This window comes from Ctenopharyngodon idella, chromosome 2 (genome assembly GCF_019924925.1).
Source record: "Ctenopharyngodon idella isolate HZGC_01 chromosome 2, HZGC01, whole genome shotgun sequence".
Taxonomy (NCBI): domain Eukaryota; kingdom Metazoa; phylum Chordata; class Actinopteri; order Cypriniformes; family Xenocyprididae; genus Ctenopharyngodon; species Ctenopharyngodon idella.
This window is the reverse complement of record NC_067221.1, coordinates 16,786,396-17,074,753: the sequence shown is the minus strand read 5'-3', so window position 1 is coordinate 17,074,753 and position 288,358 is coordinate 16,786,396. Positions and strand designations below refer to the sequence as shown.

The 288,358-nt window shown below is 37.7% G+C and overlaps 8 protein-coding genes and 1 long non-coding RNA gene across 12 annotated transcripts; 5 read left to right on the top strand and 4 right to left on the bottom strand.

Annotated features, from left to right (window-relative positions):
* Window positions 1-11,403: 11,403 nt before the first annotated feature.
* amy2a (amylase alpha 2A) lies at window positions 11,404-14,866 on the bottom strand. The gene is made up of 10 exons (XM_051875366.1): window positions 14,642-14,866; window positions 14,358-14,504; window positions 14,071-14,268; window positions 13,732-13,962; window positions 13,507-13,640; window positions 12,965-13,087; window positions 12,768-12,867; window positions 12,545-12,666; window positions 11,786-11,911; window positions 11,404-11,626 (listed from the first exon to the last, which is right to left on the bottom strand). Exons 1-10 carry the CDS (start codon window positions 14,807-14,809, stop codon window positions 11,437-11,439), a joined length of 1,539 nt encoding a protein of 512 aa, XP_051731326.1. The 5' UTR covers window positions 14,810-14,866; the 3' UTR covers window positions 11,404-11,436.
* Window positions 14,867-42,495: 27,629 nt separating this feature from the next.
* Window positions 42,496-133,189, top strand: col11a1b (collagen, type XI, alpha 1b). The gene is made up of 67 exons (XM_051874830.1): window positions 42,496-43,197; window positions 48,803-48,967; window positions 51,318-51,531; window positions 52,332-52,494; window positions 65,884-66,009; window positions 69,943-70,038; window positions 70,722-70,805; window positions 72,217-72,528; window positions 73,177-73,236; window positions 73,850-73,891; window positions 74,041-74,103; window positions 75,649-75,723; window positions 76,136-76,219; window positions 76,532-76,588; window positions 78,322-78,375; window positions 79,646-79,699; window positions 80,258-80,311; window positions 81,869-81,922; window positions 82,668-82,721; window positions 82,848-82,892; window positions 85,166-85,219; window positions 85,305-85,349; window positions 87,932-87,985; window positions 89,238-89,282; window positions 89,811-89,864; window positions 92,749-92,793; window positions 93,052-93,105; window positions 93,208-93,252; window positions 93,880-93,933; window positions 94,081-94,188; window positions 94,521-94,574; window positions 97,739-97,792; window positions 97,982-98,026; window positions 98,138-98,191; window positions 98,286-98,330; window positions 98,417-98,470; window positions 99,309-99,362; window positions 99,836-99,889; window positions 100,016-100,123; window positions 100,303-100,392; window positions 101,537-101,590; window positions 108,811-108,918; window positions 109,522-109,629; window positions 110,186-110,239; window positions 111,251-111,304; window positions 113,274-113,381; window positions 115,337-115,390; window positions 116,027-116,080; window positions 117,390-117,443; window positions 117,589-117,642; window positions 118,270-118,377; window positions 118,509-118,562; window positions 118,922-118,975; window positions 119,067-119,120; window positions 122,666-122,719; window positions 123,366-123,473; window positions 123,690-123,743; window positions 123,865-123,918; window positions 125,660-125,767; window positions 125,926-125,979; window positions 127,399-127,434; window positions 127,523-127,576; window positions 127,723-127,972; window positions 128,207-128,319; window positions 128,431-128,499; window positions 129,676-129,909; window positions 131,359-133,189. Exons 1-67 carry the CDS (start codon window positions 43,083-43,085, stop codon window positions 131,503-131,505), a joined length of 5,448 nt encoding a protein of 1,815 aa, XP_051730790.1. The 5' UTR covers window positions 42,496-43,082; the 3' UTR covers window positions 131,506-133,189.
* Window positions 133,190-147,071: 13,882 nt separating this feature from the next.
* Window positions 147,072-156,581, top strand: olfm3b (olfactomedin 3b). Its single transcript, XM_051881526.1, has 6 exons — window positions 147,072-147,970; window positions 152,167-152,310; window positions 152,908-153,063; window positions 153,414-153,633; window positions 153,780-153,886; window positions 155,106-156,581. The coding sequence occupies exons 1-6, from the start codon at window positions 147,902-147,904 to the stop codon at window positions 155,781-155,783; spliced, it is 1,374 nt and encodes a 457-aa protein (XP_051737486.1). The 5' UTR covers window positions 147,072-147,901; the 3' UTR covers window positions 155,784-156,581.
* Window positions 156,582-163,980: 7,399 nt separating this feature from the next.
* tecrl2b (trans-2,3-enoyl-CoA reductase-like 2b) lies at window positions 163,981-173,462 on the top strand. Of its 2 annotated transcripts, XM_051875648.1 has the most exons (13): window positions 163,981-164,507; window positions 166,505-166,555; window positions 167,320-167,371; window positions 167,496-167,540; window positions 167,950-168,053; window positions 168,150-168,265; window positions 168,546-168,651; window positions 169,165-169,237; window positions 169,308-169,351; window positions 171,071-171,128; window positions 171,407-171,495; window positions 171,705-171,750; window positions 172,488-172,626. In XM_051875648.1, exons 1-13 carry the CDS (start codon window positions 164,370-164,372, stop codon window positions 172,613-172,615), a joined length of 1,050 nt encoding a protein of 349 aa, XP_051731608.1. In that variant the 5' UTR covers window positions 163,981-164,369; the 3' UTR covers window positions 172,616-172,626. The 2 variants fall into 2 exon arrangements, with proteins under 2 accessions (XP_051731608.1, XP_051731600.1); XM_051875640.1 differs by lacking the exon at window positions 163,981-164,507 and having other exon boundaries at window positions 166,270-166,555; window positions 172,488-173,462.
* An 811-nt stretch (window positions 173,463-174,273) lies between these two features.
* abca4b (ATP-binding cassette, sub-family A (ABC1), member 4b) lies at window positions 174,274-229,327 on the bottom strand. The gene is given in 51 exon segments (XM_051875663.1): window positions 174,274-174,410; window positions 174,675-174,924; window positions 175,979-176,071; window positions 176,819-176,922; window positions 177,006-177,140; window positions 177,333-177,474; window positions 177,557-177,663; window positions 177,765-177,827; window positions 177,946-178,066; window positions 178,255-178,384; window positions 185,772-185,895; window positions 186,073-186,220; window positions 186,310-186,425; window positions 186,549-186,726; window positions 188,968-189,137; window positions 189,275-189,349; window positions 189,469-189,574; window positions 190,144-190,176; window positions 190,278-190,372; window positions 190,473-190,665; window positions 192,840-192,938; window positions 193,707-193,831; window positions 194,069-194,226; window positions 194,670-194,744; window positions 194,886-194,940; window positions 195,167-195,372; window positions 195,453-195,552; window positions 197,683-197,864; window positions 198,033-198,170; window positions 198,958-199,097; window positions 199,179-199,310; window positions 199,407-199,584; window positions 199,956-200,171; window positions 200,291-200,383; window positions 200,465-200,669; window positions 202,026-202,247; window positions 202,584-202,806; window positions 203,272-203,448; window positions 206,503-206,708; window positions 209,646-209,843; window positions 211,582-211,698; window positions 213,430-213,569; window positions 213,704-213,820; window positions 213,823-213,943; window positions 216,386-216,475; window positions 221,647-221,841; window positions 224,016-224,143; window positions 225,491-225,630; window positions 227,662-227,803; window positions 227,958-228,051; window positions 229,262-229,327. Coding segments are annotated over 51 exon segments (6,990 nt in total). The 3' UTR covers window positions 174,274-174,281.
* LOC127502625 (uncharacterized) lies at window positions 213,833-219,604 on the top strand. The gene is made up of 3 exons (XR_007926888.1): window positions 213,833-214,012; window positions 215,260-215,401; window positions 216,202-219,604. It is a non-coding gene; the product is annotated as an uncharacterized LOC127502625 (long non-coding RNA).
* Window positions 229,328-233,515: 4,188 nt separating the features above from the next.
* arhgap29b (Rho GTPase activating protein 29b) lies at window positions 233,516-270,676 on the bottom strand. Of its 3 annotated transcripts, none has more exons than XM_051915056.1 (23): window positions 270,520-270,676; window positions 268,530-268,880; window positions 253,649-253,792; window positions 250,253-250,349; window positions 249,358-249,430; window positions 247,286-247,340; window positions 246,242-246,397; window positions 246,088-246,152; window positions 245,420-245,530; window positions 245,249-245,329; window positions 245,005-245,172; window positions 244,464-244,601; window positions 243,741-243,931; window positions 243,114-243,286; window positions 241,895-242,026; window positions 240,892-240,990; window positions 240,243-240,406; window positions 239,967-240,155; window positions 239,739-239,876; window positions 238,795-239,021; window positions 237,557-237,848; window positions 235,939-236,041; window positions 233,516-235,335 (listed from the first exon to the last, which is right to left on the bottom strand). In XM_051915056.1, the coding sequence occupies exons 2-23, from the start codon at window positions 268,798-268,800 to the stop codon at window positions 234,422-234,424; spliced, it is 3,981 nt and encodes a 1,326-aa protein (XP_051771016.1). In that variant the 5' UTR covers window positions 268,801-268,880; window positions 270,520-270,676; the 3' UTR covers window positions 233,516-234,421. The 3 variants fall into 3 exon arrangements, with proteins under 3 accessions (XP_051771016.1, XP_051771024.1, XP_051771031.1); XM_051915064.1 differs by having other exon boundaries at window positions 233,516-235,332; XM_051915071.1 differs by lacking the exons at window positions 253,649-253,792; window positions 268,530-268,880; window positions 270,520-270,676 and adding an exon at window positions 250,978-251,324.
* Window positions 270,677-271,465: 789 nt separating this feature from the next.
* abcd3b (ATP-binding cassette, sub-family D (ALD), member 3b) lies at window positions 271,466-283,893 on the top strand. The gene is made up of 23 exons (XM_051915083.1): window positions 271,466-271,784; window positions 271,992-272,028; window positions 272,181-272,279; window positions 272,395-272,483; window positions 272,871-272,940; window positions 273,466-273,563; window positions 275,068-275,191; window positions 275,303-275,359; window positions 276,136-276,278; window positions 277,296-277,365; window positions 277,454-277,523; window positions 277,925-278,022; window positions 278,328-278,419; window positions 279,371-279,462; window positions 279,746-279,815; window positions 280,004-280,067; window positions 280,178-280,255; window positions 280,358-280,423; window positions 280,523-280,612; window positions 281,552-281,671; window positions 282,130-282,234; window positions 282,459-282,515; window positions 282,616-283,893. The coding sequence occupies exons 1-23, from the start codon at window positions 271,678-271,680 to the stop codon at window positions 282,691-282,693; spliced, it is 1,974 nt and encodes a 657-aa protein (XP_051771043.1). The 5' UTR covers window positions 271,466-271,677; the 3' UTR covers window positions 282,694-283,893.
* f3b (coagulation factor IIIb) lies at window positions 283,879-286,695 on the bottom strand. The gene is made up of 6 exons (XM_051915096.1): window positions 286,433-286,695; window positions 286,043-286,166; window positions 285,714-285,904; window positions 285,437-285,612; window positions 285,154-285,322; window positions 283,879-284,390 (listed from the first exon to the last, which is right to left on the bottom strand). The coding sequence occupies exons 1-6, from the start codon at window positions 286,497-286,499 to the stop codon at window positions 284,257-284,259; spliced, it is 861 nt and encodes a 286-aa protein (XP_051771056.1). The 5' UTR covers window positions 286,500-286,695; the 3' UTR covers window positions 283,879-284,256.
* Window positions 286,696-288,358: the final 1,663 nt, after the last annotated feature.

Here is a 288,358-nt window from a genome sequence, read left to right as displayed (position 1 = left end):
CCCCAATAACACATTTGTCCTTAAACTTTCAGTTAAAATCTCCCTTATTTATGAAGTTGTCTCTATGCCATTGTGGTATTGCCGACTGTATAGTAAATTTATGATATTGAAATTTTAGTTTGAGGATAGATTTCACAACGGGTTTCATACGGTGGCTGATAGACCCGAAGGCGTCGCGACTGAAGAAAACACATGCAAATAGAAAAAACACCAGCAAACTAAGAAAACATCTTCATCAGTTTGACAACACGTGCTACAAATACTCACAACGCAACCAAATACAGAAACACGCTGCAAATACACACAACTCAACCAAATACAAAAACATGATGCAAATAGCACAGACCACAACAGAAATGTTTCAAGGGGACCCTAACAAGTGACGAACCTGGCTAGGACATGCTTATTGCTCAATGTCTACTCGTCAGTGGAGTTGTCGATGACCTTAAAGGTGATTTTTTTTTGTTTTGTTTTTTTTGTTAACCTCCATATCATATGTGCGTTGTGAGTATTTGCTGCGTGTTTCTGTATTTGGTTGCATTGTGATTTGCAGCATGTGTTTTTTAAACTGATGATGTTTTCTTTATTTGCTTGTGTTTCTATTTGCATGGTTTGCATTTCTTTTTTTTTTTCAGTTGCAGCATGTTAAGCTCTCTCGGTCACCATATTTTTCACATAAAAAATGCTTGAGAAAAGTCTAAGTTGACTTTGAACTCAAACCCATATGCATATAGTTAAACAAATATAACTGTAGCGACTGTACTGTGTGACAACTAGCACTGGTTCTCTCTCTCTCTCTCTCTCTCTCTCTACTGGTTTTCCTTTTGTTGCACTTTGTTGAAATGTATGTTTTTGGGTGAACATGCACTAAAAATGATCAAACGACTTACTTTTAAAGTTGGATGTGTTGGGAATGAGCATGGAGGTTTATATTGATGGGGAAAATAATGTGGCAGGTATGTGCCACAGTTTATGTGTGTGGATTCTAAACTGCAGTATGCAGTGCAGTGTTCTGGATAGATGGGTCACAAACAGGTTTTGACATATTCTAAAGCTAGTGGACCCAGCCATGCAATTTTAATGCATTGCGTTGCCGTAGGGAGTCATATATTATTGAAATATTTCTGTGGGCTTCCCTCTTGTTGAAAATGGCAAATTTGACAAAAACTGGTTGGAGATACAATTTTAAAACCGATGAAGCCGTCGGTAGTTACCTCATTATTCTTTGATTCATTTGTATGGTTTGATATTCTTAACTGAAAGATTAATGCAAGCAGATACTTTTTGATCTTTTAGTTTTATCTTTGTGTAGTTTTTCCTCTACATGTCATATCACTTCCAAAAGGTTTACATTACAATATAACATGTAATGTAGTGGTGTGTGATTTGTTTGTGATTTATTCATTCGTGATTCTGCAGTGGCATGTGTCATTGCTCTTCTGATGGCGATGTCATGATTCTGTGCAGAATTTCATTCAGAGTTTGTAATCACATTCCTAGTGACAACAAATAAATAAAGTTCTGCCTTCGGGCCATTCCTGAACTATGAGACCCTGTTTTAATCTACCCACCTGCCGATATGCTTTCTGTGATTATACAGGTTCATAAATATTTAACCGTTTTTTTTTTTTTTTCCTTGGCTCCATTGGTGTCAAAATAATTGATTTGACAAGTCGCAAAATAGTTGAGCTAGCTTTATTCATAATGTCACAGGTGGTGACAGCATAGACTTGATCTGTTTTTGCACAGGCTCCAGTTGTCAACTAATGATCATTAAAATCGACGCTTTAAAATCAACTTCTATTTAAGTGGGAGATCGCGTTTTAAACATATTTTTAGTCATGGCAGGTTCATTTTGAAACTTTTCTATTATCCACACTGTCATTAAAGTGGATAGTTCAGCCAGCCAAAAAAGTACATTTAAAGGGGTAATTCACCCCTGGCAAAATGGGCTTTCAATAAAACTTGGCTGCCTATGTGGTAAAAAGGAGAGGAAAAAAAAAAAAAAGAAAGAAATTGGTGCTTTCTGACTAGAGAACAGAAAATAGGCTATTGACTTCCCATTCTCTTTTGCCAAATAAGTAAGAGAACTTCAACACCCACTGGGTATGTTGCCTTCCAAGACCACTCCCAGCCTGCTCCTACTGGATAGGTTTGACCGCAATCAAATTCTGCAATGCTTAATTAGGAAATACTTCTTAGCAAACTTTTAGTCGCAATGGTATCGACTTGTATTGTTCCCGGTTGCAAGAATTCAAAGAGTAAACAGAGAAGTAAACATTTAGTTGGAGTGAGTTATTTTTGGATTCTAGTGAAGGATCCAGTGCATTGTAGGCAGTGGCTAAAGGCTGCAAAGAATCGTAAATATGGAGAAAACACCACTACGAACAATCTGAAAGACCTCCATGTTTGTAGTTTCAAACTTGATGACTACGAACACAGAGTTTTAGGCCAAACTGAGGAGAAAACAAAATTAAAGAAACTACTGTTAATTAGGAAGAAAAGCAACAGGGAGCACCTTCTGCCCAACCCCCCTAAAGCAAAAAGCCATTGCGTACAGATAGGAAGGCTAGTATTTTTACCATAATACTGTTTAAAAATTAAACGAAGTACGATAAAATCAGTACTTTCAGTGATAAGCCTACTTATACTATAACTGTTCTGTTAATAACCCTCTGTCAAGCCGACTGTCTGTGGTCGGGGTTAAAAAAAATGTGGAAATACTGTAGTTTTCACGAAAGCCCTAGAGCTGTCAGAACTCTGCCGGATGACATGTTTTGCGGACTTTTTCGAACAAATAACTAGGAAGTTCTCTGTCTAGGTAACATGGAGAAAGTGTAAACATTGTTCATTTACATATTGTGACCCTGGACCACAAAACCAGTCATAAGGGTCAGTCTTTTTGAAATTGAGATTTATACATCATCCGAAAGAATAAATAAGCTTTCCATTGATGTAGGCTATGGTTTGTTAGTATAGGACAATATTTAGCTGATATCTACTATTTGAAAATCTGGAATCTGAGGGTGCAAAAAAAAAAAAAAAATCAAAATATTGAGAAAATCGCCTTTAAAGTTGTCCAAATGAAATCCTTAGCAATGCATATCCACTCACAAAAATATGTTTTTTAATATATTTACGGTAGGAAATGTACAAAACATCTTCATGGAACATGATCTTTACTTAATATCCTAATGATTTTTTGCCATAAAAGAAAAGTCAATAATTTTGACCCATACAATGTATTGTTGGCTATTGCTACAAATATACCCGTGCGACTTATGACTGGTTTTGTGGTCCAGGGTCACGAGTACCGACATTGTAACAAAACAAAGCGAGTTGAAAACACTTTAAATCAACTCACCTATCATCTGAAATCATGTCACATTTCACAGTGATCTTCTTGTATCGAGCCACCTGCAATGTGTTTATGTGAAGTCAAAAAAGTAATAAAGCAGTCGCAATATGTGCATGTGATTATAACCTGATGGAAAATCATCTCACAGAAGTGTGTGATGGGGTTTTAAGCACATGGGTAATGAGAGCAGAGGCCGTGATATGGGAGAGGTAGTCGAGGGTGGGCAAGCGCTGCAGTACTCATGCTTCCATCTGCTCCTTCTCATCGCAGCTTGCTCTGCAGAGGGCTCAACGGGCCCCAGGAGCATTTGGAACGGGGCCTAGGGTCCGCCTCCAACATCGCTGGCAATTACTGGATAAACACATTTGAATTAGTGCCTGTATTTGGACACCGTGGTGTTGTCATATCAGCTGCTGTCGGCTGTCAACAAACAGTCCATGGAAACGGCTGTTCAAACAATGGAGAGGCGAGAGGCATGGCTAGACCGTGAAATCTGTTGAAAGTTCCTTGAAATATTTTAGCCATGTGTTGTGTAAATGTTTAAATAAGATTGGCAGGGCATATGGAGATGGATTTTTTTTCTTTTTTTTTGGATAGGGGGGATGTTATGAAGGCAAAGACCTTCAATGACATAATACTGGACATGATAAAAGGACTTGCATGCTAGAATAATCGTAATTCCATTTGGGGGGGAGAATAAATTCACAATGTTTCCTGGGATCTGAGTGTTGTTCATGAGGCGTACACGTTTTTGTGCACTGTTCATGTTTTACAACTGAAGACAATCACACAACTTTATTTAAATTAAGTACAATAAAAATATGATGCACAATTATTCATAAGGCATTTAAAAAAAAAAAAAATGAAACAAAATTGGTTTACTTGTTTCTTCTTTCCCCTTGACTTTGTCCATGGATCAGCATCGTACCACCTCCATCTTTGACCCCTGTGGTGACTGTGAAGAATGGGTAAATTGAGCAGATGAAATGATTAAACCAGAGCCAGTGGGATGTACAGAAGACATCTCAACACCCACGCACGCACACACACACATATACAGTGCTTAACAAATTTATTAGACCACCACCCAATGTAAGGTTTGCGCCACAACTGCCCTAAACTAACAGTATTGGTGATTACCAAAATCATGTTTCTGTAATGGTTAATCCACACCAGTATGTGTAAGCTCTTTAGTCACACTAGTGTTTCTAATGCTAAAATATAATTATTGTTGTGTGTCTATATATATATATATATATATATAATGTGTGTGTGTATATATAATCTCACAAACATTTAGCCTATTTATTTATTTAGTCTTCCATATAAACCGTGTGTTCTAGATTAATTACAGCAGTTATATGGAACACTGTGGTGAACAGCAATGTTCTTTCTGTGATAATGCCATCTATGCGTCACCATTCACAGCAAGCGATCAGTAAAGACAAGAAACCTATATTTAGATATCCCGTCACAAAAATAAAGAGTAGTGAGGTAAAAATGCAGTTCAGATCTAAATTCATCCATCTAGATGATTTTTTTTGTTTTTTTTAAACATAATATTTGGACCTTCTGTTTTGCAACCATTATCCCCCCTCCCCTTTAGATGATTAGGAAAAAAGTTTGTGGTTAGGCAGTCCACCATATGTGCACTGACAGTCAAGTTCACTGCGAGCATAATAAATTATAGAGCAAGGGACAGGGTTGTGGGTACAAGGGACAGTGTTGACGGCAATGTCAAAAAACATCAGTGAAAATGACAAGTCCAAGCTTCTGAACTGCAACAGTGACACTTGAGCTTCTAATCGGAAGGTACAGCTCTCCCCTCTGTCCAACTCAGACAGACACGGGACAATTCAATTATTTATTGAATGCAATATGGTGCTGTATAGTCTTCTGAAAAAAAAAAAAATAAATAAACTCAAAAAGTAATAAATGTAATTAATAGCAATATCACATGAGTAGCTGTGCGATATGGTTGTATATCAGCACAGCTGTGATTCGGTCGTAGGTAATGACAGTGTGCTGATATACAACCATATCACACGGCTACTCATGTGATACTGCGTTTATACAAGAGTTTGACGGCACAAGTGAGTAAATAAGAAGCAACAGTGTAGTGTCTTTACAAACCCTCTTTTGTGCAGAACTAATTCCTCCCACAAAAAATTCAAATCTCAAGTTGACAGTTTAACAGTTGTGACCAAGCCTTCATTACTAATTCTAAAAAGTCACTTTAGAACTAGTAACAAAGGAACATTGAGTCACTTCATTGAAGCTAATTTTATTATGCAGAGTAGAGTATTATGGTATTATGAGAGAGAGAGATCAACTAAACGAGTATACAGAACAGTTTGTTCTGGTTCTCGAATCTGGCTGAGAGGTCTTTCCAGCCATGTGATATTCTAGCGGTATCACCATGGGAACTGTTTCACCATTTGAATTACTCCGCTTTCAGCATTCTCACAGTGTCATGGCGGATAAGCAAGTCCACCATATTTTTAGATACTACAGTTATTGGGTCATGGAATGTAGTTTTAAGTTTTTTGTTTTTTTTTTTAGGTAAGAATGTGGTTATTTAGAACTCAAATATGCAACTTATATGTAAGTCACATATTCGCTAAACATAGCGTCTATTTGAAAATTTATTTAGACGTTTTCGGAGATGGGAGTTCCAGGCCTTCAGTGGCGGTTCAATGCTCATATACCCGCAGAGAACAGCTTCATTTTGGCCAGTCCTTCAGGAATTTGCCACTGGATCTTATGTAGATAGTGTTTATACATGAGGTATAAATTATTTCGGGTATATCAACCGGGCAATCGTTGGTTTTATTAATCTATTACTTGTTCCAGAGCAAGGCTTAAGGGGTATATCAAGTTTCATATCTTTATATTTACATTGAACTTAAATCCTGTACTAACTAGAGCACTGCTTTTGTACTTTTGACCTAACTGATTGCTTGTTTATTTTCTATTGTACAAACTTTTTATACTGTTATAATGACTATTGTTGTTCATTTTAATATTATTGTTCAATAAATATTTTATATAAATAACATGCCATATTTGGTATTGAAAGTTACATTAATATGCCATTAGATGGAGGCAAAGAATTTATGAGTGAGTCAGTCGCAAATACATTTATATTGAAAGGGACTGAAACAAGGTTGTAAACAAGGATGTTGTTTTTATTTTAAGCAACATCTTACAAGACGCAACTGACATGCATTGACTAGCGCTGTCATGGGAAATTCCCTTATGGGGTTAGTTCACCCAAAAATGAAAATTCTGTCATTAATTACTTACCCTCATGTTGTTCCAAACCTGTAAGAACTTTGTTCACCTTCAGAACACAAATTAAGATATTTTTGGTGAAATCTGAGAGCTCTCTGACTCGTCTATAGACAGCAATTTACTGTAACTACCACTGTCAAGGCCCAGAAAGGTACATGGTACAAGACATTGTTAAAATAGTCCACATGACTACAGTGGTTCAACCTTAATTTTATGAAGCGACGAGAATACTTTTTGTGTGCAAAAACGGAAAAAAAAAACCGACTTTATTCAACAATTTCTTCTCTCCCATATCAGTCTCCTACACAGTTGACGTAGTGAACACAATGCAGCGCTTCCGTGTTTACGTCAGAACGCCAGCTCATTATTGGCCGGCTCCTGCGTCAGCATCACACGCATACGTCGTGCTGCTCTTGTGTACAGCGTCGGGCAATACTGAGCTGGCGTTCGGAAGTAAACACGCAAGCACTGCATTGTGTTTACTACGTCAGCTGTGTAGGAGACTGAAATGGGATATAGCCTAAATATAAATTTATGAAACTTAATTTTCCCCTTAACCCAAATCGATTTGCATCTGGAACAAGTAATAGATTAATAAGACCAAAGGTTGCCCGTTTGATATACCCCAAATGAATTATATCTCATGTTTAACCACTAAAAGAGCCAGCAGAAAATCCTGAAGGAGTGGCCAAGATGAAGCTGTTCTCTGCGGGTACATCAGTGCTGAATGGCCGCTGATGGCCTGAAGCTCACATATGCGAAAGCGTCTAAAAAAAATGTAAAACAGGCGCTATATTTATTTATGAATCACATATTTGAGGTCTAAATGACTACATTCTTGCCTAAAAAACTCTTAAAACTACAAAACAACAGTAGTATTTGTAAAAAAAAATACATGGTGGACTTCAGCGCCATGACAGTCATTGCAAGAGGAGTGATACAAACAGGGAAACAGGTTCCAGTGCTGACTCTGGGGGAATATCGCACGTCTCTCAGCCAATCAGATTTGAGAACCAGAAAGAAATTTAAATTTAACATGTTTATTTTGTCATCATTTGTTATAACCATCAAAGTAAGCCGTCAGATTGAAGGGTGGTTCTCACAAAACGTCAAAACATCCCACAGCTGTATGGCCAGATGATACACAAAATACATTTCACGGCTGGATAAAGCAAACCAGTAAGAATGCGCAAGTCCATTATATAATGATGCGCAAACATGTGGTCCTGTTCGGTATCGCAATTTGACTTGTCTAAAATGAAAAATAATCTCTTTGCTGTTTCACTGTACACCTGTAAAATACAGGTTGCCTGCCCCGAAAATCTTTTGAGAACCATTGAAAAACACATCGTATTACAGTCAACACATCTAGTTTTAACCCTAACAAGAGCTCTGAATATTTTTACTACAGCGCCCCATCTAGATACAACATAAGCTATTTGGTTAGCATGAAACAGAGTTCAGTCTTTGATCTTGGAGGGACATTTTCTTTCTGTTTTTTGGAGCTTTCATGCGGCTGCCACCACGTCGGTTTCACCTGAGTGCAGCTGTGGCAGGGCCGTCAGGGCAGCAGGGGCCCAGGGGGCCACCCTCCGCGCCCCGTCACACACACTCAAGAGCTCGACATATACACACACACAGACCTGAGCTCCAGACATGAGAGCTTAGACAGCAAAGGTGACATTCACCACACCATCCCACTTTGTCGTCATGGCAACTCTGGTCTGATGACAATCTGGAAAACAATAACTTCATTATACAGATATATGAAGAGTGAGTAACCTTAGTTTTCCTGACTCACTCTTCATTTTATGTATGTATATGTATATGTAAGCAATTAAACTCCAGGAAAGTTTTTAGTCCAATGATCCAAAAAAAGTGAATCCATTCAAACATTCAGTCCAAAAACGGCACTAGTGTAAAGAAAACTTGACATAGTCCAGCACAGCATGAATCACTTTCTTTGATAACACTTTATTTTAAAATGTAAACTTCTTAAAATAAATTTCGTGAGAAATAAGCTGTGTTTTGCTTCACTTTTATCATATGGATTTACATGAATTAGACTTGTCTGCAGTATGCAAAAAATAATTCCCAGATTAAAAATAAAATACTGAAAAATTAACCAAAAAAAAAAATCATGATAATTGTCATTTTTGGGGTTTACTTGCTATTTAGAACAACTTACAACTTTTGGAAACACAAGTAATGCATCTCATTGCAGCTTTTATATTACAATATATGTACCGACTTTATTAAAGTTGAACCAACAAAAGAAGGTTAGTTAGATTGGTAACACTTTACAATAAGGTTAAATTTGTTAACAGTTTAATGCATTATAGGTATAATGTGAACTAACCATTTTTGAAGATTAAATTTTTTAACAAAATATTTGTAATTAGCAAAAATATTATCAATAAAAAAAGTCACTACATTTAACTAGGCCCAGGTGCTGCCATCGCTTGAAAGTAGAGTCTAGCTTGGCAAGGAAAAGTCTGTGAGTTGAAATATTTGTCTAAACTGGTTATATACTTTGAGAGTAGAAATTACAATTAGACTTGAGGGGAATTATGATGGTGAGAATGGTGACTTCATTGTAATCGGCACCGCAAGTGATGTTGACTTACATGATTTAGCCTCCGCTGCACATCAGTCTGTATCAGTTCAGGACTACTTAAGCCTAAATTCAATTGGTTCGTCATATAAAGAGATAGAGTCTCTTCAAAAAATTTGGACTAAACCGCTCAAATCATATGGATTCGTTTTTTACGATCTCGTTATGAACTTTTTGAAGCGTCAAAGTGGTAGTTGCATAGCTGTTAATGGAGGGACAGAAGTCACTCAGATTTCATTAAAAATATTTTCAAAGGCTGCGATTATTTTATGTGCAGCTTGTCAGAGCTGTACAGCTCTGTGATCAGTAGTAAATGCTACTCCATCTGAAAGCCAGAGGGCGCTCTTACACAGAAACTCCAAATATGCCCTGCCGCAGAAGTAGTTACACTGCAAAAAATAATTTTCTTACTTAGAGTTTTTGTCTTGTTTCTAGTTCAAATATCTAAAAAATTCTTAAAGGATTAGTTCACTTTCAAATAAAAATTTCCTGATAATTTACTCACCCCCATGTCATCCAAGATGTCCATGTCCTTCTTTCTTCAGTCGAAAGAAATGAAGGTTATTGATGAAAACATTCCAGGATTATTCTCCTTATAGTGGACTTCAATTGGCCCCAAACGGTTGAAGGTCAAAATTACAGTTTCAGTGCAGCTTCAAAGGGCTTTAAACGATACAAGACGAGGAATAAGGATCTTATCTAGAGAAACGATCGGTCATTTTCTAAAAAAAAAAAAAAAATTAAAATGTATATGCTTTATAAACACAAATGATCACCTCGCAAGTGCTTCTGCCAGACCGCCTTCCGTATTCTTCAAAAAGCTTACTCTGTATGTCCTACACCTTCCCTATTCAACTTACAGAAAAAAACGGAACTGGCGCCGCGTTCGTTCCGTAAGTTGAATAGGGAAGGTGTAGGACCTTCAACCGTTTGGGGCCAATTGAAGTCCACTATAAGGAGAATAATCCTGGAATGTTTTCATCAAAAACCTTAATTTCTTTTCGACTGAAGAAAGAAGGACATGGACATCTTGGATGACATGGGGGTGAGTAAATTATCAGGAAATTTTTATTTGAAAGTGAACTAATCCTTTAAATCAAGAAGCATTTACTAGACAAGTAAACATTGTCTTGATAAGTCAAAATTAAGTGAGTTTTTCCTTAAAACAAGCAAAATAATCTGCCAATGGGGTAAGCGAAATAATCTTATTTCAAACCGAAAACAAGTTAATGCAGCTTCCAATTGTTCTTTTTTTCTAAAGAAATCTTCTAACAGTTGCTTTATATAAATGGGTCATTTTTGGCCAGTTTTAGGTGTTTAAGTCAAATTCACTCAAAACATTTACTTAAAACAATGAAGTAAGAAAAAATGCAAACCTTTAATTATTGACATTATATGGTTAAGACTCATCAAAAGCTGCTCTCTGCGCTATTAAAGGCTATTGTTTGAGGGAATACATTTGTGTCACTTTTGATGTGAGGCGGGAAATAGATTATGCATTATCTCAGGCCCTTTGGGTGAACTAGTCCATCTCAACATTCGTTAAGGCAGGACCCTGCAGACCTGCTGGGTTATGCTCTGCAATGTGTGGCCAGTATCTCTGACAGGTCATTATTGGCCATCATGCTGAGTGACGGACTGCAAGAACCGAGCTTGCATTCATTTCTTTTGCCCTTATTGAGGAAGAGAAGCAGCTTTTTTTTTTTCTATCTGGCTCCATCAGAATGATCAGAGGGAAGCAAAATGAAGTAAACTGTATTCAAAGTATCACTAAGATTTGTGCTGATGCATGAGATACAACTGCAGTCCATTACTGGACACACAGCTTACAGTATCAGTGGTGTAATTTTAAAGTGTTATTATTGTACCTTCACTTTTATATTATTTTTTCATTTTATACTTTACATTTTTATTTATTTTACTGATCTTTATGTACCATTTTACTTCTTATAAAGTATGTAGAGTAAGTGAATGGAATTTGGAATTTTACACAGTGAAACTAAAATATTTTCTAGTTCTTAATGATGAATAATACACCTTTTCTAAAGATGTTGCAAATATCGATGAACTATAAATATCATTTTTGCAACTTAAGCCAACAGGATGAAACCATGTAAAAAATGACAATAGTTATAACTTGCGTGCAGCTTATTTATTTAAATAGCATCATTTAAAGTTTTGAGTCTGCGTGAATGGCAATAAATGGGTCTTCTTCCTGGTTACTGATTCTGAAGTAAGCTCTTCCATCTCCTCCAACCGTCACCTCTTTCCCAGTGCATCTGCCATTTTCCTTCTGACCAGAGATCACATCACAGTAGGTGCCTCCCGGCAGGCCAGTGGTCAGGGTCTCATTCAGCTCCCTAGAGCACAAGTGAATATTATAGGCTTCTGATAACAGTGACTGTAGCTACATTCACAGTACGCACTATGGTAGCTAGTTTAACAGTATATCTCTCAATAGAAATACAAACTAAAATTTTCTCTCATATTGTAACTTTCTTTAAAGAAAAGATTCTTACCAGTCATCATTGTTGATGACAAGGAACCCTCGATTACCACGGCTGAAAGAGATCTGGTTGCTTCCATTGTCCCACCAGTTAGAGAATGCCTGTCCATTTACAACATTACGGAAGATCACCATGTTTCTGTGGAGAAATGTAAGTTTTCATTGTACATTCCTAACTTTTACTTTATAATCTTACTTTTTTAGTTATAATGATTGCAAATTCTGAAGTACACTACAGTTCAAAAAATTTGGGGTCAGATTGTGTTAATGTTTTTGAAAGAAGACTCTTATGCTCATCAAGGTTGCATTTATGTGATTTAAAAAATACAGTAAAAACAGTAATACTGTGAAATATTATTACAAATTAAAATTAATTAAATTATTTTTTATGTAATTTATTCATGTGATGGCAAATCTGAATTTTCATACAGTCTTCAGTGTCACATGATCCTTCACAAATCATTCTGCTCAAGAAACATTTCTTACTAATATCAATGCTGAAAACAGTTGTGCTACTTAACATTTTAGTGGAAACCGTGATACATCTTTTTTCAGGATTCTTTGATGAATAGGAAGATCAAAAGAACAGTGTTTATTTGAAATCTTTTGAAACACAAATGTCTTAACTGTCACTTTTAGTCAATTTAATGCATCCTTGCTGAATAAAAGTAGCCTATTCATTTCATTAAAATCATACTGACCCCAAGCTTTTGAACCTTAGTGCATATTAGCAAGCATAAGACATCTTTGCAATGGAACTGTCGGAACTCACTTGATCTGACGCCATCTGTGCTCACAAACCCAGCCATCTCCGCAGGTAGAGTCAGCGTTGATGGGAACAGGTTTGGTGGTCCCATCACTATAGCTGGGAGGTCCAATCCAGTCATTTTGGTCCTGAGCAAAGACAAAGTGAAGAATTATGAAGGGGAAAAACCTTAGGTCTTACAAGACATATTAGCATTTGTTTTCTCACTTGACTAAGCTCAAACATCTACCTGTCCGTTCACAATGTTGCGGTCCCAGCGGTAGCTGGACATTACTCTGGTGAATCCGTACGGGTGGGCCAACATAAAGGCTACAGACATTTTGTAAAGTCTAGAACATGAAGGATGATTACAAGTGAAAGGAAATGTTATGTTTTCATTTGCCACACATATGTTGCGTTGTAAATTAAAATAAGATAAAGTTGTACCTGGAATCCCAGAATGTCACAATAGATGCACCTCCAGCACCATGTCCTCTCTGGTTATCATGATTGTCAATAAACACAAGAGCTTTATCAGAAGGCATGAAGCCCCAGCCCTCACCCCAGTTCCTATAACAAAAAACAGTTCATCTGTTTTAGGCTTTAGATTGCAAGAAACAATAAATAGAACAGAGCTTATACCCTTGGAAAATGTTTGAGTTAACAATAAAGTTCATATATTTATGCAATATCAATTTCTTGTTCTGTTTTATTGTTCAGAGCAAGAAGTTAACATTGAGTAACTTACATTTTAGACAAAATATTATACATTACTTTTGTTACACCATAGTAAATATTTCCAAAGCCACTGAAAAATTTCCGCCACTAATACACAGACTGTTTGTCTGGAATATGCAAATCCAGACAATTGGAGTGATCCAAACAAGTCCCAGTGCTGTTGTACTGTACATTTGGTACATTTGTTTGACCAGTCAAATTTGAGGACTGTTGTATAATTAATAGCAATGCAAATCCACAACTTTACTTACTTGACGTAGGATAGTTTTTCTCCATTCCATTTGCGGATGACATTGCCCAGCTTGGCACCATACTTGAACTCAGTCACCCTTCCAATTCCATAGTATTCACTTGATGTAATAGGCTCCCCACCGAGATCAATAACCTAATAACATACCGAATGACAAGTAAATAGCTATTAAATATTATTTTGCCACCTTTACACTGATGTTCCTTTTGTAAATTAATGGAAATACCTCTTGGAAGATAAAAGGTCTTGCGCCAGAGGAAAACCACTTAGTGTTCAGATTATTAAGACGGCCATAGACAGCAGAAAGATCACCAGGCCACATGTGCTTGCAGGCGTCCACTCTGAATCCAGCCACTCCCATGTCAATCAGCTTGTTCATGTAGTCGGCCACCTTACCACGCACATAGTCCTTCTCCAAAGCCAAGTCCAGAAGACCAACCAGACGACAGTTTCTCACCTGCCATCATCACAATGCTCAGATGTGTAACACCAAGACAACAAGAGACCACACTGCACAATAAATCAGAGGTTGAAATAAACACTCAGACATCATATCTTCTCATACTTGGTTGATATCCTGGTAGTTCTCAATGTTTCCACTGCCAGTGTAGCATTTGCCATCATTGAAGTCCAAGTATGAGTATGGAACTGAGGAGAAGTCCTTGCTGTTGGCATCGAAATATGATCCACAGCTTGAGTGGGTACCAGATCCACCACCCGCACCACACATGTGGTTGATGACTGCATCAACGTAGATGTTCACCTACAAAATCAAACCGAAGTGAATTTTCCATGAGAATAATACAACAATAGGCTAGCTGTGCTCTATTTGTCAATTATGGCTGCATTTACCCCAACATTGTTGCACCTAGTGATCATGTCTCTCAGCTCATTTTCATTTCCTGATCTGGAACACAGATTGTAACCGATGGGCTGATATCTCTGCCACCAAGGGTGCCAGGGGTTTGTGACAATAATGTTCTCACTTGGAGGGGAGATCTGAAATGGGAAAATCAATATTTCGTTATCACTATTATACATTTTTACTCCTATAAATCACAAAACAAAACAAAAAAATTATAAACTGCAAATGAACTTTTTGCAGTATTAACTACAATGATGTGTTTAAAAAATACCTGAACTCCACCAAAGCCATTTGGTCCGAGGTAGCGCTCGCACTCCGCTGCAATATCAGTCCAGCGCCACTCAAACAGGTGGACGATGGCAGTTCTTCCATCTTTGGTGTTTGGGTCGAACTGAGCGAGGCTCAGTCCAAGCAATGTTGCCAAGATTAGAAGCTTCATCCTTCCCTAGTTCAGAGAAAAACCTACAACAAAACCTAGGCTCATGTGCAGTTTATATACAAAATGACATTTTTCCTCTGGCCAATCAGGGAACTCAAAGGTTGAAGAAAGCCACTTTGAACAGGTGAAAAACACTGTCTATTTCCCATGCTACAAACTAAAAATACATACTTCTCTGAATAACCTTATCAGCATAAACATATTTAGTTATAAAACACTGTTATGTAAGGAATGAAAAGTAACTTTGGCAATGAAAAAAAAAAAAAAATGTTTTCCCTACAAACTTGACACCACAAGGTTGTGACTGTAAGGAACAAAACAGGTCCTGCTGACTGAAGAAGAAAATACTCATTGAATCACATTATGTAATGAGGTAGTTTGGGCAACAATTACAAATATGTGAGAAAATAAATTAAAACAAAAAAAAAATGAAAACAAAATATAAATAAATAAGTTTATCTATAATCATTATGACTTAAATGATCAGTACCTGACATTAATAATAATTTCTCAGTTTAAATAACTAGATAAAAATAAAAAAGAAATAAAGTATTCTAGCATTTGCTGAAAAGTGCTGAAAACTTTTATCTTATACTTCTCTTAAGTTCTTTAATTATATAATTCACTACTACAATACTTGTTTAAATACTTATTACTTTCAGTGTAACTTACTAAAAAAATTAAACCAAACAAAACAAACACATTTAAATAATACCCTAATTTACTTAAATTAGAAATTTAGAAAGAAATACTTCTAATGCTAACTTGTACTTGACAAATTTGCTACTTGTAAATTGAAATAAACTGGCCTAAATGCACTAACTGCACCCGTAACACTTGGATGCCTCTGTCCAGAAGATATTGAAATGAGCATGCTGTGTGACAAGTGACTGATGCAATTTGTCAAACTGCAGATGTGTTTGAAAAAACATTTTCAAACACATCTGCAGAGGCTTCATCGGAGAATAGGGGTTTGCAGGCCAGCTCTCCTTAGAGAAAGGCATTTTTCACTAAAAAAGGTGTGTTTAAGGTCCATGAAAGGTCATTGATGATGTTTAAAATCAAGAACATTAAAATGTGCTTTGCTTTTTTACTGGATGTGGGAGATTGTTGTTATTGCACTGGGTATTGCACCAATGCTCCCTCTTAGTTGCACGTGTTCGCGGCCACGCAGAAATAATAAAGTGCCGCGCAGAGGATAGACTTGAAGTGTCGGGGAAATCCATTTGATTGGGGCGGCCTAAGAAAAATTATTCAGATTCAGATTATTGTTCAGGATGGATAAAATATAGTTGAGTGTTCTGGGTTGTTACTCAAGTGTTGCTAGGTGGTTGCTATGTGATTGCTAGGGTGTTCTGGGTGACCTTCCATAAGGCCCACATACTGAAATTCCCATCTCTGTTAAGAAGTCTCAGAAGTCTTAAAGGGATAGTTTACCCAAAAATGAACTTGCCCTCAAGTTGTTCCAAACCTGTATGAATTTTTTCTCCTGAACACAAAAGAATATATTTTGAATGGTTTGATGTCGGTAACCAAACAGTTGATAGTCCTCATTGACTTCCAGAGTATTTTTTTTTTTCTATACTATGGAAGTCAATGGGGTCCATCAACTATTTGATTACACAAATTTTTCAAAATATCTTCTTTTGTGTTCAGCAGAAGATTGCTGACAACAACAAGAACAACAACAAGAACTTTTTTTTTTTTTTTTAGAACTCCATTAGTGTGTAATTACTGTCATCAGCAGATAAGCAGCAGATCATTTATAATATTCACTTTTTGCTCTAGGGAGCTGAATGAGACCCTAAACATTGTCCTGACAGGTGGAGGTTCGAGAAGATGCACATGCTTACTTCAGAATCAACAACTAGGAAAAAGACCTGAAAAGGTATGTTTAATAAATATGCAAAAATGCCTAAAGGCATTCTTCAGTATCATTTTCTGAGATGGCATCAGTGTGGAATAATAATATTAAAAAATAATAATCTTATTGTTATTATTATTAATAAAAGTCATTACAGTTTGAAAAATTGCATCAGTCACATTAAAGTCACTACTGCATAAAAAATTATTATATTACCAAATAATTATTATATTATTAAGTAATATCATTTTCTGAGATGGCATAGAATAATAATATAAAAGTCACTATTAAATAATATTATATTATTAAATAATTTATTATATTATAATATATTATTACAAAATAATATAATGATCTGAGAAGACATCAGTGTGTAATAATAATAATAATAATAATAAAAGTCATTATTAATAAATAATTGTAAATGTAATAAACTATATTATTGTTCCACTCTGATATCATTATTATAATAATTACAATAAGTATTATTGTTAATACTACTACTACTACTACTATTAACACTTTGTTGTTTATATTGCAAACATTAAGTATTATTTTTTTTATACCGTTTCATATATTTGAATGAAAAGACATGCAGTCTATGTACTGGGAAAACAGTATGCAAGTACATTATCTTAACTTATGAATAAAGGTGAAGCCATTTTTCAAGAGTATATTTACATTATCATTATGATAAATGACATATTGTAACATTATGACATTATCGTAAAAGTCATCTTGACATTATTCCATCTTGTTTAAAGTGATTGCAATAGGTTTGCTGTGTGTTGATTTGCAATGTGTCATTCAAAATTAAAAAAAATAATAATAATAATAAAAAAATGACTGTCAACAAACGAGAAAGTGCACCAGTGCCACCATGAGACAGGAGATGGGGTTACAGACTGCATAGCACATCTTGAAGTTATCTTAAAGACATATCAGAATATGCTCACTGAACTACATTTCTTTTGATTACACAACGGTGAACTTTATATCCAGTCCAAACTGATGAATGAGAGTCTGCAATGAGCACGTTAATGACTAGATGACATTTGGATAAGGACAATGTCTACAAACTCTGTAAACACCCATTAGTTTGACATCACACACAAACAACAGCATTCATCAGTCAAGCCTTTGTTGTGAGATGATTGTATGAACATTGAAATGAATCCAGGACTGTAAGCAAGTTCTTTTATGTTGTTCCAAAATTTTTGATAATTTACAGCACACAATTAGTTAAGTGTCAGTGTGTTCTCTTTACCAACAGAATACAGTTTGATGCTGTGTTTCAGTTTATTGAGTGATTATTTATAAACGATTAGGGCACACTGATATTGTAATATTTTGTTTTTGGTAAAAATGCTAAAGGGTTGATGTTATACTTTATATGATCTGTTTGACAAAGTTATATTGTATTACGGCTTGACAAAATGACTGAATCATATTATTTGGCATAATAGGGATGGTAAATCTTTGTAAATGAGGGGAATATACAGAAAAAAGGGGCTGAAGCATGTGCTGGTGGATGGAAAGTTAATCCACAAACGTACAGATGGAATCAATTTAATGATCTGGTTTCATAAGTAGTCAACGGGAAACGCAGCAGAAAGACGTAACTGAGGGGAACATTCCTCTCTTTCTCTCTCTGTCTTGTCTAAATATTTGAGCACACTATTGATGAGGAAATATCGTTTTCTTACATTTAACTTTCTCATAACTTTGACATCTTTGTGTTGTAACCTGTGAAAGTTTGTACCAGACAAAATTTAAAGCTCATAATTGTGGCTCTTTTCATTTTTGTAGCATTTCTTTTTCTCTCATGCAATTTACCACTCAAACTGTGTGGATTTTGTCACCTTAAATGACTATATTAATGATATTAATATATAAATGATAAATGACTATATTAACGATAATTTATCAGACATTAAAAGGCACTAATAAAACATAAGTCTTACAATATATCACCCATTAAAGAACTGAAAGTACAACATTTCTGTGTTTAATGAATAAGTCCACACTAGTCCACATGGAAACAATTTAACCCATCTTCCTTTAACTGACTAGTGTCCTTTCAGGCCTTATGTGAATTTTGCTCAGACTACTTTTGCCAATCATTGTCAGAAATGCTTAAAACTGTAACAAAATGGGTATCTTACAAATCCAGTGCATTCATATTTTGACAATAGGAGTGTCCTGCTGGTTTCGAGTAAGGGCGTCTGGAGCGAACAGAAGCTGACCAGATGATTCAGTGGCTGTGGAATTTATTTGTTTTTGATCATGGATACAGTTCACAGTATGTTCACAGTTTTGCCCCTTTTTGGTCCAACTTTCTGTCTTCGGCTGGCCCCATTCCCCTCAAACACACTGCCATAACAGTAGCCAAGAGAGGTTTCTGTCAGAAGCACTGGCACTGGCGCTCAGTCTGCTCCAGTACTGGGACAAAAAAAGAAAGTCGCTTAGTACAGACAACTCAGCTTTACGTAGTCTTCAATCTCTCTGCTCTGTACTTTTAAACTTCGTGGTTAGCAGTTCCTATAAATGCCTTTTCCAGTGGTTGTATTTGAGCGTACAATTCTTTTTCATTTCTCTTTCACATCTCGTCCCTCTCCCTCTTTCTGAGTTCTTCCTTTTGAACTAAAATAAGACATTCATCTCATGTATTCAACATTGTGGCTGAAAGAACCATGTGAAATCCTGTGTTAGGTAAATTAACCTTATTTCTTGAAGTAGTTTCTACAAAGTAGGGTGACCAAATTTCTCTCTAAATGGAAATTTTGATCACACTGTGCGTTGTTTGCCAGGCATCCCCTAACAGCATGATGAACGAATGGCCATCAAAGAAGGAATATTGGCCTTGCGTGATCTGGCACTGGCATTCTCTCTAAACAAAACTTTTGATCACTCTGTGTCTTGTTTGCCAGGCATCCCCTGACAGCATGATGAACGAATGGCCATCAAAGGAGAAATATTGGCATTGTGTGATCTGGCACTGGCATTAAGGTCATGGTCAGCCAGAGGCATGATAGGGCTGCATGGCACCAAATGTTTATTTAAGGTAACCTGAACATATGTGGTATTTCACAGCCACAACTTGTCTGTAAACTCTTAGAATTATGCCTTCACTTTATGTGATACTTGAAACTGAATGAATTCTTTAGTAACACCAGTATATTTAAGTTTGTTTTCCTTTTTCAGGCAAGCCAAGCCAATTATTATCACTTACCTGCCATAAGAAATACATTTTATTAATAAGTTTTAAGCATAAACCTTTTTAAGTGGTTCAGACTCGGATGCAAACATAAATCTCCCTAAAGTTTGTTTGATTTTTTTGATTGAAACAAGAAAAAAATATTTGCCAGTGATATAAGACAAATAAACTAAAAGATATATTTCTTTTACAATTTTGCTTTCAAGTTAATGTATCTTGTTTAAAGGATGTTCAGATATAATTTTTGCATTGAAATGTGAATATATTTTTTAAAAATCAATTTTAATATAATTTAGTTATGTTATATAATGCGACATTTACTTTCGGCCACCGGCCCTCAATCAAGTTTGATTTTTGGCTCATACAAATATATACTATGTTAGAATATACAGTTTGTACAGTATAAAAATCATTATGTCTGTGAAAAGTCCCCATAAAACATGGAAACCCAACATGTGTGTGTGATAAATCTGAAAAAACCTCCTTTTGGAGATATCCTTATTTTTTATTTTATTTTTTATTTTTTAGAAAAGGTTTAAAAATAAAGTAAATAGGTAACACTTTAGAATACTGATCCTTCATTAATGAATAACTACACAGGAACAAATGAGTAATGCATTATTAACACTCTAGTAACTACTATTAACTAACGAGAAACTCTGATTAATGAATTAATACGTAATAGTGCTCAGTTGAATGTGGTAGTTCACTATTAGCTAATCAGTAACTACTGTTTTTTCATACCTCTCAGAGAACTACTATATACAGGTTCATAATTAACATGAATGATGCATAATGTATAATTAATTCTAAAGTAAAGGTCATGGTAACCCATTAGTAATGACTGAAGTATTACCAAATCCTTCAGAAGGAATTACTAATTATTTGGATCAGTATTCTAAAAAGTGAAAAACATAATAACTCTCTAGTAACTACTGAAGTCATTGTAAACTTTTGAGGTTTTTGTACAGTTTTGTACAGTAATTCCTTCTGATGTATTTGGTAACACTTAAGAAATTACTAGTGGGTTACCATGATCTTCACTTTAGAATGCTAAATAATTAGTAGTTCCTTTAGAAGGATGTAGTAACTCTTGAGTTGTTACTATCCAATACTGTACAAAAACCTCAAAAGTTTACATGGCTTCAGTAGTTACTAGAGAGTTATCATGTTTCTCACTTTAGAATACTGATCCAAATTTTTAGTAATTCCTTCTGAAGGATTTGGTAATACTTCAGTCATTACTAGTGGGTTACCATGATCTTTACTTTAGAATTAATTATATATTATGCATTATTCACATTAATTATGAACCTGTATATTGTAGTTCTTAGTAGTTCTCTTGGAGGTATTAAAGAAAAGGTAGTTACTGATTAGCTAATAGTGAACGACCACCTTCAACTGAGCACTATTACTTATTCATTAATCAGAGTTTCTTGTTAGTTAATAGTAGTTACTAGAGTGTTAATAATGCATTACTCATATGTTCCTGTGTAGTTATTCATTAATGAAGGATCAGTATTCTAAAGTTACCAGTAAATTAAGTGCAGAAATGGGTTAGGTTTAGGTTATAGTAACTAGCTATAGTATTTAAAAAGAATAGAAGACTATGGATTGTCCCCCTTTAGATAGCAAAGTAAACGTGTGTGTGTGTGTGTGTGTGTGTGTGTGTGTGTGTGTTTGTGCGCATGTGTGTGTGTGAGAAAGAGAGAGAGAGAGAGAGAGAGAGAGAGAGAGAGAGAGAGAGAGAGAGAGAGAGTTTAAGTGAGCAAGTCTGTAACTGAATAATCCAGGAAGTTAACTCTGGCATGAGGCCACACAGAATTTTGATGGAGGCTCTTGCAGATTTGAATTAGGAGACACAGAGATGTGAGAAGGAGGTACAGTTGGAAACAGAGCCTACGTTGGCTCTGCAGTCAGACAGGAACTTCAAGCTGCACAAAAATGTACAACCCAAATTTCTCTCTCTCTCTCTCTCTCCATATGATCTTACAGAAGAAAAAGGACCTGAGAAACACTGATGATGCAAGGGGTCTGTAGATGATGACATGGTACAAATACGGCTTATTAATGCTGTCCTTGAAAACACCTTATGTGGAACAGAATCATCACTGTCCCAACTCTTTCCACTAGAGGACACTCCACACAATCAAATGCCATATAAGATAATAAAAGTGAACAGAATTGCTTTACAAATACTGATCTTTAGTTATTTTACATTTTCATCAGATGATGAAAGGAAAGGTTATCATTCTACCAAAGAAAAAAACAGATGCTTCGTCCGAAATCACATACTATACTCAGGGGCGCAACTGCACATTTGCTGAGGGGTATGCAAGATCATGGTTGGCGCCCCCCCTAGCCTACATTGTGTTTTGTCTACTTGTGACTTTAATGAATATGACATTGAGCAATTGATATGATCAATTAATCCAGAAAATCCAAAGGATTCACATTTTCTCACATTTTTCAATATTCTTGCCACTCTATATCCCCTAACCCTCACACACAGAAAACTTCCTGCATTTTACTGTCGATTTAACACGTTAATTAGATTAATTAAATACGATTAAAAAAAAAAAACTTTACATTTTTTAATGCACTTGCCCCGCCCCAAACCTATGTAGGTCATCTGATGAGGAATATAATGCAGGGCAACAACTCACTATGCGATGCATAGAGCTTACAGAATGCAGTTAGAATGGCCATAAAACTCAAGATACTGGAGCAAAAATGCCCCTTATTGAGTTTTTGTCTCATATTTATCATATGAGTTAAGCAGTATCACAAAAGTAACGGATTTCAATATTACACGAGTGCTGTTTTTGTCCCAAATAAAATGAGTGCAACATGCAATACTTATTTTATACGTAAGTTTAAAATAAATTTATATTGTGTTATTTTAGACAAAATATTGTCTGGTTTGTTCAATTTTGCCAATGAAACTATAAAGACAAAGCAGAACTGTTCGTCTCCACGCAACACACGGCAGTGTTTCATTTCTGAATCTGCTTTTTGAATGTAACAAAAGTGATTCAGCGGACCATTCATAAAAGACTTGAAGCGGCGCTACACGCAGACCGACCGGTGTATGACATCAAAGACTTACAGTGATATAGGTTACGCTTACCAATTTCTTGTTATCCACGTGGACATCGATGTCCTAATTTTAAGACACTGTTTTCCATTTTCATTTTCTTTTTCTTTTCTGTTTTCTGTTCTGCGCCCCAGAAACGCTTCCCTCCTCTGTCCATTTTGGACATGTGACTGTCCGTAACAGAGCAACGGCTCTTGTCGAAATGGTGAGCAGTTGATATCACTTTAATTTAAAATGCTAAACAAACATTATTTTTTAACAAACATCATCTTTAAATTTATTTTAAACGTTTTATTCAAAAAGATTTTCAAAGACGTTTTGGCACAATGGCGCCCCCCTCCGTGCGGCGCCCCTATGCATTGCATATACTGCATACCCCATTTTTGCGCCACTGACTATACTATACTACATTTGGTTGGAAACTTTGTGACCGTTAAAGTGTATGTTTGATATAGTGTGAATGTGTGTAATGTGAATGTAATTCGGACACACCACATCCACCATGTTGTCATTGTCATGTGATTTATGGCATCAGTTGCGTTGCTTCACTTCCATTTACAAATCCTCTCCCATGGCCTCATCTAGGCTGTGTCCCAGTTCAGAGGCTGCATCCTTCGAAGACCGCATTTGAAGGTCGATTGTATCACCACGGTGCGACGAAGGCTGCCCCAATTCGAAGGCTCCTTCAAATGCGGCCTCCAAATGCGTCCTTCGTTTCCTGTGAAATGAAGGATACAACAGATGGATCCTTCGCGGCATTGCCTATAGAATTACATTTTTAAATGTAACTATTGAGTTTCATCTTACTCAAATATCTAATGATACAAATATAAAATAAAAAGGTGGGGGGAGGGCATTCACATGTGACGTCTTTTGCGCGCTCAAGTTCGTTATTTCAAATGCAGACGCGCAGCAAGTGTGCTGATAAAGTGAAGTGACTCGGTCGCGACGCTCCTGCCGTGCGCCACAGCAAGATGAAAAAATATAAACTTTTCAGAATACCGCAACCGCACCGCAGGTCATGTGACAAGATCCAACCAATCAGTTTCACCCTTTCCGTAACAACATTGAAAGCTCAGCCAACATGTAGGAACAGCTGATCATAGGGTTTCGGGGATATCCAGAGCTTTTTAACTTATCAAACGCTTATTATTTTGATTACAGCAAGGGTTTTTCAGTGCTTCCTTGTTGTTGTGGAGAGCGAAGTTTATGGTTGCATAGCAATGACAGACACCAAGGGAGCACAAGCTCCTGAGCGCTTTGGAAATAAGGAGAAAAAAGCGGTGCGTTTTAGACGCGACATGAACGGCCTCCAAATCGGTTCAAATGTTGACTTATATCTTACTAAGATGCGATAATATATAGTTTATACTCTTTATTATATGCAGAAATTGACCATGGTGAACATATTTAAAGTTTGTACAAGTTTGTGAACCCTGTTTTGTTTTCAGACAGATCAATATAGTATAGTACAGTACAACGCCATTCATCAACAGCAGATGTCACAGTTGCTAGGCGACAAGAACAATCCTCCGTAGGCTAGACCATCCCATTTAACAATGCTCATTACGACCTTCAAAGGATGCAGTCTCTGAATTGGGACGCAGCTTAAAGGGGGGGTATAATGCTATTTCATGTATTCTGACTTATTTACACTGTTAAAGAGTTGGATTCTCATGCTAAACATGGCCAAAGTTTCAAAACACGAGTTGGACGAATGACGGAGTATTTCTGTGCCAAAAATTCTCTTCCAAATCCTTACAGGATTCGGGTTTTTTTTTCCGAGTATGTGTCTGGGTGACGTAAACGGGGGAATTCCTTGTACGGGCACTTATCCCGGAAGAGCGCACGCGCACACGTCGACCAGAGCGAGAGAGCAAGTGCACGCCCATCAACGCGCGTTCAGGTTTACAGAAGTCGTCGGCAGCGCTGCACAGGTCACAGGACTTCACGAAATCAACAATGTCACCAAAGAAGTGTGTTTTTGGTTGTGAGGGAAAGATAACCTTGCTTCCCAAAGAACCCAGCGTTAAGTAGAGCTGAGATTTTTGTGCTCAAAATTGATGCGCTCTCTACATTTTTTTTAAAATAACCATAGAAACTGATAGTTGCAATCACTTTTTTTTTATTGGTTAAAATGAATGGAGAATATCTTGTGTTTTTCCGTGGCTGCTCGAGCCCTCAAGATCGGCGCTTATGGTTTCATAAACAAGGCCCAGTTCTACGCTGGATTTACAGATTGTTTGAAACTGAAAGATGGAGCGGTCACAGCAATAATGATCCCGGTCATGAGTCGGAACCACAGGTGGTGAGTAAACTGCTTCAAATGTCTGTTTTGTTGGCAATAGGTGCCTAAGTGCATATAATGTAAACAACACGAGCGTAGTGAATTCATAAATTCGTTATTCATCATTCACTATAGTATATTCATTATAGTGATTCAAAAGTTAACCAGGGATAATGCGATGGTGTATTGTGTGTGTTTAAATACATCTGTTTAGCTGACCATTGATAGCTTGCAGCCGATCTTTACACAAAAGCTGCGCGTGCTCGTGATAGCTCGCACTCCATCTCCGCTCACACGTCACGCCTCCAGGAGCTCGGCTGTTTTCGGAAATACTCGGTACAGCGTATGTATCTTTTATAAATATGATAAAACTAAAGACTTTTTGGAGTTATGAAGGATGCACTACTACTCTATACGTACTCAAGATTAACATGAGATTGGCAGAAACTGTGTGTGATACCCCCCCTTTAAGTGTTCTTTGAATGTGCACTTCAGAATCTTGCCGGAACTAGTAGGTCATTCAGGTACTTTTGATAAAGCCTACTGCTTTATGAAGTCGACAATACTACTCAGCTCACATACTGTTTTTTGCCTACTATATAGTATGAAAGTAGGCATATTCAGATGCAGAGAGAGTGACTCAGTTTGTACTCAACCCACTTTCCCACTGACTCATTCAGATATGGTCATTAAATTGACACTCGACAGACTTCAGCTCTTGCCAGGCTCTTGGGAGGTGTTTCCCAGTGTGTGCCAAGCAGTCTTTAGCTTGGCACCAGAGGGCATGTCTCTAACCCTCATTTAGATTGGCCAGACCATTTTGCGTGTCTTCACTGACACACTGAACCGCTGCTCCCCCTGACATTATGCATTTTTCATGACTACAGGGTTCCCAGCATATTTAAAGCTTAAAGACTAAACCAACCACATGTGTGCAATCTTTGTAGAGGCATTCATTGACCCACTGGCATCATGATTGTCCATCGCAGGGATTTTGAAACTGTATAAGCACTGCCTTACATCCAAGACCATCATTAAGCAAGTGTTGCACATATTTGAAGCAAGCTTGACAAAGCCACAGTAGACTGGAATATGGTTCTGTGGTTTCATACTACTAACTGAAGCTTCTACTCTGACATCATGCCACCAATTACAGTGGTTTGATTGCAGGCTGTTCGAAAAAGCATGCGCTGCAGGAAAAGCAGAACATTTATCACTTGAAAGCTTTTTCTGAAAAGCTCTCTGTGATGAAAGTGCACTTGAAAGGGTTTGTTTGCAGTGTATATAGACTAAATTATGAATTTTGGCATTAAGAAAAATTGATGTACGCTGAATATTATGTTGTTGTTTTTTTAGCTACCATTTAACAATGATATATACCCTAAAATATACCCTAATTTCCAAAAGTTTGGGGTCTGTAAGATTTTTTATGTTTTTGACAGAAGTCTCCTATGCTCTACTAGGCTGTATTTACTTCATTAGTAAATGATTAATAATGGTAATATTATGAAACTTAAAATAGCTGTTTTCTATTTTAATATAATTTAAAATGTAGTTTATTCCTGTGATGGCAAAGCTGAATTTTTAGTATCATTACTTTAGTCTTAAGTGTCACATGATCCTTTAGAAATCATTCTAATATGCTGATTTGGAGCTTAAGAAACATTCTTATTGTTATTATAATGTTGAAAACGGTTGTGCTACCTATTTTTTATTTTTACTATTATTATTATAATATTTTTTTGGAAACCGTGATTTTTGTGAACCGTGAAAAGAAAGAAAAATGCCTCTGTTATGTATGTAACCCTCATTCCCTTGTGGAGGGAACGGAGACGTTACGTCGGAACTGAACCAACGAATTGGTATCTCGCTTGAGAGACCAATCCACTTCGAGTGTAACCTAAACAAGCCAATGTACATTGGTATGCGAGATTTGCATCTCACGCTCCATCCCGCAGCGCGTATTCAGGTTTTCGCCTGAGGAGCCGAGCCGGTGACCCGGCCGCTCAGTGGTGGTACAGCAACTGTGGCGATGGGCCGTAACATCTCCATTCCCACCTTCAGGGAATGAGGGTTACATACGTAACAGAGACATTCCCTTTAAGTCGGTCACGTTCGATGTGACGTTGGAACTGAACGACGAATTGGGATCCCTAATAAAATGCCATTGTTGTTGGCCCTTCCAGCGCCCTGCGTAAGCCTCCTAATTCCCCCGCACCTATTGGGGCGGAAAATGGGACAGGGCTTATGCAGAGAAGGTCGATCATTGCTGTTCCGCATGACCCACACAGTGAGACTATTGGATAACATGCTGCGGAAGACACATACTGCCCATAGGGAGGTATCATGTGGAAGTTACACAATGGACTGGCTGATTAGGGCAATGCAACCTATGGAATGTCTCTAGGGTGGCTCCGGCCTTGTTAGGGAGGGGGCTACACCGGCAGAGACAGCAGAGCGGACTCTGCCAAGGGAAAGACACTGGCAAGCCGACACTAAGTGGGTCCTGGCCACTTGGGGCGAGTACACTGGAGGATACCGGTTCTACACAAAGGCTATACGTAGAATCTAGCGAAAGTGTTGGGTGTCGCCCAGCCCGCAGCTCTACATATATCTGTCAGTGAGGTACCGTGCGCCAGCACACAGGAAGAAGCAACACTTCTAGTTGAGTGAGCTCTCAACCTGAGCAGGCTTTGATACGCCAAGGCGATGGCATCCACTATCCAGTGGGCCATCCTTCGCTTGGAGATCTTTCCCTTCTGCTGGCCTCTGTAGTCGTGAGCACCAGAGACAAATCTGTGTATAGAGTGAGGGCGAGGAGGATTTAACCTTCTCACCCCCATCTCTGAAAGAGCAGATCCTTCCTCAGAGGAATGCACCAGGGAGGGGCTGTCATGAGAAGCATGAGTTCTGGGAACCATGTCCTGTTGGGCCAATAGGGTGCAACTAGCAAGACCTGTTCCTCGTCCTCCCTGACTTTGCACAGTGTCTGTGCAAGGAGGCTCACCGGTGGAAACGCATACTTGCGTAGGTCCCAGGGCCAGCTGCATGCCAGTCCATGCCAAGGAACCCCTTGGTCAGGGAGTACAACAACTGGCAATGCGACGTGTTCAGAGAGGCAAACAGATCTATCTGTGCAGATCCAAAGCATCTCCAAATCAGCTGGACCACCTGGGGACGGAGTCTCCATTTTCCCGGAAGTGCAGGCTGTCGTGAGAGCTCGTCGGCTGCTCAATTGAACAGGCCCAGAATGTTATTGGCACGAAGCGACCACAGATGCTTCTGACTCCAAAGGAGGAGATGGCAGGCGAGTTGCAACATGCGGCGGGAGCATAGAACACCCTGATGGTTGATGTACGCAACGAACACCGTGTTGTCTTTATGGACCAGAATTTGCTTGCCTTGTAGCAGCACTTTGAAGTGGCCCAAATCAAAACTGCATGCTCATTGTACGTGGCCCCCCAGCCAGTGGCAGAGGCATCTGTGTAGACCACAGCATGCCCGGACACTTGTTCTAGGGGAACTCCTGCCTGTAGAAACAAAGTGTCCGACCATGGGCTGAAGGTTTGGCGGCAGAATGGAGTGATTGTAACCCGGTGCATGCCGTTCTGCCACGCCCACCTCGGAACTCGCCGTGAAGCCAGTGCTGAAGTGGCCTCATATAAAGCAATCTGAGCGGCGTTACTGCAGCGGCTGATGTCATATGCTCCAGGAGTCTCTGTATAAGTTTCAGTGGGGCCGCTGTCCTGCTGATCGAACACTCTCCCACGACGGGGGAGAGTTTGCTCTTTTCCCAGTTGACCCGAAGTCCCTACTGGCTGAGGTGACTGAGCACCATGTCCCTGTGTTCGCACAACTGCTTCCGTGACTGGGCGAGTATGAGCCAGTAGTTGAGGATGCAAACGCTGCATTCTCTCAGGGGAACAATGGCTGCCTCCGCGACCTTCGCAAAGACCCAGAGATAGAGGAAGATGCTCTTCTACTGAGAAATTGTATACCGCTGACTGTGACGCCAGTAGCAGAACAGAAATTTGACTTAAAAGATTCACCGCCTGGCCCTCCACCGGGGGAAGAGCGGTTCTGTCCATCTCTGGGACGGCCGTCTCAGGGGTGATGTTTCACCTACCACTTAAAGGATTTAAAGGATTTAATGCTCAGTTCATTGGCCTCGTAGACTTGCAGGGTGGCCATGGCATGCATGGCAGAGGCGGCCTGCCAGTGGCACTGCCACCCCACCATTGTGGGTAGTGAGAGAGGAAAAAACTTTTTGTTTTTGATTTTGGCACTTTTGACATTCCATATTGGCATCAATATGCTTCCATACTGCCAAAGTTTTCCATGCACATTCAGAAAAAAAGCACGGGGGTGGGGCAAGGCAATTTACCAAAAGAGGAACTAGATCGGGGAATAGGCAACGGGACTCCACCTCGTTTGAGGTACCCAAGTCTCGACCGCGCATCTAGAGCACCGAGTGACTGTCAGCCAACAGCTCGACGGCACATGACACACTGAGAAGCGCAAGCCCTTACGAGAAAGGTGAGAGACGACCAGCATACCGACCTGGTCATGCTCTCATGCGAGAACATGAGCCACCCATGAACGCATCTCAACATGCTTATGCCCAGGCATGTGAGACAGTGGTCATGGCCATCAATAAGAATCGGAAATGACCGCATCCAGAAAAACACGGGCGGAATGATGTCTTTAAAAAGACCTAGTGTCTTAACCGTGTAAGCTCTTTTAGGGAAATTTAGCTCTCTCTGGTGCTGAAGCGCACAGGGGAAATAGCCATGGCACAACAAGCAGGGATTAGTGCAGCCTACTGTGTGCACTCACACTCCTTAAAGACGCAAACTCTTTCAGGCTGAATGAACAGCAAACTCATTGAAGGCGCAAGTCTCTGAAATGATCTTGAATGTTGAATGTTTGAATGATCTTTAGAGATTGCGACCACCACTGCAAACTCCGTCACACCAACACCAATCGAAGAGGCTTCTTTCCTGAAGAACAGTAGCTCATTGAGCACACTCTTTATTCAGGATTGCAGAACAGTTGAACTGCTCGGCTCTGAAGTGAAAAGCTGAATATGTGATGCATCCGCTTCCTATTTATACCCGTGCTGCGGGGCGGAGCGTGAGATGCAAATCTTGCATGCCATTGTACATTGGCTCGTTTAGGTTACACTTGAAGTGGATTAGTTCTCAAGTGAGATCCTAATTCGTCAGTTCAGTTCCGACGTAACATCAAACGTGACCGACTGAAAGGGAACAGCATTTATTTGTATTTATTTGAAATTGGAGTGGTGCAGATGACTTTACCCAGCATTTTCAGCTTTTACAATTACTTTCTTTTCAATATTTTAAAGGGAAGATATGGTAAATGACAAAAATGTGAGGAAGAACATCAATGTACATTACATAATTGTATATCCTCCCAAAAGCGGACCAAACTTTTAAAGGTTCAGTACTGTAAAAATCCTAGTGCCTATGGAAACAATGGCACTCTTTATGGGAAAAGCTAATTCCACATGTGGGAATGTGTCCTCTTGCTTTTGAACTGCTTCCAGATATGCTACAAAAGCCTCTGAATGCTGCCACAGTTTAAAATCCAAAACATCCAGAGTACATTTGTTCGATCAGAGCTGTGTCCCATCTGACACTTGTCAGCAAATTGTTGGCATGGCAGCAGGCCAGTTTTGCATATGGAAATGGTGCTGCTGTGTGCATATGGCTCAATATCCTCTCACTGATTTCTCTATATAGATTGAAGACAATATATTGTAGATCAGAATTTCTGCTATGTTTAAAATCAACATGACCCTTCCAACGTCGCAACTCATGTATGTATCATATAAAACTCAGAGTTTCCCATTTGAAAATACGACTTCGCCTGGTCATTCATGTGCTTGCAACTCGTAATTCAGAAATGTTCAACTCCATTTGAAGGGCACACTGAAAACCATTGGCAACCTTGGGAAATGCAGCACAGATAGTTTGTTGGTAGCTTATTAGGTTAGTATTAGGTAACTAAAACTGTAAAAGGTAATCTTTTAGTTGACAGTTTTATGTAATCAAATCTGACTACTTTAAGATTATTTTTATTAATTATTTGGTGTCACACACAAGAATAAACCTGAAGACCCATTATATGTTTTTATATTATTGCATGTTTTAATGATAATCTAACCGCTATCTTTAAGTGCATTAAAGGTACACTATGTAACTTTTGGCCCTCTAGCGGTTAAAAAACAAAACTTCTTGTATTTTGAGGAAGAACATTGTTTTGGTTGTGCTTTGTCTCTGCATGACTGTGGATGAATATGGTTATCCTACTGCTCATAAAACATTCACTACTAGGCTTAAGAGATATAACCAGTTTTGATGGAAAGGATCTCAAGCTGACTAGCTGAAGACATTACTGTAGCTATACCCATCAATAGACACGGCACTTCCTCGAAAGTAAATTCCAGCACAGTGCCACAGCAACCCTTAATGAATTGTCCCTTCACAATAGATAATGCTTTACAATGATAATGCTTTACAATAGATAATGCTTTACAATGTTAAAGAGCTATATGGCAATTTATCTGTTCAATAAAATACCTTACTCGCCTGTTAAATAATAATAAAAACGGTATCCACATCACTTTTAAAACATTTCAAGTTCCTCAGTTATCGCCGTCTTCAAAAAGCCAAGCCAATTCACGTGCTTCATAAAAAGAATAAAAATCTGATTGTAAAATCTGATTCTTACAAATGTTATTTGTATATGACCTGACATGACGTGACTTGTAGCCAAGTATGGTTTCCCATATTTGGAATTTGTGCTCTTCATTCATCAAAGCACGCACACACACACAGCAGTGAGTAGTGAACACACACACCGTAAACACACACCTGGAGCAGTGGGCAGACATTTTTGCTGTGGCGCCTGGGGAGCAATTGGGGTTAGGTGTCATGCTCAAGGGAACCTCAGTTGTGGGTAATGAGAGTGGAAGAGAGCGCTCATTCACTCCCCCGACCTACATTTCCTAACGGTACTGAGACTCGAACCCACGACCTCTAACCCACATCTGGCCAAATTACAAATTATAAAATATAATAATTATAAACAAATACTTTATATTTGTCATTTGTTTATGTAATACACATTATATGTAATCTGTTACTATTCAAAACTATACTACTTATACTACTGCTATTTTTTTAAAGAAATTTTCATTACTAGTCAATGTGATCTGACTGTTAAATAAAAGAAAGATGCAGACCAATTGTTTATTCATTGTGGTGGAACAGACATAGGTCTGGACTGGTGTCAGAAAATGTAATAAGGAACGTTGTATTATCAGTGGCCAGATAAGAAAAATGTATCAAATAAATGAGAAAATTACTCATACTATTGATGCAGTTGGAGCTCTGTGGATCACCAGGAATGCAAATGGAAACAAAGCTTTGACCATGTTGGTAAAGACCATAATGGAAAACCTGTGCGATTTCTTTCCAGTCAGACGGTTCCATCACGCTATTGAAAGCAGATGCTTCAGGACAAGTAAAGTGTCAGCTGATGAATTGGGGAGGACACCAGTGGATCTCCCGTCCTGAGTGTAGCATGAGGTAGGAGCACCTCTATTGTCCTTATTTCATTGGTTGCTGTGGTGGCATGCAATGCTATAGGCTCAATAACAGTGCTTAACAATGATATTTTTTTTTCTTGTTGCCCTTGTTTATCTTAGTCACAGCATCATCTGTAATCTTTTTAGTTGCTTAAAATCTATCCCATCAAGTCCCATGATACTTTTCTAAAATGTTATGAGTTTTTTTTTCCAGTTCTATGTCAAATATCCAGCATTCCACAGTTGTTTGATTTTTGCTGATGGACATTCTGTCTTTTCTCTCTGGGATGACCAGTCACCATTCTTTTCATTTTCCTTCCACTGAAAGTGATATGATTACGGTGCGACTAATCCAGTGCATGTGTTTTTCCAAACCCTTGGCCAGTGCTGCCTCTTTGGTCTTTAGCTTGAGTTTACAGCAATAATTGGAAAGAAAATCAAACCAATATGTTCTTAATTTACGATCTCTGGTGCAGCAAGAAAGTGACATCTTTAAGTTTTTCTTACTTTCTCTAACATAGATACACCCCTCCGCATTCTCTTAAATACACGACTTTTTTTTTTGTGTGTGTGTTAACAGATGTCGAAAGTTTCTTGATATGACAATACACAGTTCTCAAATCAAGCAAAGCATGAGATAGAAATGCAATAATATAATAATAAATATTAACCAGATTTATTGCTTTATATTTATAACTGTTATTTTTTGTAATTAAAATCATAAGAACATTTCTTTTACTCTTTTTTCCCCAGAATGTAAATAAATCATGACAATATTTAATTTCATTTCTTTGTGATAATGATAGACATTTTAATCCAGTTATACATTCCATTTAACTTTTTTTAATTTTTTTTTTATATAAAAAGTCAGGTCATTAGTAAAAGTGGAACAGTATTTATAGCAAATTTGTGTAGTTTTCTTTTATTAAAAGTGATGCTAAATTTTGTGACCCTGGTTAAAAAATATTAAGTTGGTTGTTTTTTTTTTTTTTTTGGAACATGGTAGCTGGTTTGTTACTGGTCCAAGGAGCACCAGCCCTAGACTGTTCTCCTGCTTTTTAGTTTTATCTTCTAAGAAAATAGCCTGGTAATTTTGCATGTCTCTAGAGTTCCAGAAGAGTTCCCTTTCAAGCAAACTTGTGCTGCGTCAATGATGACGCTTTGGGGATCGCCTTCGGTGTGTAGTCCAATTCTGATTGGTGTTGCCTCGTCCGGTGACACATGCCGGAGGAACGCGGAAGCTATAAAGGGAAGCACACCGGATATAACCAAGCTATAAAGGGAATCACAACAGAGATAGCTTTCTGATCTTCAGCAAGCGCCCTGTGTGTGTACATCTTATTTACAGTTGTCTGTCCCACACATAAGCATTCAAAAAGTGTATAAAATGCCTGTGTGCATTGTGAAAATCTCCCTCTGAGGACGCTCAGCTCCCCGTGGATCAGGTCCCGTGGTTGCCGAGGCAACCCGGCGGCTTCATTCATGGGGGTCGCAGATGGAGCTAGCGGATGAGCTTGAGACGGCCGAGGCCCTTTCTCAGCTCTCAGCCGCTAGCTCAGCTTCGGGATCTGGAAGCCCACTCTGCGGCTTCTTCCACCCCGAGTGAGCACATTGCACTGGGATTGTCCAGCTCTGAGGAGTTGGACATCCTCAGTTTTGAAGCGGGTGATTTGGGTGACTCGCCAGCCCTGAGGAATGTTCTTCTCTCAAAGAGGCTTCGGGAAAGAGGCCCTGACAACCAGCTTGGGCCTCTGAGGGCACCCCCTCCCATGAGAGAGCGCAGTACACCCGCTCCTCCGCGGAGCCCTCAGGAAATGTCAATGGATTATTGACACAGTTCGAAAAGGGTACAGACAACCAGCAACCAGTTTAGGTCCCGCCCACCAAAGTTCAGCAGGGTTTTACCCACTGTTGTGGGCCTTGAGCAGGCTCAGGTTATGGAACAAGAGGTTCAAGCTCTTGCGTCCTGTCATCACAAGATTGTGTCAACAGACACGTAAAATACTGGGTGGGGAGTGGTCATGGAAGGCCGCTCAGTTCTTTGGAGGGAACCCCTCTTTTGGCACATAAATTGCCTAGAGATGTTGGCAGTTTTGCTAGCTCTGAAGCATTTCCTTCCAGACCTCAGAGGCCAACATGTTCTTATTCAAACAGACAATATTTTGGTGGTTTCTTACATCAACCAACAGGGAGTTCTGAGGTCATGTTGTCTTTACAAACTGGCACATCAGATCCTTCTATGGTCCCTATGGAAATTGCTCTAGCTGATGGAGACTATAAAGGGAAGCCGGCATCACAACAGAGATAGCTTTCTGATCTTCAGCAAGAGCCCTGTGTGTGTACATCTTATTTACAGTTGTCTGTCCCACACATAAGCATTCAGAAAGTGTATAAAATGCCTGTGTGCATTGTGAAAATCTCCCTTTGAGGAATTGGTGGAGCTCATTTGGAGAAAGTTCAGTCGAGCAGAGGTCTCAGGACTTCACACATTTAGGAGACGATGCATTGCCGATTGTGGTTCTCCCTCTCACACCAAGCTCCGCTGGGGTTAGATGCCATGGTACAGATGTGGCCGAGGCTTCATCTGTACACATTTCCCCCGATTGCTCTGCTCCTCGGAGTCCTACAAACAGTCCACCAGAATGGAGTGTGTTTGCTCCTGGTAGCCCCATTCTGTCGGCCCGAGTCTGGTTAGCCCTTAGCCCTTTTAGACAGTCTCCTATGGGAGATTCCGATCAGGAGGCACCTTCTAACACAGGCCGGGAGCACAATATATCACCCTCAGCCAGAGAGATGGAAACTTTGGGTCTGGCCCCTGAGGGGGATCAGTTCATGAAGGTCTCTCGGCTGAGGTCATTGAGTCCATTCTCAATTCTAGAGCTCCCTCCACGAGGAAACACTATGCTCTAAAGTGGAGAGTGTTCACTTTATGGAGTGGAGAATGTCAACTAGACCCAGTTAACTGCCCGGTGGCTTCAGTGCTGGACTTTGTCCAAGACCGTTTTTCTGCCAGTCTTAACCCCATCCACACTTAAGGTCTATGTGGTGGCCATAGGTGCCTTCCACACACCGTTAAGTGGTGGATCTTTGGGGAAGCACCAATTGATAGATCTTTCCTTTGTGGTACTCTGAGGTTGAGGCCTACGACTCAGGCCATGGTTCCAGTTTGGGACCTGGCGGAGGTATTTGAAGGGTTGTCCCTGGCACCCTTTGAACCCGTGGTCCCTTAAGATAGCATTTCTGCTCACTATTACCTCTCTCAAAAGAGTCGGAGATCTGCAGGCTCTTTCGGTCGTCTCCTCTTGCCTGGAGTTTGCTCCAGAGTTAAAGCTATTTTGCACCTGAGGCCCGGCCATGTGCCCAAAGTACCATCGAATGTGGCCCGTTCTACAGTTCTCCAGGCCTTTCATCCTCCACCGCATGACTCAGCAGACCAAAGGAAGCTGTTTTTACTATGCCCTGTAAGGGCCCTTGGCATTTATGTTTAGAAGACCTCTACTTGGAGAAAGAGTGACCAACTGTTGGTGTGCTTTGGGCCCCACAGGAAGGGCTGCCCAGCCACCAAACAATTCATTAGCAGATGAATTGTAGAGGCAGTTTCCCTGGCCTACAAGGTGCGGAAGCTGCCTTCACCTCTTCAAGTCAGAGAACATATTACGCAGGGTATGGCTTCGTCCAAGGCTTTATTATCGAGGGTTCGGCTGCAGGATATATGTGATGCGGAAGGGTGGTCTTCCCATTACACATTTATGAGATTTTATAGCCTGGACCTTCAGGTTACTCCGGGATCTCATACTATCCTGGGTTGTGCCAAGTAGCCTCACTCTGGGACAGGCATTTTGTCAGTATGGCGTAGTGGGTATCTTTTTCCCCAAAGCATCATCATCGACACAGCGTGAGTTCCCTCGAAAGGGAACCTCTCAGGTTACGACTGTAAACCCAGTTCCCTGAGAAGGGAACGAGATGCTGCATCCCTTTGCCGTACTTCCCGCATGCCTGGGAGCGGCTTGTTTCAGATCAGAAGTTATTTCTGTTGTGATGCAAGCTTACCTTTATAGCTTCTGCGTTCTGCTGGCGTGAGTCATGGGACGACACAACACCAATCAGAATTGGACTAGTTACACACGTGCTTCAGACGCACTCACGCCAAAGGCGCTCCCCAAAGCGTCATCATCGACACAGCTTCTCAGGGAAAAGGGTTTACAGTTGTAACACGAGACGATCACAACAATATCTTAAACTGTGCCCAGAATCTACAATTAGAAGTCATACAGAACGCAAATATTTATCATTAAAGTCACATAAAATTTTACATATTTTTTGGTCTCTAATTGTATTTCTTCTGAGAAATTTTAGGAGACCCTCACAAATAATTAAATGCAATTTTGCATCAAACATACTTTTTGTAGTTGAGCATCCAGTTATAATCAAAATAATTTTTTTGTGTGTGTGTTGTATACTTTTAAGTATATTATTAAATCGCTTAAGTTTATTATTGAATTGCTTGATGTATTCCTCATCTGTTAGTCACTTTGGATGAAAGTGTCTGTTAAATGTAAATGTAAAGTTTCTTTCTTTTTGCCACTTGATTTTTCCATATGTTCAGTGAGAACAGCTGAAGCTCTAAGATGATGTCAGGCAAAACTTTTTTCCAAATCACAAAGATCCTTGTGGCAATTATTTAGGACTGCTACATTTTATTGCCCTTCTAATATTTGCAATTGATCGGAAACTTATTTGTTCAGCTTTACCTGATGTCCCGTTCGCAGAACTCACATTTTAACAATCCCTTCCACTCTATGTAAGGGCAACACTGAAAGATCTTTAAACTGGAAATATAGTATTAATTCTAGAATACTTTCTCTAGAAGTCTTTGAATTTCCAGCACTTACTGGTCATTCTTGAGCTTCCTGTTTAGTCTGTCCCCGAGTGAATGGAGAGTTGTGAAGGAATGGGATAATGTGTTTTCCAGTGCGCCTAGTCTGTATTAGAGCCTGCAGTGTAAACCCAAGTGCTTTGTTTACTTTTTTCCAGAAATCTTGCTGTTTCCAATTCCCATTTTTTTTAAGCAGCATACTGATTCAAATTAATCAGCGTATCCAAATTAAGATATTGCTGTATATATAAAAGGAAATATAAGTAGGATTTACTCATAAAGGCAGATTTAGTTTGTCTCTTGTGGTGTTCTTAGTCATTTGTAAAGCATGTCCCAAGTGTGAACCTTGATTCACCTCCTCCAATAGATTTCCCTGTGTATCCGCACCTAAGAAAACAGATAAGACTGGCCAATGCTAATAGATGTAGAGAGCTACATCTATCTCTTACAGTCACTGATGTCAGTGAATTGACTCTATTGTAGTCAAAGTTGTTAAAACAAGTCATGTGATCATTTTAAAATGAAGAGCACTGGGAATATGCTCTGCTGTAATTAATATACAGACGTGCTGTGAACACATGCAGAGAATCTGGCACTTATTATACAGTTCACACTGATTTATCGTAAGCCATTTTCTCATTGAATATTTTGTCATGCTTTTAATTTCTCATCAGCCTAGAAAATAAGATTTATAGGATGATTGTTTGTACACTATGCTGTATTTCTGAGCTATAAATCATAACAAGGACAGCAGCAGCATTGTATGTATTTCAAAGGGAATATATTCAAAAGAAAATGCTTCAGAGCACTGATGACATTTCTAGATTAAACCTCAGTGAAAACAGTGCTAATAAAGAACATGTAGAGACACTAAAACCACAACTACATGCTTGTAGGTTTACTGTAAAAAGAGAAAACCATTAGATTCCCATAGCATTTTGTTCTCAAAGAAAAACTTTATATAGTTTTTTTCTGACACAACACAATACAGTAAATCAATATACAGTATGTTCAATTAGTTAGATTCACTGATTAAAACTATTGGTTTCTACAATTATATAGCATGTGACATTATTCAGTAACTGAACCACATAAGTGGTAAAAGGTGAAACCAAAAAGCCATAAGAGAAATAATAGCTTTCAGCAAAAGACTTATCATGAAAACAATGGCCTTGGCTCCTATAAAATCTGTGTAATATCTTGAATTGTTACTGTCTGTCCTACATTTTACTACTGTCTTTCCTACATTTTACTACTGTCTGTTTTAAGTGTGCTCATTCTACATATTTTAAAGAATTTAATATTAAATTAATACCTTACCATGAAGACAGATTGTAATCAGTTCATGCTAAGACTGTTGCGAGTAGTTACGTATGTAACACCGGTTACGTATGTAACACTGGCGTATAAAAAGGGTGCCTGAGAAATGTCATCAGATTCGTATTGTCTGAAGGAAGACGCTCAAGCATGCCCGAAGCATGGCAATGTGACACAGCGTCTCGTTCCTTTTCTCAGGGAACCGGGGTTACATAGGTAACCCTAAATGCTCCCTTTCAAGGGAACTTCTATGCTGCTTCAACTGCTGACCCTATGGGGATGCCATACCAACTACACCATGCACCAGCAGGTGAGCGGGCCTTGCAACCAAAACAGTCTGCTTCTCGCGCTACAGTAAGCATTATAACTCACTCTGGCCCAACCTCAGTTTAGACCGCCCCAGTCCTATTAATAGCCACAAGAGAGGCTCCCAACCTCCGCATGTGTATTATGTGTTCAGTCGGGTGCGTAGTTTTTCTTTACAAAGTGACCTTGCTAACTACTGGCCAAAGACAAAGAAGCTGATGACGTGTCTTATACACTGGGGCGCACCTTGCTACATCATCGCACTGCGTCGATGTATATACATTGTATATACTGTATACGTATATACAGAAAACATTTTCTGTAATTTATGTCACTGAGTCAATAGAATACAACATAAGAGTTCTTTTTGCATGTTATGATTTTCTTGATTCATTCACTTAACTGATTTGTTAGAAACTTTGAGTTCAGATTACATCATTACATCATTTTAAAGGGTTAGTTCACCAAAAAAAGTTTTTTTTTTTGTTTTTTTTTTTCCATTATTTATTTACCCTCATGATGTTCCAAACTGTAAGACTTTTGTTCATCTTCGGAACACAAATGAAGATCTTTTTAATGAAATCTGAGTGATTTCTGTCCCTCCTTTGACAGCCTACGCAACTACCACTTTCAAGCCCTTGAAAGGTAGTAAAGACATCATAAAAGTAATCCATGTGACTTCAGTGTTTTAACCTCAATTTAAACTAAAAACATAATTTACACTTTATTGACAAAATATTAATCTCCAATGCGCGTTTACGAGAGCACCACGGCGAATGCGTGTTTTGTTGAAGCGAGAGCAGATGTTGTTGCGTGAACACGCGTTGGAGATTAATGTTTTGTAAATGAAGTGGTAAATTGTTTTTTTTTTGTTTTTGTTTTTTTTTTGCACAAACAAAGCACTCGTTTCGAAAGCAGGAAAGTGATTTTGCACTTTAAAAAGGAGAGGCAAAAAATATGATTCAGTGCATTGAGGAGCGACTTGTTCATTTGACAGATTTATTCAAAAACACATGAAAAACTACTATTTTGAACAAATATTTGAAGGTATCTATTGGAGGCTTAGTATACAGTATATAAAGTCACATTTCAATAGTCAAAACTTTGCAATAATTGCAGTACTATACCACATAATGTATTACTGTAAAATGGAAAAGTATGAGTTCATACAGTATGAATACACTATTATCCTTTGACATTGCTGCAAAAGCACAACCACTTTTAAATCAATAAATAAAGATATTATATTAAGCAGCTGGTTATTCTTCAGCAATGCAATTCATGCTTAGACTGGAACACATTCCAGAGTCTTGTGGTTTGGTCAGTCTTCCATAACCTACCACACACTTTTACTGTAAGTTCTGCCTACTTCACTAATTTCAGCTAATGTCAGATAATGGTAAATCTGATTACATTAACGTTGATCTCTCTCAACCAGCTGGATGCCGCAGCACTACCATCCAGAGGAGGATGAAATGCCGGTCTCATCTCAGGCCAAGACAGAAGTCAGGACAAAACCTCAAAATCCAAGATGTAAGCAATGACCTAGAACAAGAAACTTTGAGGTCAAGATCTGACCGAAATCACAAGGTTTGGAGCAGTGAACAGACCGAGATCAGAGTAGATGACTCATGCCTCAAAACTTCTGGTTGATCAACATAGTATAAATTCATTTCAACTGCTTTTGAAGAACAAACATCTGAAATGTCTGGCACGAGAGCGTACTTCTTTTGGGTTAAATTTGAACTGTAAGTTATAGTCAAACAAATTGAAAGGTTCGGGATGTCTAAAAACAACAAACGTGAAGGTCATTCACTTACAATTATAGAATAATTATATAATGCATGGTATAACTTGGATGTACAGTATGTGCACTGTTTTCCTAATCACATGGTTTATAGATGAATGAGTGATACAAATATGGATCCTGCAGACAATTGTATGTTCTGAACTGAATAAAAACAACTATAAAAACATTTAGAGTCTTTTTTCTTGAACTCTTCTGCCTGTCCCAGTAAAGGGGTCAGCATATGTTTGTTTTATTTTTTCTTTAATAATTCAGGAAAATGTGAATAAAAAAAAGGAAGTGGAAAATGATATCCTAAGAATTTGCATAATTAGTATTTAAACGTTGAACGGACAAAGTCTGGGTGGATGTTTTATCCATCTGAATACCAGACAGAATGGTCTGGCAGCGGTTACTCAAACCCCTATTGTGGGAAAGAAATGAATGTTGACTGCATAAGGTAGTGTTATCTATCTGACACATGGAAATCTTTCTTTGTTCCCAATCTCATTACTTTATACAAATCAGGAATGTTTTAAGCTTGATAAATGTATTCAATTGTACTTGGTTTTTAAGTATTAAACTTAATAATTATTCAGCTCAGTCAGAATTTGGCATTTTGCCCCCTAAGCATCTTTTCTTAAAGTAACAAGAGTTTGAACCCTGAAGCCATCTAGTGAATAGCCTCTCTCATTTTATACAGCATTTGGAAAGAAGATATACTACATGAAGCAGTTTCTTTGTTTCAGTTACTTTTATTGTTTCCCTCTGCATTCTCAAAAAGAATTTTCATGGCCCCAGTTTATTGCGGGATAACACATAATGATGGTTAATGTGTTCTGAATTTCAGTGACAATTACGGCTGTTTTGCTGTCAACTATGCATCTAAACATTATATTGTGGAGAAAGAAACTGACTGCTGGATTACATAGCCACCACCTCTCTGATGATTTTTAAAGATTATTTAATGATTATTTTCAGACGTGCCACAGCAATCCCATTAGCAGACTCTTTCAAGATTGTTTCTGGTAGGAATTCCGACTTGGCCATGAAGTCTCATCTGTAGATCTCATTCATGTGGATGGTAGGCTATCTTTTCTGGCTATCACTGCTACTTGAGGAATTTTAAATGGGCTACTTCAGGCCAACATTTGGTTTGCCTCTTTAAAAGAACTTTTAAAATTTTGCCTGGATTGGCTACAATACCTGCAAGTGCCATCACCTAGTATTATTCCAGCCTTTTATTAGTGGAGCAAAAAAACATTTCATCAGGTCTGCAGTGGAAATCACAGACAGGACAAAGAATACACTGATATATAAATACATATAAAACATATATTTCCAAATGGTAATCTACAAATGTGAGAAGTAACAAAAGAAATTAAATTGTGTAATGCTATGGAGATAGTCCTTATCCAGTCCTCTGTCACTGATTCAGGATGCAGGATGATAATCCAGGTTTGGGGATAGATGTGACTCTCCTCTGGTAAACCGCTGTTCTATCACCAGCATCCCGGTGTTGTATGATCCCTCAGTGCAGATACACCTTTGCTCTGAGTTTTCGGGGGAACGGTGTCAAACTTTTGAAGCTCTCATCAAAATAATGGGCGGATCTTTCCAAGACTAGTGATTTTCCCGTGTTCATTTCTTTTCCCTTACGGGTCAGGTTTAGTCCACACGTCCAACCCTCCTAAAGAGCTCTTCAGGGAACAAACGGGTTTCCTTTTTTTCATGAGAGCCCGTTTACCTTCAGTCTGAGAGACTGCGGGGCGGAGGGACTAAGAAGTTTGTTTTCGACGAAAATCAATTGATTTTTTTCCCCGCTCATGGCAGTGCAGAAATAAATAACTATAATCTGGATTGTGGAAAAGGAACGCATTTGAAAATAACTCACAGTTGAGGGTGCCGGTCATGGATAAGGAAAGGTGGTCCACGAGATGGAAAACGAAAAAGTGGCTCAGGAACTCCGCTTTAAGTGCAATCTTCAGTCTGACTTTTGTCCTACAGGCAACACATGTGAGAGCAGGTAAGGAAAGGTTGAGGAGCATCGTTGCGATCCCTCCAGCGATGCCAGCCTCAGTATTGTAAGGGACTTAAAGTGTCTGAGTGAATTTCATCGTTAAATATTATTATAACACCGTGCATACCGGCTATGTATTGTAATATTTATTGGCTGTGTCTCAAAACCTACTAAGCTGCCTACCTAGACAGCATTTTTAGGTATTATACGCGTTCCGAGGTAGCTAAGTGATATCAGTGGCATTAGTTGTGATGGTAATTGCATTGTTTAATATCTTCGACATACCCAGTAGGCTATTTGATGTTTATTTTGAAAAATATTTATATATTCTTATATTATTTATAGATTTATTTACTTGTAGTAGCCTACATGATGCAGCATTTGAAAGTAGGCATGGAAGAGTCTATCAAGACAAATATTTTATTTCAAGGTGTGCAGCCTACAGGTAGCTTCATCAGAGTTATATGCCAAAAAATAGCCTCCTTTTTAGTTTATTTATATATATATTAAAATACCCAGTTATCAATATCACTGGTGACCTTGATTTTCAAAGTTGTACATATACAAAATTTTAATGTAGCCTAGGCTATTTCATAGAATAGAGTGATTTAATAAAGTCGGTAGTCAGTAGTCTTCCCTAAATTGGTAACTATTATATTTGACCTGTTCTTTAGGCAGCATTTATGATAACTGCACTACCCTACACGCACCAGTGAGGCACTCGAGTGCCCAGAATTAGATTAGGAAAATTTATTGCTCAGACAGAGAGAGATACCGTTTCTCCACACTATCCCAGTCCACACTAAAGACCGGTCTACTGTCAGAAAGCTACTGTAGAAGTGCTCTCTGAATTTGGCACATTATCTCTTTTTAAAGTGGACACTTTAGTGTTATTAAGCGGCCCTATCCATCATTTATACATTTAGTCTTCTTGTATACTAAAAATCTAAATCAAAATTCAGGCATTATTATACCCTTCTTCCTCACCTGTGAGGATCACAAATAGCAAGTTTTTATACATTGTCTTCTAATAGACTTTTAAAGGGCCTGGTCTCTCCTATTATAAGCAAATCCAAAATATAGTGATTACTCTGTAAAGTGATAAAGAGTATTCCTTTGTTGTTGTTCTGATGGCCATTTCAGATATGTAACATACCTCTTTCAAAATGGCTGCCTGATAATGTCTTCACCACATTGCACTTCTCCAGGCCAATTTGGGAGGTGGGGGTATTTTGAAAATGAGCTTTCACATTTTTGGTTTAATAATAATCTTGACCACAACTACATTCCGTGCATAAAAGGTACCTTTTGGCTCTTGTTTTCTGGATTGTTTATTGAACTGAAATCCATATAAAATATCTTTTACAGCAGTTCACAAAGGTCACAAGAGATATTGGCCACGCCCACTGAGATATCCAGTGATTCAGCCAATGAGGATGCAGGGCCTTTTTTGCGTTTGATGTTTGTCATAGTACGGATAGGGCTGATGTCAAGTACTGGGACATTTCATTGCTTGTTGGGTCAGATTGAATGTTATGATTTTTCTTGACTGGCCAGTTAATATTGTGCCTCTTGTGTATTTAACAGCATTTTGACATTTCTGCCAGATTTCTTCAAGGTTTATAATCATTTCAGAGGCTGGATTACGCAGATGATAAATTATTTTCTGCTAAATTCTTTTGACATATTTTATTGTGAAAAGTCTGCTGTGTCATTATCCATGACACTGGCTCTCCCCAGGTACACAAGAACAAGAACAAAAGTTATCTAGCACTTTTAATTGTGGATGTGCATTAGGAGCAATGTGCTTATTTGCTGCTTTAATGGATTTTGGATACTGACATTTTTTTAAGAGCTTCTGTGAGAGGGGGGGTCCTGTTCCTGCCAATTCTCCACATCTGGAATATATGAGGCCTTTAGGTATGCAGTAATGCTGAGAGACATTCTGAAGAGCACAAAGAGACCTTTAGTTTAGAGTTTAGAAAAGAAAAAAACAGTAGCACTGCATTTTGGAAGAGGCTCGTAAGACTTACAGATTATTACCCTCTCCTTTAACAGTTTGGGCGCCTTTTATTCAGTCAATTTTTTTCTTTTTTCTTTTACATCTCGTTTCAAATGATAATGCAGAGGGCTGCTCTTTGTTTTGTCAGTGGGGGTTACACTGAATGGAAACTCAGACTGATTTGACAAAAGCTACATTAAGACCTCACCACATCATTAAGCTCACAAACATGCACACGGATGTAAACACGCTGAGCTTTATTGTGTGCAGCTGGTTTAAAGTTATCAAGAAAATTAAGCTGTTCCAGGCAAATATTTCAGATTTTTTTGTAACAAACAAAAAAAAATCTTTACAATGATTCATATAGGCTACTATACAAAAATATGAACATACCTTTTAAAAGTTTGGGGTCATAATATTTTTTTATGTTTTTGAAAGAAGTCTTCTCACCAAAGCTGCATGTTGTTGTAATTTATTTCCTTATTTTTAGCAGCCATTACTCTTTTAGCATCAGATGATCCTTCAGAAATCATTAAAATATGCTAATTTGGTGCTCAAGAAACATTCTCATTATCAATGTTGAAAACAGTTGTGCCGCTTAATATTTTTGTGGAAAGCATTTATTTTCAAAAAGTAACATTTTACTTTCACTGTAGATCAATGTAATGCATCCTTGCTAGATAAAGTATTAATTTTTAAATTTAAAAAATAAAATCTTACTGACCTCAAACTTTTGAACAGTAGTGTATTATTTGCTGTTAAATATATTGTTCCTTTATCTCAGAATAGAATAACAATAGGTTTGTGTTTTCAGTGCATTAGGACTTAGTTGGTGGTACATTGAGGCAAAGTTATCTGCAGGCTGTGCCATGCCGACACCATAATGTGTTCAGCATGTTCAGTAACCCTAAAAAAGCACCACCCTTCAGCTCCTGGCCACATATGTGGAACGGGAACTACAGGATCAGCACTTCCTGCATGCTCTTACCATATGGTTACAGAAAATAATGAAAAAATGAAGAAGAAAAAAAAAAAATCTGTCAAATTGTACTACTCATACTTGTTTTAACTTTTTATATATAAAGTAGCAAAAGAAGAAATTTCAGAATATTTTTGTTCTGCTCTTGACCTTAAAATGAAATAAAATACAATTAAATGTAACTGTAATGACCAAGCGTCTGAGTGACTTTTCCACAGTGTCTATTTTTAACAAATGTCATCGTCTTACATATTTTATAAAGGTTTTACTGGTTTTATTGTGCCTTATGCACACTGTTATAGGGCTGATCTATCAAAAGACTTCAGTATAATTCTTCTCAAGTGCTTTCCCAGGCTTAGTTGACTGGGACAGGGTAGAAAATGAGCCCTTTTGTGATGTCAAACCATATGAAAATAAAACCCTGATTTGAATCCAACACTAAAGAGTCGAGAGAGAGAGAGAGTAATGAGTCCTAGCAAGTAGTCATTCTTGTTTGTATGGTTTATTGTTTTTAGGCTTTTGAAAGGGATACTTCCTGTCTGCTGCCTGACCAGCAGACAAATATGTCCATTTGACCTGACTCAGAAGTTTTTGTAGTCTCTGGTAGCGGGGGAGTCAGAATAGGAGTGTTTATGTGCTAGTCATCCATTCAGCCTCTGTTCCTCTTTCCTTAAACCTCCTGAGATTCAGAGACTTCACACAACTCAGCATCCTCAACCACAACGTTCGCAGTGGTGATGACAAACAGATGCGTCTTAAGCCGGGTACACACTGTACGATTTTGGCCACGATTTGGCTGTCTGAGACAAATTGTGCAAATCCAAAAAGATTAATCTGATCCTAGACTGAAATCTGAAGTGTTTAAACGTTAGTTTGACATGTTCACCGACAGCCGATTAATGACCGTCACGATCAGATTTTACATCCGACAAAATTCTGGCTGTTGTCAGAAGATTTGACTCAGTCCTGCAGTCCTTCCCTTACGACGACCAATAAATTGTCATAAGTGATGACCACAATTAACGTTAGAGATTTCTTTGTAGCCACCATTTCAATCCCGTATGTAAATGCAGCTCACTGTCACTGAACACGTCGTTGATTGATGATGTAAAACTCCAGACGAGTTTTCTTGGTTGTGTCCGTTTTTAACGCATCTTGACTGTTGCACAGTCTGACATTAATGACAACTCCTACAGTGTGACACGGTTTACAGCGAGGATCATGTTCGTACAGTCTGACAAGCAACAATCGTAAAGGACTGTTTTAAATTGTACAGTGTGCACCTGGCTTTAGGGACACAAAGTTTTGTTCGGATTGTGATGGATGTAAGTAACCCAGCTGATACTTTCATCTCCCTGACCTTGCTTACATCCTCATTCATCAGTCTCGAGTGAGGCCGGAACTTTTCCTTTTCAAGGCATCAAAGACGAAAGCTTAAAAGACTCAAGCAGAGCAATAAATCAGTGTGACATTACAGTGCTGCTCGGAGTCCACTTTACAGTACCAGCCTCTAAATTGCCATATTAATCATATCATAAATCTCTCAGCCTGTTTAAGCATTAGCATAGATTTGTTAAGGATCATTAGAAATGGGCCATTTGTGGGGTGCAGGCTGAACGAAACCAGAACCTTTCATATATGACATTAGCAGTAGCAACATGATGAAGTGTAGTACCTGACATATTGGTGGAGTTGAGCTGCTTGTAAAGTTTGGGTCGTGCTGAGCTGCCATAACCGTAGTGAAGCAGTGACCAGCACCAGTGACTTTAACTCTTGGAATGTTTGGCTTTGTAAATGGATCTGCATGTAGGGGGGTCAATTATCCCTACTGGATATTTCTTCACATCTTTACTGCTGTGCTTCTCTGGTTCCTTGTAAATGTACAATTGCTTCATTGACGGTCACAGCACATATGCGATTGTGGGGAATTATGTACAGTAAAACTGTCAGTCAGAGTTAGCGTTGTTGTGAAATGACATGTGTGGCACCGAGGGGGAATTTTATGGGAATTTGTTTGTTCATATCAACAAACGGCAAGATGTGGCCCATAAATGTCCTCACTTGTTGAACGATAATTGACTGTAGATATACTGACTCCACACTGGTCATCGTTCAAGGCTGGATAAGGACAAGTAAGCCCTCTTAAAGCAGTCTTAAAATTGAGGTTAACAGTATGTATTGGAACTGGCTTCTTGTTTTTAAACTTGGAAAGTGTAATAAAATTACATAATAACCCAACTGTACTTGGAAGCAATTGTAAAAAAAAGTAAATGAATGTTTTTATCTGGGAACAGTAGTTTCACACCAGAATCGCTCATATGTAACAAATTAAATGTATCTTTTGGATAGTGCTGCTTAATTTGTCCCTTGTTGTTTTTGTAATATTTTTGTATTCACTGACAGACACTAAAGCGATATTGTTGCTGTAGACTTTTCGTCATTTTTCATCCAGCCATTTGCTAACAGAATTATTGCCTTCAGTTAAATTAGATAAACAAATGGAAATAATTGTACAAATATTGTTTTTGTTTGATGTTGCAAAGCTACTGATGCTAATAATGTTTGTTCAGCAATGAAATTACGAAAATGACAAACGCTTTGATCATAGCACTCAACGTTCTGCCTCACAGCTGAACCCGTGGATGTGCTCAAGGTCTTAGACTTTAAAAGTTCACCTGAAGGAGTGAAGAAAACACAAGGCTTCTGCACCATCCGGAGAGGATCTAAACCAGATGTGGCCTACCGAGTGGACAAACGAGCTCAACTCAGCTCCCCAACCAAGCAGCTCTTCCCAGGTACATGATTTGTGCTAATCTATGTACTCTCATCCCTACTTACTTTTAAATAGAGTAACTGTTCTGGTTGGGCAAGGCTGTAAATCAAATGTGTGTAATTGGTTTTCTCTTGCAAAGTGACATTTTAAGTTGGTTATTTTTTCTCTTTGAAATGCATCCAACAGGAAGTACATAATGTAGCTTGACCGTCTCAGTTAAATGCATTTGGACCGTTTACAATGCTAGTCTGATGCCCAGACCTTGATGAAGGAATTATAGCCATATTTATTGTTCTAAGAAAGAGTCCATTAAGAAAGAGCAAAAGCTCTTTGGCTACTGTTTTGACCAAAATAAGCTCATTGGAAAAAAAACATGACTCTACTTACTTATACAATTCACTGCAGTTTTGAGTTGAAATGAATACAAATGTGTCTTATCTTACATTTGCCTTTGTTAAAACAATCAGTTAGGTTTAGGGTTGGGTTTAGTGTAGGTGGGACATTATTTTCAAATGCCATTGAGCACTAGCCTTTAGCGCCAGTCACCAGATATTTAATTTCTCAACCAACATAAAACAAAGCCAAAAAGTGTTTGAAAGTGTTGTGAAATTTGCAAAAAAAAAAAAAAAAAAAAATTCATTTGCAAAAACAGATAACTCAGTTTTTATTAATTCTCACAAAACATGTTTTTTTTTTATTATTATTATTTTTTTTTTATTTTTTTTTTATTGTGATTAATAATAACTCCAAAAAATACAAGTACCTTACAAAATTATAGTTCATTGAAAGTATGTTTTTTATATATATTAAAAGTTTGTTTCTTAGCAAAAGCAGATAACTCAAACAGTCGTTTTTTGGCAAAAGCAGATAACTCCACATTTCAGTTAAACAAAACCAAGTAATTGCTTTGTAATTACATTTAAAACACACGTGTGCACACAAACGCAAAAGGACAACCAAGGCACGTAAGACCAAAGCATGTAAGATGTGTATGGTGTACAAGGACTTGCAGGAATCGAAATTATAAATCCTCGATCACTTTTAGTCCGCTTTGACGAAACTTCCCTCAGCTAGCTAAGCCTTGTCACCTGACCTGAATACTGCGCGCTGATTCCGCGGTTGACCCCAAATAACATGATATTTAGCCACTGCAATGCGAATTTTAGCAGGGGAACCACGCCAAAAACGCGGTGGAACGTGATTTTTACCGGGAGACCCCCCTGAAACACGATTGGGCTAGTTTTTGGCTGGTTTTGAGTAGCAATTGTTGTGAAAACCTGGCAACCCTGTGTAAAACGTGAACTCGCGACGTCTTGACAGTGGACAATACCGGCTTTTCTGACTAAACGGATTTATGGTTCAGAACGTGCTATATGTGGAGAATAACGCACAGCAGTTAGTTCATTTTTTAAGTGGCGTTTATCGGTTTTGCAAATTAACTCTTCTAATGTAATATCACATCGAAGAAATGTCGCCACTGGCACGTTTTCCCAATGAGCTTGGGTTGGTTTGACCACAGTGCAAACAAAGAATAAACAAAGAATAAGTGAAAAGATCGAAACTGTTTCTAACTGTAGCCTTAGCCCAATAACAGAGGCTAGTAATGTATGTTGTTTGTAGCATAACACAGATGATAAACTATTACTTATTAAAATTATGGCTGTTTGACATACTAACACTAATTATTCAAAAAACAATGTGTCATATGTCCTCTGCAAGTCCATGGTAAGCACAGTTTAAGTTTACTAATGGGATGTTGAAATCTTTAATTATTAGCTCAGTCTGTAACAACAACATCATATACATTTATAAGTTTAGTCTTATTTTTTTGGACCCTCTGTTCTGTGTGTGTTGGGTATCTTCCAAATTGGCCAGACCGCAAAGGGTAACTGAGGCACAAAATAGCTGGAGATTAAATGAACAATTCGTTTTCTGTGATTTTTGGCTGAAATAAAATGCCCTCCAAACCTTATGGTTTTAGGACTGGAAATTTCAGCTAAATAGTATGTTGGCAAGAAAAAAAAATTCTCCCTCAAGGTTGGCAATGAGAACAGTTTGAGAATAGAATAGTTTGAGCTTTATTTCCACCCTAGTGCTCATACAATCCGTTTAACTGTAAATCTGTTATGTCACCTGACACCTTGTGAAGTTAATGTGCCAACAGAAAAGACAAACTGTTTCATACTTCATTAAACCATCTCCTACAAACTATGTGCGGAAGGGGTTGTTGTAAAAGGGCCATTGAGGCCTGTTTAGATCACACTACACTGTCTGATAGTCTTAGCTCATCTCCGCCACAGAAAGGAAGACAAGCATATGAATCATCAATAACAGCTGATGTTTAACCCACAATGCCTTTCCTGTATCTTCAGGAGGAGTATTCCCTCAGGATTTCTCCATCCTTATGACTATCAAGCCAAAGGCAGGAATACAGTCCTTCCTTTTGTCGGTATACAACGAGCAGGGCATCCAGCAGCTGGGTGTGGAGGTGGGCCGCTCACCGATCTTCCTGTATGAGGATCAGCATGGGAAACCCGCTCCTGAGGATTACCCCCTTTTCCGTGCAATCAACCTCGCAGATGGAAAGCAAGTTGACTCTTTATTTGTATTTGAAGCTTTTCTTCGAGTAGTATAATGTCAGTTTCAGAAGAAATCTTGTTTTAATGGGCCTTAACATCTTTGTGTGTGTGTGTGTGTGTGTGTATTTTGAACAAGCTGTAGTACAGTTTTCATCAACTGGCCGTTGAATGAGTTTGGATTAGTTATGTAATTTGCTTATGAATTTTTCCTTGTGGCTAGTTTAGTCCACTGTTTATTATTGGTACTTTTTTCCATCCGCCGGTTCATTTATTTATCTATATAGATATAATTAAAGTAGGAAAATTGTGATGTTAATATTCGGCCATATGTAACCAATTAAGCAAAGCAAACATTTACTTGAAAAGGAAACAAGAACGGCAGTAAGCTTCTGTGCTTTTGCTTAGCCACATTGAGGTTTACATGTGATAAAACAGTATTCTCACAATTTATGTAATGGAGACCTTTTTTTTAATTTGAGAAAACAAATGGTGTTAAACAAAAACCAGCTTGTGAAATATTTATAATTGAGTCAATATGAGAAACAGTGTTGAGAAAACGCCTTTTTAAATGCACATGGACAGAGAGAGTGCTCTTTGTCTTTTTTTTTTCAAAAGATTTTATTTAAGAACATCCTGTACTATTACAAACCTCCCTTAATGGCAGGCAGTTGTTTTTCTCACTATATAAATGTAAATGTATAAAGAACCGAACATGCATTTTAGTTATGCAGGTGAAAGCGGACAGTAACATGTATATCATGTTACAAAACTTCATGATTCTTCTTTGTTGTCTTTCCCACCCAACAGGTGGCACCGCGTGGCTATTAGCATCGAAAAGAAGACCGTCACAATGATTGTGGACTGTAAGAAGAAGATCTCTAAACCACTCAGCAGAAGTGACCACGCAATCATTAACACAGATGGCATCTCTGTCTTCGGCACCAGAATCCTGGACGAGGAAGTTTTTGAGGCAAGCAAAGCTGTTTTATAAAAACACTGGTAGATACAATCCATTCTAGTTATGATTTGTGGTTCAGTGTAGGCCAAGGATAAATTCTCAGAAAAAAAATGGTACAACAGCTGGCTGGGGTGATACTCTTTCAGAAGGTAGACTTTTTTTTTTTTTTTTTACTCCTAAAAAGTGCATAATAGTGCCTAAATGGTACATATTGTTATCTTTTGAACGTACCGCCCCAGTGACAGCTGTTGTTCCAGGATACTCACACTGTTAAATGTGTCTTGAGTTCATATGACATGCTGAAAATTGCCAAACGATTTGATTTACTGCACAGTCAGTATGATGATGTTTGTGAAGAGATGACGCCTTTCATTTTTTCTTACGAATGACAGTGCATGTCAGTGGGTTTTATTTGCTCATAGATCACTAAAAGATGCTGAATACTTGTAAGAGTTTTTGAACCAAAGATCACTCAGTATATTTACAATTAAACTACTTGACATATTTGGCAAATTTCAGCATAGTTGGAGTGGCTTATGAACACTGCTGTGACATTTGAGAGAATTAGGCTAACTGTGGCTGTTTTCTATTAAAGGAACAGTTTTTATTTACCATAGAAAAGACGTTAATATCTCAATTGTTTACCCTCAATAGCAATGAGATTAAATGAAGGGTTTTCGTTACATCTTATATTTATGCATTTGGCAGAAGCTTTTATCCAAGGTACACATTTTATGATTTCTTGTTTTCCCTGGGGACTGAATCTATGACTTTGTCATTGATTTGAACACCATGCTCTATAGGGTGACATCTATTACTTCTTAGATTTTTCTCCTGAGAATGTTTCAGACCATGCTCAGATTTACCAAGATATCAAAGCCAGAGATTTCAATATGAACTCGTCATTTTATCTGTGCTTTGCTATCCACAAGCATGTGTTACGGCAATGTTATGGCTCTGTTCTCTCAGTGTATGTCAACTATTGTCTCATTTTAATTTAGCCAAAGAAATTTTTTTGAGAAACATCTGAGGCAAAATTGATACTTGCTAAATAAATGCAACATAACTATACTGAGGTATAAAAGAGCAATAGTATAAACATTTACGTGAAGATACAACTCAGTGGAAGTACAGTATTGTAACCCCACATGCTCAACAAAATTCACAAAAGCTTCAAGTATTCCATTCACATTTCTCTTTGCTATACTAAGCATTGCAGAAATCCTGTGTAATTCTGTACGCCCGATTGCGAGACAATATCTGCAGAGTCTGTCTTTGATGTGAGCTGAAGGAATGCTGTCTAATAAGAACAGCATGCTAAATGTTCGCCTCAGGTTAGAGATGTCATACAGCACAGGAATCTTTTGAAATTCTGATTCCAATTCTTCCTCTTCCCTGCTCGTCCCAGTGTTAGTCAGAGGGTTGTGATGAGCCTGCAAAATATATAGCCTGAGAGGTAAATCTGCCATAGTTAATAGGCTCATTTTCAGCAATCACTTAGCATCTCATCTCTCAATTCTTCCACCCACTGTACGATTGCTTGTAATGTTGGAAACTGTCAAATATTGCTGCCCAATAGTAAACACAGATGTTTCAATCAAGAGAGTTGCTTTTCATACATTATGTGATTATGATGAAAGCGATGAACTGTAGAAAGCATTGCGAATAGGTCTTAGCACTGTGAAATTAACCTGTTTGCTTTGTTTTTATGTCAAACATAAAATGCAATTTTCGATATATTGGTGTGTGTAAAACAAAATATGTGAGCATCTACCTATATGCAGATAGATCCATTTAAATGGCTGCATATAAATCATAGAAAAGTTATAAGGAATAAGGAAGGAAGTATTAGTACACCCAGGACCCCCCCACACACACACACACCACCACCACCACCACACAAACACTTATACAGTACGTGTACTGCGGGAATCACATTTGTGACTTTTCAGTTTGTTGATGTTCTAACCTTTCCTCTAGATGGAGAGAGTATTTGCACATGCTTATGCTGAAGAACATTTAAGTTGAGTTTGTTTCCATATGTGTGTATTTTGGAAGAGAGCTTAAGGTCACAACCTTCATACCAGACAGCCGTATAAGAAATACATTCCTATTAAACAGCCCGGAGAAGGAAATCTGATAACTTCTGTGATAATTCCAAGGGAATATTGCTGCTTTGGACTGGCAAATATTGTGATTTTGACCCACTTAGAGAAAAAAATTACCCCAAATAATATACTATCTCAGGGTGTCAGGATTATGTTCTGTTTAGTTGTTCCTGTGTCCATTCTCATCTGTGAAGTGGTTGTTCTGCTCCTTCGCGTGGATAATCTCCTGAGTGTTTATTTTGCTTTATTGTTTATTAAAGTTTTACTGCTGCATTCAGATCCTGCCTCAAATTCTTTCTTGCTGCAACCCATTGTGATAGAAGAATGGACCAACAGTAATGTATCCAGCAGCAGTTTCTCTTTAGCCAGAGGACATACTGTGCTCCCTCTGCCAAAATGTACTGGCTATTGAGAGTTATGTGGAGTTACAGGACTATTGCCACCTTTCGTCATGAGATGATCGCACCTTGATGGACTGCTTTTGAAGCGGTCCTTTGCCAGTCCCTTCTGTCTGACTGGTCCCGTCTGGAGTCTTTCTGCTCCGCTCCTTTGTCTCCCAACTCCAATTCTTCTTTGTCGCTGCTGGTTCCGCCCAGCTTCGAGTCTTCTTCATTGTTGCTGGTTCTGCCCAGCACCAAGTCTGTTACACTGCCCAGCACCAAGTCTGTTTTGTCATCCAGCACCAAGTCTTCTTCTGTTTCATCGCCCAGCACCAAGTCTGCTTCTGTTTGTCGCCCAGCACCAAGTCTTTGTTATTGCTGATGGTCCCACCCAGCCTCCCACTCCTTCCACCTTTGCTGATCTCATCCATTTCCTCGGCCCCACCTCTGCTGGTTACATTCAGCCCTTTAGTTCCTTCAGTGGCTCAGCTCAACTGCTTGGATCAGCCTTGGGCTTCTCAGTCTCCAGCTCTGCCTTGGTGAGTTGATCCCCTGGCTGCAACTTGGGCCTCTGAGCCCTGGCCTCCACCTCGGCCAGTCGACCCATCGTCTCCACCTTGGCTCCACGCTCCCTCAGCTCCACCATGGTCCGTCATCCCTCAGGCTTTGCCGGGATGCCTCGTCCCTCCGGCTCCACCTTGGTCAGTCATCACCCTGGTTGCGCCGCGGACTTCCAGGCCTCTGGCTATGCCTTGTCCCTCCACCCCTTTGGCTCCACCGGGCTTTTACTTCCCTCTGGCTCTACCTTTGTCCTCACTCCCACCGACTCCGCCTCGGCCCTTCTGTCCATCAGTGTCTTCACTCCCACCTGGGTCTCTTCCTCTCCTGGCTCCACCTCAGTCAGTCACTACCCTGGCTCCTCCCTCCTTCAGTTCCTCTGTATGCCTTCGTCCTGATGGCTCTGCTCGGGGTCAATCCCTGGCTCCTCCCTCTGTTGTCTCCTTCTGCCAGCTCCTCATCCTCCAGAACCCTCTCCCTCCCTTCTCTGTTGGACTTTGTTTCTGTTTACGGTGCGAGGACTCACGTTCCGGGAGGGGGAGGTTCTGCTCCTGCATGTGGATAATCTCCTGAGCAATTGTTATTTTGCTTTATTGTTTATTAAAGTTTTACTGCTGCATTTAGATCCTGCCTCAAACCCTTTCTTGCTGCAACCCAATGTGACAGAGGGTGGTTTTATTTTTGAAATTCAGTTTCATGTTTAAAAACTTACAACAAAGCTCCACTAAACATTTCCACTGTTAATGTCCAGGAAAAATAGCTCCAATAACAAGTCATGTTTTCACACTATGTGGGGTAACAATAGGAAATATCATGGAAACTGGAAAAGCAAAAATATAAAAAGTAAAGAACAAAAATATTAAACCGCTGTTAATAGTATAGTAATAAACTGAATAAATTTATCACATTTAAAACAATTTACAGCTAGCATTAAGAAATGCGTGACAACCTACCCCTATCTTTCTTGAAAAACTTATTCATGAAAAATACCCTTGTCCTAAGAACACAGGTCAACTTTTCAGTTGAAATCTGTCTTCAACATAATTGACTCTGGTCAGTGTGGTTTTATTGTGTTCTAATTTCACTTGCTTACCCAACAGCAATAGCAAAATATTATGATATTGTAAGTTTAGTTTAGCGTAATGAATTTACAAAATAACTCTAATTTAGGTTTTTAAGTACACTCTCAAAAAGGATGTGTTAATTAATAAAAATTTTTGCAAATTGTGTAAATATAACACATTAGTGTGTAGAAAATGAGCAGGAATAACACATGGTTGAGTTAAAAGTAACACAAAATGTGTTGTCCTTAACTAGACACGCGGGTGTGTTAAGATATAACTCAGGTTGTGTTGTTTTTAACACATCTGTTTTAAGAGTGTAGGTTTTTGAAACAAACAAAACCACTGCTAGAGATAATACACTTGCGTAATTTTACTTTTGACTTCACCTTTCAGTTATACATGCCTTGTGACAACTAGTCTCCATATAGGGCTATAGTATAAAGTCATTAAATCTTCTCATTAGAACTTCTTCTATGGACTGTTCAGACAGCATTTTGAGGAGATTCACTATGCAGATTCATGTTCTTTTACCAAAGTTATTTGCAAGGACTGTTTGTGTAGTGGGAAGCATATCTTGTCTGTCTTGGCCAAGAAAGTAGCCAAGCATAGCCAGCCCTGTGAGATATGGCACAGATTTAGCGATCTCTGGCCAGGAGTCCAGCATGTCATAAGGATTCCAAATTAGTGTTCCTTCGAGGACATATGTTAGACATTCAGTGGATGGAAAAATCAAGCTGAATAACTCTGATCAAGAACAGAACACTTAGTTTTCAGATTATGACTGGGTGTTTCACACATTTTTAGGATGTATGATCATCTTTTTGTTGAATTGAATGTCTTCTTGTCACAGAATAACAAATAGGTGTTCCCCCAGTTGATTTGTTAGTAGCATCCTTGAGAGCCACCTACAAGATTCACCCTTTCACACTGGGTATTTTTAGTGTCTTTTCTGTTATTGTTATGCCAGTAGGTGGTGACAAATGACTATCTGTCAAGTGAGTCAATGAGTCATTCATTTAACCAATTCGTTCAAAAACCCTGATTCATTCATGAATTAAACACCAGCTACCAGTGTGTTGCTCAAAGAAGCAGCAGCACCTTGGATTTGTTTGGAACTATTTTCATTGAAGGTAATTGGCAATACTGTGTCTAAATTCTAAGTTACTTAATAATAACTTGTTGTTTATTGTACACTTTTAAAAAATTAGGCCACTGTCTGACATGCTTGTATATAGTTGCTACTGATCTTTGATTTCAAGTTACACATAGATCATTGTTTTCATGATGGATCATTGATGGAGTACTCATGCACAAGACAGAGACAAGATAACTACTATAAATATAATGATTTGTAGACTGCGAGGGATTGTTCAGGAAGTCTTGACAACAGTCATTATTTTTGCAATTCTGTTTTATGACGCTAGTGGTGCTAAAACAAATTTTAGCTGCAAGTAAATGTAAATCACATTTTTGTGGGATGGCTTTTTTGTTGTTGGAGATGAGCTACTAGGTCTGAACTAACGGCATACTTCATGTTGTAGGCGCATCTGTGTTTCTAGCCTTTGCAGATAGCTTAAGCAGGTGTGAACCTGGAACTGTGACTGAAGGGAAAATATGATCATAGTGCGGTATGACTTGGTCAAGGTTTCACAGCTGTTTAATAGATATTGTGTCCAGCTTTGTGTTTTGTAACCAAAATCACAAGAGAGGCAACTTAAAATTACCTTTTTTGCGCTTCTCTGACTATTAGAAGATTCTTTAATCACTTGTGTTGCACAAACAATAAAAACAACATATGAGTGTGAAAACAGATCCCAACCAGTTAGCGCTTATACTAAGCTAGTAGCTTGCCAAGTATGAAATGAAGGTAATTTCATTTCATAATTATTAGCTTCTGTAAAATAATGTGAAAGACATTAACATATTTTTAATTTTTAAGAATTTGCCTCACTTTTGATCGGACCATCTATCTCAGGTTTTCCTGTGTTTGTTTAATTGGTATTACTGGTAGGCCTATAACTGGACTTCCTCCTACTATCACCAGACCTCCTGTAGAAATAGGGGTCCAACTGTTCATTACAAAGGCTATCATTTCCTCAAAAATGTCACTGTACGTGGTTACACATTTCACCACCTTGGAATTATAAAGTTCTATCTGCATTCTAAGCAGTTTTGAGATATTGAGCTTCAAGGTTTTTGCATTCCGTTCGACTTTGTAAATAGAACCTTTTTGTTTTCTAAATAAAAAAGTCCCAAAGTGTACACAACATAAAAGAAAAAAATCACATAATGTAAATAAGTTGTCACAGAATAAGAATATGTGAATAACACAATTTTGAAAATGTCAGATAGAACCTTATAATTCCAAGGTGACGATTTGATCTTTACTCTCTCTATCTCTTTAAAAAAAACAAAAACAAAAAACGACTGGCCTCTGCTTGTGTCCTGCTCACTGCTGGGAAACATATTTTACTATTTAACGGTTCCCAGTTGAGTGATAAGGTAACTTTTGAGGCCTGCTTCAAGGCTCTGCAGCGGCTGCTGTTTGGAGGATTGCTTCGGAATGGGGCAAGTGAGTCAGGGGTGGGGTGTATTAAAGCTTAAACAATCAGCAGATTTTTTTTTTTTTTTTTGCCTTAGTACACTTGTGCTATTCAAAGTGTGCATGGAATCTGTCTGACTGTATAAAATGAAGCTGTTTTCCAGATCTTGCCACAGAGACTGTCTGCATTTGATGAAAATGTAGAAAAAGATCTGGGGGGCATTAAATACTCCACGTTTTCTGCATTTGACAGTCATTTGCTGTTTGTGCACTTTTCAAACAAACTGCATTTTCCATGATATCATTCCAGTCTGTATTTTGCTCTGAGTCTTTCCAACCCTCTTTGCAGAATATCTAGGTTAAAGTGTCAGGAGGGATAACTACTGACTCCAGGCCTTGAAAATATGTCTGACTGTTCTTTTTGGCTTTCACTAGAACAGTGGATCTCAACAGTGGATCTCAAAGAACAGAGTTCTTTAAAGGACTTTTCACAAAGAACACATTTTTTCATTCCGCTGTGCGGCTTTTATACTTTCTTCTTATGTAAAGATACACTACATTTTTGACCATTGTGCTTGTGCCTTGTGACTTTTGAAGGTAACGCTCAAGAGATAAAAGCATATCTCTATACCTTACTTATTTTTTCATTCCACTACTCTACGTTTCGCATTTTTAAACGCAAAAACACGTTCTGTGTGGCCTGTTTGAGTGTATATTTTAGGTATTATATATTTTAATCAACATGTCTTAAGTTTTTGCAGTTCTTTCTAATCAATTACATTCTTAAGAATAACCATTTTACTTCACATTATTTACTATTTAACTGTTTAGTCAGTTTTATTATTATTGACTCTGCTGCTATTTTCTCAGCCTCTCAAGTGACCAAGGGTGACGCATTTTCAAGATGCAGCATCCAATTAAAAGTAGATGCATATTGATCAGATTAAGCTGGTTAGGGCTGGTAAACCACTTTGAACCAGTAACAAATGAGGTACAGTATTATGTTCCAGTTTGACCTCCTCAATCTGATATGACATGGATTTTCTAGCAGGGGCATAAACATAACTTGTCAAAACACTCCTACTATTGCATAGTTCTCCTAACCTCTCCTGGTGGTTGAATTTTAAAATAGGTTAGTATAGTGCTGAAGGTAAGCACTATATAAGTCGATAAGTCGATTATTTTTTTTTTTTCAATAAATTATCTTAAAAGGATCTACTTTGCATTGTCAATGTGCATTTGACTTCAGTGTTCACTCCACTAGTCTGTTGCCTACGGAGTGTTGTGACAGAGAGGTCACAGTACAGGTCATAGTGACTGGCAGGAATACCTGGAGTTCCTCAGTTTATAATTACAAAGTGCTGACAATGGTAATCATACACACTGAGGTAACCTTTGAACTGGTACAGTCTCAATGCACACATAATGAACCAAACTTTCTTCTCTGGGATTGACCTCTGACATTTAAAGCACACAGTCCTCACCTCAAACAGCAGAATAGGGCATTAACACTTCATCTTGTAAGTGCAATAATGCGACTGGGTCTCATGTGTTAAACTCATTTTATAGAGTTACTCCATTAAGTTGTACCATGCTATTAGTGAAAATCACTTTTTCTTTAAACACACTTTTTGGAGATTGGAAACCCAGTAACCCATCCTATATTTTCTATATGCATGATATTATTTTTATTCTAAATGATTCATCCACGCATGTGTTTCATTTTTTACCTTTTTTATAGTAGCCTCTCTGGTGATATATGCCAGATTTCTCCAGTCATTTCATCTGGATAAACACCGCCCCTTTCTTACAATTGACTACAAACTTGCATTCAGATCTGCATCCATCCAATCAAAAACCTGTCGATAGAACCAAGTCTTTATTTTTGATACTCCTGTTATATTGCAACACTAACTCTGATGCTAATTTCTAAATAAGACCAATGGCAGAATAATAATGAATTTGACGGAATAAAGTTGCTGCTATGTTGATCTGAAATCAGCAGATCAGTGTTTCATTTTTTCCTCAATTTCCAATACTGTTGCACCTATGAGGCAGAGATAACTTTAATTTTAATATGCTGCAAACATTAGTAGCTACTGTAAGAGATGAGTACATTACATCTGCTGAAAGAACATGGCAAGGCTTCAGTTTAGTTCTGCAAGATGAGCTTTATGTATAAGCTAGTTCAGTTTTTAGTTTGGTGGCTTCACACTAGCGTCTTGCATAGAGTGTAATAGTGCTGGCCATTAGGTTGAAGTGATCTGAACTGTCTTGAATAAAAGTGCTTTATGGCCTGTGGCACACTTGAGAATATTATTATTAACGCAGCAGGATAGAAGAATGCCATGGGTTGCTGTTGTAATTACAGGAAGAGTACAAGAAGCAGGCGAAGCTTTTGAGAATGCATTGGTTGAGGCCATAGTTTTAGATTCTTTATTTTGTCTGCCTGTTTACATTTATAGACAGATTGTGTTTACATCAACTTTCTTAGATGGCCGTTTTGATTAAGAAGTGTGTTTGACCATTCATGTGACCATTTGAAAGTATAGCCGCCTGTCTGTCAGTCAGCACTTGGTACTGCTGCAAAAAGACTGAAATCATCTTTTTTTTTCTTTTTTTTTTTAATTTGAGACGTGGTACAAAAGTATCTCTAGTCTGGATTGTATTCAATTCCTGCTGGTTTTAATGTTTTTAATACTTTAAAGCTCAAACAGACTCAAAAGAGCGTGTAACTAATACATTTAGAGATTTTGAGCAGACTAGTAACACACATGAGGACAATCAAACCAGAACAAGTAGCTGGTGAGGATTTTAATACTGATCTGTTATTGAAAGGTTTTGGCTTCTTGTTCAATATTCAATATCCAGAATCTGAAATTAGCTCACTGTACTGTACAAGGAGTTTTTCTCTTTGCAAAGACTGTGTCTGTTATGAATTAATGCAGTACTCTGCAGTGATTGTAAGACAGGGCAATCCCAATGGATACTGAAGTATTCAAAGTAGATTTATATCTCCCTGTTTCCGCCATTGTTTAGTCCAGAGCCATGCTAGTATATTATCTGGGTTTTCAGTAGTGAGGAAGATGATGTGCCAGACGCTTAAAAAAACAACTCCCGTCCAATGATGGAGAGTCACTGGATGGAATAAGCTAAAAAGGGAGATGTGTTTGACTAGAGATGGATGTCAGTAGTGGGCCAGCACATTTTTGAATTCATGTTGAACTAGATCAGGTGCGTGTGAATGGTTTGTCTGACTATGTTTGAATGGGGTCACTGAATATCAATGTGTTGGCCAAACCTCACTTGCTGTTCAGCGTGTCAAGAATGTCATGCACTTTTTCTTTTTTTTTTTTTAAGGAGACACCATTGTTGTTTTAGGATTATTTTTACTATTATAGTATTTATTAATATTTTGAATTAGCTTTAGATTTTTATATTTTCAGTTTTCATTTAATCATTTATTTTAGTTTAAATTTCAGTCATTTTGTTTTGTGCTTTTGTCATTTGGATTAGTTTATATATATATATATATATATATATATTATTTTTATTTTTATTTTTTTGAAAAATTTGGTATAGTATAATGGTAACACTTTACAATAAGGTTCATTAGTTAAACATTAGTTCACTAGTATTAGTATTAACTAACATGAACTAACCATGAGCAACACATTTGTTCCTGTATTTACTAATCTTCGTTAACGTTAGTTAATGAAAATACAGTTGTTCATTGTTTGTTCATGTTAGTTCACAGTGCATTAACTAATGTTAACAAGATTTTAATAATGTATTAGTAAATGTTGAAATTAACATTAACAAAGATTAATAAATGCTGTATAAGAGCAGTTCATTATTAGTTCATGTTAACTAATGTAATTAACTAATGAACCTTACTGTAAAGTGTTACCAGTATAATAATGCAAAAAATCATTTAGTTTATATATAAAGCAACATGTTTGTAACATTTCTTTTATTAATTTTCTTGCACAGTATAAATGGATATTTAGACATGAAAATATGTTGCTGTCTTTATATTTTAGGAAGGTGGTCCCTTACAATCATGATATATGGTAGTTCTTGGTATAGAAATTTTGAAAACCCCTGCCTTAAAGGGATAATTTACCCAAAAATGAAAATTTTGTCATCGCTTACTCACCCTCATGTTATTCCACACCTGTATGAGTTTCTTTCTTCTGTTGAACACAAAAGATGTTTTAAAGAATGTTGGTAATCAAAAAGTTGACTGAAGCCATTGACTTCCATAGTAGAAAAAAAAAAAGTTCTACCGGCTACCGTCAACTGTCTAGTTACCAACATTCTTTAAAATATTTTCTTTTGTGTTCAACAGAAGAAAGAAACTCATACAAGATTGGAAAAACATAAGGATGAGTAAGTGATGACAGAATTTTCATTTTTGGGTAAACTATCCCTTTAAATGAGAGAAGACATGACCAGACCTAGACAAAATTTGCAGACTGTCCTGATCTGTGGAATTCTGCTGAATGGTTTTAAACATGCTAAAATGTGTCAAACAGAGATGAGAATACTATAATTATTGGTAGCTGAAAGCATAATCAAATTAGCCAAAATATTTAATAAATGAACATCAATTTCAATGGACTGTGTGCGGGCCTAGACATGACTAAAGAGGAAAAAAAAAACATGTATGACATGATAGACTGTGGATCTGAGTTTAAACGATTAGTTCACTTTGAAATGAAAATTACCCCAAAATTTACTCATCCTCAAGCCATTCTAGGTGTATTTGACCTTCTTCTTTCTGATGAACACAATTGGAGTTACATTAATAAATACCCTGATGTGTCCAAGCTTTATAATGGCAGTGAATGGGACCAACGAGTATGGAGCTCAAGAAAGTGCATCCATCCACAATAAACGTACTCCACGTGTACTAAAGGCCTTCTGAAGCTAAACGATGGATTTGCGTAAGAAAAATATCCATATTTAACAAGTTATAAGGTAAAATATCTAGCTTCCACCAGACTGCTTTCTGTATTCAACTTAGGAAGAAAGTGTAACGCCTTTTTCAGTTCAAAACGCTTACGCCACGTCCTACGCCTTCCTTATTCAACTTATTCAATGACATCAGTTACGCTTTCTTCGTAATTTGAACACGGGAGGCGTTCTGGCGGAAGCTAGATAATTTACTTTATAACTTGTTAAATATGGATATTTTTCTGACTCAAATGCATCGTTTTGCTTCAGAAGGCCTTTATTAACCCCCCGGAGCTGTGTGGAGTTTATGATGGATGGATACATCTTTTTGAGCTTCATACTCGTTGTTTCCCATTCACTGCCATTATAAAGCTCGGATGCGTCAGGATATTTATTAATATAACTCAGATTTTGTTCATCAGAAAGAAGAAAGTCAAAGGATGGATGGCTTGAGGGTGAGTAAAAGAGAACTAATTCTTTAAATTGTGACCTTTTTCTTGTTTTTTCAGCTTTGACAAATTTGTTGGCCAAATTTGACACATTTTTAAGAAAAACACATTTTCTTACCCACAATAATCATGCAACTTCATTTTCAAATATAAAGTTGATTTTTTTTTAAAAAATGCATTTGACTCCTAAACGTGTGTTAGCTGCTCCTAACTGTCAAATGTTTGTTGTACAGAGGGATGTCAGAGCTCTCCAGCGTGTACAAGGATTTATTGGTCATGCTTTCAGGAAGCATCCTTTTGGTACCATAAAATGTCTTCCAGCGCCTTAAGCTCCTACAGATGTAGACCCTGTAATTTAATGTCGTCTGCATGTTAGCGTTCTCCTCCCCAGGCCACCCTGCTTGACTCGACTTTAAATGCCAATCAAATCAAAGAAATCTTTGTGTTTATTTATCCCTGCCCTTCTCTGACTTACTTACCTATTTACAATGCATTATGTCTGGCTTTGGTATGGATGGTCCGAGTCTGTGCGGGTCAGCTGAGGTATTCTGCAGTCTCTACAGCAGTAGTTTACATTCTCAGCAGAGTCAGACAGTTCCCGTTTGAAGAATTCCTCGGGTTCAGCTTGTGCATGGAGCTGTTTGGCCTTTGTGCCGAGGTGGGAGAGGGGATCTTATTTCCTTTCCCGAAATTTTCATGAAAAACAGAAGGCTTCAGATATTTTGCATCAGCACGGGTGCTGGTTATTTTTCTTGCCATTCCTCGGTAATTAGCGCAGGACTGCTCTATGAAATGTGACTCATGTTGAAGCACTATAGCATTTTTTTGAATGGGATGCAGATTAGTGGCCCTTCAGACTTTCAGTGCTCACACAGTGCTGAACCGGGCGCTTTTGTTCTTCATTGTTTTTTCAGCTGAGCAGCGCGTCTGCCTTCTTCCTGTCTGAGAGCGACTTTTGAGAGGCTAGCTAGGAAAGAAGATCACGACAGAATGAAGGGCTAATGCTCAATGCCCTCCAGCTACTTTCAATGTTATCACACATATTGTATAAGACACATGCTTAGTTAATTTAGTACAATATCAAGAGTGGGATTCTCTGTGGCAAGAAGCCGTTCTTTGTTTTTTGGAGGATTAGTACTATCTATCTATCTATCTATCTATCTATCTATCTATCTGTCTGTCTGTCTGTCTGTCTGTCTGTCTAGTCTGTCTGTCTGTCTGTCACACTCTAACAAACACATAGCATTTTCATAAGGTGTATTAAAAATGACATATACTGTATCTTATTTATGTATAGATATCCAGAATATTTCTGACAACTGTCTTTGTGCTGGCATTCAGGGGGACATCCAGCAGCTTCTTTTGGTGGCAGACCCTCGTGCAGCCTACGACTACTGTGAACACTACAGCCCTGACTGTGAAACCCCCCACCAGGACACACCACAGGCCCAGGAACCTGAGGAGGAGGTCAGTATGTGTCTGGATCTGTGTGGTTTTGTGGTGATGTATTGATGGATTATATACGGTCTACACCCAGAACTTCTGTCTGGAGCTTTCTTAGACCTGGATTCAAAAACATTGCCAAAAATCTGAATTATTAATCAGTATTTAGTAGGGATGTGCACAAGTAATTGCCTAGTTGGGTTTTTGTTCTATTTAACTAGTTAAAACACTGTTCAAACTTTTCAAATTTTTTCGTTGGTGATTTTTTTTTTTCTCATATCCATATTTACAAACATATAAAATACTTTCCCAATGAATCGCTCATCTAAATATCACTGTCATAATTGCATTAGCTGGTGCTGTGGACATTTAACATCATGGTAATGAGAGGTGATGACCTATAAGCACATCCAGGTGTGGCAATACGTTTTTATTGGCATATTTGGGGGAATGGTTATACTTGGCAGTATCATGCATCTCATTGATGAGAATCTGATTTTATAGTGGAAAGAAAATGTGAAACACTACAAGTAAAAGTTTTTACAATGTTTTTTTTAAATATTGATGTTTATTATATATGTATACATATATATATTTTTTAAATTGGCTTATTTTAAAACTGTTACGTGTGATGTAACAGATATTGAACAACATAATTGTCATACTAATATTAATATTCCTATTTTTTGTGTTTATTTGAAATGTCAATCCCTATTATTTAGTGTGTTATTGTGGTACAAGATGTTTTATTAGAGCTGCAGGTCTGTACAAACTGTCCTTATGAAATCTATTGTGAATAACAAGTGTGATCTAGAGGGATTAATCCATCCTGCTAATACCAAATTGAAACAGTGCAGTTTGTCTGGTTTTCGATATTTAGTTTTTTCAGTGCATCACTGTTTTCCAATAATATTTCACTGAATAGCCAATGAGCTCACGGTGGAAACTATTTTCCCCCCTGCCACAGAGTCTGAGCCCACTTTTGAGTGGCGTGGAAATATATTTTTCTCTAATGACTCCTGCATGCTCGCTGGGAAAGTCTAGTTTCTCTCCCCACAGCTAGCTCTGGAATACCTGGAAAAGTTATGTCTCTCAGCTGTTAAAGAACTCCTGATTGTAACATGATGATAAATCACAGTAACTGCTGCTTGGGGTATTGAGAACTAGGCCACAACAGGGGATGGAAAATGTAGCTTCACGTATTGCGGAGAACGCCAGAGCAAAACCAATGGACAAATTGGTAAATTAATACAGAGTGGTAAAAACAAATGACATAACTATTCAGTCAGCTTTTTAAAAAACAGATGATATATAGCTTTATAATCCGTGTTAATTTACTAAATGCTATAAATCATCCCAACATCAGCAGTCTAACATCTATATCTATTAGGAAGAGCAGAGAACTTTGGACAGAGGTTCGTTCTTTTTCCCTGTAAGGAGCTCCCCTGCACCGTACCAAATTCTTTAAGACACATGTGGGAAAAGGGGACGTGTTTTTAATGGCCCAGGACAATATTTATGCCTTTCATCCAGCTCGCTGGCTACAGCCATGGCAGGCTCCAAGCCTGGCAAGACCCTTCAATGCCGTAAACTGACTCGCAGCTGGATATTTCTTCCTTTTCGCTTCTTTTCTGCAGCCAGTGGAATGCAGCCAGTCCACCAGGCCTCAGTTCTTTTTTTCCTGTTATTTTTATTAGCTCAGCTGATGCACTGGGACATAAATTCATCCATCTTTGATGGACAAAGGCACATCACAGAATGCCTGTTGTCTTAATCTGCTGTACCTCACCTTATGCTCATGCACATTATTACAATCATAGAGGAAAACAATCTCAGAATTGGAAGCGTGTGTTGATAATTGCTTGTTTATAAGTGCCTTTTAATTATTGGGAAGGACTTAACAATAGCTCTTTGTTGAATTGCTAAATTGACTGCCATTTAAGTGCATTAGCAATTTTCAAAAAGTTTTGTGTGCAAGTGGCTTGAGAGTGTTACATTTAATGAGTACATTTTATGAGAAGCATAATTATCCAATAAATTAATTATAAATTGCATCATAGCATGTGTGACATACGCACTGTGAATATACCATGTGCACTGTTTAACTTTACACAACAAAATGAAATGTTAAAAAACAGAACAAGTCTTTTACATGAACACTGCGTTCATGTCATGTCTAAGAGGTGGTACCTTAGAGATTATAAAATGATAGTTCAGACTCTGATTGAAATAATTAATTTCAAGCCAGTGCTTATTAACTATAAACACAATCATGCCTGTGACTGCACATTCAGTTTTGATGTGCCAAATTGCTCCTCAGCAATTTTAAACTGCCTAATGCCTCATTATCTACTTTTAATACCTAAAGGTATTAAAGGTGGAGTAAGTAAATTTTGAAAAACACTGTTTGGAAGTTAGTTGGGCCGACACCAACAACAAATGTGTAACCAATCAGCATTGGGGGGCGTATGACGGTTGAGGAGACAGAAGGAGCAAGCGGAAGATTTGAAGAAAAACTGCAGGAAGAGAGATGACACAATACAAAACAGCTCAAAAGAATATCACTGGAATGAAGGTTTATGACTAGGCAAGTGCTTTAGAACCCACGTTAATATTAGAAAAGCTTTCCAGCACTGGAGAGAGCTAAGTGGGAAGGCCTGAAAATGGAGGCTGGTTTGATTCTGCTTCACATCTGAGTAACACTGGGTTTTGATTGTCTGGAGCTGCTGTGCTGTTGGCGACTAACAACGAACACTTTGTATTTACTCTTGTGTACTGTGCGTTCATTTTTTGTGCTTCCTTGTCGTTCGTTCATCATCTGCAGGTTTTGTTGCGCGTCAGCTGTGATAAATAGACATCCACTTTCGCATTGCGTGTGTAACAGTGGCCAGGACAGTGAGAGTTGTGCAGGTAAACCACTGCGCACTGACGACCGCTAGAGAATGCGGTGTTTAGCGTCATTGTTAGTGAACTCTTCTCACCTGCCAGCAGCGACCGGGCCAGGGTTCGAGACAGGGCAGGGTAGTTAGGATTGGAGGGTAAGTTTGGAAGGCGGAGCAATGAAGAGAGGGGTGGGTTTGTTTGGGTTGATTTCAAATATCAACAATGTCCAACAGCGTTTTTGAAAATCTACTTATCCCACCTTGAAACATGATTTGTATGTAAACTGTTGAATTGAATTTGTATATACAAATGGATTTATGGAGAAATTCATTCTGCTCATGTTTCATGTACTCATTTAATCTGTGTTTTTTTGTACAATAAAATGCTTTGGATAAAAAAAAAATAAAATAAAAAATCAACTTCTAAATGATAAGGATAAAAATAACTTACTCATGACTCAAGTGTCATATAAGACATCAAATCAATCTAAGAAATTTGACATTATTGATTTGATGTTTTAAACAGATGGGGAAGATATATTTTTGAACTATAAAAGATTTATGTAGTTCACTTATCACCCATCATGTCAATGGCATACACAAGCACATTTGTCATGATTTAAAGTCTTATCAATTTGTATTTTGTGTGATATGCCATTAATATATCATACAATGCATCTTCCCGTTAGTATACAGTGACCCCAAAAAAGTATTTGAACACTTAAACCACACTTGAATGATGTATGAACATTGCATTATGTAGCAAAATATCGAAAAATAAAAATGTTTATTTTAAAGAAATATTGTGCAAACATTTTTCAAGCAAAACATATTAACAAAAACTTTTTTAAAGGTTGAAAATGACAAAACAATAGATATATTGTGAAAAATTATGGCTACTGCAAAAATAATTGCCCTTTTGATTTGATATTTTTTCTGTGAAGTTTACACATTTATTGTACATCAGGTATTCAAAAAGTGATCAAATACATTTTGAGGCCTCTATACTATATATAGAGACTTTAATCTTGAGACCCGGATCTTTCTTTCTAACATGCATCCATCTCTCTCTCAGTATACTGAATACACAGATTATAATGAGTTCTATGACTACACAGAGGAAGTGACTGCCACTGAAAATCCCACTGACAACGTCTATACTGAGACCAAGGTAAACACTTACATCTGTATGGCCCAGGTGAATGTCAATCACTGTGGTAATTTCTTCAGCCCACTTTCACACTGTGTGGTCTCTGATTTATAACCCTCCTCCACTACACTGTTGCCCTCATTCGCTTTGCCTTTCTCTCTTCTCACATACCATCACTTTTATTCATACATTCACTCAAATGCAAAGTCCAAATGTAACCTGCATGTATTATTGGGAAAATATATTGACCATTCAACTGTTTTATATTGTGATTTATCAAAAATAATCCCACTGTCAAAGAGACAAAATAAATGTTGGTGTTTTTTCTTGACATATTAGAAAAGCAACACAAATCATTGTATCCTATATCAATTTCTGATGACAAATGTTACACTGATGTAAAAGTTAAAAGTGCAAGATTTTTTTCATTTGTGGACAGTTTGATTTCTTTCAGAGTGATTTAAACCGTCTATTATGTTGCAGTTTGTAATAAAGTTACCGGCCAACTGTTGACTTTTATTTACTTGCCAAATCCAACTTTTACTTGCAGTTGAACACTGTTCATATGTTAAATTCAGAAATAAACAACAAAAAATAAGCAGATGTTTGTAAAAAATTAAGAATAAATAAACATTCACATCTCAAGATTATATTTTTTCTTCATTCAGATTGATATGAATCTCTTGTGTGATGTTTTCTCATAGCCCAGCACTGCTGAAACGGGCGACTATTATGTTGAGCAGGACTATGCCACTGAAGCCCCTTCCATTTCCATTCCAGCCAAAGAGGTAAAGATCTGCATGCTCCTACATTTTATTTTCCATTGTTTATTTCAAGTGTGATTCTATTCAAATATGCTTCTTTTGGTGAAGGTGATAAATGAAATCAGATTTTCTGACTTTAGAAAACATTTTTGCACCTTATTATCTGATAAATGAAAGTAATTGTTATATTATACATCATATTGTTACCAAACTATGAGTGACAAATAGAAAATCATCCACATCTGAGATGCCAACTCTACTTGAGGTCATTCATTTTGGTTTGTCTTAACTGACTGGTTGTACCTCAGTCTGATTTTTATGGGTACACAATCAAATAAAAATCTCTGTTCCGTTTAATGGTTATGTTCAACGGAAAGTAGTGAAATCAGTACATTTTCCTTATTTATGTTATTTCCAAAGTTTGATGATTCTGTCACAGCTTCACATAAATGAAGTCTAAATGAGGAACATCCAGCTTTAACTAGAACAGTATGTCTTGCATTTAGCGATGGCCAAATGTCTGCTTCAAATGATACACCTACATGGGCTGACGCAGCCCCATAAAGCACTCCTGGTATACAATACAAAGGCGAGGGATTAACTGGAGAAATGTTAACTCCTTTTGTTCAATGCATTAAGGTCCCTGGGTGAGGAAGACTGTCAGACTTAAAGCCAAAATAGCTTTCCAGTAAAAAAGACAAATGGTCTCATTCTTAGTAGAAGGCACAGAATGTACAGATGAGACATCAGTACAGCATTATCACATGATAGGCTAGTGTGGTTTGTAAATTTTATTAATCAAACTGATTCAGATTTTTTTTTGATGATCTTTTTTATGATTTTATAATTATGCTAACAATCATGCATAAACATTTATCAAGGATTTTTATTTGGAATAGTTTTAGTTTCTATTCACTGCAGTGGCAAAAATATTGAATGTTATAAGTTGTTTGTCATGTATGGATTCACAAAGAGTTTGGACACTTTCTGACACTTTTAAAGAAGGTCCACAAGAATGAGTGTCATTGCATCAGATAAATAAATATGAACTGATCTGCATACAAATAATGCTTTTCTGAGAGCGCACTCAGAATATCAGGTGTTTTAGTGATTTTTGGTGGATGTATGCAGTCTGTCATATGGTCATGTTGCCATATACTTTGGTCTTCATCTATTATATTATATTATATTATATTATATTATATTATCATGTTATATTATATGGAGCTAAACTCTGTAAGATAGTGACCCTCTATGAGCAGGATTGGACACCTCTGGTCAGGACCAAAATCATCCCATTTAAAATTATGTTTGCCAGTGGATTTTCACCTGTAGAGCCTCACTAAAGGAGTTCATTAGTTTGATTTGGTATCTGCATTGACTATCTTCCTTGTTTCCTTCATTTGCTGACCTCCTGCCTCCCCTGGCTGGGCAGAATCCTTTGCCAAAAGAGGAAATAGTAGACGACTACGTTACAGGGATAGAAGAAGTTGGAGTGGATCCCACCATTGCCACCAACGAGAATGTGGAAATTGTGGAGTCCAAAAACACTAATGCCGCCGAAACCCAGGACTTTAAAGAATACGACATTAACGAATATGATGGAAAAGAGTTAGATCCCAGCAATTATGACGATACATTCTATGAATACAATACTAATACTAATGGAGGCAATCCCACTGGATCAACCTATGAGGAGGAGTTCGGACCAGGCCGGCCTGCTGAAACGGAGGTCACAGAGAGTAATGTGAGTTGACTTCTCCCTTTTCTTAATGCTGGAATTGGGTCAATTGTGTAGCAAGCAATTGTGCTTCTAATGCTCCTAATTACTAGAAATAATAGCTATTTACCTTACTTCATTTCAGTATGTCTGCTGACACAGCAGCACAGGAAAGTCTCTCAGTTGTAGCTGTTTTGCTTGTGGTGTGTGGATTGAAATGTTAGTTGTGTGATTGCAGTGTTGATCTGATATAACTTGAGACTTATTTTCACAGTTTGACACAGACATTTGCACACAAGCACACACTGACCACAGTGGCTTTGTGCCCTTTTGCTTCATTCCTGGAGAGATATATCATCCTGGTCCACAAACACAAAACACACTCACTGACGGGCGGAATTTATTGGATGATGCTTGCGTTGAATGACTGTAAAAGATATTGCCAACTGACTTAACCTGTGGGTCTTATAAGTGGACATTATAGGAAAATATGGAGTTCACACTTAATTTCTAATCATCCTCACAGTAGTGTGTTCACCACTTAGCTTTATAGAGTGATGCAGACCATTTTAAGCATTAGCTGTAATGCTTAATGTACGGTTTTACAGTTGTTTGGTCTACAGGAGTAGTACTTCCTCTGTCATTAAATTTCAGTTTGTTTTGCCTTTGTTGTAGGTTGGTGGTGGCTATGGTGGTGAGAAGGGGCAAAAAGGTGAACCTGCAGTCATTGAGCCGGTAGGTAAACTCTCTGCATGAGGCTTTTACAAGTACCAAATAAAATGCAACTACTAATAACACATCATATTTTTTCCCCCTCAATATTGTCAGTTCAGAATGTGGTAGGCTGCTAATCGTTATATATAAAATATTATATGAACCAAAAAAGAATTAAATATTCAAATATTAATATAAATACAAAAATATATATTCAAAAGTATAGCATTTATATTATTATATATATATATATAATTGTTTTAAATATTTTTTATTATTTTTTTTTATTATTTTTATGTATTGGAGCTGTAGCCATGCCTCCCACCCAATTATTCTTTGTACAGCAACGGAATGATGGTAGTAGTCCAGGAAAGAAGATTTTTACATTAATACTTTCAAATGTCAATGTATTATTCATCAGATTCTGACAGCTATTGCATCATTCACTTTTCTTGAATAGTGGAAAACAGGAGATTGGTTCAGTTGAACTAATGAGCCACATCTTTGGGTTCCTCTTCGTTCTTCACTTATTTTCTTTTTATATCTGCACTGCTCATACTGTGAGATTTACGGCTTGCCCAGTGTGCTACCGTACTCATGTTTTTCTTCTTCTCTCTTCTTCGATTCTTTTCAGGGGATGCTTGTAGAGGGACCTCCAGGACCACCAGGGCCCGCCGTGAGTATCACCTTTTTCCACGCTCTTTTCGCTCATGGAGAAACTCCATAGGAAAAAACACCATTATGGAAAATGTCAGAATAGAGTTGCCGTGAGTGTTTCTGTGTGTGTTAACTTGGCTTTTGACATTTTACATGTCTTTTTGTTAGGGCCTCCCTGGCACTCCAGGCATACAAGGCTCTCCGGGCCTCCACGGAGATCCTGGTGAAAGAGTAAGTTGACGTTTCTCGAAAAAACATCCCTCATCTGTATTACTTACTATCTCATAATGCTTTTTGTGTTGTTAAGACACCTCATTCATGTAGATACACCAGTTATATGTAACAGTAGCCCTGGCAGAACTTTTCACAGCCCTTTTTCACTTTATTAGAGAAGTTAGTAGATTTTGAGTTCCACATAAAGACAATGGTAAAGTTTACATTGGTCAAAGCTTCGAGAGAATAAGCTAATGACAAGCAGCATGTCGTAACTATGTGAACGAGCAGATGTGTGTATAAGAAAGACCTGGGAGACCACGTTGAAACCAGATCTGCCTATAAATCCTCACACTAATAACACTTCCAGAGGAGCAACAGACCTTATAACCTCTCATACACATTAACACATACTCATTCTCCCATTGATCCTTATGTCTGGTGCTGTTCGCACCGATTTTCAGGATTGTAAATTCGCTATTTTGATTATTGCACAGAGAATAGCTGTCCTCCATACAAACAAACAGCTGGAATTTTTTCCTCTTTACGGTGTGGAGCTTGGCCTCCTCTTCTCCACCTCCCGCAGAGTTAACCCTTCCAATGCATTCTGGGAAAGACACTCCCACATTCACTGTCCTGCATCTCCCAGCACAAAGACATTTTTGTCCATGAGGGAAAGCGATTTTCCAGTCTCACTTTGATGTCCATCAGTTCCTCCTCGTATGAAGCCAAACTTTCTAGCCGAAAATACATAATTAACAACGATGGCCACTTCCCTTGATGGCCTGACCCTTTCACACCACACATTCTCCTTGATATATATACAGAAGCACATGTGTGCTAGGTGTCAGTGTATATGATACATAGAAGAGATGTTTGCCCAGCCTTCACAATACAAAAATGCACTCACACAATTACACCGTCATATGGGAACAATTTAAAGTGAGCCGTCTACAAGAGGAGCGTGACATGCCTGCTAAAGAGATCTCTACCCTAGCAGCATTCCATCATATGTGTGCATGCGTTATAGTCCTCCCCACTTTCCTTGTGGGGTGTCAGTTTCATTACGAGCACACACACAAATAAACAGCACAATGAAAGGAACTATAAACAACACAAAACATACATAAACCTCGATATAAATATAAAGCGACATAAACCTAAGTGTATTTTTATGGGATAATGACCGGGCTTTAGCACATTAGCTATTTTTGATTTCGGGTGTAAGGAACGCTGCGGAAATCTCCTGCAGTTTAGGTGCAATTTGTGAAAGCGCCACAGCATTTTTCTCTAAAGAGTTCAGTTAAGCTTTTGTGATTTTGTTTATGTGAACTGTTTAGGGATTTTGAGTAGATTTAGGTTACCTAACCGACAATTTAAATGATCCTACAGTGTTTTTTCATTCGCTTGTGTGTATTTTAAACTTCAAAGAACAGACTGATACTCTTTCCATGCCTATAGTTTTCTTTTTTTGTCCAGCCATTTACACGTTCATTTCCCACATGCTTTATGCCTCATTTCCTTCTGCTCTCCCTCCTTCTTTTCTCTCTCTTCTTCTCGCAGGGTCCTCCTGGTCGTCCGGGTTTGCCAGGCGCAGATGGAGCTCCGGGGCCCTCTGGCACTATCCTTATGTTGCCTGTAAGCTCATCCAACCCATACATTTCCAATGATTCTGATTAAGGAGAATATTTTCCAGCCTTTAATCTTAGAGAAACCACCAAACTTATCTCAGATCAGCTGTAAATGGCTACTTCCTCTAACATTGGACAAATTGCTGTCATTGTAAATGTCCAAGCGGGTTATGAATTGTTACAGCTGTGAAGAGCCCTAACCCCACCCAGTAACCCCACTGCACTCAAGCTACACCCAACCGTCTACAGTAACTTTACACAAACTGGCACTTTGCAGCCCAGATGCAAACCCATAATGACAAGACTGAGGAGGCCACTTTATGTTGTAGCAACTCCAGTGGCTCCTCTAAATTCCAACATGCAGTAAAAGTACTGAAATAAACTTGTGATTTCTGTGTTTTCGGATGTTTCTCTGACAGTTCCGCGCTGGTGGAGAATCTTCAAAAGGTCCAGTGGTGACGGCACAAGAAGCTCAGGCCCAAGCCATCCTTGCCCAGGCCCGGGTGTGTACCCTTGTTCAGTTCTCATATATATATATATATATTTTTTTTTTTTTTTTTCTTTTTTTTTTGTGGCTGAAGTGAGCATTAGGTGCAGAGAATGGTCTGTATATGAGAAAGTTTAATGTGACTGTTAAAACTAAGACAGATTTATAGTTCTCATAATACTCTATGGTACATGGAAATGTACCAGTTGCCAGTAACACAACTTATGTACTCAACTGCAGTTAATGTCAGCTTTGCAATATATATATATATATATATATATATATATATTTTTTTTTTTTTTTTTGATCATTTGTTTTGTTCCTGCAGTTGACTATGAGGGGACCACCTGGTCCAATGGGATTGACTGGACGCTCCGGCCCTGTGGTAAGTGTCCCATCTCTAACTGACATACAGTCAAACCAAAATTTATTCAGACACCTTGAACATTTCATTCATTAATACAGTTTATTCACTATAGTTTAAAAAAAATGGTAATAAAATATGAAAAGATGTCAGAGTTAAACTGTGTCAGAAAAAATTAATCTTAATTATGTCAGATAACACTTAAGCAAAATATGGTCAGGTCAAAGTATCTGAATCATTTACTGGTAAAATTTTACTGTACATAAAATGCTTAGTATTTTCCTAAATACTAAGCATTTTATGTACAGTAAAATTTTACCAGGATTTTTATTTTGCCTTTTCAGCAAAATAAAACAATATTACTAAATTATATTTCTAAATAGAACCACATAATTAATTTTTATACATTTTAACAAAATTTTGTTTTTTACCATATAGTCATTCATTCATTCATTCATTTATGCAACAAGAAATAAATATATTTCTATAAAGCAAAATATATTTATATAAAAAACATAAATGAAATAAATTGCATGAATGAATGATGTTTGATTAAAACAATGTTTTTAATCAGTTGCCAGTGTCAGTGACAGTCTGAATCTGGATTTTTGTAAATCCGACTATAGCTTAAATTATTCATGTAGTCCCAATATAAATGAATTAATTTAACAATTTTGTAAACTTTGTAAAAATTATATTGCGCACAATGAACTTTCAAATGAAAATTACTCACCGTAAAGCCATCCTAGGTGTATATAACTTTCTTCCTTCTGATAAACATAATCAGAGAAATATTAATAAATATCCTGACACATCCGAGCTTTATAATGGCAGAGAGCTAGATATTTTACTTCATAACTTGTTTAAATATGGATATTTTTTTTTACACAAATGCATCACTTCACTTCAAAAGGCCTTTATTAACCCCCCGGAGCCGTGTGGAGTATGTTTATGATGGATGGATCAGGAGGAAGCATTTTATTGAGCTTCATACTCATTGGTCCCATTCACTGCCATTATAAAGCTCGGATGTGTCAGGATATTTATTAATATTTCTCCGATTATGTTCATCAGAAAGAAGAAAGTCATATACACCTAGGATGGCTTGAGGGTGAGGAAAGCTTAGGCTAATTTTCATTTGCAAGTGATCTAATCCTTTAAGTTGTGAACAAAAAGTTCAGGAAGTGATGCTTGTTCAGTTTTAATACTTTTTATTTATTTATTATTTTTTTGAATGTAGATGAGGAACACATATGAGCCGCCTGCTGCTTAAATAAACATAATCTAAAAGCCAAATGCATGGCAAGATTTACTTTCATGAATGTATCTTTTCTTTTCCCGTATCTTCCTTTTGAACCCAACTTCCTCCAGTTGACATCATCACACAAACACTGATAGTAACATATGTTACATTCATCTCGCTATGATTTATGACCAGAAAATGAGCAGTTCTTGGGTGCTGATGTGCTTTCAGGCTGTGTGCTGTTTATTTTCACAATCCTTTCTCAAATTTCTTGTCATTTTTGTGTTGCTGTATTTCATCCACTTGAGATGAATCATACTAAGAATGCCCACAGAATTTCTCTCATTCTTTTCCACGTCTGCCTCCAAATCAAATGCCCATTTAAAAGCAACGGCAGAGGAATGTGTTTAGGTTGCCAGCGTGTGACCCAAACACAGCTTTGCGCATATGATAATGGTGTTTAGAAAGGTGTGTGAGACATAAAACTCATCTGTGTATGTGTGTGTTTCAGGGTGGTCCTGGTGCACCTGGTGCTAAAGGGGAAAGTGGAGATTCTGGCCCACAGGTGACTATGTCTCTTTAGACTTTAGTGGCCTGTTTTAACTACTTTCATTCTTGTAATTCGAATTAACAGTATAGAATCATGATCTGAGTATTCCTGAGACATTTTACCTGATAACTTTTCTAGTGTTTTATATGTACACTACTGTTCAAAAGTTTTTGAAAGAAGTCTCTTATGCTCACCAATGCTTTTTAATTGATCAAAAAGTAATAAGTATTATTATAATTTAAAATGACTGTTTTCTGTTTTAACATATTTTAAAGTGTATTTTATTTCTGCGATGGCAAAACTGAATTTTCAGCATCATTACTCCAGTCTTCAGTGTCACATGATCCTTCAGAAAACTTTCTAATATGCTGATCAAGATACATTTATTATTATTATTATTATCAATGTTGAAAACAGTGCTGCTTGATATTTCAGTGCATAGTGACAGACAAAAGAACAGCATTTATTTGAAATAGAAATTTTTGTAACATTTTAAATGTATTTATTGTCACTTTTGGTCAATTTAATGCATTCTTGATGAATAAAAGTATTTCTTTAAAAAAAAAAAAAAAAATCGTATTGAACCCAAACTGTTGAACGGTAGTGTTCTTGCCACCTTGGGTTGAGGGCAATGTGTTATACAATAATCACATTACATAATCATATAATTACTTAGCTTTATTATTAATTTAATGTGTTTTCTAAAAAAAATATGATTGTAATTCCATTTTTGGATAATTAAAGGTATATTTAAAGTGCGCTACATTGTAGGAGATACTGTAGTTGTGGAAAGCGTGTGTCATGCTTATCGGAGCGCTTTCAGCCCATTCAAATTATGTTCAAATTAAGTTAAAAACTTCTAAATGCTGTAAAACAAGTGCTAGTTATTATTTGTTGGGGATAAATTAACAGAATTAGGGTGTTGCGTCAGAGATTTGCTCTGCCTCGGAGCCCACAGGTGCAGCCGCCATAAACTTTAAAGCTGTCAAAACAATTAGCTTGCTCTTTTTCGATGTATAGCTTATATGTAATTGAATGCAAAATATGTTGGGGGGATAAACACTTTTGCACAGTAAAATAGCACTTTCTAGTGTAAAAAACATATGCGCTTTAGAGTCTCTGTCAGCTGATGGTGAGGAAAAAGTATTGAACTTTAAGTGTTAATTTACATAAAAATTACGCTGTTGGCAAACGTTTCGAAGTAATTATGTTACTTTTTTTTAATTATTTAATTTGTCATTTAGTAGACTCTTTCATTACAGAATTTTGTGTGTTTTTTTTTAAGGGACCAAGAGGACTTCAAGGCCCTACTGGATCACCTGGAAAACCAGGCAAGAGGGTAAGAAAAGGAAAAATTTGCTCATGCTGTCATTTAGTCTCTGGTCTGTTACACAACATGACATTAGAGTTGAAAAGGCAAAAAGGTGACATATACATAATACATCTGCAATACTGCTGCTGAAGCACTCTGGCAAAGTGAAGCTGAAAGGCTCTACGCAAGTAGCCCACTGTTCGCTCTCCAACCGTGCACCAGATTTTCCGTGAAACTGTCTGTGTCTATTAGCCTTGACCTTAATTTACCTGTTTCAGCCTAACAGAATGACAGATGTCCGCTGGATTCGCATCCACATCTGCCAGTTTTAGTGCCAAATGTTTCTCAGATTCTCCTTTGACACAGTTTATTCACAGTTTTGTTATAAATGAGTCAAATTGCCACAATAACTCAATACTCAAACATGCTGTAGACTCAACACACCTTATTAGGTTGTCTTTGGGTGTATTCGCTCATTTCATGTCTCGCGTCGGTTCTGCAGTTGTTTAAAACATATGTTAAGCACATTAACCTGCTCGTTGCACATACGTAGCATCAGGCTGATGATGCAACCTGGTTTTACAGGGCCGAAATGGAGCCGACGGAGCCAGAGGAATTCCTGGAGAATCAGGAGCCAAGGTAAAATCATCTCTGACTCAAAACCTCCACTTTAACACAGTTAGCACTGATTGTGGTTTCATAACTGCTTCTTCTGTATTGAAAAACAGTAGGGTTTGTTATGTGATTAATTTTGAATTAATGAGTTAATTTGTACCTATTTAAAATGATCTAAAAATAATAATAAACAGCAATAATAATGCTGTTATATGAAATATATGAAATTATATGATGATTGATCATTTATTTTAATTAAAGCTTGTTGTAAGATGTTCTATAATTGTTGTTATTAAATGATAAACAAAAACATCAGTCTGATCATTTGCAGTTTAGGCCTATAAGATCTTTCAAATATAATGTATAATGGCTATAATTATTCATTTTATCATCAGAGATTTTTTTTAGGTATCTGATTCTAGGTAAAACTACTTGGTAAAAATGAAATAAATTTATAATTACACATACCTCATTTTTGTTGATAAAGTTTTAAGTATAATTAATTATGTTTATAATGAATAATATTCATGATTACAAATTTTAATTTTACATGCAATTAATCGTAATTAAGTCGATTCAAGGTTTTTAGAAAACCCCCAGAACATAAATAATTAACATTTATAATATTTAATAAGTGCACTAAAACAGTAGAAAATTATGCATTAGGCCTATGTTAAATTTGTTAAAGGGTTAGTTCACCCGAAAATGAAATTTCTGTCATTTATTACTCACCCTCATGTCATTCCACACCCATATGACCTTCATTCATCTTCGGAACACAAATTTAGATATTTTTGATGAAAACCTGACAGCTATCTGGCCTCTGATAGACTGCAACACAATTACTACTTTCAAGGCCCAGAATGATAGTAAACATTGTTAAAATAGTCGATGTGACTACAGTGGTTCAACCTTAATGTTACGAAGTGATGAGAATACTTTTTGCGCGCAAAAACAAAACAAAACAGAAATATTGACATTATTTAACAATTTCATCTCTACCCTGTCATTCTCCTATGCTGTTTATGTTGTATAGACAGTGCAGGCTTACGGGTTCTATGTCAGAAAGCTGGCTCATTATTGGCCTACGCTGTTAACGACATATGCATGTGATGCTGACGCAGGAGCTAGCCAATACTGAGTTGGCCTTCTGACGTAAAACCCGAAGCCTGCACTGTCTGCACAACGTAAACAGCGTAGGAAACTGACAGGGTAGAAGAAATTGTTGAATAAAGTCATTATTTTTGTTTTGTTTTTGCGCACAAAAAGTATTCTTGTCGCTTTATAACATTAAGGTTGAACCACTGTAGTCACGCCGACTAATTTAACGATGTTTTTACTACTTTTCTGGACCTTGAGTGTGGTAATTACATTGCTTTCTATGGGGGATTAAAAAAAACAACCTTGGATATCATCAAAAAAAAAACGTAATTTGTGTTCCGAAAATGAACAAAGGTTTGGAACGGCATGAGGGTGAGTAATTAATGACAGAAATTTCATTTTTGGGTGAACTAATCCTTTAACCTTGACAGCTTTATTGACAACTATATTTTTATTCTCATTGCGATTGCTGTCTAACAGGGGGACCGAGGATTTGATGGGCTTCCTGGCTTACCTGGTGAGAAGGGACACAGAGTAAGTGCTGAGCTATTCTTAAGAAAACCCATACTTAGTTTCCTATCATTGATGTAACAGTTGAAATGAAACCGAATCGTTCTAGACAGCAGAATGCAAGCCTGACCACCACCCGTGAGAAAAATGTCTTTTAATGCTCAATTATCAAACTTCCAGCTTGTCTCAAACAGTGCTTTATGATTATAGGAACAATTCTTGCCTGGTTTCATTTTATCCCTCAGCGGCAGTTTTCCTACAGAAATCAACTGTATTTAGTTAGCTCCACTTAAAAATCTTCTTGTCGGCTCCTGCCAAGACCAAGACTTTTACATTATAAAAATGTTCCACGTCTGCCGCTGTACATTTTGTTTAGCGTGCTGACAGTCAAAGTGGCAGGAGAAGTTGACCTCATTATAGTGGCGGGGGGGTTGTTTGGCGTGCTAGCGCTCCTCTGGCAAATGAAGGCTGCCTCACTAGGCACAGCAGAGTGTGGCTTGCTTGGCCTGGGCTGGTGTAGTGAAAGAGGCCCGTAGATCACAGGGAGCTGTGTATATTTCCATCCAGAGTGCTGTCCTCCTAATCCTGCCCTGGGTAATTACAGGCCCTGCTATGTTATAGCCTCTTCTTATATGGATGCAGTCTTATAAATAGTGGTCATGGGCCCTAACAATGCACTGAGCCAAAAGCAGGCAGGCAGGGATGGTAATAATACATTTACTCTTTTTCTCTCTCACTGTCATTTCATGTCTTTCGTTTTCTTTTTTAGGGTGAGACAGGTCCCATCGGCCTACCAGGCCCTCCAGGAGAGGATGGACCAAGGGTGCGTTTGTCCAAATGACACACCAATATGTCATTTTTATTTTGATTTGTATGTACTTGCATGAGTGTGTGCAGACACACTGGACTGCAGCGCCTTTGGCAAGCGTGTTTGTGCTCTTGTCTGCAGGGTGAGGATGGTGAGATCGGACAGAGGGGAATGCCAGGAGAAAGTGTAAGCATCTCCATTTTGACTTTGAACATTTGTATTCCCTTCTCATATTTTCCCTTCAAATTATTTTAATATTTTCATGTGAACTAATCAAAGCTTAGTAGGCATAATGTTTGAAGCTTTAGCCTACTGATGAAATCCTACTGTATGTCTCCGATACTCCAAAGACAAGTAATATGACCTTTTTCATGAAGTGTTATCAAGTTTTTTGTGAAATTGTGTGTATAATCCCATTAGGAAAAGTCATGAAGTATCAACTTGATACTATCAATGTTAAGTATGTTTTCGAGATTTTTTTGGATCTCTCAGAACAGAAAATTAGGCATAAAGTGAGGTGATTAACCCTAACTATAATCTCTTCCTGAGGTGTGCTCCACCCTGTTCTTTCCACCTCAAACCTCAGTATTTGTTGCTCGTTGCTCATTGAGGTAATGGCTCTATACAGGAAGGGAGCACTGAAGTTTTCTGTTTTCTCCCTCTCTCTTTCTTTCTGTTTCTCATGACACACTAATGGTCTCACATATTTCACTTGCTCTTTGACTAAATACTCCATCAGCAGAGATCTAACAAATAACAGAATCAGCCCTGAAGAAGTGGAATCTAATTGGAGCGAGTCCCACAGCTGATTTAGTGACCCTTTGGGTTTACAGCAAAAACCCAATTTGCCTTTGTTTCTGTTTTACATAGTTGTTTCTAAACCATTTGGAATGAAGTAATAAAAAGCATATTTAGGGTGTTCTTCCTTAAAACTCATGTTCTGTTCTGACTGTAAAAAAAATAATAATTAACCTTTATCTTGCCTTAAATAGTTTTAATGTTTTTTTTTTTTTTTTTTTTTTTTTACTTTATCAAAACACAGTATGCCAGTATTATTGAAGTCTAGATCACAAAGTAGACACTTTAAAAAAAAATAAAAATAAAAAAAATTGAAAAACTGAAAAAAAAAAAAAAACTATGACTGAATAAAATATGCATTAAACCAAAATGGGTTACACTTTATTTCGAATGTCCACTTAAGACATTTTACTAGCTATAAGCAACTTTGCAACTACAAGTAACTAACTTGGAGTATTAGTAGACTGTAGTTTAAGATTGGGTGTTAAGGTTTGGGTTAGTAAAACAAGCTGACGTAGTTGCAAATTACTTATAGTGAGCAGAATGACTGTCTGGGGACAATCAAAATAAAGTGTTAGGAGATATTAAGCTGACAGTCTACTAATACTCTAATGAGAGTTAGTTGACATGTAGTTGCAAAGTTAGTAGTGGACCATCGAAATAAAGTGTTACCCAAAAATGTAATATTGAGTTAACTTCAACCACAGCTAAAGTTCAGCTAAATGTTTCATTGTCCCTCACACTTTAAAAAATAAATGAAAATGTATTGTACAAGTATATGACTCGTCAATGATCATTGTTTTAATGACTGTAATATAATTATAATCATAAAGTATATACTGTATATCAGAAATGCCTAAACCAAAAAGTCAAAGTTGGTCCATGATTCCCTTTTGATTTTGGTTGACCATGCCATATCACAAGAGGGGGTAAGAGGGGGTCTTTTTTTAATGTAAATTTGCATATAATTCTGTTGGATATAATGCAATACTTACTCTCAGCCCACAGTCCTCAATCAAGTCTGAATTTGGCTCTTCATAGTAGAAATCTTGGGCATCTCACAGTAATATGGTACTTGTCAGTGTTGGGGAAAGTTACTTTTAAAAATGTAGCTAATTACATTACTTGGTTACTTTTTATGGAAATTAATGTGTTACATTACTTTGCATTACTTTTTCTCACCTGGGCTGAGCTTGCTTGTTTTTTTTTTTTAATAACAACAACAAAAAAGTTTCACACCAAAAATTTCACACCAAATTTCACACCACAAGTGAAATGAAGAAGCCTCAGGCTGAAGGAAATGCAAATTCACGCCTGTACAGTAGAGGGCACAGCTCAAACAAACCTTTTAGCTGTGCTGCCATTCTGGATTAAAGAAGAATAGAATAGAATTTTAATTTAATTTTAATTAAATTAATGTGTTACTTTACTAGTTACTTGAAAAAAGTAATCTGATTAAGAGTAATCTAACTCACATTACACATTACTACAGATTAACAGTGCTGGTTGTAACTCAAAATACAACACACATGTAGAAGGTGGTCCATGCTCCATATTCTCTTCACCAAGGGGTCTTTGGCCTTAAAAAGGTTGAAGACCTCTTGTATTCAGTACAGTGGTGTAATGAATTCTCATGACATGTTCTTTTTGTTGATCATCAGGGTCCAAGAGGACTGCTGGGCCCCAGAGGATCTCCTGGTACCGCTGGACAGCGTGTATGTACCACCACACTTTCTTAATTACAACTATCTGAATAGTATGAAAGTCACAACTAGACACTACTTTTTTATACAAATGCAGGGTCTTCCTGGATTGGATGGACCACCTGGCCCTAAAGGAAATATGGTAAGGATTTCCTCTCCCCTTCTTTATTAGTGTTGTTATCACAGAATAGAGAGCCTCTACTGAGCTTTAGGCCCCATGAAGGAGTTTCCTGGTTAATTGTCCTTTACTGTCAACCTCTGACCTCTCTAAAACATATGTGTTGTCCCGAGCAAGGGTCACATCTAAATAAGGCTATTAGATAAGAGAAACACAGTAGGCCTGGCAGGAGAGAGCTAATATCACCATTATTGTAGCAGCAGGGGGGGTGATCTTTGACCTGGAAGTGCTGAAATTAACAAGGAATGAAGTCTGCCACTAAAATATGCAAGACAGGAAGTGTAGGATTCATCTAGGGATACAAGGGCTTTTCGAAATCGCCCCCTATACCCTCATTCACTATTCCCTACATTACTCCACTAATATAGTTCACTTAAGGGAATGAATAAAAACAAGCTAGCGAATTCAGAAACTGACTGTGCCGGAAGGGCTGCAGATTTGCATAATTTGTACTTGCTGTTTAAAAATCATTTGAAACTTATCAAACTGGCAGCTTTAGTAGTAATGAAAAAAAAAATCGAACTCTGTCATGGAAACTGTGTATAACACTTAATCAAACAATTTAATAATTAAAAAACCCTGTGCTGGGTTGCGTCGATGATGTTTTGGTGATAGCCAGAGATATTGTCAAAAGCATCATGTAATGGCGATATTAAATTTGGCATTTCCAATTAATGTAGGCCTGCTATATTCTTCTTATTCTGGATCGCGAGGGGGGGGCCTCGGACTTGCGTTTCACGGGGGGGGGGCCCACGGATTTGCTTTACGCCACTGATTGTGGTGCATTATGGGATTGAATGCGTGCACTCGATAACGTCCACTATGGTTTTGGACACCACTACAAATAGCTGTTTCCTCAAATAGTGCCCTATTTAAGGGTATAGGAGTCAATTTCGACCACACCGCCAATGTTTTCAGCATGATTCTGTTCGTTTCTTTTTCAGTTGTTCACAAATTATGGTCTGTGAAGTCAATGAGATCGACTAATATTTAAAAATAAAACTAACTTCATAAATAAAGTTATTTTATTTTTATTTTATTTTTAATAAATGTATTTATTAAATATAAATTTAAATCTATTTTAGAAATCATTTGAATTGATAAAAAGCACCAACACTGAATTAACTAATAAATCATCACATCAGTGCCTAAACTGTGTTAATATTAATGGAGTGTCTATTTACACTAAGTGCAAATAGTGTCCCTTGCTGGCAAACACTATTTACACTAGCTCTGCCCACCAATATCTGGTTGGGCCACTCAAGTTTTAAAAAAGACACGCAGAATTCAACGTCTTCAGTGGCGCAACAGTAGCGAGTTAGGTTCACAGACCAGGCTTTTAACGCGATCAACGCAGTTTTGAATCTGCCTTTTGCCAAGCTCGCATTTAATTTCAATAAAAATGAAAATAATGTTCTAAAAGTGGAAAAAACTGTGAACAAGTGTTTAATAACATTAAAAGTGTTTATTGGGTGGGGTTAGGGGAAGATGTTGGGAGTGTTTTTATTCTCCCAATAATTTAATATTTTTAATTAATATAATAATTTACACTCTATGATATTATTGCACCCTGTTAATGTACAAAAATACTTAGGTGCAAATAGTATCTGCCAATATAAAGTATATATAGCATCTAATTACTATTTACTCTTATTGCAAAGAACTGATACTTTTACATGGTGTAAATAGAATCTATCGCTATTTTCACCTAGTGTAAATAACATATATTGCTGTTTTCTACAACTATTTGCACTTAGTGTAAATAGCATATATCGTGTGCAAATAGCCGCTGTCTAATATTAATCTCATGATTAGGTCTTGCTGTTGTCTCGCTTTATTAACGTAGCTCACAGTTATGCATCAGTATTCAGTATACATAAGTGTTGGTCCAATTTCTTAGCTTATCTACTTAGTTAGGTTCCACTGAAGTTATTTCAATAAAAAAATAAAAAAATAAAAACACAAAATTTTGGTTACACTTTATTTATGTCCACTTTAGACACTCTACTAATTGTAAGTAACTTGTCGACTACATGTCAACTATAATGCTCATTTAGAGTGTTAGCAAACTGTTAGTAGACTGTTAGGGTTAGGGTTAGTAGAAAAAATTGACATGTAGTTGCAAAGTTACTTAAAGTTGGTAAAAGTGGACCATCAAAATAAAGTGTTACCAAATTTTTTTTATTGTCTTATTTTAGCAGCTTTTCTTTCACTCATGGTTTCACTACAACGGTCTTTCTTACTGTATGCAGTATGTTATAAAACTTTTACCCATCTCCATGTCTCTTCTTTGCCAGTGGTTTAAAGCTTATATAATAGATTTTATTACAGTAGGCTGTGCAATTCAAGAAGGAAGGCCAATGGAAAAAAGATGGATTTGCAATTTACGTATGTCTGTTGTTCAACATGTAGAGTATTTATGGAGTTTGAGGTATTGGGGCTGTTTTTCATATCTATATAAAATGTCATAGGCTCCCTGGAGCAGTGAAGTGCAGGAACGATAATAGTGTTGTCTGCTAAAATGTTCCTATTATATGTTGTAACAGGGTCCTCAAGGAGAGCCTGGACCCCCTGGGCAACAGGGTAACACTGGTCCACATGTAGGTATCAATCGAACACCTTTTGTCAGTCTACTTTTTTTCTTTTTCTGTCTTTCTCTCACACAACTCTAATTCACTTCCCACATTCTATGAAATCAACATTTTTGTGGCTTTAATCTTTGTCTATTAACTTTGAGGTCGTCTATACACCAGTGTGCTCCTAAAAGTTGACTTTTTGTAGATATACGTACACTACCTTTCAAAAAACTTGGGGTCAGTAAGTCTTTTATTCAGCAAGGACACATTAAATTGAAATTTATTATAAAAATGTAATTAATTTATAATTTTATAAAGTTTTCTATTTCAAATAAGTACTGTTCTTTCTAACATGCCATTGATTATAGAATTATGAAAAAATGTATCATGGTTATTACAAGAATATTGAGCAGCACAACTGTTTTCAACATTGATAATAACAAGAAGTGTTTCTTGAGCAGCAAATCAGTATATTAGAATGATTTCTGAAAGATCATGTGACACTGAAGACTGGAGTAATAATGCTGAAAAATCAGCTTTGCCATCACAGGAATAAATTACGTTTTAAAATATATTCAAATAGAAAACATTTATTTTAAATTGTAATAATATTTATGTTTCATGTAACAATACAATTGTTTTAGTAATTCCTTGGTGACTCCAAACTTTTGAACGGTAGTGTAAGTGGACCAAAAACATAGATCCTTCACGTTGTGCTACACAGATTTTTTTTTCCCAATCAGATGCTCTCTTCTAGAATAGGAAAGTCCCTCCCCTAATACCACACACAACTGACTAGCAAGTAGCAAATCTTGTTTATAGGTGTGATGTACAGTAGGTATAGCCTTTTGGCTAGTTTAAAAGAAAAAAAGACCACCCCTTTTATATCTCCCACCCAATCTCCCTATTTCAATTGGAAATACATCAACACGGGAAAGGAAAACACGTTTAATGATTTAATGGGGTCATTAATTCTCCTGAATTCCCTTTTTCTGCTCTTTTTTCACTTGTATTCAGTTAAATGTGTAGCCTGATGAACTGTCATTGAAAGACTTAGACAGAAAAAGCAATGAAAACTGGTAGATAAGTTTGTAATGGGACTTATAAATTCACACACTCACGCACAGACGCACAAAATAATGTATCCTGTTTGACATTCTTTCTTAGATTTGACTGAGAGGTGCTCAAACAGCTTTTTCCAATCTAAACTTTACTATCAGATTTCCCCTGAAGACTCCATGTTGTACTGTCTGACTTTTGAATTCTTGTCTTGCAGGGTCTGCCTGGTCCTCAAGGCCCGATTGGTCCACCTGGAGAGAAAGTGAGTGAATAAGAGCTGTTCGCCCCAGAAGCCATCGTCTTTGTTATTACAGGCAGCGTTTTTCTGCCCTAACCCTATAAACGATTCAACAGACTCCTCGGTTTCCGAGCTGTAGGTTGCTTTCAGATCACTGCTGACTTGAGAAAAACCACACGCGCACACGCACACACACACCTCAAGACTCGCTAATGCTTCAACAAGCAAGAGATATGCTTACACACAAAACTGTCATTGGTTAGTCTTTCAGACAAGCATTTTGTCAGGGCTCCTGGAAGGAGGCCAGAGAGAGTCTGAAATGTGACTCCAGAAGTGGAGTGTTTCCAGACGTACCATATGATTAGATCTCTTCCTTACCAAGAGGAAAAAGATGATAATGAAGTGCTTTAGGATTGAACTGCTTATAAAAGTTGCCCAGCGAATCACTTGGGCACACAAGTAATCGCAGCCTTAATTGTGTGTGTTTTTCCTCCCTCTTCTCTTTCTTCCGTCTTTTCTCACTTATCCTCTTTCTTTCTTTCCCTCTCATAGGGTCCTGGTGGAAAACAGGGGCTCCATGGGCTGGCTGGGGCTGATGGGCCTCCTGTAAGTGGATTTTTCTTAAATTCATATTCTCCCCTCCCCTAATTCTCTGCGTTCATATCAAAAATACTTTGCATCATCACACATCATTAGCCATTAACCAGCTTGATGATGATCCTGGCTTGAGGGGAATATGTATTTTATTAACACAATTTAGAATTAAAGAATTGGCTCCATTTCAGTTTATGCGTTGAAAATTTGATTTGGAATGACAGGAAGTGGAATTCACTGAATTGCAGTTCAGAGAAATTCAACACAGACACAACAGAGGACTTTCATCAAAATAAGCAAAAACAGAGACTTTGTTTTCACTCTTATAGCCTGTTTCATATGGATTCCATTTTGAAGACTTTAAATAAAACATTCTGGGAAATTAAATATTTTTCTTCTGTGGTCCATTTAACTAAATATATATTTTGTATTTTTAATATTTATTTAGGTGTCATTGCTTATTAATAACTAATATCTGATATGTATAGAATAAAAATAATTATAGAATAAAAAGTTTCTAAATTATACAAAATTATTTTTTATGTAGTTAATATGTATTGTTTATTTTGGAAGATAGATAAATATGGTAGTCTAAGTATATATATATATATAGTCAAACCAAAAATTATTCAGACGTTTTTTATATTTTTGGTATATTTTTACTAGTGGGTGCAGGACACTATAGTTCATTTATGTAAGTGAGGACAGCAAAATAAAGTAAACTGTGACATATTATACCCAAAAATTCTTCATACAGTGGACTACCAGTAAAATTGATAAAAATTTGGAACCAAAAATTATTCAGACACTTTGAACCTGACCATGTTTTGCTTAAGTGTTATCTGACATAATTAAGTTTATTTTTTTCTGATACAGTTTAACTCTGAGATCTTATTATTACCATTTTTTTTTTTTTTTTTTTTTTTACTTTAGTGAATAAACTGTATTAATGAATGAAATGTTCAAGGTGTCTGAATAAATTTATATATATATATATATATATGATCCGTCAGCTCCAGTCCACTAATTTGCAGCGGTTAAGGCACGGGTGTACTTCATTTCGCACGTTCCGCTCCGTCTCGCGCACAGTTGAGCGAGCAAGTCTGTCTAAGATACTCCTTTGCCCATGAGCGCGCGAGTTTTCAATGATACTCCTTTGCCCCCTGAGCGCGCGAGTCTTTCAAAGATACTCCCTTGCCCATAAGCGCGAGTTTTCAATGATACTCCTTTGCCCCCTGAGCGCGCGAGTCTTTCAAAGATACTCCCTTGCCCATGAGCGCGCGAGTTTTCAATGATACTCCTTTGCCCCCTGAGCGCGCGAGCCTTTCAAAGATACTCCTTTGCCCCCTGAGCGCGCGAGCCATTCAAAGATACTCCTTTGTCCATGAGCGCACGAACCATTCAAAGATACTCCTTTGTCCATGAGCGCGGAAAGACGCGTTCGGCGCATGCACACGCTTCCATGGTCATAAAAATTCGGCTGCGCGGCCACTGTTCAGAGAGTCAAAGCTAGTCCACAGTCTAGTAAACGTTTCTTGCTTGCGCCGACTGAAAACACATGTGAAACATCATGAGACAGGAGAGACTCTGACATTGCAGTACTGAGCACTGAATGATCCATGCATGTGGATTTGGATAAAACAGTTAATCGATTTGATGCCGTGCCCGAACGCCGTTTGTCCCTTCACAGTGGCATATAGCGGATGGGCATGCAGGGCTATTAAATTATTTTTTTCTCACTATGGGCCACAAGAGAAATAATAAGAAAATAAATTAGTTTCATCTCTCATTGCCTCTAAGAGAATATGCGCCGTTATTGCAGCGTCGGATGCCAAAAGCTCAGTCAGTTTTTACTTTCAGTTTCTGTAGTGAATAGGCCTAATTGACTGGAGTTTGAGACTTCTTCACCCGTATTACTCTCACGCAAAGTTTGCACATTGTTTGTGTGATATCAACTGGCTCGGCTTAATGATTTAAAATGGAAATATTTTCAATATTGCGACGTGGCATTTTTCTTTATCACCAGTTGCTCGCAAAATGATGGACACTGATTCACACACATCGTCCACGTCATTTCCCGTGATAACAAAATTAAGTGAATTATTAAATAAATGAGTAAATAAACAAGCAAACTTAAACTTGTTTGCTTAAAATTTCTTCGAATAATATGCTGATGTAGGTACAAAAAAAACGTTTTGTACCTGCAAAAAAAAAAAAAACTTGCCCCCCCTACCTCGAGTCAAATGTCGCCCATGTATATATATATATATATATATATATATACTGAAAATATACAGTACTAAAAATAATATTGCCAAATATTTTTACAATTTAAAATTGCAGAATTTTCAGCATCATTCTAATATGCTGATTTTATGCTCAAGAAACATTTCCTATTATTATCAATGTTGAAAACCAGTATTTTTTGATGAATAGAAAATTCAAAAGTACAGCATTTTTTAACAATATAATGTTTTACTGTCACTTTTGATTAGTTCTGATGATCATTTTGATTAATTTAATTTGCTGAATGAAGGTTTAAAAAAATCTTACCGACCTCAAACTAGTTGTGTATGATGACATATTTATCATGAGAATTTCAGTTTGTAAATGGCTTTTAATTCCATTTTAATTCTACTTTCAAATTTCAAATTCCATTTTTTATTTATTTGTTTTTTTGCTACCTCAGTTAAAATTCAGTTCTAAGTGGTGCACAAACCTAAAAGTTAGGTTCTACATTGGATTACACTGGAATAGTCATAACACTGGCATTTTTAATGCTATTCATACTGCATATTACTGTACACTGAACCCACAAGACCATACCCAGCTGCATTTGCCTCACGTTACTTTCAGACTTTGAGTCAAGATGTTTTTGTTTGTAATCCTTGCACAGGGTCATCCTGGGAAAGAGGGTCCTCCCGGGGAGAAAGGAGCAGCTGTGAGTGTATTTTTAGTTTGTCTCTATATGAATTGTCACTCTGAGTTCCAGTTATTGACCACATTTCAAGTGCAAAACCACTAAATGCCTTTAAGGTGCTATTTTGCAGCTGTCTGAAAGCTCAGTAACAAAATTAAAGCCATTTCTCTGTCTCTGTAATTAACATCTAATTTGTGGCCCCTTTAGAAATTTAAAACCTAATTCCCCTCTATTAATCCTGAATGATTTAGTGTTATTATATTTACTCTCTTCCTATAGGGCCACCCAGGTCCCCAGGGTTCCATTGGTTATCCCGGCCCCCGAGGTGTGAAGGTAAACAGCCTTGATTTTCTTCATCTCACTTATTCTTTATTATCAACATTATGTGCTCTTAGTCTATCCATTAGAGCCTCTATTCATTGTTCTGTCCATTAGGGTGCCGAGGGTGTTCGTGGCTTGAAGGGCGGCAAAGGCGAGAAGGTAAGCAAACTACCCTGTCCTCTGTCTCCAGCCTCTAAAATGAGACACACAGATGACAGGACAATAGCTAAATGGCAATTTCAGTGACTATCAGCACCAAAATGGCCTTAATCAGTTGAAATGAGTGTGTGGTGTAATGCAAAATCACCTACGACAGAAAAAAAATAGATTGCAGAATTGTCTTTATAATATGTGCTAATTATTGTTTTGTACAGTATATGTACAATGTTGTGACTTGATCTGCTTCAGGCTGTATCCTCTCCAGTGGCCACCAAGTGTCAGTGTTTCATTTGAGAAGAGTCAAGAATTCTATGTCTAAAATGTATCGTTATTGATTTGTAATATTATGCTCAACATTTAAAATGAAAAAACTCTTCTGAGAAAACATTGTTAAATTAACATTCTGACGATCTTAGATATGATTTAATTACTGTCTAAACTAGCATGAACCAGCAAGTTATACTTTGACCACTAGGTGCCAGCATTTAGCCATAATGTTCTTATAGAGTATTTGAAATATGATTTTTAATAGTTTTCTTAGTTTTAGTTTTATCTATCTATCTATCTATCTGAACTTAAATATGTTTAGTTTACCCACAAAAATGATCTGAGTTCAACTGATTTCAGGGAGAAGATGGTTTTCCTGGGTTCAAGGGCGACATGGGCCTCAAGGGTGACAAGGTGAGTAACAACTTTGCTTAATTAATTTCAGTTACATTTAATTTCAATCAGCACTCATAACCACTTATCTTTTGTTTAAGATGAGTTTTACCCATTTTGTTTGTTATGAAACTAGTATAATTTTTGTCTATTGTTGCTGGTGTTCAGGGAGAGGGTGGTGTTTTGGGCCCCAGAGGAGAAGACGGACCAGAGGGGCCCAAAGGTAAATCAGGTCCCACCGGAGAGGCTGGTCCTATGGGCACGGCAGGAGAGAAGGTCAGTTTAAAACTCATTATGTTGACTATAATTGCAAAGTGCTTAAAATGACCAGCCCTGGAAAAATCAACACTAGGGTTTTTGATGCACTTATGAGTCTGTCAGGGATTATTAATATATGTGTGAATTAAAACCTAAAATGACACTGAACTCATAACTCATAAATTGATTCTGAGCCCCGGTTCTAAAGGGCAGCCAAATACTCCATTACAGCTCCCATATGTTTTTGCAATTTGTGCAAATTTATTGTTACTGTACAGGGCCTGATGATTGTTTAAAAACTCCAAATGAAAATGTGCAGACCTAAAGTGTGTTCTTATTTCTGTTTTTAGGGAAAACTTGGTGTTCCAGGTTTGCCTGGATACCCGGGAAGACAAGGTCCTAAGGTTAGTGCTGACAAGTTTCCTGTTGTGACTTTATCATCTTTTCATAAGTTATTTTTGTGTATTTTTTCAAAGTATCTATCTCTAGGTCATTATTACCAACAAAAGCAATCAAACAATTAGACATTAAACTTTAATGAAACTATAAATTTATCATTTATCATTTATCATAAACAGTGCCACTGTTTTGTATTTATATTTCACCAAGCGCTGCGTTTGACATGCAAGGCCTGCTTTTCTCTGATAGCCTGTGTTAACAGAGTTAATAGGATAAACTCATTCTCCATGACACTGACTACTTTATCTCTCAGCCACCCAGCATGCAGGCCTGTGAACAGCCCAAGACTATGTAGACACAGTTTGTGTTGTGATGTTTGTCATCTTATTCAGTCAGTTCAGCCTGCTAACATTGACAAAACCATCATTTGGTTCAAGTCTACAGTCTGGTCCACTCATATAGCTTGAATTCCCTGGTATTTATTCATTGAGTTTTATTTTTGAATTTTTTTTTATGAAATTGCTCCTGTTTTGTTTGAATAACAAGTTATGGAAAGTGAAGTAGTCTACAACCTGCTTTGTCAGCTATTTTGACTCTGGGTTTCTATTTTCCGCTACTGCATATTTTTTTAAGTAATGTTTGGCCTGTTCAGGGTTCTGTTCACAGTATGTGAGAAGCTTTTTTCCCTGGAGTGATAAATTGGTTTTTTGAACCCAGTGTTTGTTTGTTTTGGGTTTTTTCCCCCTCTCACTCATATCATAGATGCAAAATATATCAGTATCATATTGCTGATCAACTGGTATTGAAGATCATTTTTTTCGTTAATCAATATTGGTTGATATTAGATATTTAATAGTTCTTTTCATATTGTCTATTTTTACATAGATTACCTTTTCTGTCATCTAACATTCACTTAAAGGATTAGTTCACTTTAAAATGAAAATTAGCCCAAGCTTTACTCACCCTCAAGCCATCCTAAGTCTATATGACTTTCTTCTTTCTGATGAACACAATCAGAGATATATTAATAAATATCCTGATGCATCAGAGCTTTATAATGGCAGTGAGTGATACCAACGAGCTGAAAAAAGTGCTTCCATCCATCCTAAATGTACTTCACACGGCTCCGGGGGATTAATAAAGTCCATCTGAAGCGAAGCGATGTGTTTGTGTAAAAAAAATATCCATATTAAATTAATATCCATAATAAAAATTAATTAAAATTAATAAATAATTAATAAAATAAAATAATAAATACATAATAATTATTATTATAAAATAATAATAAAAAATAATAATAAATATCCATATTAAATTAATATCCATATTAAAAAAACATCCAAATATCCACTCACTGCCATTATAAAGCTACGATGCATCAGGATATTTATTAATATATCTCCAACTGTGTTCATCTGAAAGAAGAAAGTCATATACACCTAGGATGGCTTGAGGGTGAGTAAAGCTTGAGGTAATTTTCATTTGAAAATGAACTAATTCTTTAAAGTTAATTTTTAAAACACTGACAATTTAATAATATTTATAATAATATTTGTATCCTTAGTAAAATCCTTAGTAAATCTCAAAATCAATATCCATTTTCATGCTGTAAATTATGTCTTGATGATAAATTCATTTGTAGCATTTGAAACAAATGATTTAAGTTTTTAGCATTTTATTTTTTTAATTTATTTAGACAAAATTTGTATAAGGGCCATAATGATCAGTATGTTCTGTCATAATCATAACATGTTAATGGGCAAATGCAAATTGCAACTGTTTATTTGTTTTTTGTTTTCATTTGATGTGCCCCTATTATTCTATTTTAGAGGTTTCTTATTTTGTTTTGGAGGTCTCCTACAATAGGTTTACATGCATCCATGGTCAAAAACACTTTAATTTTCTCACTATATACATTGCAGCATCATCTCTTTTCTCACAGTGTTTGAAAACTGTTTGTTCAAAGATCCAGTCTCTCTAAATCCCTCCTTTCCAAATCTACTCTGCTGCTTTGATTGGTCAGATGGCTCAGTCTGTTGTGATTGGTCTACACTCATTACCATATCTGAATTTCAGCTGCAAAAGCTTCCTCAGCACTTGTTTACACAGTGATATGAACAGAAACAATGACGGCGGTTTTACCATATCAATTTGAGCCAGAGTCCTCATCCTTTGGAAGTGGATCAAAGTGGATTTGCTTTCGCAGCACAGAAAACAGTGCCTTCTTGACATATCGACAACACAAATCAAATATTTTGCGGCCTCAGCTACAACTACAGTGTTTGAGGGCGGGTCAAAGTAGACGTTGTTCGCGGGCAGCCAATGAAGACCGTTAGGCTGGCATTATGCAAATTTGTTACAAACCTACGTAGGTTCATGCTGGAAGTAAGACTGGAATACGGCTAGTTTTCAAGCACTTCAGAATCGGTTCTTTCTTTTGGGAGACAATAACTCTATTTACTGATCACTTAGATCTTTGAAACTTTGCAGACCTTTTACATTCACAAACAGCTATATTACACACTATATGAAAGGTAATATTCGAAAACGCATAAAAGGAGCACTTTAAAATTATATATCAGATATTGTAATACATCAATTGTAAAATGTAAACGCATGGTGGAGCTGGAGCATAGTAATTAGCATTGACTTTCAGTTGGGATGGGAAATTGCTGTTGGTCCGCTCCACTCACATCCCCCTCAGTCAAACCTCAGCATTCCATTTTTTGTGTTGTGTATTTGCAGTTGTCTGTTTGATTTGCTCCATTATCTTGTGCAGGCAACCATCATGTGGAGTAAATTACTGTTGCGTATCCATTGTGCATGGGCCGCTTCCCCTTCTTTGCCTGCCAAAATAATTCGACCTTCAATTTCGTCTCCTGTCCTTGTGCTAACAAGCGCACGCCGCTCATGTTTATCAACTCCAAAAGCTTGCCCTCTGAGTATCACTCACATAACGTTAGCATTAGTAGTAATGTTGTTGAATTATTCCACAAGGACATCCTCTGTGTCAACACTACTTAACTCTTGCTCAAAGACCAAAGTTTTTCTGGCATGTTTAAATGGTTGGAACGAATTTTGGATACTTCTGAAGTGAAGTGAGTTTGTCATTTACACTGTGTAGCTGAAAACTACACCCCTCAATGTGCCTAATAATCTGTCTCAACAGGGCTCTACTGGTTTCCCTGGCTTCCCTGGATCCAATGGTGAGAAGGGAGGAAGGGTACGTATGAGCTCTATTTTTGATTTTAATATAAAATTAGATTTTTTTAGCGTGCTACAGCCTGACGAGAGCCATTTCTATCGTACTTCTCTGGTTCTGATTACAAACAACCTAAAGTTGACTAGTCTTAGAACTCACAGTTATTGTAATGTTAGGGTTATAATGTTATAGGTTGGTTTTGTTTTTTAGGGTATCGCTGGTAAAGCGGGTCCAAGAGGACAAAGAGGTCCAACGGTATGCAAATTAACAAGTTTGAATCTTTTCAGTAGAAAAGAACACTTTTATCCAAATACACCAATAATGCACAAGGCTTATTGCCAATAACTCTTGCTCTCTTGCTCTCAGGGACCCCGTGGTGGAAGAGGTGCCAGAGGTCCAACAGGAAAACCTGGACCAAAGGTCAGCCTTCATCAGTCCTGATTCAGCTAACTCAAAAAGTTAATGCTATTTGTAAACGCTTTCTTGTAACGGGCACCTTTGTTTCTGTTTTTAGGGAACATCAGGAAATGATGGACCATCTGGTGGCCCAGGAGAGAGAGTAAGTAATGGTTGAATTATTTCTCCAGTTCAGTTGTATTAATCAACTACTTACATCTCCCTTAATTTTTTCCCCCCATGTTTTAGGGACCCCAAGGACCTCAGGGCCCTGTTGGATTACCAGGCCCTAAAGGCCCACCTGTATGTGGTTTCATCAATTTCATATGCTTTTGAGTTATTCTAAATGATTCTACTCTTTGACTCACATTAGTATGGAAGTCCATTTCCACCACTTATGAAAATAAATCATGCTTTGGTAAATCATAATTCACATAAATTACATTTTATGTCATAGTTATGGCATTAAGAGTCCTAATTATGACAAGCTGAAATCATAACTATGGCTTTTAATGTCATAATTATTTCATAATTTTGTCTTTTTATCTCATAATTATGACTTATCTCATAATTTCAACTTTTATGTCATAATTATGAATTTATATCAGAATTATGATTTACTAAAACGTTGCTGTTGTTTTTTCTTATGTGGCCGAAATGGACTTCTATACATTAGACTGTCTATTCATTCATTCATTAACCATTTCAGTCTTATCCGACTCTTAGTGATTTTATGGGCCATCTCTTGCCATATGTGAGAGACTGTCCATGAATTTTCTTGGCAATGATTTTTCTGGGGTCTTTCCCCAACCCTCCCATTACATTGCTTGGGACTCACACACGCATTCACACCTATAGGCAATTTAGCACCTCCAGTTCACCTATACTACATGTTTTTGGATTGTGGGTGAAACGGGAGCATCCGGAGGAAACCCACGCAGACACAGGGAGATCATGTAAACTCCACACAGAAAGGACTCCTGGCTCAGCTCGGCTAGACTGTCTACACTCTAGCTGAAATAACATGTCTAACTGTAACAATTAAACCACAAAACCTGAAAGAATGTTAACCACAAGTCTATAAGTCTATTATATAATAATCCATGTTTTAATCTCAGTTTCAATTTTGTAATACCCTCAGGGGCCTGCTGGAAAGGACGGATTGCCTGGTCACCCTGGACAGCGAGGAGAGACTGTGAGTATAATTTTGTCTTCACAAGTGTTTTCTGTCTCTGGAGTAAAGAGGAAGAAATGTTGTGGAGAGTGTTTTTATGGTGTATTACCTTTTAGCTGCCGACAGTGTCAAAGCTCTGTTCTTGGCAGGTCTATCTATCTATCTGTTTCTAATTAAAAATGTCCGAGAGATGGACTGCTAAAAAGAGAAACTCATTTTATATTGTCTCTCCTTTGTGATTTTCAAGATAAAAACACTGAACTTGACTTTCACTGATTTAGGGAAAGAAGTGGATGTAATGGAAAAATAGAAAGAAAGAAAAAAGACAGGTGTTGTTGACATTTCAGAGACTGGATTTGTACAGTTTAGTGATATTTATATAAAGTTTGCAATCAATCAGATTTTTCTTTGCTCCAAGATTGCTTCCACACATGTGATAACTAGAATAAATTGCATTTAATCTCTCACAGTGACTATGTTTATTCTCATCACAGGGTTTTCAAGGAAAGACTGGACCTCCAGGACCTGGAGGTGTTGTTGGCCCACAGGTGAGCTTTAGCAGTTATTGTTTTATATAAGCAGGAAAAAAAACCCCAACACATTGCTCTGATACAACATCTCCTGAAGTTAGCCAGGAGTTTAATTAAATAACTGTTTAAATTGGAATCTGAAAGGGCTCTACTGGAGAAACTGGTCCTGTTGGAGAGAGAGGACATCCTGGATCTCCAGGGCCCCCTGGAGAGCAAGGTCTTCCCGGAGCTGCTGGCAAAGAAGGTGGAAAGGTAAGGTTTGCTAAACACGTTCACTTCAGATCATTCAAGGGTAATAATTGGGAAAAATTCACATAATTTTCAGTCCAATTTCATAATGTGTAGCTGGCAGATAATGCTTACAAATAGCTGCTGTGGAGGTTGGTGTTTTTAAGTTAGAGGACTAAATCTTACCATCTCTGTCCTTGAAGGGTGATCCAGGTCCTCAGGGGATTTCTGGGAAACCTGGCCCTGCCGGATTGAAAGGGTTCCCAGGACAAAGGGGGCTTCCTGGCGCAGCGGTAAGAACAAACAAGTTAATGTCATGTGCCCCACCAAATGGCCATTAGCTGCTTAACCGCCTGCTGTTCATGCAAATGTTCACACTAAATGAATGCCTCAGGAAAGGGTACAGTCCTAACTATAAGACTGAGGCTCATGGAGATTAACTGACATATTTAACATGCATTAAGGCAGCTTTTGAAATGTATCTTGCATAGAAATTCCACAGTATTGCAGTCCACAATAAAATATGTAAAAGGATGATTTTGATTTCATATAGACTTTCATGCACAAGGCCAAAAATATATTGGAAAGAAATACTTGTGTACCAACATAATCTCTTGTTGCAGATGCATTGTAGACAAAGAGTTCATTTTTAAAGTGTTTCAAATATCTAGTGAGATTCTGGCCGCTTCAGGACACCAAAAGTGTGTGAGGTGCTCAAATGATATATTGCACTGTCCTAAAGAAAAATGCTAACATGTATCTTACATTCAGTCAGTTTCAGAGATTCAATTTGACGTATTTATTGTCTTTCTGATGTGGTACTCTGTGGGCCTGTAAATGACTTTTGCATAACAAACTGCCTCAGTCGGGCAACTCAAAAGAAATGTATGTCATAGGGACTTTGGATACTAGTTTTTCTTCATTAAGAGTATTTAAACTGTGGGACTGAATATAATCAAAAAGTTTTGTTTTTAGTTTGTGAAATAGCATCTGCCTTCTTGATAAATTTCAGTCTCCACTAGTAATATATTTCATGACTCAATTGTTGCTGAAAGTCACATTTGAAACACAAAGCCAGTATGATTTCAATAAACAACAGTTGAATTTGCCATCACTTGTTGTTTTGATGTTCACTTTTAGCTGGTTCATATGTTTTTCATGACTCAGATTATGACTTGATGGGAGGAGAGTGACGTGCCATTGGCGTCACATAACAATGCACTGCCAAAGCTTGGTTTCTGATGTAGGAAATAGGGAGATTGCCAGTTTAATAAACACTCTGGGCTGTATTTCTAAGAGACATGTAGTACAAACATCTGCCATATATTGGCACAAACACATTCAAGCACACAGAGAAACTCAGATGCCACTTTGACAGATTCTGAAGTACAGCTCTCATTAGAGAATTAAACCTCTCTCTCTCTCCCTCTTTCACAGGGTCCATCTGGTCTGAAGGGAGGCGAGGGTCCACAGGGCCCACCTGGCCCCATTGTAAGTACCTGTGTTACCATGGAAACTCTGTCACTGCAAACGATCAATCTGCAAGCTTTGCCTCTATTAGTGAAGTGACATCAGGCAAATTCTGGACCAGGCACAGTCAGCAGGTGGTGAATTTAATGACCAGTAATGTTGTCACTGAGAGCCCAGTTTGGTGTGTGATCTGATCCCACGCAGTCTGATCACACTGAATGAGTCAGGCCTAATCAGTAAGTCCGTCACTTTGTCAGTAATTGCATTTGAATCATACATGAAATATGATCAGAGATTCAGACCTGTTGTCATTACCGCCGATACAGTATGTGCATGTGCTCTCTGTGAAGTGCACCCATATTAATGCGTGAAAGCAATCAAATGCACTTTGGTCAAAATGGCCACCTTGCAGGATATTGATGAAACACTTATATGTTTCGTGTCAGAATATTAGACCTATGTATTAGGCCTTGCAATGTAAATGAAGCCTAAGCCTAATGTAGACCTGTCGCTGTATACAATGTTGTTAATATATAATACAATACAATAAAAATAATAATATAATACAAAAAATATATATAATATTGAAAAGGAAAGAGAGAAAAAAATATTTCTTTGTAAAAAAAAAAAAAATCAAGGAACTTTATTGAGAAATATTTTATATTATTATTTATTGTTATTATTATTAAAATGAATATTATTATTATTATTAATATTTAAAATATGATATTAAGTGTAATATATACTGCATATAAAATTAATTTACTTAATATATATTAACTGATTTTATTAGCTGCAGTCTGTATGTTTTGCCTCTTTGTCGCCATCTCTGTTTAAAACCTGCAATTGCAGTTATTTGTGGAATTATCATCTTTACATGGATTAGTGCCTCGGCACGGCTCCTCAGTGCAGATAAATCTAATGTTTGCTGTCAGTCACCACACCGGTGTGGATACTGTACTTCGGAATCACAGATCTACGTCTTGGAAGTATGACCAAAATCAGAATTTTCACTGGAAAATGTCATCTGAACAATAATTAACATGTCTGCCACTTTTGTTGTGACCAACTGAGAAAAAAGCATTACAATAAATTGCCAATGTTGATTAAATCTAACAATTGCTTAGCTCGAATCACGTCAAACCATGCAAGTTGTTAATATTGTTATACTTTGTTCTCAAATTTTTAATGAGAACAAAGTTAATTTCAACATCAGCATTGCGGGACTGTATATTTAGTGTGTATTAGCGTTACCTGTACATTTCAATTTCTGTAGCCACTCTGCAGTCCGAAGTCTTTTGCTTTTGACTCTGGGTGAGTCTCCAGTTGTCACTGATGATTGTCATTTGGACCTTTCTGGATTACAATCCGCCATCAAAATGATAAGTTTAATTATTGCAGCTGTTGTGAGAAAAGGCTATAAATGATCCGCCGCCCAAAGCATCCTCCACATGCCATATAGCCTACAAGCTGGGACTCATTCTTTATGTAAACAGATATGACATAATGGCGCAAAGACGAATGGCTGCATGCTCGAATTTCCCGTGGAAACCCATTGGTACCACCCGAATTATAAAACATTATTACAAGCTTACCGTTGTGAATTGGGCTAAAGTAAGGAGATAGTTTTGAACACTGGCTGGTTATGTACTTGCTCAAAAATGGATTTTGGATCATTTTTAACCAAAAAAAGTTATGCACTGCAGCTTTAAAGTATATTTTAACAATTATATAATACTTTAGGTTTAATAAATTAAACAACTGTGTTCGATAGTAACTATTGAATATTTCTATGGTTTTGAAAGAAGGATTGAGAATCATGCTGTTTCACTGTTATTGCTATTGATTATTGAATTTTGGTATGGTGACAACCCTATAATCATATAGAATGTAGAATAAAATAGAACTGCATTCTGCATAGCAGTAACATCCTCCCATTAAAGTAACTGCTGTCTGTCTTCTCTCATAGTGCAGCGAAGGCGCAGCAGTACAGCTTAAAACCGTCAAAGCTTCAGCTGTGCGCTATGTGAAGCCCCTTTCAGCTTGAGGAAGATTGGTGTAGGGATTCATTGTCTATCGCATCTGTAGAGCCCAGCAAGAAAAATCTCTGAAATCAGAAGGATTTTGAGTCAGTGGCCCACCCACGCCAATCAGCGATCTTATCTTTGCCTAAATAGACCTCCCGCAGGTGCCTGAATTGAGTCACCGGCAGCAGAGTACAACTTCTGAGAAGTTTCTAACAAAGGGTTGAGTCAGTTTGCACAGTGTGTTTCCCAAGATGTTTGTCTGGAGTGTGTTTGTGAGGTGGTGTATGAGATGAGAAGTGAGTCAGGCTGTATGTTGTGTCAGTTTGATAGTAGGTTGTATGACTAGGCATAGTCTGTAGTGTTAGTGAACCATACAGTGTGGAAATGAGCAGGACTTCTATGTTCATGCTTTATTATATAAGTTTTATATACAGTTGCAAGAAAAAGTATGTGAACCACTTGCAGAATCTGTGAAAATGTGCAAAATTTTAACAAAATAAGAGAGATCATACAAAATGCATGTTATTTTTTATTTAGTACTGTCCTGAGTAAGATATTTTACATAAAAGATGTTTACATATAATCCATAAGACAAAAAAATAGCTGAGTTTATTAAAATGACCCAGTTCAAAAGTTTGTGAACCATTGATTCTTAATACTGTGTGTGGTTACCTGGATGATCTACGACTGTTTTTTTTGTTGTGTGATGGTTGTTCATGAGTCCCTTGTTTGTTCTGAGCAGTTAAACTGAGCTCTGTTCTTCAGAAAAAATCTCCAGGTCCCAAAAATTCTTCAGTTTTCCACCATCTTTTGCATATTTGAACCCTTTACAACAGTGACTGAATGATTTTGAGATCCATCTTTTCACATGGAGGACAACTGAGGGACTCAAACACAACTATTAAAAAAGGTTCAATCATTCACTGATGCTCCAGAAGGAAACACGATGCATTAAGAGTCGGGGGGTGAAAACTTTTGAACAGGATGAAGAGGTCCAAATGTTTCTTATTTCGCTTGAATATCATTTTTTTTGTTCATTTAGTACTGCCCTTTGGAAGCAACAGAAGATACTTTCATGTTTCCCGGAAGACAAATCAAATACAATTTACCTTGATCTTCAAATTCCAAATGTTTTCACCCCCCATCTATTAATGCATCATGTTTTTTTCTGGAGCATCAGTGAATATTTGAACCTTTTTTAAAAGTCGTGTTTGAGTCCCTCAGTTGTCCTCAGTGTGAAAAGACGGATCTCAAAATCATTCAGTCACTGCTGTAAAGGGTTCAAATATGCAAAAAATGCTGGAAAACTGACGAATCTGCAGGACCTGAAGATTTTTTTCTGAAGAACAGAGCTTAGTTTAACTGCTCAGGACCAACAAGGGACTCATGAACAACCATCACAAAACAAAAAAACAGTCGTAGATCATCCAGGTAACCACACACAGTATTAAGAACCAATGGTTCACATACTTATGAATGGGGTTATTTTAATAAATTCAGCTATTTTTTTTTGTCTTGTGGATTATATGTAAACATTTTATGTAAAATATCTTACTCAGGACAGTACTAAATAAAAAAGAACATGCATTTTGTATTATCTCCCTATTTTGTTAAAATTATTAACATTTTCACAGATTCTGCAAGTGGTTCACATACTTTTCTTGCAACTGTATTAAGGAAAAGTTTTTTTGAAGATGGAACCCGCCATGTAGACCCTCATGGCTCAAGTCCAATTCCATGTTTATCTAAAGAGACTTGATCATTTAGTCAGTTATTTTCAACTGATGGCTGACGGGTCAGTGACATTTTTTTTTTTTTTTTTTTCCCTGTTATGACAAAGTAAGATTAGTTCAAGTTGTAGAATGTCATGTGGTGCAACTCCCAAAAAATGCATAATATTTATAAATTCTTATTATAAATGAAACGGTAACACTTTACTTAAACCGTAATTCATTATAAAAATATTTTAATGTATTAATCAATGCACCTTATAATGCATTGTTTGGTCTCAAGGATAAATGTAAACACAGTTATAATACATACTAATATTTGTCTATTTATTGATACACCTTTAGAAAGTATAATGCATTAAAACACATGACAAAACCAATTTTTATATATAAAAAGGAATCTGCAAATATTATAATGCATTTTAACTTTGGTTACAATTATTTATGAAAAGATATAATGCCTGGATACCTTTATATTTCATTATACTTAAAGGCTTTAAGTAAAGTGTTAGCAAAAAAAATAATGATCAAGATGTGTACTCCCACAGTTATTCAAGGTATAAGGAAAATATGTTGAGAACAACTAATTGAGACCATGTGCTGTGACCTTGACCCCTCACTATGTTTGGAAGCATTAACACTGATGGTTAATGTTGTGTTTGAGTTTTGTTTCTGTGAGTATGTCCATGCATGTGAAAGCAACCGGAGGTCCTCAAGTAAAACGTGAATAAAGCCCTCGCTTTGAGAGCTGTCTTTAGTTTTGATCCTTCAGTGCTAATAGATGCACTAATGGACTATTTCTGAAAAAGGCATGCTACACGTTGGTTTTGTACCAGAGAGCTCACTCTCAGATAAACTATGAAAGACCTATTAATACACTTCAAGGAAGAGATGTATTAAATGTGATACGCAAATGCAAATGTGCCTTGTGTTGTTCAGTGCAGCAAAAGGATCTGTATGGGAACATGTTCCTCAGAGCCAAAACTAACTGCTGAATAACAGGGTTCCCACAGACATGGAACGCCTGGAAATATCAGTGACATTTAAAAAGGCCTGGAAAAGTCAAGGAACTTTGAATAGAATTTTTATAGTTTTATATATCCGCTCTATAATATACTGCACACCCTTTTTCCAGCAAATTTCTTAAAGAGTAGGTAACACACACAGTTTCTACCAATCTCATGTTAATCTTGAGTACCTGTAGAGTAGTATTGCATCCTTCATATCTCCGAAAGTCTTTAGTTTTATCATATTTATAAAAGATAGATACGCTGTACCTAGTCTTTCCGAAAACAGCCGAGCTCCTGGAGGCGTGCCTGCCGTCAGTGCCGTGGGCAGAGCTAAAGAGTCACGAGCACGCACAGCTTTTGCGTAGAGATCGTCTGCAAGCTGCGATATCATTATAAATAAAAAGGGATCAAAAACGTTTGTGTTGTTTACATTTTATGCACTTGCGCGCCAATTGCCAACAAAACACAGACATTTGATGCAGTTTTACTCACCACCCACGATCTGCAAATACAGCGCCGAACTGGGACTTGTTTACAAAGCATTCATCACCGAAATTCCGGGAACAAACAAACACACATGCACTCCGTTGCTGCCCCGGAAAAATAAACTTCATCCACTGTTCCCTTAACGCTGGGTTATTTGGGAAGCTGAAAAAGGTAATTTTTCCCTCACAACCAAAGACACACTACTTTGGTAACAGGAGCTCATTTCAAAGGCTGCGTCCTCCGGAGATCACATTTGAAAGCTGCATACGTCATCAAGGATGTTTTATTTAAGTAAAGTAACAGTAATAAATGATGGGCGTGTTCTAGCTCTTGCTCTGGGTGATGTGTGTGCGCACGCTTATCAGGGAGAAGTGCCCATATAAGGAATTCCGCCCTTTATTACGTGATGAAGGGCCATACTCGAAAAAAATGCTGCGAGACATGTCCACAACCGAAAGTAGTATATTTGGCACAGAAATACTCCCTCATACGTCCAACTCGTGTTTTGAAACTTTGGCCATGTTTAGCATGAGAATCCAACTCTTTAACAGTGTTAATAAGTCAGAATGCATGAAACAGCATTAGACCCCTCCTTTAACGTGTAGCACTGTGAGGACGATCAGCTGTCCTTCCTGTCTCCGTGAAGCACTGTCTTAGGCGTCTTACATTACGGACATTGCAGTTTATTGCTCTGGCCACATCTGCAGTCGTCATGCCTCCCTGCAGCAGGTCAATAGCATGTTTACACAGTTGATCAGGGACTCTGGACATCTTTCTTCTGTTTTTTTTTTTTTTTTCCCAGAGTCAGTAGAAAGGTATCTTTAGTGTCCTAAGTTATCGGAACTGTGACATTAATGGTCTTCTGCCTCTAAACTGTTAGTGTCTTAAAGGATTAGTTCACTTCAGAATTAAAATTTCCTGATAATTTACTCACCCCCATGTCATCCAAGATGTTTATGTCTTTCTTTTTTCAGTCAAAAAGAATTTAAGGTTTTTGAGGAAAACATTCCAGAATTTTTCTCCATATAGTGGACCTCAACGGCTACCAATGGGTTGAAGGTCCAAATTGCAGTTTAATTGCAGCTTCAAAGGGCTCTACACGATCCCAGATGAGGAATAAGGTTCTTATCTAGGGAAACGATCTGTAATTTTCTAAAAAAAATAAATAAATTTTGCACTAGCTCTGCGATGCGCAACGCATTACGTAATCACCTTGGAAAGGTCATACGTGACGTAGGCAGAAGTACCGAGCAAGTGTTTACAAAGCAAACATGCAAAGACTAAGTCAAACGTCCTTTACAAAAAAAAAAGGTAAAACAACAATGTCGGACGATTTTGAAGTTGAAGGAGAAAATGAGTTTTTCGCCCTACCATGGTACTTCCGCCTAGTCACGCATGACCTTTCCAATGTGATTACGTAATGCGTGGCGCATCACAGAGTTAGTGCAAGACGAGCATTTGTGGTTAAAAAGTATATACATTTTTATTTTTTTAGAAAATGACTGATCATTTCGCTAGATATGACCCTTATTCCTCGTCTGGGATTGTGTTAGAGCCCTTTGAAGCTGCATTTAAACTGCAGTTTGGACCTTTAACCCATTGGTAACTGTTGAAGTCTACTATATGGAGAAAAATCCTGGAATGTTTTCCTCAAAAACCTTAATTTCGTTTCAACTGAAGAAAGAAAGACATAAACATCTTGGATGACATAAGTAAGTGAGTAAATTATAAGGAAATTGTAATTCTGAAGTGAACTAATCCTTTAAGGACTGTTCCACATTTGTTTACAGTTCATTGAACAAGCATGAAGAGCATTGTTTAAACACTTTCCAATAAAGTTCTGTACAGCTTATTTGGATTTTACAAAATTATCTTTAAAATACGGTATCCTGAACAAAGGGAAAACCAGGACTTACTTCTTTTAAATAACAATTATCTTAACTAACCAATTGGGATGCAGTCATTTTAATAGGATATGTGTGTCACAGGGATCACCAGGAGAGAGAGGAGCAGCTGGACCAGGAGGACCCATTGGTCTAACAGGACGCAATGGCCCTCAGGGACCCCCGGGACCCGCTGGAGAGAAGGGTGGTCCGGTAAGTGAACATTGTTAGGAGATTAAAAAAATGCCATTGTTAGCTTGTACATTGTCCTAATGAGTATGAAGAATAATTAATGTGAATTCAAGTAAATTGGGCTATTATCTCATTTGTTGATGAGATAGATAGCAAAATGTGTCCTAATTTACCTGAATTCACCCTGAAGAAAATAAAATAGCAACTGTGCTTTTATCAGATGTGTGGAAGCGATGTACTAATGTCTAGAGATTCCTGTGGGAAATAACATGGGCTAGAGGGAGAGAGTTTTAGTTCATCAAAATTCATCTTTTCAATAAACACATCTACCAGAGATAGCTTAGCAAGTTTAATGCAGCATCCAAACAATAACTTAATTCGCTTAAAGCTGAAATCAATTAGTTGACTGAAAGGTTCTATAGCAATTACCGAACATACTCTTCTGCATAGTTTATAAATGCTGTTAATTAATTGCAGTGGATCTGCCATTAGCTTTGTTTGCTCAGACTCCCTGTATTAAATGGATTAAAGTATTCCTCATAGGACATAATGCAGAGAGGTGTTAGCAGTTTCTTTATCTGCATAATCAGTCAGTGTAAAACGTTATTTCTTAACTTCACTCAGGGTGAGAAAGGGCCTGCTGGTCCTGCCGGTCGGGATGGCATCCAAGGTCCAGTCGGTCTCCCGGGCCCAGCCGGACCTCAGGGTCCACCTGGAGAGGATGGTGACAAGGTGCAGCTCTTTATTCCAACATTTCATATCACAACATTTTAATTCATAGACATCATGCCCATCTCACATCTGCACACCGTTAGTGATGCTGCCGACAGAGTTTTTTTACTTATCCATCACTATAACCAAACAAGACACAAAATCATTACTATAGTGAAATGTTGAAACCAGTGAAATCAAGGAGCGCACACACACACTTCTACACACATGCACATAAACCAAGTAAACAAATGTGCTTTGAGGCTAATGTATTCCAGAATCTATTATCACCGTGTTATATGTAGAACGGGGCTTTTTTAGATCCTTATCACGTCCCAAGCCACATTATTCTTTTCGGCTGTTGCGGCAATGGTGTTGGAGGGGCCAAGTAATCAATTAATTCCAAACACACCCCAAGGTCTTGGTTTACTGTTAAATTAAAATCTCTGGAGCAAACTTTACTCTGCCATTGAGGCTGAATTGACCTTGAGAAATTTTTTGATGACCAGACAACAAGGGAAAAGTTTTAAACAAAGCTTCAGGTTACTAGAATTTTAATAACATTCATTTTTTTCAGGGAGAAGTTGGAGAGCCGGGTCAAAAGGGAAGCAAAGGTGACAAGGGCGAACATGTAAGTTGAACAATATTCAAACTATTTATAAAAAATGATCTTTATATTTTATTTATATTTGAGGCAAATAAATGAAACATTAAAAATATACATAAAAAATATTTGATTGCACTGATCAATACATTTGTTACAGTATTTATCAATATTTGTTAATGCATTTTTAAAAAAATGCAACTGATAGTTAATGTTAGCTCAAGTCCATTAAATTATAATAACAGATACAACTTTTTAGATTAATAATGTATTAGTAAGTGTTGAAATTAACATTAACTAATGTTAACAAATGAAACCTTATTGTAAAGTGTTACCATTTATTTTATTTATAATATTTTGGTCACACTTTATATTAGGTGTCATTAACTACTATGTATGTATGTAAAAAACAGTTTAGTCCAATTTGTTTAAGGGACAATCACTTTATATGATGAACAGACTGAATTTCGGCTTTTATTCACATATAAATATTGATCAGAGAACATAAACAGAAGCTCAAACGTACTTGCTTGATGCGTGAGAACAAACCTCATTGATTATTGCGGAAACTTAAATGTGCTCCGTAACACACAAGAATGAACCTCATTGGTTCTCGCATGCCAAGCAAGCATGCTTGAGCTTCTGTTTACTCATCTGATGTGTGAGTTGATGAATGTTTATATGTGATTAAAAGCCTAAATTCAATCTGTTCGTCATATAAAGTGCTCATGTCTCTTCAGAAATTTTGGACTAAACTGCTTGATTTATATGGATTAGTTTTATGATCTCTTTATGAACTATCTGAGGCATCAAATTGGTAGTTTCATGGATTTTCATAGGAGTTAAAGACACTTAATATATAGTGCGACCATATTTTTACTTATTTATTTGTTGCATTAATTATGCACTTACTATTAATTATGCACTTGGATGCAAAAGCAGCCATATTTTTAACAAATATTATCTTAGAATGATCATATGAGATACAGCTTCTTTATAACCTGTCCTTATCGTTGCCCTGATTGTCTATTGCTGTAGGGTCCGCCAGGTCCAGGGGGTCCTCAGGGTGTAGTTGGAGCTCCAGGTCCTGCTGTGAGTACATAAAACCGTTCATTTCAGCCATATGGGATAAAACCCGAATGTTTACCTGTCTTCTCCATTCATCTGTAAACTCAGAGAAATTGTTGTCACACCAATGTATCATCTTTGTTACTGCAGTGATTTCACACATATAAAGTTTCTTTTTACTCAGGGGTGGTGTGGCTTAGTGGTTAAGCTAGTGTTCGATAAAAATATCAAGGTTTGAATCTTGCAAAGGATGATGCGTTAACCTTGAAACAGTGTTTAAACCAATGTTTTATGTTTGCAAGTCATAAAAACACTTGTATATGATCAAATCATTGCAACGTTGTAACTGCTGGCCTTATAGGGAGAGTGACAATTATGTCAGCTTGGCAAAATATTCTCACATTGGGCCATCCTGATTTTTTTAACCCTGGTACACTTTGCTCCAGGTGGATTTTCCCTGTATTAAGTGCACTATAAGTTGCTTTGGATAAAAGTGTCTGTTAAATGACTAACTACTCACATTTGCTCAGCTTTGCCACTGTCAGGCAGCATGCTGAGTTGATAAAGCAGCAGTGTGAGTAAGTAGTCAGGGCCAGGTGGCACACAGTTGAATGTTTAAAGTTTATGACTCAAGCTGAACACTCCCAGCTGGGCCTCTCCATTTCCTTGATACATTAGCTCTATAAAAGCTGATAATTACACCTATTCTGTGCAGTTATGTGAAGAACATTCTTGGAATCTATTCAGCTTTTCTACTGAATAGGATCTTACAAATTCGGAAACGTGTGAGACGGTAAATATTTTAGATGACCTAATGATGTTAATGCTGCTAAAAATCTTAGGCACTAAAATATGAGCAACATTTGACTCAACAAAGGTTCTTTCTATGCTAAAGTTTTTGTTAGGCCTGTCACTTGGTTTAAAAAAAAATGAATCAACTTAATTATATGCAGGTATGTGATTTCCACACAAATTCTGTACTTTCGAAATGCGAAATGGCCTTAAAGGATTATGTTCACTTCAGAATTAAAATTTCCTGATCATTTACTCACCCCCATATCATCCAAGATGTTTGTCTTTCTTTCTTCAGTTGAAAAGAAATTAAGTATATATATACAGTCAAACTTTTCATTGAACTTTTCATTCATGAATACAGTTTATTCACTATAGTTAAAAAAAAAAAAAAAAAATGAAATGTAATAAAATATGACAAGATCTCAGAGTTAAACTGTGTCAGAAAAAAATAATCTTAATTATGTCGGATAACACTTAAGCAAAACATGGTCAGGTCAAAGTGTCTGAATAATTTTTGGTTCCAAATTTTTATCAATTTTACTGGTAGTCCACTGTATGAAGAATTTTTGGGTATCCTCACTTACATAAATTAACTATAATGTCCTGCATCCACTAGTAAAAATATATCAAAAATGTCTGAATAATCTTTGGTTTGACTGTATTTATATATATATAATATATATATATGTGTGTATATATATATATATATATATAATTTTGTTTTACTATCTTGCTGAAGTCTGTCCTGTAGGTTAATCAATGCATGCCATCATAGTTTCCAAAACAAACGCAGCATCATATCATGCAGTGACTTGCCATTCAGACATCTAACCTCACATCACTTTAATAACTCCATCTTCATTCTGCATTTGTTTGAACTGTATCCTTTCCCCTTCCACTGACCCTGTACAGCAAGCAGCGTCAGAAATGAGGGCAGCACATTCTCACCCTTCATAATTCCTCTGGGCGTTCCTCTGAATGGCACATCTTTTCAAGCTTGACTTTTGATGTCTCAGGGGGTCGATCTCATTTTCATGCTTGTCTGCTCCGTACAGTAGAGTATGAAAGACATTCTTGGGTCAGAAAGTTGATTTTACTTATACAGAGAGTGTTGTACTGTACTTCTCCACCATCAAGTTCAGAGTTTATATCATTTTCAGATGTATTATCGTTTGTCTTGACTGTTTTTCTTATGTAGGGAAGTGACGGAGAGCCCGGGCCCAGAGGTCAGCAGGGTATGTTTGGGCAGAAGGGAGATGAGGGGCCCCGTGGTTTCCCAGGTCTTCCCGGTCCCGTCGGACTGCAGGTACAGTTATCATCTTTACATTAATCTAAACACACCTATTATGGATCTGCTGCATCCATATGATTTAATATACACAAAGCTCAGTTATTAAATATCATCTAAGACTGTAAGGCAGGATAATTGTGCAAGGAGAGCAATAGCCATTTTTTATATCACAGAATTCAATTATTATGTTGTTCTAAACATTGCTGATTGATTAGGTCACTTTCAATTTACACTTGATGTTTTGAAGTGTAGTTTTTGTACCACTAGCACCGCTAATTGGAATAGCCGACTAAAAAAAATCACTTCTTGTCTTCAATAGGTCAGACAAACAGATAGTCATACCATTGGTTGAGTCATTGTTGCAAACCTTGAAACAGTGAAAGGGTTAACACTTTTCAGAGAAATCAGCTTATCGGTTGTTTGCTAATACACTACTGTTGAAAAGTTTGGGGTCAAACAAATTAATACTTTTATTCAGCTAGGATCCATTAAATTATGTCTTTACTGTCACTTTTGATCAATGTTACAAAAGATTTCTATTCTCAAATTAATGGTGATCTTTTAAACTTTAAAGAATCCTGAAAAAAAAATCACACTTTCCATAAAAATATTAAGCAGCACAATTGATTTCAACATATAATAATAAATGTCTTTCAACTAGCAAATCAGCATATTAGAATGATTTCTGAGGAATCATGTGACACTGAAAACTGGAGCAATGGCTGCTGAAAATTCAACTTTGCCATCACAGGAATAAATTATTTTTTTAAAAACAGAAAATCATTATTTGAAATTCTAGTACTATTTCACAATATTGTTTTTTTTTTTTTTTATCATTATTATTATTATTATTTCTCATATTTATTTGAGTGAAATAAATGCAGCCTTGGTGAAAACCATAAAAAATCCTACAGACCCCAAACATTTGAACAGTAGTGTAGCTGTCTCTGTGTATTGAGATAGGACAAAGTATTATAACAAAATAATTACACACTTTAACTTTTTTGGGAATAACGAGGAAGTGAATTTCAAATGACAACAGAGGCTGTTATTCAACACAGCAATATTACAGTCACTTAGAGCAATTGACTAGTAATCAAAGGTAATAGGATTCATCCCAACTGTGCTAATTGTTTGTGCTCTGCGTCTCCTTGTTAGTGCCTCTCACTGATAATCCACGATAATGATTTCTGATCCCAAGAAATTAACCATCATAATTTGTTTTCTCTCAAGTTTTGAATAACTTGCTAATAGAAAGAGATTGTGCTTTATTAGAATGGAGACATTTCATTATCTTTTCAAAACTGACTGCATATATAACATTTTAGCTGTTTTGGCTTTTGGGAAAATTGTCTCCCTCAAAATAACTGTGAAATAACACTTCATTTATCACAACAATAAGCAGTAAAATGCGTTAGCTGGTACCAAAGAGCATGTCTGTCAAATACAATGACCCAGAATATCCTTCTAATTACAGATGTTGACTATTAACAATGAAGAGACGTCTGTTGGTATTGTTAGGTGATAATGATCTGAATAACATTCAAACCTCTTTAGTCAAGCACAATTATATTGCAAAATGAACTGCTTGCCAAGATTTGCCTCTTTTTGTGTTACATATTTTCAAAGTGACACCGGGTGTGACACATTCACAGGCACCCACATGCAAATGCAATAATTGCCATGAGGTTCCTTCTACTGCTAATTACCAAAAATTGTTATTTGATTAATAGTGTTTACCCAATGGCTCAAAGCTGTAAATGTACCTATATTATTAATATTCAGCACTGTGAAACTGATTGTTATTCTAAATTATTATGTTGTTCATGGGGGATGAAGAAACATATCAGCATATCCTGTCTTGTTACTGAAACTTTTAGCATTTTTGAAATTGTAATAAGTGAACTCAGACTGGGATTATGTAACCTGGAATCATGCCAGATTAATATGTAAAACTTGTTTTCTTCTAGGGTTTACCAGGACCACCAGGGGAGAAAGGAGAGAATGGAGACGTTGGCCCAATGGTGAGTTCGTGGTTGTCAAAAAGCATAATTTTGTCATAATTAGTCTCAACTATGTACTAATTATACATACTTTTTCATTAAAATACAATTACAACAAAAAGTTTGTGAACGTATACTGTATATGTTTAACTTAATGCTGTCATAAAAACAGCAAATGATAAATAAATGTTAGTATTTTGTGTTTAGGTGCAGTCACTTTTACTGTTGCCTGTCAAAATGTTGTGGGTAAAATCCAGTCATTAGGAATCTACACGATTGGGACTTTCACGTGAGGGCGGCAAATGTTCCCTGCACAGAATTCATTCGTGTTCAAGTTGGTCATGCAAATTCACCATGCTGACCAACAGAAAGTTGCTTGGTTTGAATATGACTTCTGTGTAAGCGGTGCTTAATGCATTGCTACACTATTGACAGTGGAGAATCAACCAATTTTGCCAAAATTATGCTAATGTGACTACACATTTATAGTATTAGTGCTAGTGCCTAGTGCTACTGATTCACAAACAAAAGTCATTTGGATATGCAGATTCTTGTAATATATCTTGTAATAGGTCAGAATGATTCACAAACTTTTTGTTTGAATCCACCAGAGTTTAATGTCTTAATCTGTTTGACAAACTGCTGTTTCTCTTACAGGGTCCACCTGGTCCTCCTGGTCCCAGAGGTCCTCAAGGTCCTAGTGGAGCAGATGTGAGTAATATAATAACTGTAATATATTTATATAGAAACTCTGAAATGAATCAGAGGCTAAGTTCACAGTGTCATTTTTTTGGATTGACAACCACATACAGCAACGTTCAAACAGCAACTTACAGTAGCGCCTCGAATACTGTCTGTATGAACATGCAATGGGAGTTAAGACTGAATTTTCTTACAAGAAACCATAGAGACAGTGACCAAAGCAATATCAAAGATGGCGAAGTCCATAAAACTGAAAAGTCTTATCACTTTTGACACGACAAGAGTCAGTCTGTCAAGACACGAGTTCATCCGTCAAATCTTCATTAACCCTTAAATGCATAAATATTTCGCCAATCATTATTACACATTCGGGTCTTTAGTGACCCGGATCTATATCTAACACGGATGGATCTCTATCTATCGCGATAATATAAAACTCTACTGATATGAGAGTAGCAATTACCGAACAATAAAATAAAGCATATTTTGTTACCTTTTGGAGCTTGGAAGGGTTTAGTTTGAGCAGATTTTTATAACATCATCACTGTCCTCGTCAGAGCTCATTTCCCAGTACATTCAGCATCGGTCTCATATTCGCAATCTCAAACATATTCTCAAAACTATCATTTTCAACACCTTCTAAATCACTATTTTGATTGCGTTCAGTACTTTATCTGCATTAAATCACAGAGCCATTGCAAGTTTTCCTATTATTTTGTTTTCTGCCTACGGTAACTATGAGTGATCATTTAAGAGTTAACCAACAGCAGTTTTTATATCTGGGAGACCAGAGCATTTGAGTCATGTGCAGAACACAAAACTGACAGGATCAGCTCCGGTGGAGAACAGTGAATGTAACTAAAACCTTCAGATGACACACAGCTCATATTTCTGTCGCTGTAAGTTGCCGAAAACCCACAACACACGGTAAACACAGCAGCTCTCTCACACTGTATGACGTGACAGACAACTAGTTGTCCAGTCCGGTTCCATTCACATAGTGAGGGTTTTCTGAGAATGCGGCTGTGAGTCCTGAAAATTTACAGGTGTGAGTAGGGCTGTCGCTGGTTAAGGAATTTCCCTTGCCCAGGGTTGCTGCGGTTTTTAAAGTCCTCTGCGGTTGGCTCGTCAAAAGCGGGGTATTACGATATTGCCGTTATCGCAACAGCCATAGGTGTGAGTTTAGTTATAGAATGCTGTTGTCAATCCTGTAAATAACTGAACTGTGTGTGAATGTAACTGGACTTAACCGTATTCTGCTGCTGTGTGAATGTGGCCAGAAAGATTTGAATCAGCTATGTTGTTATTTGTCTGACAGGGTGCTCCTGGCCCTCCTGGAGGTATCGGCGCAATGGGTGGAAATGGTGAAAAGGTGGGTTTTTCTGGAATAAATCTCTTCAAAACATGAAAATACATGAATATTTTTGTAGTTATTATGATGAATGTACACAGATGTCACATAGTGTAATGATGACCAGGTAGAAATGATCTTGTTTCCATTTATCTATTCCCCTCAGGGTGAGACTGGTGAGGCAGGTAATCCAGGAACACCAGGAGAGCCTGGCCCAGGCGTAAGTATATGTTTGTGTTTTAGAGTCGTTGAGCATGATTTTCTGGCTGTTTCCTAGATAAATCTGACCTGCATGTAATTGAGGCTAATCTATTGACATTCAGGGAACATAACTACACAAATCCTTCTGTTTTCTAAAACTGAACACATAAAGCTAATGATCTTTATGGTATCATTTGCACAGGCAGGTTAAGGCTGCTACAGTCCTTTGCAATGAAATCATTTTACTCTACTTTAGAATGGACGTGTGAATATTCTCCTCCAGCTTGTAAATGCTGAGGTGAACATCACTTGCATTCCAGATGGTTGCTGTTATCATCATCCTTTTTCACCCAAGGACATTATTTTTTCTGCCGCGTGCTGCACAGACCTTTTTATGTGATATCAGCATCTTAAATGCTGATGTTTGTCTGTTGGTCGAAGTGTTTTTTGAGACTAAAGAGGACAGTCTATCTTACTATTACTTTCTGTTTGGATCAGAAGTTTAAGGCAATATATGAATAGTGCAACCACTAAGCAATAAGTTACCTTAACTTCATAGCCAACAAACACTTTACATTATTTTTTGAGCATAATCATCAAAGATGGGTGAAAGCAAGATATTGATAGTTGTTGTGTCCTTTCTTAGGGACCCAAAGGTGAGCTTGGAGAGAAAGGAGAAGCTGGCCCACCTGGAGCTGCAGGACCCGCTGGTGCAAGAGGACCCCCTGGAGATGATGGTCCCAAAGGAAACCCAGTAAGTCTCTGTCTGTGACATCCCAGAAGACACCCTTCATCTGTTAAACTAAAATAATACTGTATGATGACTGAGTTTATCCTTTTTTTCCTCCTTCTTCTTCTTCTTCTTCTTCTTTTTTTGTAATTTAGGGTCCTATTGGCTTCCCTGGAGATCCAGGTCCCCCTGGTGAGCCTGGAGTTGGTGTAAGTTCAATATGAAGACTTTCAAATACAAGAGTTTATTCAGAAGGGCTTCAGCAACTAATAAATAATCAAAATGGTTGACAAAAGATTTCATTATCAATTAATTGTCTCTATGTTAATATTTTAAACAGTTTTGTTTCAGTGTTTAGCATATAGGCTTCATTGCACATTGTTGCATTCCACATCTTGTCATGCGCAAGATGTGGAATATCAATAAAAGGCTCAATATTCAGGCTATATGCATGTCCAGTACACTTAAAAAGCAAATGTTGGGAGAAAACTATGGTCAAATAAAATGATACTTAATGGAAATGAAATATTAGGGCAATGTTGTGATGTAATGTCCTGTTTTTACATAGGGACTGGATGGCCTTGCTGGAGATAAGGGAGATGATGGAGAGGCCGGTCAGCCTGTAAGTGATGCTCGATTCTCACTGAAAATCACATTTTATGTTCAAACATAATAAAACTTGCTAGTTAATGTATTGAATTTTTACACCACAGGGTCCACCAGGTCCATCTGGTGAAGCTGGTCCTCCAGGACCCCCTGGAAAGCGAGTGAGTACCTTACCAGGCATTTTGTTCATTTGGTTCAGTGTTGGGGAAGCTACTTTAAAACTGTAGTTTTCAAGCTACTCATAATTTAAGTGACATGTGAAGGCAAAGTATGATAATCCATACTCAGAATTTGCCCTTTAACCCATCCAGTTAGTGCACACACCCAGAGCGGTGGGCAGCCATTTTGCTGTGGCGCCCAGGGAGCGATTGGGGGTTAGATGCCTTGCTCAAGGGCACCTCAGTAAATCCTGCCGGTATTGAGAATCGAACCCACAATCTTCGGGTTACTAGTCTGACCAATACCCAAAATTGCTCAACTACAGACAAGCTACCATTCTGAAAAAGTTGTTAGCTACATTACAGGCTACTAAGAAAAAGTTAAGTACTTTCAAGCTACCTAAAGGGACAATATTTTATATAGATATTTATATTTTATATAGTTATTTGATTACAGTTACAAATAATGTGTAAATTTAAAGTAATGTATATGTAGTATGCATTTGTTAAAAATAAATTGTATGAAAAGAAGTTTAAAATGCATAATCAGAACATTGTGCAATATACAGGATATTTCTCTCTGATCCTCATTACAGAGATGAAGAAAAACACAATTTCCCACATACTCAGAGAAAGAGAAAAGCAAATTCACTCCACATGCTCAAATCTTATCTAAAATGAGAAAATCTGGTGGTGATGTATTATTTTATGATGTATTGTGCCTACAGGGGTACAACTCTCGTCTTACAAGGGTTGGGCGATCGGTTATATCTAGAAAAACATACCCAAATATTTTATTTTATATTGTACCATGAATCGGGTACAAAATGTTATGGACTAATGATGATTCTGAAAGAAAATGTGCAGGGACCCTACTGTTGCTATAGTAATGAATGCAACTTTACATGCTAAAAAAAAAAAAGTCTGCCCGTGGTACATGTCCGAAAACATGGTGTATTTGTGCAAAGTCTTTACCTTTACTTTGTGAAAGTCTTCACAAGCTGCACATTCATTGTTGATCTGAAAGATCTTCTTCACCACTCAAACCAATTTGGACTGTTCTTCATACTGTTTGCTGCTTTCGTTGAAAAGAACTGATTCAAAAGAGTGAATCATTTGCTAGTCGTCAGTTCATATTCTAAGCATAGTAATATAGCGTTTTGTGTTGCTACACTGCTACTTGGCTGAAAAAATAGCTTGCTACTGAAAACACTATTTTAAAAAAGAAGCGTTGCTACTGTCAAGCTACTGAAAAATGTATTTAAACTCGTAGCCTCCCTACTTGTAGTTAACTGCTTCCCAAAACTGATTTGGTTTTATTATTAAAACAGCTCAGACTTAGAGTTAGAGATTTGAACAGACCCCACTGTAATTGTCAAATTTTGATGCGTAACATGTACCAGACGGTGGGGTGGGATCTCTTGACTTGGGCCAATAAGTACAGTAACTACCTAGCAAAGCCCCACAACACCCTAGAAACCACATAGAAATGTACTAAAACACTAAAAACAGCATGAGTTTTGCATGGGCAAGCACCACTTTTCATTAAGAAAATGTAAAAATGTACTCTTTGTATTACCCCTTTGTTGTTCCTTTTGTAATCTGCTGAGTCACACCTTTTCAAATAGGTTTATGAGCCCTTGTAAATTTTTTCCTAAGAGAAGCCTATATTTTATGGGGTACATTTATTTTTAACTGAACTGCACAAACAATAAATCTTTAAAATCAGAGCACAGTCACTATTTTACTGGGTCTTCCCTCAGTAAATTGTTCCCAAGTGAGTAAAGAGTGCACGCTGTGCCTGGGAAAAGACATTCCTGTGAAATCTCAGCATAGCATAACCTGTGTGGGGGAAAAAACTGGTCTCCTCACATCAGTTTGCATTGCTCAAGAGCAGTTGAGCTGAGGCTGACATTTAGACAGTTCTATTATAGAATATTGACCAAAGTGGTTTGAATGACAGCACTGTGATAGCCGAAAGGAAATGGAGTTGTCATTGTCAGCTCTGGTGCCATCCTCAAGATTTGGCTTAGAATGGATTCCACTTTTTTGCTGTAACACTGTCTTCTATGATCTGATATATTTACCACAGATTTACACTTACAGTTTTCAGTAGTTGACTCATAACAATAAGTGAGCTTTATTGTTGTATAAATGTACAGTATAAGCAGAGCCGTCAGCTAAAAGCAAAAAAAAAAAAAATGCATTTCAGGGATTTCCATTTTTACCCATCTTGTTTACAACTTAAATGGGTCTGCGCAGGAAGCTGATTCATTCGGTAAACCACGGCCTTCACTGTGTGTTCAATCTAAACGCACAAATATTGATCATGGATTTTTAGGAAACATTTCAACCTGCGCTGTTTATGCCTACGCTGAGAAACCAATAACATCATGAAGTCTTTCACTAGTTGATCACCTAAATATCTGAATTATCATGTTAATAGTGTTCATAAATGTGGAAACATTATTTACTTATTATCTGGAATCCTGCCCACTCCATTAGCCGTTGCTATTGCTATTGCTAATACCTTTCTCTCCAAAATTAGTTGTCTTAATCAGTAATTTGGTCTTGTTTTCAGGTAAAAATATGAAACCATCTCTGTCAATGTTTATTGATTGACTTGGTCAATTTACTTGAATCAATACTGTGTATGAAAATAAGACTTGTTTTCAGAGAGTTTATCTCAAATTATGTTACTCCGTTAGCAAATGGTAGTGCATTAGCAATAGCAAAACCTGAACTGAACAGTGTTCACAAATGTGGAAATGTTATTTGCTCAACTTCTTTGGTCGACCATGGCGAGGCCTGTTCTGAGTGGAACCTGTCCTGTTAAACCGCTGTATGGTCTTGGCCACTGTGCTGCAGCTCAGTTTCAGGGTCTTGGCAATCTTCTTATAGCCTACGCCATCTTTTTGTAGAGCAACATTTATTTTTTTCAGATCCTCAGAGAGTTCTTTGCCATGAGGTGCCATGTTGAACTTCCAGTGACCAGTATGAGAGAGTGAGAGCGATAACACCAAATTTAACACACCTGCTCCCCATTCACACCTGAGACCTTGTAACACTAACGAGTCACATGATTGGGCCCAATTTGGACATTTTCACTTAGGGGTGTACTCACTTTTGTGGCCAGCGGTTTAGACATTAATAGCGGTTTGTTCAGTTATTTTGAAGGGACAGCAAATTTACACTGTTATACAAGCTGTACACTCACTACTTTACATTGTAGCAAAGTGTCATTTCTTCAGTGTTGTCACATGAAAGGATATAATAAAATATTTACAAAAATGTGAGGGGTGTACTCACTTCTGTGAGATACTGTATGTGGTTTCCGGAGCATGTTTTGGTTTTTGTGAGATAGCAGTGAACGAGAGCTTCTCAAAATGGATCCTCTATGTCATGGGGATGAAACGGAGGAAAAAAGAAAGTTCACTGCCTCATTGTCATGGTACATTTGGATGCAGTGCCTTTTTTATTCTCTCTAACTCTGTATAGATTTCTACTGTTGAAGGTTTTGTTTTAAGTTTTGTTTTTCTCTCCTCAAGGGTCCTGCTGGCCCAGCTGGTACAGAAGGCAGGCAAGGAGAGAAGGGTGCAAAAGTAAGACCGTTTCTATTATTTAAAATAGCACTCGAACAACCAAACAACATGATTGTCATTTGTATTGTAGTATAAATCAGTTGTCCTCCTGAATGCTTTATTTGTTATCTGTCCATGCTTTTGTCTGTTGAATCCAATCTCTCGCGACACTGACTGGTCCTGACTTTCGAAATCCTCATTGAAAGATCTGAGTACATGAAAGCCTAATTGGATGTTAGAACAAATTAAGCTTATACTAAAGGTTCAGTCACAGGAAGTGACAGAAAATCTTTTTTTTTTTTTCTTCTAAAAGCTTTAGTTCTTCAAAATGATTGGTTGATCCAATGCTATTATTCATCTTATCACATGTTTGCATGGATATCACGGTTGCTATTTAAGAAAAAGAAATGATTGCATTAAAAAGATCAGTTAAATGACTAAAAACATTAGATATATAGAAGGTCCTTACCAAACATTTTCACACATTATACAATTCTGACTATATATATATATATATATATATATATATACTATATCCAATCAAATTTTTTATTTTTTTTAATCAGTTTAGTAAGTAGCCACTTTGGGTCGGTCCCATTCACCCGTCATTATTTTTAAAAAAATTTTTTTGTCTGTGTTACCCTTTAATTCTATTTTCGTCACACAGGGCGAGGCTGGTGCTGAGGGACCAGCAGGCAAAACTGGGCCTGTGGGCCCCCAGGGGCCTCCTGGAAAGTCTGGAGCTGAGGGCTTACGTGGCATCCCTGGGCCTGTGGTATGCCTTTTGGAAACTGATATCTCATATAGTGCAAATTGTCTGCATAATTATATTAGAGTGGGGCACAAGAATCTCTTAATTTGAATCATTAAGCTTTTCAAGTTGAATCAGTCTCCTTGTCTAGTCGGTAGGTTTGAGGAAATGTGCCAAGCATTAATTTTTGCATATTTGGGTGTGTATTAATGGGCTGATGGTTTCTGTCTGCTCTCTCAGGGTGAGCAGGGACTTCCTGGAGCTGCTGGCCAAGACGGTCCTCCTGGACCATTGGTAAGAAGATACACTCAGGCACAATTGTTGTTGTTTAATCAAACTAATGAATGTCTCTTGTGTAAGTTTTTTTGCCTAAAGATTTGACTAAAACATATTTATGTGTCTTGACGTATTGTAGGGTCCTCCTGGTCTTCCTGGCTTGAAAGGTGACCCTGGTACTAAGGGTGAGAAGGTATGTTTTAAATAGTATGGAACATCATTTTATATTTTAATAAATATATACAGTACTGTTCAAAATGTTGGGGTCAGAATGCTTTTTGTTTTAAGGAAATTAATACTTTTACTCTTAAACTGATCAATGGTGAAAGACATTTATAATGTTACAAAAGATTTTTATTTCAAAAAATGATGTTCTTTTGAACTTTATATTTATTAGAGAATCTGATGTATCAAGGGTTCCATGAAAGTATTAAGCAGCACATCTGTTTCAACAACATTGATAATAATAATAATAAGAAATATTTCTTGAGCAGCAAATCAGCATATTAGAATGATTTCTGAAGGATCATGTGACAATGAAGACTGGAGAAATGATAATGATGAAATTATAAATTCAGCTTTGTCATCACATGATTAAAATAAATTTTAAAGTATGTTTAAATAGAAAACAGTTCATTTAATTCTTAATAATATTTCACAGTATTACTGTTTTTATTATATTTTTTTATCAAATAAATGCAGCTTAGATTCTACCGTTTTAAAAATGTATCCTTTGCTAAACATAACCATGTATATTTACAATAATGCTGATCTCAGTTGAAAGTTTAAGAGGCGAGAGCAGCTGGCCTTTCTGGCATCTCTATTTCACATAATGACAAGGTATAAACAAGCTCTTAGTGCTGTAGATTAAATACAGTGTCAGTTAAAGATTAAACTGTTACTCTGCCTGCAATACATAATCAATGCAGTATATCTCTGTAAATTTGTTTATGAGAGGAGACGTGCTGAGATGCCAGAGTGTATTCAGTATTAATATTGTGGAGAGGCAAGTACAGTAGCTGTGGCTGTAAATAACAGGTGTTGAATAGAAACTAAAGCACTTGAGCAGATTCTTTGTTCGTTAAATATGATTTATATTGTACACACTGGCTGCGGTTGCAAAACAGTGCAGTATTTTGTACATGATCAAATACATTGTTTGCCATTTCAGCCTTTAATCTGAGGTTTGTATTGACTTATTTATTTATTTATTTTTACTGAATAATGTATGCCATTGTTCCACTGAACATTTTGGCAACAAATTTTTATAGTCAGAGGTTTCAGTCTATTACTCTTAGTTTTAGTAGATAAAATTTGTCAAGTTTGTCAAGTCACTTTTATTTCCATAGCGCTTTAGACAATACAAATAGTTTTAAAGGAGTTTCACAGTAATAAACAGGAAAATAACATAATCAGTGATGCAAACCTCAAATATGCAATCCAAATTCTGCTGTAAAGCAGCTCAACAGAAGACAATAGTGTCATTATTCAGCTCAAGTCAGTTCAATGTTGATTCAATACAGTTAATGATGTTGCAAGATTCAACAATTATGAAACAAAGTCGATTCAGCTATAAAGCAGCTCTGCAGAAGACGGTAGTGTCATCATCCAGCTCAATTCAGTTTATGTTTTGTTCTAATACAATAGTGTCAGTGCCGTCAAATCAATAATACAAACTCCATCAGGTGCCAGAAATGGAGAAAAAACCTTGGAAGAAACCAGGCTCGGTCGGGGCGGCAGTTCTCCTCTGCGAAATAATTCTGAGTTAAATACAACTTGTGCTCTATCAAAAGCACCTATGGAATGCAATTTATCACAGAAAATCGTGTCTGTATGGTTTTATACAAAAAGCATCTGTGAAATATACTGTAGGCCTGTGTGTTTTACTCCAGTACACTGCTATTAAAACCCACGACTTCCTTGTACTCTTCCAGGGTCATCCAGGTCTGATTGGTCTGATCGGTCCTCCTGGTGAGTCAGGAGAGAAGGGTGACCGAGGACTGCAAGGTCCTCAGGGACTTGGTGGAGGCAAGGGTGACACCGTGAGTGACTGCTCTTTAAATACACCTTTGTCTGCTCCTCATATATGCTGTTATTTAAGAATAAACACTTAGAAGTGTATCTTTACAATGATATATGTTCATTTAAAATAATGTTTTGATTTTGCCCTGAAAATTATGTATTGCTTTATTGACTTCAGGGTCCCGTTGGTGCTCCTGGTCCACTCGGTCCTCCAGGTCCTCCTGGTATTCCTGTAAGCTGTTTTTTTACTCTAGCACTGGCATTGACCATATTTGTATGCATATCATTTTCTGATTAAGGCCCTTTTTTTTTGGTCACACCTTGATTCTTAAAAAGAGCTATTTGGAAAATAGAGGAATATTCCTCAATGCATGTTATCAGCAAGCTATTCTCTTTTTTGCAAACCTGAAGATGCTCGCCCACTCTTGCCATTTATACCACTGCATTTTAGTTATTTTTGTCAGTAATTTAATATTTTTATGAATTATTTTATGAACTCTTTTTAGATTATATGAATGTTTTTACATTCATTAAAAGAAGTGTGTTGTGACACAAAACAGACATGAACCATTGTTGGATTTTAAGAATCTTAAAGGCACAATATGTACCTTTTTGATTAAAATACCCAATAACCACTAGAACAATGTTATATATTTTGTTGACTTGTGTACTTAAATTATCCCAGATGTTTCCATGAATGTTTCAATCCAGAGAAATAAGCAATTTTCACCAGGACACGGACCATGTCCATGCATCGCCTATCAGTGACGTCATACCTGCGTTACCCTCAATTTCTGGTTTTATTTTGTAGAAACCATGGAAACACCAAAGACATGTTTTATTAGACAAGGGAACAACTGTTTGGTTACATTTATAGACAGAAAACTAATTATTGTTATATAGCTCAACACGTTTAGTCTTATTGTTTGAATCTCGTTTTCTTGATTTTCCGTGACTGCAAGTGGCTAACATAGCATAATCAGATGCAGCTTTATTTTTAGTAACAGTAATGCAGTATGTTTTAAAATTAATTGCACACCATTTATCAACACAAGTCATCCAGCATTTATTAATATGATATTCTAATATAGATCTAGCTTACTACAGTGTGCAACAAGTGTCTCATAGCAGCTGTTATAACATTATAACATCATTTTCAACACACTTAAATGTATCTAATGTGATAAACAGCGCTGCTTTACCCCACATACGCTTGACCGGAAGAAGCGGAAGCGGCGACTTTGGCATAATAAACGTTCAGCTGCTCTCGAGCCGTGTGTCGCACTCGTCTCTCGCGCTCGTCTCTCATTAGCAATCGCTCCAGCGGCCTCGTTCAGCTCCAACATCACTTGGCCCTGCTCTGCTTCATAGTAACGTTAATAATCTCATACATGAACATGACTTCTGCCCGAGTCGTGTCCCGATTCTTTTCCACCGGCTGTGAGGTAAAGGCGACAACTCCTCCACGCCATCAAGCTACGCCTTTGTTTTGAATAGGTGACCTCTAGTGGCGTAAATTTACATAGTGTGCCTTTAATCTGGTTTTGGCAGTCAGGATAATGCATGTTTCCATTGTGCATATAAACATGGTAATTGTTTTCTTTTGTACATTTGACCACGTTAACACATTTCTTTGTGTCTCTATCTTCAGGGCACACAAGGACAGAAGGGATCCAAAGGATCAACTGTAAGTGCTGAACCTCTCCATTACACATGGTTAATGAGGTGGTTCATATTTTTTCCTTTTTAAACTAACTGTGTTTCTGTTTCCCAAGGGTGCAGCTGGCCAGAAGGGAGAGCCTGGCTTGATAGGACCACCAGGTCCTCCTGTAAGAAAAATATTATATTGCATGAAATAAATCAAATTGTATTGAGAGCTCTGCTGAAAATCAAATTGACATGCTTATGTCTCCAGTGGGATTGAAGCTGACCCTACAGAACTGTCAGTGATTTGTTTTTGATTATCTATCACTAGGGCCCAGCCGGTGACATCATCCAGCCCCTCCCCATCCAGACAAGTAAAAAATCGAGGAGGTCACCCGACATGCAGGATGATGAAGCAGCGGGAATGATAGATTATGGTATGGAGGGAATGGAGGATGTGTTTGGATCCCTCAACAACCTCAAGCAGGACATTGAACGCATGAAGTTCCCACTGGGAACCGAGGATAACCCCGCCAGAACCTGCAAAGACCTGCAGCTCAGCCAACCAGACTTTCCTGATGGTGAGAGAAAGTTATGTGTTTACTTTAGCAAAGATAAGGCAGAATTATCAACTTTTTTTTTTTGATTTTATGGCATACACAAGAGTCAGTTAAGTCTGTTTGAAGTAAACTAGGCTTAATAATCAAATATAAAACAGATAAAGAGGAATAGAGGCATGGAGAAAACTTCTTTAATTGGGGCAAAAAAAAAAAAAAAAACCTAGAGAATTTTAACACACATGTTTTTGACTATAGGACAATACTGGATCGATCCAAATATGGGATGCATAGGAGACGCCTTTAAAGTGTACTGTAACTTCACTGCAGGAGGAGAAACTTGCATTTACCCTGATAAGAAATCCTCAGGGGTGAGAGGAACTCGTCTCTACTAAATCTCATGATTGGTAGTAATATAAATCAAAAATAAAGAACTGTATTATCTTAGTGAATTATTTGATCACAGTTTCCATTTATTCCAGGTTAGAATATCAAACTGGCCAAAGGAGTCCCCAGGATCTTGGTTCAGTGAATTCAAGCGTGGAAAAATCGTAAGTGCCCATTTTTCTCTTCCATTATAAATTTCATAAACTTTGAATCAAAGCTCAACAATTTGGTTGTGAATGTCTCTCTTGCTTGAAAGGTGAAAGTAGTTTAGGGTTGGGAATCGAGAACTGTTTTTTTATACAGAATGTTTCAGTTTTTCGTTTTGTTTTGTTTTTTAAATTCTGGAAATTAATTATTTTCATAAATCATAGTTCTGTTAACTGAACGTCCAATGCAAACTGAATGGCAACTTCACAGTGATTTGATTAGCAAATGAACGAGTTGGCAAATGAAAGACAGTTTCAAATTCATGTCGTTAGTTTGACTCGCTTACTAGACCAGTTTGAATGATTATTAACTTACTAAAACACACGTTTTGTTGCACTGGGATTTTTTTTTCTTTTTCTTTTTTTTTGAGCTGGGCGGCTAATCGTTAAAAAATCACAATCTCAATTCAAACACTCACGTGATCTAGATTCTAAATGACAACGATTCACTTGTGTCTATTAAACCTTTGACAAAATCACACTGGAACATTCAAATCTGCAGAGAGAGCATGTATCATGTGTAGGTATGAAACAGCTTCGCAGTCTTTTCAACCACACAGTATCGTTATTTCTGTGTTATTCTTATCACAGAAGAACTGGGATATAAGGTGATAGTTCGAACAAAATAGAGCAAATCACCTTTTGAAAGTAACTTGGTGCTTCAAATAATGATTATATCATTACATCTTTTATGCCACTAGGTATTTGTCATTGAATCATTCATTAAAGAGATTTGTTTAAAAACGCTGATATATCCAGTAATGAAACAAGTATTTAGGAGTAAGTCATTGAATCATTCATTCGAACCGAGTTTTTTATTAAATAATTCAGATTTATTAAACATTTTAAATAGACTGCAGCAATTAACATTTTGTTCAGAATAGTGGGAGAATCATGATCTGCATTTGAAACAAAACAATTGTGATTCTCAGTTAATTCAAAATCGTGCAGCTCCAGTATTTTTATATTAGAACTAATTATTTAAAGATGCTTTCTAAAAAGTACTAAAACAATTGTTAATTGGAGAAAGGTACCAGAAAATCTCCATCGATTTTCATCCCTATAATACTAAATAAAAAATTGAAAGTTCTTCTTTCAGTCAGATGTTTCATCCCCGTATTCCTTTTGTCACAGCTGTCTTATGTGGATATTGAGGAGGGCTCGATAAACTCAGTCCAGATGACATTCCTCAAGTTGCTCAGCTCTTCTGCCCGGCAGAACTTCACATACATATGCCATCAGTCTGTGGCCTGGTATGACGCCAAGGCTGACAACTATGACAAGGCGCTGCGCTTCCTGGGCTCTAATGATGAGGAAATGTCCTATGACAACAACCCCTTCATCAAGGTTCTTTCAGATGGCTGCTCGGTAAGAGTGCTGTTGATCTGTTTGCTGGTCATGCTGTATATTAGGGATGCTCCCTTATTAAAAATTTGGATGATAAGATAAACCAATAATTATTTTGATTTTAAATAACTAAAATTCTGTACTATTTTGTCTGAAAAAAATAAACAAATTTACTAATTAACTAATAAATTAGCCAAAGTCTGTCGCTTTAAATGCTAAAAGTGAATTTTTGCATCACAACCTTGTACAGTATGAAAAGATTACTTTTAACATTTTGATTAAATTACAAAAAAAAATTAAAGAATAACTTTTAAGTGAACATTACACGATGGCAAAGGTAATCTTAATGTAAAAATAGAAGATGATGTACAATTAAATATCCAATATAGACCTTAATATGTAGCCTTATGAATGAACCAAAATCTTCAAAAATCAGTCTACTGACATTTATGACATCTGCTTCAAACATTACAATGCTCATGATAACTCTACAATAAATTTAGTTAACTCTACAATAAGTAAGTCCACTTCACCGCCTAATTACTCTTCAACAACAATGCCATAGTAATATACAGAGCTACCGCAAAAACGAAAGTTCAAAACGACAAAATTCTAAATATGACTGTGTGCTTGTTTCTCTGGTTCAGGTCTTTTGGCCGATACTGATAAATGTAAAAAAAAAAAAAAAAAAAAAAATCTCTAATATCAGTCGATAACCAAAATGGTACCGATATATCATGTTTCCTTACTGTATATGTTAATCAAGCAATATAACATGAGCAAGAATACTGTTGTAAAAGTGAAGCAGTGTTGTTTTACTATTATTTACACTTTACAGTATATCTTATTATAGTATTTATTAATATTTTGGATGACCTTTTTTATGTTTTCAGTCTTTATTTTATTTTAAGCAATTTTTATGTGCTTTTAATTTATTTTTATATCAGTTAGTTGCCAAAAAAAAAAAAAAAAAAACGAAAAATCGAAAATGATTTTTAATAGTTTTAGTTCTTCAATGTGGCTGTGGTCCAAAGGTTTATTTCACATTACCCCCCTTTAACTAAACTTTCTACGACACTGACTATGACTTACGACACCGTGACTGCACTGCATGTATTACAAGCACTGATGTAAAAAAAAAAAAAGTAGGCTTTGTTAGGCTAAATTTCAAACTCTTATTTCTCCTAATTATGTCTGTTAATGGAACAAAAGATAATGTTTACATAGTGACATTCGTAAAAGTTGTTCAGGAAAACTAATCCTGATGGTAAACCTTAAACTTCCTCCAAATAGACTATAATGCACACCGGACGAGAATTCAATTTTTACCGTGGCACCTGGGGTGGCCAGTCAGATGTTGGGTGGTGTCTAGTGCCACCCCGGACACCCTTCTGTCTCTGCCACAGGTTGTACAATGCTGCTTAAAACAGTTTGCAGTAATAACATACAATTTGTCTCTTTCTGTTTCAGCTGAAGCAGGGATATTCTAAATCTGTGATGGAAATTAACACTCCTCGCATCGACCAGGTGCCCATCATCGATGTCATGTTGAATGACTTTGGGGAATCCAGTCAAAGGTTTGGATTTGAAGTAGGCCCTGTCTGCTTTCTTGGCTAAAGGACACCCCCCTCTACCTTTATGGCAAAGGTCAAGGAGTGTGGCCAGCCAAGAGACCCCCAACCCGCCCCCTCCTTGCGCCACAAACACACACACCAGCACCCGCACTGTGTAATCTGAAATGGAATATTCATCGCCCCGGTGGGATCCCAGTCACACGACTGAAAACCTGCAATTGGAATAAAACAGAGAAAGAGGACATGAACTACCTGGTGGACAATGGCGCACTTTCAGGAGAAAGAGGAGGACCCATTCCTTTATCATCTCACCACTCTACCCAGCCTAGAGCCTGTAGGATTCTTTTCCCATTTCCAAACTCATTTTTTCTCCACTTGAAGTCTTAATCCTTGAATTGTTTTGTCCCATTCCAAACTTAATCCCAGCACCATTCATGCTTGATCTCAGTCCTTCCCCATACTCCTATCCAATCTTTTCCCAATCCCGCTCCAACTCATTTTCCCTGTATCCTTTTATGGATCCTCCTCCAGGTGCTGCTCAGAGAAAGACAACCACAGTGGTGTGCTCTTGTTGTAAACACCCAAACACTTAAGGTGCTATTGAAAGTGCATTTTTTGGTAATACTGTAATTATTATTTTGTACAATACTGTTCTTTCTCAATTGCCTTTAAGTCTTGCATGTGTATCAAAATTGATTTGATGAAATATTGATAACCACAAAGAGTTTCTCTCGCTATTTTTTTTGTTTTTGTTTTGTTTTTTCATGTTTAAAAACCAACAGTGCAACAGATTTTTTTCACAAGATGTCAATCATTAAAGTGTCCCTGCCAACTATAAAATAAAGTCAGCATTACAAACCATCCAAATTTGTAATTATAAAGTATCCATTTTGTAAATATCGACCAATTTTAAGCACTCAGTGTTTCCATTTTATCCAGGAATATACGGGCATGTCTAAAGTAGTGAAGGATTACCTGAACGTGAGTTATCTCACTGTCTTCCTGAGGTCTGCAGATTTCCAATAGCTTTCTTTTGTTCTCAAGTGGTAGCAATGATGTGACTCTCGGTGACTCTACGATGCTAAAGAAACTTGATGAAAAGTAACTTGATGTCAGATTGAATTTCTTGACAGTATACCTCAATCTCTTAAAAGACGTATCCAATTCAAAGATGTTCAACCCTGTACATACAGAGCCTTGGTTAGAGAATCAAGTTTATATATTTGAGACAGGGATTTTTAAAATAAAAAAAGACTATTTGTTAAACTTTTGTTTGGTTATTTTGTGATTGCTATGATTAACCCCTTTAGATATAAAACAGAAACAACTATTTTGAGGTGCTTTTCATCAGTATTAAATGCGGATTCTGGACAGTATTGTATTGAAAGTGATAATTGTTTACTCTTTGTATGAATCATATCTGTGTGATTCACTCAGTCATGGATTTTTTTCCTGTGCTGTATGTGCAAAAGCTCATTGCATTCTTCATTTGTCTTCATATTTAAAGTTTCTGTGGTAAAATGTGTTCAGGTTGTGTGGTTCTGTAATGCTTAAGCTGTTTTGATTGCTTTATCTTTCTTTTGCATCCATTGTTTTACGGTTCTGTCTGTGTCCCTGAAAACCCTTCAAATATATGACAATAGACTCAGAATTTACACGTCTGTGTAACATACTTATAATTTATGTAAAACTTGGAATAAATGATCGATTACATTTCAAGTAGATAATCTACTGTTTCAGTTTTGCTCAAAACAACAAAGACTGATCAGTTTAGTTCAAAACCAGTCACTCAATCACACCATTTAAGCCATAATGTCATTGGATGTAAAGCATGTTTGATTTATGAAGCATGTCTTGTTGATCATCCACTAAATCTTTTAGTTTCAGTCTCACAGAATGATGTTATAAAGCTGAAATTTAGAAGAGAGATTTGCTGTTTCTTTAATAGCTGATGTTGCCATGGTGCTATAGTTGAACAGTTCATGCAGAAGTGATTATTCACCCGCTGGAGCGGAAACTGGCTGTGGTAATTCACCTGATGAGCAACACAAGGCTATGAGCACCTGCATACATTGGATGTTTGTCACCAGGAAATCAAAATTGACAATTTGTTTTTTTATTGAATATCGCAGTATTTATTATTAATGATTTATCCATGCACATCATTATTTTTTTAATTCATGTGTCCTCGTAATCTTAATTCAAACTAACTTCCCCTCCATCTAGCAGCGACATCTTTTCTCTGATGATGTGTATACTGACATAAGGGTGGGACAAATGTCTCAGGTTACGCTTGTAACAATTGTTCCCTGAGAAGGAGAAAGAGACACTGCGTCTCCTACAAGGCGCTATGGGCAATGCCTCCGGCATGACTGGTGTCTGAAGCATGAGTCTAAACACGACAATGAACTTACGACATCATTACTGGTGCAACCGTGAGTATAAATGGGCACCTGTGAAACACGTCATCCACTTCTTGTCTGAAGGAGACGTGCACAGGAATACCTGAAGCATGGCAAAGGAACGCAGTGTCTCGTTACCCTTCTCAGGGAACCATGGTTACATTTGTAACCTGAGAGGTTCCCTTACGAATGGGAACTCGCACTGCATCCCCTGGAGCGCGCTATGGGGGACAAAATAACCAGTCCTCCATGCTGTAGTGGTTGGCGTCGACTAGTCGCTGGTCATGGCCTATAGAGGGCACAACAGGATAAGAAATCTTTGAAGTCCAATTTTATGCTCTGTTGCCACATCACGTGCATGCACAGAATCATTCAGTAGCGCAGAAATGTATCGGCAACACTATTCTGTGACTTATCAATAAAATAGCTTAGAAACTGAAAAGTTCTAGCATATATTTCTCAGTAACTAAAACCCACAGCTTCATTATTAGTAGAGAGATGCTGCCAGGTAGAATTAATTCACACGCAATCATTCTCTCACTAATGCATTCATATAAATGTAGTCTTTACTGTGCTACTTTACCTGTATCTGAGCAGAAATCTGTGAGAAATATAACAAAGACAAAAGAGCTGGTAAAAATAAGCTGTTATGTAGGAGCAATAGCCTTGTGGGCAGCGCTGTCATATGCCATAGCTGTGCACAAGCGACCCGTGTTCCAGTCTTAGCTTGAGGTTCAGGTTTATTTGTCCAGTAATGATGTCATCAGCGACTAATCGACTCGACTTTCATCACATAAATGTCGACTTTAAAAAATCTAAAGTCGTTCAACCCCTACCATGCTGAAGGGATGAGTGCCTTATTGGCTGACATAAGTCGAAGACTCAAAGGAGTCCCCATCCCTAAGGTACACACCAGCATTGCGATTAATTCCATGCGGTCAGAGCCCGAGCTAGGCAAAGCTCAAGAGTTTGGTATTCCCAATACCTTTAAGGGAATATTGTCATAGACCGGAGCTTCTCAAGAATGGAGGCCTCAACAGGATAACTCTAAAAGAGAGGAGGCCTTACTACGTTCTCTATTCAGGCCGAAATCCAAGGAGGCTCACAGCTGATGATGGATGTGGGCTGAATATGGCTTTCCCCAAGATCTCTCCATCTCAGCGTGAAGATCTGGGAGAATGGGTGGGGCGGTCATGTCCTGACAAAAAGCATTCATCCAAGCAACTACGAATGCACTCGTGCTTCTCATGCTTCTACGGCAGATCTAATCTTTCTGTGGCACGGGACATAACCTCTAACAGCTTATCATATGTGGGATAGGCGTGCTGAGAGTGCTCAGAAAACAAGTGGATGATGTATTTCACAGGTGTCCTTTTATAATCACGGTCACACCAATAGTGATGTCATAGGCTGTCAGCTGCCAATGTCAAGTTCATTGTCGTGTTTAGACTCATGCTTCAGACACCAGTCATGTCAGAGGCATTCCCCATAGCGCCCTCTAGGGTTTGCAATGTGAGTTCCCATTCAAAAAGGGGAACCACAATTATCCAGTGACCCAATCAATTCCTGATGGACGAAATCAAGTCTAGCCCTATATTTTTTGTTCGAGAAGCCATTTCACTAGAATAAACATCACAATAGGTTATGGAAACAATTGGTTCAAAGGAGGTGTTTTTATTTTATTTTCAGAAAGAGGACAAAATTACAAAAGGCTACAGAAATCCAAATACAGTAAAGAGAAAAGGGCCAGACTATCCCTGTATATCACTCAGAAAGTACAGTATAAAAATAAAGTTCTTTGTCATCTTGATCTTTAAAAGCAAAAATATAATGGTTAATCTTGGTTCCCCTCATTTATGATTTCATAATTTTAAAACATTAAGCAATCTGCTTAACTATAGTCCAGTTTTACTTTTAAGGTTTTATAGTACAAGGAAACTTTATTGTTGCTTTTAATGTCTTAGTTACTTTTAAAACACCAACTGATATTAAAAAAAAAGAAAGAAAGAAAAAAAAAGAGAAAAGGATCATGAACATTTAAGAAACTAAATGAACTTTTAAATGAATCCACAAATAAATTATGATTTATATTATGCAAATATGCAAAGTAGATTCGTATTTTATGTGACAGAACATTTACTGATTAAAATATAAATTAAATCTATTATTAGTAAGGGAATAATAACTGTTTTTAAATTAAGCATGATAATTGAACTACTAAATGTAGTTTATTACATGGCTCTCTATAATATGTGATTCTGATTGGTCATTCGCTGCAATTAGTAGTCAGACATATTCACAGTTGTCCATGGCAAAGCTGTTTCTTGTTTCAAAGGCAACTGGCACCATCTTGCGTTTCATTTATTGTTAGCATTAAAAAATATCCCAAAACTTCAGTATTAATATTACTGTAATATTGTTGCATCCTGTCAAGGATCAGTTTGTCGCTGATTGCAGATTGCTGAGATGCACAGTGTTTACTTACTTTTCACGGAATCGACCCACAGATGGTGTAAGTATTTTAACATCAACAACACTTTACCTTTATATTGGAAATATTTATAATATAATACCCTGGAAATATCAGGGAAATTTACCATCATTTCCAGGAATTTAAATGTAATGGAATGTTACAAGACTTCTTTACACAAGTTAAATATTTTAATTCCCAATTGGTACATACAAATGAAAATTCTCCACAGTAATCTCAATAAAATTATTTTTTAAAATACTTATGAACGACTGGAAAGTGTGATGGTTGGGAACCCTGTATACCACTTCATATGTGTCTGAAAAGGGGTCAGGGCTTTGATGATGGTGGTCATCAATCAGGAGTCAGTACAGTATACACAGCCACTCTAAATTTAAACTGTACTTGGAATAACTAACAGTAATTTAATTACAGACATACATTCAAGGACCTGGCATTGGATCAGCTTTTGGTTTTTCAATTTTGCTTTCTGCTCTTTGATTGATGATTTGGGGTGTAATTGAATTTGAATAATTTGAGGTCATCCTTCTTCTAAAAATTAAAAAAAAAAAACACACACACATTGATGTGCTCAGAGTGATGTGATTCGTGCTACCCGTTTTGTAACTTATAATGACAAAAAACTGAAAGCAAACATTTAACTACAAACATGCAATAAAACACTTGAAATAAGTAAAGCAGTCAAACTCCACATATCTTGCTAAAGATACAGACCCTCAGAGACCCTAAAGGAACCTTCCATCTCACTTCCCAATATTCCAGCCCAAATCAACACCCGACAGTGTAACCCCTCCTGTTCTACTCTCCCGCTCCGAGCGGGACTTTAACCAACGTCCCTATCATGGGAGGCAGGCCCGCTAACAAGGACACTAAAGACCGCAGTCTCTAGCGTCAGTCGCCAGTGCGCCTCATGACATCAGGGGAGTGAGGTTTATCTGCACAGCTGCACAGTCTTGTTGGAACAGGGTGGCCATTCACCAACCATCCAGAAATCCATTCTTCTAGACCATTCATTGTAATATGGCATTCATCAGTGAATAAAACTATTTAAAAATGGGTCTTCATTTATTTCTACACCCACTGTAAAAAATTTTTTTTTTTTTTTTTGAGCTTTGGTTAGGGGTGGCAGAAATGCAACTGCCATCCTGCATGGAGAGGTTCGGCTCTACAGCAGCTTTAAGAAAAAGTTGTTATCAAGCTAAAGTAAGTTTTTGATTGAATCACTTCCATTGTAAAAATCGTTAATTATTAACTTAGGGGCCGCTTAAATGACACATTTTTAACTGAAAACAGAAGACTTTTAATGTGTTTTTGCCGTTCATTTACATGTTTAGTCTATAGGTATGCGCATTTGAATGTGTATGTGCGCAGACGCTTAGTCTTTCTTCACAAAGTGACATCGCCAAATTACTTGTCTGGTCTGCATAATACAGAATCATTAGTCATTTCCGAAGATCCATGTGAACTGAAATCATTTCGATAATGTTTTATCTATGCATAGGGAAAGGAAAGGGAAGGAGGCCTTCGCAGGGGATAGCTTAGTTAACACTTCAGGGCTGCGTTGTCGTCGTGTCTAGGAGCAGGTCCTTCATCTCATCTGGATATGGCCTGGATCTGGCAGACTACGGTAAACCTCGGGATAAACGGAGAGATACTAATATTAGCGTAGACTCCATTCTTCTTATGATGTAGCGAGTACACCAGGTGTTATGGGAAGTGTTCCCGGTTCTGGCTGACCTAATTTATGCAGCCTAATAATTTACATGTAGATAATGTTATGTGTATGCCAGGTTAAAGAGATTTTGTTTTTACTCTAGATTTAAACTGACAGAGTGTGTCTGCTTCCTGAACAATGCTAGGAAGATTGTTCCAAAGTTTAGGTGCTAAATAGGAAAAGGATCTACCATCTGCAGTTGATTTTGATATTCTAGGTATTATCAACTGGCCAGAATTTTGAGATCGCAATAGACGTGAAAGACTATAGTGTGTTAAGAGCTCGCTCAAGTACTGAGGTGCTAAACCATTTAGTGCTTTGTAAGTAATTAGCAAGATTTTAAATTTTATATGATGTTTAAAAAAGGAACCATTGAAGTATTGAAAAAAACGGGCTAATATGGTCATACTTCCTGGTTCTAGTAAGAACTCTAGCTGCTGCGTTTTGGACCAGCTGGAGTTTGTTTATTAGGTATGCAGGGCAACCACCCAGTAAAGCATTACAATAATCTAGCCTCGAGGTTATGAACGCATGAACTAACTGTTAAGAGACAATAACGTTGTCTCTTAGCACGCTACGAAGTCTCTAAAGGTATACCTTTTGTTAAGGTATACCTTTAGAGACTTCGTAGACTTAGTATACCTTAACTAAAGGTATACCTTTTCTATAGGCGTATTCCCCGAACTATACCTTAAAATGTTGCTTAAGGTATACAGGTACTGACCATGGCAGTGGTGCTGAATTGGTTGATATTGATGGCTCGAGAATCGATTATTCACTCTATGCAGGGGCTGCTTCACTGCATTATATGAGAAAGTGATGTTCTTTATAAAAGAAGCACTACAGAAATAGTTGAATTAATCAGGACTCATGGGCTCTTATAAAAAATAATCTAAATTTTATATAATTTGGAAATGAGTGCATGAACCCAGCAAACCTCATGCCCAAACGTATCATGCCTCAACCCGCTACATTAACTGGCAGTATGCCTTCACTGGCCTTTGAAAGGGTCATTTATATTATCATATTTGCCATAGTGTATTCATTTACTCCACAACCAGGGTTGATTGCCCAGCAGCCGCATCACTAATTTCTGTTATTAGATGACCTACTCAATAAAAGTGCAACATGTGAAACATAATCAACAGCTGCAGTACTATGGCGGAGAAAAAAGACAGAAAGAGTGCACAAAATAGTGCCCACACACTAAATGGCTCCGCAGACAACACCGTCTTTGATTTAGCACAACTATTTGCTGTATCGCTGCCATAGTTTGACCAAACTCCCCACCACAATCATTCCCTTTAAATATACTCCTAAGCCTTTACTGCCTAATGGTTTGCCAGCTGATGTACCTTTGGATAATATAACTAAAAAAGCTAACAACCATCAGTGTAATGACAATTTTTTTCTTTGCATGAAAACACTTCAGTTAGCCTAATTGAACAATGGGTGTATTACAACTTCAGAATTATATTCGTATAGACTGAGATGTAAAGAAGCTTTTAGCACAGTGGTGGCCATTAGCAGAGTGAACTGTCAACAGTGATAAGGTATAGCTAAGACAGGTCCAGACCAACCTTATGAACGTACGACTTACAGAAGGTATACTTAGCTAAGAACGTTAATGTAAACACAAATTAATGTTAAGGTACAGCTTAAGGTATAACTTATGTAATGTTAAGAAGACCAGATCAATATAGCCAACTGTTGTTGCTCATGGAAAAAGTACTTCTAGTTAGCACTATGGCATGATGAGCCAAAAGCCCCTATCATCCTCTTGTGCTGTTTGAACACTCTAAAAGGAGAATCAATGTACGCCACACGGTCCTAGTAATCAGAATGCTGAAGTTTAATACAGAAGGATGTCACATCAAAGGTCCTAACAGCTACTTGTGAATTATTGCCTTGAAATGCCTTTATTGCATTATTCATTCCTTCCAAACTTCAAAGGTACTTGATCACTTCATTATAAGTGATTTTCAATGTCCTCAAAGATTCAACTCTCAGAAGTCTTTCTCCTTGAGCCAGTGCGATAAATCTATATGAGGCCTAATGTACTCAGTAGAGTGAATTTGCTTACTTAAAGTTTTAATAAAAATGCTGTTTAATATTTTAATATGTAGTAACTGTTTTATAAAAGCAATAAGACAACTTAATTCCATTGTGTATGAATAGTCACAGCTAAAGCAACCTTCTTGGTCTCATGACTACATTCACAATCTACGGTATTTCTTTGAATAGTTACACCAGTAGATAGAGACTGGCAATATTGTGTCTAAAATTATAAATAGTTACTCAGTATTAAGTTGTTTATTGAAATGTTCTAAGGAATCAATATCACACTTTTAGTCTGAACATCAAGGCTGTGATATTCAGCAGATATTCTAAACATCAGAATACTGTTGTAGAATACTGAAAAATACCGTTGTTTTCAATGGATCTGCTATGTGATGAGGCTGTATTAGTGTGTTATTTTACCATTCGTCTCACATCGATGCACCTTGCTCAAAGATACACTACCATTCAGAAGTTTGGGGTCAGTAAGATTTTTTAATGTTTTTCAAAGAAGTTTCTTAAGCTCACGAAGGCTGCATTAATTTAATCAAAAATACAGCAAAACAAATTGTGAAATATTACTACAATTTAAAATGACTGTTTTCTATGTTAATATATTTAAAATGTATTTTATTCCTGTGATGGCAAAGCTGAATTTTCAGCATCATTACTCCAGACTTCAGTGTCACATGATCCTTCAGAAATTATTCTAATGTGCTGATTTGCTGCTTAATATTTCTGTGGAAACCGTGATACTTTTTTCAGGATTTTTTTTTTTGATGAACAGAAAGTACTTCATTTAATTGTTAAGGATATCCGTTCACTTATTATGCCTGTAAAGTAACCACTAACAACCAAAAAGAAATATGCTTATGAATATTTAGTTAACTTCAGCACAATGATCAGAGGCAATATAGACAAACAGATTGAACGAAACGGAGGATGACAGATTTAGAGGAGGAGAAATGCTCAAATGATGAGCAACTACACATGACAAAAATGTTTATTTGTCCTCTGTGAGTCACTGCTCTTATCCAGATCTGGAACTTGTTTAATCATCATTACATTTTCTATTTAGTCATGGCTTGTATATTTTACAGTTAGCTCATTTCACAGGACACAAACTTCTGGCAGAGGCTTGAATCTTGTCTGTGTTCATCCTGCCTATTAATTATTTAAAAAATCTTATTTTGTATTCTTTCTTGGGTATTGACGGGTACAATAATACCATGTTGATTACACTAAATACAGCACACAATATACAAAGCTTTACTCTGAGAACAGCAGTGGTCGTAATATGAAAATGAAAATGGATTTATAGCCAAATGTTCTACGAGCAGAAAGTCCATTATCTTTGGCTTTCCTGCCTCCTCATGTTTGATGTGCCTAAGTGTCCAAAATAAATCAGCAAAGCTTATTTGCCTTTATTGAGACAGCTCCTGCCTGAATAATGACTGGTGAGCCGCTCCAGCTCATGAATAACGTCTGTTCGTAAATGTTCTGTTTTTGTGTGTGTGTGTTTTTAGTGGGTGTGTTGTGTGCCTGTGTGTATGTGTCTGGCGTCCCACTCCTGTTGGGAACACCGTTCATTCAGAGCTCTAGCAGGCAGCAGCTGTGGCCAGCTGCCAGACACAAACGTGCCCAGAGTTAATGTGTTAGAGTGATTCAGGCGATGTACAATGCAACCTGCTGGGTCAGTGTCTCAGCGTGCGGCGGCTTCTTTCTCTCTGCTTTTCTCACTCTTTTATTCACACAGTCTCTTTTAATTCAAAAACTTTTTTGTGCTTTTCCGAGGCCACTACAACATGAATGGTAATCAAAGGCAACCAGGCCATTAGTGAAGACCTGTTGAGGGAACCAAATGTCCTGCGCTCGCACATGTGTGACCTCAGCACAGCTCTTGAAATCAAACAGGTGTCAGAGGAGACTATTTATTCAGCACACTGTGAAACACCATCAGGACTTTTATCTTATTCAATAGCTGGGATTCAGTGCTGGGTAGATTACTTACAAGTTGTAGTCCATTACTGATTCCAAATTACATGACTAAAATTGTAGTTACAGTAATGTGATCCATTACATTACACATTTATGTAATATAATCAGACTACTTTTTGATTACTTTTAGATTACTTTTGACGTAACTAGTTTATTACATTGATTTGAATAGGGTTGTACCATATTGATATAAAAATACAATGAGAAAAAATATATATATTCCATTTGTTCCAATGCAATAATATTGTTGCATTTTTTTCCCTTGTTCATTGTTTTGTATTTTGTAGTTTATTAGCGGAAGCTTTAAGATATGCCTGCATGAACAATTATATAATAATTTCAAATCAGATCAATATTTGAACAGTAATAAGCGGGACAATCTACAATCAACTGTACTTTACACAAAATAAAACTCATTCTGACAAGGTTCATTTTGCAAAAATGACTGGCTGACTGTACATTATCCCTTGTGTAGTTCATATTTCATCCCTTCTTCATCTTAGTGTTGAAAAATCTGCCCATTGTATATACATAGGATAACGAGAAAGATAACTGCTCATTGGGGCATAGTTACTGATTTTTTTCTCACTTTTTCTATGGTTGACACATGTTGGCTTGCGGTATAAAGACAGTCTCTGAGCTGTCTGTCTGCAGCTGCTTTGAGGTTTGATACATAGCTAGACTGATGTGTTCTCGAGGGGTGGGCACCTCCTGGAAAGACCAAGGTGACTCCTGCAGCTTAATTCTGCAATAAAGGAGAACAGAGTTTTAAAATATACTCATAGCTAGACAAGATTAACCATTTAAAAGGACTTTTTTACGTGTTTTATTGCTGCATATACAACGCTGTCTCACGACCAATTCGTACGTATTTTACGAGGTGGCTAATTCGTATGAATTCATACGACCCCACTTGTACGAATTTGTACGTTTTGTCTAAACCCCACTGACGGGTAGGTTTAGGGGCGGGGTTTGGGGTAGGTCATTCGTATGAATTCATACGAATTTGTCAACTCGTAAAATACGTACGATTTAGCAAAAAACGTATGAATTCGTACGAGTGAGGTCGTATGAATTTGTACGAATTAGCCACCTCGTAAAATATGTACGAATTGCCGTGATATACTATACACGATCAGGCATAACATTATGACCACCTTGCTAATATTGTGTTGGTCCCTCTTTAGCTGCCAAAACAGCCCTGACCCCTGAAGGTGTGCCTTTAAGTCCTGTAAGCTGCGAGGTGGGGCCTCCATGGATCAGACTTGTTTGTTCAGCACATAGACTAAAAAAATATGGACATAGTGTCCGTGACGTCACCCGTAGATTTCTGAAGCTGCGCGTCACCACACGTTACTCCCGGATAACTGAAAATGGCCAAAGAGCAAAGACTATAGAATAACACAAGACATGTCACTCGTATTGTTTTGAATGGGAGAAAGTGTAACGCTCAATATGGCGGAATAAATCCCGCCTTCAAAATAAGAGCCAATCGCCGACCTGTAAAGTCATCGCGTCACTGCAGCGGCCGTTAGAAGCACCGGTTTCTATAGAAACAGTCAGACGCGCGCCTCCGAAATGAGACACAACAGACGCGCATTTAGGTCTGCGCATGCGCATTAGCTTGATCCAGCCTAAATACCATTTTTTTTTGTCATGATTTGAGCGTTTGGAAAAAAAAAATATGAGACTGTTGTTGTCAGATTTCATTGGTGATTTCAAATATGAAATTTAATCGAAAGCTTGGCAAACAGCTTTGGAGAATTTGATGTTTCCCCATTCAAAGAGATAGGAGCTGCATTATGCCCAGGATGCCCGAGAGGCGTTTCAAAGATGGCCGCCGAGTGAAATGACTTGTCTTAAAGGGACTTTGCAAAGAGGCAGGACGTGGTTGGAACCAAGGTGACTATTTGCTGAAACCACGCCGGCCTAGCGCGACATGATCATGTTAGCAGAAGGAGCTATCTATCTATCTTAGACAATATCTAAAATATTAATAAAGATAACAAGTTTATTAGAAAGTTCTAAAGGTGCATTGTCAATCTACGGTGTCTTTAAGATATGCTCCAACACCAGTAATTAATTTGAGTCGGGTGTGCAAATAACAACACGCAAAATCAAACGGGACTTTATATACCCGTTTTATAACCCCAAACTACATACCTTTATAATGAAATAGAGATCGCGAGATGTATCCAATCCGTAGCACTTAATTGGGTAAAATGTCCATGAGTGTCCATTGCAAAACAAAAAACAGTAGGCCTACTTTTTGTCCATAAAAGTGTTAAATCCATGAAATATTGATATATTATCCATTGTTTGCATCACATTTCTTCTGAATGATCTGCTCTCCATCATCGTTCTTCAAGAAATTATGCAACCTGAGCAGCGTTTTTGTTGTAACTGTATATGATCGTATATATGTCACAAACAAATGAGCCCGCGTAGTATATAATAGTATCAAAATGCAGCCGTTTTAGTTATAATATCCAAGCAGTGCTGTCGGAGTTTTATATCCTCCCGCCATTGTCATTGTAGTAAATCTCACAAACAAAACTTTTAGCCAATGCCAAGTCGATCCAATAACGTGTGTTCTGTTTATCTTCCGCATGTGTGCACATGTACACAGACACACATCTCTCTCGAGTCTCGACCATTTACGCAGCAAGCCATATTATTTTATAATTGTATAAAGTAATCCAGAAAAAAACACAAATACGGCTGAGATGCCAAATTCAGCGGCTGGAATTAGCTGAAGTAAAGTGAATGCTCACAGACAGCAGCGGCAATCTACCTGTCACTCAAGTGACCACGCCCTTAATTATGCAGAACTTTAAGGCTTAATATAATTTAAACGAATGAGTTATAAAAAAAAATTCACCCCTCTCAGAGTTGTCATGAACGGCAAAATTAGCAGTATAGACCAAAACCACAATTTGTACCAAGCTGTAAACATGTTTTTTCTGATGTAAATTTGGCCGTTTTAACATGGGACTCAATGAGATTCTGCTCTCTTTTGGAGCCTGTCCCTAGCAGCCAGTCGATGAATTGCAGTTTAAGTCACTTCCGTATTGGCTCAACGAGAAACTGGGGGAGGTTGCCGCTTGGTTCAGCACATCCCACAGATGCTCAATTGGATTGAGATTTGGGGTGCATTATCCTGTGAAAGAGGCCACCAGGGAATACGGTTTCCATGAAAAAGTGTACATGGTCTGCAACAATGCTTAGGTAGGTGGTACGTGCCAAAGTAACATCCACATGGATGGCAGGACCCATGGTTTCCCAGCAGAGCATTGCCCAAAGCATCACACTGCCTCCGTCGGCTTGCCTTCTTCCCATAGTGCATTCTGGCACCATGTGTTCCCCAGGTAAGTGACACACACGCACCCGGCCATCCACGTGATGTAAAAGAAAACGTGATTCACCAGACCAGGCCACCTTCTTCCATTGCTCTGTGGTCCAGTTCTGATGTGCCCACTGTTGGCGCTTTCGGCGGTGGACAGGGGTCAGCACTGGTCTGCAGCTATGCAGCCCCATACACAACAAACTGCGATGCACTGTGTATTCTGACACCTTTCCATCAGAACCAGCAATTTGAGCTACAGTAGCTCATCTGTTGGATCGGACCACATGGGCCAGCCTTCGCTCCCCACGTACATCAATGAGCCTTGGCCGCCCATGACCCTGTCGCCGGTTCACCACTGTTCCTTCCTTGGACCACTTTTGATAGATACTGACCACTGCAGACCGGGAACACCCCACAAGAGCTGCAGTTTTGGAGATGTTCTGACCCAGTCGTCTAGCCAGCACAATTTAGCCCTTGTCAAACTTGCTCAAATCTTTATGTTTGCCCATTTTTCCTGCTTCTAACACATCAAGTTTGAGGACAAAATATTCACTTGCTGCTTAATATATCCCGCCCCCTAACAGGTGCTGTGATGAAGAGATAATCAGTGTTATTCACTTCACCTGTCAGTGGTCATAATGTTATGCCTGATCAGTGTATATATGTATAATCACTTTGGGTAACATTTGCCATTACACACTGCTAAATTAATTAATTCAGCTTAAATGTGAAAAGGATACCTAACATGGCTTACCCTGACATCTGTTTCTGGCCCCAGCTGGTGCTGTCAGATTTCAGTGGTGCATTCCTGGCTTTTAAATGACTGCATCATTCAAACCCTGCTTATTTTAATTGTAATGTCTTCAAATAAATGCCATTTCACTAACATTGATTAAACGGATATGACACTAAATTAAACAAAAGACTTTCTCTTTTGATAAAGGAACAAATAGAGAGAGAAGCCTATACCTCTAAAAAAGGACAGGCTAACTACACATGTTGCCAAGCAACTAATTGAGAATGCAGAGGTGCAGTGAAGTTTATGCTCTAACTTCTGATGAGGTAATTTTAGCATATGCAGGCCTGTGTCTGTAGATAATGTGCAGAGATGCTTGTTATCTTGGTTTTTGAAAGTATGTATTGTGGGGGGTCATCTTACCCAAAGGGTCTAATTTTATCTTTTTACTTCAAAATAAAACTATAACTTTTACTCCACAAATCTAAAACATTAAAGGGTTAGTTCACCCAAAAATGAAAATAATGTCATTTATTACTCACCCTCATGTCGATGGGCCGATTTCAAAACACTGCTTCGGAGCTTTGCGAATCGAATCAGTCACTCGGAGCGCCAAAGTCACGTGATTTCAGCAGTTTAGCCGTTTGATAGGAGATCCGAGTCACTGATTCAATTCGTAAAGCTCCGAAGCAGTGTTTTGAAATCGGCCCGTCACTATATTGTTGAAAAGTCGTTATTTTGTATTTTTTGGCGCACAAAAAGTATTCTCGTCGCTTTATAATATTTAGGTAGAACTACTGAACTGGCATGAACTGTTTTAAATATGTTTTTAGTACCTTTATGGATCTTGAGAGAGGAAATGTCATTGCTTTGAATGTAGGCCTCACTGAGCCATCGGATTTAATCAAAAATATCTTAATTTGTGTTCCGAAGATGAATGAAGGTCTTACGGGTGTAGAACGACATGAGGGTGAGTATTTAATGACATTATTTTCATTTTGGGGTGAACTAACCCTTTAATGTGTCCACAAATCCCTTATTATCAGACAGACAAAAAAAAAAAAAAAAATCGTACCCAATCTTACCCTACTTAAGACTTAAAATCGGTGTAGTTAGTGACTTTTTGTTTACATGTCAATATGGAAAGATACACATTTTGTGTTTTGATGATATCAGTCGTGTTTAAAAACAATTAATAAACGAATGAATGATGTTACCACCGTTTTTCTTTTGTTTAATTTTGCTTAGCAACTATCTATGATTGTTGATTTTATTATATTACAATTACTATTTCCTTTTTCAAATATAGTTTCTTCGGAATTGCTAAAATAATCGTTAAAACCAGAATCGTTCTATTCCTTACAATTCCCACCCCTCTGAGCAACATCTAATGAACATTTTGGTTTAACCCTTACTCATCACGTTGTTTATCCCTTTACGTTACTCTTAGATATATTAAAGTTTGGCTAATGAAAGAGTAACCCCGCACTGAAATGCTGTAATGATGTAATATCCGCTGAGTCTCCACACACATCTCAAACTTTTCTGCGCCCAGAGCGACGATGACAGCGCACGCACTTTCAGCGGCTCCATCGAGGGTCTCCGATCCCAAGATACTGACAAGAAGCTCGATCTGAAACATCGGAGAGTGAATCAGCTTGCAACAGAGACGTAGGAGGGAGACTCGAGGCAGAATGCGGGCGCTGTTCGTGGTGCTGAAACCGCTGTGTTTTCTCGCTCTGCTCGGATACTGCCCTTCCGCGGTGAGTGATGCGCACCTTACTGACTTAGACACAAACTTGACATGTCTAAGCCCAGCTCCGACTACACCACTGACTCATAGAACAGCGTATACGCAAGACTAAATGTATATTTAAAGTGACAAACAGTGTTATGTTATGATGTCTTATGAGAATATGCGTTCTTCCGATAATATCCTTTTAATGACAACCTCAGAGAGAAGGAACGAAGGAAATGCAGTAACACTTAAACTGGGCTATAAAAATCTTGATAGATGTGGGATGCCCTAAAATTGTGTTTAAAATCTTGTTTTCCATTTTATGTAACTTTCTCTATGATTGCAGCTCAAATAGTCACAGAACATTATTAGACCCTCTGTTCTGTTATAGTGAATGGGCTACTGTGCATTAAGCTTGCAGTCTCTTATTTCTGGTGTTGTTTTAAAGGTTTTAAACATCCACCTGTACTGAGCTGGCTGTTTATTTCACCTTAGGTCAGACTTTATATTAGGTGTCTTTTTTTAGATAAATGCTAAATATATTTACATTAAAATAGAAATCATGTGATACAATGTACTTATTGTGTACATGTCATGAGATTTGCATTTGCTGCTACTATAGGGATAGTGTTATGAATACGGTTTGTATTATGATCCCTGGGACAAATAAACAGTGCATGTATTTTCTCCCCTCTATTTTCTCCTCATTTCTCCACTCTATTACAACTATTATACTAGAATATATTACTGTTTACACTGCAGTGCAAATTAAGATGCATGTTTCCTTCAGTAAGTACAAGAGTAGCCTATAATTACAGTAATTGCATGCAGTAACAGCACATGTTGTATGTACAGAATGGTAACATTGTAATTTTAACAGTAAATAGTCAAAGAGATTATCTAAAGTTTTAAGTTTTTAGTTTTAGTTCAAATATATTTTGTTATATTGAGAGTTCAATAGTACTGGGTGTTGATAAAGAGTTTAAACGAGGAAATTCTCAGTCTGTTCTCAGCCCTACTGTTAATCTGTATGGAATTCCTAAGTTTTTTTTGTTTTGTTTTTTTTGTTTTAGCACTGGGTCAAGATCAGATCTGCAACACTGAGGCATGGCCAACTTTTTGTCATGTAGCACCCAGAAAACTACATGAATTTCATATATCATATGTGACTGGAAACCAGAGAAATCCGTAGTATCTGTGAGAGTGTCACGAGGATCTCTCATCCAGTCTTAATAAACCCAGCTGCAGGTCTTATTTGAGGAGCAGAATCCCTCTGCTCAAATCTCATAATGGCAGTGAACTAGCAGGAAGTACCCATCCAACTTGGATATGTTACAATTTGCTGAAATTGCAGTTAGTTGTTAGTTGCAGCAGCATCAGGAAGTGTGCCAGAATGTGTAAAGAACTCTCATTTTCAGCTCGCCTGTAAAAGGCTAGTCCCCAGAGCCGGCCTTTCAAAGCCCGCTGTGAGAGTGGGAAAAATGAATGTGGGTGTTTACAAAGCTTCTTTATTGTTGCAGACAATCTAGGGAAATTTGGGGGGATGAATGCAGAGAGAGAGGCTTTATCATGAAGGTGTTGCAATGGGGTGCTTTTTGTTGTCAAAACACACTATTTTTGGCCTGCTATGTTTTAGTGGCGTGTGCTTGAATTGGTTTCAGAATTCTGATAAATCAGTGTGAATCAAAATGAATATTCAATGGAATACATAGAAACTGCACTATATTTCTCCTGTGCTTTATATCATTTCAAATGAAGTGTATAGTGTCTTATACAGTCAGAGACATAGATTTGGGATCCTTTCAGCCAGAATGGTAACATTAACATTCAAAGTTTTTATAATGCATTATAAAGGTATCCATAATGTATTTATAATGCATTGTCTATTATTAAAGGATTAGTTCACTTTCAAATAAAAATTAGCCCAAGCTTTACTCACCCTCAAGCCCTCTTCTTTCTGACAAACACGATCGTAGAAATATTAATAAATATCCTCCTGACGCATCCGAGCTTTATAATGGCAGTATGCGTAACCAAACGAGTATGAGCTGAAGAAAGTGTCTCCATCCACATCCATCCATCATAAATATACTCCACACGGCTCCGGGGGGTTAATAAAGTCCTTCTGAAGTGAAGCGATGTGTTTGTGTAAAAAAAATATCCATATTTAACAAGTTATGAAGTAAAATATCTAGCTTACGCCAGACCGCCTTCCCTATTCAACTTACAGAACTGACGCAACGGCAGTTCATTTTTTCTGTAATTTGAATACGTAAGGCGGTCTGGCGTAAGCTAGATATTTTACTTCATAACTTGTTAAATATAGATTTTTTTTTTTACACAAACACATAGCTTCGCTTCAGAAGGCCTTTATTAACCCTCTGGAGCCGTGTGGAGTATGTTTATGATGGATGGAGACACTTTCTTCAGCTCATACTCGTTTGGTTATGCATACTGCCATTATAAAGCTCGGATGCGTAAGGAGGATATTTATTAATATTTCTACGATCGTGTTCGTCAGAAAGAAGAAAGTCATATACACCTAGGATGGCTTGAGGGCGAGTAAAGCTTGGACTAATTTTCATTTGACAGTGAACTAATCCTTTAACCAAAGTTAAAGGGATAGTTCACCCAAAAACAAAAATTCTGTCATCATTTACTCCCCCTCAAGTAGTTCCAAACCTGTTTCCAAATTTCTGTGTTCTGCTGTACACAAAGGAAGATATTTGGAAGAATGTTTGTAACCAAGCAGATCTCGCGCCCCCCCATTGACTACCATAGTATTTTTTTTTTCCTACTATGGTAGTCAATGGGGGGCGAGATCTGCTTGGTTACAAACATTCTTCCAAATATCTTCCTTTGTGTACAGCAGAACAAAGAAATGTATACAGGTTTGGAACAACTTGAAGGGGAGTAAATTATTACAGAATTTTAAATTTTTGGTGAACTATCCCTTTAATATGCATTATAATATTTGCAGATACCTTGTTACATCTGAAATTGGTTGTTTGTCATGTTTTAATGCATTATACTTTCTAAAGGTGTAACCGTGAATAGTTACAATTATTCATGAGGTCATATTTACAAGGCATAGTTAATGCATGAAAATACTTTTATAATGCATTTTATATATAAAGACTGTCACCAAAAGGTTAGCTGGAAATAGAGCCATGCTTGTGGAATCAAGAAAATTTGAGGCAGGCTATTCATTTTAAGTGGGTCATGACATGGATTATAATATTGGATTATGATGATGACGATGATGATGATTTTTGTTCCTTGAGGTTCATTTATAATGTTAATAAAGCTTTTGCACACAAAATGTCTGAAATGACCCCCTGTCTGAAATGATCTGTTTTTAAAGGGTTAGTTCACCCAAAAATGAAAATGAAAATATTAATCTTCAACGTGCATTCAGGCAACAAAGTCTGCTCTAAAGTAAACACAACACACGTGTCGTAGTGCTCTCATGAATGCGAGCTGGAGATTAATATTTTATGAATAAAGTGATATATTATGTTGTTTTGCAAAGCATTTGCTTCTCTTCATAAAATTAAGGTTAAACCACTGGAGTCACATGGATTACTTTAATGATGTCTTTACTACCTTTCTGGGGCTTGAAAGTGGTAGTTGCATAGGCTGTCAATGGAGGGACAGAAACCTTTCACTTCAGACAGAAAGATTTCATTAAAAAAAAAAATCTTCATTTGTGTTCCGAAGATGAACAAAAGTCTTACAGGTTTGGAACGACACGAGGGTGAGTAATTAATGACAGAATTTTCATTTTTGGGTAAACTATCCCTTTAAGAGGCGGCTCCCTGCTCTTGTGACGTCACATAACACGCAATATAAAATCGAGCCTTATATGGAGCTTGATTAAATAAATGCTTTGTTTTTAATGAGGAGGACGTTTAAAGCTATGAAAGTGATATGCATATTTAAAAACAATTTGCATTTTTACACAATATTCTCTCCATATAACAAATGTAACAAGTTATACATTGAAATCTAAATGGTTACTAAAACAAAGTACTGGCAGTGAATGGTGTGCCATGCAAATTTATTGCAGTTCTCACAAAATATCCTCATTTCAGTTTCACTGCTTAAAGCATGCTTGAGGCATAAAAATCAGATTATGTCATATTGTATGTCATTGCAATTCATTGCATTAAGAAACAAAAAACCCTAAGATGCCTCACGCATGCCTGTGTTTGTGTACAGACCATCAGACCAAAGGAAGGCTGGCAGGTGTACAGTTCAGCGCAGGATGCCGACGGCCGCTGCATCTGTACGGTGGTGGCACCAGAACAGAGCTTGTGCTCCAGAGATGCAAAGAGCAGACAGCTCCGCCAGTTACTGGAGAAGGTGTGTGTGCGCACATATTGTGTGTCTAAGATCTATAAAGTTGCTTCATATTGAGATCTGGTTTGGATAACAAAAGCTCTCATTGCAGCGATTTGAAAGCATTATGCTAGACTGCTCGCCATTGTCATCTGTTAAGAATGCCTCTGGCTTCTCTGCAGCTGATTGTGGAGGAGCATAAAGATGATGGTAATGCGAAAAGGCCTGAAGGGCGTTTTAGGCCCTCTCTTGTTCCTACTTCCTACGCTTTTCTTCACTGTTACTGTAATAGGCCTGTAACATTTAGCGATAGTTAGGGGCACATAAGACATTTCTTTTTTTCTTCGGAGGATGCTAGTGAAAGAATAGGGTAATAGAGTTAAGCGAGATATAGTCGCTTTTTTGTCCTATTTTAAATGTGCCAGTTGTCGTTTGTCTCTGAGATCTATCTGTCTTTGCTTTGGTTGTGTTGAGTGAAATTATGGAAATGCAGAATTCCTTGGAGACATAGTGTCAGGGCTGATTTACACCAGTTGGAAATATAATTTAAACTTATCGCATCTCCCTTTTTGCAGTTCAAAGAATGATTAATGGATCCTAACTTCATCTTCCTCTCTTAAGATTCAGAATATGTCGCAATCAATCGAAGTGCTGAACCTGAGGACCCAGAGGGATTTCCAGTATGTCATGAAAATGGAGAGCCAGATGAAAGGACTCCGATCAAAGTTCAGACAAATCGAGTCGAACCGAAGAACATTATTGACTAAAAACTTTCAGGTGGGCTACCATTAAAGTCATGCCTCAGAGAAAATCAATGCTCTTTTCTCATATGAACAGAACAGTTTGAAAAAGCCACACTCTTACCATTACTCTCCAAGAATGAAGAATCAAATCCCACTTAAAAGCTTCTCATCTTTATCCTTCACAAACATTTGAAAAGGCCACATGCAGTTCAACATTCTTGGAAATCCTGTAAACCTGTAAAGGTCATGTTTTTCTTTTTTCCAGGCAGTAATATCATTGTTCAGAATGTCTTGCAAGCTGTGCTGTGCTTTTGCATCTGTTTCTGTTAATGCAAGCAAATCTCTCCTCATGTGATTCCCATTTAAATTTGTCTGGTTTTTCAGGAGTTGAAGGGGAAGATGAATGAACTGCAGCCGCTGATTCCAGTGCTGGAGCAGTATAAGACTGATGCCACGCTCATTTCCCAGTTCAAGCAGGAAATCAGGAACCTGTCTCTAGTGCTGACTGCTATCCAGGAGGAGATAGGAGCATATGATTATGAGGAACTCCAGCAGAGGGTCCTCGGCTTGGAGGGAAGACTGAGGAACTGCATGAACAAGCTCAGTGAGTTTTACACTCAACATGACTCAACATGATGGTATTTTCTTGAATGGCATAGTATGTGTATATTCAGACTAAAAAAATACTCTTAGATGTTTTGACGTGTCTATATAACAGCCGCCATTCTTTATCATTCTCCATTTTGTCAGCCTGTGGTAAGCTGATGAAAATCACGGGGCCCATCACCGTAAAGACATCAGGAACAAGGTTTGGAGCATGGATGACAGACCCTCAGGCTTCACCTAAGAACAACAAGGTAATCTATGGCTATGGCTTTTCAGCAGCATTGCTTCCAACTATTTTTCTCTCTCAAAAAAAAAAAAAAAACACTTCAATAAAGAGTTCAAAGAAATGAACATAACCAACAAGCTCTGAGATCAATCACAGCATATACCATTTGATTTTAAGAAAAAATTACATGAAAATCTGTATTTATTATATGAAAGGAAAAAGAGACAAAGGTAAGACTGTGTAATTTAATTCTTTCATGGTGGGATAACCTACCATGATGCATTATGAATGATGTAATGAAATGAATGAAACAAAAAAGATTATTAATATTTATATTATTCATATTATAAAAATACAACATTATGGGCCAGATTTACTAACTACATGCAGGGAAAAAAATAGTAGGCTAAATCGTGCGAACAATTTAGTAAATCGTGCGCACGTTTTAGTAAATCGAGGGAACTAATTAGTAAATCATGCGCACTATTTAATTTTTTTTCTTGCAAGTCATGTGCGGGGCTCTGTAACTAACAGCTTGCCCCAGCACAAACCCTCTTTTGCCATTAAAAAACTACTGTCGGGATTTACTAAAGACACGCAGTGCAAAATTAGCGCTGAAAAGGCGTGGACTGAGTTGTTTTTGCAGCTGACCTTATTGCATATGCATTTGTAGGAGTTTCCCTTTCAGACGCAAAATTTATGGAAGGAGAGTATTTAAATGAATCACGCAATGCAATTTACTAATGTTTGAGCTAGTCAATTTACTGGTATTTGCACCATTATTTAACACCCAAAACAAGCATGTCTTAACCCATTTTGCGATATGGCTGCAATTGATGCTGCTAGGAGGAGACGCTGCAGAGAACAGAGAGCACGTGGTAGAATGGAGAAAATATTTTCCACTCGTATTAATTTCTTTGGAATGCCAGAGGAAGACGTTATCTGAACATATCGTTTGCCAAGCCATGTTGGCCTTTATATATATATATATATATATATATATATATATATATATATACTGTATATGTGTGTGTGTGTACGGGTTTGTCAGATTACATATTACAGATTACAAAGGTCATCTTGTCTTGGAAGATTTATCGCTAAAAATCAATTTCTGTATCGAGAAAATTAATGAGATTTTTACATCCTGATCCCTATTGTTGTGCTCAATAAATGATTCATTTAATATAATTCAAATACAAGTACTGAATGTTACTCATCACATTTGTAATGTTCTAATGCAGGTTTGGTACATGGACAGCTATACAAACAACAAGATTGTCCGGGAGTACAAATCGGTAAGCGACTTCGTAGCTGGGGTTGAGTCAAGAACCTACAACCTTCCGTTCCACTGGGCGGGCACGAATCATGTGGTCTACAATGGCTCCCTGTACTACAACAAGTACCAGAGCAACATCATCGTCAGATACAGCTTCGAAAGTGGCCGGGTCACGACCCAACGAGCACTTGAGTCTGCTGGCTTCCACAACGTCTACCCGTACACCTGGGGCGGGTTCTCCGACATTGACCTGATGGCAGACGAGCTTGGTTTATGGGCCATCTACGCCACCAATCAGAATGCAGGGAATATAGTGATCAGCCAGCTGGATCCTCTGACCATCCAGGTGTTGAACACTTGGAACACAGAATACTCCAAACGAAATGCAGGTGAGTCCTTTATGATCTGCGGCACGCTGTACATCACTAACTCCCATCTGACCGGGGCTAAGGTGTATTACTCTTATTCCACCAAAACCTCTACCTATGAGTACATGGACATCCCTATCCATAACCAGTACTTTCACATGTCCATGCTGGATTACAACGCCAGGGATCGTGCACTTTATGGCTGGAACAATGGCCACCAGGTACTTTTTAACGTCACGCTGTTCCACATTATTAAAACTGACGACGAATCCTGAGAGATGCACCCTGAGGTGAGAGGAAAACTTTCTGCTGACACTGTTTCTGCAGTTACACTGATCTGTAATCACTGTGGTATTGCTGTGAAGTAATGGGTTTTATATATTTCAGTCAAAAGATGAGCTTGGTTTGAGGTTCAGTGCCTCTGGAGATTTCAGTCAACATTGCACTCCTCCATTTGTAAAACAATCGTGATTAAATTCAAACTCAGACTCAGAAAAAGACATTAATGAACTTTTAAAGCTCTATTAAAATGTTGTTTGTGCAACTTTCAGTGCATAACCATGGTATTCAGCTGTAATACTCCATTTAACAAAGAATGTAACAAACTTACCACTAGAAACTTAGATCTATATTAAAAATCTATATTATGGACATTATATAATATTGATCTGTCGGACTGTGTCTCTTAGTTTTAGCTTGTCAAATATTTAGGAAAGTTTTGACATATTTTTCAACTCTTTTTATGACTTCAACTTAAAGGGACAGTTCATCTAAAAATAAAAAGTTGTCATTAGTTATTCACCCTCATGTTGTTCCAAAACTGTATGATTTTCTTTGTTCTCTGGAACACAGAAGAAGATTTTTTAAGAAATGTATCCACACCATGGTTGAATTATTGTTGCTCTAATATTGTTTAAAATATATTCTTTCATGTTTCACAGAAGAAAGAAAGTCATACAGATTTGGAATGACATGAGGGAGAGTAAATGATGACAGAATTTTCATTTTATGGTGATCGATTCCTTTAAAATCAATCCATGCTGAAAACATTTCACAGTGTACAGTGTAATTACAATAAATAATTGTTACATTAAGTGTTCATGGTTTGATGTTGTTTCCTGTGTACTTCAAAACTTTCCCACAGAACTGCAGACAGCAGTCATACAGTCAAATCTGGGGTGTTTTGTCTGAAATGCTATTATTCAATACTATCACCTCTACAGTACCTCATTTTTTTTTTAAACATAATGCAACAAAGGTTTTGTTCATGCTTGCTTTTTGTCTACACTAGGTAATTCGTGGATGAAAGAATTTTTGAAATTCACAGAGGGCTTTGTGATTTTGCTTTTGATATTGATGAAAGATCATTTTTCATCAACAGCAAAAGAAAAATCAAACGTTTTCTACACTTTCCTATATTAATTATTTCAAAGTATGTGGAAAAAGTTTCTTTATTTAGTGACAAAGAGAATGCAAACATCTCTGGGAAAACCCTAATTCTTGTGTTTAGAATTCCTGTCCCTGCTCAATGAATGTTAGTGATGAAGATTCAGAATGTTCAAACATTCACACAGATCAGCTAATTATGCTGTCGTTTTCGCAATACATGTGATTCAGTAAGTTCTTTGCCAGAGGATGCTCTGTCAGTATTCATAAACCTCAATGACAAATATCTAAAACAAAGTCATTCATTTTCCCCTAAAAGGAACATTTGCTGATGTTGTTTCACTTCCCATCTGCTGATTCAGAAACAACTCAAACGACAGAGCTAGTCTGTCGAACACAATTTTACTTCAGTCAACACATTTCTGCAGGCCCCTGAATCAGAGAAACATTATTCAACTGAGTGAGAATAAGTATGTTTTTGTAAGGGATAATACACAGTCAACCGGTTGTTATCGCAAAATAAACTCTGACGGGGATCACGATCAGGCCTTGTATCCTTTTTGAAGGGGTTTAACTTGCTATAATAACCATCTGACTATACTTTATATTTCCCTGCTTCAAATGAATAAACAAATGAATAGATTTAGTTTTAGTGTTTAGTTCAATTGACCAATCAGAATCAAGTATTCCAAAGAGTTGTTATAATTATGGATGATTAATGTGATAAAGTGATATAAAAGAGTAAGTAAAGTAGAAATATCTCTATGTGATTCTCTGTCTGTTCCTCTTAGAAGCTTTTAAAAGATGCAAAATTATCACACAATGATCCCATGCAAGACGTGTAACTTAGTAGTATATTCCAAGTGTTCTGGGGGTATACGATACGGCTTGGTTAAAAAATGTTCTATTTAATGAAAGCGATGTGGAATACGTCGCCTAGAAATCCCCAAAAAAGTATCCTTGTATTACCTACAGCCAAGGTCAGGATTTTCATTAAATAGGCCTAATATCGGTGACCGGGAGGGGACATGTTCAGTTCACTTTTGTTGTGGCCACGAGATATTAATTTGTGGGATTTTCATATTAACTCGTGGGAACGTGATAATAAGTTACCTGCACTGAAAACATATGAGCGCTCATATCCTACATGCTTCTCCCAATTGGGATGAAGTCAGTGGGATTTTGTCCTCAAAATGAGTGCAAGCCTTGTTCATTTTTTCTTGCCAGTCTAGCATTAAAAGCAAGGCATACGTGCCGTATACGGACATTCTCTTCAGATTCACTGGTGCTCAAAACACTTTCTTCAGTTTATTGCTGTTATGCAGCAGCCAACAATAGCACAGATTAACCCTGTGCACATTTTTATTTTTAGTAATGTTCAAAAAGTTTCTGTTTAGTTAATTCAGACACTCTTTTTACCTCGTTTTGACAATGTGTTCCTGTGGACTGGAACAGGACAGCATCCAAACCGAAGTTGAAACTCCTAATGGCGGCGCTCATAGTTTGCTTAGGACATCAAACACAGTGTTTATTGAAATAGAGGTAAGGATCTGGACAGGAGTGCAGAAAAGGTGAGTAGATATCAAATATACAGATAGATGAATGACTTAGCTTGTGATAATAAAAAAATGTCTGACTGAGTGCAGGTGTGGAACAGGAGGGATGCTGGGAAATGTAGTGCAGGGAAGGTGACTGAGCTGGTGACTGACACTACTCCTCCCTCCCGGGAGGCGCGTCCTCGTGCCGTAGATGGTTCAGCCGGGGAGGGAGGGAGGGTGTCCTGGAGTCGTGACAGGTGATCCGGGTGATGAGGGCAGGTCGTCTTCAGGACGGTACAGGGAGCCTGGGTGGATCAGGCAGCTCGGGATGCCATGGCGGATCAGGCAGCTCGGGATGCCATGGCGGATCAGGCAGCTCGGGATGCCATGGCAGATCAGGCAGCTCGGGAAGCCATGGCGGATCAGGCCCTTCGGGAAGCCATGGCGGATCAGGCAGTTTGAGAGGCCATGGCGGTGCTGGCCGTTCGGGAGGCCATGACGGTGCTGGCCGTTCGGGAAGCCATGGCAGTTCAGGCAGTTCGGAAAGCCATGGTGGTGCTGGCCTTTCGGGAAGCCATGGCGGTGCTGGGCCTTGACCTTGAGCCCGCCCCCCCTGGAATGGACCTAGGCATGGCAGCCATTTTGGCTGAGGGCCCCGGCGTGGCGGCGGCCATCTTGACCAAGAGCTCAGGCGTGGCGGTGGCCATCTTGACCGAGGGCTCAGGCGTGGTGGCGGCCATCTTACAATGGGATATTGGACTGGCGGTGGTCATGACTGGAAGAGATACTGGAGATGGGGACCGGAAAATAGAGAACTTCATTAACGCAGTCCAAACGGAAAGTAGGAAAGGGTCCCTTACTTTGGTTATGAGGTCTGAGCTGTGCATGACCACTTCTCTGTGTTGAGGGAAAACTGAAGGTTCAGGCATGGTTACTTTGGTGGCCGGAGTGGATGCGGGTGACTGTGGCTGAGTGGCGGTGGTGTCTTCATCAACCTCACCAACAGTGAGGGAAGAACCACTCAGCCATAGCATATAATCGATATACTGGGTCAGGGAGCATGTGGTAGCTGTGGCTGGAACCTGCTGGTACAGATGGTCTAAACAACACCAGAAAACAGTTTTCAGGACCTCATCGTTCCAGGTTACCAAATGCGAGAGATCGAGGAACTCCTCAGTATAGTCCTCAATCGGACGGCCATCCTGAAAGAGGGCGAGCAAGCAGTCAGCAGGTTTTACCGGGGTGAGGACAATGCCCATCTTTTATTTTGGTCTGGTCTTCTGTCACACAACGGAAGATGGTATACGTTGACGAGACCAGACAATGTGGTGGAGTGAGCATAGAGTTTAAGAAGGGTGTGCTGATGAGTGCTAACGATGGTCTTGCGGGTGCAGGTGATTGATGAGTTGCTGTGTTCGAAATCGCCCCCTATACCCTCATTCACGATTCCCTACATTACTCCACTAATATAGTCCACTCGAAGGAGTGAATGAAATGAGTGAGTGAATTCAGACACTGAGTGCAGCGGAAGGGCTGCCGATTTCGCATAGTTTGTGCTTGCTGTTTAATCATTTGAAATGTAGCAACTCTTAATTGTAGGAAATCATAGCTTAATCTTTTTACAAATGCACTCACATGTAGGGTGAAATTTGGATCGGTCAACCACTTGCCCATTCAGTTCTATTCACACATCACATTAAAGATGTCTCTATGACAGACAATTTAATCACTAACTTATTATGAGAAAAATGAACGAGGGTCTCCTTGTAATTTGTCGTGTGTGACCTGGCTCCGGTCAGCCCGGTGCTCTGGGGTGTCTCATTGTTGACTACAATGCCCATGATGGCCGTTTGACTGACAGCTCCTGGGCAGATGAATCGGGCAGACTGTCACCCTGTATCAAAGCTAGGGCAGGTGCTGACTGAGACAGGCCAAGCATAGCATATAAGGCCAATACTAAAATTAACTTTCTCAACACCCCTCTCAGCAGGCAGCCAGAGATGAGACTTTGAAGAAGAAAATGAAGGGGAGAAAGATAGAAAGCAAAAAAGACAGAGGAGAAGAAAAGCACAGGCACAGCGAGAAAAACGGAGTAAATGGACTTAAGTTCCTGTGGCCGAGCAGCAGGCCTGTGGGTGTTGCAGGCGTATGAAGTTGACTCAGCTCTCAGGTGGAGTGTCAAAGTGACTGGGTCTGAACACATTAGACATGGTGAAATTAGAAAGATACCATGTCACATTTCTCAGAATGTGCATTTATTAGCTTTCTGCTGCATATAAACAATATCAAGTGAAGTCGAAAATGTGCTCAATAACTGTTCACAGCCATTTGTGATGCTATTATCTTTTGATATAATGCACACACACACACACACACACACACACACACACATATACTGTGTTCAGTAAGGATGCATTAAATTGATCAAAAGTGACAGTAATCATTCAAATAATTTCTATTTCAAATAAATGTTGTTCTTTTGAACATAGACATTGTGGATCCTGGGAAAATGTATCACGGTTTTCACATAATAATTAAGCTGTTTACAACATTGATAATGAGAAATGTTTCTTGAACATCAAATCAGCATATTAGAATGATTTCTGAAGGATCACTGAAGACTGGAAGAATGATGCTGAAAATTCAGCTATGCCATCACATGAATAAATAATATATTAAAATATATTTAAATAGAAAACAGTTATTTTAAATTATTTCACAATATTACTGTTTTTACTGTATTTTTGATCAAATAAATGCAGTCTTGGTGAGCATAAGAGACTTCTTTCAAAAACATTTTAAAAACCTACTGATTCCAAACAGAAAATTCTACTGTAGTACATTTTTATTAGCCCTTTAAATGAATTGCTTTAAAGTTTTCCTTCATCCAGCTGTCTATGTCTTTACATTCCTATATATCTACCTGTATGAAAGATAGTCAAGTCAAGTCACCTTTATTTATATAGCGCTTTTTACAATGTAGATTGTGTCAAAGCAGCTTTACATTGATAACTGGTACATTGTTTGGCTGCACAGCAGCTCTTAAAGAATAGTGTCAATGCAGGCAGATCAAAAGCACTGTTGAATATCAAATGTCAAGTCAAGTGTCCCCAACTAAGCAAGCCAGAGGCGACAGCGGCAAGGAACCCAAACTCCATCAGGTGACATCAGGTGGCAGACAAGTGGCAAATTGGTGTTAAAATGGAGAAAAAAACCTTGGGAGAAACCAGGCTTAGTCGGGGTGCCAGTTCTCCTCTGGCCAACAGTGCTTTGTTACAATTCAGGTTGCTATCATAAGTCCAATAGGATCGCAACATTAAAAGTATTTATTTCAGTTCCATCCAATTGAGGATCGTATTCATCACGCTGGTATGGACGGTTGTTGAGGAACTGTGTCGTGGCTGTCGTGTCGATGAGGCCTTCACAGGGGATGATCTAGTTGACTCAATCTCTGCTGATACTTCAGGGCTGCGTTGTGGTCGTGTCAAGGTGCAGGTCCTTGGTCTCACCTGGATACGGCCCGGATCCGGTTGACTACGGTGAACCTCGGGATAAACAGAAAGACTAATATTAGCGTAGATGCCATTCTTCTTCTGATGTAACGAGATAGCAAGAAGATATGAGTGATTTATCTGTCATATGTTTTCAGTATAAGGGTCGTGTGTGTATTGGTATTTCCTACGTTATGGGGACCAAATTCACGATAAAACGCGGCTATGACCACTTCACTCAATGGTTCTGTGTATCACTACACAACACCCTTAACAACTACTCTTAGCAACGTAAACTGTATGTTCTCAATTGATATGTTCATTGAAGCTTACTGTATTATGTAGAAGAGTATTGTGAGAAAGAGATCGAGTGAGCGACCTGTATTCAGATTTAGCATTTTCCTTCAGGTCAGTCTTATGTTCATAATAAAAAATCTGTTTAAATGTCCGATGTATTATCTTGTCCTTTTAACAGTTTAAGGGGTTTTCCCGTGACTGACAGCGCTAGTCAAAGCATTTGTCAGTTGCGTCTTGTTCCGTGTTCACAACAGTTTAGTCTTTTCAATGTAAAAGTCTTCGCTACTGAGTGACACACTCATAAAGACAGTCTTTGCTGCCATCTAATGGCGTAACTTCTGTTGCTGTTCACGGTCAGGGACTACAGGAAGGGTTTTAGTGACAGTTTAACGTTACTTCATGACAGCTGCATTGATACATGTTTTTGGCTTTAATATTTGTATTGTGTGGTAACCGTTTTATAAAAGCTTCGCGTTGTGCCTAACACCCTTCAGCCATGACTTATTCACGATACAGCACAGCCTCTCATACCTTATTGCTTACTTACGTCTATGGAATGTCCCCATAATGATAGGAATACCAGTGTTTGTGTGTGTGTGTGTGTGTGTGTGTGTGGTCCTGGTAAACCCTACAGGGACATGAGGAAAACAGCTTAGATGGCGTTTTTTTTTTTTGTATTTAAAAACTTTAATTTTAAAACTAAGTTGTCTGTGATGGGTAGGGTTAGGGGATAGAATATACAGTTTGTACAGTATGATGTGCGTAGTGTTTTTAGATAAATTACCATAAACTGTTAATATTTAAAAACAGGGTAAGTGAGCCTTTACTGTCTTACAAACTCTTTTCAAGATTCAGGATTTCCATAGTTAACTCAAGAGTGTGTCCTGCTATACCAGCCCAGAGCTGCCCTATATCATCTTCAGCATATCTCAATGTTCTCTTCCACTTTGGTCATGGAAATGAAGGTCAGTAGAAAGAATCACTGATTAAATCTCATGTATCAAGGTTTCAACAGCATCTGCATTTTATCTCTAAAACAAATAACCGGACAAACATCTCCAGTGGGGAAAATGCTGGTTCCCATCAACAGTCAACCCAAGCAGGTCCTCTTAGAGTGATTATAGGATGTTAAAATAATTAGTTCCCCATTTCCCTCTTCAAATCCATCTGGAAATGAAAATGCCTTTACTTTCTTTGTTTCTAACCCTTTTTTTTATAATGCTAGTTCCATTAGTATTCAGTTTAAGGGTTATCAAACCGTTCATGGAGTCTCCATTTTAAATAAAATAAGGTTTGTTCTACAGCTCGGTTCAAGCTCTTCAAAAAATATATTTTTTATTAAAATTAAAAAAATGTTTCTAAAAGACTACAATACAGATATGTGAGTGCATGTTTGAAGAAACCTGCATCCTTGTATATCCTGTTAGCAATGTACAATTTCTTGCAGCGAATTCAAAATTCACGTTTGACTGAAATTAAATGTGTGTTGTAGAACAACATGAAAGTCTCTTCAAGTATAACCATAAATCCAAAACCGCCATAGTAAAAAAAAAAAAAAAAAAAACATTAGAGATTCCCAAGGAAATTAATGGCTCGAAAAAGCTAATTATTTTAGGTTTTAATACTGAATAGCATTATTCTGTTGTATAAGAGTGAACATAGCAGCAGAAGAAACACGAGCTCTTGTGTACGTAAAGAGAGTGAGTGCTGCCTCCTAGCGGTGAAAAACTATACAATTATGAGTCTTAATGAACAAAGGACATCATCAGAGTTCTCAATTTTTTTAGTAAGGCAGGAAAATTGTGTAACAAAATCACTGAGTTGTCTGTAAACTGAACTCATTGCTCATTATGAAAGAAGCCCACTTCTTAAAATTACAACAAGCATTTACTCTCTGCTTCCTGCACACTGTTCTGTCAGTCACTGTAATTAGCGCAGTTGTCCCATCCTCAGCACCTCTTGATGTATGCCTGGTTCTATGGCTAATTATCCACTGTATTGATCACTGGAGACAACTGTCTATTTATTTCCAGCAGTAGAGAGCAGTTACTCTCCATTTGACATCCTCATTAGGATTCAGCAGAAGATATTTAGTGGACTGATAACATCTCATTCAACAAAAGCAAGGCAGGGTTACATATGAGGAATTATGGCCTGTTCTGCTCATATGGACATGCTGGATGAAAACATTGATTCTTTCAGAGGTTGGGAATCAATTGTGTGGCATGGATTTCACCTGGAGGACTGGAGGAGACATGGAGTCATTAATAGAGTTGCCTATTTTGAGGTAATTACTTAAATTACATTTTGGCTTTTTTCCCCCCTCACAGATGTTCTGTTTTAAATGGAAACATTTAAATATCTGAATGCAATGAACGGTTATATTGCTGCAGTTAATGAGCTGTTTTTGCGTGTGTGTACCACGAGTCCCCATGACTTACTAGTGTTAACAAATAGAATTATTAACAGTTAGCTTTAACAAAAGTTATCCAATATTTTTTACAGATATTCACAGTTTTTTCACAAATTTATGACTTCATATGGGTGACTTCATATGTAATAACACATAACAACACCATTAAATAGGGTGCTAAATTAAATATTAATAAATAATTTAATAATGGAAATGTATGCAAAAGGTATAACTTAGCATTCGCAAAGTTTGGGTCCCATACTAATTATATTTATTATTATTATTATTATTATTATTATTATTATTATGTTTCTCTTCCAGGTCAGAACTGACCTGAATGCATTATGAGGGTTAATAAAAAAAAAAAAACACACACACACACACACACACACACACACACACACACACACACAACACACGGGTTTGTTTTGCTATCTTAGTGAGGACATTCCATAGGAGTAATGGTTTTTATACTGTACAAACTTGTACATTCTATCCCCCTACACTACCCCTACTCCTAAACCTTCCCATCACACAAAACATTCTGCATTTTTACATTTTTAATAAAACATTGTTTAGTATGTTTTTAAAGCTATTTTAAATATGAGGACTCATGAAATATCCTCATATTACATGTTTACGTCGTAATACCAGTGTAATACCCATGTCATTATACAAATTTGTGTCCTCATAAATAAAAAAAATGCGCACGCACACACACACACACACACATATATATATATATATATATATATATAATGTTATATAAACTTAACATTAACTAACAATAAATAATTTCTTCTACAGCATTTATTAATCTTCATTATTAATTTCTACATTTACAAATACATTATTAAAATCAAAGTTGTATATGTTAACAGTTAATGCTCTGTGAACTAACACAAACATGAACATTTTTATTAATTAACATTAACAAAGATTAATAAATGCTGTAAAAAATATATGCATTAACTAATGTTAACAAATGAGACCTTATTAAGTGTAAAGTTGTTATTATGCTGTATTGTTGTATATTGTTTAATTATCATTGTGGCAGAAATGACATGGCTCTGTTATGGTTTATTTGTGTGTGTGGTCACATCTACTTTCACAGCAGGTCTGATACTGTATCTCAGCAATGCTGTGCTCTATTTTTCTTCATACTTAAAGCTGGTAATCAAAGCTAGAATATCAATGAAAGTCCGTATATGTTTAAAGCGTGATGGGGGGCGGTCTCCCCTTACCAGAAGGATTAAACTCAAACCAGATGATGATATGATAGTTGACAGTGTTATTGAAATTCAGAGGTGCAGCGGAGCTGATGAATTGCCCCTCACCGTCAGAGATAAATTTAGACCAGCTTGCAGCTCTAAATCCAAGACATGCCCCTCACGTCTCTTTGCGGGTGTGCGTCCGTGTGCATGTTCCTGCACTACATGAGAGGAATATTTCTGCAGACACAGCTCACAAATACTCCAAATAAAGTATGACATGACATACCAGGCCCTGTTCTCTGGAAATAAAAAGCCATGCAAGCTTGATAGCGTTTGAAAACTCAAAATGTGGTAACCCGAGCAAAATTATGCAACTATGTCAACAAGATACTCTGGCTGTGATACTCAACTGGATATGCCTGTGAGGTCAACATGAGCATGTCATCTCTTACCATGTGACTGTGAGGGTCTTATCGCTTCACCCTCCCTGGCATCAGTATACCAACCACCAAAATCAGGGCTCACCTACAGCCCTCAGGCATCATGGAATGTCTGGACTTAAGGGATCTCTTCACCGTAGCCCATTTTATAAAGGCCAGGTGTGACCACGGCCTGAAAGCTGGTGCAACCAAGGATAAGAATTATGTCTTTTTTGAGGTGGAGATCCTGGACCCCAAGAGCAAGGCGCAACTCTGCTACCTGGATAAGGTGCGTTGGCTTGTGCACCTTAGGGTACGTTTACACGACAACGATGTAGGCTACTGAAAACGGAAAAGTTCAAGTTTCAAAACTATTTCCGTTTACATGGATCCTCGAAAATGACTAAAAACGCTGTATTCTGCTGTCAGGCCATTAGATGGCGATGAAACACTATAGACTGAACGTGTATAATGCGCATGTGCATGACGTCATCGTTTTCACAGATTCGCGTTTTTGTTGTTTACACGGAGACCGTTTTCAAAAACTTGCACTTTGAAACCCGTTTTCAAAAGTTTGCGTTTTCAGACCACCAAAACGCCGTTGTCGTGTAAATGAATGGCCAAAACGCATAAAACTTTTAGTTGAAAATGGTGTCGTGTAAACGGCCCCTTAATATTATTCATATAGGCCTACTGTTATAGTATTATTATTTTGAATTACTTTTTATTTTTATATAGTTTATAATTGTGTTTTTCTAAATGTATTTTCATATTAAGTCATTTTATTGTGTTTGGTCAATTTTTATTAGTTTTTGTTTTTTAAAGTAATATTTCAATTTAGTTTTTATTCATTTTTATTTCAGCTTTAGTTATTTTAATACTTCAAATTATTTTATTTCAGTTAGTTGCCCAGGCAAAATTTCTAATTTCTGTTTAGTTTGAGTGTTTTCATCGAATATATATTTTAGTTTTAGTTTTTTTTAACATCGCTGGCATTGGGCCACAGATATTTGAGTAAACAAAGGTCTCTTGTTTCAAATCTTGAACTCTCAGGTGGAGCCCAACGCCACCATCGCAGAGATCAAGACATTGCTGCACAAGATTTGTAAGTGATTTTTATTCTTAAACAGTCAAAGACTAAATTTGATATGCTTATTCAAGCTCGGAAGCTTACATATGTATAATAAAATGACCAAGCTGTTATATTAAAATTCTTGAAATTCCTGCAGATCCCAAGTTTTATCCATCAAGACAGGCACTGAAGCTGCATCCTGGTAAACTTGCTTCTTATTTTTAATTTTTATTGATTTTTTTCTATTCTATTTTATTCTATTCTATTCTATTTTGGACATCCTGTGTATTTACCAACATTGCAAAATCTTGCATATATATGCATATAATTAAAGCCTAATACAGTAGACAGATGCTTTTGCAATCTTAGATCTGCAACAGCTGTGGCACATATGTGCCCGTCTGCATTTCTCCTGCCAGAATGTCAGGCATTCAGGCATCATTTCATACTGGAGAAGGCAAGAGTGAGAAAATTGCAGCTTTCAAAAAAACTAAATCGGTTTATACTGCATTATTTATGAAAATATTTTTTTTATAATGTCCAAACTGAGGTGCATTTCTCTTTATATTTCTTTATGTTATGAGTCTATGACTGACTTGATTCATTCTCAGAGGGAAAGGCCCTCAGTGATGATGATGTGCTGGAGGATTTACCAGTTGGCACGACCGCAACAATGTTCTTTCAGGACCTCGGCCCACAGTTAGGTTGGACTATGGTAAAGAAAGCAATCTGATACAACCTTTTTTAGACGTTAGCAGTTCATATTGTGTGCAGGCCAGTAATGGTGTTTTTTGTTTGGGGCTAATCATAGGTATTTCTGGCAGAGTGTCTTGGGCCGCTTTTCATTTACCTGCTATTCTACTATCGGCTTCCATACATCTACAGGCATGAGTATGACTACACCCAAAGTCCATTGAAAGTTGTCAAGTGAGTTCAGAGTGAAAAATCTTGTTCAGATGAGCTGAACTTGATGTATGTTGATGAACAGAATATTTAACACACTTAAATTCAGTTTTGTTGGTGTAACATAATGTATTTAGGTTGTGTTAAATAGTATTTTTGACTTTAGATGCTATTACATGATGCAACACAATTTTAAAAAATGCAGTTCATTTAACTTTTTCTTTCAGTGTAAAAATGAATAATGAATAATTTACCAAATGTGTGGCAGTTCGCTAGTGGTTTATATTTGACCTTGCTGATACAGACTGGCTTGCTGGTGCCACTCTCTTCATTACATTAAGAAGCTTGTGGAAACTATTTTTATCCATCGCTTTTCTGACGGAACATTACCTTTACGCACCATCATGCTGGTATGTTTATGTCTATTTTTTCATATAATATATTCATGTATTTTTACTCTTTCTCTCTCTGTTTATAAAATGCCCCTTGCTGTTTTTAAGCACTAAAAAATAAGACAACATGCTTTCCAAAGTCTTATTGTCCCACTATTTCCTGTCTTGACACATTAGCTAATGTGTCTGAAGTGCTTATGACATTGGCATTAGTTCGGTGGTGTCAGTAAAGCATTGAGGAGCTTTAGGGGGGATATTTGGCTGCTTTCCATTAAGTGTCGTCTTGCTGGTTTAATTTATGCCCCTACAGTATCTTTCAACACACTGGAAATACATATGGTTTGACCATATGGAAGAGTTGTTAAAAATATTGCCTGCACATGTGAATGCTAACAATGCAAATGAGAAAGCTAAAACATAGCTAAAGTATAAAATTAAGGTTTGCCTTTAACATTAATTCATGTATTATCATTTGAACAGTTACTATGTGTTATGTGATCCTTACACAAATTTAAAATGTAATTTCTTTAGCTCTGTCTGTACTACTGGGGATTTGCATCATGGCAGGCATATTACATCAACCATCCACTCTACACACCACCAAGTAAGTGCTCATTATGTTACACATTAGATTAGTTTGTGTGTCTCATATTAACTCCTGATTGTTTCTCTAGGCTATGGGAGACTCCAGATCTACTCTGCTCTGGCAATGTTTTTGGTATGTAGGCCTATGTCAAAATCTCTATTACTTAGTCAAATATTTTTAAGCTATATTTTGTCATGTCTTTGATTTAAAAAACAAAAAAAAACCAAAATGTTATTAATCAGAGAGTGTAAAAAGTCATCTTCCAACCCTTTACCCAAGTTTGATAAAGTGCTTAAAACTGCCACACACTGGTCAGAGAAAACTCAAAACGTGCGTAAAAAGCCCAAACATGCATACAAACACCTTTTACAAACTGCAAATATTGAAAGTGTAATCTATATTTTATACTAAATGCTATTAACAAATCTTCTAATACCATTAAATATGAAGTGTCTGTATAATATGTGTTATTTTATGAATTTGTAGGGCTAAAATGACAAATGTGCCATTAGAAATGTTTACAAATTTATAAAACTGATGTGAGATCAGCTAAAAACATCCCAGGTTACATCTGTAACCCAGGTTCCTTGAGTAGGGATGAGACGCTGCATCAGGTTGTTGACACTTTGGGTATGCTTGTGCTCCGTGTGACCGGTCTCTGAAGCACATGTGAAATCACACTAATTCTATTGGCTGCAGGTAGTCATACGTGTAATGGCACATACCTGGGACTGAGGAAGGCACCTTCGGATCATAATCTGGCCTAAAATGTAGAGTAACTTCTATACTCTTTAGTTAAGAAATCGAAGGGCTACTTTAAGCATCAAAGCTTTCTCAGAGGCTGACTCAAGAGGCTTAAAGGGTTAGTTCAGCCAAAAATGAAATTTCTTTCATTAATTACTCACCCTCATGTCGTTCCAAACCCGTAAGACCTTCGTTCATCTTCAGAACACAAATTAAGATATATTTGATGAAATCCAAGAGGTATCTGAACCACACAAAGGCAGCAATTCAAAGCCCAGAAAGGTAGCAAAGACATCGTTAAAATAGCCCATGTGACTACAGTGGTTCAACCTTAATGTCCGCCACATATACCTTAATTGTAGATGGAGTCAACCCAGCAGAAAAGTTGATGGCATATGCAATGGCATCGCAAATTTCCCACATGGACAAGGGCTCTTTGACAGCAATTTCCTCCTCCTACCGGGTTTTGGCACCACTGTAACAAGGTTTATATTTCAGGGAAGGAGCCGGGAACCGGCAGATGTTCAACATAAGTTTAATGACAAAATAAACATAAACAAGAAAACGAAAGTAAAGCAGCCCCTCACAAACGACTGCCGCATAAACTAAAACAAAACAAGATAAAATCTAGGCCTGGTCCTCTCTAATCCCGGGACTCGAGACCGGTGTGGCGCGCAGGTGATGCTCATTAACAGCTGTGCCACTGGCCTCGCTCACAGCTCTCAGCCCCTTCCTGCTTGCCACACGCTGATCTCCAGCATCCGTAGCGTAAAAACTGAAGGTCTGTTGTCGCAACAAACGAGATAAACTGACCATGTATCATTCAAAATGGCAAACTTCTAGGAAATCACTGGAAGAAACCGTTATTTTTGTGTCCAGCTGCTCTGATAAGATATCTTGTATCAATATGACACCAGTGCCTCCTACCACATTCATCCATGCAGAAGAGCAGAGCCAAATCACAACCAAAACAATGTTCCTCCACAAGATGCATGCACTGCAGCTTTATTTTTTAATAGTTAGAGAGTCACAGGTTACAAGTTAGTGTAGCTTTAATTTTAGCTAGCTGTTTTTCTCCATCATCTCTTTGTCTCAATTTTTATTCAGGTCTGTGAGTTTGGCAATCTCTCAGTTCATCTGATTCTGAATCGAATCAGCTGTAATGGTGAGTCCTAATAAAGATTCATCTCTTTAGTTGTGTGGGGGTAATCATGACCAATCACATCAGACAGTAAAACCCAATGATTGTGATTACCATTTCTTTCTGCCTTACATAAAGGAATGTGTGGGTGTATGCTGTAAAATTATATCTCATTAATACTTGCTTTAGAGACTAGACATTCTCCTGAATTAATCCTTAACTCTTCAGTTCTTAAATAGAATCCAGTTATATCAGATATATTTATTACCGCATTGCCTTACGATCTTCTTACACATCGACAGGGTCCAGGCCTACAGAGATTCCTTATCCCACAAAGAATCCATTGACTTGGCTGTTTTTCTTCGTGTCCTGCCCAAACTACACATATGAGGTTTGTCAAGTGTACAAAGTAAGCTTTTTCATGTCAAAAAAGCAGTAAATGAGACATTCGGAACATCTGGGGTTGTGTCCATGCATGTAGAGAGCAGATACATCACAAATATGTAAAATGTTTCTGGTTAAAGTATCCTTGTGATCTTGAGAAATATTGTCTGTGTTTTGTGCAGTGATGCAAAATTTGAAACCTGAATTTATTTCCAGGTGGGATCATGGATCAGCTTCACAGTCATGACACAGTGTGTTCCAGGTACACAAACCATCTGCAGAGAGTCCAAATGTCTGAGACCGAATGCAGAAAATCTAATTAAAAGCTGTGAATTAAAGTTTATGTACTTATGAGGTAAAATGAATGAGCTATATTTAATATTGTGCATTTTTTGGGTAACATATATATATATATATATATATTTTTTTTTTTAAATAGTTATGCTGATTATACGGTCAAAAATTTTATAATACTTTTGAAATAAGTCTCATGCTTTCCAGGCTTATTTTATTTTATTTAAAAATACAGTAAAAACAGTAATTCTTGTGATGGTAAAGCTGAATTTTCAGCATCATTACTCGTCTTCAGTTTCACACCATCCTTCAGAAATCATTCTAAAATGCTGATTCGGTGCTCAATTATTATTGGAACTCAATTATTAATGATAGTTCTTAATATTATCAATGTTGAAATTAAAAAAAAATTTCTGCTCAATATTTTTGTGGAAACCGTGATACATCTTTTTCAGGATTCTTTGATGAATAGAAAGTTCAATAAACAGCATTTATTTAAAATAAAAATCTTTTGTAACATCTCACTGTCACTTTTTATCAATTTAATGCGTTCTTGCTGAATAAAAGTATTAATCTCTTTTAGATAGATAGACAGACAATCAGTAGTCTCTGACTTTTGGGCTCCACTGTATATATTTTGCTGCACCTGTATATATTTTGCTGCACCTGCCTGATAAGAACCATGAATCCTTCATATTTCTGCAGTTGGAGTCTTCACATTTTTGGGGTTTATTCAGATGACTATATGGGCTCGGGAAAAGCATAAAACCTACACCCAGCAATTCGAAGACTATCCTGACCTGAGAACGGCCATCATTCCACTCTTCTTCTAGATCTGTTGGATGAACCTACATGCACTTTTGTCATTGGATTCCTCATCAAACATAATATTGTAAGCAGCACTGTACTCTCTGAAGTTTGAAATGGTAATTAGTAATTACTAGCAATTACATTTATTATAAAGAGGCTTACTGAGCATAAACTAAGATTATACAGCAAAGTCAAGGAAGATATACTAACAGTGACTAATACTTCATGTGCAGGAGGCGTATGTATCACAAACTTAAACATTTGCTTTACAACAAAGAGTGTAAGTTGAGTCCCGATTGAAGGACTTCAGACCATCAAGCAGAAAACATGATGTACAGTGTGATCCTCTTTTATTGTTAAATATTCATTTTTGTATTACATTAAAACATTTTGCAGAACATATCTAAGTGTTTTTGTAGTAAAGAATATTACTGAAGATTTTGTTATTTCCCAGAAATAAGTGATTGTCAGTTTTCAAACGTCAGTATTTTCAAGATATTGGTATAAGAACAATCTTACAGAATAGTGTTTATTGTTATTGAAAACCATCTGTTATATTATTGTATATTAAAACTATATTTGCTTAAAGGGTTAGTTCACCCAAAAATGAAAATTCTGTCATTAATTACTCACCCTCATGTCGTTTCACACCCATAAGACCTTCGTTCATCTTCGGAACACAAATTAAGATATTTTTGATAAAATCCGATGGCTCAGTAAGGCCTCCATTGCCAGCAAGATAATTAACACTTTCAGATGCCCAGAAAGCTACTAAAGACATATTTAAAGCAGTTCATGTGACTACAGTGGTTCAACCTTAATGTTATGAAGCGACGAGAATACTTTTTGTGCACCAAAAAAACAAAATAACGACTTTATTCAACAATATCTAGTGATGGGCGATTTTAAAACACTGCTTCATGAAGCTTCGAAGCTTTACGAATCTTTTGTTTCGAATCAGTGGTTTGGAGCATGTATCAAACTGCCAAAGTCACATGATTTCAGTAAATGAGGCTTCGTTACATCATAAGTGTTTCGAAATTTCAATGGTTCACTACTGGGGGGCATGACTTTGGCAGTTTGATATGTGTTTCAGAGAAAGTGCCAGCCAGCTGACCATGAGAAAGAGTAACAATAAAAAGTCACTTTTTTGAAATAATGCAATGCTGCAAATCTGCATACGTTTCAGGTTTTGATTAGAGATTTCACATTTATTTGAGCTCATACTGTTGATGTTTAACCAGTACAAAATCAGTGCATTATCAAAGTTATATTAGAATGAAGCATTTTGGTGAGTGCGTACACAGGCACTGCTGTAGCAGATGCTCTTGCATTCAGCATTTGAGAGATTTGTACAACAAAGAAAAATTGCAACACTAATATTTACAAATGTATAAACACAATAAACATTTCAGATTGTATGGGAACCTAAAGCAAGTTTTTTATCTACTTCAACTGAGCTTCATCAGTATTAATGTGTCAATGAAGGTTTCCTTTCATTGGGTGGAGATTGACCTTTGGCTCAGAGTGCTATAGACTGAGGGCAGATGTTCATAAATTAAACTTAATATAGATGCAGTTGGTTTTGTGTATAAATACATATATTTGGCTTTAGGGAACTTCATGAACAACATGCTGTCGGCCATGAGTTACTTAATCACTGTCCCTTTGAAGCAAACTGAGTTCATTTTATCTGTTTTTTGACACTACTCTTTGTAGTGGCGAGACCTTTTTCTCTCGTCTTGACCCTGATGCTCTGAGATGAGGGGGGACTGTATCATCCTCTCCTGACTGCTGCTTGGCAAAACTCACGAACACCTGTAAGGCAGTGAAACAGATGAGCTGTTAGTTCTGTCACATCTGCTGAGCAAATCGAATTCAATCTCTGCATGGGAATTTTAACCAATAATTCATTCCTAATAAAAGGTCCCTAAATCACAGCATGCCAGTTTTACAGAATCAAGCCATTTTTCTTGTCCGCAGTCAAAGTGAAATTTTAAAATAACTCTTAACATGCTGTCGACAGCTGGTGAGGATTGACATGAAAAAAGATTTGCTGCTTGATGCTTTATCACATCGCACCTGGTCTAATGTGGTCTGAGACACAGAGTAGTCCTCAATGTTCAGTCTCTCTTTGTTGGTCAACACCAGCTGGAAGACTCGTGCCAGTGAGGCAGCAGCGATTTCATATTGTAAAGTGTTGTAGTGTTTCTCTCGCTGTATACATCCCGGGAAGCTGCTATCCATGAAGGACTCAGCCGGGACCAGGTCAGGAGTCAGGCCTGCTTTTGCAGCTTTGATCTTCATCGTGACTACATAGCCACCTCCAAACCTGTCCACAAGTACAATCAATACATGCATATAAAATCAAGTATGCACTTGTTTTGTTGACCATTGATTAAAGTTATTATGCATATCAGCTTTAATAGTTGAAAATTTAAAGGGGACCTATTATGCTTTTTTACAAAGTCTTGATTTTGTTTTTGGGGTCTACTAGAATAGGATTTCATGCTTGAGTGTTCAAAAAACACATTATTGTTCACATATTTGACACTGTTGCAGCACCTCTCTTCCCAGTCTGTCTGTAATGCTCTGATTAATTCTTATCTCCATGAAGCCGCAATGTGCTCTGATTGGTCGGCTGGATCATTGTGTTGTAATTGGTCAATCGCTTCTAGTGTGTTTCGGAAATGTCATGCCACTTACCATAACCACAAGTTTCAACACACTCCTAATGCAACTCAACCAGGCCTCTCACTTCTTCTTTTTTTTTTTTTTTTTGCATATGTTTTGGAAGTAATTATTTAAATGAGAGATATTGTGACATACGTTCCTGGAAGAAAACTCAGGACTACAATTGAGCCGTTTCAGGGAGTTCAGAAACAGTGCTTACTGGGTAACACTTTAGTATGGAGAACACATATTCAGTATTAACTATGAATTTTCCCTTAATAAACTCCTAATTTACTGCTTATTAATAGTTAGTAAGGTAGTTATTAAGTTTAGGTATTGGGTAGGATTAAGGGATGTAGAATAAGGTCGTGTAGAATAAGGCATTAATATGTGCTTAATAAGTACTAATAAACAGCCAATATTCTAGTAACATGCAAGCAAATAAGCAACTATTTAAAAGACCCTAAAATAAAGTGTTACCACTTACTGATATAGAGAAAAACTCCCTTTGGAGTGACTTTGTAACTTTGCAGAACTTTGTCATGCTTAATGTCAGCAACATTACACTAATAAAGTTGAAAATGTAAAAAAGCATTATAGAACCCCTTCAACACTGGAAGAACATTAAGTTCAAATGAACACAAGTTGATCTGTGGTAATATGGAAATGGCATCCTTGAATTTTTATAAAACTTTCCAAAAGAACGTACTCACTTGTATTTCAGATGCTGGATTGTGCCCAGACACTTAAACGTCCCGTTGACCATGATGGCCAAACGAGTACAAAGAGCTTCACATTCTTCCATACTGTATATGCAAACAAACAAACAAATAAATTAATAATGTAAAAAATATTTTAATTTTATTTATTTAAAGAACACTTGGCAAGTCACTAAAAAAACTATGCATGTCATGTAATTGCATTCACACATGGATTCCAAACTTTTGTCAGCTTTAGATGTAAAATATTCTCTTGAAGTCCCCCTGAAATTTTAAGTATAAATTTCAATAAATTTAACAACACATTCACATGTTCTCTGATGTTGGTTAATGGTAACATGTCATACAAGGAAGTAAACAGATAAACATGCAAGTGAACAGATAATGTATCTTAACTTTTTCAGTATGTATACATATATTAGAGATGCACCGATGTATCGGCTGCTGATATTTATCTGCTGGTTTTTAATCGGCCGATTTTTGCTCAATGTACAACCATCGGCATATTGGCTATAGCAGGAAAAAGGCAGATATAACAAACCGGTGGTTTATTAACTGTGTTTAATTAACTGCACTTTAATGTTAATCAAATAACAAAAGATCGCACACTATTCTTGACTAAATCTTTGTAACTTTTGTAGCAGACCCCATCCGTATTTCATTTCACAGAAAAACGTCTCATATTGAACTGTGAACTCTAAAAACTTGGAATAAGCTGTTAAATGAACAAAGACACTCTTCACTCTGAAACACACAGTGCGACTAATTGTATTCTTCTTTAATTATTAAAGTGCAGCCTGTTAGGGAAATCTTGGGTTAACATCAAATTCTTGCCTGTGCGACGTCAAAATGACTGCCCTCCCATCACGGATGATACTCAGAATGGCGGTCCACAGGAACCGGCGGGAGTGAGGGTCCATTCCTGTGGTGGGCTCATCCTACACACATTTACAGGGTTACATTACACCAATGTTTTGTTTTTTTTGCGCAATGACACTGAGAATGCTTAGGAAAAACATACCAGGAGCACTAGAGGAGGACAGCCAATCATAGCAATAGCAGTAGACAGCTTCCTCTTGTTGCCCCCGCTGTAGGTACCAGCACAGTTTCCGGCATATTCAGACAGACCCAGCTTCTGAATGCCCCATTCTGCCACCTACAGAAAACATACCAGATTGTACCAGAATGCTTTAAGAATTTCAGTTTTTGTGTACAATGAAGAGTGAAAAAAATTCTACTTTCACTCAAGTATGTGTTCAAGTGTCGTGTACTATGTTTTTGTCCTGGTGCGTGTCATGTGATCTGTAAGGGGTGGGAGGTGATTGAGTGGTCAGACTGTGAGTCTCACTCTGCTAATCTCAGATTCAGGGATCCCTCGGAGGCGGGCGTACAGGTACAGGTGCTCCCTCCCCGTCAGCAGTTCATCTATGGCATCAAACTGAGGACAGTAGCCCATGTTCTGGTGCACATCCAGTATGTTGGTGAGAATACTGAAGAAAAGCCCAGTTCATGATTAGCATTAACATCCAATGGAAGTTCACAACTAGTGGCTCCTTATGAATTGTACACTACCTGTATCCAGCTACTGAAGCCTCCCCTGACGTCACATCGGTGTCTCCGGTCAGCATTTTAAAGGTTGTGGTTTTACCTGCACCGTTTACACCAAGAAGCCCAAAACACTGCAAAAAACATTTAAGTTGAATTCCACGTCATTGTTCAGTGGTTCATTTCAATTGAAAGAGCAGCAGTATGGTTTACAAATGATTTTTTTTTGTGTTACCTCCCCCGCTGGAACTCCTACGCAGATTCTGTCCACTGCTGGTCGTTTTCTGCGCCTGTATGTCTAAGATCAGACCACACATTTCAGCATGGCAATAAAGGTCCTTCAAAATACTGACATTGCTACAAAATATACTCCAAAAATATATTCTTTTTTATCTTTTATACATCTGATCACTTACTTTTGACAAGTCTCGAACTAGAAGGATGTCATTCTTGTTTCCTCCTTTGTAAATGCGCTCTCTCTCCTGAGCTACATCATCATCTTCATCTTTAACTGGATTCCTCACATGGTCTGACACCCTACACAAGTAACAGTTAACATCATATGCTGTTTTAGGATTTTCCTAACAGCTACAGTAAACACAAAGTAATATTAACGGATCCCATTTTCCAGCTAACTTTTCTTTTAATGTGTATTTTGCAGTTGTAGAGTAAAAATCTGTACTGAGCAGAATCTCAGAGGATATAAATATTCTTTTCGCCCTCACCAGAGATCAAGGAAAAAGTTGTACTGGATGACCAGGTTAAAGATGAAATACACGAAACCCTCCACAGCCATACAGAAGAGATTCTTCCCCACAAAGTCCCATCTGAACGGATCCATGGAAAACTCCTCCCCTGCACCAAGATAAAACATGACAAAAGAAACTACTTAGTACTTCATTATATTAGCAGTGTTAGCAATTTTTTTAGTATTTATATATACTGCCGTTTAAAAGTTTGGGGTCAGCAAGATTTTTGTTTGATGGTTGTTGTTGTTTTTTTTTTTTTTCATTCTAAAAGTCATTACTATTTCGAATAAATGCTATTTATTTTAACTTTTAATTCATTAGAAAAATATAAATCCTGTACACTACTCGAGTTTGCAAAATCACAAAAATATTTTAATGATCAACGTTTCCGTCAATCGACCTTCTCAGGCTTACAAAACACACAAAAGTTCAAGCACATTTGAGAAAATATCATTTAGCCATTAGTAAAATCAGTTGTTAATAATCAGCACACCTCCAATTATGAACATAATAATATATAATATTAATACTAATATTAATAATATGTGACCCTAGACCACAAAACCAGTCATAAGATTTATACATCATCTGAAAGATGAATAAATAAGATTTCCATTGATGTATGGTTTGTTAGGATTATAGGATAGGACAATATTTGACCGAGATACAACTTTTTGATCTGAGGGTGCAAAAAAATCAAAATATTGAGAAAATCGCCTTTAAAGTTGTCCAAATAAAGTCCTTAGCAATGCATATCCACTCACACAAAAAAAGTTTTGATATATTTATGGTAGGGAATTTACAAAATATCTTCATGGAACATGATCTTTACTTAATATCCTAATGATTTTTGGCACAAAATAAAAATCGATAATTTTGACCCATACAATGTATTGTTGTCTATAACTACAAATATACCCCTGCGACTTATGACTGGTTTTGTGGTCCAGGGTCACATATTAATATATACATAATACATAATATATACAGTGCACAGCATAAATGAGTACACCCCCTCTGAACAAATACAAAAGATATATTTTCTTTATTATCACTAATACAATTCATGGAAAGATGGCAAAACTAAAATGTATTAAACATATTATAATGATAATAATAATAATTCCTTACATTTATATAGTGCTTTTCTGGGTACTCAAAGCGCTTTACATAATACATTATACATAATAAAAACTGAGAAATATATGTCATTAATAGCCCATAAAATAAATAAATTAGCCAATTTTGTTTAAATTAAGGATTGCAGAAATGAGTACACCCTAGATTTAATTCAACAAATGTATAATATTTTAGCACTTAGTATGCCCTCCATAATTTTGAATATACTGCTCTGACCCTTCTTGGCACAGAGTGTACAAGTTCATGACAAATTGTCACATCTGTCCTGTTTAACTCCTGGATGATGAGCTCCTTAAATGCCCTGATCTTTAATGGGGAGTGTTGCTCAACTCGTCTCTACAGAATCCCCCACAGGCGTTCAAGAGTTTTAAGATTGAGTGCAATACATGTCCACAGAAGGTTTTTCACCTTGGGAGAATGCATATCCTCGTTGTCATGTTGAAAAAATGCCCAACAATGCAGGGAATGAGGAAAGGGTAACATCTTCTGTTTCAAGTTTGTGTATTAAAATACACAGTGGTGTAGGAATTCATGACAGCATTGATAAAGCACAACTCTTTCACACCTTCAGCACTCATACATCTTTATATCAGAGCTTTACTACCACTGAACTTTACTGTGGGAACCAGGCACTTCTCACTGTACTCCTCCTCTAGCAACACCATAACTTTTTGGATGCTGTTAGATCCAAAATGATTGATTTGGTCTCATGAGACCAGAGTATTGATTCCCAGAATCTATATTTTGTAAATATGAGCTTTGGGAATGGCTAACTGACTTTATTGTGCTTTGGCTACATTATGTAGTTCCAGTGAGAACAACAACCATGCATGTCATTTCTGCAGGCTGCATCTTACTCTGTGAGATAAACAGTTTCTTTTTTCATAGCTTTTGCTGGCTCTGAGACACTCGCTTGGTATTCCTCCTGCTCTTTGTCTAGCAAAAAAAATCCCTCATCACTAAATGAAAGCTTAAAATGAAGGCCTGATGATTTCAGGTGCATTGTCACAAGTCCATTGTTTTTACATTTCTGTGTTACTTTTGCTATATTTTCACACATAAAATAATGATTTGGTAATCCTCTTGTACCACTGTCCTCTTTTGTGCTAAGAAATAAGTCTCCTGACAGTTCTCTCTCAAGTGGTTCCATTGTAGGTCAGCATAAAATAATATAATATAATATAATATAATATAATATAATATGTTCCCTTTCAGTTGGTCACGTTCGACGTACGTCAGTAGTGACCGACGAATTGGGATATCGCTAGAGAGCCCTATCAGCTTTGAGTGAACTACAACAGGCCAATGGAGTTGGCGTGCGATATTTGCATAATGCGCACCGCCCCCGCCAGGTGGTATAAATAGGGGAGCAGATGCCATCGCACTCTGTCTTTCGCTTCGGAGCCATCTAGTTGTGTTCCAGCTTTTCAGACTTCAGAGTGAATTCTTCAAGCCTTGAGAAGGAAAACAGCGTCTTGTGTTGGTGTGACAGCACTTCAGCGAGGTCGCGAGCTTCCCGAGGAGCCTGAGCTTGAAAGCTTGTTGTCTGTTGCGATTTGGGCCGGTTCCTCCGTTGTGTTCGGGAGTGGTGTACCCGAACACATCGTGACACTCCCTGTGTGCTTCAGCACAAGAGAGCGGAATTTTCCCCTCCTAAAAGAGCTTCACAGACGAACCCTGCGTCTTTTTCAAGATGTCATTTCGTCTGTGCGTTACTGGATGCGGTCGTTCATTGGTCCCCGCTGACGGCCACAATCGCTGCATCACGTGCCTGGGCGTTCAGCACACTGAAGCAGCTCATTGTGGAAACATGACTATTGCAGTGTTGACGGTGCGTCGGCGTGTAGGCAGGGTGATCTGAGGATCACGGTCAGGGCTTCCCCGCCGAGCGCCGCTCCGCGGGCCCCTGTCCCCTCTACCTCACTGCAACCGGTGGTGCTGCCGACTGAGCGTGCTGGTCCCTCTACGGAGCGGCCAGCCGTTTCTTTCGGAGCACCGACGGATGACTGCATGTCGATCGCGGCATCGGAAGGTGAGCAAGAGTCCTCGGGAGATGAGGACTCGGCTGCGTTACCTCCCTCCAGGACCATAGCGTTGTCCGAGCCCGATCCTGAGTTGACGGCTATGCTTTCCCGGGCTGCCGAGAAGGTCGGGCTCGTCTGGAACCCTCCACCGTGTCCCGAACCTTCTCGGCTCGATGATGGTCCCCAGCGCCCCACCCCGATGCCATTCTTCCTGGAGGTGCATGATGAGGTGACCAGGTCCTGGCGGACGCCCTATAGCGTTCGTGCGAGACCTGGTCCCTCGTCCGCCTTCACCAACCTGGATGGCGGGGAGGCTAGGGGATATACACTGATTCCCCCAGTCGAGAGGTCTGTTGCGATGCAACTGTGTCTAACGGCCTCCGGCTGGCGCGGTAAGACGCGTCTGCCATCCCGGGCCTGTAAATTCTCGTCAGGCTTGACAGAGCTTGCGGACAGGCTGCCTCCGCCCTGCATACCATGGCCCTTTTGCAAGTTCATCAGGCAAAAGCGTTGATGGAAATGCCCCAGGGAGGTCTTGACCAGCAGCTGCTTGGGGAGCTGCGTGCCGCCACGGACCTCACCCTCCGGGCGACTAAGGTGACGGCACGTTCTGTTGGTCAGGCGATGGCCACGCTTGTGGTCCAGCAACGCCACCTGTGGCTGACCCTTGCTGATATGAGGGATACCGACAAATATCGGTTCCTGGACTCCCCCATATCACAGGTCGGCCTTTTCGGCGACGCGGTAGAGAGCTTCGCCCAGCAGTTCTCTGCCGCCCAGAAGCAGGCTGAGGCTATTAAACACGTCCTGCCCCGGCGGTCCACTGCTGCCTCCACCCCGCCGCCGGCCGCACAGCCTCAGCCCGCTCGTCGCCGAGGGCGCCCGCCTGCGTCGTCCTCCGCCCCTGCTAAGACGGCAAAGCAGCAGCCGACACCAGCCAAACAGCAGGGTGCCGGTCGCGGACGCGGCACCCAGCCCGCTCAGGCCAAGCCAGGTGGCAAGAGGTCGAGGAAGACGCGACCCTGAGACGGGCGACCTGGAGGTGAAGGTTCCTGCTCTTCGGGAGAGGACTCCATCGTCTCTCCCACCGGGGGGAATTTGTGAATTTGTCTGTCCCGCCGCTGGCTCTCCGGAGTCCAGCGGTACCCACTTCATCACAAGAAGAGCAGTTTCCCAATCCTCCAGGTCACAAGAGACTGCGGCTGTCAGTGTGCGAGGCCCCGCCTTGCCACTCGCAGCCCACTCTCTCTTCGCCAGCAGGTCCCAGTGTGATGGTCGAGGCCGCGCCCCAGCCGTCTCCCATTCACACTGTCACCTCGCAGAGTCTGACCCCACTTCGGGCCGCTGCAGGGTGGTCTACGCTCCTGCCGTATGACTCGCGCTGGCCCTGTCGCCCCGCGTCTTCACGAAGATTGCGGAGGCGGCCATTGTTCCCCTCAAGGAACAGGGCGTTCGCATCCTCAACTACCTCGACGACTGGCTCATCCTGGCCAGCTCGCGGGAGCAGTTGTGCGAACACAGGGACATGGTGTTAGCTCACCTCAGTTGGTTGGGTCTTCGGGTCAACTGGGACAAGAGCAAACTCTCCCCCGGGCAGAGGATCTCTTATCTCGGTATGGAACTGGATTCGGTTGCCCGGACTGCGCGCCTCACAGAGGAGCGCGTCCAGTCAGTGTTGACCTGCCTGAGTACGCTCAAGTGCAGGACAGCGGCCCCACTGAAACTCTTTCAGAGGCTCCTGGGGCATATGGCATCCGCAGCCGCAGTCACGCCGCTCGGATTGCTTCATATGAGGCCGCTTCAACACTGGCTCCGCGGCCGGGTCCCAAGATGGGCGTGGCAGCGCGGTACGTTCCGTGTCCCCGTGGCAACGAACTGCCTGTCCTGCCGTATGTCGCAACTCGCCCACCATCTCTTGCTATGGAGTCAGAAGCATCTGAGGTCGCTTCGTGCCATTCACGTCCCAGGCGTGCTCAACCGTGCAGCCGACGAGCTCTCACGGCAGCCTCCGCTGCCGGGCGAATGGAGACTCCATCCCCAGGTGGTCCAGCTGATCTGGCAGCGCTTCAGCGAGGCACAGATAGATCTGTTTGCCTTCCCGGAGACTGCCCACTGCCAGTTGTTCTATTCCCTGACCGGCGGCACGCTCGGCACGGATGCCCTGACAATCAGCTGGCCCCGGGGCCTACGCAAATATGCGTTTCCCCCAGTAAGCCTTCTCGCACAGCTCCTGTGCAAAGTCAGGGAGGTTGAGGAGCAGGTCTTGTTAGTGGCTCCATACTGGCCAACTCGGACCTGGTTCTCGGACCTCACGCTCCTCACGACAGCACCTCCCTGGCCCATTCCTCTGAGGAAGGACCTCCTGACTCAGAGACGGGGCACCCTCTGGCACCTCAAGAACCTGACGATCAGATCGTGCTTCCCTAGCGATTTACCATCAACTGCATAGTGATGTGCATAGTGATCTACCGCTTGCGGGAGAGGGTAGGGGACCTGCACGCATTTTCGGTTGACGAATCGTGCCTGGAATTCGGGCCCGGTGACTCTCACGTTATCCTGAGACCCCGGCCTGGATATGTGCCCAAGGTTCCTACCACTCCCTTTCGAGATCAGGTAGTGAACCTGCAAGCGCTGCCTTCGGAGGAGGCAGACCCAGCCCTAGCTTTGGTCTGTCCCGTCCACGCTCTGCGCCTGTACGTGGACAGAACGCGAAGCTTCAGGACCTCAGATCAGCTCTTTGTCTGTTACGGAGGCCAGCAGAAGGGAAAGACTGTCTCCAAGCAGAGGATGGCCCACTGGATAGTGGACACCATCGCCCTGGCGTATGAGTCCCAGGGCGTGCCTTGCCCGCTCAGGTTGAGAGCCCACTCCACCAGAGGAGTGGCCTCTTCCTGGGCGCTGGCGCACGGCGCCTCGCTGACAGATATCTGTAGAGCTGCGGGCTAGGCGACACCTAACACGTTCGCTAGATTCTATAGCCTTCGTGTAGAACCGGTATCTTCCCGTGTACTCGCTTCCACCAGCCGGTAGACGCGAAGAGCCCGTTCTAGTGTCGGCTTGCAATGCCACTCCCGCCCCCTGGGCCGGATACGTGCATCCTTTTTACTCCAGTCGAGTTCCCCGCTTGGCGAACCCTGTCGAGTTCCTCCGCCTCCTCCTTCGGCTCGGACATTGCTGAGTGTCTGATGCCAGGCCAAACCTCCGTCACCGACGTTGACGTTTGGCTGGGTTCCACATGTCGTGACCCCTCCACGTGAGTGGTCCCATGTGTGTATTTGTCCACGGTCAACTCCCTACGGCGAGCCCGTGTCTTTCCCTAGCAGAGCCAGCTCTGCTGTCACCTGTCAGATGAGTCTCCCCCTACCCAGGTGGAGTACTGCCCACGGCCAGTCCATATGTGTACTCTCCACGTAAATTCCTCCCCTACGGGTGGGTAGTGGTCTCCGCAGCATCTCCTACGGGTTTGCTTCCCCAGTGTAGTCTAGTTTACTTAGTGGGTATGTCGGAACAGCAGTAGACTCTCTCGGCGTAAGCTCGCCCCCTTCCCCGTCCCACTGGTGCGCCGGGTGGCTAGAGCTTGCGCTGGGCACTGGAAGGGGTTCATACTGTGGCGCTTTATTTCGGATCCCAATTCGTCATTCACTACTGACGTACGTCGAACGTGACCGACTGAAAGGGAACATCTCGGTTACGTATGTAACCCTCGTCCCGTCGCCACAGTTGCTGTACCCTCGATGTAGTGCGGACTAGATTGTCTCCTCAGTGAAAAATAGAGTGCGATGGCATCTGCTCCCCTATTTATACCACCTGGCGGGGGCGGTGCGCATTATGCAAATATCGCACGCCAACTCCATTGGCCTGTTGTAGTTCACTCAAAACTGATAGGGCTCTCTAGCGATATCCCAATTCGTCGGTCACTACTGACGTACGTCTCCGTTCCCTCCTTCAGGGAACGAGGGTTACATTCGTAACCGAGACGTTTTTAATAGACCAGGGATTAGAGTGTGGAAAACAGCTACTGACATCTTGAAGATAATTCTTTTTGTGTTTTACAGGAAAAATATTGTATGAGTTCTGAGTGAAGAAGATGCAATTCAATTATATTTAGACGAGTGATGGAATGTTTTCAGCATTTTAGACATGCATTTTTTTACTTACATACTTAATTTTCAAAGATATACATGATTATTGCTAGAAATTTCATTAAAATCAGCTTTGGTACTGTCAGTTTGAATGGACTGAGTAAGGACATTTACTTTTATTTGAGGTGACAGATTTTACATAACAATCAACCTATCATTACTAGGTCTTGCTAATAGACGGACATACCAAATCGGGCGTAGACATCAGTCACGGCCTGGTTCATGGCCATATCAATGAGACCTCGACCGAGACAGAAGTGAGGGAAGACCAGTAGCACCTTCTTCAACACCTCATTAAACATTAGTAGAGACTGAAGGGTTTGTGAAGAAAAAACACAAGCAATTACTACAAAATAAGCAATACGAGATTTGTAAATATGGATTTATAAGCAAAGATGTCTTTCATTATTGTGACTTAAAGGTACTATATTATAATTTTATATAAAAACAAACAACAACAAATATTGTGAATAAAAATGTAATTATACCCTGTTGTTTTCAAAGAGCTCTAAGATGAAGGTAATGGCGCTACTGTTGATACCAATGAAAAGGTTGATGCAGGAGAGGGACACGTACGCCGTGCTGGGGACATTGAACATGTAGGACATGGGGTACATCATGGGCGTCACTGACCACCTGCATAGTGAAGAGCGAAAGAAAAATCACTGTTGTGCTTGAGCTGATTTTCTCAAGTCAATGGCAATCTACATAAGCCGCTGACTGACCCATAGAGACAAAGCAGAGCGACCAGCGCTGGCAGATTTGTGGGTGATGTGTAGCACTTCTTATCAAAAGCCACAAAAATGGCCACAACCATCACTGTGCTGGCAGAGTAGTTCATCTAGCACAAACAAACGAATGAGATATGAGCAATCAAGCAGCATTCCAAAAACATTTCGCAATGACTAATGATGGACATTTTACAGAACTGTCCTTGTTAACACACAATGCCGATAAATCTCACCATGTCCCAGAAAAAGTTGGCGACCCAGTAGACCACAGGACTGACTCCACTAACAAACTGCAGATGTTTGGCCTTGGTGACACGTTCCTGAATGAGGTAAAGGATAAAGCTGGCTGGGATGAAGGACATGGCAAAGATGACGCAGATGGCCACCACTGCATCCACTGATGTGGCGAGACTGTCCGGAATGAAAAGCAGTCTTATACTACACTTTTTACTTAAAAAACATTATTCACACAGTCATACAGTATTTACATTTATGTATGAAAACAGGAGTACACTTGAAATAATGTGTATCAGATTTCGATGTTTCTGATTCCATGACTACATACACTACCATTCAAAAGTTTGGGGTTAGTAAGATTTAAAGGGTTAGTTCACCCAGAAATGAAAATTCTGTCATTTATTACTCACCCTTATGTCGTTCCACCCCCTTACGACCTTCATTCATCTACAGAACACAAAATAAGATATTTTTTGATAAAAAAATCCGATGGCTCAGTGAGGCCTCTATTGCCAACAAGATAATTAACACTTTCAATGCCCAGAAAGCTACTAAAGACATATTTAAAACAAGTTCATGTGACTACAGTGGTTTTACCTTAATATTATAAAGCGACGAGAATACTTTTTGTGCACCAAAAAAAAATAAAAAAAATAATGACTTTTCAACAATATCTAGTGATGGCTGATTTCAAAACACTGCTTCATGAAGCTTCGAAGCTTTATGAATCTTTTGTTTCGAATCAGTGGTTCGGATCGCGTATCAAACTGCCAAAGTCATGTGAACTATTGAAATTTCGAAACACTTGTGACGTAACAAAGCCTCGTTTACTGAAATCACATGACTTTGGTGCTCCGAACCACTGATTCGAAACAAAAGATTCGTAAAGCTTCTAAGCAGTGTTTTAAAATCGCCCATCACTAGATATTGTTGAAAAGTATTTTCGTAGCTTTATAATATTACGGTTGAACCACTGTACTCACATGAACTGTACTAAATATGTTTTTAGTAGCTTTCTGGGCATATGAAAGTGTTAATTATCTTGCTGGCAATGCAGGCCTCACTGAGCCATCGGATTTTATCAAAAATATCTTAATTTGTGTTCCGAAGATGAATGAAGGTCTTACGTGTGTAGAACGACATGAGGGTGAGTAATTAATGACAATTTTCATTTTTGGGTGAACTAAACCTTTAAAGATAAATTAAATTGATCAAAAGGGACAGTACAATATTTAATGTTACAAAAAATCAAATAAATGCTGTTCTTTTAAACTTTCTATTCATCAAGGAATGCTAGAAAAAAAGTATCACAGTTTCCACAAAAATATTAAGCAGCACAAATGCACAAAAAAGTTCTGTCATGAAACTCTAGATGGCGCAGGCTAATAGGTCCTTTACTCAACCTGCTGGTAATTACATCGTTATCTATAGAGCACAGCTGATTGGTTCCTGTTCTACAAGTAGTCAATGAGCTTACGTGCTCAACCTTCAAAATACTTTGGTAGCATTGCCTTAGCAGTGCAGTGCACTTCAGAAACCCTCCACCTTCTCCAGCTCCACCAGTGTCGATCTGCTACGGGTAATTCATGTACGCTATATTGTACAGCAGCAGCATGTCTTACTTGCTCACAGCAGTGTGTTGTGTATGTATTGGCAGTAGCAAGTCCCGTACTTGCTCTGCAGCAGCAGCAATAACCTACAGCATCAGCAGCAATAAAAGCAGAAGCGTAGCAGCTCTATTCCACCAAAAAAAAAAAAAAACATGTCAACATTGTCATACCCATTACCATGCCAAACACTTCGAGAGTTGTCATGACAGAACTGTTTTCAACTTTGATAATAATAAGAAATGTTTCTTGAGCAGCAAATCAGCATATTAGAATGATTTCTGAAGGATCATGTGACACTGAAGACTGGATAAATGACTGCTGAAAATTCATCACAGGAATAAATTACAGTTTAAACTACATTAAAATAGAAAACAGATATTTTATATTGTAAAAATGTTTCACAATATTACTATTTTTACTGCCATTTTGATCAAATAATGCAGCCTTGGTGAGCATAAGAGACATAAATATTATTATATTATAAATAATTATTATATTATGAATTATATTATAATATTATTATATTATAAATTATTAATTATAAATAATGTATTATAAATAATTAAAGCGTACCGACCCCAAACTTTTGAATGGTAGTGTACATCACCTCATACATCACTATTAACTGAATGTCAGATTAAGATTAAAACCCCTTGTTTTAGTACAGTGGTCGATTGACAAATGAGTAGGATTACAAAACATTTTGGACCCCGTTTACACCTGTATTTAGTGCTGAGCATCAAGACGGATGATGTAAACTGAGCCTATCAGTCAAAAACATTTCAATGTGACATGTGACACTCACACAGTGACCTCTGAGAGCTGTTCTTTGGTCAGGTTGAGCGGGTGGTTGATGGCAGTAATGCCGTATTCTGATGGGTTGGCGTGAGGCGGCAGGTAAGCACGAAGAATGGCGTTGTTTGCTATGTTCATGAAGGAGACCATGGCGTGCCAGCCTTTGTTATTATACCACACCTGTGACAAGTTAGGGGACCAGGAGCAAAATAAAGTCAGTAGAATACGATCCTTGACATTTAGACATTTTTATTCATGGCTTAAGTGTCCAAACACATTTTGGGATATTGTATTGTTAAATAGGTGGTTTAACTTACCTTAACATTGTATTCACTCTCCATGTAGTGCAAGAAGGTTCCTAATTCATTCATGGCTGACTTTGAATAGGGACCCTAAGGAGAAGAAATCATTCAATAGTGTATATGTTATGTGTTCAGAATAGAAAGTAATATATTTAAGTGCCTCTCATCAAAATCTCATGATCGTTTATGTGTAGTACACAATATAATACCCCTGTAATATTCATCATCCGTCCAAGCTGGGAAAAAATGTTCTGGATCATCTCAGGGTCTACATCGAGAATCGGTAGTTGTCCACCAACAGAGAGTCCACCATACCTGTGTAAAATTGGGTTTTTAGTCAAGCATATTTTTAAAGATTCCTTAGTTATTGTGTCCACTATTTGTTGTGTGAGAGTATTATCAATACATAATTTTTGCACATTAACATTTCGCACTGGTGTATTTTTGTTATAAACACAGATGCATATTATGTCCATTAATTTTTATTATCAACATTTTAGTATACAATTTAATTGTGCTTCTACTATCGACTTTGCTATGTTAAATGGTCATGCGGTAAGACAAATTAAAAGTAAAAAAAATTCAGTAAAAAAAAAAAAATCAATAGAAAATCAGCATAATTACAAAAGAATTAGCAAAATGGTGTTTAAAAACATTTTAGATATGTATATCATGTCACACTGAAGGACATGTCAAGTATTTTTTTTTTTTTTTTTTCGGCCGTAATGAAGTAAAATCCTGAGGCATTCTGCAAAAAAGAAATCCTTTGATTATGATGTGTGGGTTTTCCACAGATATGTTTCAACTGTTTGATTGTTTCATATCCATATCGGCAACCACATCAAACATCCAAACAACTAAATAATAAAAGACAGAAATTTTACCTTTGTTCATTCACCCAATATTTGCTCTTCAAGCTGCATAAAAGGAAAACAGCAGTCATTATACAAGTTGTCATTATACAAAATGAAATGAATACTAACACTACTAACACACTGAAATTTTTATAACAGCTCACCTGGTCTTGATGAGCGTGGGGTAAGTCTTCACTAAGTAGTCAGAGATGTTTTTGTTTGTCATGTCGAGCAAAATGTCCCCCGTTGGCTCTTTTCTCTACATCAGAGCAACAACAACAAAAACAAAACATTATTAAACCCACTGCCTAGATCTTTATAATTGCGATTAAAGTATATCAGTTCCATCTGATCCTGACCTGTGGTGGTGGCAGTCCTCCAGCTCCAGCTGCACAGACAGGCAGCATAGTGAGCTTTGTATCAGTGCTGCACTCACAGGAAGGGGAGGGGTTTCTTGTATCCCATGCGGGACTCAATAAGATGTTTGTGACCTCAGGAGACACTGGAGGAACTTCCCAATCAGAGGTTGTGTTTAAGCAGGTGAAGAGGTTCCTGTGAGCACAAATTCACATATAATATAATATATATATATATATATATATATATATATATATATATACACAAACCCGATTCCAAAAAAGTTGGGACACTGTACAAATTGTGAATAAAAAAGGAATGCAATGATGTGGAAGTTTCAAATTTCAATATTTTATTCAGAATACAACATAGATGACATATCAAATGTTTAAACTGAGAAAATGTATCATTTTAAGGAAAGAATAAGTTGATTTTAAATTTCATGGCATCAACCCATCTCAAAAAAGTTGGGACAAGGCCATGTTTACCTCTGTGTGGCATCCCCTCTTCTTTTTACAGTCTGCAAACGTCTGGGGACTGAGGAGACAAGTTGCTCAAGTTTAGGAATAGGAATGTTGTCCCATTCTTGTCTAATACAGGCTTCTAGTTGCTCAACTGTCTTAGGTCTTCTTTGTCGCATCTTCCTCTTTATGATGCGCCAAATGTTTTCTATGGGTGAAAGATCTGGACTGCAGGCTGGCCATTTCAGTACCCGGATTCTTCTTCTACGCAGCCATGATGTTGTAACTGATGCAGTATGTGGTCTGGCATTGTCATGTTCGAAAATGCAAGGTCTTCCCTGAAAGAGACGACGTCTAGATGGGAGCATATGTTGTTCTAGAACTTGGATATACCTTTCAGCATTGATGGTGCCTTTCCAGATGTGTAAGCTGCCCATGCCACACGCACTCATGCAACCCCATTCCATCAGAGATGCAGGCTTCTGAACTGAGCGCTGATAACAACTTGGGCCTGAAGATCACAGGCATCCAGTATGGTTTTCCGGCCTTGACCCTTACGCACAGAGATTGTTCCAGATTCTCTGAATCTTTGGATGATATTATGCACTGTAGATGATGATAACTTCAAACTCTTTGCAATTTTTCTCTGAGAAACTCCTTTCTGATATTGCTCCACTATTTTTCGCCGCAGCATTGGGGGAATTGGTGATCCTCTGCCCATCTTGACTTCTGAGAGACACTGCCACTCTGAGAGGCTCTTTTTATACCCAATCATGTTGCCAATTGACCTAATAAGTTGCAAATTGGTCCTCCAGCTGTTCCTTATATGTACATTTAACATTTAACCGGCCTCTTATTGCTACCTGTCCCAACTTTTTTGGAATGTGTAGCTCTCATGAAATCCAAAATGAGCCAATATTTGGCATGACATTTCAAAATGTCTCACTTTCAACATTTGATATGTTATCTATATTCTATTGTGAATAAAATATAAGTTTATGAGATTTTTGCATTCCTTTTTTATTCACAATTTGTACAGTGTCCCAACTTTTTTGGAATTGGGTTTGTATATATAGTCAAACCAAAAGTTATTCACACACTACATATATATATATATTTTATTTATATATATATATATATATTCCAAATTCCAAATTATTATGCAAGTGACATATCAGTAGGATTTCAGTACAATAAACATTCAGATTTTAGTTTTTCTAAGAAAGTGTTTGTTTGTTTATTTATCCATGTCTTTTTAGATAAATGGTATCAATCTCAGACAAAATAATTTGCCAGGTACTTAGGTAAATGGAAACCCTACTTAGAGGTTGTTCCACATTATTAAGCAAGTCACAGTTCTCATGCAATATGGGGAGGAAGAAAGATCTTTCTGAAGATGAAAGCATGAAATGGTGCAATGTTGTGCAAAAGGCATGAAAACAACTAATATTGTGTGAAGACTGAATGCAGATTATTGAACTATCATAAGATTTGTGAGTGATTTAGAGCACAGCAGAACTCGGTTAGATAAAGGCTTATTAAGTTTCTGTCAAACAAGTTAATTGTATGAAATGGGCAGCTATAAAAAAAAAACCCAGTGTTGAGTTAGTGGTGGCTAAAATACAATTTTACACATAACTGCCAGCCTGCATGGAGAGGTTCTTGAGACTCCAGAGACACCAGCAGCTTCAAATACCTGCTTGCTGCTCAACACTGGTTTTTAGACTTAACAGCCTGCACCATCTAGAGTTTCATGACATAACTTTGTATTTGAAGAAGTAATCGCATAAATCAGAACTGGATGGGTGTACACTGGCTCAATATATTCTCCAGTGTAAATCTCAAAATGATTAAAGTATGCTCATAGTGTAGTTTCAAAACCCCTTCAGACAAAACTTCCAAACTCACTCCAAGGGCTGATTTGCCATACAGCGTGTTCCCATGCCAGGGTCCTTCAGCAACGTCTGTATGAAGTGCTTCATTTTTGGGTGTGATGGCTGCTCATTACTGAAATACAGAAGACCAGTGAGGAATTTATCTCCCATGAAAACATACAAACTACTTTATAAGCAGATTCTTAGAGTGTTTTCACATCTGGCTTGGTTGTTTCAGAACCTGGTGTGTTTTCTCCATTAGTTCAGTTTGGTTAGGCATATGTGAACATGGCAATTGTGCTTGGATCCGCACCAAAATAATTGGTCCGAGATTGCACGAACAAACAAGGTGGTCTCGGCCCGATTGCAAACAAATTTTGGAGTGGTGAGAAATAATCCGACCTGACGAACCAACGAACCAGGCTGTATGACAGGTAATTACATTTTGCTAATGCCTCTCAAAATGAAACATGGGTTAAGCTGGAGCAAAGACGAAGTGAAATGCTTTATTGAAATTTGGTCAGACAAACATATATAAAATATTTCAGAACAAATGTCGAAAACACATTAAAATACAAAGCCTTGATTCTTGTTAAAAATGATAAAGTAATGTAATGACAGCTGCAAAGAAAGCCACAATCAGCCTGCGGAGCTGTTGTCTATCCACCCTGACTGATGACTGCTATGAGCCAAATCCTGGAACATAAACAGGTGCACGCTGACCAATGAGAGGAGAGTTTACTCGCACTTGACTCGTAATAACAAATTTTGGTCCATTTAGAAATGTTGCCTTGTGAAAGCAAACCGAACCAAGAAGAAATCACAACATCCTTGTTTTGGAATAAAGCAAACAATCTACAGGAGTAAAAAACGCCATTAGACTCTAAACAGCTGATCTCACCTGATGAAGGTAAACTGTGGTCCGTACATCCATGGAGTGAGGGTCAGACTAGGATACTCTCCAAATGGTGGGACAATCATAGTGAAGACCAAAGAAATAAGGACAAAACTGGCTGGCAAAACAATCTACAAAAAAAGCAAAATGTAAAGAAAACATTTGCTTATTGTCTATTCTAGAAAAAAAACATGGCATCAAATAAGTGGCTAGAATATTTTTCAGAAATTGTACTTTTGGGTTCCACAGAAGAAAGAAAGTCATAGGAGTTTGAAACAGCATAAAGGTAAGTAAATGATGGCAAAATTATCCTTTTTGGGTGAAATTTTCTCATTTTCATAACACTGTGTCCGCAAACTTCACCTTACCTGTGCAAGGAAATCTTTGTGGCTGCGTGTGGCATGGTGAAATCTCTTGACCAGAAGAGCGTGGAACTGTTTGAGTACCAGGCTAATGCCTTTAACTTGCTTGGAGGCTCTACCAGCACTGTTGTCAGACTCCAGTGGGCTCCCCATTCCATTAGCATCTGTAAACCAGACCAGATACGGGTGTAATCTAATTAGACCTGCTGTAAAAACTCCTCAACAGCATTATATTTTGGCTGCTGGTTTGTCCTCACCTGGCTAAGACAACTGACCAGCTCAAACTTCCAAACCAGCAAGACCACATTAGTTGCTTTAACAAGCAAGCCCCATTCTTTTACTAGCTTAACTGAGAACCATTGTCAGGCAATCAGTTAGCACAACTGACTGGTTTACCAGCTAGACCAGCACTAATCAGCACAAACCAGCCTGGACCAGCATGGAAATTCACATTGGTCTAAGATGGTCTGGTTTCTGCCAAGAGCTACTGTATCTCAAGAAGCTTTATCTCTACATAAAGCATAGCACCTCAATCAAACCCTTTAGCACCCTGTTAGCTTCTTAGCATGAGTGCTAAGCAAAGCTGAGATCTGGGATCTCGATTCACCTTCAACTTTACTCGTAGCCTCTCTTTCTCTCAAGAAACCATTGCCATTTTTCCTCTGTTGTAGCATCCATTGCTCTGAGGGGGTAGTTTGACACAGTCAAACACAGGGTTATAAACTACTGGTTTATGGAAAGTACAGGACTTTATGAGATTAATTAACTTGAGATGAATTTCGGGTATTATGGTTGTAAATACAGATAATATGAGGATTTTTACCTGGTGTAACAGAGCTGTTGGCTGCCTCTCCATCTGCTGTAACTTTCAGAAAGATCTAAATACATACAACACAGTTTTTTAAATCATTAGTGATCACACATCTATACAGCAACTTTTGCACAGTAACAACCAATATATATATATAATTAATACCCATAAATGGATATTAAATTATACACAAAATTTAAACACAAAAGCAACAGTCTGTTGACTGGTATCACTGATGGTAATGGTTGCTAGCATAAAGAAAGAATTGCATGCAGAAAGAAATGTTGTTCAACCTCCTCCAGTGATGTGTCAGATATGCCAAAGCTACTGAGGCCCATGTCAGCCAATGTTTCCTCCAGTTCTCGGAAAAGGCTGGCATATGCACGATATTTAAAACCCTTATTTGGGAGCAGATAGGTCATCTCTTGACCGATCATTTCAATCAGCTTCGCCTCAGGTACATGGTGATGAATCAGAGTAGTGATGCTCTCAACATTCCCTGTGTGGAGAGAGAGAAAAAAAATATTAATTTTTGAAGAAATGATATCACTGTATATTTTGAGCTGTTAGTCCACTGACCGTCCAGTGTTCTCTCAGGCTGTAGTGCCTGACTCTCTTCTTTATATCTAGTGCAGGTGGAGCAGGTGCAGGAACATTCGGATGCACAGTCGCATTCATTCTGAGGAGCACAGGTGAAGAACTCTTATTGGACATAGTCAAAATACTGTAGTTTTAAGAACCACATTCCAGGCATTTATGTTATTTTTAGGGGTTTTCCTCTATAATCTCTTCTCCTCTCTGATGACGTGTTCTCTGGAGGGACAATAATCCCTCCCTTCCAGCAACCTGTCACTTACATAAGATCACATCACTTAGCAAATGACAACAATCAATCAATTTCTGATGGACAAAACCAAGTCCTGTCCTACATTTTTTTTATCGTTCAAGTAGCCATTTCACTCATATATACGTCACAATAACATAGGTTTTTCCAGCTCATATTATCATTCATTAAGCCAAAATAGTAAGTGTGATAAAGTGTAATACGCCTGCTAATCAATTTTTGAGGTACCATTCATGTCCGCAGCACAAACTGTGAGGTTATATGGTGAAGTTTAATACTTTTAAGTTTGTTTAAACCTGTGTTGCCCATTTAAGCACCATAAGTCAGTGTGTCTGTGTGCTTTACAGTAACAGTTGTATCATGACAGTCAAAGAACTCCTAAAGAACACATCCAAAGCACAGCTGTGGATTGTGATATAGTTTTTAAAAACAAACAAACAAACAAACAAACAAAAAATACACAAACTAGATAAAAGTATGTAATTACTTCATCCTTAAGGCAAGACATTACAGACAAAACCATTGCTTTTTCTTGCATGAGATGCTGGGCTATTTTGCTTCCATAACATGTCTTTTTTCAGAGTAGTGAAGAGAAAATATCCAAAATAGACATTAAAGTGTGTATTTTATTACATTTTATCTATTTGTGTCAGTAGATTTCAATTACAATACATATCCTTAAAGGCTGCTTCCTCAAAATGATATCTCCACTCCAGTAGCACTTACATCCAGTTTCATTCCTATCTATATTCTAAAGGTTTTAACAGAGGGGTTTGTTCATAAAACATTTGATTGGTTTATATAACATTTTATTCCTTAAGGATTAGTTCACTTTCAAATGAAAATTACCCCAAGCTTTACTCACCCTCAAGCCATCCTAGGTGTATATGACTTTCTTCTTTCTGATGAACATAATCATAGATATATTAATAAATATCCTGACGCATCCGAGCTTTATAATGGCAGTGAGCTATACCAACGAGTATGAGCTGAAGAAAGTGCCTCCATCCATCCATCATAAAAGTGTACTCCACACGGCTCCAGGGGGTTAATAAAGGCCTTCTGAAGCAAAGCGATGCCTTTATGAAGTTATAAAGGCAAGTTATGAAGTAAAATATCTAGCTTTTGCCAGAAGAAAGCTGGAAGAAAGCCCAACACCTCTCACAGTTCAAAAAGCTTACCTACGTCCTACGCCTTCCCTATTCAACTTACAGAAAAGTTTAACTGACGCAACGCCAGTTCCGTTTTTTTTTTCGTAACTTGAATACAGAAGGCGGTCTGGCGGAAGCTAGATATTTCACTTCATAGCTTGTTAAATATCAATATTTTTTTACACAAATGCATCGATTCGCTTCAGAAGGCCTTTATTAACCCCCCCGGAGCCGTGTGGAGTACGTTTATGATGGATGGATGTGGATGGAGGCACTTTCTTGAGCTTCATACTCAATGGTATTGCTCACTGCCATTATAAAGCTCAGATGCATCAGGATATTTATTAATATTTCTCTGATTGTGTTCATAAGAAAGAAGAAAGTCATATACACCTAGGATGGCTTGAGGATAAGGAAAGCTTGGGGTAATTTTCATTTGAAAGTGATCTAATCCTTTAAATTGTACTTTCTGATTTATGATAAAAAAAAATTTAAAAAAATTGTTAACTCTAATATCTCAACAAAATGAAACAAGAATTCTGAACCTGGCTTTATCAAATGCTCATATTTCTGTGAAAGATATGTATGCAAATTAGAGCATTTTTAATTAGATAATGCCTAATTTGCATATTTAAGTACAACATTTCAGAAAACTTGTAATACAAAACAATTATCTTAATTTTACAGTGATTATCAACTGGGGAAGTATTGTGGTGGTTTATCAGTATGGTGATATATTTTAGTTAAAATTTTTACTCTATATTCACCCATGGTGTTTTGCCGTAATCAACAACATGGGAAAAAGAAGTCTCACCTCCTTTTTGCGCTGGTCTTTAATGCGACGCACCAGCGTGAGGTAGAAACCCACTCCAAAGCAGTTTTTCAGAAAGAGAGGAGAGCCACTGCAGTGTAATTTCCCTTTAGAGATAATGGCCACTCTGTCACTTAACAGGTCTGCCTCGTCCATGTGATGAGTGGACAGTATTACTGTGCGGCCTGAATGAAGTGTATGTGTAAAGAGAGAGAAAAAGAGATCATACAGATATTTAACAACAGGAGGATCCGATTTGTATATTATTGCACGAGCAGCTGTACAACAAAGTCTCTCGCAGTGATTGACTTTTTAACCCTGCAATGTTTTCTTTGGCCAGAAGGTGGCAGTACCTGTGCGGTACTTCAGTAGCAGGTCCCAAATGGAGCGTCTGGAGTATGGATCAACTCCTGACGTTGGCTCATCCAATATCACCACCTTAGAACCGCCTACGAAAGCCATCGCCACCGACAGCTTCCTCTGCATACCCCCTTATTGTCAGAGTAGAAACAAATTGTTTAAAACACTGACTTTATAAACATTAGTGCTTGATGTACAAGTAAAAAAGCACTAAAAAAATGCAGATACTGTGGGTACAATCAGAGATATTTAAGGCAAAATGACACAGGAATTGTCTCAGGAAATAACGTTGGAACATTTGAAACAGGCACAATCATTATGCAAGCCTGTTCTTTGCCTCAGAGTAAAACATAAGTAATTCTGAGATAATGTGTTCTGTCAGTTCATGTCTGTGCTTTAAAAATCTTACATAAATACGGTTTTCTGTTTTAATATATTTTAAAATATCATTTATTTCCTTTTTCAGTATTCTTTGATGAATAGAAAGTTCAAAAGAACAGCATTTATTAAAAATATAAATCTTTTGTGACATCAGAAATATCTTTACTGACACTTTTTTGCATCAAGTTGATGCATCTTTGCTTAAAAAAAAAGTATTAATCTCTTTCAAAAACAAAACATTCTTACTGACCCAAATCTTTTGAACATTATAGTGTACAAACACGCTTGCATTTATCTCAGGCTAATCATCGTTACCACCAAGGCAACATCATTTCCATGTTTACCTTATAGAAGAAGCTTCATTTTATCCCTAACCCAGATCAGCTCCAAATAAGAAGCTTACCTCCAATACCCCCTGTCTCCCTGGCTTTTAAGTATCTGTCTAAAACACAGATCCAGAGTGGGCAAACTCTAAGACCCCTTAATAACAGATTGCAGATAACCAGATTATCATCTCAGGTTCACATTCAGACCCACCAGAGAGGTTCTGTGCTTCCTCGTCTCGTTTATGAGGCAATCCCAGGTCCTCCAGCATGTCCTCAACCTCCTGCTCGGCCTCCTTGCGCTCACGTCCCTTCATCAGAGAGTAGAAGAGAATATGCTCCTCTACTGTCAGACTGAGTGAAATAAAATGAAACATACATATCAGATTGCAGTATTTATAATGGTATATCCACTTGCAAAGAAAGAGTGCTCACTGGTTGAAGAGGATGTTGTACTGTGGACACATGCCCAACGACTGTCGTATGGCGTCCATTTCTGTACGAATGTCCCTCCCATATACGTAAGCCGTTCCAGAGGTGGGCGGAAACAACCCAGTCAATATGGACCTGCGACAGTGCAAGTACATATATGAGAAATGTGTCCAAAATGTCACAAACTAGATGGAAATTATCATCAAAGGTAAAGTGAAGGTAAGGACGTACAAAGTGGTGGTCTTTCCAGCCCCATTGTGACCCAGGAAAGAAGTGATCTGGTCCTCATAGAAGTTCATGCTGAGACAGTCCACTGCAGGTCTTGAGTTCCTGGAATACACCTTCACCAAGTCCTGTACTGAGACTCCTATTAACAGACCCTCTGGCTCTGGCTCAAAAAATGGATTTCCTGCAATAAAATACCCATACGGACACTAAACCAGACAGATAACTGACAGTATAACAGGTTTGGGTTCATATACAGGTACTACAGAAGTTTATATATTGTAGTACAGGAATACTCTAAAGATCAATTCATTCATTGACATTTTAATCGGAATGACAGTTAAAGGAAATTAGTGAAGCACAAATCAAAGAAACTCAACATTTGACATGTAAATTTGTAACCCTCAACCGTTAAAACTGCACCTATGGTTCAAACAGTTATATAAATTCCTTTGGATTTAGAATTAAGTTTCTTTGACACTTACAATTCTGCAGTCTTTTTGAAACTGAAAGTATTCAAATTTGTAAATAACACAACCCAACTGGCACCCTTACCGTTGTGCACAGGATGGATCTCCTCTTGTTGAATCTCTTCGTGCGTTTTTAACTGCTCCTCCCGCTCTCTCTCCTTCTCCATCCTCTCTCGTTTCTCCTTGTGCTTGCAGTTCTTGCTGCTGCGGGAACCATTGCATTCCCTGTGCTCTGGCGAAAGGCCCCCATGCTCAACATCCTCCTGCTTCTCCAAGTTATTTACCAGAGGCTTCTCAGGGCCTACAGATGAAACAAAATGAATCTAATAGGCCCTGTTTACACCTGTATTTTTTGCTGCCAACTTGTGATTGAATCATCCTAAATGGATGTTTATAACAGGTGTAAACAATTAACCATACCTGGATCTGGATTCTGTGAGGGTGAAGGTGTCAGCTTCACCCAGTACGAGGGCTGTAGAGGAAAATAAAATGGCCGACCGATGCCATACTGGCCTGAAAAGCCAATGGAACAAAGTAAGCTTTCTTTTACAGTAGTTTAGCAACATTCAGTGCAGTGCTTTGTAAGAAACTGACCTGGAAAGACATTGTCGAGATACCAAGCCAAAACAGCATAAAGAACTGCATCCAATAGCATCATCCGAATAGAAGTGAAGAAGGAGTACTCATCACCCTCTAGAGGACTTGTACCAATATTGTCCCACTGCAGACCCAGGCCTTGCTCCTCATAGCGGGATAGATACTCTGTCCCAAAACCAAAGGCCACTGGAGACAGAAAGCTCTGGAAAAGGAGGATTGTTTCACCAAACTTTAATTACATGCAAGAGCCATTTTGACCACTCAGATGTAAAGTCCAAATAAAAATGAATGACTTTCTAAATTTAAATAGTTTCTAAATGAAATAAGATTTCATGCTAATTACATTTATAACAGTGGTTCTCAACCTATTTGACTTGAAGGCCTCCCTTGGTTCAACACAATATTAGAAAGCTACCCAATATGTGACCCTGGATCACAAAACCAGTCATAAGTCGCACGGGTATATTTGGAGCAATAGCCAACAAAACGTTGTATGGGTCAAAATTATCGATTTTTCTTTTATGCCAAAAATCATTAGGATACTAAGTAAAGATCATGTTCCATGAAGGTATGTTGTAAATGTCCTACCATAAATATATATAAAAATATATTTTTGTGAGTGGATATGCATTAAGGACTTCATTTAGACAATTTTAAAGGTGTTTTTTTTTTTTTGCACCCTCAGATTCCAGATTTTCAAATAGTGGTTGTGATAATTTGTCCCTTGAACAACGAATAGACTGGAGACGTTAGAGCTGATTTCAAACAACGCAGCAGGATTTTATTCTCTTCACATCACTGTAGTGTATATGGGTATATTTACGTAAGTCACGCAGGACTTCTTTTTTTTTCTTTTAATTCACCCATATGCATAGGAACATTAACTACTAAATAAACATTTCATTGCTTTACTCTTAAACCAAAACCAGAAATAATAATTCCTTTGGAATATCACATTTCCAAATTACTACAGTGGTATCTCGGCCAAATAGTGTCCTATCCTAACAAACCATACATCAATGGAAAGCTTATTTATTCAGTATAAATGTATACATCTCAAGTTCAACTTATGACTGGTTTTGTGGTCCAGATTCACATATGGACTATTTCTGCTGTAATTTTGACAAAGCTGCTTGTGGGAGTATTGATATATTAAATTAACTGATCACAATGATGTGACTTTAGAAGTTTATGTTCTTCAATTAAAAACAAGTTATTAAAGGGAGAAAAAAAATATTTTTTGTATTTTATTATTTATTGTTTTATTATACTATAGTATTATATATGAAATACATTGCTGTTACACATTTACATATTTTATTTTATGTGTTTTAGCATTTTACTTTATGATTACAGTTTGATTATTTTTAATATAATCTTTGATTAATCTAAATTTAAAACTATTTAGTCATCTTGAGGGCCCTTTGGCAGTTTGCTAAGGCCCCCTATAGTGATCCCTGGCCCCCTGGTTGAGAATAACCAATTTCTAGGGGTTTTGAATGCTGGCATTTGAGATTGGATCGAATTGAAGAGAAGTAGAACACCATAGTGTACTCACCACGGCTAACTTCATATTCTTGGTAATGCGGTCCTGCCAGGCGAAACAGAAGATGTGAGGGAGGTACAGGGTGAAGTAGATGATGCCGCTGCAAGCCGCAGCCAGGTTGGCCTTATTGAAGAATACACTCATCAGAAAGCACTGCATGATAGTGGCCACAGTGAACGTGAGGAGAAACAGGAACAGGATAATGGGATCGCTGTAATTGAGCACTTTTCCAACCTGAGGACAAAGACATACAATAATTAGGATACTCTTCTAATTTAAATCAGCACAGTGTAAATAATTTATCCTCACACATATCTCTTCCTTTGCTTTGCTACTGATGAGGTAATGAGGAATAAATAGTTATTGTCATAAGAATCCACAATTGTAAAATGTGGTCCATGCGTATTCTAAGTAATAAGATCCAGAGAAAAACAATAAAGAGAGAGTGAGAGAAAGAGAGACAGAGACCCTATATGTACTAACAACATACATCCAGCAGAGGTCACAATGCAACAAATCTGATAAGGCTCAGAAGGAAAGAATTCATCAGTCATCGCATTTCTTCCTCACCATGATAATGGCAGTCAGCAGAGCAGTGCTGACAGCCATGATGAGGAAGCTGTCGATAAACCATGTGTACCAGATGACTCCATTAGAGACGCCCATGGCCTTCAGGGTATCCTTTAGCCTCATCTCCTTCTCCAGCACGATGCTCTTCACCACCATGGACACAGAGTAGATCCAGGCCAGCACCATGAAGATGGGGAAACAGCGATTTAGGGTCAGCATGAACCTTGATATGGGACAAAACAAACAAGATCCATTGGATAATTGCAAGGTTTCATTGAGAACTATGATATGCCATGAAATAATGCAATTGGAGTCGTGTGTGGAAAGACCACCCAAAATGAAAATTCTGTGAACATTTACTCACCCTCATGTTGTTCCAAGCATTACTTTCTTTCTTCTGCTGAACACAAAAGAAGATATTTTAAAAATGTTGGTAACCAAACAGTTTAGGTCCCATTTACTTCTATTGTATAGTCAATAATATAATTTTAGTCAAAGGGAACCAAGACTGTTTGGCTGCCTAAATTCTTCTTTTGTCTTCCGCAGGAGAAAGAAAAAAAAGGTTTGGAATGACCCAAATGATGACAGAATTTTAATTTCTGGGTGGAATATCCATTTAAGCTGGTGTGATGATATGGGATAGGGTCAGTTAGCCCTTTCTGACCACATAATTTCAGCCATCACTCACATGTCGTCCACGTAGCAGGGGTAGGGCATCTGCTGCACGTAAACACCTAGAGGCCAGTCATGACCTGTGTGTAACTTTAGGATACCATGTTCAATCATGTCCTGCAGGTAGGCAAAACCTCCCCAAATGTAGCGAAGATCCTCCAGAGGGTCTGCCCTGGGGCCAGGGTCCCAGTACCTAAGAGAAAGAAAGAGTAGGATACTTAAAGGTGCATTTACTAGTGTGGTGCAAGTTTTACTCATGAACAAGAACAGTGAATGTTTCTTGAGCAGCAAATCAGCATATTAGAATGATTTCTGAAGGATCATGTGACACTGAAGACTGGAGTAATAGCTGCTGAAAATTCAGCTTTGCCATCACATGAATATTTTACATTTTAAAATATATTACCAAAGGAAACGGTTATTTTAAATTGTATTACTATTTCACAATATTAGTGTTTTACTGAATTTTATCAAATAAATGCAGCCTTGCTTTAAAAAACATTTAAAAAATCTTAATCCCAAACTTAGTGTATATTTTTCATTGACAATTTATCCAAGTGCAGTAAAATGCATTAATCCTTAGTGGTCAAAAGTTTTCATATAATCGAGCTCATTCAGTAAATCATAGTCTACAGTATTTAAAATTATTTTTAATATCACCTTATAAAACTCTATAGACTGTCAGTGGGCTACTCTGAGATGAACATACTGCGCGCTGCGTAATCCAACATGAATTACTCAAAAATGTTAACTTCAATAGTTTTTAATCCAAAAAAATCAATATTTTGAAACCTGTTGAGTAAATTGAGTTTCACTGGGAAGATGTCTATAATACTCAAAGCAACTGTAGACCTCTTAATATACATATTCAGGTACTTTCAGGGGGACAGTGAAATACTGTATATGAATATTCCAGGACCATGACACTTTAGAGATTGTTAGTTTGTCATGCACATGTAGAGAAATTTCCTAGTTTGCTGGGAAGGCTACTCAAAAAAGTCAAAGCCACAAGACCGAAAGTGCATATGAAGTGTGCCATTAGGGACAGGGCCGTAGTCTGTTTGTAGTCCGTTTGTTCATTGGTTCCCCTTTGATTAGTCTCCCCAGGTGTACCTTGTTACCCCCTGTGTATACAGTTGCAAGAAAAAGTATGTGAACCACTTGCAGAATCTGTGAAAATGTTAATAATTTTAACAAAATAAGGGAGATAATACAAAATGCATGTTATTTTTTATTTAGTACTGTCCTGAGTAAGATATTTTACATAAAAGATGTTTACATATAATCCACAAGACAAAAAAAAAAAAAAGCTGAATTTATTAAAATAACCCCATTCATAAGTATGTGAACCATTGATTCTTAATACTGTGTGTGGTTACCTGGATGATCTACGACTGTTTTTTTTGTTTTGTGATGGTTCTTCATGAGTCCCATGTTTGTCCTGAGCAGTTAAACTGAGCTCTGTTCTTCAGAAAAAATCTCCAGGTCCTGCAGATTCTTCAGTTTTCCACCATCTTTTGCATATTTGAACCCTTTACAACAGTGACTGAATGATTTTGAGATCCGTCTTTTCACACTGAGGAAAACTGAAGGACTCAAACACGACTTTTAAAAAAGGTTCAAACATTCACTGATGCTCCAGAAAAAAAAAACATGATGCATTAATAGATGGGGGGTGAAAACATTTGGAATTTGAAGATCAAGGTAAATTGTATTTAATTTGTCTTTCGGGAAACATGCAAGTACTTTCTGTTGCTTCCGAAGGGCAGTACTAAAAAAAAAAAAAATGATATTCAAGCGAAATAAGAAACATTTGGACCTCTTCATCCTGTTCAAAAGTTTTCACCCCCCGACTCTTAATGCATCGTGTTTCCTTCTGGAGCATCAGTGAATGATTGAACCTTTTTTAATAGTTGTGTTTGAGTCCCTCAGTTGTCCTCCATGTGAAAAGATGGATCTCAAAATCATTCTGTCACTGTTGTAAAGGGTTCAAATATGCAAAAGATGGTGGAAAACTGAAGAATTTTTGGGACCTAGAGATTTTTTCTGAAGAACAGAGCTCAGTTTAACTGTTCAGGACAAACAAGGGACTCATGAACAACCATCACACAACAAAAAAACAGTCGTAGATCATCCAGGTAACCACACACAGTATTAAGAATCAATGGTTCACAAACTTTTGAACGGGGTCATTTTAATAAATACAGCTATTTTTTTGTCTTATGGATTATATGTAAACATCTTTTATGTAAAATATGTTACTCAGGACAGTACTAAATAAAAAATAACATGCATTTTGTATGATCTCTCTTATTTTGTAAAAATTTTGCACATTTTCACAGATTCTGCAAGTGGTTCACATACTTTTTCTTGCAACTGTATATAGCCCTTGTGTTTCTCTTGTTCTTTGTCAGTCGATGTTTGATGTTACTCACATGTATGTGTTCTCTATGCTCCCTGTGTTTCCTGGTTGTTGTTTTGATAGCATTTAAATTTAACTCCTGCACTTAGATCTGCCTCAACTCCTGCATTACACTTAAAACGTTTAGGAGACAACATTTTTTTTTTTTATCTGTAACTCAATTCACACTGTTTTTTTGTTTTGTTTTGGGGTTTTTTAGCAGTGGCTTGGCTTTGCATTATGCCCACATAATGAAAACACAATGAACCCACAGGGTCATTCTATCCTCTGCTGTTTGTTTTCGTGTGTCAAAGAGGGATGGCTACATGAGATGTGACCAGAACTAACACCTGCAGGCATGTTTTGTGCTCCAGAGAGACTCTCAGTAATGAGTGGTATCACTTTGCAGTGTGCAGCACACTGGAGCTCCATGGAGAACGTGATTGTGCCCGCTCTTTCTCTTTCTCTAACAATAGTGCGTTGAGCAGTAACGCCTTACATGAACAAGAGAAGATCTTCCATTCTCTCCTTACACAATAAATGTTATATAAAATCTGAATCAAAACATGTACTCTGAAAGATGAGACAAGAACTTAAATCTAATGTTCCTTCAATGATCCCTCAAGACTGATTTAAACATTTTCTATGATTTTAATGAGTAAGGAAGTCCACTAAAGGCTGAAATGGTTTCTTTAAAATTGGTGATAAAGATTCATACAAAACAGATTCAGTCTCTACTTGTGTGGTTTAATGGTCTCTTAATCTGTGTTTCATGAACTACCCAGCCTGACAACCCTTATTAGATCAAATGAACAGTTAAGCCATTTAAACATCATGAATTCTCACCTGTCTTTGATTTTGTTGGTACGTTCCACTGCATCAATGTCCATTCGGATCTTGAACTTGACATGGCGGGGGAGTTCTGTGGTCCAGGGGTACATGTCAATGAAGACCAGACCCGCCCAGAACTTATTCTCCTCCAGCAGGTGCAGAGCCTGATGGGTCATCAGATTCTCATCCATGTGACCCACAAACTTATCCAGACTTATACACTGATAAAATATAAAAAGAAGAGTGTAAATATGAGTAAATAGAAAATAACGTTTTTGAATGTTGAATCCTATATGTGCTTGCGGTAACATCCATAAGTACAGTGGATCATATATAGATGCACAAACGATGCAGGACGAGTTACTCCTTTTATTCTTTTATTCATTGCTTGTGAAGCAATATTGCATGAGCAAGTGCCGTTGTCCCGCTGTTGTTCCAAATATTGAGACAGCACAACTGCAAATGTGAAATTGTTTTATACAACAGACCATTCAATAAACAAGAAATGAGTAATCAGTTGTTTACATTTTAGACACAATATTGCCAGTTACTTTGTCTATTTTTGCTTAACCAATGAAAATAGTTCCAAACAAAGCAACAACAGAACTGTTGTGCATCTCCGTGGTTCACTAATGAAATGAATCAGTCTTTAAAGGAACACTCCACTTTTTTTTAAAATAGGCTCATTTTCCAACTCCCCTAGAGTTAAACAGTTTAGTTTTACCGTTTTCGAATCCATTCAGCCGATCTCCGGGTCTGGTGGTACCACTTTTAGCATAGCTTAGCATAGTTCATTGAATCTGATTAGACCGTTAGCATCTCGCTCAAAAATGACCAAAGAGTTTTGATATTTTTCCTATTTAAAACTTGACTCTTCTATCGGCCTAGAAAATCGCAACTTTTCATTTTCCGTCAGTCTTAGTACACGATGTAACTACAGAAGAGTCAAGTTTTAAATAGGAAAAATATCGAAACTCTTTGGTCATTTTTGAGCGAGATGCTAACGGTCTAATCAGATTCAATGAACTATGCTAAGCTATGCTAAAAGTGGTTCCACCAGACCTGGAGATCGGCTGAATGGATTCGAAAACGGTAAAACGCAACTGTTTAACTCTAGGGGAGTTGGAAAATGAGCCTATTTTCAAAAAAAGTGGAGTGTTCCTTTAACAAATCTTTTAGGTGAATGATTGATTAATTCCAGACTGAATCAGTGTTTTTTTAATGAATCTGTTGAGTAAAGGACTGTTTCGCTCAATTGTTTTTGAACAATTCGGTTTTCCGCTTGTTGCCACCTACTGGCGTAACAATGTAACTGCAGAAAGAGTCTCCGTAAGATCCCATCACATATACAGTAGAGTACACAAACACAGACAAGAGGCCAAAAAAAAAAAAAATGAGGACTGGAACTAATAATGTTGTATAATAATGTGTGTGTGTCACACTTTCAAAAGCCAAAGCAATTCTCCATGTAGCAGGCCTCTCGTTCTCAAAGCGCTCCAGTGACATGGGAAAATCACAGAGTCTGTGTTGGCTCTTCACTGGAGGACTGCTGTACAATAGTTGAGTGAACGGCTCGCTCTCACATCACATGCCACCGCACTAGAGCCGAGAGGCCTCCTATTTCATGTACACCATATCTAATGGAGTCATTCACAGTAATGTACAATGCCACCAGAGGTCCCGAACAAACAACTGAATGCAAAGATTCAATGGGACCCCCTGCAGGACTCGCATGTTCTCAACACATTTCAATTCAAAAACACAACGTTCACATTCAGAGACACACAGCTTGAGATCACACCCCCGAAAAACCATAAATAAACCAAAAAAGAGAGAAGTCAGTCATATTTTTTCAGTGACAAATAATGCCATAGCTCTTCAAGGTAACATGTGAGCAAGGTTGAACGATGACAACTATAGCTAACGGGTTAAACGAGCAAGGTTTGTTTGTAAAGCACGATGGCTCGCCGCTCGGACAGAGACAAAGGGAGGCTGGGTCGCTCTATGATAGCTCTCTCACACCATCGTCGTCCCAATCTAATCAATTTGCGAGAAGAGGCCTCCGGCTTACGAACAGGGGCCGGTTGTGGCTGGGGAGGTGAGGTAACAGAGTGAAGCTGAGTGATTTGCCCCTGTTGTTTCTCAGTGAAGCCCCCCATCCACAAAAACAACACGGCGCTGGCAAAGAGTGGCTCTCCCACCCACTCTCCACTTAATCACAGCCATACAATAGAGGGGCCTGCATGCTGTTGACAGCTTGCTTGTTCTTTTCCCTTTCACCCATCTGGCCACGGTGGGCTCTATATAGCCATGCTAAGTGGTCTTTCTTGTGGTGATGTGCTGAGAGCAATCAGCACTCTGTAGAATGAGAGCTGTGGTGCTCAGAGCTAAAGAGCCTCGTTCTGTGAAGTGAGGAACGACAAGGATGGTTTGAGGAAATGCTCTACATGGGGCATTGCTAGACCTTTTTATCTCTTCTGGAAAGAGCTGAATGTTTTAGAGGGGCAAGGTTTAAGGATGTAAATTAATTTTGACTCTATTCATGGAAGATATTTGCCAATATTAACATATTACAGTGCTAAACGATATTCCTTTCGGCTTTCACCGCACACTCCACCTGTGATTGTTTCTGAACAAATCTGTTGAATGAATTATTGTTTTGGTCCAGAATGAATAAGTGTTGAGTAAAATCTGTTGAGTAAATGATTGTTTGTTTTGAGTGTTTTTGAAAAAAGAAAAAAAAAGGTTATCGTCATCTAGCGCAAATGCAGAAGATTATATAGATACTGTAAAGATATTTGATATATAAATATTAAAGAGAACCTATTATGCAAAATTCACTTTTACGTGGTGTCTGAACATTAATGTGTGTCAGCAGGGTATGTACTGTACACAACCACCCTATAATAGTAAAAATCCACCCACTCCTTTTTTTTTAATCCACATAAATCATAAGCAGTGTCTCAGAATAAGCAGTTTGCAATTTCTATGCAATGTGACGTCACATTGCGGAGGTCCCGCCTATCATCTAGTTCTATTTTGAAGGAAACATATGGTTGAGGTGGTTGAAATGGGGAGTAGATGAGTATTTATTTATTTATTTGTGGTTTATGACTAATTTATCCTTAAAGCTAATCTGAATTGATGACTGCTCTCACCTCACTGTACTGGTTGAACATCCGAATAGCCTGATCAGCCAGACTGAAGACATTTCTCCAGTCAAAGTTGGTCATGTTCATATATCTCTCCTCTTCTGGACCATTGTGCAGGAAGTTAAGGATGTCTTTGGTAGTGAACTCTGTTTCTTTAAGATGCCTGTCCAAAAAGTCCATCACTGTGGGGTTTCTAAGTGTGTCCTACAGTGGGGAGGAAAAAGAGAAAGTCAGAGAGAAAGTCAGAAATAAAAGACAGAAACACAGACTGAAAAAAAGTCTCCTATGCTCACCAAGACTGCATTTATATCATCAAAAATATACAGTGAAAACAGTGTAATTAAAAAACTGTTAACATGCTATGTTAAAATATGTTATAAAACAATATCAATACATTTTTAAATTAGAATTTTCGACTCAATGAACAATTAATTTGTGCTTCCCCAGAGGGCCACTCCTTAAAAGAGTGCCACATTGACCTTAAGCATGGATGGGGAAAGACCATCAGAGAAACATCTTTGGAGGAACTCCAGCACTGAAGCCACTGGGCAGTTAACTGGGTCGTTCTCTGCACCACTTTAGGGCGTAACGTTTTCTTCGTGGAGGGAGCTCTAGAGTTTAAAATGGTCTCAACAACCTCGATTGAGAGACCAGTGCTCAGAAGCTGGTCCCCCTCAGAGGCCAGACCCATAGCTTCCACAGCTCCGGCCAGGGGTGATGAATTAGGCCCCCAACTTGCGACAGGAGGTCCTGTCTGATGAGGATCTCCCAAGGGGTGCCTGCTAGGAGCACTATGATATCTGAAAACCAAACTTGGGCTGGCCAGCACTGGGCTACTAGGAGTAAACTGACCCCATCCCGGTGGACTCTCTAGAACTCCCGGGAGCAGAGCAATCGGGGGAAATGAGTACATGTACCATTGGAAAACGTGAGAGAAAACCAAAGCTGACAGTGGGTGCTCTCGTGGGAGGCGATCAAATCCACTTCCACTTGGCTGAACTTCCTCCAAATCAGCTCTACCGTGTCGGGGTGGAGCCTCCATTCCCCGGTCCTCAGCCCCTGCCTCGACAGGATGTCTGCTCCCAAATTTTGGTCCCCGGGAATATACATCGCTCTGAGTGAGAATAACTTTCCCTGGGACCACAGAAGAACCTGCATAGAGGGTGCGACCTCAGGCCTCCCTGCCAAATTAATATAGGAGACCACAGACGTATTGTCCATTCGTACCAGAACATGATGGCCCATGTGGAACGGATTTCCCCTCGGGGAAAACCCGCTGGTCCTGAGCCACCACTGCAGGGGTCTCATGTACAGCAGGCCAAAAGGTATTACAAACGACACCAAATAGGACTGACAACAACACAGAACGCTTGCTGAAGAGCAGAAGCTAACACTGTTGTGTGCCAGCTCCCTTTTGTAGCTTCTGTGTACGCCATCACATGTGACCTCATGACGCAACACCAATCGAGATTGAACTAATTCAACACATGCTTCAGACGCTGTCATGCTGGAGGCGTTCCCCTAAGTGTCGTCTTCGACGCAGCGAAAGGGAACAGCATGTTTTTTTAAATAGAAATCTTTTGTAACATTAAATATATTTACTGTAAATTTTGATCAATTTAATGCATCCTTTCTGAAAGGTATTCATTTCTTTTAAAAAAAACTTACTGACCCCAAGTTTTTGAACAGCAGTTTATACAAATAATCTCAGACAATATTTGAGAATGGATTTACTTATAGATACCATATCATGACAAGATGATATCATGATAGATAATATTATTGAAAACTTAATCCCATGATAGATCATACAGACTAAAGGAGGACAGTGGATTAGATATTCAAAAGATTGTTGGCATAATATGGCATGTGAAGGGATAAAGAGAAGTGTGTGTGCATGTACTGTATGTGTGTATGAGATGAAAAGAAACAGATATGTTACCCGTATCATGTTCATTTGGACGCTGTTCTGAAAGAACTCCCAGAGCTGTGGTCCCACCTCTTCCCAGACCTTAGCCATTTTCTTCAACCTCTCTAGCTCCTCAAAAGTAGTGTTAGCCTGAAGAACACACACACAAACATGAATCCATATGCATTGTCAATGTCATACAGGGCACCTTAGGGATGCTCACTGAAACAAAAACGACCATCCAGATGGAAATATATATTCCAGTGTAACCCATTATCTCAAATCATGATGCCGAACATGATCATCATGTTTTACGCAAACTTGTGGAGTTCATGCAGCTCAAGTGCTGTTGTTATTAAAGAAAAAGATGTTTATGTTCATGTTCAGGTCTCAGTTTTTTTGTCCCCATTGTATACCTATCAAAAGTTTGGGGTCAGTAAGATTTTTTCTTCTTTTTAGAAATTATTACTTTTATATAGCAAGGATGCACTGAATTGATCAAAAGTGACAGTAAAGGCTTTTATAATGTTACAAAAGATTTCTATTTCATATAAATGCTCTTAAACTTTCTATTTATCAAAGAATTCTGATAAAAATGTGTCACTGATTCCACAAAAATATTAAGCAGTTAATATTAAGAAATGCTTCTTGAGCAGCAAATCAGCATATTAGAATGATTTCTGAAGGATTATGTGACTGGAGTAATGATATTGAAAATTCAGCTTTGCATCATATGAATAAATTGAAATATTTATTTTAAAATATATTTAAATAGTATATACACTACCAGTCAAAAGTTTGGAAACATTACTATTTTTAATGTTTTTGAACGAAGTCTCTTATGCTCATTAAGGCTGCATTTATTACATAATAAATACAGAAAAAACAATAATATTGTGAAATATTATTACAATTTAAAATTATGGTTTTCTATTTTAATATATTTTTAAAATATAATTTATTTCTGTGATGCAAAGCTGAATTGTCAGCATCATTACTCCAGTCTTCAGTGTCACATGATCCTTCAGAAATCATTCTAATATGCTGATTTATTATCAATGTTGGAAACAGTTTTGCTGCTTAATATTATTTTATAACCTGTGATACTTTTTCAGGATTCTTTGATGAATAAAAAGTTAAAAAAAAATATCAGCATTTATTTAAAATAGAAATCTTTTGTAACAATATACACTACTGTTCAAAAGTTTGGGGTCAGTATTTTGTTTTTTTTCTTTTTTTTGAAAGAAATTAATACTTTTATTCAGCACGGATGTGTTAAATTGATAAAAAGTGATTTATATTGTTAGAAAAGATTTATATTTTGAATAAATGCTGTTCTTTTTAACCTTTTATTCATCAATGAATCCTGAAAAAAGTATCACAGGTTCCAAAAAAATATTGCAACACAACTGTTTTCAACATTGATAATAACTGAGTATCAAATCAGCATATTAGAATGATTGCTGAAGGATCATGAGACACTGAAGACTGGAGTAATGATGCTGAAAATTCAGCTTTGCATCACAGAAATAAATTATATTTTAAAGTATATTAAAATAGAAAAACAGAATTTTAAATTGTAATAATATTTCACAATATTATTGTTTTTTCTGTATTTATTATGAAATAACTGCAGCCTTAATGAGCATAAGAGACTTCGTTCAAAAACATTAAAAATAGTAATGTTTCCAAACTTTTGACTGGTAGTGTATTTTAATAATATTTCACAATATTACTGTTTTTACTGTATTTTTGATCAAATAATAGCAGCCTTGTAACCATAAGATACTTCTTTCAGAGAAAAACCCAAATATTTTTGAATGGTAGTATATGATTTGATTGCAGTGCATGTGTGAGAGTGGGTAGATATTTAAACCTTACACTCTTTAATATCTTTCTGACAGCCGGGGAGTCTGGGGTGTACAGGATCTTCCCCATCACCAGAGGCTTCACTGAATTCCACACGATTTTCGTAATAGGGTTCGACTCCAGGTTCTGCATCAATGCATTACAGAAAGGAGCTGTGGGCCACAGAGAGAATGAATGAGAAACAGAACAAAAAAAGAAAGAGAAAGTGCAGAAGAAAAATTTAAAGAAATAGAAAGTAAAAGATTTTTAAAAAACAAACTGAAATAGACATATCATCAGCTCTCACTTGCTGTCTTGTCGTACGTGTAGCTCTCGTGTTCTCTGGAGCTGTTGATGCCTAGGAAAGCCTTGTAGTTATTGTCCTCATACCAGTTAAAAGAGAAGACCCGGGTGCCCTCGCCTCAGGGTATCCGCAGAACAGATCTGACACAGTGGACATCAGCTGACTGAAGGAAGAGGGACCCCCAGGCTGGAAGATGGAGTACATGACCCGCATCAAGTCTTGGGAACTGGGTCTCCCCACAAGCTATGAGAGAAAGGACATTTTAGTAAATGTAAACTTTTATAGTCTGATTTTAAAACTATAACAGCTACAGTAAGTACATACTTTTTCAGGACAAAACATCTTGAATGAAAATTTAATGACCTTTTTAAGCTTGAATTACCAACTATGTTAATTGTATAGGAAAGAGCAACTTGGATATTCTGCTAAAACATCTCCTTTTGTGATCCATAGGAAAAAAATACAGCTTTTAAAAAATCTGTAGTAAATGATGACAAAATTTTTGTGTTAACTATGTCTTTAAGGATACAAGTCATAATGGTTGTAATAGCACAACTCTCACTTGAGAATAATTAAATATAAAGTTTGATGTATGCCTAAAAGCATACACTATCAGTCAAATGTTTGGACATACTGTACACTACTGCTCAAAATTTTAGGGGTCAGTAAATGCTTTTTTTAATAAATTAATTATATTCAGCATAAATGTGTAAAATAGATCAAAAGTGATGGTCATTTATAATGTTAATTGTTAACAAAAGATTTCTATTTCATATAAATGCTGTTCTTTTAAACTTTCTTTTCATTAAAAAAAATCTATTTTCAACATTGATAATAATAAGAAATGTTTCTCGAGCAGCAAATCAGCATATAATAATGATTTCTGAAGGATCATGTGACACTGAAGACTGGAGTAATAATGCTGAAAATTCAGCTTTGCCATCAGGGGAATAAATGATTTTAAATAATTTAAAAATATATAACAGTTATGTTAAATTGTAATAATATTTCACAATATTTCACACTATTTTACTGTCTCTTTGACAAATAAAACTAATGAGAATAAGAGACTTCCTTCAAAGCATTAAAGAAGCTTACCGACCCCATACCTATGAACGTTAGTGTACACTGTAAACCCTAACAAAATAATGAATGTGTTTGAGTAGGGCAAACTCAAATTAAATAAATTAGTTCAATCAAATTAGCTTTTATGAGTATTTAGAACTTTCTTTTTCTTTTGAGTTCACAAAACTGACACATTTAAGTAGTCTGAATTATTTCATTGTTTTGAGTTTTATTAACTTGTTTCTTTTAATTTAGACAAATTTAAATTTACCTGAAAGTGGGCTGGGATTTCTATTTCCCAGCATTCAGGTTTACAGTGTACTCTTCACTCTTTATTATTATTTTAGAATAATAGTACAGTTATTAAATGGAAATTTAAGAATTATGTAGTAAATTAAAAAAAGCTCTTTTAAGGTAAGAGACGTGCACTAGATGGTCGCTTACAGAATGTCGCCTAATTGGTTGACCGACCTTGTCTGAACCTCTCCATCCAGGGTCAACATCTTTTATCTGCCAGAACTAATACAGGCTAATACACGTGGCAACCTAAAGACGCATCTCCTTGAAGAGGATATCCCTAAATAAACCCTTATGTACAGTTGTGGCTGAATTTGGCATCCTGGAGGTAAAAATAAGGTGAGAACCAGGTTTGCAATTGATCCGATTTGAATTCTGTTGATGTTGTGGACCCAACTGACTTTCAATTTAAGGACAAAAAAAAAAAAAAAAAACATTCTTAAGGTTTTTGTGGTCCACAAAAGAAATAAAATCATACAGGTTTGGAACGACATGAGGGTAATGATGTAATAAGTAAATTATGACAGATTTTTCATTTGAGTGCATTAAAGAAAACAATTTCTACAACGATATAAAGGATATAATTAATAACATCATGTAATCTGATGTTATCTCTGAACTTAAGGGAAATTCTTTAGGGAGAATTCATGTGAGGGACAAATATCCTCACAGCTGTTACGCTTATATTCATCTCTACAAAGCCTAGCAAACACTGCTCTGTGTCAAAATACGAGTGAACGTGAGATCCAGCACTTTTCCATGGGTCGTGAACTCTAATGCACACTATGCTAGCCACAGTGAGTCAAACCAGGTCAAGATAAGTGTAGGTGAAAACATGAAGATTTCCATAGAGACTTTCAGTATGAATAATGAGTCATTGCTCAACCTCAGCTAAACTAAAACTTTTACTCCCTACTTCCCATTCAGACCCACTCAGTGCAGATGGATTTAGTGGTGGGTGATAGCATTAGTTGGCCAGGCTTTCTGTCACCCAAGCAAAAGGGAAAGAAATGTACTCCACCAACAGGATGTGACCTCAGTGGAATGTCCTTTCTACATAATTATAAAACAGGAGTGATGACACACATGCATGTACACACATGAATTGGTCATTTAAACACTTTCTGCCCTTTTTACAGGATTATGGTGATTTAACCGTACAACTGAAGTTCTGATGTGATGGACAATAATGATCCACACACACTTTCCTACCATCTCTCTTGGAGCTTTCTAAAGAGCTCAAGGGAAGCGAGGAGCTTCCTGGATGCTAAAATAAGGGTCTTGAAAGGGGGAGAGGAACTGAGCTTTCTCAAGCAGTCGTACCTCCTGAAGCTTGTCGGACACTGCTGAAAGCACTCGACCCCAGAACTGCAGGTCCATCCCAGTCGTGTGATTATCCAGCACCACGGGCAACTGAACACAGAGAAAAGGAAAGATTGTTTGAGTTTATATGAAACCAAGTTAAAATGGAAATGTCGAGGTGGCCCACTCGTTATATCAGTATTTATAGATTTAATTACATTGAGTACACAATTTTAAACGTTTTGTCATTGTAATACTGTCTTAAAAGTAATATTAAAATACATTACATGCACTGTAAAAAAAATAAATAAATGAATAAATGTAAAAAACAAAAAAAAAACAAATAAAAAAAAACAGCAATTTTCTGGCAGCATTCATGTACTTCGAGAGATGTGGACATTCACATGTTGTAAATCACAACAGATCCGAATCTCTGAACTGCAGCACAAACAAACATGGCGGCGCCCAGAGATCTAACGAGATCATTATAAAGGTGTTTAAACAACAAAACACATTCACTTATATATATTTGACAATCAGAATATCAAATATTTCATGACATAGTTAACAAGTTTGTGAATATTTTGAATAAAAAAGGAAAAATGACAAAAGCAATCCATCAGTCATACAGTGCTGATGTTGCTGCCGTGTGTCACGTGACAAGCAGTAACGCGTCGTCGTGGAAATAATAAATTGATTAGGCTACTGTTTTTCCTTGATCTTAAGGTAATTTTCTGGCAGCAGGGGCGCTAGTAAATTACTGTTTTTCTACAGTATGTTGTCATAAATTAATTTACAGTTTATTACTGTTAAATTACAGTTCACTCTATTTGTTTTTTTCATCTTACGCCTTTAACCCTTCTGACCCCACAACAAAATCCTGTGTTTAATGAACACTTCTAGTGTGCACACTACAGAGTGCTAGAGTGTTAGAGTAACAGTGCAGCAGTGTTGAAGTTAATTAGATAATTAAGTGACTAATTGAGGATTGAGCATTACTGATGAATACCTGCTGTTAACATTGAAGGAAAGAGAAACAACAACAGAAAAAAGTCATAGCCTCAACATCAGACATTAAACCTTTTAAGATCTGATTAAACAACTCCACAAACAGCATTACCAGCTTCACTTATTACTAGACTAACTTTAATTCTGTCACCATCATTGAGATTCATATGCTGATTCTTGATGTCTGTGTGTCTGAATGATACAGATGTTCAAAACATTTTGAGGACAAACTGTTTTTAAAATGCTTCATATTATCTTATTGTCATGACACTGATGTAGCTATATCATGCTGTAGAATCACAGAAATATCATAATCAAAAATATAAAACATCACCCATATAATTATAGATTAGAAAAAGATCAGCGAACCAGGCCATTTGATGACTTAAAGCATTAATAAACAGCCAATGTCATCTGATCACATTTTCTTTGTGCTTTTTTCTTATAACATGCATACCTTAAACACACAGTTACAGCAGACAAAGAAAAACTAATGTTGAAAAGTCAAGGGTCAAGAGCTCAACCAAAGAAAACACCGATCACCACAATGGTAACATTAAATGAAACAATAAAGCATCAACATTTAAACTTCTGTTAATTCTCAAGGAGAACTTCTGTAGATGTTTGACAAAAATAAAGTCAGTCTGGTTAATAATAAAGCTGGTAATGAAAGTGAAGCTGGTAATGCTGTTTGTGGAGTTGTTTAATCAGATCTTAATCAAACTTTTCATTTATTCTTTCATCTTTAGTTGATTTCATCCAAGGCTGTGACTAAAGTCAGCTGTAGTTCTTGTGTTTCTCTTCCCTTCACTGATTCTGCTTGTTAACAGCAGGTGTTCATCAGTGTAATTCACTGTCTTAAGTGGACTTTATTAGTAAACTATGTATGGAATAGTGAATACGGTGTGATTTGGGACACAGCCTTTGAGTGTCGACTTTGAGAGCTGCTAATTCACGTAATAATGCTCTAGGCTACTTTCTCGAAAACAACAAATATTACCCAGAATACATTGTGTTGTACAGTATATTACTGTTTATTTAAACTACAGCAAATATCTGTAAAACAACAGGTATTTTATTGTATAATGACAGACCATTACCTGTAAAATTACATTTATTTTTAACAGTGTATATACCACCATTTAAAGGATTTTTAAATGCTTTTAAAAGAAGTCTCGTGGTCACCAAGGCTGTTTTTTTTGTCACATGATCCTTCAGAAATCATTCTAATAGACTGCCTAATGTGAGAGTGAGATTCCATCTATCGTGATCTACAGCTGCATCTTCCAAGTCGTCTGGATTGATGTCGCTTGTCTTATTGGCACACATCTTTGTAGCGAAGTACATGCTTTCCTGCTGGCCTGGAGCCAGTGGCAAGTTCGCCATACAGCAGGTCTTTGGGCATTCGGCTGGTGTTCACGTGTCTCTGGGTGAGCAAGGCAAACATACTAGGTATCCCCGCTTGCACGAGAACTTTTGTTTGGAATGTGGTCTTGCCAGGAGATGCCCAAAATCCATCTTAGGCCCCGTTTACACAAGTGCATTTTCGTTTTAAAACGCATCCTTTTTGCTACGGTTACGTCTGTCGTTTACACTACGCCGGCGTTTTCAAACCTCAAAAACACAGACTTTCGAAAGCTCTGCAGACCCTATTTTAGTTTGAAAATGCCGGGGTTGCGTTTAAACGGACCAAAATGGAGACTTTTGAAAATGATGGCGCTAGCTCCGCGTATCCTTGATGACCGTGTAAACAATAACATGGAGCCTGAACTGCAATCTTTGCTGGCTTTGTTGTCATTTTTAGCAGCCATTGTGCAGTTAAACTCAGCATTTTTTTAATACTGCAGCTGCCTACATGCGCAAGAGGCTACTGTTTACAGTTGTACGCGCATGCCTGTGTTCATTAACGGCCATGTGACATGCGTTTTCGGTCATGTAGTGTAGACGGAGATCATTTCTGAAACGCTGTGGAAACACCGGTGTAGACCAGGATTGTTTTCATTTTAAAACAAAAACACACTAGTGTAAACGGACCTTTAGAGATGGAAGACATTGACTTTATGTTCTTTCTAGGAATACAGGGTTCATGTGTTGAGTACATTAATATGCAACTATCATTGATTTACTGCATGTTGATTTATTATTAATAACACTGGTCTACAATTTTTTACAATTCATCTGCTTCAGAGATAAAAGGGGCTATTTATTAATATGTATTTTGATGTGCTGAATTTAAATATGACAATTAAAATAAATGATTGGCTGATAATTTTCCAAGATATATACGTTTTTACATTCTACGTCTCTGTAGATTGTGTCGATAGTACCTGTCACCTGTCCTGTTTATGTAACACTTTAAAAATCAGCAAAGGGTTATAAATCAAATTTATTATGAAACAAAAGGCAAAAAACTCATATGTACTGTACATAGTTTAGTCCTATTCAGTGTCTACTCTGTGCTACTTGGCTTGTCTCTTAAATGGAGCATCTCTTGTCACTGTCCAGCAATAGCCTGCAAGAATTGATGGGCTCCATTTGCTCCATTTGGAGGGCCACAGCACTGCAGAGTTTAGCTTCAACCCTAATTAAACACACCTGATCCAGCTCATGAAGTCCTTCAGGCTGAAAACTGAAAACTACAGGTATTTGTGTTGGAGCAGGGCTGTGGGCCTCCAGGAACTGAGTTTTGCACCCCTGCTGTATGATTTCTATAGCTGACATTTATTCAGCAGGGTGATGTAAGCTTTGTTATGATTCCATCATGCATGACTTTGAGGAATAACATAATGCAATTCATATGCAATACCAGCTTCAGATTGCATCATTCATTGTTTTGCCTAAAAAGCAAGTACTGTCCAACCCTAACCCTAACACCATTTAGGCCATGTGGATTATTTGCTTATGTGAATGTTTTACAAAAAACAAAAAGTTGTTTGGGCACTGTTCTAGCACATTCTGGTGTGTGAGGCCCACTTTGATGCAGTGAGTTGGTGTCTAAGACACCAGTAGAGAGATGCAAGATGAGCAACAACTTTTTCTGAAAGCCTAACATCATCACGAGAGACAGCCAAACTGCTTAAAGAACAGCAACTGCTTCCACAGCAGTCCTCACCACCGGAGGGTGTGTCTTCATTAATCTCATTAGTAAATGAGGCCAAGCAGTGTGTCATCATGCTAACGCTACCATCTGCTTTGGCCTAACCCTAGCTGAACCACACAGACGAAGTGAGAGAGAGAGACTAAGAAAGAGAAAGCTGATAAGTAGTGTTGTTTCAGCAGTGGTATTCATAGGCCTCCTAAAATCTAACAACAGGTAAGTAGGTCTGGCTCATGATCCACATTCTTAGTTTAGTGCACCACCTGTGAACACTTATGATGTGTTTAGAACAGCTTTTCCATAATTCCAAAGCATGTGACACATTATGTGACATCCGTGCAGCTCATGTATACAGCATACTATAGAGGAGTACATTGATGACAGTTAATTACTGTTGACTCTGAGCTAAATATTTCCAAACTTCATTAAAAATATTTAAATTTCTCTGAAACAAAATGAACAGTTTCAAAATGTATAAGGCAAACAGAGAGTGAGTTACAGTGAGTTACAGAGAGAAAACATTATAACACCTCAGTGACCATTTAGAGACATTGAATATTCATTGAATCGAAAATTCATCGAATTTTCATCGAAATATCTTTATATATATATATATATATATATATATATATATATTAAATTTAATTTTATAACTACTCTATTATATTTATAAATGTATAAGTTATTATAATGATAGCATAATTTAGTGTTTTATTTACCATTCAAAGTATGGGGTTGGTAAAATTTTTAATGTTCCTGAAGGAAGTCTCATGCTCACCAACACTGCATTTATTTAAAAAATAAAATAAAAACAGTAATATTGTAAATATTATTACAATTTAAAATGCTTCAGTGTCACATGATCCTTCAGAAATCATTCTAACATGCTGATTTGCTGCTCAAAAAACATTTCTTTCTGCATAAAAGTATTAATTTCTTCCAAAAAAATATTTGATCATTCACATTTCATGTAGTTGGCCTTGTACAATGTACAATCATGGCAAAAGGAGTGTGATTTACTGTATACACAACATTTTCAATCCATTTCATTTTGGAATTATCATTTTCAGGCATTAAATTTGGTCATATTTTGGGACTGAATTACATTTAATTTCTCTAAACACCAGTATAACAGTTTTCAGTACAGCATGTGTAAAGAGAAAGTGTCATGACTGACCAGTCGGAAGAGCTTGAAGAAGTCTATGTTGGCATAAAGTACATCCTCGATCTTCTGCAGTCTCTGCTGGGAAAGGGCACACATGGCATTGTGGACCCAGTACAATCCACGGTTGGGGAAGATGAGAAATCGATCCAGAAGAGTCTGACTGCAGGCGATCTCCTTCAGAGTCAGATCTGGGACGCCATATGCAAACTGGAAACACAGGAGCAGATTTTTGGGTAAAGTTCAGCATGTCCAGAATTAAAGCTCTGCTTAGTGAAGATGCACAGAAGTTGTTATTTCATGGCTTTGAAGACTTAATTAAGACCTCAGTTACAGTACGTTTCATTGGAATAACTTTGTTTTGCATAAATTATACAAAAAATTCACACAAATGAGACAATGGTTGTTCATACATATTCAGAGTATAGAGGTATGCTAACAGATTTGGCCAAAATTTGGTTTTGGAGGAATTTGATGAAAAAACTTGACAGACTCTGATTTTTGATTGACAGATTTTGGTATCTTGGCAAATCTGAGCACATTTTAACACTGTAAAAAAAACTGGTAGCTGTGGATGCCAGAATAATTCAGTATTCAGTAAATACAGTAAAAAAGTAAAAATATTTACAGAACAACCAGTAAATTTTATGGGAATTTTGGTAGCACTTTATTTTACAGTCCTGTTCCCAGTGTACATACTATGTACTTATTCTAGTAATTGCAATAACTGGGTAATAACTAGGTACTAACCCTGAACCTACCCCTAAACCTAACCTTAACCCATGTAGTTACCTTATATTACCCAGTACTTTCTTAGATAAGTAAACATTAAGTAAGTGTAAGTGCACGCACTGTAAAATAAAGTGCAACCGGAATTTCAGTTTACAGTTTTTTACTGTGAATTATAAGTTTTCCCTTAAAAAAATGGTACATTTACAACACAAAATGTAGATCTATTACAGTTTTTCTATATATATAGTACAACTTTAACCAATTTTTACAAATTTAACCAGATTTTTACTGTCACATTTTTACAGTCTTTTACAAGGTACAATATGGGTACACTATGTAACATTTTTCCAAGTCAATATATCATCAATCCTCCCTGATTCACTATGGTAAGCCTAAGCCTATTATAAGTGTTTATATTTTCCCCTGTCGGGATAGATTTCACGGGAAATTGTATACACACGTCACTCATCTGGCGTGTCTCATCATATCCGTAATAGAGAAAAGTGTCTCCAGCTACTTAGGCATGTGTATGGTGTGGGAGTGACATAGGTTAGTTGTCACAACGAGCGAGAGTAAGGTATTTTATTGAACAGATAAATTGCCATATGTATCTCTAACAGAGTTCATTGTAAAGCAGTACCATGTCTTTTAATGGGTATAGCTACAGTAATGCCTTCAGCTAGTCCGCTTGGGATCCTTTCCATCTAAATGGGTTATGTGCCTAGTAGTGAATGTTTTATGAGCAGAAGGATAATCTCTGTCCTTTTTTACTTATGAGGAAGAATCATCTGCATAGTCATGCAGAGCCAAAGCACAACCAAAACAATGTTCTTCTGCAAAATGCATGCAGTTTTGTATTTTAACTGCTAGAGGGCCGAAGGTTACATAGCATACCTTTAAAAATACAATTTTTTTTTTTTTTTTTTTTTTTTTACAGTGTAAGACTTTTTAAAACTCCAAAAATGAGATTACTGGGGTATTATTTTTCATAGCAAGAAATTTCTGACAAGCAAGAGACTATAAGGTTATATTGATCTTTATTTAATCTCATTACTGTCTTGAAGAACAACTGGATATCTCATTTGTGAAGTTTGTTTCTTAGTGGTAAGTAAACTAGCTATGACAACAACAACAAAACTGTCTCAGCATGATCTTGTAGAAATATCTTCAGATGGATTATGGTTTGAAAAATTAATTAATTTGTGTTAAAGAAATCATTCAAATACAGATTTCTGGAAATAGCTCTATCCATTATGTTGTGTATCACAATACATCGAGGTGCACTTAGTAATGTGTAGGATCAAAGCAGCCTACTTAAGAGTGCTTGAATCACTGAGACAATGGACTGCACAATAAGTCAGCATGTGTGTGAGAGGCCAGCGTGAAACAAAAGAAGACATACGTCACCAAGACAATGACATACAACCTCAGGAAGGGCTCTCAGTGACTGTTAAACACCATAAAACACAACACAAACCTACTAGATTTTGCTGGAAACATCTAGTGAGTCCCCATAGGAGTGTATGAGGATGTGACTGTGTGGCAAGATTCTTGTTGCAGTGGAAGCTGTTAAAGCATTTATGATAACAAACGTCTCACAAGAGAAGCAGCCATTGTGTTTTTAAAAAGCAGGAAAATTTGCCACAACTTACTTGCTCCACCCGCACTAGCGCATTTGTAAGATCATGCACCACAGCTTCTGAAAGCCCAACGTCCCGCAGTAGGAATGATGTTAGAGTCTCGTCGTCCTTCAGAATGTCTTCCACTTTCAGTCCTTTACCTAAATGCACAGGGGAAAGGAAAGGACATGGAGGAAAATATATGATTAAACATCAATGTACTGTAAAGGGGGAAAAAAACTGAGTATCAGTAATGGAAACTACATTTTTATAATGAAAATGTTAGAAAATGTGAGTGCCTGTGCAAAACGCACAGGCTCAATTTTTCACTCAATTTTTTGTCCAGACAAAAATCGTAAGTCCAAGCCAAATTCAAGTTCATAAAAGATTTGTTTTAGATCATAAAAATTGCTTTCTTAAACTAAATCCTTTAAAACTTTTACTTGAGATTCAAGTAAACAAATACAAATATTCCCTTTTTTGTGGCCTAGTTACATACGAAATGGGAAGAATGCATTCCACACCTTCTTAACTGAAGCACTCTTAACATTGCAGCAGTGTGCTGATCAGCGTGTATAATGACTTTGACATATATTCACTCAGAGGACAAACTGTGCTGACAAAGTGCTTCAATGGATCACTTGATCACTGAATTCTTTGCTGAAAGCTTTGTCGCTCAACAGCACTCTGTGCTGAAAGGTTACGACATGGGGGTCGTGTGTGGAGAAAGTGCTGACAGATCTAACTAATTCACTCCAGTTAAAGGTGTTTAGAGATGAACTAATAGTGCTGTTACTTGTATAAAAGATATGATAAGACATATTATGAAAATATTATCATATGACATTAAAAAGATGCAAATTATAACTGTGATAAGAGATGAAAAATTTGCTTTTGCCAAGTAGGTTGTAGAATGTGTCTCTGGATCAAAATCCTAATTGGTCCTAGAACATTTCTGGAATATATATATATTATATATACTGTTTTAAACTGATAATAATAATAATAATAAATGTTTCTAGAGCAGAACATCAGCATATTAGAATGATTTCTGAAGGATCATGTGACACTGAAGACTGACGTAATGATGCTGAAAATTCAGCTTTACCATCACAGGAATAAATTACATTTTAAAATATATTCGAATAGAAAGCAATTGTTTTAAATTATGACCTAACAAGGAACAATAATATTTCACAATATTACTGTTTTTACCATATTTTTATCAAATAAAATAATAATATTTTCCTAAAAAATACATTCCCAAAGTGGAAAAATTCACATCATCTATTAAGAAAGACTTGGGTTCGCCTTCACACTAAGGTCTAGTCATCAACCCATTAGAGGGAGCAGGAAAAGGAAACAGGTATGAGAGGAATGGAAGCACAAAAGAGGAAATGCCCACTCTCTCCATCCATCACTCAGATCCATTAAAGAGGTCCCATCAGTTCCTCTTAGGGGGCAGGGTTAACGGGTCAGACAGCAGACGCTCCCCATGCTCTACATACCTGCCACCAGCTCAGGATTGGTGCGCAGCGTCTCCATGAAGTTGCTCATGACAGTGACTTCACGCCACAGACGACCGAGCTGATGGAACTCAGTGTCGTTGAACATCAGCTCCTGAGAATCCATGTAAAACCGTGCCAGTCTAAGGAGGGCAGAAAGAAATGAGTAACAACGATAGACTGGAACTGGGATTGGAAGTCCATTAAAAACAAACACTTCCCAGCTAACAGGGAGCATTCTCAGAACTTAGCTAATGTTGTGGCAAGGTTCTCTCAAAGTTACAGTACGAAAGAACATTCTTCCAGTAAAGTTAATAAAACATTCCTTCAAGAGTATCTGGTCTTTATAATGTTCTTAAAAACTATCGTTCATAGAATGTTTTTACCTGAAACGCTTAGTTTGATGTTCACCAAATGTTTTTAAAATGTTACTACTTGTTTCATTATGTGAGGAAAACATTGAAAAGTAAAATTCCCTTAATGTTTGCAAAATGATAAAATGGAATGTTTCCTTTTCAGTTCACATCACTGTAAAACCGAACAGTGAAATTAATTTAATGAAATGAGTTTGTTTCACTCAAATAATAATGAAAGTTCATTGTGCTTAACAGAAAAAAGTTGTGTGAACTCAAACTTTGACTGTAGTAAGCTGAACTTGATATGATTGAGTTGCAGCAGATTTCTAATTCCCAGTATGCTTTGTGTCAGACTGTATAAGGAAAATAAATTCCACCGCTCTCGGCCCCACCCCACTTGTCACAAAAATTTTAAGTTCTACTAACTTAAAAAAATTTGCTTGTTTACTTAAATGTTTTGAGTATTCTGAACTTATTGAGTTTTACAGTGCTCCTGTTCTGTCATCATTGTTTTGTACCAATGTTAGTTTTTGCTTAGTCTTATGTAACTTTATTACTTTGAGTTTGATGAACTTAAACCATTAAAGGCAATCGATTTCCTCAATCCATTTAAGTCGCTATATAGTTGCTAAGACTTTAGATTTTAGCAAGAGTTAGAGTTAGAGTTAGATTTTTGTTACCTGAATTCAAACTGAATGAGTGGAATAAACTTAAAACCTTTAAGTTGAGTTTACGCTAATGATTGACTAAACACTAAAATATAAGTGAATTTAACTTAATGTATGAGTATACAGTAGTCATACTTATTGGTTTTAAAACTTAAATAGTTTAAGGCAATCGGTTTCCTCAAATGGTTTGAGTTACCGTAACTTATCGGGTTTTACGGTGCAAGAAAAAACATTTTTATAACTTAATGATAAACATTAGCAAAATGTTTAGAGAACATATTTTGTTAGTTGTCCCAACATTTTAAGTCCCAACATTTTATGGTATTAAAGGGTTAGTTCACCCAAAAATGAAAATTATGTCATTAATTACTCACCCTCATGTCGTTCCACACCCGTAAGATCTTTGTTCTTTGTTCATCTTCGGAACACAAATTAAGATATTTTTGATGAAATCTGATGGCACAGTGAGGCCTCTATCGCCAGCAAGATAATTAACAGTTTCAGATGCCCAGAAATCTACTAAAGACACATATAAAACAGTTAATGTGACTATTAACTGTTAGAAACAAAAGATTTGTAAAGCTTTGAAGCTTCATGAAGCAGTGTTTTGAAATTGCCCATCACTAGATATTGTTGAATAAAGTCGTTATTTTGTTTTTTTGGCACACAGAAAGTGTTCTCGTCACTTTATAACATTAAGGTTGAACCACTGTAGTCACATGAACTGTTTTAAATACATCTTTAGTACCTTTTTGGGCACTGAAAGTGATCATTATCTTGCTGGCAATGAAGGCCTCACTAAGCCATCAGATTTTATCAAAAATATCTTAATTTGTGTTCTGAAGAGGAACGAAGGTCTTACGGGTGTGGAACGACATGAGAGTAAGTAATTAATGACAGAATTTTCATTTCTGGGTGAACTAACCCTTTAACTTGAGAGAGAGAGAGAGAAAAAAAAAAGCTTTCTAATGGGATAAGACTAAATTTACAATCCCAACTCTTTGTTGCACATCCTGCAAAACTCCTCTGCGGAAACATTTTTGGTCCAAACTGAATTGTGTCAGAGGACTATCTCTGAATGCCTACAACACAACATGTCCTAGATAGGAAAATATTCCAGATTTGAGCTGTGGAGGAGTGTCTGACTCACATGGAGTTGTGGTAGTTGGAAACGACCCCAGGTGACTCTCCTCGAGTTTGATGGCGAAAACATGGGTTATTAGCATTGCAGAAAATCCCTTGGATCCAAGGCAGGATTCCCGTTGAGGGCATAGCCTTGCTGGGAAAATGACCTGCATTTACAGATATCATGAGCAAGTCCTCAGTCACCACAGACAGATGTTGAAGGAAACTTTTTATTATTTGAAAACTCTTATCTTTATCATTATCTGGCTGTGAGTGTGACATTGACAGGAGCTAACAATATACTTTAATGTGTATTCTTACATTCATGTTGGCGATACAGGGGATTTGCTCTTCGTAGCCAAACAAGTCCAATGAATAAAACCACAGGCCACAGAATCTCAACCAGGAAGCGAATCTGTGCACAAAACAAGAGAGCAGTATGCTCAGAAACACATCAGATCTAGGATGTAGGATTGTAGCAATGTTGGTAACACTTTGTAATCCAACAATATATTACAATCTATTACCTAACATAATTAGGTATCATGAAAAACAATACTACTTTTTACTATTTACTAATTACATAAATAAATACTGTATATACCACTTATAGCATTTAATGTTAATAAAATATTATTTTATACATTAATGCATTTTTAACATTTCAAGTTGTACAAACTAATAAACAATCTAACTCTAATATAAATTAAAAATGCCAAAAACACAAAATGAAGATGTAAACTGAATTATATTTCTCTCCCCCCTCTCAATAAATTTAGTTTTTATTATTCTCAAATTCTGTTAATAAAAAAGCAGCTTTTGTCATAATTACCACAGAAATACAAGAAATATCTTAGTCTATATATGGGCCTCGATTACTAAATGCTGTAATAAATTACAGGTCCTTGTTATGTAATAAATGCATTATGTATTATGACCTAACAAGGAACAATAATTTATTAAAGTATAATGCATTCATTTTAAAGAATTGAATAAGGATGCACAATATGCAAAAATTTTGAACAGTACAATAATTATTTTCATGATATGGCCAATAACTGATAAATGGTCAATATTAAAATTCTATACTATTTTGTCTAAATAAATTGAAAAGAAAACACTAAAAACTAAAATTGTTTTGAATTTAAGCATCAACATTATAATGTACAGTATGACAAAATGGATATTCATTTTCAGATAGGGGTAATCCAACTGTAAATATATGCAAAATGATGAAGTAAAATGAAATATCCAATATTGACCAATAAATCTAAAATTCTCTAAAATCATCAATAGAACTGATTGAACTGTACTGAAAAGTGTTGCCCTGTTGTTAAACAAATAATAGCAGACAATAAATTATGCACATAATGTACTAAAAATAAACTTTGAACATTCTGAAGCACAGCAAACAATCTTTCAAAACAGTTTTCAGCCTCAGAGTCTTATATTTTTGTGTGGCATGTCACACCTCATTGCCTAAATCCTGCACTCAGAACCAAATTTTTGAGGCTTGTATCACATGATATAAACAGAGAGCTCTAAATATAAGCTGTCTTGAGGCTTTAGAAACTACAGCCTGCGATGATGATTGTTTTGTGTCCCGGTGAATCGGTTAATTGTACCTTTTGTCTCTTGCGGAGTGTCCAGTTTTTCCAGAGCAGCAGACGGATCTGGCTGCTTGTGTTCATGGCTCCAACTTAACCCCTCGTAGGGGTCACCAAGATACAACAAACCTGGCAACACATCACATACTTCACACTCACAATCAACCTGACAGAAAACTTGCAGAACTGTTGTATAGGAATTCAAGTGACAGATATTGTAGAGCTTTACATGTGACCATGTGATCAGATTTTAGATGACCAGCAGTCTTCCTTTATAAAAAGTGTTTAGAGACTTTGTCATGTGATATTGGGTCACAAATCTTTAAAGAAAATATGGGCCTAGCATTGAACCACTGAACTATTTTGAGCCACAGCAATGACTACTACAGCAAGACCAAAACAGCACAGCAGTCACAGACAGAGCTGTTATTATGTCTGTTAGACGTCTAATTTTCCACAGTGATCTTTTTACACAAACACTGATTAAAGCTCTTTAAGTTCAGGTTCAGATACAAATGTCTCATCTTACGGAGTCTCTTTTAACAGACATATTATGAGTATACTTGATCTTTATGGCTAAATGAATATAAAAGAATAAAAAGAACAAATAATATGCATTGTCCACTGAGGCTAACTTTAACCTGTCGTGAATGTACACTACCGTTCAAAGGTTTGGTGTTAGTAAGATTTTGAAGGTGTTTTTGAAAGAAGTCTCTTATGCTCACCAAGGCGGCATTTATTCGATCAAAAATACAGTAAAAACTGTAATATTTTGACTGTTATTAAAATAACCAGTTTCGATTTAAATACATTTTAAAATGTAATTTATTTCTGTGATGGCAAAGCTGAATTTTCAGCATCATTAATACAGTCTTCAATGTCACATGATCTTTCAGAAATCATTCTAATATGCTGATTTGCTGCTTAAGAAACAGTTCTTATTATTATCAATGTTGAAAACGAATGTGCTGCTCAATATTTTTGAGGAATCTGTGATATATTTTTTTCTGGATTCTTTGACAAACATTAAGTTCAAAAGAACGGCATTCGTTTGAAATAAAAATCTTGCTAAATTATGTCTTTTAACACTTTTGATTAAATGAATGTATCCTTGCTGAATAGAAGTATTAAAAAAAAACAATAATAATAATAAAAAATAAAATCTTACTGAACAAACTTTTGGACGGTAGTGTATGACCAAAAATGGTATACTTACTTCAGTGCTGAAAAGATTTGAGTCCCTCAACATTCGTATATAAAGGTACATAATTACAGTCCATGACAGTCGCTGAAACACAACAGCCAAACTTGCTGCTCCTGACTGACTCATGTGATACAACTAATCTGATTGCCTTAATCTGCAGGGTTAACATGGCCATCAACAAAGCCCTCCATTTTAAAATGACTACTATTTATTTACAAGTACATGTGGGGGATTGATGATGCATTAGGAGATACTGTTAATGTGTGTTATGTTATATTAAGTATTACATGGACATTTGGAGAATATGTGCTATATTTTGTATCCTATTTCTGCTTCTGTGTTTGTTGGATGAGTCAGAGCTGAGCAGCTCAGTGCTGGAGCTCAGGTGACATGTCTAATTAGGGATGAGGAGGGACAGAGTCTGTCCCGGACAGTTACAGATACACAGGGAGTGAGAACAATAGGCAAGCTCTGTAAACAGGACACTGGTCTGGTCTCCCCCTGAAATACAGCAGCTAAACTAACCTTTGACATGAAATATTGTACATGCTCACCTGATTAAATCATAATAAATGCTGTTTAAATGTAGTATTTCTTTTTTTAATTAGTAGTGTTTGCTAAAGCAGGAATCACTGCTTTAGGAATCAAGTTTTACACTAAAAATGGTGTAGAATTTTTTTCCGCAATTAATTACAAAGAAACGACAAGTAACATTGAAAAAACATGAAAGTTTAAAGCAGGAAGACTGAAATAGTTTTTTTTTTTTTTTTTTTTTGGTAAAACATACTCCAATATTCTTTGCTTTATTCGAAAAATAATTTTTATTGTACGGTATTTTTTTGTCGTCATTATTATTATTATTTTTTTAAAGTTTTTTTTTTTTTTTAATTTTCTATTTAGTTTTAATCTATTTATAATTTCAGTTTTAGTTTTTAAGGGTTAGTTCACCCAAAAATGAAAATCATTTACCCTCATGTCGTTCCAAATCCAAACTCTTTAGAACACAAACGAAGATATTTTTAATGAAATCTGAGCCATTTCTGTCCCTCCATTAACAGCTACGCCATTACCTCTTTCACGCTTCAAAAAGTTTATAAAGAGATTGTAAAACAAATTCATATGAATTAAGCAGTTTAGTCCAAATTTTCTGAAGAGACAAAATCACTTTATATCATGAACAGACTGAATTTAGGCTTTCATTCAAATATAAACAAACATTGATCAGCAAACAGTAAACAGTAGTCAGCCAAACCTTCTTGACGCGTCAGAACAAACCTCATTAGTTCTTGAGGAAGCTCAAACGTGCTGAATCACACAAGAATGAACCTCATTGGTTCTTGCGGAAGCTCAAACGTGCTGTGTAACACGAGAATGAAGCTCATTGGTACTTGTGGAAGCTCAAATGTGCTGAATCACATGAGAACGAATCTCATTGTTTCTTGCGGAAGCTCAAACGTGCTGCGTAACGCACGAGAACGAACCTCATTGGTTCTTGCGGAAGCTCAAACGTGCTGAATCACACGAGAATGAACCTCATTGGTTCTTGCGGAAGCTCAAATGTGCTGCGTAACGCAAAACGATGAACCTCACTGGTTCTTGTGGAAGCTCAAACGTGCTGAATCACACAAGAATGAACCTCATTGGTTCTTGCGGAAGCTCAAACGTGCTGTGTAACACAAGAATGAAGCTCATTGGTACTTGTGGAAGCTCAAATGTGCTGAATCACATGAGAACGAACCTCATTGGTTCTTGCGGAAGCTCAAACGTGCTGCGTAACGCACGAGAACGAACCTCATTGGTTCTTGCGGAAGCTCAAACGTGCTGCGTAACGCACGAGAACGAACCTCATTGGTTCTTGCGGAAGCTCAAACATGCTGCGTAACGCACGAGAACAAACCTCATTGGTTCTTGCGGAAGCTTAAATGTGCTGCGTAACGCACGAGAACGAACCTCATTGGTTCTTGCGGAAGCTCAAATGTGCTGCGTAATGCAAAACGATGAACCTCACTGGTTCTTGCGGAAGCTCAAACGTGCTGAATCACACGAGAATGAACCTCATTGGTTCTTGCGGAAGCTCAAACGTGCTGCGTAACACAAGAATGAACGTCATTGGTACTTGTGGAAGCTCAAACGTGCTGCGTAACACAAGAATGAACGTCATTGGTACTTGCGGAAGCTCAAACGTGCTGAATCACACGAGAATGAACCTCAATGGTTCTTGCGGAAGCTCAAACGTGCTGAATCACACGAGAATGAACTTCATTGGTTCTTGCGGAAGCTCAAACGTGCTGCGTAACACAAGAATGAACGTCATTGGTACTTGTGGAAGCTCAAACGTGCTGCGTAACACAAGAATGAACGTCATTGGTACTTGCGGAAGCTCAAACGTGCTGAATCACACGAGAATGAACCTCATTGGTTCTTGCGGAAGCTCAAACGTGCTGAATCACACGAGAATGAACCTCATTGGTTCTTGCGGAAGCTCAAACGTGCTGCGTAACACAAGAATGAACGTCATTGGTACTTGCGGAAGCTCAAACGTGCTGAATCACACGAGAATGAACCTCATTGGTTCTTGCGGAAGCTCAAACGTGCTGAATCCCACACGAGAATGAACCTCATTGGTTCTCACACGTCAAGCAAGCATTCTTGAGCTACCGTTTATTATAACTTAAACATTTTATTTTTAGTGCCGACTCGACAATTCTAATTTTAATTTTTTTAAGCTTTTCATCTAATATTTATATTTTATTTCAGCTTTATTCCAATAAACAAAATTGATTATTATAACTAGTTTTAGTTTTAGTTAACAATAACAACACTGGGAGGGACTCAAACATAACGGTGACAACTATATTATACTTATTTGATTGGAGCCAGTAATAAACCACCAGTAATATACCAACACCTTAGCGACCACATAGCAATGCCCTGGCACCCACCCTAGCATCACAGTGGCCACTCATATTTCATTGTGAACATTAAAAAAATGTAGTCTTCATATTTAATCCACTTTTACAGGCAAATGGACAAAACAGAAAAGAAAAAAAGGGCAGAAAATATAAAAATAGTTTTAACTAAATATTTAATCTGCAAACATGTCGCACGTCTTCAAGAATTGTTGGTATGTTTATCGTATGTTTATGGCAGAAGGTTATGTGTACAAAATGAAAACAAATGCATATATAACTCTGAAATAAAACAGATGCACTTGCACAGCCTAAAACACGCACGAGCAGAAGTGTTTCTGAGAGACAAACTATAAAACAAAACAAAACAAAACAAAAAACAGCCGGCAGTAACTGTATTACCTCACGCGAAGGCAGTGATGATGCGGTGGTTAGGCTTAGCAAGTGCATCATAGTGAACAGGTTGGCATACATTTACAGACAATACTATACACACTCCTGTTGAGTTCATACAATTATTACACAGAACTTCTGACTTTAATAACACATTAATATAACTGATTATTTAATGATATAGAAGTGTCTCTTGAAACCTCTGGATGGCCATTTTATCACAATGAAGGAGATAATGAGAATGAAACACATTTGGCATAAACGTTCAGTAACAATATACAAAAATAACATAAAAGAGTGCTCACTTACGGTTAAGTGAATGTCACAAATGTTTTGGACCTTTGCTGATATTTCCGGCTCAAACAGTAGCTTAAAGGGACATTAACAAACATCTATTCAATTCACAGAGACGTTTCACCTCTCCTGTAATATTTTTGCCCTTTCTCAAAGGGATATTAAAACAATTTCATATATACAGTATGGCACAAAAAAGACATACAGATACATACATATACAGCCGTAGACAGATCTACTAGACTATTAAAATTGACCTTGTGAGGACTGTGGAGGAATCAGTCACTTTGTCACATATCAGGAGAATACTGTACCAGGCGTGACAAAAAATGCCCTAGAGGACAACCCTAGAAGCCAACAGATTTAGTTTTTTATTTTTTAAACAAAATGGGCCTCTCGCTGCTCCAGCTCCTGCATACGGCGACTGCGTCTCTGATAGAGGGGTTTGGCATCTGTTGGGCTGAGCTCCTCAGCGCTGGAGCCTGGAGACTGAGGGGGCGAAAGCATGATGGGGCTTTGCGAGTCGCTTTCCGACAGTCCTTCTTCCGCTCCTCCTGATACAGTGCTTGTTATTGTTGTAAAAGTCGGCTTGGCCGTTGGAGCGATAGTCACCGGTGTTGTTGGTGTGGTGGGGGGTGTCGTCACTGCTGTGGAGACTGTCGCAACATTTGAAGAGGATGCTGTTGTTAATATGGTAATGGCTGTTGTGTAAACAGCTCCTGTGGTAGTGGTTGGTAATGACCTGATTTGGCTTCCTGATGGAGGTCTATAGAACGTTCCAGGAGGGGGTTTTAGTGTCCGTGGTGCTCGGAAGGTTATTGGAGCCACGATGGACTGGCTTGTACCATCTTTTCTAGCAGCAATGCTGTGGGGTACAACGCTAATTTCAGATGCTTTTGGCACACCAGAGGGTGGCAGGTTGGCCACTATCATTGCAGTTCTGGGTGTCACGTCGTAATGTCTGTACTGTTTGTCCCAGGTCCTCCTCAGCGTCTGAGTGTCGATTAAGGGGTTCCTGTAATAGTTTGAGAGTCGTGGTGTCGAAGGTTTCTCCGGTTCGGGATTCTCTTGAATGGTGGCAGGCGAGTGTTCATGCTCCACAGCGTTGCGGCTGTTGACCTCGTTGAGCAGTCGGTCCACAGGCATGCTGATGGGTCGAGACACCGGCTTGGAGCGCTGGGGACGCAGCTGCACCAATCGGCTGCTGGCACTGGGCCGGCTTATCACTGATGTGGACTTATGCATGTCCACAGGAGCTGAGTCAACCCCATTGATATCTGAACCCTCACCTGCTGGAGAGAAAAAAATACTCTTAAAATTAATTTATACAAACTATTCAAACAAAAGAGACTCCCAGTAACCTCTTAATGCATTTAAAATCTGAACAGTCATAACTTAACATTTTTCAACTAAAACCATCTTGTATTTGAACAAAAACTGAATGCACAAAGCTTTCAAAGTTTTGAATGTTATTGTGTTATTACCATGTTATTACTAAATTTACTCAATTTTTATTAATGAATTTATTTTTACATTTTTTACATTTTACATGAACTACAGAAAAACCACTTGTTGCAGGATGTTTTGTTGCAATATTAGAAATAATATTTGAATATATCATTAAATTATATTTGTAAGAACACATCTTCTGAGAATTACCAATATTAACTCTTTGAAATCAATAGATTTAATTCTTTTGAACTTATAACTCAATTCCTTAAAAAGTCCAAGTTTATTCATTTAATTTTGATTTATTGTATTATCAATTATTAATATTATTATGTTTCAAAGAAAATACATTGATTTTACCGGCAAAGCTTTCAGATAAACTGCTATGCTGCCATGGTTCATCAGGATTGATTTTACCAAAGATGAGCAGAGACACTCATACTAACCAGGTGTTTGTGCTCTATCATCCCCTGTCTTCATTTCCTTCACTTCCTCCACAAGCTGTGCAGAGGTAATCACAGATGAGTGTCTCTTGTAGACTTTCCCACTCTGTATGAAGAATAAACACAGATCACAAATCATAAACTATGGGGTGGGGGGAAAAATCAATTCACATATGAATCACAATCATCCTCTACCGCCTTACATCTATTCACAAATTTCAAAAATCGATTATTACATTTCTTTAACTTTGCAGTACTACTTAAGTTACTGATACGTTATAGTGTTATTAATCATAATAAGGCACGAAAAAGGACTCAATGCAGTGCTTGCACTGATGGACACACAGCCGAAGCGCAAGCACAGATGCCGCCTCTCAGACGCGTGAGATCCTGAATTCAGTTCTCTTTCACAGCTTATTGAGCTTGCAGGGTCAAATACACACAAAATTATGCCAAAACGCACATCGTGTGGGGCATTCGCGTAAACACAGTCTGTAATGTCCTACGCAAACAGTTAGGAGAAAAACGGATGTGTAATAGTCTAATGTAATATTAGATCCCAGCATTCATTCTTAAAGGGACAGCAGCCTCATAAACTGTTGCCGTCTGTTTCATTTATGTTAATAAAAAAAAAAACAATAAAAATAAAAAAAATAACTCACTGCTTTTGACTGAATCACTTTTGTATTTTTAATATGAAGCAATTTATATTTAATTAATAGAGTGAAGACTATACAGTGTTTTATTTTTACATTTGATTATTCAATTTCTATAGTATTTCTTACTACATGTTAAATAAACCTAGGCCTGAAAAGCTTAAAAGTTTATTTAATTTGTATATTGTTTTCTATTGTATTTGTCCTATTGTTTGTAATTTGCTTCTTTGATTATATATATATATATATTATATATTTATTTTTTTTAATTTTTTTTTTTATAAATAAAATTGCCTGCTTTGCTTTATTACAGAAGACTGCCAGTCATGTGTGTGTTAATAGTTGCAGTCAGCTTAAATGGCATTTGTTTTATATTATTATAATATATAAATATATATATTATATATAATATAATGGTAACACTTTAGTATAGGGAACACATATAAACTACTAGCTACGACTTTTCCCTCAATAAACTCCTAATTTACTGCTTATTAATAGTGAGTAAGGAAGCTGTTAAGTTTAGGTATTGGGTAGGATTAAGAATGTAGAATAAAATCATGCAGAATAAGGCATTAATATGTGCTTAATAAGTACTAATAAATAGCCAATATTCTAGTAATATGCATGCTAATAAGCAACTAGTTAAAAGACCCTAAAATAAAGTGTTACCAATATAATATATTCAGTTGGATTTTTTTCTTCAAGACCTATTAAATTGTGTACCACAGTCAAATAAGAAAAGTAACACAAAACAGTAAAATGGAATGAAATCTATGCATATATCTAATCGAAATATGATTCAAAATCGAGAATCGTTTTTTAATCGAATCGTGACCTCAAGAATGGTTTTGAATCTAATTGTGAGGTGCTCAAAGATTCCCACCCCTATCATAAACATAATATTTCCTAAAAATGTCCTTAAAGCAAGTGCGGTCTAGCTTCCATTCTCTGTCCCATCTCACCTCTTTGATATCCATGAGAGATCGGGAGTGGCGGCTGAGTTTTGGCTCTTTGTCCTGGATGTTGGGCACAATGGAAGTAGGATTGGTGGGAGACATAGGGCTGAGGGGGACATCAAAGATCATTTGGTGGTAATTGATGAGCAGCTCCACCATGCGGGCCTGGTGAGGGTAGTCAACCAGAGAGGACAGCGACACTTCTGCCTCCAACTGCCTGGGCTTGATGAGCGTGGGACCGAAGATGATACCCAGGTTACTAGCTGTCATCTTGTTCTCCTCAGATTGCTCTGTTACTCTGTAGAAAACAATGATGTTTTGGAGCGCTGGATTTATATTTCACTCTCACTAAACACATTTAAGGGTTTCAAACAACAAGTAATGAAAAACAGATTCTGACAATGGATTCCTACGGAGCCCCTAAAGGGACTTTGCAAAAAAAAAAGAAAAAAAGAAATATATATATATAGACACTTACAGAAACTTATCTCGTGCTCACACGGTACAATTTCTGTTTTATTTATACTGTCTTTAACATATTTCCTTTGTGCGTCACTGCCATTTTACTATGAAGAAAACGAGAGTATGGACGCACATGAATTAATAAAGATATATTTACACTAAATTTGGCTTTCGTTAGGTTTCGCTGTTAAATATCACAGCCTTATGTCCGCTTTAAAGCATTCTCTGTGACGGCCGAAAAACCACACCGTGAAATGGGCTAATGGCTCAATACTGTTGTGTGCATTGTCCTATTTGCCAAGTTCAAGGGTCCATTAAAAAAAAAAGAAGGCTGATACAGTAAAAAGTGCTCAAAATCTGGCTTTCGTTAGGGCAGTGCGTCATATTTCAGGTTTTGTTTACATCAGCATGGGTTTGAAAATCCCATTTCAATGGTTCACACTCATGCCATCAAGAAATTCGCTATGAATATTCCCAAAGTTGGAATGCTTCGCTTTACAATGATGCCAAACTTGTGCTAAAGGGGGAAAAATACCCGGTAATTTTTGCGTCATATTTCAGGTTTTGTTTACATCAGCATACAAGAGCACGCAAATAAATTACAGTGCGCATGTGAGAAGTTTCTTGTGAGCAAGAGATAAGTCTCTCGTGTGGATGAGAAATTCTGTATATTTTTTATTTTTGCAAATTTCCCTTTAAGGGCTCCGTAGATTTCTGTTTTTTTACTACATTATTTTTTTTTTTTCAATAGATGCTTATGTTTATGGTTTGTGTTAGCAAACCTGTGCAGATGTGTGATGAGGAACTGCAGGGTTTTGTAATGAGCTCCAGGAAGCTGGCGAAGGAGGTCTCTAATTTTGAAGAGAACTCTTTTAAGCTCAATGCTGAGGCACAGCTGCTCCCCTGTTGATTTCTCTTTAGCCGAGTCAGTTTCATCCAGGTTCTGAGTCTCTTTTGCCAGCCCAATGACATCATTATAATACCGATACAGAATCAACGGCTCTGGCAACTGAAAAACATTTTGTTTGGCAATGTCAATTAACAAAAAGTTAGAGTTAAAAAAAAAATTCTAAATGAGAAGAGCAATGGAAGTTATAGAGCTATAGAGTTCAACAATGCCACCCACTTTTTCAGCAGCGTTGGTTCCAGAAGTATATTTTCCATTCATTTCTCCAATATGGATTTCAAAGAAGTCTTCGTCAAAGTGTTATAAGCCATAAACCAAGCCAACCAACTACGAAGTGAATCATAACATTACAAACTTTAATCTGAAGCAAAAAAGTATTTGAAAATCTGACAAAAATACAAAGGTACAAGACTGTGTACCTAACGGCTTTAGTGATAGAAAGAACTACAATCCTATTGTGAACAGCATAATCAAATTAAAAACAATGGAGAAATATAAAACTACTCATTTAAAGATGTTGATGTAGGTTTATATTTATCCATCATTTTTATTTCGATTATGTCATTTGCAATGCTTCACGGTCTTGTAGCTTTGTCTTTTTATTTGATTTTCAAATACGTTTCTGCTTTAAAATCAAAGTGTGTAATATTGTGAATCACCTAATAGCTGGTTGGTTTGGTTCATGGCTTATAACGTTAATGAAGACTTTTAAAAAGTCCGAAACCATGGACGTTAAAAAAACGGGCGGGTACTGTTGCACTCTAATATGTCAAGTTTCATAAAGACATGATGAAACTGGGATTATTTGTCCCACCACACCTGTCTTAGGTAAAGCTTGAGCACGTTGCTTATGTCATGTGGGTGGAGGTCAGAAAGCTCCACTAAGTCCTTTCCGTTCTCAAAGGCCTGGCACAGCTTTTCCACACGAGACTTCGCCCCATTCACCCGATAAATGCCCTTGAAATGCACCGAAAGTCGGAGTCATTCAAAAGATGACTCAAACATTGAATTAAAGCAATTCCTTTAAGTTGCATCTTAATTCTTTACCTTAATGTTCAGGGCACGGCTCTCGATTTCTGAGGTGCATTTTTTGATGATGAAGGGGATGCCATCAAGACTGTTCTTAGCTACTTGGGCGAAGTCAATCCCAAACAGGTGCAGTCTACCCTGGAGCTTCTTATGACCACACTGAATGGCAAGAGTCTCCAGGCATTTCTTGTGACAGGCCAAGGAGCACTACGGAATAAGAGATTAGAGAATGACAAACGGCTCTACTGAACAATGTGAACTAAATCAGTGTGGGTGTTGATGATGATGACGTACCTCCTCACACTCAGCCCCGTGGAACATCACCAGACTGTCACACTCTCTGCATTTGGAAGGTGCTCTTAGTTTCCGCAACTTGTGGGTGAGCGCCGCTTTTGACATCTGAGCATTGCGGAAAGGGCCAGGAGAACTGGCCGTTTCCAACACCATCTCAGAGAGACCTGAGACGAGAAAAGACACAATGTGTTTCAAAAGCTAATTTGCAAATAGTTAAAAAACACTCTGCTGGCCCATTAACGAAGTACTGGTTTGGACATTGGATAATCAAGAGTCTTAAATGTGAGTGGGGATGGGAATTAAAGAAATGTAAATGATTCTGGTTTGCATTCCGATGAATGACTCTTTTAGTACTTTTGAGGAAGCACAATCCTCTCTCCATTTCCTCAAATGTATTTCCTAAGTCTAACATTTGTTTACATTCAGCAACTATTACTGAAATGTAACACTTTTGGTGGAGAGACAGGAACTGTTAACTGTGGCATTTTGCCAATGTCAACACCAAGCCCATCTGCGCAGCTGTACAGACAGCAAAAACAAGGGTGCGAGCAATTCAGCACTTGCATAATAAACATGAACCTGTGGTGTGTCACCACACATCTATGAACACAGACGACCACAATCACGCTATTCAGTTTGTATAACCAACCATTATCTGATGGGGAAGGGGGTTCCCTCTCATCCAGGTCATCTGCAGAAGACATAGTACCAGTTGAGGGAGTTCTGGGAAGCCTGCGTTTGAAATCCCCTTTAGCATGAAGACACACAAACACACAAATTAGATACTTTCGTCCTGCAGAGCACTTCTCCATTCTGTCAAATGAGAACTAGGTCAACCACTTTACAAGCAAAATTTACAAACGTGCTTAAACCGGCTATATTTTTATAGGAACTTCTCTGTAGGATTAAACTCTTGATAAAATATACAGGGCTCAACAATAAGAATGGCTGATACCATTAGACAGAGTGAAAGCATTTCAGGATGTCTGGCAAAACTGTCACATGCCTAATTAGGCCAGTGCTTATACTCTCACATCCAAATGATTTGTTTGTATGTCTGGTTTTCTGTGATGTTGTGAACATTGTTCAGGAAATTATGTTAAAGTCTGCTGATGGAATTATGTCACTAAGGTCACGTTTTCACGGGCTGATGTAAATGATGTTTTACATTCATGAATTTATAGCTGCCCCAACAGCTGCACATTACAAACTTTATAAATGATCTGCTGTAAACCATTTAATGAAAAATATGTTTCATGACATTTGTAAAAACATTTTGCTAAACAATAAAATGTTTACGTTATTTGGTAATGTTGGCAGGGAAAATAAAATAAAAAATAGTTGAAGTAGCAGTATATTGTTTAATGTCAGAACAGAATGAATAAATGAATGAAGGAAATCAATAAACAAATAAATAGGGGAAATAATATATTGTTTAATGCCAGCACAGAAAGCTATTTTTGGCAAGAACAAGGTGGAATGAATGATTAAATGAATGAATAAATAAATAAATATTATACAGAAAATGAACACTGATATAAGAAGCCATTTTCAGACGTGCTTGTTATATATTTTAAACAAAGTATTTCATATATAAGATGTCCCATAATGTGAAACAGATTGTAGGATGAAATGTGGGTCAGAAAAAGCACCTGGACTGGCTGTAGGAGAGTCCATGGAGCGAGACTCGCTGCTTCCCCCAGCACTCTCTGAGTCACTGCACATCCCTCCTCCGCCGGCACTGCCTAAACTCCAGGGCCGCTGTGAGCCCTGCGTCCTTGACGCTACAACACACAGAATTAACCTCAGAATTAAATTTCTTTGAAATCTCTAGTCTCTATATATAAAACTGGGGGACAAAATCCTGTTTGTGTTTGGGAGAATCAGCCTGTCTGAATGTTTCATTCAGTTCATAGCGTTCAACTGATGTTCTTGATTCTTTAGCTTAGTCATCCAGTCTGGATGCTCAGGCTGTAATCCAGCAGGCCGATGATGTCACAGCACCAGGGGCTTTTTGGAAGCTGAGAGCCGATCTGGGTATGGGCCGGTGAACGGCTAACACTGGGTAAAAAACCTACAGTGGACGTGTCAAGCTATAAAAATAACCTGTCCAGGATATTGAAGCTTGCCAAACAAATGTGCCTCATAGTTGCAAACATCTCAGGATATTGTTGAAGTGGAAAAAAAAAAAATAGTTTGGGGAAGGATTATTTGTTTGTCCAAACAATGGTAGAAGGGGAATTCTGTCATTATTGCTCTCATTCCATTTAGTGCCACGAAAATGTATCATTGCTGTTTACACCTGGTATTAAGATGCATTTTGGTCGATCGGATCACAAGTGGATGATTCTAAATACAGGTGTAAATGGGGTCTAAAACAATTTGAGCTTGTCGCATGTGACGCATTTCGAACAGCCACAAAAGATGACGGGATTTAAACTTTGTCGGCTGGAGACCCAAGTTTGGTTTGAAGACGAAAAACATACCAAGCGCAATGTTCTCTCACCATTCCTGATTCCTAACACACACTCACTGCATTCGGTGTGGTCTTGCAGCTGTCAGAGAAGAAACGAAAGCTGCTGCTCTCCATGTGTTTTTCTGTTGTCGGTGCATTCATGTGTAAATTGCATGAGCTAATTTTGTCCATTAGATGAAAAGATCTGAAAAATCCCATACATTTACCCACTCATAGACCCTCCCCTTGAAAAATCAGGACAGAAGTAGTCAAAAGTGGACAAAAGAGACAGATTAAAACACCAGGGAATGTGTCTCCCTCATCTACTTGTGATCCAATCGACCAAAATGCATCTTAATACCAGGTGTAAACAGGGCCTTAGTCAACAGCCTAGATTGAGATACAGCATCTCTTACCTTGCATGTCTGTACTGCTATTGGACCGTCTCTCTGCGATCTTGGGCTTGCAGGGTTGTACGGTACCCTCAACCTCATCTGCGCTGTGGTTATCCGCAGAGTTAACAGAACCCTGCGACAGGTTCCCATGGGACGAGCGGGTGCTACTTTGAGACCTCTTATGAAGGGACATTCTGGAAAGTAAGACACGTGTTAGCGCATGCTTTATAAAAATACTGCAGTCAAAATAGGCTGTGCAAAATCTCTGCTGATTGTCAAGTCAAGTCAAGTCACCTTTATTTATATAGCGCTTTTTACAATGTAGATTGTGTCAAAGCAGCTTTACATTGATAACTGGTACATTGTTTGACTGCACAGCAGCTCACATTGTAAAATGGGTTACTCAACAGACAAGCGTGAGATTTGAAAACACTGTAAAGAGATGTGATAGCACTGGCCAGTATGTTTGTACATGGGTGTGATTCAGAGGTCAAGCCGAAAAGCAGAGTTTGCACGGGGCAGTGATTACGGAGACCAGAACACTTGGGTAAACAACACGCCATGACCGGCGGTTGTTTCGTTCATCATTCTTCCTGAGGAAGACGCAAACAATGCACGGCTTGCATGGAAACTTGAGTGTGGACTAACCCCGTTTTTGAGGAAGTAGTGATGTCCTGAGACAGAGACTCCAGCCACACTCGCTCTTTAGGCAAGCTGCACACAAACTCAGAGTAGCGCTGGCCAGGCTCATACTTTTTGGCCTGTTCACTTAGAGCTTGGTAGTTGACAGACAGAGGCACAGTCTGAGCCTGCTGCATCTGGAACCAGTTCACTGTCACCTACAAAAGTTCATGAGAATAGTCAGTATGCAATAATAGGAAAAAGTGTTATTTATTTTCATGAAGGGCTGTGTCATTCAAAAGATTGGAGTCAGTAAGATTTTTTTTTTAATACTTTCAGCAAGGACGCATTAAACTAATCAAAAGTTTATAATGTAACAAGATTTCTATTTCAAATAAATGCTGTTCTTTTGAACTTATCAAAGAATCCTAAAAAAAAATGTATCACGGTTTCCTCAAAAATATAACCATTTTCAACATTGATAATGAGAAATGTTTTTTTGAGCAGCAAATCAGCATATTAGAAAGATTTCTGAAGGATCATGTGACACTGAAGACTGGAGTAATGATGCTGAAAATTCAGCTTTGACATCACAGAAATAAATTACATTTTAAAATTATTTTGCTGCATTTTTGATCACATAAATCCAGCATTGGTAAGCATATCAGACTTCTTTCAAAAACATTTAAAAATCTTACAGACCCCAAACTTTTGAACTATAGTGTTATACAGTGATGTTGTGATACAGACCGCTTTGAGAGTCAGGTCGCATTGGAAGACCAGCTTCCGAATCTGAGCGAGGATCTCACTCTTAGCGTTTGACAAGCCGACCTTCTTTGCCTCTAGATCGGCCACACAGGCTTTATACTGCTCCAGCGCTTCCTCTGCCTAGAGTCACCACAAAAACAGACCATAAGTCAAACAAAATAAAAGCATAGTGATTTTACTAGCCCGTTTTAAGACGCAGTATGTCATTAGCAGCACCTAACAGGTTTGCAAAAATTGCAATTTATGAAGAAATGTGTTCAGTGTGTGTTCAGTCAGTGTAGTTGCTAGAGTTGTTATAGCAACAGTAATGTTTAGATTATATGGCCAAATTTTCAGACGGTGCATCAGATGTTAAAGAAAAATCAAATTAATTCCCACAAACTCTGTGTTTCTTATTGCTGCTTTGATGCCCAGTAAACAAGGACTATGAAGGCAAGGGTGTGTGTGGGTTTGGGCAGTCTGTGATGGTGTTGGAGTTGAATTTAGAGCTTTAAAATTATTTATAGTGCAGTTTCTGCAGTACCTTCTGTAGGGCCTCTTCCTCCACCCTCCGTTTCTTCTCCAGAGTCCTGCCTCCTGCTGTCGGCTGCTCCTCCTCGGTGCGGCTGGTGGAGCTGCGTGCCTTCTCGTACTCCTCTTTCTTCTGCACCTTCAGCAACCTAGCCTTCTTCAAAGCACTCTCGGCCTCGCTCTGAAAACACACATTATTAAGCGCTATCGTTCTGAAGAAACGTTCAAATTCAAAGAATTCAAGTAATCATAGGTACCATTTTCTTCAGCTCTCTTTGCCATTGTTCCTTTATCTCTTTCCTCTGCTTGTCCAGGTCATTCTTGCGGGCCAGCAGTGGCTGTTGGAATTATGGGAATTGTATAGAATTATAGGAAATGATTTGTTAAATATTGAGCTAAAAGTATGCAGTACAGTCAACTGATTATACCTGTATGAATTTGTTTGTTTGAAGAGCTGCAGCCGTTTGGAGCAAAACATGATTGTACTCTATCTCATTTTTAAACGCAGAGACATAAATATCCCGGAACGGCATGTAGTCCTTTAGATAAAGACACACAGTCACACAATAACATCACTTAGAGGCCCAAAACCAAATACACTAACGTTCAAAAGTTTAGGGGTCAGTAAGATTATTTTAAAGAAAGAAGTCTCTTCATGTTCTATGGATTTATTTGATCAAAAATACAGTCAAAACGGTAATATTGTGAAATATTATTACAATTGTTTTAATATATTTTAAAATGCAATTTATTCCTGTAATGATAAAACTGAATTTTTAGCATCATTACTCCAGTCTTCAGTGTCACATGATCCTTCAGAAATCATTCTAATATGCTAATTTGATGCTCAAAAAACATTTATTTTTATTAATGTTAAACAGTTGTGCTGCTTAATATTTCAGTGTACAGTGACAACATTTATTTGAAATAGAAATCTTTTGTAACATTATAAATGCCTTTATTGTCACTTTTGATCAATTTAATGCATCTTTAATAAATAAATGATAAAACAAAATCATACTGACCCCAAATGTTTGAGCGGTAGTATACATAAACATTATATTTGATCAAAACAACGTACTAAAAAGACCATCACCTGCTGACTTGCTACTGCCTTTGCAGATTCTGCCATCTTGGCAAAACTTCTGGCACATTCCATGTCTGTAAAATACAGAGAGACCACATGAAACACTAAAGATCAACCCTGGAGATTCAAAACAAGTAAGATCAGGCTTTAAGAATGGACTGACCCAGGCTGAGGCGTTTCTCCACCCAGGCCAATACGTCTTTGGTGTATTTGGACCAGGCCTTGGCATAAAGCAAGGCCGACTCTACTCCACTGTCATTCTTCAGCAGAAGGAGGTCCACTTGCTCCACAGTGGACAGCTCTGGAGACAGAGCATGATCTAGAAACACACACCCAGAACATCGCATATGAACACACACAACCAAAAAAAAAAAATACATGCTCCACATTGTTTAAAAAGATTGCTGAAAATGCACAGAGGTACCCTTTGAAGACATTTACATTTCCTCAACCTCGTCTCTCCGCTCTCTAAAACTGTCATTTAAAATTTACTATTAAATGTTACTGCCTTATTTGGTTTATAAGCCAAAAGTTACAAGGCAAATTTTACAAGTTAGCCTTATTAAAGGCAGCGACAGCCTTCAAATTGGTGGCAGACTTGCTTTTAAGGGGACAAAATATTCTCCACCATAGCCATAAGAGATGTTTCTAAAACTGACACTATGGTAGCATTAGATGTATGTACGATATATTGCATGGCATGAGCGTGAGATCATGTCATAAAATTTATGCTTAACCTTCCCCAAATGCACTGACACGCAGCCGTGCTGAATCCAAGCACCCCGCCCAATAAGCCACATGTGGTTCCCATTCCTCACACAAACGTCCAAAAAAACCTCAAAGAATGTCAACCATTTGGCAAACAAGAAGAATGTTAGACTATATGAAAAGCAACACAAGTGTGAAGGTACGGGGTGTGTATAGCTCTCTTGTCGATTATGACCTAAGTCAGTACTTCTCATCTGTCTCTCTGCTAGAACAACACCTTTCATGTGTGGTTTGTTTAAACTAGAAAACTTAAAGTTAACTTAAAACGTTTGTATTCAAAAAAAAGTTTGTATTTCTGTTGATCGGGGGCACATAAAACGAGTGAAGAGATTCACTGCAACACCTCAACGGCACAAGCCTGCTATCTTTGCTATAAAAACAGTGACAGAAGGATGTAAAAGAAGGGTACATAAAGAAGAAAGAAAGGAAATCCATTTACCTGCCAGATCTGTTTGACTACAGCCCCGTGAATCTTCAGAGAGGTTTTCAAAAGACTAGAAGAGATAAAGGGAAAGACGTTTCACACGGGATGAGAAGTATGATTACAGAGGTGAGGGATGAGAAGGTGCTTTTTTTTGACTGCTTCTCTTTTATCTTCTCTCTCAACATCTAGGTTGATCAAAGCTTAAAACACCCCGCTCTTTAAATCACAGGGGCAAGCCAGGATTCATTATTTTCAAAAAAGACATCTAAACTTAAAGGTATGGTAGGCAATTTCAGAGAGGCTATCTAGCTAGCTTTGAAATCATAAGACCCCACCCTCCCTTCAGAGTGCTCGCCAAAGCCACGCCTCCTCCAAAACACATGAATGCACACAGTCTGCAAAGCGTTAAATTAAGGAGTTAAATTACTTCATGTCTCAAAGCACATAACTTTACAATAATAATGAACGTAAGCAACTTAAAGAGCACTGACTTGTACAACCTGACTGCTGCAGATTCATTTCCGTGTAGATAGTGTTGCCTTAGAAACGCATAAATCTGAGTCCGAGGACCTGAACCGCTCCTAGTAGAACGTTATGGGTTGCCATCTCGTAATTAATTAGTTATAATGTGAACACAGCATAAGCTTGTTGTTTTGGTTCAGGAGAAACTGTAAAGGTGGCTGCTGTTTATGGCATTCGATGGCTGTCTATCTACAACTCTGCATAGCCTCATGAAATACGATGATGACATGTGATGTCTGCATGAGCAGGGTGCGTGGAGGTATTCATATACATACGTTGACGGGCAGGTAGGACATCCTATTATTGCATTCAGACCGAATGCAACAATTGGATGAACGTTTTTTGGTCCTGAGACTTCCACAGAAGATATATGTACATTTTTTTAATATTTAGACCCCTTCTATTATTGACTGCTATCAGGATGTGAAGAGAGTTTCAATCAGTATAACAAAAAATGTTTGTGAAAAACAGTGCCTACCTTTAAAAAGGATAGTTCAACAAAAAATGAAAAGTTATTATTTACTCATGATTTTTCCAAAAATATGTTGCTGTTTCTTTTTTTTTCTTCTTTTTTTTTTTTTTTTTTTCTGTAGAACACAAAAATCATTGATCTTTTGACATATAAGAGGTCATTGTACTACTGTAAGTTTCAGAACTCAAAACTTCCTGGTTCAAAAACAACTTTTATTAAAACCAAGCTCAGAAAACGACTCATTTGGGATTTTGTCACACTATTACATCATAGTGTGACGAAAAGCCACCTCTTCAAAAGAAGATCAATGCCTACTTTTACATCATTGCCTTTTTAGCTACGCCCAGATTCGAAAATTATTTTAATAGGCAAAACTGTTACCCAATCATAGCGGTGGCCATTTACTTTCAAGCCTTGAATGCGGCACACCTATCAAAATGGAGTGTTCGAAAGAGAGGGTCAAAAACAGGATAGAAAATAGCTTATTACTTCTAAATTAGGACACTTTTTAATGTAAAAATCTTGATAACATTATAAGTCGAACTCAGAGAGCATTGTAAAATAAAAATAAAAATAAAAAGTTCATGTCCCCTCTAAAATAGAAAACTTTTTTCTATTTTATTACTATTTTTAATTGAAAAAATGCAGCCTTGGTGAGAATAAGAGACATTTTTCGAAAACATTAAAAACATTTAAAAATCTTATTAACCCCAAACTTTTGAATGGTAGTGTATTTCTGAAGCCATATGATAATTTTGTTTATAAATGGTGAATAATGGCTTAAATTTCAGTCTGCTTTTGACATAAAGCTATCATATGGCTCCGGAAGACATAGAACACAGCACACAAGTCATAAGGACTAATTTTATGGTACTTTATATTGGCAGACGTGGTCACTATGAACTTTTATTGTATGGAAAAGAGCTGCTTAAGTGTAAAATTTTCCTTTTGTGTTCCACTGAAAAAATGACACATGGGTATGAACAACATGAGGATGAGTAAATAATGGCTTTTTGTGTGAACTATTTAAGGACCTTTGAAGGCTCAACTTGTGACCAGGGTTTTAAAAAAGGCAATGAAGGTGACAACTTACACAACTTCTTCTGGCTTGGGGGTACCCCAACCTGGAGCCACTGTCCACATCTCCCATAAGGAAGTCAGACACTCTGAGTGGAAAAGAAAGACAAGTCAATGCGACACTGCATGCAACATAACTTGACAATACATTTAAAACATTATGATGTTACTTTTCACAAATAGAATAATCAAATAATGCAATCACAAATAGATAATTTTAAATAAAAATGAGCAGTAATAAAGGGATAGTTCACCCAAAAATGAAAATTCATCATTTACTCACCCTCTTTTTATTCCAAACCAGCATAACTTTAGTTTATCTTCGAAACACAAGTGAAGATATTTTTATCATTCTCTGATCATTTTCTCTCTAACCATCGAAAGCACATCAAATGTGGTAAACGGAAGCTCAAACATGCTTCATGAGGGAGAACCAATGAGGTTTGTTCTCACGTGTCATGCAAGTACGGTTGAGTTTCAGTTGACCATATTTAATGTGCTCTAGGTATGTGTGCTGATCAATGTTTATATGTTAATAAAAAGCTAAACTGAATCTGTTCATCATATGAATCATGTTTTTATTAACTTTTTTTTTTATTTAAAAGCATCAACGTTTTGGTTGCATGGACTTTCAGTGAGGGACAGAAACCTCTCAGATGTGTTTCAAAGATGAAAGTAAGTCTTATGCGTTTAGAACGACATTAAGATGAATAATTGTTGACAGAATTTTCATTTTTGGGTGAACTACCCATTAAGTAACACTGCAAAGGTACATTTCATCTGCGGTAAGACAGTGACTACAAGATGTACAGCTGACGTGTGCTGTAAAATTGGGACATGGAAACTGAAAGTAAATCTATACAGATGGAAAGCATAATATACGTTTAATTACAGAAGAGTACGGTACTCACACATTGCCAAAGGTGAATGCCAAAGTGTCGATCGATGTGTAAATCTCACCAAATATTGTGCCTTTGTTTTCTTTATTGACTTCCTTGACATTCACGCCTGTGGGAAGTGATAAACCACATAAGAAGAGCAGCCAAACGGCACCAAAATTACAATTCATCAGAAGCATAGACCTAGATCTCACTGTGTTTCTGGCAATATGAATTCATTAACAGCTGGGAGCACCACCATAGCTATTGAGGACAGATTAGTAGATCTAACACTTTCTGATAATATACTGTATAATTCACTCATTCTAAAGTCAGACTCATTTTGAACACTGGTGTGTGCCAAAAAAAAGAACTTCTAGGTTCTTCCTTATTTAGAGACTAATGCTGCTTTGTACTCAAGGCATGCTCCTCTAGAGTACAACACAAATGCTGAATAGTTTACATGTAAATAAATCAAAGGACACTTTTCTTCATTGTTTCAAGAAGATGACTGATGACCCACCACGTCCATGTTTTGAGCAGCTAGAAGAGAAATGGACATCGTATTGACACTGAATCTTACGTTTAAATCTCAGATATGTGACAGATAGCAAGTAAAGTCTCAGAGAGGCAAAACAACTTGCATTTACCAAGAACTTCCTGTCTGCTAGCTGAGCCTTCCCTTTACAGGAAACACTGACAAAGCTTGAACTCTCAAAACATTCAGAGGACGTTCAAACAACTTTCGCCCAACTTACCAACTCCTTTAACTTGCACTTGCAGTCATATCCAAGTTCGATATTGTAAAGCATAGATGAACCAAAGGCAAAACTCCCCTAGCACTTCAGGAACTAACACCACAGCCTACTTCACAATACAGCTCAACTTCCACTTTTTCCTGACACACAAGAAAAAGTGACGAGGCCATTAAAAAAAGCAACACATTCAGCTGTAGTTTCCAGTTCCGCATGGGCGCAGTTTTTAGTTGGATGCCACGCAAAACACAGCGACTGTCAACAGAGATGGGAATCCCCAACCTCAACTGCCACAATGTGAGGAGAGGAGATGGCGCTGGAGAAGAGAGCGTGAGAGGTGTGTGTCTACTGGTGCATGCCTCTCTGCTTCTGAATGCAGGCGGGCGGCTCAGTGGCCCCTGCAATGGAACGCTGACTTCTTCCTCAGGACATCCTGCAGTTCCACAACAATGCTTCCACTTCTGCCCCCTTCACAGCTCAAATACGGGTTGGGAATGGCTACATTCAGAAAGTAGCTCTCTCAAAGAAAAAAACCTTGAAAGCATTTTTTGCATCACTGGACAGACTTCTTTAAAATTCTGTCAACAGAACAGATTTAAAGAATCATTTTTCTTAAAAAAAAAAAAAGAACTAAGAATGATTATTACCATATACTTGTGGTGTTCAAACACATGCAAGTCTCACTTTATCAGGTGCAATGCGTCATAAGATGGGATAAAATACCTGAGATAACAGCGTCTTCTTCAGATTAGAAGCAAAGATAAAAATACAGCGAGTCAGATGCCACTGACTCGCTCTAGACATGGGTGGGGGAAGAAAGAATTTCAATAACTTGAGACACTTGACACTTTTATTGCTGCGCCCCTGAGAGATTCTTCAGCAAAACTATGCAGCGTTTTTTAAAAAAAGAGAGAGGACAGAGCGTGATTGAGGGGGAAAAAATGTGCATCTGATTTCCTGAAGTTCATAGCGTTCCATCAAGAGAAAGAAAACGGCTGACATGGATGTGGGGCGTTAAAATGCAAGCAAGCTGAAGTGTGAGTTGGACGCGCATACTGGAATGTCGCTCTAACATGTAACGTGAAGCGGGTATCTGAGGTAATCAGCCTTTCTTCTCAACTTCCCCATTCAAAAGGAAAAAAAAAAAAGGTAAAGGCCTCAAGCATGTCAACAAAAAGACACAATCCACAGATTATCTTCCTCTGTTAAACTCTTCAGACTTCCTTTTAACAAGAGCCTGTCCTTGTATAGGACACATGGGAGCTCAGAGGGGTCACTGGCCCTCTAGTGGCAAAAGAATGATACTCTAGTGACCACTTGAATCAGTGTTGCCAAAGTGAAAAAACACTTTTGGAAACAGCTGGGAATTATGTGGATAATGAATAAGAAACACATTCAGTATGTCAATATAGCACAGAAATCATCTGTTCCCTCTTCTGCAACCTCAATCTGGAATGCGAACTGCACTGATGTACACATGACGTTCCTGTGCACTACCCAGAAGAAGAATTATCCCAATTAGGAGTGGGTGGTATGAACAAAATCAATATCATGGTATGAGTCTCTATCACAATGTAGTTATTTTTGAAGAAAATTCAACCTCAAAATGTTTATTGTATTAATATTACATAACCATGCAGTAATGTCTGTTGATAATCTAGTGACTGTTTTTTACATGAAAGGAACTTTCATTTTTATTTTTTATTTTTTAGGAACTTGATGGATGCAAAACAAAAGATAAGATTATTCATAACAAATGAATGATAACTCAAAACAACTGCTTCACATTAAATAACACTTGAGTCAGTAACAAGAGTTAAAGGATTAGTTCACCTTAAAATGAAAATTATCCTAAGCTTTACTCATCCTCAAGCCATCCTGGGTGTACATAACTTTTTTTCTTTCTGATGAACACAATCGGAGTTATATTAATAAATATCCTGATGCATCCAAGCTTTATAATGGCAGTGAACGGAACCAACAAATATGAAGCTCAAGAAAGTGCATCCATCCATTATAAGTGTACTCCACGTGGCTCCAGGGGGTTAATAAAGGCCTTCTGAAGCGAAGCGATGCATTTGTGTAAGAAAATATCCATATTTAACAAGTTATAAAGTAAAATATCTAGCTTCCGCCAGACTGCCTTCCATATTCACTCCCTTTAATGCCTCTCGCAGTTCAAAACACTTACGCTACGTCCTACGCCTTCCGTATTCAACTTACGAAAAAAAGCAACTGACGTCGCATCAGTTACGCTTTTTTCTAAGTTGAATACAAAAGGTGGTCTGGCGGAAACTCCGAATGTGTTCATCAGAAAGAAGAAAGTCATATACATCTAGGATGGCTTGAGGGTAAGTAAAGCTTAGAATAATTTTCATTTTAAAGTGAACTAATCCTTTAAAACAGTGATTTATTTCAAATAGTTTTTGCCATTTTAATTATTATTATTATTATTATCATAGAATTAATGCTTAACTCTAAATGTGGGTTAATGCATTAAGATATTGATCTTGGAGGACCAAATTCAGTATTTTAATAAAACGTACTATAGACATGCACACAGATGAACCCAGAAAAACTGAGTGCATACACAAACAATGGAATAGATCTATTTTTAATAGATCAACTGAGTTGTTGATTCTTAAGTAGGGTGGAGCTGAACGAGGATGCTCACCTTTCACTTTGGCAATAACAGTGCCTGCAGCACCGAGAATTTCTGAAGAGTTCAGCGCCTGGTGTTTACCAATGACGACCTTCAGCACGCGTACAAGCTCCCCAAGTCGCTCGTTGACCACGTGCTGTGAGCACTCTTGATTTTCTGTGGGTGACAAACAGACAGAGACCACAATCGCATCAGCTCAACTTCCTTTGTGTGTTTAGGGGATGCACAACTTTAAAACAATAAAGGTGCAGCAGCAACGTCGACAAATCTGAAATTCAGTCGGTTAAAATACCCATGTGAACCTTCCCCAAGCTTCCACAAGCAAATGCATGAGAAAGTGGCATGTGTGACATTGGTACATCCTAACAGCACGCTTATTCTCAGAAAGCTCAAATGGATGCGTGTGATGGTGTAAGCCACTGTGGTTATAGACTGAGCGGATTGTGAGTCAGTGGCTTGAGATGCAGGCAATGTTGTGCATTTGAGAGATGGCCGACATCAAGATAAGAAAAGAACAAACTGAGACAAACATGACAATCACATTTAATCACATTTTTTTAGCTGAGAGTGAGGTACTTCATTAATGCTGACTGGACAGGATTACTGCTGTCATGAAAAAGTTGATCAGAGAGTTTTGACTTGATTCTCTCCAGTTTTTGAATAAACATTGCTGTTCAAAAGTTTGGGATCAGTAAGATCTATTTTGTAAAAGAAATTAATACTTTTATTTAGCAAGGATGCATTAAATTGACTAAAAGTGACAGTAAAGACTCTGAATTTTATATTCATCAAAGAATCCTAAAAATGTCAGTTTCCACAAAAATATTAAGCAGCACACCTGTTTTCAACAATGATAATTATAAGAAATGTTTGTTGAGCACCAAATCAGCAGTGATGGAGGTACCTGAATGAAACAACATTAAAGTGCCCCTATTATGAAGCATGTAATATAGCTGCTTTGTGAATGTAAAATAGCTGGAAAGTTTTAAAGATCGAAGTGCATAAAAAATAAAGTTATTATCTCCTAAAAGAAAGAATCAATTCTGAACTGCTGAAACTAGTCATCAGCAATTCCAGTTACACTTTCTGTTACATATCTACGTAACAATGTAACAATTTTGCATAATGCCAGCTTATGTACTTCAGTGGCTGCCTGCAATCAACGTCTGCTTTGACATGCCTTCAAACACTGTAGTTGTAGCTGAGGTCTGGAAGAGTTTGGCTCGTGTTGTCGACATGTGAAGAAGATGCTGTTTTCAGAGCTGTGAATCCACTTTGCATGCACTATAAAGGGATGAGGACTCGTGCTGGAACTGATACGGAAAAACGATGCCATCGTTCGTATCACTGTGTATCAACCACTGAGGAAGCCATTCAGAGCTAAAATTCAGCTTGATAATATGTTGTGGTCATGACATATTTATTAGTGGGAATATCATATTAACTCATGGGAACATGATAAGAAGTCGTGGCTATGAGAACATTTTTTCGAGGTAACAAATGATATATATTTTTCTCGTGGGCACAGCTTCTTTATGTTGAGGGAATGACATCTATTTCTCGTGGCCACGAGTTAAATGAGTAAACAACCTGCATGACCATAGCAACCTGGAATTATCAGAAATGGATAGGCCTATATAATTTCCTGCCGGTACTGAGACTTGAACCCACCACCTTCGGGTTACAAGTCCGACTCTCCAACCATTAGACCACAACTGCCTAAGAAGCTCGTTCACCTGAACAGGGACCTATTGTAAACCTATTGTTGGAGACCTCCAAAACAAAATTAGGAACCTTTACAATAGCATAATAGGAAGACTTTAAAATCAATGTGAAACCCCTTTAAATGTGAATCCACGTCTGTAATGTGAATCCATGAAAAAAAAATGCAGGGTAGAACTTGGTTTAATCTATTTGGATTTTCATACAAGAATGAGCCAGACCAAATGTTGGCTCAAGCAATGCCTAAAAAGCTATTTAGCTTTTAAAATATTATTTTTTAATATTATAACATAAACATCAAAACATCAAAAGCTCACACAGCCTAAGTAAAGGTAAATTGTCAAGTAAATATGGTCAATTTTGATTTCATGTTGACTTGAAAGGCCACCAAGTTTGTTTTAAATAAATGACAAAACATTCACAAGCAATTTTTGCTTTTTACAACAAAACCATTCACATCAAATTGGTTCATTCTTAGAAGGTCAAAAAGGTTATATCTGAATTAATTGTTTGGCATCCAAGCAAACAACTAACCTTCAAATAACCCCCCAAAAAGTGATAGAGATGCAGATATTAAATACTATCAAATATTATCAAGTTTCAAAATATTATTGTGCATGTTTTTCAAACTATAAATATTTAGACTGGCTGTGAATAGACATTACGGTTAGAAATGTTTGTTTACATCATGTGAACCCATAAACGAAAACCACAATCTCTCTTGTTTGCATTAGGATAAAGTGGACTGTCATTTGGTTGTGCGCAGCGGATGACTTCATAACTAACTGAATGTTGCAAAGGGTTCGTGAAGTTTTGATAGCAGGAGCATCTGTTTTTTATCCTTTCTGTGCAGATGTACATCATGCCACAGCGATGAGAGAAGTTTTATGAGTGCACAGTTACAACGTGGAAGGTATGTGTGTGTTTGGCGGAACAGAGAGGATCACTTCTCCCACTGTATAAAAAAAAAAAAAAAAAAAAAAAAAAAAGTAGGAAGCTCAAATGTTCTGACAGTTAAGCGTCTTCAATTTATCATTCTGTATTTGCCACCCTAAATTCCCCTTAGTGTGAAAACACATGGAAAAACACACATGAATAAAGATGTCAGGGAAAAAAAAGTCACGACCCTCAGTGTGGCGCCAAAATGATAAGTAACAGGCTATTTATTGCCTCATCACCTCTGCTGTGAATCTCTATTATCACTCCTCTTACTCCAACTCAGTTCCACGAATGCATGTGTATGCAATGACCGCCTGGCCCACTGCTTTAAGACCAACATGTCAGTCACTTATGTTTACATCAAGTCATTATATAATGATTTATATGCATGAGGAGAGGCACTCGATGCAATGAGTCTTTGTTGTGGGCGGGACTACCCAGTGCAATGCTGCAGAAACTGAAACCAAGTGACCAACAAAACGTAGCGTCGCTTTGACAATTAACATGGAGATACCTTTTATTGTTTTCATTGTGTTAGTCACAGCTGGCTCAGGCAGAAACTGTAGAATTTTCCAGCTTTTGTGGGAAAAGTTTTGGAATTCTGCATGAATAAAATGAGCTGAAAGTATAATCAAATTAGCCAAAACAATTAATAAACCAACATGTAAGGGGCTAGAGGTTTGTAGAATTTATTGAATGAATTTTATGATTAAACACGGCTGGGTTAAAAATATTGATTTCTCAATTTTAATCGATTCTCATTTTGAAGAACCGATATAAATTTTTAAATCCCAAGAATCAATCTTTCAGTCTATGCTATTTTCAGTTGATTGAACAAAGCATTGTAGTGTGCCTTCCATCTAATAAAGTGTTCAAGCAAACTTGAGCGCACGTGAACTGACCATCTCTTCCGCTTTACTACTAGTTAGAGAACGAATGTAATTGCTCAATCAGGGTTTCAACCGCAGAAAGACTTCAATAAAACAGCTTGTACAAAAACTTGTTAGTCAGCTAGAAAACATGAACTCTAGGGGCCCTATTTTAACGATCTAAGCGCATGGTCTAAAGCGCACAGCGCAAGTGCACTTAGGGCGCCCATGGGCACACAAATGGGCGCAAATGCATTTGCTATTTAAACAGCATGGTGCAGGACTTGAAAATGATAACTGCGCCAGGCTGAAACGAGCAAAAAACACTTGCTCCAGGTGTATGATAGGGCCCTAGAGAGGAGCATTTTGCTAAATGCATGCACTATACTGTATATTCATTGTATTTTTACTTAACCTCTTCTTTATTATATTTAATGAATATTTGAATAAATCAGTCAAGTTTTTGACAGCCACCATTTAAATGTTTATAATAAAATAAAGAAGAAGAAGAAAAAAAAAAAAAAAAAGAGTAGAAACATAATTGTCATTGAGGTCCCCATGAAATCAAAATTGATGTTTTTTGGCATTAAGTAAGAATGTGTTAGCCTTACCGTTATCTATAAGCTAGTATGCTCCAAAACAATGACAAAATTCACATTTAGAAGATATAAACATTCAAAACTTACAGTCTCTCACTTCCACCAATCAATGGATCAATGATTTTAATTACATCACTCTGCACTTCATTTTATCATCAGATTTTCTGTTCAATCAAACGCTCTCTAGAATCTAAAGAGTCCCACTCCCTACATTATAAATAGACACTGAAGCTGATTGTTCACACTTTTACTATTTTCTACATGGTAAATGGCACATAGTGCACTATATAGAAGAAAGGGAACCATTCTGACTTCTGTAAATATGCTTTCCATTGGGGCAAATGAAATCTGGTTTAACGTTATTGTCATGCAAACCACAGCAACGCGTGCACAGTCTGCTTCGTTCCAGAGACACAATAGCACAGAGCAGATCATACGCACGAGTCGGTGCAGACCACAAAATTTATCAGACCTATTTGAATGCTTTATTTTAAAGTGATATGGAGGAGATTAGGAAGAGAAACGGTTAGAGATTAGGAGGAAACTGCGGCTTTACTGAGCTCAACGGCTCTGGCCAAGCTATGATGTAAATGAAATGCTACTGGCTATTTAAAAAAGGGGAGGAGCTGATCAATATGTCCTGCCCGGTCTTCCTGTTTCAATGGAGGTCTGCACACCCCTGGAACTACCAAAGGACCCAACGCAACAAAGTGCGGAACAAGACAAATTTTTAATTGCTGAATGTGGGTGCAGGAGGGAAGATATTGTTGTGTGCGCGGGAAGCAGGAGAAAGAAATGGTTTGCAGGACCCCTGCAAAAAATAAATATTGAAAAAGTTACTCAAATGTATTTTATGCTTGGTACAGAATGTTATTCATCAATAAAAAAAAAAAAAAAAAACACTTTACAGGCACAGGGTAGGATATTTTTCATGTTTTTTTTTTTTTTTTATGTACACGGCAGAGAGGGAAATCATCTTTCTATTGCCTGCTGCAACAAAATGACGTCTCAAGTGTCAAGTGTTGGGGGAATTGGAAAAAATTGTCTATGGCACTGAAACGAGACAGAATCTACATAGATCCACGTAGTCTCCTCTCTGACACATATCTGGAGGTAATGAATTGTGACACAGGGGAAGAAACCAGTATGTACAAAAAGCCAAATCTTAAAATCATGCATTAAGGACAGTAAAAGATCCTGCATTAGCACAACAAAATGACCTCCCTCCTCCACCTGGGTGACCAGGTGCACATCTTCAAACCGTCAGGATTAGGAGATTCCAGAGTGGTAAGAGGAGAGGTGGCTCTAGCCCCAGGGATACTCATGAGTGTCCTCTCTCCTCTCTGACTTTGAAGTGTCCCTCAGACAAAAGTGCTCCATCAGAAACCCCCACCCCAGCTAAAGGTCCTCCCCTCTCTGCCCTCCTAATTACTGGTGAGGGGTCAAGTCCCAAGCAGCAGGTCACAGAAGGAAAAGCCTTTTCTGATTAAGCTGTCTGTGCACAGCATTTTTTATGCTGGTGCAGCCCCATCTAAAAAGCAGTGTTGTTGGTCTCTAAAGATGTTTGATTTTAAAGTGTGGCTAGACATGCAGGACAGGCCAGTTTGAATGACAGGGAGTGATCCACCCCCCAAAAGACTGATGGAATGTTGTGTCCGCCCAATGGGGGCCCAGCACACAGGGGACTATGTCATGTGTCAGAGCTGATTGGGGTCCCAGGACGTCTTCATGCCGGCATAGCAATCGGTGCTCTCCAAACCCTGCTCTCACTCTGTTATGAATAATGCATCATCTGGGCCCCCAAACTCTTCAGTGCTGTCAAAACAATGGGATTTTAAAAAGTATGCATGAAAACTGCTCAGGGGGAACTGAGGGGCTTTGTTTCGGTGGGGATACCGCCAGAGAGGAACACATGCATTGTTTGGGACGAGCCCCCCGCTGACGGCCCTCAGTCCAGTGTCTATTTCCCTCAGGAGAGCTCCAGCAGCGAGTCGCCGTCCCTCCCACGCTCGGCCTGCGTGCTGGCCCAGCCACGCTTCACGCTCAGTCTCTTCATGTTTCACTTGTGCTCTTCGCCTGCCCCTCTGTCTCTGATCAGAGCCGTTTAACATAATCTCACCCAACTGCCAACAAGCCTCACACCACAGTGTGAGAATACGAAGGCCGCAAACGGCCCATATCCCACGTCTCATTGACAAGAAAGTCAACAAGTCAAGTTTTCTCATGAACACACACGTTAGGGATTGATCTCGTAGCTTACAGGTCTCACATGTTTTTTTAGCAACTCAGCAAGTTAAACTGATGGATGTCTTAAAAAGCTTAAAAATTTGTGAACATGTCCATAGTTCACAGGGACAAATTGCAACAGGATGTTACTGAATTACTGGTCTGAAGGTCGATCAAATTAATGATACTGATCCAACATGTATTATAGTTATAACTATTGAACTGATACAAGTAACTAATTAACCACACACCTTTCTGTGATTAGAAATAAAAAATGTATCTACATATTTAACCCCCAAATTATTACAGAACAAACAAGAATGGAAATATAATATTGTAGTTCATTTATTATTAAATGATTATAAAAAAAGTTCTTATAAAATAAATTGAATACTTAAGTAATTATTTATATTATTTTATAATAATTAAAATAATATTTTAATGCAACCCACTGAAATAATATTTATGAGCAAATTTGTGACTTCAAATTAGGGATGCACCGATACCATTTTTTAGGACCGAGTACAAGTACCGATACTTTTTTTTTGGTACTGGCCGATATTGATGCCTATACATTTATTAATTTCTCTCTCTCTCTCTTGTTTTTTTTTTTTTTTTGGTGATGTTGCAGTTTTCCAAGCACAACACAGTGAGACTAATGAATGTAGGACAGCTTCTTTATTATTACTGTAATGAAAAAAAGTAATAATTTTGATGTGCTTGTCACAAACTTAAAGAACAAAAATTTCAGTGTCCAATAACCTCCAAAGGCCATAATTACCAATATATATAATTGTTGTTATATAAAAAGAAATTGACAAACTATACAACAAATACTCTAGAGATGCAAATTAAATAAACTTGTTTTTCAGATACAGTAGGTTTATTTACCATGTATACATTTATTTAACATCATTTGTTGTTTTATTAACATTAATGACAAATATAGGCTACGGTCCCTTTAAGACCGAATCCATGGATGCTGCCACATATCCTGTTTTCACCCAAATGTTTACGTCGACTTAAGCCACAACCGACTGTATTTATGTGAGATACTCTACACGATGGACATTTTGACAACTATGTGTGCATTTGACCATTCAGGCGCGAGGAGAACTGATCTCGCGCAAGAAAGAGAGAGAGCACGTGCGAGAGAGAGAGCGCTTCTGGTCTGTGTCATTCAGCGCGATTCCGCCTATCCCGCCTTCACTAATCGATAACGAATTGTGATTGAAAGCATGCAGTTTGCAATGTGTGGGTTGTTATCATCAATTTTGAAGTATTTCCACACCCCTGAAGCTGACATTGTTTCTGCTGCTGCCGTCGGTGTCTCTGTGCACAGAAAATTCTGTCAGTTACGTCACGTGAGGTATTGGTATTTGGTATCGGGGGTATTTTTACGAGTACAAGTACACAAGCTTGGTATCGGGCCGATACCGATACTGGTAGTGCATCCCAACTTCAAATCATTAAAACTATTGAATAGTACAAGCAACTAATTACTCACACATTTTTCTGTGATTAATTGCACCTCGTCATGTCATTAATTACTCACCCTCATGTCGTTCCACACCCATAAGATATTTCTGGGTGAACTAACCCTTTAACACACTGATTTAACATTTAAAATGTTTATATTATTATTTAAATAATAATTTAAATGATATTTATTTAACTGTATTGTTAAACAGTCCACATCAAATGCAGAAATTAACTTAAATTAAATTAATGTTAATTTTTCTAATTCTTCCATTAACTATAACCAAACTAAAAACATTTAGTGCTAGTCAATTAAACATCAGTTACATTTTTAGGGCTGCTACAGTCAGAAACTACACGTCACTTTTTTTCCTGAGAAAACAGGTTGTGTGTTTTTTGTCCCAGCATATGTTCCAAATGTTTCCTAGAAAATTAGCCGCTTGACACAATGTCATCACACACTTCAAAGCATTTACTGACAGCTGCTGGCATTTCCTCTGTTGCTAACAACAGGTAATCAATAGGCACGTCTCGACCTGCCTAAGTTGCGCTTTGCCCAAAGCAGCAGACAAGCTTAGTGACGCTCTGTTGTAACTCATCTGTGAAAAAGCACCACTGGGTTTGTCGTTGTGCCTGTCGGCCTTCCTCACACCGTCCCACTTCTCTTTTACGGGAACAGAAAGAGCATTCTTTGAAGTGCAGGAAATTAGCAAAGACTGGAGTATCCCATTAGCACATAAGGGAAAATAAACACACCAAAAGCAGCACTCTAAACCAACAAGTCACACTTTTCATGTTCAAATTCAGTTCAGTTACATATTTCATCCAGCCAAACCAAAATAACCTCTATCAAGAGGCCTTCATTTGACATGAACCCAAAAAAACACACTTTACATCCAGCACTAATGATGGCTCTGTACTGTGCTAGGATTTCATGGGCCAACTGGCACATCCCCATGACCAATCTGCTGAACTGCGGCTGTAAATCCACACCCCAGGAAATGCTACCCAACCACAGGCCCACACAAAAACATCCCTCACCTTTAGTGGGAAAGTTACTGCCCAACAAATCTCTCTTCTCCACTTCACAAGCGCAGCGAGCCATTATATCGCCTACCACAGTGGCTTCGTCAATGGTGCCACCCGCAACACTCTGTGAAGCAATCTCGTAACACAAGGGTGGGGTGTCTTTTTTCACTTTTTTTCACTTTTTCAATTTGAAGGGTTTTGTCCATATCCCCAGATTACCACCACTACAATATGCCAAAGGGGCCTCTATACCAAGACCTCCAACGGGCTGGTACATTCAAGCAAACAATTTCTCGACCAGGCCCAGCTAAAAGAAAATACCCTTTTATGCCTGAACCCCTCATTTGTTTTACATCTATTAGACTGCAGGTGTAAGGGTAAGTGCAGGTGACTGAGGAACTTCGAAATAAAAGTTGGGAATAATAAAAAACCAAATGAAATCCACCATCTGACTGGCTGTTTAAATTTAAAACTAGGGTACTGCAGAGTTTCTGAAATAAAATTTAAGACTTTTTAAGACCTGCACAAATAAAATTAATACCCTTTGTCCATGCAGAACAAACCCATACAATCTTAAAACAATGATTAGGAGAAGTGCTCTCTCATTTTGTGTATTTACGACCTGCCTGGACCCGATGTAAGATCAACCAATCAGAGAGGTCCCCAAATCTCAATCTTTTTTTGATTGGATAAAATTAATGGAGAATATCCATATTTTTCATTGGTGCTCGGCACCTATGCTCACCAAGCCTGTGGTCTCAGGGAAACCCATTCATTACAGTCCAGAGAGACCTGCTCAATATACCAGTGATAGTACTCCCCCGTTTAAATGTGGTTGTCATGCCCAAAACTTTGCAGTGTTTACGTGGCCAATGCATACAATCTTTGTGAGCCATAATAAGAGCTTTACGACTGGAGCAAAATAACTCTGTTGGAAGACTATTTTTTAACCAAGTCTAAGAAAAGAGAAAAACCGGAGCTAATTTTACACTAAAGATCGTTTTGCTTGGTTCTGTGTGGACTCAGATCCTTCCGAGTTCCCACGCTTAAGGGTTGAGAGAATCTCATAAAATTGAACCTTTTCATTATGGACTGCAGCTTTTTAAGCCATTCACAATTGTCAGAAAGCAAATCGGGTAGATTCCCAAATAAATACACAAAAATAATAGAGGGATAAAAATGGGGATAATCTCAGATGACTAACTAGATATTTTATCCACCTAGTTTTAGGGCTGCATGGCAATAGCCTACACTTCACCTAATATGCCTGTAAGTGGCACATGGACTTCATTTAACCAACTATGATAGCTTGATATGATAGCACAGGAAATCAATACAAAAAATATTGATTACAATTGTATTGATAAGAGTAAACTGGACAATACTTACTATTAATATGACTTCTAGCAATGGTTTTGGTAAGTGCTTTGTAATTTGTCGTCACATTAGATATTTTATGAGAAGCAATTCGCTTGCAAATGAGACAAACAACAGACGCAGATAGCTCCACAAATGCAAATTCGTACAATCAGACCACAAAGAACGATACTTGCCTTTTGTGCTTTTAGCCATTTTCATCTTTCACATTGTTTTACTTCATGAAAACTGGTAAAACATTAAGAAGATTCTTTCAAAAGCTAAACGTGAAAAAGTGAAATTCCTAATATTAATTCCAAATTATGTTAAATTTTTACTTTGTATTTTAGCACAGAGTTTGCACGGAGCGCATTTATTCACCAACAATGAATAACTATTTATTCGCAAACAAAATGGTCAAGAACCATGTTTGGATTTATTACAGTTCATCAAAGAGAACATTTGCTCGCATGATTTACTAGCAGCGAATCGCACAAGCAGCCTCCTGAAGGAACACAGACTGACTGTATGACACTTTAATTTGAGCAGAATTTCACAACGAACACTGCTAAACTCCAACATACATGTTCGTCTGTGTTGTCAGATCATCAGCACTTTATTGCAGTGCACATGGTTGCCAGAATGAGAAGTTTAAGTAAAACACTTGGCAGAAAATGTATCATTTTTAGGGATGCACGATATATCGGCCACCATATCAGTATCGGCCGATATATGTTCATTTTTAATATTATCGATATCAGCCCAATAAGAAAATGTGGCCGATATATTAAAGCCGATAAATAATGGATTATTCCTTCAGCTGAGACACTTCAGATGCGCACTGTTCACCATGATGGTTTTAAATTGCTTGATATGACTGGAGACATTTCAAAAGCAGTTTAAATACAGCAGCGCAAATCTGTCATATAGGCTAAATAAAGTTATAATGATATAATATAATTATAATTGTGTGCTTGGGACATGGCTTTTAATGGTGAGACTTTTGTTTTTGTAATTAGGCTCTCAAAAATTAAATTGAAAAATTGCATTTATCGGCCAATATATCGGTTATCGGCTTTCAAATATAAAGGATTATCGGCTATCGGCCAAAATTTTCATATCGTTGCATCCCTAAACATTTCAAGAGAAAACCTCGATTTTTTATTCTCTTGACATCTGGCAACTCCGTGCGTGTTAATCTGAACTACACTAAATCAGTCTACATTTGTATGATTTGTATTATCTTGTGTACTGTACATTTCTGACATATGGACATTACTTTGACACAGTCACCTCTGATAACAGATCTGTAAAGTAGAAACATGCATTTTCTGTGAAGTTGCTTTGAAATGATATGTACTGTGAAAAGTGCTATACAAATAAATGTGAACTGGATTAAACTTCCTGGCTGTTATCACAGCATTTTTCAAACTCAGAGAAACTCTTCAAAACAGAACAGCACATTCTTTCAGCTACCCACATGATGAGCGTCGACAGGCCACAATACACTCCATTCGCTCTGAACGTGCTTCTCTTAAATCACAGAGGGAATCATTTGATATTTAGCCCTTCCAGTAAAAACACCCCACCCTTCTGAATGTCCAACTGTCACGGGAGTTCAACATTACACTAAAAACATCTAAATGTTTGATTCAAAGAAATTCACGCTAGGCTTAGCTCTCAGATTTGTTTTGACAAGAGAAACAACAAAAAAGTGACATTTCTCACAGGATATGCACAGCATCGGAGAGTTTTATTGGGAAAGATGTCGATCAGAAAGAAGGAACATAGAAAACCACTGGACTGAGAAAAAAATTTGACTACGACAACTTTGCACTTCTTAAAAATTCCCCGGCTGCCAGATAATCAAACAACCAAAACAGAGTGAAAAAGTGCCCTTGAAAACTCTGAAATTTCGGCAAGGAAGAGTCATTTTTCATGTGTCGCACACCTAACAACAGTCAATCGAAGGAACAAGTGAACATTTGTTCTGAAGGAATGCGGGGTATGCAGGAGGAGGGGGCTTCATGTCGGAGGAGGAATCACAGACGAGAAGAGTTTGGTCGCACAGATCAAAGTGATGAGCCAACGCAAAAAAAGCACTGCGACTGCAGTTTTCTGATAAACACTTTACAAACCACTCATTTTTTTAGTTTAAAGTGACACGTTGTGGCTACAAAAGTCTAGAGGAGACATTCAACGTGACGTGCATTCAGACTGAAGAGCAAATAAGCACACAGATGAGTTCCTGTAGCGTTCCTCCTGGCTGACTTGTAGATCATAGCTAGCGTAAAATAACAGTCAGGGAGGTGAGGAGAGCTGCGTGATGATCAATCTCTGTGCAGACAGGTTGAATCCATACATTTAGAGGGTCAGTGAGCATCTCCTCTGCTGAGAGGGAACAGGGCAGTGGGAGAGTGGGGAGGTCAAAAGCATGTGCTTGTGGGAAGTGTCACTGGGCTGCTTGACAGAGGGTGGTGTGAAGTACCTCACTCATCAGTACTCAACCAAACAGTTTAACATTTAAAATAGGTAGCAGGTACAATTCTTTTTTTATAGGCAGACTGCACTGAAAGAGAAAGAGAATTAGCTGCTCATATTCAGCAAATATGCACCAAATCTTTATCCGGATTATTGAGATTATTCAATCCATTTGTTTTGCTGGTATTTGTGTTAAGTTTTCGTAGTCAGCAGCTGCCACACTTGTCAAACAAAGTACTGAAGTTAGAATTCAGAGGCCTCTTTTGATAATGTTTTTTTTCTACCTCAACCCACTTCCTGTAATGTTTTGGCAATACATACAAAAGTATGCTAATAAAAATTCCATTTTATTTTGTGTAAATTCTTGTGAAAATTACATAAAGCATGTTTGCAGTTACAATCAAACTAAAGCAGGATTTTGTGTAGTCGGGCTAGTGTTCATCTGTCTGTCCTTGTATAATTAACACAAAACATAATTGAGCATTTGAAGGATTAAAATATGTGTTGCGCTGCATCACCTCCACCTTTTTGAGCATGCACACAATGCCGAGACAAACTGGAGACTGATTAATGTGTACATGCTGTATGAAGTCAAGTTACAATCAGTTTATCTACACCAGTGGTTCCCAAACCTGTCCTGGAGGACGCCCAGCACTGCACATTTTGGATGTCTCTTTCATCTATCACACCTGATTCAACTCATGAGCTCATTAGTAGAGATTGCAAGACCTGAAGTAGGTGTGTCAGATAAGGGCGACATACAAAATGTGCAGTGCTGGGGGTCCTTCAGGACAGGTTTGGGAACCACTGATCTACACTACCATTCAAAATTTTGGGGTCGGTAAGAATTTTTGATGTTTTTGAAAAAAAAACATAAAAAGTCTCTTATACTCACAATGCTGCATTTATATGACCAAAAATACAGTACAATTGTGAAAAGTTTTTCTATTTTATATTAAAATGTAATTTATTCCCGTGAATGATTTTCAGCATCATTACTCCAGTCTTCAGTGTCACATGATCCTTCAGAAATCATTCTAATATGCTGATTTGCTGCTCAAGAAACATTTCTCATTATTATCAATGTTGAAAACAGTTATGCTGCTTAATATTTTTTCGTGGAAACCGTGATACATTTTTTTTTCAAGTTCAAAAGAACAACATTAATTTGCAATATAAATATTTATAGTAGTTATAAGTAACATTATAAATGTATTTACTTTGATTTAACAAATCCTTGCTGAATAAAAAGAAAAAATTCCTACTAACCCCAAAACGTTTGAATGGTAGTGTAGGTTTGTTAGTCCGACATTGCAAAAAACAGACTGGAACAATTATAATAATGGGACTAAAGTGTTTAAAAGGCTTTTTAAAAAGATTAATTACTGACTGAAATATGACTGAAATCTTGAGTGTACATAAACATACTTTGGCAGAAATAATAGTTGCCACACTTGTTTTGCCAGTGACCACCATTTTAAGTGGTGAAATGCTTTTTGCAAAGAATAAAAAAGCATCATAATTCCCTACTGGGGGTGGGACGGTTTGGCTATTCTTAGATGGGAAAGTATTTAAATGTGTATAGACCACAAACCATAATTGGCCAGTCACGATCTATACCCCACAGCTCAGTCATAAATGCTGTATTTATTTACTGTGAATGACTATATAATAAAGGCTTTTCATTCTTTCATAATAGCAAGCAACTTTTCTCTAAAAGGAAGAATCTAACAGGAACATAGTCTTGTTAGCCGTTTCCAATAATGCAGAACAGGAACTCATAGCTTCCCATAAAGTACTGTACCTTGAAAAAGCAAACAGGAATAACCAACAACAGACTCTGTGTATCATGTGCAGTCATATCTATTCAAGAGGGTGGTTGTTGGGTTACCACAAGGAGGCAAATTTCAGAGATGCCTTGTGCAGCAGAAAAGAAACACTCTCAGCAGGATGGCCAGGAGTTTACCCGTGGCATCCTGACAGACGTGGCACTCCTCCAGTGATGGGAATGAGGAACACTAACACAGCTTACAAAACTTCCACATTAGCGTGGGCTGACACGACTGACAAATATGCACATTTAAAAGAAGCTGATCCGTCATAAACAGCGATACCACATGATTAACCACAGCTGTAATGCACCAAAACGCTTTTGTAAGCATCTGAAGTAGTAAGGGTTAAGTAGAACCTCACCTTTGGAGTGAAAAGCCTCCTTTAGGCTCAGCAGCACATCAGAAAACTTGCGAACATCATTGACCAGCTGCATGATGTAGTCGGGGTCCCCTCCTGGGGCGGTGATGGTATGGTCCAGGCCCATAGCATTGAGGGGGTTTGTCTTAGAGCTGCGGCCCATTTCTTGCGTTTTGTTGGACCCGGGAGACAGGGGCACAGGGATGTTGGGCTGGGAGAGACGAGCACTGCTTGCCAAGCGCTTATTCCCACTGTTGCTGCCCTGACGGAACATTCCAGCAGCCGCTTCTGCCGTTACTGAGCCGCCTCAGCCGCAGATCCAAGCACCCTCCTGCCAGTTGAGAGCTGAGGGCACTGTGGGAGAACAAGCTGATGATCATTAACAGCTAAAGTAAGCATACAAGGATGATGGAACCTAAGACCAGGAGCCTCATTTATAAACATGTATAGAATAATCTTAAATGTGAACGTCTGACCGAAACGTTTCCGAAATTATTTATAAAATGTACGCATTTATAAAATGCATGCCCAAAAATGCATCCCTATTTATAAATGGCAGTTCATCTTCAATTCAAGTGCAATGTGTACAAGTTCATCAACTCCAAGAACAGAATGCCCAGAAATATCTCTTTATTAAGAAACATTTATTATTGTTATCAATATTGAAAACAGTGTTTGCTGCTTAATATTTTTGTGGAAACCGTGACTGTATGTACTCCAAACTTTTGACTGTTAGTGTAATATAATTAATGAATTAAGTTTGGTGGTCACAAAGCAGTTAAAATGTTGCTCATTTGTACATATAATTATATGAATGCATATTGTGATTGCCTATTTATCTTATGCTATGTTGGATTAATTTAATTACTTATATATAAGAGCATATAAAGTTTGTACACGTGCTCTTTATTTGGCGTATAAATAAGAATATTTTCATGTCAGTTTCTGCCTTTATAAATCCCGATTTGTTCCTTACTTTTGACATAGGATGAAATTCATGGAATTTAGAATCAAATCTGATCCCATGTACATTTTATAAATGAGGCTCCTGGAGTGGTAAGTGAAGGTTGTAGGTTCAAATCCCACAAGGGTGATCCATACTAATTTCGCCTTGTACAGGACACCTCAAATTTGGTTGCTCCAGATAGATTTTGGGTCTGAGATAAGAGTATTTTAATTAAGTTTGGATAACAGTAAAATAAATAAACAAAAAATAAACATTTTTCTTAATTTACATACTGAAAAAGGTAGTTAACATCTTGCAATATTATAAATGCATCAAAATATCCAGAGTAGCTTTTCTGAGCAAACAGGAACGTTCATTTTAAAACCAGTTTCTACAGCACCAAAAGTGCTCTCAAGCTGTTCACTATCATTGTGATGATCGAGCAACAACCCCTTAGACTACCTGGCACATTATCTACGAATGCATCATCCATTGACATGTAATTTTTGTTGCCATAGACTGTTTTCTTGATCACTGTGATTACGTGACTGCTTTTGTCTACACGTGACGCACGTCTGGCGCAGAATGCGAGTAATGCATCGATCTTTATCATTTAATAGGGGCTTGACACCTGTCACTCAAAACTAAACTTATCACCTCTCAACTGTGTTCAGTGATAAGAGAGGAAATGGACAGAGGAAAAAACACGGACATTAGGTGGAGGTTGACCAGCTATGATTTATTTTCAGAATTAAACGTTGTTTTGGCTTGACCAGTTTGGCTCTTTAACAGAGCATGAAATCAGCATCAGATCACTTCTGTATTATTAAAATCCTTTATTTCATTTAGGTATTTAATTTTCCGACTGTTAAGGTAGAACATATAATTCGTCAAACCGAACTTGATAACTAATTCTTCTCAATACTGTAACTGTTTCTCCTCTTCATAGCTGATTACACTTTAGCGCTGCTAGCTAAGCACTTTACACTTACAAATCTTTAATAGTTAGTTGCTCTGTTTAAAGCGTCTCAGACGAGTGGTACTTACTTGAATATTTCGTGAGGATCATCATACTGCAGAATTATTAAGTTAAATCCTTTGTAAAAACATAAACTAGGCTCAAATGAGACGCTCGCCGACGCACCGCTCTTCACATCACAACTAGCGAGAGAAAAACTTACTGAGGGACTGACTCAAAACTTACTCACGTGACTTCAAAGCAAACTTCCTATTGGCTGGCGGAGTGCTCTGAACAATCCGCTTGTTTTCCTCGTCAAAATTACATGTGCTACTCTGAGTGATGTAGATGGAAGTGTACAATGGTAATAAATAGTTTTATTTCGGATAGACATAAAATTAGGGTTATATGCAGGTCCAGCATTCTCTCCAGCATATAGCTGGAAAAAAGAAAAAGAAAGACTAAAAGAGTTTTTTAAGTAATGTTTTTTGTAGGTTTCAGAGCATAAACAATTCAAATATTACAACTTTTTAAACATTACGTATTAAGTCAGTCACTACATTTACCTATTTAAATAATATTAGTATGGTTCTAATTCATAGTATAAGACAACAGTTAATGCAAAGCTGAAGCGAAATTACAAATGAACAAATAAGTAAAAAGAAAAGAAAAAGGGCTGAATAATAAATAAAAAAAACACATATATGTACAATATAAAATAAAAGTACATTTCTTTAAGAAAAAATAAAATTGGGGAATTTCTAATAAAAATAAATTATCAATATGATTTAATAAATACGCTGAGCCTTTGGCACCGAGAGCTAGATAATAGATTGCATTATAACTGGAAAAGATGGGTGAGATGTAAATGATAAAGTTTATCATGATTAGTGATACATCACAACACTACTACAAATAAAAACCCTAACAAAAGAAAAAGAAGAAGAAGAAGAAAACATTTCTAAAACAAAAACCGTACGTACCAAAAATGTTGCAAAAGAAATAACTGCACCTTTGAATGACGTGACTCTGCCGACACCTTTCGGCTTAACGTTTCACTACGTGTGTATACATCAGTGTGTGTGATATTTCTATAGAAGGTGTACATATGTATGTTTGTGTGTTCTTAGGCATGTGTAGACATATAGAAGCTCCCGGTTAACAGTCGTGCTTTGAAAAAACATTAGGAAATCCTCTGCGTAGGTCCTTCGTTGCCCGCCGTCGCTTCCTTATTGGTTTCATAAAACATGGCGGCTGTTAGTAAGCATCTGACAGCCGGCAATTTCTCCATCGCAGGTGCTTTGGTGTTCGCCGTGTACGTATTAAAACAAAGACTGTCTTCGGAAACCAATGGGTAAGATCATTGCTTCTTATGCCTGTGCCATTTATTTAACCTGTGTCCGATATAACCTCTTCGACATTGAAACATCATTGACACCGGACGCATTCATTTATTCAGACGTTAACATGCTTCTGGAAATGAGTTTAATCGAAACGCAAGAGATGATTTATTCTAAGCCTTGTTGACTTCTCATGCTTTACCACATGTGTTCATTTATAGAGAGAAAAGGGCATCAAAACTACTGTTGGACCATGATGTAAGTGCATTCCTGCGTCTAAATCTAAGCAGTTTTCTTTATCTGATTAAGATGGGAGTTTGTAGTAGTAGTATATTATACATACAGCCCATTCAGGACCCCCTAGTTGAAAATCATGCATGTAGATTAATATGTTTCAATGGCCTTTTCAGAAGGATAGAAAGACAGACAAGGCTGCGGTGGATAAGGTGTTCTTCAGGCGCATTTATCATATCATGAAAATCCTGCTGCCAAAGACCTTTTGCAAAGAGGTAAGTATTTTTGCTATCATGTATTTAATGTCATTTATTTCCACTGGCTGTGTGGTCTAGGTAAAATCATTTTTATATTGGCTACAGCTGCATTATTGGTTGTTATCTATCCTAGTCAGGATATTTGCTTCTGATTGCTGCCATGCTCATGGCCAGAACCTACTGTGATGTCTGGATGATCCATAATGGGACCATGATTGAGAGGTATGAATATTTTAGATCTTTGATCACATTTGCCACATGCCGTTTTAGCTGTAATATCACAATGTCCCATGATTTTGTGTACTTCACAAATTATTCCTTAACATTAGGGGATGTTTTTGTACATGATATTTATCTCATTTTATCTTGAATCACGATTATGAATGTTTATGTAAGTTCCTCGCTCTTTTTCCTATATTTGTTGTATTTGTAGTCCAGTGCATTTCTCAGTGGCATGGTTACCTCTGGGTGTCGTTGCCAGCAGAACATGCCTGAACACTTAAATGCTGTCTGTCCTGTTTTTCTTGTACTGACTACAATCACAAAATGACTGTTCTTCAATGTGTGTGTGTGTGTGTGTGTGTGTGTGTATGTGTGTGTGGTTTGCAGTGCAATTATTGGACGCTCGACAACTACTTTCAAAAGATACTTGGTCAACTTTATCACAGTCATGCCTTTTGTAAGTAGACTAAACTTTGCACAGAGTTACTGTGTCCAATTTACAAGTTGGTTGTCAAGCCATTTATATGATACCGTAATCTCCTGGTTTCACAGACAAGGCTAAAGCCTAGTCCCAGACTAAAATGTATGTTTCGGCTGTTTTAACCGAAGGCAACTTGCACTGACATATCTTAAAATATGTCAGTGCCATTGTTTTTTCTTAAGATGCACATCAGTAATGTTTTTTTTTTTTTTTTTCTAAAGCATGTTTATAAAAGCTACTTAAAGACCTAATCCTGGCTTAATCTAAGACCTGTCTGTGAAACCAGGCCAATGTTTCATTCAGTATTAAATATAGTATTTTTTAATAAAGGGATCATAACAAATCCTGTGTTCTATAAAATGTTATTAAAATGTAGTTAACATTTCATAAACAGGGTAATAATGCATTATTTAATATTTTAGTACCTGTTGTTTTTTCTTTGACTGTATGTATTTCATACAGATTTATTTGAGAAACATGTTTTTTTGTGTGACTCATCAGATATCTCTAGTGAATAACTTCTTAAAGCTGGGACTCAATGAACTGAAGCTGTGTTTCAGAGTAAGACTGACCAATCAACTTTACGATGACTACCTGATGTAAGTTATATTCATCAACTGGTGAATGATGCTTAAATTGAATCCAGTGTTATCATATGTCTATTCATTTTCTGTTCATATCCATTTTTAGTTGACTCTATTAGCATTTTTTCCCTCTTCTTATACAGTCTTCTACAGAAATCAGATCGTGCCATTCAAAACTGAATTATAAATGTCTTTTAAAATTCAGTTTACTCAATTTCTTACTTTGAAATGTAAACAATGTAGTGTTGGAGGTAACAAATCTGATTAGTTTTTGACGTAATGAGTAAAGTAGCACATAAATGTATTCATTAATATTTGAGTTACTTTTTTTTTTCATTTATTTTTGTATAAACTAGTAAAATTCTCTCTTCTCTATAAAGTATTCACTTAAATATGCACACTCATGCGTATGCGGGAACAGACAAAAAGTACAAAAGTAACAAATCTTTTGTATGGCATATACATAGCTGTAGGGGTCAGGAAATATTAATTTTTTTATGTGTTTTTAAAAGAAAATGAACTTGTATGTTATATAGAAGTGATGGGCAATGTCGGTCCTGGAATGCCACTGTCCTGCAGAGAGTTTAGCTCCCGCCTGCCTTTAGCCTTAGTAATCCTGAAGACACTGATTAGCCTGTTCAGGTGTGTTTGATTAGAGTTGGAGCTAAACCCTGCAGGACAGTGGCACTCCAGGGCTGCGTCCGAAAACTGGAAAATGCTGCCTTCTGAGGGCACATTTCAAGGTAGGAAGGCATCAAGGCACGTCTAAATCCAATGTTAGCTTCACTTCTGATCGATTTTTGAAAGCAGCATAGATGTATCCTTCGCTGCCTTTGATATCACACAATCCTGTGCATTCCTGTTGTGCTAGAAAAATAAAGATGGCTTCCGAAAGTTGTAAATGTACGTTTTTGACCAACATTTTCCACTTTTGATGTCATTTCTAGTGAAAATTTACTACTGTAGTAATTAATTATTTGTTTAGTTCTCACCAAAGCTTGCGCTATATTGCTGTAGATCATTTAACTATTACGCTGCCTCAGAAGTCAGTCCGAAATCAGTTTCGTGAGGTGCCTTCATGCAAAAACGCTGCCTTACAAGTCATTGCCTGATAAGTTAGGTTTTCGGATGCAGCCCAGGACAAACGCTGCCTATCCCTGTTATATAGGCTATGTTGTTGAATGCATTACTGTGTTAAAGACTTGGAAGAGAGGGAACCTCTGCCAGGTGAGAAAAAGTAACAAAAAGTATCATAATGCATTACTTTCCAAAAAAAGTAACTAAGTAACGTAATTAGGTAAGTTTTGGGGAGATAAATCCAAGCTCGAGTTGAAGCTGCTTCCTCGTGCCCCTCCACAGCGGACAGCAAGCCAAATACGCTTAAGCTTATTAGCTTAAAGATTATATGAGGAAACGAACTCGTGAAACACATTACTTTTAAAAATTATTTAAAAGTATTATGTGTAAGTTTTAATTAGAAAAGCACTGCTTTATGTTTTACAACACTATCTTACAATAGGGGGTTCACATACTATCAGATTGGCAACTTGGATAACCGCATTGCCAACCCAGACCAGCTGATAACCCAAGATGTGGAGAAGTTCTGCAACAGTGTGGTGGACCTCTATTCTAATGTCAGCAAGGTAACAGAGCAACTGTCATTCTGTCACAGAAAAAAAAAATTGGTCATTCTGAACCATATATTAAGATGTCTTCTGTTTGAGACTTCTTAATTCTTTTCCTTTTTCCTTCAGCCTCTGCTAGACATATTAATCTACATCTTCAAACTGAACACAGCCATTGGGACTCTTGTAAGTGTCAGTTTCAAATAATTTACCAGCAGTGTTGGGTAAGTTACTCTAAAAAAGTAATTAATTACTAGCTACTAATTACATCTTCAACAGTGTATTAGGTTACGGTACTAATTTATTACTAATTAGCCTACTTTCTAAATCAACCTTGACCAGTTTAACAATACAAGGATAGACATGAAACTGCTCTTTTAATTCTTTCAGTTAAATAATATAAATTGCATAAATTATTCTTGAACTGGCCAAAGTATTTAAAGGGATAGTTCACCCAAAAATTAAAATTCTGTCATCATTTACTCACCCTCAAGTTGTTCCAAACCTTGTGTTTGCTGTACACATATTATATTTGGAAGCAGATCTCACCGCCCCCCTCCCCCCATTGACTACCATAGTAGGAAAAAAAAATACTATGGCAGTCAATGGGGGGTGAGATCTGCTTGGTTACAAATATCTTCCTTTGTGTACAGCAGAACAAAGAAATTTATACAGGTTTGGAACAACTCAAAATCTGATGTTAAATCCACTATTGTTTTATATTGAATTGTTCTGTAGTGTACTACCCAGTATTTAATGCAATTACATCAGAAGTAACTTACAGAAACAAATTAAGAGTTTTTACAGAAAAATTAAGAGTAATCCCTTACTTTATTTTTTCAAAAGAAAATTAATTAAATTACAGTAATTAATTACTTAGTAATCCACTACCCAACACTGTTTACCGGCTAATTCAGCGCCTCACTTTTCAGTGTTTGAAACATCTTCCTGCTCCTCTGTAGGGCCCCGCTAGTTTGCTGAGCTATCTGGTGTTCTCCGGCCTTCTCCTGACGAGACTGCGCAGGCCAACTGGCAAGATGACCATAACAGAGCAAAAGTATGAGGGGGAGTACAGATATGTCAACTCTCGTCTCATCACTAACAGGTATCTATGGGCCTCCATCTCTTTGCCTGGCTGTTTGTCTCCTGAGGTACACTACCAGTCAAAAGTTTGGAAACATTACTATTTTTAATGTTTTTGAACGAAGTCTCTTATGCTCATTAAGGCTGCATTTATTTCATTTATATCATAAATACAGGAAAAACAATAATATTGTGAAATATTATTACAATTTAAAATTATGGTTTTCTATTTTAATATACTTTAAAATATTATTTATTTCTGTGATGCAAAGCTGAATTGTCAGCATCATTACTCCAGTCTTCAGTGTCACATGATCCTTCAGAAATCATTCTAATATGCTGATTTATTATCAATGTTGGAAACAGTTGTGCTGCTTAATATTATTTTATAACCTGTGATACTTTTTCAGGATTCTTTGATGAATAAAAAGTTAAAAAAAATATCAGCATCAATTTAAAATAGAAATCTTTTGTAACAATATAAACTACTGTTCAAAAGTTTGGGGTCAGTAATTTTTTTTCTTTCTTTTTTTTTGAAATAAATTAATACTTTTATTCAGCACGGATGTGTTAAATTGATAAAAAGTGATAGTAAAGATTTATATTGTTAGAAAAGATTTATATTTTGAATAAATGCTGTTCTTTTTAACCTTTATGAATCCTGAAAAAAGTATCACAGGTTCCAAAAAAATAAACTGTTTTTAACATTGATAATAACTGAGTATTAAATCAGCATATTAGAATGATTTCTGAAGGATCATGTGACACTGAAGACTGGAGTAATGATGCTGAAAATTCAGCTTTGCATCACAGAAATAAATTATATTTTAAAGTATATTAAAATATAAAACCATAATTTTAAATTGTAATAATATTTCACATTATTACTGTTTTTTTCTGTATTTATTATGAAATAAATGCAGCCTTAATGAGCATAAGAGACTTCGTTCAAAAACATTAAAAATAGTAATGTTTCCAAACTTTTGACTGGTAGTGTATGTTATAAAGAAAAATGCATGATTTCTGCATATTGTTTCAGTGAGGAGATTGCGTTTTACAACGGCAGCAGGAGAGAAAAGCAAACCATTATTACAACCTTTCAGAAACTGGTAAGGAAGATAAAAATGGTTTTGATATCTGTTATCTAATCCATACACAATGTTGGTGAATCATTCAATCAGACCTCTTGTTTTTTAGGTGGACCACTTGAATAACTTCATACACTTTCGTTTCTCAATGGGTGTCATGGACAGCATCATAGCCAAATGTAAGCAGATATAGCCTACTACTTAAGGTGGCAGCACAATCCAAATTGAACTTTTAAAGTCAACATGGATCAAATTTGGCCCGTTTTACTGTTTAATACATGTTTCAGGTTTTATTGTGAGCAATTCATTTGTTCAAATAATTTGTCTTTAACCCTCAATCAAAATGTAATTATTGATATAGTATATAATAGTCATAAAAGTCACGTTCGGGTCTGGATCCATTCTACTTCCTTTTTTTTTTTTTTTTTTGAAAATGTTTCACTTGGAAATATGTCACATTATGAAAGTCACTGCTGACTCAAAAAGTTGTCTTACGTAGAGACAGGCCCTAGTATGGATCATTGTTAAGACAAATTTAAAGAAACTTTTATGGGAAACACATTTTCTGATGATTCTCTAGACATAGCCATGGCGGTAGGTTACCTGGTTATTAGCCGGCCGTTCCTGGACCTCACAAACCAACGGCATCTGAACAGCACAAACGCTGAGCGACTGGAAGTGAGTATGAATGAACACAGACAAAGAGACTGTTGTTTAGTAAGACTGATGTTTTATTTTTATTTTATTTTTTATTTTTTTTCAGAAAGCAGTATCTGAAAATTCTTGGTACCAGTTTAAATCACTTTAACTATACAGTGGCGATGTGCTACTGTATGTAAATTCAGATAATATTTTGCTTGTAATTACTTTCCTTTGATCTCTCCAGATTGAATTAAAATTGCTTTATTGGATCAATAAGGATTTCCTTAGATAAATGTTTGCACAGAAGATAGAAATTCTTCTGTGTTTGTTTTACGCTGCAGGACTACTACCAGAGTGGGCGGATGTTAATAAGTTTGGCACAGGCCCTGGGAAGGATCGTCCTGGCGGGCAGAGAGATGACCAGACTGTCCGGGTGAGTGCTCTGCCTCCAGTACATTCATTCTTTGCTTGTTCCTCATGCCATCCATCATCTCTACACTAGGGGTTGAATGACTTCAAATTTCAGACTTAAGTCGAGTCGACTTTGACTAGTCACTGATGACGTCAATAATGAACAAATAAGCCTGAACCCTGAGCAGAGACTCGAACGCGGGTTGCCTTGTGCACAGCTATATGGCATGTGACAGCGCTGCCCACAAGGCTATTGCTCCTACGTAACAGCTTATTTTTATCAGTTCTTTTGTCTTTGGGTCGTTATATTTCTCACAGATTTATTCTCATTCTAAATCAGATACAGATAAAGTAGCACAGTAAACATTACATTTATATGAATGCATTAGTGAGAGATTGATTGCGTGTGTGAATTAATTCTACCTGGCAGCGTCTCTCTACTAATAGTGAAGCTGTGGGTTTTAGTTACTAAGAAATATATACTAGAACTTTTCAGTTTCTAAGCTATTTTCTTGATAAATCACAGAATAGTATTGACAATACATTTCTGCGCTACCGAATGTTTCTGTGTGCACACGATCTGCACGTGATGTGCGAGCTATGCTGTATGTGTGTGCGTTACAATGTAGCAGCGCTTTAGTTTAGAACGGCGATTTACTTACGTGTACAATAAGCTGTTTAAAACGTTCATTCACCTGATCAATATTGAGTATTCTGATGGTATAATTAAACATATCTTGTGGAGCGCTGTTGGAGAATGCCTTTATTTGTCATTAACTGTTGGATACGAGCATAAAACTTAGATTTCTTACCCTACTGCGCCCTCTATAGGCCATAAACAGCGACTAGTCAAAGTCATGGCAGAGCATTGAAGTCAACTAGTCTGTGCAACCCTTACTCTACATTTGCTTGTGCTCGCCTGCTGTCTGTTTTTAATCTGCTTGAGTATCTGGAATCTGAATCCTTTTATTAGGTTCACTGCAAGAATCACAGAAATTCAGGATGTCCTTAAGGAGCTGAATTCAGGCAGATATGAACGGACCATGATAACGGAGCGAAGCAAAGGTCTGGACTGTTGTGTGTTTTGTTTTGTTTGTTTTTTAAGCATTTATGTGTACTTACAGTGTACTTACCTACGAAAGTACTTGTTAATATAAGGTAACTACATGGGTTAAGGTTAGGTTTAGGGGTAGGTTCAGGGTTATTACCCAGTTATTGTAATTACTATAATAAGTACATAGTATGTACATGGGGGACAGGTAAATAAAGTGCTACCATCTTTTTTAACATTTTTTTTTTATTATTTAATGTAATTGTTTTATATATATTTATTGTTATTTTTTTACAGATGCTGCAGTAGAAAAAATCCCTCTTATTCCCGGGAGAGGTGAAATCATAATCACAGACAACATTATCAAGTAAGTTACGTACAAACTAAACAAACATCAATCTAGTCATCATAGTTAGCTACTTAGCATTTATTTGTTCATATAATCCTTGGTTCCAAAGGTCTGTTTGTTATTTTTCTAGTTTGTTAAATGTAGACGTCGTGTCTAACAAGCATAACATCTGTGGTTCAAGTTGAGCTGTATCCTTTCATCCACAGGTTTGAACACATACCTTTAGCGACGCCCAATGGAGACATTCTCATCCGCGACTTGTCTTTTGAGGTTAGTGCTCCATAAATAATGTTTCCTTAGTCTAAACTTGTTATTTAGATTGTAAAACAGGGTTTTGCGATCTGGTTTTGGTAATTATCATCTTCCCTCCTTACATTAAGGTGTCATCTGGGACAAATGTGTTGGTCTGTGGTCCCAACGGCTGTGGGAAGAGTTCCCTCTTCAGGGTGCTGGGAGAGGTTAGAGCTGTTCTTCAGCAGAAATATGTGTCTTTAGAAACCTCAGAGTTTTTTGTTGTTGTTGTTGTTGTTCATATACATTGTCTCTCTTTGCATCCCCAGCTGTGGCCTTTGTGTGGAGGAAAGCTCACAAAACCAGAGAGAGGGAAGCTCTTCTATGTTCCTCAGGTGGGCCTTTTCACACAGGTCTTTTATGACAGCAGGTTAAAATGTGAAAGATTTCTCCTATATATTTTCCAGGTTCATTTGTTTGTATTTTTTTTTCAGAGGCCATATATGACACTGGGTTCCCTTAGAGATCAGGTGATTTATCCTGACACACATGAAGACCAATTAAAGAAAGGAACATCTGATCGGGTGAGTTTTATAATCACATGGACAGCAAAATGTCGATGTTATTTAATAAAGGGATAGTTCACCAAAAAAAATGAAAATTCTCTCATCATTTACTCACCCTCATGTTGTTCAAAACCCTTAAGACTTTTGTTCATCTTTAAAACACAAATGAAGATTTCTGTCCCTCCACTGAATGTCCATTCCACAAAAACTTTAAAGCTTTAAAGGGTTCATAAAGAGAGTAAAAGAATCCATATAAATCAAACGGTTTATTCCAAAGCTTCTAAAGAGACATGATTGCTTTATATGATGAACAGATTTAATTTACTGTAGGCTTTTATTCACATATAAACTTTGATCAACAATACACAAACATAGAGAACGGAAGCTAAAATGTAGTTGCGTGACGTGTGAGAACCAATAAGGTTTGTTCTCGCACGTCACGCAAGCACGTTTGAACTTCCGTTGACCATATTTGTTGTGCTCTCTAGGTATGTGCATTGATCAGTTGTTTATATATTAAATGATTAGTTCGCTTCAGAATTAAAATTTCCTGATAATTTACTTGCCCCCATGTCATCCAAGATGTTTATGTCTTTCTTTCTTCAGTCGAAAAGAAATTAATGTTTTTAAGGAAAACATTGCAGGATTTTTCTCCATATGGTGGACTTCAAATGCTACCAACAGGTTGAAGGTCCAAATTGCAGTTTAAATGCAGCTTCAGAGGGCTCTTCACGATCCCAAACGAAGAATAAGGGTCTTATCTAGCGAAACGATCGGTCATTTGCTTAAAAAAAAAAAATTTAATTATATACTTTTTAACCACAAATGCTCATCTTGCACTAGGTCTGTTTTTGATCCGTTGAACCACTATTATTGGGTAAACTGTTCCTTTAAGTAATGCGCTTGAATAGTAAACTATAGTGTTGCTATTATTATATATTGTGTAATTGTGGTCAGGTGCTGAAGGAATATCTGGACAATGTCCAGCTGGGACATATCCTGGACAGAGAGGGCAGCTGGGAGAGTGTGCAGGACTGGATGGATGTCCTCAGTGGCGGAGAGAAGCAGAGGATGGCTGTAAGCTCTGATCCTTGCGTTACCTATTTTTTAAAAGTTGGCATGAAATGGAAGTTGTAATAGACTTTTCTTCCTTATTTTTTCTTCCTTATATCTAAGTGAAACAGCTTTCTAAACAAGAAAAAATGTAGAGCAGGACTTGATTTTGTCCATCAGGAAATAATTGGATGGCTGTGGTTTGCTGTTGTTGTGATGTCATGTGAGTGACAGGTTGTCCCGCCCACACGCCATCAGAGCAGAGATGATATCTTGCTGCAAGAGGGAGGGGAAGTTATTTTGATTAAAGACTATGAGGACACATGAATAAAAAATGTAATGAAAGATAATTTATAATAAACAAGAACTGTCCATTTTAACATGACACATTGGGTGAGACAGAGACAGATATTACTCTGGCTTGTATCAGAAAGCCCAAATTCGTAAGGAGCTCATGAGGAACTTAACTTTTTTTTGCACAGATGGCTCGTCTGTTCTACCACAAGCCCCAGTTTGCTATTCTGGATGAGTGCACCAGTGCTGTGAGCGTTGATGTGGAGGACTTCATCTACAGCCACTGTCGAAAGGTAGTCTTCTTATTCACAATGAATGCAAAAATGTTTGGGGCAAATGCAGCATACAGCGATAGAAGTTACATGCAGTGGGCCGACAAGTGGTCACCCCACCATGCTCATTTTCTGTGTCAGAAGTGAGGAAGTCAGTAATGTATTTGTTGCTCCTGTGGAAGCGGTTTGCTTCAGGAACATCTGTCTCCCTGAGCTCAGCTGGAATTATCTGTTTTCTCTTTTAGGTTGGCATCACACTGTTCACAGTCTCCCATAGGAAATCACTATGGAAGCACCATAAGGTACAATCTTATCTTTCATCATTAAGTTGTCAGAATTCATTAGAAAGCTTGAAGTATTGTGATGTGAAGTCTTAAAACTCATTGTTTCTCTATTCTACAGTATTATTTGCACATGGATGGAAGAGGAAACTACGAGTTTAAACCCATCACAAAGGAAACGGCGGAGTTTGGATCATAATAATAACATTGGGCCTTATTTATGAGCAAATCTTTGCATAAATCATTCACAGTTATTCTCAATTAAATTATTGCATGTGAAAATTTCTGCAAGAATGGTTTTATGCAGAAATTTGCTCTGCTCGTATCATGAATGAGGCCTGTTCGTACTAAATGTGGATCTTAAGCAATATCATTCTGGAATTCTAAACTCTTTATATTATAAGATGTTAAATATAACTGCTTTTCTTCGTCTGAGGGAAAGGATTGTAACTCTGTGGATAAATATCTCTCAGGGAGAGGTTATTGCATCTCAAAAGATTTTTGTAAGGAATAAAACTGGGTTTGATATCCTTTTAAGAATCAAGCATTTGTAATATAAAAGTAGTGATTTTTGTTGTTGGTACTTGATTTGTTACAGTCACTGGGATATGTTATTATCACTGAGTTTTCCATAACATATTGTTGCATGCCCCTGGTACAGTAATGAGTTCCATCATAACACCTGGGAAACTATATTATTTAAATGTAATGAGCTGGCTTTCTAGATTTTATTTTTGGGAAATTAATTTTAAGAGATAATGAAGCCTATTAATATATGTTTGGATATTTATACATGTGCATATATAGTGCCTTATATGTTTTACTGAATTACAAAACATACAATTAAATCTGATTATTTAAAAAGCAAAGAAACCTGAAATTAATTTTAATGCTACATTATTTGCCACAAGTTTTTGTTGTTGTTTTTAGTTTTGACCTTCACATATCCACAATTGTATTTCTTGTTTCAAGTCAAAGTCTTCAGTAGAAAAAGACAAGACTTGCATCCTTACTGTAGCTGACCACAAGGGTGAGCTACTGAGACGAAAATGCAAGACTTATGCTTCTCCACTGAGTGTGTCTGTTACTTTTAATTACCAAATAGTGTTGCACAATTTGCAGAAGCTTTCCTTGTCATTATGGATTTGTTTAAAGAAAAAGAAAAAGCATCCTTTTAATTCTCCAATTATGTTGCACAATCTAAACAAGTTGTTTTTTTAGTTAATGGGGATTTTTGTTTAATAAAAATGGGGGGGAATTCACCATTCTTCCTCATTTTTGATTGTGCAACTCCTTTTACATAATGGATTACACATCATAAGTCAATGATGGCACTTAACCCTGGAGTTGTTTTGCTACCTCCCAAAATAAATAAAATAAAAACTTATGACAAGTATAATTTATTTGAAGTTCCAAGAAGTATCAATTACATTTTTAAAAAAAATAGTTTATGCTCATTAAATAATTTCAGTCTAGATATAAAACTCTATACACACACAGCAGCTATTACAATGTATTTCTAAAGAAAATAATAAATACGGCTGTTTAATAAACAAATACACTGTTCTATTTATCCATAAAAAATAAAAGCAATGGTCCGATACGTATAACATATCGTGTAGTGTTAGTGTTTCATAGAAACCAGTCCAGTGCTGCACTGCAGGTGTGCTTCGCACACACCGGTCCCTCTCAGCGCAAAAACGGTTACAGTCCAGCTGTACACCCCGTTCTCAGCTCGATCAGCAGAAATTGATTCTTGAGTCTAGACTATGGTTTCCTTGGCCATTGTTTTTTCTCTTCTTGCTCTCTTACAGCACACCACAATCAGAACGATTACAGCAATTACAAAAGCCAGTATAATAAGCGCTGCTCCTCCAATCACAGTCGGTCCATACACTACGGAAAAGAAGAGAGGAATTTTATTCATCGGATTATTACAACGGAGTCTATAATATGTTTTAATGAATTATAGTGTGATTTCAAAACAGCATTTGATAAAGTAGTATAGGAAAGAGCAGTGCACATGCATTATATGGAATGTAATAGAAAAGGATCTGACAGAATTTAAGTTACTGCACAGTTGTTGCTCAAATCCAGCTCATTTAATGGTTGTGGCTAGTTTGTATAAAGGTCAATGATAAATAAGTGTCCACATAATAGAAAAAACCCTTTTAAAAATCTATTTTTAAAAATAAACCAAGTTCATAGAAATCAACTATTTGTATTCTTTGTGGTTTCACTGGTTCGGAAATAAAACATACCATTTTAAACAAAACTTTCAATTTAATGACTTTATAAAATGTTTTTAAAACGATAGATCGATAGTGATATATTTTGAGTTTGAAAACTCCAGGTGCAGAAACAGAGGTTCCCACACAACTGAATGGAGTCAATTGAGCGCAGCTGTCATTGCCTGGTCAGTTTCTGAGTAATGTCAGAGTGTGTCATCCTCCCCTCCTCTACTCGGTTAGCTAACCCTGATCTGGCCTCTTCATGCTTAACAACCTTCCTGTTTTCCATAACACTGGAATTCTAGACAAATAAACCTTTGAGCAAAACTTGAATCATTTAGAATACTTGGATACTCCTTTGTCACCTTCCTCTGTCTCTCAAATGAATGCAACATCCCCGAAGATTGTTAAGTATTTTTAAAACTTACCATCAAACACGGTTTTGTGCTCCTGTGACGAGCACTTGGGGAGGCTCCACGCTCCTAAACTCTTGTCTCCTTTACGGGAACCGATATATGCAGCCACACTGAAGCAGTAACTCTGATCCTCATCTAGATTACTGAACTCTGCTCTGTTCTCTTTCACAGTTTTCAGATGCTGTATACAAACAAAGCAACATGAGAATTGCAAAGTCAGAGGGCATTTAAATAAGAAACGCACAACATGAAATCTTTAATAGTATCTTTGGCTGGTAAACGTGCTGACACTCACTTTTCCTGTGCTTCCAGCCTTGTTGTACACAATCTTGTACTGGAGTTCTTTTTTAAAGATGTCTCGGATGTTCAGTGATCTGCCATCTTTGTGCAGAGCTGTGATGGGGTCCTTTATGATCAACACAATCTTTTTGTCCTTACTCGTCAACTTGAACTCAGGTATTCCAATTAAAGCTACAGGCACAGATCAAAACTATTAGAAAAACTGCTTTAAATCAATATTTGTTGAATTTTGATGAATGAAGTAAGATTTTTATACATGGTTGGAGACTCACTGTCTTCATAAGGGCAGAACTGCTTAGATCTGGTGTATGGAGGCTCCACATGGTCAGAAATCATCCCGCGCAGGGACTCTGAGAGCACTTCAGCAGTATAAACCCCCTTTACGTCCAATTCATTGGTCAGGTCGCACTCTGTCTCAGTACTTCTGATGCAGTGAGGGTTTCTCTGTTTGTCCCTACCAGCTCTAAAGAGAAAGAAACATGTTGGTTAGATCACATGTATATAGGGGTTTCAATCATGTTTACACATTTATATTATTTTTGTATTGAATGTTGATGACAAAATAATGTTATGCTGTTAAGTAAGATATTTGTGTACTTGCCTTGAGAATTCAACTGTGTATGTGTAATTGACAGGTTTAGGTCCCCATGATAGGATAGTTTTGAAATTGTATGATGACCACAACACATTTTTTGCTTTGGTAAGCTCGCCCACTTGCACTGATGCTAAATGAAAAAGACGACATTGGTCAGAACAATAAGGTATAAAACACATCATAGCTTTCTCTGGTTTCATTACAACCCAACCTTGAGAGATACAACAAGACTACATATCTGAAGTTCATAGGTATAGGCTACTATACTGTACTGTGCCATGCTGTACTGTACTGTACAATACTATACTACAGACTGCCATACTATAAGTAATCAGTTTATATTTGTATTCGTTCACAGTTCTTAAAATAAACATCCCTAAAACACAGATTTCTTACCTGGGGATCCGTTTACGAGAGTAAGCCAGGCAAGAAAAAGTGCCGAAAATACAATCTTGCTCTCCATCGTTTATGATAGTAAACAGTCCAATTTGGCCGTGAAATATTTTATCCAACTTATCCCTCTGAAGAGTGTTTCTTAATCAAGTCTTCCACCAATAGCCCGTTTTTATAGTATGTGAGAGCTCTGGCGCTGCCAGCCACAGAGGACACTCGTCATGAGTCACGAATTGAGTTCCGCCCCTTTCTTAACTTTGGGGTTTTGTCACTGGCTGGGCATCCATCGTAACGCGCACCTTATAACCATATATGGTTATCCGGGTACCGGTTTCATGCAGATAATCCAAAATCAAAGCACGTGCTTCATAACTTCTGACAAGCGCGAATAGACGTCTGGTTGTATTTTTTGCTATCTCATCAGGTTATTTAGTCATTACACATTTTTGCTTTTAGACTGTGCTGTGCAGGTGAATTAAGATTAGATATTTAATTCAAAAGTTGAATTAGTCACTCATAGTTGCAATGTATTTTCAGTTTTAATATAAAAGCTAGCCTAGGCCTACTTTACACGCAAATGAATGAATAAATGTGATTTTAAATAGTGTGATCTGATGCTGTGAAGTGAAATATATTTTATAGTATCTGCACTATATGTATTTAAAGGATCATTTTTTCCCCCCATTCCATAAGCAGGTCTTCTGAAAAAGGCTTTTCTTTCAGTCAAATGTTCCACTCGTGTGTGCCATCTTGTGGGGAAGATTCACAGTTAAGTAACTATGGCAAAGAACATCATACCAACTGAGGAAGATTTGTAACCACAGTTCTGGTATTGGCTTGTTCATGTGCCTCTCTGACTCCAGTTCATCATGAGGGAACAAATTCACCACCTTGGAAAATTCTTATGTCTGTAAGAAAAAACCTGAGGGTAAACACCAATAAATATTTTGTGGACAAAATATTTGTAGGTGGTGGCCCCATTCTTCCCTCATAAGAGGCCTTGATGGACCACCTGACTGCCGCGGAAACGATCTTGCTTAATTGATCAATATCCCAAATAAGTATGAATCTTCTTTTCAAACATTTCCTTTTCAAGCATATATAAGTTAGTTCTAAAACATTTAGCAACTCTGTTAATTTGTTCATGTGTAGTGTGAGGGAAAGATTAACGAACAGTTAATATTATCCTTCAGTGGAAAAAGATGGCAGATGAGATCATTTTTGGCTACAGCAAATAGCTTTATGAACCTCTGTTTCTTAATAAGACGTGGCTTTTTGCCTAAAATGAGAAAAGGCTGCTATTGTCTAATGGCCTCTGCTGTGACAAATAAAGTGATCTATTCAAAGCACAAAGGTTTTAGAAGCTGTCACAATAGCAGCAATATGGCATTTCTTACTGGTCATTATACCCTGTGATGATGCATTAAATCATTCTGTAATCAATGATTAAAGTAGGCATGAAATGGAAGTTGTGATTTTTTCACTATAATGTGACATATATCTGAGTTAAACTTGATTAAGAGGGAGGGGAAGTTATTTTGAATTAAAGAAGGCACACAGATTTTACAAAAATAATGATGTGCACAGATAAATCATTTATAATAAACACTACAATATTCCATTAAATAAAAAACAAGAATTGACAATTCTGATTTCATGGTGACTTTAAGCTCTGATTATTAGGAGGCTGCAAAGATAAACTCACTGCTAATAATTTCTCGATGATGGAAGAACTCAGGATTGGTTTAATAAAATTAGTTTATATTGAAAGGTTACGTCCAGTGACCTGAATTCAAGTGTTTAGAGTAATATGTGCATTTGCAATGTCACTTGTTTATTTGGTAACACTTTAGAATACTGATCCTTCATTAATGAATAACTACACAGGAACAAATGAGTAATGCATTATTAACACTCTAGTAACTACTA

Bases quoted from the DNA above. Each gene is read 5' to 3' on its own strand.
- amy2a (XM_051875366.1), bottom strand. From the start codon at position 14,809: ATGAAGCTTCTAATCTTGGCAACATTGCTTGGACTGAGCCTCGCTCAG. The intron at 13,088-13,506 runs GTAAGTAAAGTT...TTTTTGTTATAG, and splicing joins GAAAAACTATCCTACGTCAA to GAACTGGGGTGAGGGCTGGG. The intron at 11,912-12,544 runs GTGAGTTCCGAC...ATTTCTCCACAG, and splicing joins CACAGATGGCGTCAGATCAA to AAACATGGTGATCTTCCGTA.
- col11a1b (XM_051874830.1), top strand. From the start codon at position 43,083: ATGGATAAGGAAAGGTGGTCCACGAGATGGAAAACGAAAAAGTGGCTC. The intron at 110,240-111,250 runs GTAAGTTGAACA...CTATTGCTGTAG, and splicing joins AAGGTGACAAGGGCGAACAT to GGTCCGCCAGGTCCAGGGGG. The intron at 123,744-123,864 runs GTAAGAAGATAC...GACGTATTGTAG, and splicing joins ACGGTCCTCCTGGACCATTG to GGTCCTCCTGGTCTTCCTGG.
- olfm3b (XM_051881526.1), top strand. From the start codon at position 147,902: ATGCGGGCGCTGTTCGTGGTGCTGAAACCGCTGTGTTTTCTCGCTCTG. The intron at 152,311-152,907 runs GTGTGTGTGCGC...TCCTCTCTTAAG, and splicing joins TCCGCCAGTTACTGGAGAAG to ATTCAGAATATGTCGCAATC. The intron at 153,634-153,779 runs GTGAGTTTTACA...CCATTTTGTCAG, and splicing joins GAACTGCATGAACAAGCTCA to CCTGTGGTAAGCTGATGAAA.
- tecrl2b (XM_051875648.1), top strand. From the start codon at position 164,370: ATGGCCTGTTCTGCTCATATGGACATGCTGGATGAAAACATTGATTCT. The intron at 164,508-166,504 runs GTAATTACTTAA...GTCTTTTTTGAG, and splicing joins ATAGAGTTGCCTATTTTGAG to GTGGAGATCCTGGACCCCAA. The intron at 168,266-168,545 runs GTGAGTTCAGAG...TTGCTGATACAG, and splicing joins AGTCCATTGAAAGTTGTCAA to ACTGGCTTGCTGGTGCCACT.
- arhgap29b (XM_051915056.1), bottom strand. From the start codon at position 268,800: ATGTTCCGTCAGGGCAGCAACAGTGGGAATAAGCGCTTGGCAAGCAGT. The intron at 244,602-245,004 runs GTACTGCAGAAA...TGGTGACTCTAG, and splicing joins AGGAAGAGGCCCTACAGAAG to GCAGAGGAAGCGCTGGAGCA. The intron at 243,932-244,463 runs GTCTGTATCACA...GAACTTTTGTAG, and splicing joins GCGACCTGACTCTCAAAGCG to GTGACAGTGAACTGGTTCCA.
- abcd3b (XM_051915083.1), top strand. From the start codon at position 271,678: ATGGCGGCTGTTAGTAAGCATCTGACAGCCGGCAATTTCTCCATCGCA. The intron at 276,279-277,295 runs GTATCTATGGGC...ATATTGTTTCAG, and splicing joins TCTCGTCTCATCACTAACAG to TGAGGAGATTGCGTTTTACA. The intron at 279,816-280,003 runs GTAAGTTACGTA...TTTCATCCACAG, and splicing joins ATCACAGACAACATTATCAA to GTTTGAACACATACCTTTAG.
- f3b (XM_051915096.1), bottom strand. From the start codon at position 286,499: ATGGAGAGCAAGATTGTATTTTCGGCACTTTTTCTTGCCTGGCTTACT. The intron at 286,167-286,432 runs GTAAGAAATCTG...TTTTTCATTTAG, and splicing joins TCTCGTAAACGGATCCCCAG to CATCAGTGCAAGTGGGCGAG. The intron at 285,323-285,436 runs GTGAGTGTCAGC...GTTTGTATACAG, and splicing joins AGGCTGGAAGCACAGGAAAA to CATCTGAAAACTGTGAAAGA.